The sequence below is a fragment of the Mixophyes fleayi genome, chromosome 4, assembly GCF_038048845.1.
Source record: "Mixophyes fleayi isolate aMixFle1 chromosome 4, aMixFle1.hap1, whole genome shotgun sequence".
NCBI lineage: Eukaryota > Metazoa > Chordata > Amphibia > Anura > Limnodynastidae > Mixophyes > Mixophyes fleayi.
In genome coordinates this window covers 334,803,804-335,092,161 of record NC_134405.1, presented here as the reverse complement: position 1 = coordinate 335,092,161, position 288,358 = coordinate 334,803,804, and the positions used below count along the sequence as shown (strand labels likewise).

Sequence of the window (288,358 nt, the reverse complement as noted above, 5' to 3'; positions counted from 1 at the left end):
AAGCAGGAGAGGATACGATAATATTTATATTGTGACTAGGAGAAGTTTGGCTCCGTCTCGCTGCATTATTGCTATAAACGTTTGTGCTCTCTCCGTCTCCATCATTTCCTCTTCCTCAAAGCTTTGTTATATGTTTAAAAATAAGCAGAGCACGGCAAATCCGGATCAAAAGGTGTTTTGGTTAAAAACTCAGCTGGTGTAACATCGCTGGCCGTGTCCTTCAAGGACGGCGAAACAATCTGAAATGCACGCAGGGCGGATGGAATCCGCAGATTGTCCTCGAGTCTTAGTAACTGATAACGTACTATGCGAAATGCTCATAATGTCTGACTAAAAGGCTAATTTATACTATTATCAATGGCCCTGTTATTATGACTTCTTTGTTAGTCAGCATTAGGAAATAAACTAATGATTTAGACTTGGGTGTAAGTTCGCTTGTGCTGCGTAAAAATGCAAAATGCAGGAAAATTTTGTACTGCACATAACGGGCCTGAGTCATTAAGCAAAGCATAAAAAAGGAGTAACTTTGCACCTGGGCAAAACCATGTTGCATTGGAGGGGGAGATAAATTTTAAAAGGTGGGGACAGATTTATAGTTGGGGTAGGGCATGTCCTAGATCAACTTTTAAATTTCAGTGTAAAATTAAAGTTATCAAGTATTTTTGTGCTACATGACAAAGAAGCCAGTAATTTCTTTATGTACAAAATAGTAAATAAATTTGCACCCCTTGCATTGTAACATGGTTTGTCCAGGAGAAAATTTACTTCCTTTTTTTGCCTTGATCTCCTTAATGACTCAGACCCAACCTGCGCGAGTACTTTGAGTTGAACATACGTTTGCCCACTCGCGCTTGGAGAGCCGGGCCAGAGGTGTTCATGTGTAAGTACAGTATATTAGAGGATGTTAGCTACGCCCTTTAGGGATGCATCCGACTCTGACTTACTTGTATCTTTAATATACACCTTTTAGGAGTTGTATCTTCATATGTCCCATAGGCCTAGGCAGGTTACCGAAGACTCTTTACAGTTATGGTTCTGGCCAATGCTAGGGTCTTTGGGCTCAAAGACCTGTGCCCATGTTGCACTGTTTATTTAACAATTGCACTAGGTGATTGAATCATCAATATAAAAAAAAAAGACTGCTCAGTGCCCCGATTCGGTTGCTATATTGGTCTACATTAGATATTCTAATGAGCTGCTCAAATTAACAGATCACTCCAATGTTTCCTGTCACATGATACGGCCGATACAGTCATCTGGTGTCAGGACTTACCGTCTGGTCAAAGACATCGATCAGATATAAACCAAATGTCACAGAGAGTTGTTTAGGCATGTACCCGCTGGGCAGATGGTACCCCGGTGGTGTAACCTGGTGGATCTATACTCACTTAGTCTTCAGCTCCTCCACCCAGGTCTGGTCCAAATATACTTTCTACAGGAAGCAGAGAAGTGTTTGTCCATAAGGGGTAATGCCAGGAGAATCCAAAATAATGACACAGGATTTGTGGCGTCTTTATTAGGGCTGGATGATTGGGGAATGGGAGTATAATCTGGTGAATGGTAACTACCAAAATAACTGTCAGTCTAGATAAGCATGTTACAGCTATTGGCACATAATGATAGCTAATCACTATGCATTACGTCAGGTCCTGGCAAGACAATGTGAATAGCAACAGTATGACAATGCCACTCACACTGGCAAACACTCCTGCTCCACATTCGTGTGGCACCATTGCGGCCTTGGTGTTGTAAGTGGGATTTTCTATAATAGGCCTTCAGGCTGCTGGCCAGGATCGAAAAACCATCTGCAACTTATACTTCTGTAAGTCCTGTAAGTATTATATGTGGTTATGGAGACAGGACTGACTTGGGCACTTCCAAAACCCAGAATTAGGGTGTGAGGGCGTGTGCCTGTGTACCTGTAGATGCGAATGGCCGTCCAAAGGACACATTCGAGCAAAACTTATGAAGTACTCATCTGAATTATGGGCAATTTGAAAATTAATCTTTAAGACTGGATTCCTTTAAGGAAGAAACCTGATCTGACTTTATTAAAGTGTCTTGCTGTAAGGGTTTTTACAAATAAGTAATAGTGATGATAAGGATAACGGTTAGATATGAAATATGACTTGTTCTGATATAACCAGAGACTGGGGTGAGAGAACACTCCTAACAGCAATCTACATATTTTACAATAACGCAGAAACTATGAACTATGAAGGAAGAATCTTTTCTGTTTATTTAGCTAAAGAAAGACTACAAGAGATATTTTTTTCTCTCTCTTTCCAGGAAATAATATATTGAGGACTTAGACCTCACGCTGTTTTATAGTATTGCCGCGCTTCATCAAAGACACAGAGTTATTTCAGAAACTGGTAACTAACCCACGTCATGGTTTGAGGTGACATTATCTCACGTCTGATAATATCTAGCATTCCTCTCAGATATTTACATGTGTTTGTTTCCTCATCAGTCTCAGGACATTTTTGCAAAAAGTTACAGAAAAAAAAAAAACAGGCAAAAAAAATTTATACTAAGGGCAAATAGGGGTAGATTTCTATAAAGGAAAAGTGAAGGTGTTGCCCATAGCAACCAATCAGATGCTAGCTATCATTTATCTAGTAGACTCTACAAAATGAAAGCCAGAATCTGATTGGTTGCTCTCTGCAAAGCCTCCACTTTTCCGTTCTAGATGGTTTGATCAATCCACCAGGTAGAATCTCTTTTATACTGCGCAGAGCTTCATTGAGTGAACGGTTTTACAGACGACTTTAACTTAGTGGCCTGCAACTTTTACTAATGTCATTGTTTTACCTCTGTGACTTCTTTCTATTCTCTTCCACTACCTATATATATATATATATATATATATATATATATATATATATATATATATATATTATCAGGCAGAATTGTTTGTTTTCATTGACCCGGACTAGACACAAAGCTGGTCTGTGGATTCTATGGTGTCAATGCTGCGTCGTAATCATTAGCCAGGAAAATAAATACTGCTGCCAGGTGATATAAAGGCGTGGCTGAAAAGCACTGAAGGAAGCTAAAGGTTATTTATTAGAAGAAAGAGAGCCTGAGGAAACCAGCGAATGAGAGCTACCAGTAAATTCCTTTAATGTTTCTGTGGTATTTTTGTTAAACATATCAAACAACAAAACCAAACTTACCCACCGAGACGTAAAAACACTTATATAAAAACTATACAGTCACTGCAATATTTCCCTGTGCCCCAGCCCTGAATCAGGATGTGCATTGGGGGCTTTAAGTCAGATTTGATCAGTGTTAATTACGGTGTTTGCTAATCTCCGGACCCTTCACCCATGAATGACACATTCCCAAGTTAAACTCCGCGTGACTGGGGATTATGCTCGGACACCTACAGACATATCACGTGAGGATTACTGTTACTCCGTTACAGCTAGGGCTGACTAATATACCGTAGGTGGTGGTGGAATAATCTCTTTTTTTAACTGTGGTCTTAATAAAATCTATAATTACTTCCATTGCAAATCTCCTTCCCAACGCAACCTTGTTTTCTCCAGCTAAAACTAAGTTCTGTTCCATAAATCTGCTAACCGAATTAACCTAAAATATTCATAGACGGCACCCCCCTCAAGCGTTGTGCCCGCGGTGTTCGCCCCTCTCGCACAGCCCTAGTTACAGACCTCCTCTGGGCTCCAAAGTTCGAGACCGCCACCGTTCCAGAGATACCCAAACTTGTGCCAGCAGATGATCCATTGCCAACCGTACGGTTTTATTTTACACCTCTCCAGGCTGTTAACTGGGGGGAACGGAGAGATATCACCTGAAATAATCAAGTTCAAGGCTTGGGACACCCTACTAGTTGGGAGGAGCAGGGTTTACTGAGAAAATATACTTGTAGTCGGTGTTCTTCTTTAACTTACAAATAATTGTCTGAGTATCCCGATCGCACCTGAGACTGGTGAATGCTCTACATAAATCTCAACGACATTGAGAGATCTGCTGCGTTACCGTTTCTGACCTTGGACAGTTCATTTCATCTCCCTTTGTTTCGGGCACCAGGAATAGATTGCAAGCTCACCAGGACAGGGGGAGTTGGAGCTGGGATATAAAATCAGCTGTATAAATGTATGCACTATATAAAAATATTCATAATAAATTACATGAATCAACACTTTAAAGAAGACAATTGAGAGCAAGTATATTTTTTTCTTACAGGTATCAAATGGATTAGAATAAAATAACCATACAGATGTCAGAGCTGCTCTTCTGCAGATAAATATTTATATAATTTACAAAGCACCTAATATTTAGAGCAACTAATAGCCCCAAACTGTATCTATTTTTACTTCTTAATTCTGGAACATCTGCATCTGATAATGATTGGATGATAAATGTCACTCCAACATATTTGGTACAGTACAAGAAAATATTGGATGTGTTAGGTCTGTGGTATATATAGGGGGTGCGTTTGGTAGCAATTGACAGGAGCCAGACATCCCTGCTCAGTGTTTAGATTCTCTGATTGGCTACGTTAGTCTAGCTCCTTCCACCTCAAACTTGACCACTAATGGACATACAGGAATCGATAATGCTGATATACTCTGCGCTGCTGTTAACATTCTAACGCCCTAGTCGGCTACAGTTTCTTCAAGGCTCACCCATCAAGATGGGGGACACATGGACATGCACTTTCATTCCGTCTTTGCTTACATTGGCTAAATACGTTCTCTTCTCAAGTCTTACAATGTCCCAGTTAAAAATACTGGGGTAGGCCAACACCACCGGCCACCTCAGCATTAATACCGATTTACTTGTGTCACTTTCCAGGAACCGGTGGTGCTGTTCCTCTCTATTTATTCCAAAATGGTCTCCTTCCTGTAAATTGTTATCACCGTATATTGCAGTCACTTTAGTAGCAGTTTGAGTGATGACCCTTCGTCTAGTGAATATCCAGCTTAATGGGTGATAATTGGTTCTCCCACTAAACCTTGATAATTCACTGCACAGATTCACCAATAGAATTACAGAGGACGTTATTATTCATATATGCGATTCAACCAATCACAGCCCTTTGGTACCAGCCTGCACAGTGTTCAGTACATACGTATGGCTTTAAAGTTAACACCAAGAGTTTGACTATAAGTCAAAAACACATTTTTTCTACAAGTAAATGTTGGTGTGTGCCTCAGGACTCTGCATTTTGAAACTTGTTTCAATATACTGAACTTAAAGGGTTATTCAGTGGCGTAATAAGGCATGAGGGGCCCCAGTGATACTTTGGGCCTCCTTGGAATTGTCAGTAAAACAGCTATATGATTGTCCAAGGGAAGGGTACAATGGGTTTTTGTGTGGGGGTGGTCACGGGAAATTGAGCCATCCAATGACAAGTGGTTATAGGAGAGTACAATTCTGGTGGGGCCTTGTATCTCGGGATCCCAGACCAGATGACCTGTCCGGACCATTGTTGCAACTAAATTATATCACTTACATCCCATTAGTTGCGGCAGGAAGACCGATCCTCGGTGCTGGTACCTGCAACTGACACACTATACTTTCTGCTGCTGGGCGTCTCGCGTGGCTAGCCCGTGGAGCCACAGGCCCGCGTAGAACACCTGGTAGCGGTGTTTCCACATGATGAAGCAGGCGGCCAGACACACCAGGGCAAGCAGCAGGTTCAGAGTCATCTGCAGGAGCACAAAGAGTTTGAGGGTGGTGGTGACGGAGTCGCAGTCGGCCACGCTCTGGTAGAGGAAGGTGCGGCTCAGCGGGTCGGAGGGATCCAGCGCGCACTGGCAGGAGTCGGCCGCCATCTTGCACGTGTATTTTATGATCTGGGTGTAATGATGAGCCGCAAAGGCCACCGCCAGGACACAGATAATCAAGCTCAGGGCACTGAGCAAGAAATACAAAAGCTGGAAGGAAAACAGACACAAGAGGATTAGAGACTCTGTCAATGCATTTAAAGGACTGGAAAATAATCATAAGCCTAAGCATTTATATTTTAGTAAGAGCTAATTATCCTATTTTTGGAGGGGTTTTGAGGGTCATCACTGGAAAAGAGTTGGGGTTCGGATTCTGTGCAAATCGGGTTGAGTTGAGCACCTTCACTTCACTAAAGAAACTGGTAGAACCGTGGCGCACACTGCGTTTTACTTTTTTGGCCAGAAAGACTCTTGTGGATGTAAAGGACCGGTACACTGGGTTTGAAGGACTAGTAAGTGGACTCGATTTCTAAAGCTGGGTATACTCTACACTGTTTTCGTCCAATAATCGGCTCAAACAGCCGACATACGACCGGGTCAGTGTGTGCAGTGACACGATGGTCGAAAGTCTGCCCAAATGGACGATTGTCGCCTCATTTGGTTGGTCGTACCGTTTAATATTTTCGTCCCAATCTCGTTTCCGCTGTGTAGTGTTTATAAACTTCCGACCGATCCACAACAGTGAGTATGAAATTACAGTCATTGCTCACGACAACATGGCTGTAAAAAGTCGCTAAAGGGACATCCGCTTTTCACTTTATCGTCCTAAACAAGGCTAGTGTGTATGCAGTCCATGGACCGAGCGATCGGACCATCGATCGCATTTAAAATCTCTCGGCATAAAAAGTTGGTCGAAATTTCTGTAGTGTGTACCCACCTTAACACAAAATTGTTTACAGACTAGTTGGCAACTACTGAGGTTTTACGGTCAGTACAGGCGGTGTTATCTTATACTTAACTATTTAACATAACATCATTACTGAAACAACAATACCTAGATTAGACCCTGCAATTAACACTACTATGAGTGTTCCACGGGTTTGTTGTTTACCAATTGTGTTATCGGAGACTAATCTACCCAAGAACACTTTTTTGTTTTAGAACATAAGTGTAATTCCCACCGCAAAAATATTATTTTTACTCCTTTTTAGATCTTTTTTTTTAAATACATGAATAAAATATACGAGCATAATTAATATGTTCTTGGCCAAAAAAGCCTCTTGTTGTTTTTAAATTTCATAAATGATATAATAACTAATAGTAGGGGCTGAAAAGAAATGTAAATATTAATGGGAACCAACATGGATATATTGTAAGTTCTACGGAGAGTATATAAAGCTGAAGGGAGGAGGGTTGAAGTCAATATTTGCTACAGGTGTAGCGTGAAATGTTCTTTGGAGCCAAATTCGTTAAATGAAATAAAAAAAAAAAGTATGATCAAAAGGAAATCACATGTCTGACCCCGGGGGCCAAATTAAAACACCCCCTGGAGAGAAGCATCTTGCACACAATATTTCCCAAGCTCAAATTCCTTGTCAGCTTTTGGTCTCATGACTGCCTGACAAACAGGGACGGGTGAAGATCCGGGCAGGATTCTGTGGAATCTAGGGTTATAGTGCATAAATATATTGTAATAAAACTGTGTGTGTGTTTGTCGTATTACTCAGCACATCTTCCACCTGAATAAATTGTAACACGTCAGAATAGGAGACTTCTCATTACAAGCGTTTAGAGGACCCAGGTGAAGTCTACCTACCTTTAAGGCAAATTGTCCAGAGGTCTTTTCGTCCGGCTGATAAGGGAGGCAGAGCAGTATCAGGCCTAGGATGGCCACTATGCTGACCTGCAAAATAGACATATTCACAGTTCAGGTTCGAGTGAAAGGACAAAGATATCTAAAGGGTTGTAGACATTTTGGGGGTTTAACGTTATCCAAGAGTAGGTGGTAAATAAGTAAAGGTTTAAGTCAGGTGTAGAAATTAATTGATTTGTATATATTCCTCCTGTACTTACATGTATGAAACCAAGATGGTTTCTTAGCAAGGAAAGATGGCAGCGTTTGTGAGGATGCTCAATATTTGGTTGTACAATGGGTAAAGCCAAGAGGTTAGTGGGTGTTACCAGCGCAGTATTATCTGCAAGGCGACGGTCTAGATTGACACCCATTGCGACACTCTAGAGTCTAGACTTTTGCCAACTGGAGTAGGTGAAAAGCTTGTTCTCAGCTCCACTCATGCAGCAGGTATACAGAGGAGGGCAAATGGTTAAACTAGGATATTTAGGATAGGATAGTGAGAGCACATTGTCAAAAGGTGCCAGGGGTCAAAGAACCAGAGGGGGGATCAGAAAAAGCAGAGGATCGTAAAAACAGTGATCAATAGAGAGAGAGGGGAATTCGTACAGATTTGGTTAAGAGAACAGGATAACTAAACACAGGACAAAATAGACAGACACTACAATGCTGTGGCGACTGTGGAGATACCTCCAGGGAATGGCTATTTCAGCCCCTTTTCCCTTAAAGGATAAGTCTTCTTCTCCTCCGAGGTTGCCAAGTCTAAGTGAAGCCCAGGACAGTGACGAAAAACAAGATACATCGTAAACAAACAGATCTGCAGACGTAGGACAAGAACAGGTTCCGGACAAAAAATGGAGATTGAGATGAGATCAGGACAAGCTTAGAAACCACAGTCCAAAGGCCAGGAGATGACTGATGAAGGGCTCAGACATAGATCTGGTAGAGCTACAGGATGAACCTAGGGGCAGGCCATAGTGATCCAGCCATGGCTATTAAGCAGCGAATCGCTGAAAAACTTGGCTCGTGAGACGTGTGACCGAACCCGAGAGCCCGAGAACCGGATTCCGAATCCACACAGGGCACATCATGGCTGCATGATGACCAACTACACAGTCAAGTGTCAACCAATTGTCCAACTTTTCCGGTTACAAAGACTGTGAATAGATAAAGCGGACTAGGCTACTAGAGGAAACAAAAGGAATGGATGGTTCACGTCTTTGAATAACATCAGTTGACGTATCTTATTCAGAACTAGGAACGCTGGACAGCGGCGAACAGAACACAAGGGTGGGTTCGGGGGCTGTAGAATTGTTCAAATTGTGGAATGAAAAGACCGAAGAGCCAAAGTTTAGGAACCAAGAAACTCTATATATTCTGAGCAATTAGTAAATAATATGGCACAATGGATTTAGATGTAGGCGAATGCTGGATGTTTGGGTAACAGTGTACAAATAGGGGAATTCTATGACCGTTCAGGGCACCTAACATCTGTTTAGTTGAGGTCGTTCTAAATAAATTATATTTGATTTAGGGAAGTGAAATGTGATTCATGGAGTGTATTGTGTAGTGTAAAGAAAGTGAGGAAAAGTAATCTCTGGGGGAAATTTAGAAGTGGACGACGGATTAGGAGAAGTGGTATGTGATTGCTGACAGCTATTTACAAATGGAAGAGCATTTAAAAGAAAGAATAAGGTTGACAGCAGAGTTCTAGAGTCACATCCGCTAGTCATCTACCTCTTATAGACCTTTTTACCTAATCCATCCTCCACTTACAATATCCATCCACCAATTACTCCCCTTACGTCTACACTAGAGGCCGGTGGCTGATTACAGGAATCGGATGGATGGGCGAATTTATAAGCTGGTACCAGCCAAGTTGTAGAGATAGATGTCTGATTAGAGATTGTAGAACAGGGGTCAGGGAACTTTTTTACCTTTTACCCCCAAATATATTTAGATACACCGACGTTACCCCCTTGATTTGAAAGGAAGGAAATCATATAATTATTGGAATTCAAAATTTTATTGAATCTATTCAAAATTTCTTTGAAAGCTTCAACTTCAAAACTTCAGGATTTGGAGAAATGATGTTGCTTCATCTTTGATACGAGAGCATCAATATTGGAGCATTTTGATGTCAGAGCAATATGGAAACAAGTCTTCAGCGTCCAATCGATTTCTCTGCTTTGTTTTTATGTTTGTTAGTGGTGTTAAATCCTTGTTCGCAAATGTAGGTTGTTTCAAAAGGCAGCAACTTTTTGACTGCCTCCTCATGTGCAATTTTGATGCCTTTGCAGCTGTTGACATCCAAAAATATGACAGATCTGCTTTGTTTTCAAATGCAATAAGTGCTTCATTATTGCATTAAAGCTCAAGAAGTGCCTCTGCCAACCCTTGAGGCTCTTCTGGTACAACAGCAATTTCACATTTAAAGGGGTCTACAATCCAACTGACAGCATGTGAATCGGCAGCATTACCCCCAGGAATTTCATTTTTACCCCATTTGGGGTAATTTACCCCTGTTCCCTGACCACTGGTGTAGAATGTGACTGGTGGTGGATTTATAATGACAGGAGTGATCAGGGGATTTTGGAGGTGTTGGGGGGGTCAAGCTCTAGGGGTGAATGATTCATTAGAGAAAGTGCTATATTACCCTGGAGAAAAGTTGAGGGCCGATTAGGGGAAGTAGAATGTGATTGGCTGAGGATTTCTAAGAGCGGATGACTGATGGGAGAATTTGGCACGATGGAGGTGTAGTAGTAGGGCGCTCGTTTGCAGGAGTGAGGTGTAGCTGGTACGATCGTTTCAGTAGTAATTTTGGGGAACAGGTCTAATGTTGAGAAAGTGGAACAAGGTTAGCAGATACATTATATATGCTGTGTTGTAAAATAAATAAATAGCAGAAGTGGAGAATGATCTAAATCAGTTCTAAATATAACAAGATTGATAATAAAAAAAAAAAAGCATTGACGGCATCATTATATTTCACCCGAATCTTCACTGTTCTCATGAAAATACAAAGAACATATATTATACACTATAATAATCTGTAAACTAAAATAACCTTATCCTGTGCTGCCTGTCAGCTGACTGCCCTGCGGCACAACCACAAGATAACTAACAACCGTGATCACAACGAGGATGATGAGACTAAGGTGCTGACTGAAACTCAGCCTATGTAGTAATCCGTAGCAGCCAATCAGCAATGAGCTTTCACCAGCCTCCCCCCACCCTGCACCATATAAACCAACATCTGATTGGTCGATTTGTGCTGCTCCAGTGAGATGGACATACATAGAGTTGTACTTTATTAAATAGAGGGTTCACTCAACCTCAGCTGCCAACGCTGCGTTACAATAAACTTTAATGAAATATACAAATTCCTGAGTGAAGATATAGGAAAGTGATCAACGCTGCATTGAAAAGTTTGTTCTTTGTTTCACCCTGCTAAGGTGTTGGATTAGGGTCTGAGCATCTACAAAGGAAAAGTGGAGGTGTTGTCCATAGCAACCAATCATATTCTAGCTATCATGTTCTAGAATGTACTAGATAAATGATAGCAAGAATCTGATTGGTTGCTATAGGCAACACCTCCACTTTTCCTTTTTAGAACCTTTAATAAATCTTCCCATGAGAGATTGTGGAAGAAGCAGTAAGGTAGTGCTGTCAGCGTCATATAAAACAATATTCATACAGCCAACGTGTTCAGCAAGCAAAATGCACGTAACATAACTGAATGAATGAAATAGTTAACATTGCAAAAACATTTAAATTAAAAATAGTTATATCATGGTGTTGTTTCCTGACAAACATTTTAGTCCCAGGTCGTCCTGCTAGTCCCATAATTGCTTAGGACTCTGCTGCTTTCTGACACAGATTGATAAACACCAAGGTCGGCCATAATCCTCCACACACACACACCAGGCAGGATTACACCGGACAACAAAATGGGCCAAAACCAGGGTTAGGTCTGGCCAACCTATGGCTCTCCAGAGGGTACATTAATCAAGCTGCGGGTTTGAAAAAGTGGAGACGTTGCCTATAGCAACCAATCAAATTCTAGTTATCATTTTGTCGAGTGCACTAAATAAATGATAACTAGAATTTGATTGGTTGTTATAGGCAACATCTCCACTTTTTCAAACCCACAGCTTGATAAACTTACCCCCAGGTGTTTTGAAACAAGTCCCAGCATGCTCTGTCAGCTAACGACTGGCTATCTACTTGCAAAGCATGCTGGGGCTTGTAGTTTCACAACACCTGGAGAGATACAGTTCGTCCAGGCAATAAAAACTGCAGCCCCAAATCTGCCCAATCCCATCCCTCACTACCCCGAGAGCACCAAGCCAGTCACGTTTCCTCTCCTCACCCACACGTGGTACGTTCCCTGACTGATTGGTGGTGGGAGGTCATGTGCCTTTGGACACATACAATAAGATCACTTATATTAGACATTTACACGTTCCAACAACAGTGACTTTCCTCAGCCTGTTATTTATTCCACATCACAGTTATTATTCTCAGGTCTTGTGACAGACACACAGTTCCAGATTTGCTTCTTTCACCGTTCATTATGTTGTTGACACGAAGACTCGACAAAAGCGACGTCTATGTAAACAGCCATCTCCCTAAATGTCCTTAAAACCGCCTGTAAAAGCTAAAAATGTGCCTCTTAGCAGACAAGATGCGCACTTACACTGACAGCGGGTGACACTGATCTCTGCCTGTTGCTGGAAGTTAACAAAACATGAAGAACGCTGAAGTTTGCACAAATGTTTTTACTGATAATATGATCATTTTGCCGATATGTGTTATTGTATCTACTGCGTTCTGGAACCTATATACTTGTGAGCTGGAAAATTCAGCCAACATGTATCAAGTGAGTAGAAAAGATAGCAGTCTGTGCTCTTACAAACCCCCCTTTTATTTCTATTCACTAAGCAGATCCAGGGCTACTCTTAGATTTTTCACTCTGTTCAATTAATGTTGCTGAACTTTGGCAAACAACTCCATGGGGTATATTTACTAAACTGTGGGTTTGAAAAAGTGGAGATGTTGCCTATAGCAACCAATCAGATTCTAGCTGTCATTTTGTAGAATGTACTAAATAAATGATAAATCCCACCCCACAAGCTCGCTGCCTAGCTGTAATCCTTGACTCACACCTATCCTTTGTTCCCCATATCTAAATCATGTTACATACATCTAAAAAACATTTCCAGAATTCGCACATATCTCACACAAGACACTGCAAAAACCTTAATTCATGCACTTATCATCTCCCGCATTGACTATTGCAATTCCCTCCTTACTGGCCTTCCCAAAAACAGACTCAAACCCCTACAATCTATTTTTCACGCTGCGGCAAGATTGATTTTCCTTGCAAATCGTTATTCCTCTGTTGAATCACCCTGTCAGTCTCTACACTGGCTGCCTGTCTTCTACCGAATCCAATATAAAATACTTTTACTAACCTACAAGGCCATCAACAAAGCTGCACCAACATACATCGCCTCTCTTGTCTCAAAATATCTCCCAACTCGGCAACTCCGTTCTGCACAAGATCTGCGTCTCTCATCCACACTCATTACATCCTCCCATTCCCGGTTACAGGACTTTTTCCGGGCTGCACCCACTCTATGGAATTCTCTACCTCGCACAATAAGACTCTCCTCTGGTCTACAAACTTTCAAGCGTTCTCTGAAAACTCACCTCTTCAGACAAGATTATAATATTCCTCAACCACCCTCTTAACCTCACTACACTACCCTATTACCACCTGTTATACAACTACCCCTTGACCAACATTGTTGTGTGACAGAATCATTTAGCTTATGAGTCACTTTTACCTTTGCAGTCTGGCTGGGCCGACTGCAAATGTAGACTTAACCTCATGTGTCAAACTCCCATTGTCCCATAAATTGTAAGCTTGCGAGCAGGGCCTTCTCACCTCTTTGTCTGTTTTACCCAGTTTGTTTATTAGTTTACTATGTTTGTTCCCAATTGTAAAGCGCTACGGAATATGTTGGCGCTATATAAATAAATGATGATGATGATGATGATAACTAGAATCTGATTGGTTGCTATAGGCAACATCTCCACTTTTTCAAACCCGCAGTTTAGTAAATATACCCCATTGTGTTGCAGAGAAGTAAGCATTGTTTTTTATACAGAGAGTAACAGATAAAACATTACAATTTCTTTTCAAACAGGGAGAGTGCAATGAATTCATAAATGGACTGACCTTATTTAATATTAAAGATGAGGGAATTTATTTCGCAAATTAATCTGAGCCAATAGTCCTGCTTTTGTTTAATCATTTTTACTCAAATCTTGTAGGTTATTTTTTTTTTAATTGTCCAAACATTGAAATCCCAGCCATGAACTTTGAATTTTTGATTCACTTCCTCCTGATTACGAAGCGCTCGTTGCACATTACCCAGACTTCCTCAATGTTTCCAACAGAGGAAATAATAATTATTTTGCTGCAAAAAGGCTTTTTTGTTATAAATGCTGCTGGCAAATGGCCATTCGTTTGGACCCATCTCTGATTCCCCTCGTCCTCTTCCATCCACGGTCTCTGTCAGAACCGCAGGGAACAAAATACCGTGAGCGACAGCTACGGAAGCTGCTTAAAAGTCTTGTTTGAAAAACAATACCGACCAAGTTGTTACTTTCTCGGTTGCACTCGACTCATTAAGTTTAGAAGCAACAGATTCAACAAATTTGAAAGAAATTATTTCTATAGCATTTTGACTAAATCCTTGTGTAGAGAGTGTCCTGATTCGTTCCTTCTAACACTTTCAGCGGTGATGTTGGCTGTAGCTGTAAGCTGGTTTGGAATTCTCTGGTGGAATTATTACAAACATTAAGTGACAATCACTAAGAACAGTTTGCACTTTGCAATTGTCCCCAGAAACAGCCGCACTCCCAGAATGATCAACGTGTACGTTATACACCTCACCCTCAGCTAGGGCAATATAGCTAGAGGCACAATGAACGTGTTCAATTGTAGTTGTAGAAAACGCTATCTGGTTTATAAGTTTGTGCATGTTCCTCCCAAAGGAAACTATTATGTCTTTCCATATGTCGGCTTGATGTTCCAAGCATTGACTGGCCCTTTGGGTACATTGTATACCCCTGACCTGAACAGAGCCTAAAGGGGGTGAATCTACGTTGACTAATTGGACACCACAAACTTTACGCTTGCGGCGTCCTATTGCAATCAACGCCAACAACCCACCTGCTTTGTGACCAACTAATGTTGTCATTTTGTAGCAGGGGGCCAATTAGATTGTGGGGGCCCCCGTTGTGTGTGGGCCCAGGGCTTAGAGCTTTCTCTTGGTCCTTGCAGCTAGGTAATACTGTGGCAGGGGGACCCCAGAGATCTTGATCCATCACTGAAAAGATTTTAAATTGCAGTTACATTTGCTGTGAAGCTGCATATACGCTATTGTTCTCTGTTAGCAGCCAAAGAGGCTGACTGCAATGTCCCTCGATGGGATTAGTGACAGGACGTCGGCTGTGCACAAGAAAATATCTTCCCTTACAATTACAACCTTTGATTTATTTCAATGGATTTTTGACCATTTCCTGGAACATATGATTTTGTGTATTTTACTTATCATCTGTTTTAAACAACACAGACGGTATTTTAGGTCTGCTGGTCTCTTAATGCAGTGCAGATGGTCTGCTATCTCGCTGACTGTTTGCAGAAAAGGACAGTACGGCGTTTTTACCTTCCTACAGAGCGCAACACTGCGGCACTGTCTGCAAGGTAGACTGAGGCTTCCAGCTCTGAGCTCTCTTATATTCACTCGCTGAAATATTCATCCGGGAGGTTGTTTTTGGCACGGAGCAGCGAAGAAGGCTGAGGATTAGCAGACGGTTGCCTTAAATGTCAGAGTAATGAGATTTAAGGTAATGACACCGTCATGTTCAGGAGAGGAGCCAATCTCCCCCATTCTATACCAGCAGAGGAATACATTTAAAGTGGACTCATACTCTACAGAGTGGATGCAATATTCTGCTATTAATCCACTAACAACTAAGAACATCACTGTGCAATGGGGCAGGGGTGAAACTACCGAAAATTACAAGGGCCCAGAGGGGACTGGGGCCCAACAACACCAGGTCACCCACCTGGTGGTCTTAGGGAGCCCCAGATTTTGCAATGGAGCTTGTCACCCCTGACATGAGTCATTGCTATATCCCCATGAATTAAAATGCCCCCTACAATGACCGCCTCCACGTTGCGCAGGCGACCGACGCGCTCTAACAAACGTTGAACGCCTGCAAAACTCAATTTCAGAGCTCTGGGATATTTCGACAAGTTAGAAGCAGCGTCACGTGCTGGTAAATCACAAGTTATACATGGTACAGAAGCCTCTGTGTGTGCAGAATGATGTTTACAGCCATACTGTAAGATATAAGCAAACAAGCCGTCTGATGCTGAGAGGTTCGGGGCCCCCTGGAGCAGGAATGTGTAGACAATGACTGGGAGGTAGGTTTAGTAAATGAGAGATAATCCAAGTCATACACAAAAATAGCCCAGAAATTATATTTTTATCTAACACTTTATCGCTTGTGCCCTATTCCCCAACTACCCCTCCTAATCTGCTCCCGGCCTTATTATATAATATAATATGTCCACCCGACGTCTGACTCACATCTCCTGAGCAGAACAGCTTCTTAAGCTCATTTGAATAGACTGGAATATGCAAAGAAATGAAGTTATCTGTGTACAGAGGCTTATGCTGGTCTATCCCTCCAGACCTTAGAAAATAACGAAGATATAAACCTACCTATATATAGCATATTATTATCCCTTAAACATACTTTTAGATGTAGATTTGTTTTTGGCATAGAGAGGAAGACAACTTGCAAAACAACGCAACACTCAAAAGTGACACAAATGATACTTCCCGGACTTTCAGTAATAATTTTAAGACATAAATTAGGTTAAATCAAGCAGTATTTAGGAGAAAAATCTAAATGTTTCAATGAACAAACGGGATGGTCCTAAAGGATTAATCGTCCGCTCTGATCACTTTGTCCATTTTCAGGTAGAGCTGCAAAGCCTGGCGCTAGATTAGTTTTCTGACGGCGGATCCGTGGACTGGGAAACGGACGTGGACCTTGAAATCTGCTTAGCAAACATGTAGGCGCACTTGTAAATGTAAAATAGCTTGTTAAAAGCCTTACTGCATTTATTTACACGCAAGAAAGAGCCACGAGTGTCGTCGGTGGTGGTCCACGTTACCCCTTCCACTCTCCGCTCCCTCCCGCTTTTCACTAAACACATTTCTGATAAGAAAGTAAGAGACCTCTATCTGCCGGACCCCATGGTTAGCTTTCAACGCTTGCTGTTTGCAGCAACTAAAACTTTCGACCCGACCCCCGTGGAGCGGAGGAGAATACAGCATGATAGGGGAGGGACCTGAAAAGATTAGCGCAGAATTCCGCCACTAGGGCCATCCTGAGATGGCGTAAGCTCTAGAGGCCAAGCTCCAGAAAGCTAATTTGGAACTTGATAATTGAGGCCGTTTCGCAGTCCCCGTTTACAGCTGTGGGTACGTCTGCCACGAACGGTAGTTAAAGGAACGATGTGGATAACTACGATGTCTGCGGCAATACCATTGTAATGATACTTTAATATGCTGTAATCCTGCGTAAACGGCCGTGTAAAGAGCTTCTAAAAAATAAGCCGTTACAGGGTCCACTTATTAATGACATGATGACAGATGATTTTTCCTAAGCATTTAAAAAAATTCATCCTATCGGAGGCTGTCCCAGTGATGACCTTAAAACTCCCGTCGTCTGTCCTGTTGAGCAAAGCGTCTTTGCTCATACGTGTCCTAAGGTCACGCACACGCAGAGACATTTTGCTATAGTAACCGGCGGGGAGAGCGGGAAGCTGCGATCCTTCTCCTGCAAATGCTCTTTGCATAGGATCCAATGGCCATGGGGGGGAGAAGTTCCGAAAAGTTAAGCTTTTCGGAACTTGATAAAATTGCCCATTACGCAGTCCCTATTGACTATTATGGAGACTGCAGTTAATGAAGTAATATGTCTAATGTAGAAGATGTCTCTGATCGTCCTGCGTTAGGCTTTTGAGGGCCAATTTATCAAACATAAATCCTCAGTTAACCGCAAAATTGTTATATATGATCATTGCATCGCAGCAGATATCAAAGATACCTGTTGCTCTTCATCTCTCTTTGTTTAAATGAGCAGTGCCCATAAAAGTGTATGGGGAGTGCGCAGTAACGCTATTTACCAATGAACGAAACTGGCGCACGTTAACATAGTTGAAAAGTTTCACTGCCGGCAGCTCTGCTCCGAAGAGCAGAGCCGGAGAGCGCATGTGTGGAGGGATCATGTGATCCCTTCCTGTCACATGACTCACGGACACGCTACAATGGCTCCCAGTGCGCATGCCCGATCCTTTCAGTCGGCGGAATTTAAGGAAGATGCCGTGAAGACCCTTCTCTTTGCACTGAAGAGGCTGCGAAAAGGTAAGTGAAAAACGTCACAGGGACAGCAGTTTCACGTGTCCCTGCTGAAGTTCATTGATAAATATGAAAGATAGTTTTCAATCCTCATTGATAAGGATTGAACTATCTTTCATATTAAGCAGCGCTTCTTAAATATGCCCCTTAAGTAAAAGAATGTGGTTTAGGGCTTCGTAAATTGGTCCTCTAAGTCTGTGACATTGATCATAGGTGGAAACGTTAACATTTTGGCTTAGAGAGCCTTTGTTGGTGACTGTAAACATTCAAGTTTTTAAAAACCGCAAACTATGTTGTTTTTGTTGTCCCTTGTTGTTTAAGTGCAGTGGGGGGAACATGACGTCAGAATTACTTGTTTTACTGGTCAAAAAAGTCCCCTCCTCTTTCACCTCCATACAGTGCATCTGTGAACAGATTTTCCAGGCTGATTGCTTAAAGTGCAACTCACTTAAACTATTTAGAGCACAGCTATTTATAAACCATACAGTCATTTTGTTTCAAAACTTTAAAATACGGATATACTCTGACCCTGGGTGGAATGTTTAGCAATACTAAATGTTTGCTGTTTATTCACAGTGCTTTAGTCCACCCTGACCTAAATACCAGATACATATTATATATATATAAACTACCAGTACATTAGCCCACATTTAGACTTTCATAGAAGCTTTGCTGGGTAATCAAAATACCTGAGACACAGTCCCACAACTGGGCTAACTAAGAGTTTTGGATGTAAACTGCATCCAAAAAATGAGGCAATTATTTCATACTTGCCAACTCTCCCGGAATGTCCGGGAGACTCCCGAAATTCGGGTCAGTCTCACGGACTCCCGGGAGAGCAGGCAAATCTCCCGCATGCTACTGGCGTCTGAAAATGACGCGATTTGCGGTGAATCGCGTCATTTTGGCCCTGTCCCCGCGACAAAACGGCATTTCTGTCGCAGGGTGGCGGGGCCAAAATGCCGCATTTGGCCACGCCCCGCCCCCTCCCGCCCTCCAGTCACACCCCTCTCCCAGAAAGAAGTTGCCCAAAGTAGGCAAGTATGAATTATTTGTGCATGCAGAGCTGCGCCTCAAGGTCCGCGAGACGCAGCTTAAAATATTAAATGCGTCTGCTGCATTACGATAAACTTGAAGCGCATGATTCTGCGGTAGAGATGCCAGTTGATGATGATGACTGTATTTTAATGTAGAATAAAATAAATAATTATTTTTATTAAAATTGTAATTAACATTCTGCCGCCCAACAAGCACTACTAGTCTCAGCAAGCCCTAGCACACTCTGGCCAATCAGAAAGGCCTCTTATCCGAAGTTGCAGCTCTGCATATTACATATTGTTTACGCTCCTTCCTTAAGGATTAACAGCTGTCGAAATGAAGAGTACCCCAGCAGGGATAAATTGGTAAAAGAGGGCGTTGGGGAGTTATTTTAATAAAAGACGTTTTCACTGTGTCTGCACTACAGGTCCCAGCGGGCCACGGATTCCAGGGCATGCTGGCGCTTGTAGTTCTACAAGCTACCTTATGACAGGGAATCGAGCCTTCCCCATTCGCTTCAATATGCCGGCGCGGAGCTTTCCGTCCACTTTCATAGCGCCCTTCTGACACCGCCTTAACCGTCTCAGAAGCATTAACGGTTAACTGTTTTGCAACGTACAGCAACATTGTTACAAGGAAGCAAAAGTAAATTGCAGTCGATAGGTGGCTCAGTGGTTAGCACTTCTGCCTCACAGCGGTAGGTTCATGAGTTCAATTCCCGACCATGGCCTTATCTGTGAGGAGTTTGTATGTTCTCCCCGTGTTTGTGTGGGTTTCCTCCGGGTGCTCTGGTTTCCTCCCACACTCCAAAAAACATACTGGTAGTTTAATTGGCTGCTATTAAAATTGACCCTAGTGTCTGTCTGTGTATGTATGTTAGGGGCTTTAGACTGTAAGCTCCACATCAGGGACTGATGCAAATGAGTTCTCTGTACAGCGCTGCGGAATCAGTGGCGCTATATAAATAAATTATGATGATGATAAATAGGGAGCAAGAGAGATGTGAGGACTGCTATCGATTCAAACGCACTTGATGTACATCATCTACAATCTCCAGCTCACAAGTAGATAGGTTAAAAACAATATCTAATATACTTATTTTAATATCGAGCGTCCGCAGCAAAGTTAGTAAGAATGCATTGCAACCCATCACTTATGTGATGTCAAGGGAAAGCATGAGTGCGCTATTAATATATTGGCTTTATTCCTATTTGGAGACCACCAAATTTTTCATCATTTACCAACACACCATAACTAAGCTGCTAAGGTCAGAAAATGACCTGAAAACCTTGAAAATTAAACCCCCATCCAACATCTCAGAGATGGGCTTTATATTAAACACTGAGCTATGTGATATAACTTTGATTTATCTCTGTTATATAATATGTAATGCAACAGCCTTAGTTCAGGTGACTAAAGTTCATTTAACTCTGAATTAATGTAACAGATATTGCTACAAATCCAATACACGTTTGATTTCTTATCCTTCCCTCCAGCCTGTTTGGAGACGGGAGGAACAGATTCCTCGTTAGGGATGGGCAGGGAACGGAGCCAATTACTATCCCCTGAACAGATTTCGCACAAAGCCGAAATTAAATCACCTCTGCCTACAAATATCACTCCACAGAAAGTAGGAACAGCATCCAAAAACGACCGCCTGGTCTACGTCAGCAGAAAACTGTTTTGCCCCAAAAAGTGTCATTAACTTTTAAACTCGTCATAAGACTATGTTATTATTTTCTAATGTGTTTTTCAGTATCCTGATAGAGGGAAGGTTGTTATAACCCTATTTATGGCTAGAGTTCAGTAAATTAAATATCCTTTTGTTAATGACTGTTAATAATAATCACCCCCCTGCAGAGAAGAATTTTGCACTTCAGAACGGATTCTGACGGTGAGTGGCTGCTCATGTAAGTGGTTGCTCAAGATGGGAGAGCGCTGTGGCATTGCTATACTCAACAGCCATTGGTTCATGGGGAAATCTGAAAAGAGGAGGGGCTGACAACTTGGGAACGACTATTAAGTGGTTATCTTGCATATTATTTTACTGGGATTTTCCCTGTTGTACATGACAGAGGCGTGGCGTGGGGGGGAAGAGGTGTTTTCATTGGGGGAGGGGTTGAGATAGATTTGGGTGTGTTAATTTTTTTTTAAAAAATGGGAAAGTCATCTCCTTTAACGAGGACCAGACATCTAGCTATTTCTAGCATTCGAGTATATTACATAAAGTAACGTTATGTCAATCATCCAGTGTTGTCAGCTCCACCCTAACGGCCAATTAGGTTCACTAATGGTAGCGCCAGTCTGCATTCGATAAATTAATACCTTATTAACACCAACATTGATATTAATTAATAAATATAGTCTTTCAAATTCGTATTACGGGACGACTAAACTTACAAGCCCAGGTCGTTTCATATGAAACAGCTCCTAATACCGTCAACAAACACATAGACAGGCGTGAAACTAGTCCGAAGAGACGATATTTAGCTATTTCCTATATAAATCAGATTTACTGTATCAAAACCTATTGAATTAAACTGTAAGGAGCCATGTGGAGCCTTTCAGGGAAGATTACAGAAGAAGCTGCTTACACTTCACCATGAAGCTCATAGGACAAGTGATGTGAATATATGTCTGATATCTCATACAATATTCCTCTATATGTAGTGAGTAGTGATGTCACTACTGTAAAATATAACTTATATTTGGTGTTTAGCGATCGTGTCACATGACTCATTGTGCTGCAGAATGTGTTATTGTCGGGTGAGGAGCTAATTTGGGGCAACAATGAGCTCAAATGGAGTTTTGGGGTGGGTGAGGCCTTTTTGCAGTGGCGCAAAGTCTCGTTAATACAATCTATGAGCTGCTCTGTAAATAGAGAGGGGCCAACAATGGTCAATTTATTCTGGGTTGTGACTGGAGTATAATGAAGAGTCAGCCGGGCGGAATGAATATGACAGGGGAAAGTCTACCAGAGAAATGCGCGAAGTTACGTAATAGAGGCGAATATTTTGAAATTCTGGTCATCCCTACTGTCAGTGAAGGGAGAAATATACCAGTAGAGGTACATTATTCAATTTAAATGCATAATATAGAGAAATAATTTTATATATATATATATATATATATATATATATATATATATAATTTTTTAATCGTATCCCGGGACCCTCTGAACTCATTAAAATATTTAGCGTCACACACAGATAATCATTATCGTGCTTCTCACGGAGACCCTGATACACCTAACGTAAGACAGATGAATATAAATATATTCCTGTGAATATTTGCTCATGCATACATGCAGCGTTTGCTTTGTTTTTTAATCTGCAAATATTAATTTTATTTGGCGGCTTTCCTTTAAAGGCGCCACCTTACTAATAAATTACAGTGCACCCTGGGACTCTTTTAATATGTTAATCTCCCAGCCAACGTAAAGACATTGCACTTGTAGCGCTTTCTCAGCCATGTTGTCCATGGAGGGGTTAAAAAATACCCCTCTTTGAACATGGTGACATTTGAAAGGAAGGGGGGGGGGGCTCAGATTGGCTCAGAGTTAACCCTTTGTCATCGCCATGCCTTGAGATGTCTGATTGCGATGCACTGAGGGTTACGCTGATATCGGGTCCCACAGTAACAGCACAGATCAGACATCCACCATTGCAGGACTTTGCAGGATGTTTGTTTAACGATGAACAAGACCTGTGCAGGGTATCGGGGCTGTAACATAACATCAGAGTCCAGGGTCCCTTACATGATCTCCATCCACCCCTCACCCTTACCCAGAGGCATCCTTCCACCCCCCCCCCGAACATGTTAGTGCACTGGTGCAGAAGCAGTTAAGCGTGTGTCATGCAATCTGTTACAGCACGGCAAAGTCTGAATGCTTACAAGAATCCCAGCCCAGTGCGGGGTGTCTCTGACAAGCAACGAGGGGCAGTTCGCTGCCATGATGAACGCTACCACGGCGATAGAGACCCCGAGGATCAACTGGAGCAAAGCCACCAACAGAGGGAAGCGACAGCCCCAGCAAGTGTGGGATTCCTCCTGCTGTCCCGCTTTTTCATCCTTCTTCCCTGTTTTCTTCTTTTTCCCTTCTGCCTTCTTGTCCTGAGGGTTCTCCGCCGCTCCCTTAGTTCCCTGGTCCTGGGCTTTAGGGACGGATTTGTGCTTATCCTGCTTTCCCATTTGGATGCCTTCGCTGTGCGGTGGGGCTGGGTCTCTCCCTCTAGCTGCCTGCTGGCTGAGTGGGGAATCTTGGTATTTGGGAATGACAGAGCTGTACTAATATGGGAAACATTTGGAGCAGATTCCTAGAGCCTTTAAATGCCACTTATAGGCCAGGCGGGGGGCTGTGAGGGGAGAGCGGACTGCCAACCGAAAGCAGGACAAAGCCGTGGAAACATGGAACGACACACGTGAGGGGAATGAAACAGCCACTCAGCCGGCCAATAACAGGCAGCCCAGCAGCCGGCCTGCCTGACGTGACAAGCAGGGCTTAAATATTTTAGTAGGCCCCAGGAAAGCTTCTCTTGCTGCCCCCAGGCCCTTCTGCGCTTTGGGGCCAATCAGGAGCTCACTGCACACAAATTGATATCACGCAGATGAGTCAGTGACTGAGCTCCTCGCATAATAATGTCATAACAACATATTATCTCCTGACACGTAAAAACAAATACTCAGTCTGCAACTGGGTTTACTTAATGTCTACAGTATATTTTTCCTTAGAGGCGAACACAAATAAATAAACCTAATTGTTACTTTTTTTTCCGATCGGTACTAGATGAACACTTATATTTAAGGACTCCTAGGGGGTAAATGTATCAAGCTGAGAGTTTTCCGGCAGGTTTGAAAAGAGAAGATGTTGCCTATAGCAACCAATCAGATTCTAGCTGTCATTTTGTAGAATGTACTAAATAAATGATAAGTAGAATCTGATTGGTTGTTAACCCCAGGTGTTCGGAAACTACAAGTCCCAGCATGCTCTGTCAGCTATCGGCTGGCTATCTACTGGCAAAGCATGCTGGGGCTTGTAGTTTCACAAACACCTGGAGAGATACAGTTCGTCCAGGCAATAACAAATTGCCCCATCAACTCCCCCGGAAAACTCTCAGCTTGGTACATTTACCCCCTAATCTCCCGAAAATGTCAGGAACCACTGCAATTCTAAGTATCCCCTCTAATGATAACTAGGGGATCGGCTGCTGTGGTCCTACTGTTATCGTAAGTAATAGCAGTCCCCATTTTTCGTGATTTAACAAGTGCCAAAAAGCAAAAATTTTCGGAATTTGTGCTCGACGGCTGACGCCATCTGAAGATGACGTTGGCCATGAAATACGGGAATAAATGCTCACGGTCTATCATTCCTTATCGTTGCGATTAGGAATGAAAATGATTGTGTCAAAAATGTGTTCGTTAATAACTATGCCCCATAATGTGATAAACTAGTTACTATTTATTCCATGATTAATAATTACAAGTTTCATGTAAGCAATAAAGACATATGCAATTGTCATCAGGCACAGTCTCATACTTTAAAAATCTGTCCCTATTTTCCAATTGTACAGCCCTGTCAGTACATCTAGAGGTCGTGTTACTAAATCTTCTACAAAGGAAAAGCGGAGGTGTTGCCCATAGCAACCAATCAGATTCTAGCTACCATGTTCTAGAATGCACTACATAAATGACAGCTAGAATCTGATTGGTTGCTATGGGCAACACCTCCACTGTCATGTTCTAGAATGCACTACATAAATGACAGCTAGAATCTGATTGGTTGCTATGGGCAACACCTCCACTGTCATGTTCTAGAATGCACTACATAAATGACAGCTAGAATCTGATTGGTTGCTATGGGCAACACCTCCACTGTCATGTTCTAGAATGCACTACATAAATGACAGCTAGAATCTGATGGGTTGCTATGGGCAACACCTCCACTGTCATGTTCTAGAATGCACTACATAAATGACAGCTAGAATCTGATTGGTTGCTATGGGCAACACCTCCACTGTCATGTTCTAGAATGCACTACATAAATGACAGCTAGAATCTGATTGGTTGCTATGGGCAACACCTCCACTGTCATGTTCTAGAATGCACTACATAAATGACAGCTAGAATCTGATGGGTTGCTATGGGCAACACCTCCACTGTCATGTTCTAGAATGCACTACATAAATGACAGCTAGAATCTGATTGGTTGCTATGGGCAACACCTCCACTGTCATGTTCTAGAATGCACTACATAAATGACAGTTAGAATCTGATTGGTTGCTATGGGCAACACCTGCACTTTTCATTTTTAGAAAATTTATTAAATCTACCCTTTAATCTTAGTCTGCATATTGGAGGCAATTCTCATTATCGGTTCTTATTTTTCTGGGATTTAAAAATCAATTTTTATTGAAGTAAAATAAAAATGACATTACAACTCACTTCAGTAAACATTAAGGGGATTGTAGGATGTCAAAGTCCATATTGACAGTAAAGCATTTGATGTGCTTAGATGCACCTCCCCAGAAGGGAATACATGTAAAGTGTTGGTAACTATAAAATTGTAATAATACAATAGTACTATCTGCAGGGCGTGCGCCTGGATATACCAGCATATCATGCAATTTGCGCAACAAGATGGCCGCCGTTATAGACTGAGGAGAGCTTGCACCAGCGTAGAGGCATAACGGTGACCTATCTCAGTGCATGATGGGTCTTAATATACAGGATATCTGTAAACATAAGTTTTTGTATTAACACTTAAAATGGGCATCACGGTGTAAATTAGGAATCGGCAGAGGAAGCTGGAAGTGTAACAAAATACCTGCAGTACATGTATTTGTCATATGAGACAACACCAATATTTAATTTTCATGCTTTATATTATATAAAAAATGTGATATATGTGTGTGTGTGTGTGTGTGTGTGTGTATATATATATTTTAAGAAAATCAGAAAATTAATAAGTGGGAGGGGAAGATATGATCAGTCACAAAATAACCTGGTTAGTTGGACAGTACATCTTCTGGCAAAATTCATGATACTTTAAATGCCACCTGTATAAAATCACCTCTTGAAAACTCAGAAACACACTGTCGCTGCCATTTGACAAACAGGTTGCGAATAACTGACGTTTGTAAGCAGCATCTGTCACCATGGAAACAAACGGAGTATCGAACTGACATCTGGTCGGAGATGCTATTAAGAAAGGTCCTTTCTTCCCCACCTATCTGTCAAATGGCAGCATATTCATCATTAAATAAGCCCCACTGGTGAGGAATGGGACAATGAACTTGGACGAAATTGAGCTGGCACGGAAAGGGTATTGGTTGTGTTACAATAATCCCTGTATCTGCCATCCTTGTTCCTGTCTGACATTAGGAGGTTTCCATAAATGTCACCCAACCCGTATACATTATTGTCTGCAGCTAGAAGTTTTTAAAGACATTTTCACATCATTTAACGTTATTGGCCAGGGGAATGAAGCGTTGTTTAATAAACCGTCCCGTGATTGTATATGAGGAACTAATTTGTTTATTCTCTCTCAGATCTCTCACTGCAGAACTCTATGATAATTGTAACAGTTTCCATACATTAGGCTGAGTACACACTACAGGATTTTCACTCGATTATCTGGCCGATGAGCAATGTTTTCATTACTGCAACCGCCGATTGGTGCTCAGCAACATAGCCGCAAGATTAACCATGGAACCTTGCGGCTAATTCAATAGCGTCGGCGAGTATTTGGCCTCAGGTAAGTGGACAAGCCGCGGTCAGCTGATATGGGACACAAGATGCCAGCGTCTGTGAGCTTGGAAGACACATAGATTTGAGGGAGAGTTGTAGGTGATTATAGGATAAAGGTAGTTTTTGGGAGAAAGATCTCTGCCAGCCACTTAGTTGTGTGTTGTGAGGCGCGGGGGGGGGGGGGGGGGGGGTCAAAAATATTGAGAGAAACTGGAGTTCTCTTTCAATAGGTTTTCATCATTTAAAGCAGGCCTCTCCAACCTGCGGCCCTCCAGATGTTTGTGAAACTACAAGTCCCAGCATGCCCTTCCAGCTAACAGCTGGTTGTCTGCTGGCAAAGCATGCTGGGGCTTGTAGTTTCACAACACCTGGAGGGCCGCAGGTTGGACAGGCCTGCTTTAAAGGTAATTAAGTCTAGTGGTGAAACTGATAACGGTCATATAGGTGCAGCTCTAGAGAAGTTTTGATTGTGAGAATAGAAAGAGTTGAGTTCTCTGTTGGGCAGCATGGTGGCTCAGTAGTTAGCACTTCTGCCTTACAGCAATGGGGTCATGAGTTCAATTCCCCGACCATGGCCTTATCTGTGAGGAGTCTGCGTGGGTTTCCTCCGGGTGCTCTGGTTTCCTCCCACACTCTGAAAACATACTAGTAGGTTAATTGGTTGCTAACAAATTGACCCTAGTCTGTATGTGGGTGTGTGTGTGTTTATTAGGAAATTTAGACTGTAAGCTCCAATGGGGCAGGGACTGATGTGAGTGAGTTCTCTGTACAGCGCTGCGGAATTAGTGGCGCTATATTCATAAATGGTAATAATAATTTATGAACCACCCTCTGCAACAATTTGCAAAATACATTTATCTACCTCTAAATATAGCAGTTCAAATGTTCGTGACTCTGACCCTCTGGTCCTGTACGATACATACAAGTTGAAACGGCCTCTGAAAGTGAAAGGGTTAAGGTCAGCTGCGGGCGCAGAACGAGACGGTTCCGGCGGAGCGCACAGACCTGTGATTATCGGGATAAAATTATTACAAATGATATAAAATGACTGCATGTTAAATCCCTTTAGAGTGAAGTGTTCTGTGGTTCTCACAGAGAGAATGACGCTGGTAAGTGGGTGGAAGTGATAACAGGATTCTAGAATCTCTCTCACCGCGCCTCACTCCTTCCTGCAATATCTGTATTTCATGCTATATTTTCATGCAGGATGGGAATTAAAAATAGTTTTGAAGAATAAAAGGTGTTTTAATTATGAGTCAGGTGAAGCTCAATCTACATATTGGTTATCTCCAACACAGGCATATTAAATATAATTATAATAATTATTATAATTATAAATAAACTTCGGATCGTGTGTTACTGTGTAAAAGGTAAAAGCTGTTTTTCACCCATTTGGGGCAGCCGGGTCCCAGGAGTGTAGAGAGAGGAGAGGAGGAGGCACTGATTGGGGGCAGTCTAATGCTTCTGTGGGCACCGAAAACTACACACCCCAGCATGCCCAAAAAATAGCTAGAGAGTTTTGTGCCAGATAGGCAGAAGCGCCATGGGTGTGATTGCAGTCTTTCCGATTGGTGCAGATGGAGGAGGAGAGATAGCGCTGCTAAGTCCACTGAGCCCGTCAGGCAGCAAAAGAGCCGCTGGGAGAATTAGTGCTGCAGAAAAGGAAGCTGCAGAGAGAGCGTCAAAGCCAGAGAGGTCGAGCCATTAGAGAGAGACTGAATGTTATGAGTCTGTAAACCCCTTAGAAAGAACTGACAGTTTAATAGAAAGAGCTGTCTTTGTTTCTGAAACAGCTGCCAGGTTACTAAAGAATGCTGCCAGAATCACATCAGGAACTGCCAGCGTCTGAGTGAGAGCTGCCATTCCCAGAGAGGAAGCTGCAAGGGCCAGAAAGTAAGCTGCCAGAAGTTCATGTTCAATCCAGAGGTCCGGAGGGAGTCCAGATGTTTTCCAGAGGTCCGGAGGGAGTCCAGATCTTTTCCAGAGGTACGGAGGGGGTCCAGAACCATTCTAGTTGTTTGCAGAGTGGCCCGATTTGTACCAGTTTTTCTGCCTTTGCAACAATTTTGATCTTGTGGCCTAGTGAAGAGAGTCAAAGTGGATCCAACCAGCCTTTGATTCATATTTAAAGACCCCCACCAGGTCTCTAGAACTGACCAATGTCCACAGCGAGCGCGAGTAACCCGCTACATACTGCACCTTACCCGGGGCTCAGCACCGTTACTGCCGCCCGTCAGAGCTAGAGGTCCGGCCTTGAACTACCTAACGCTGCTGGGATCACTTCTCTCATCCCCCTCTCACAATTATGTTCATTATTATTGCTGGGACTACTACCCAAATCATTGTCTTCTTTTTATTGACAGTCGTTATCATTTTTGGAATTACTACTCCCATTCTTCCAGAGATTGAGTAAATGAAATCCGCCTGTCACGTTGGAGAATGTAATGAATGTTCCCATTTCTGAGGCTTAACCGAAATGAAAAAAAATAAAATAAAAAAATCGTTAATTTTGGAGACTGTAACGTTTGTCTTCAGAAGTTTCTCCAGCAGTAACACCCTGGAGAAATTATCAAAGTGAAGGGAAACATTTGGTACCGCAGCTGTTGCAGGAATCTCTGCTAGTTCTGTGAGGAACTTTCAGGGAAACAATTACTTCTGGCTAGAATTCTCTTTTAACAGTTACGTTTGATCAACATCTATGTTTGTCTTCCAGACTAAATAACGTGACTGAACTGAAGGTGTGAGGTTAGCCGGGTCTGATCGATTCTGCAGAGACCGGCGAGTCTGCCACACGTTGTTTTGTATATTGATTTTTCTGAAAATCAGTGTCATATTTTGTTACATTTCATGAATTCTCTGATGTGTTATATGTGCCGTAACTTGGGCAGATATTTCCGAAGACTGAAATGCCATTTCCAGCCTTGTGTCTTTGTTGCTGGTATCCAATGTTACTCTTAAATTGATTATGTTGATCACGAAGAGCCTCTAAAAAGTGCTCAGTCAATTCTACACCAAATAATACCCGTGATCTGGTAATAGGATGGGTGGCATTTTAGCATAAATGATCAGGATGCCTTAGTTTTTTCTTATAAATGTATAAACTGAATTTACACCACCTTAAAATATACGGTAGTTAAGTCTGCCTGCGGACACTTTGGGGGTCATTTAAGGGTGGACATGAGTACCGTAGGAAAAGAGTTGACACATCTTACAACGCAAACAATACTACTTACTCACGGCGTAACAGCGCGCATATGTACGACTCAACGAAGCGTTAGATACACAAGTATTAGCCGTATGGTTTGTACTCAATGCCGAACTGGCAGTATTGTTCACAACCTAATAATATAATAAAAACACGTTTTAATTCGTCATTATGCTGTATATAAGTAGGGTTATGTGGCCAGACACACAAGAGAGAGCAATGTCTTATGATTAAAAGTGAAAGTTGCATTTACCCCAAAAATTAAATACACCGCCACATCCGTTGTTTACCCCATTAAAATAAAATAAAAAATGAAATGGGAAACTTCTTTACTGCCGCAGTTTGTGTGTAAATAACTAAGCAATGTGAATTGATGGCTGCTAACTCATAGGAGGTCAATCCGCAAACTGTAAACGGCTATATAGAAGCGGCTGCGGATAGTCATCCCCGTTATTGCGTCTCGTTGCACCGGCAGCTGCGTCTGCGCCTAACTGAGTGGCAAGAAAATGATTACGTCCTGACTGTACACGTGTACGACCCCTTCCACTCATCATCATCATTTATTTATATAGCGCCACTAATTCCGCAGCGCTGTACAGAGAACTCATTCACATCAGTCCCTGCCCCATTGGAGCTTACAGTCTAAATTCCTTAATATAGACACACACTCACACACAGAGAGGGAGACAGACTAGGGTCAATTTTGATAGCAGCCAATTAACCTACCAGTATGTTTTTGGAGTGTGGGAGGAAACCGGAGCATCCGGAGGAAACCCACGCAAACACGGGAAGAACATACAAACTCTACACAGATAAGGCCATGGTCGGGAATCGAACTCATGACCCCAGTGCTATGAGACAGAAGTGCTAACCACTAGGACACTGCGTCTCTCAAAGCGTCAAAGATGCCCAAAAAACTTGATAGGGACGTAAGCGTACGTTTTCTCGTGTTCATGTGCGTTATAAAGATATATGTATCCTACGCACAAAACCACACATATATCCAACTAAACAAGCCCCTTAAATTCCACGTTGAGTTCTTGCCCTTGGATTCCACAACAGAACTGTTGCATACATGCCTTTGTGTCTCATTGTGAGCTCATCTGTTGTCATAGCCTACGTCAGCGAAAATAATCTAATCCACCTGGAAGATGAAATTATCTGAGGGTGGACGTCCACTTTAATGATGTACACGTGACTGTATGTTTCACAAGGGAAGCATTTCTGAGTAAAACTTTTAAACCCACAATGTTGTCTGGCATCAGACTGACCATGAACTTGCTGGATGAAGATGAACGATTGGGTATGCGCTGAACCGGAACCATAGAAGCAATTATGTAATTATAGAGAGGCGCTTTACAGCCTTGATCTTTGTATCTGACTCCCACGGTCTTTGCTGTGTGTTCAGGTCCAATAATGGCTTTTTTATGTTCTTTAAATAGCATGAAACTTCTTAGGAATAGTTAAAGCGCAAGAAAAGACACAAATGCAGCCAGAGAATCATTTCTGCCCAAATAACGATCAGCAGGTTCTGCCCAAACAGTAAGTAAGGGCATGATTTATGTCCAAAGAAACGCAACTTGCACGTAAGTGGCGTGTTTAAGACAGCACGGAACATGTGCGTAGTTCCGATCGTATCTAAAACATAGGGGCAGATTCAATTGACCACGTTACTCTCCACAGTAACGCGGTCCGCACACTACTACCGTTACTACAATAATAATTTCAACGCTGAAATCCAGGTTAAAATTACTGCATTAACGGTAATAGTGCGCAGGCCAAGTTGCTCTCGAGAGTTACGCGGTCACTTGAATCTGCCCCTCAATGTTACCTGCCGTGTGTAAACACACAGACCGGACTGCAGTATACGCACAAGAGTATGTACAATGACAGATCACATCAGAACACCTGAAATGTATATTTTGATCATAACATAAAATAACAACTGTTAACAGTATGATCATTTATTTAAATATTAATTTTCAAATATTTTTTTTTTTACATTAATTGCATAAATAAAGATGATTTCAATGCGTCCTATACATACAATTCGGTTTAATCGTATATATTAGTTACATACACATGTTCTATGATAGCTTGTGGAGCGCATACATTTACTTTTTAATGCAATTTATTACCATCTCGAAAAAGCGCAAAAGTACAGAGCCTGAGCGTCTCGACTTTAGACATCAGACAATTAACCTATCAGTATGATTTTGGAGTGCGGGAGAAAACCAGAGCACCCGGAGGAACGGATGAAACCCACACAAACACGGAGAGAACATACTCCACACAAATAAGGACCATGGTCAGGAATCAATCTCATGACTGTGAGTCAGCAATGCCAGCCACTGTGCCACCGAGCTGCATTGAGCAGAGACTATCTGGACAAATTTAACAAAGTGTAGACTCTAACGCTACTTGTCTGAATTCAGCAAAGCCAGACAGCCTTCAAGATTGATAGAACTGTGGACCATTACCTGGTGATAGTTTATTAAGTCTGTGTTTTGGTAGTTAATTGTGTGGTTATGACAGGGGGTTTGGGGTGAGCTGTTGGAATTAAAAATGTGTAGGTCTTATTCTGTCATTTTATTAGTTTTGTTTTATAATTTTTCCACAAAACAAACAAAAGTGTTGCACCTTATTTTACGATTCATAAATGGCCTAGAATTGGCAAAAGGAGTTAAAAAGAAACGCGTCGGATCAACGCAGGGATTGTCTTCAAAGTTTTCTCCACCGTTAGGCGTTCATTTAGATATTTCTGTGTGGAGATGCCTACACTGTTATTGGAGCACAATTATAAACAGATAATTATGCTTTTAAAGTGTACAAAATATCCCAATATGTTTTTGTAGTGACCAAAACATGTACAGACATGAACACATGAGCAAGTAATGTCAGTGTGTGTGGGTGCGTGACTCATCCCGTGTCAGCTATTTGTGGCTGTAACGTGCCGGAAATGAGGAGGTACAGAGACCACCCCAAGTGTGCAGACAGACAGATGATGAACGTGATTCATAGATAGGTCAGTTGAACGTATAATACACATCTAACATTCCCAGCCAGGCTAAGCTGATAGATAGAGACGCACAAACTTGTTTCGAACCGACTCGTCAGATCTGCTGTAAAGTTTAAAAAAGTTGTAACCTCAGATAGACTAAAAGATTAGAGGTAGGTGAGTACGGTAGGTACAACCATATCTGAGGTGTATCTGACCATATCTGAGGTATATCTGACCTTATATGAGGTGATTCAAATACCATTGAGCTTAAATTTCTACAAACCTGGAACTTTGACCTTTGAATCTCGAACTGAAACATATTTATGTCTGCTGTAAAAAACAGTAATAAATACTATAAATATAGACATTTTATAGCTCTATTTATATAGATTCACCATATTACACAGCGCTCGACAAACAATATTTAGGGGAATATTTATCATTGGTGGTAAGTGGGCATCATACCACCACGATACATCCTGTGCCAAACCAAGGTCCCTCTTAAACGAGCTAAAAACTCCTCCACCGGTAGCCCAACTCTCCTAGAGAATGGAGGATCTGTCCCCTGAATGGCTATCGTGCAACGGGACCCAGCCATGCACGCAGAGAGGCCTCTCCTGTGGCGATGGAGTCATATGCATTAATCTAACTCTGTCTTCAAAGGCTGTGAGTCATAGCAGTCCCCATAGAAGTATACAGGTTAAGGCAGGAGAACAAACAAACTCCAAACGGATAGGGTTGATTGCAATTGAACCCATGACCCCAGTGATGTTAGGCAGCAATGCTAACTACTGTGCCACTCGTTAAGAACTGCTAATGCGAAACCAGAGATCGTCAAAATTCACGATCGTACTGCAGAAACGCGCTTGAGGCCCTTTTAGATCTACATTTGAATTATTCATGCGTCTATTGTTAAAGACACAAGAGGGTGTGATAGCCAGGCTTGATAAAGTAGCAGTGGGATACTCACCCCAGGGGCAAACGCAGGATTTATAGAGGGGGGTTTCCATGGCACGCCGCCAGTGGGCGTGACCAGCATGCATGGAGGCGTGGTCATAATTTTAGACAGTGCTTGGCTGCTCTCCAACTCTTCCTATCCCTATAATATACATGGGCAATGCTGCATGCACTACTGTTAGGTGCACGCAACGCTCCCTTTTCAAGCAGAGCCGTGTGAAGCGGGGACAGGGTCCAGCCACCTCAATTATACAGTGCCCCAGGCTTGGATGGGGGTTTCCAGGTACTAGGAAACCCCCTTGGTTTGCCTATGCACACTTACATTCTACTAAGGGGCAACCCTTGCAGACCACCATTAGGGGCACCAGACTCCCCCCCTTCCCAAGTTGTAGGGCTGTATTTAGAGTCCACACTTACATTAATACATTAACGCACAGTAAATTAGCATAACTCACTTTGGGGGTGGGGGGGATACAAATAAAAATTGACCGACCCACTCAGTAACTCCCCTGAATGGGCCAACTTTTCCCTAATTTTGCAGAGAACTTGCCTGCAAGTCAGTCATACCCTCATTTCACCTAGGCCATGAGAAGTGGGGATGTGGGAATTAGTGATAGTCATCATCATCAGCATTTATTTATATAGCGCCACTAATTCCGCAGCGCTGTACAGAGAACTCACTCACTTCAGTCCCTGCCCCATAGGAGCTTACAGTCTAAATTCCCTAACATACACACAGACAGACAGAGAGAGAGACCAGGGTCATTTGTTTTTTGATAGCAGCCAATTAACCTATCAGTATGTTTTTGGAGTGTGGGAGGAAACCGCAGCACCCGGAGGAAACCCACGCAAACATGGGGAGAACATACAAACTCCACATATAGTGATCTCAGTTCTGCCCCTGGACCGCGGAGTTTTAGGCTTGTGTCTAGTTAGCCTCCTACCTGGTAACTCCAGAGTGGGGGCAGCTCGATACATTTCCTGGGTTAGGTGCAGTAACAATACACCGGCAGCTTTATGGCGATTGGACTGTAGACTCCATAAGGAGCTGTCTGTCTCCCACTGGTGCTGAGATATGAAACAATCACTGACTGGGAGACGGAGAGAGAGGTGACGCAGGAACGCTCCTTACTCCTTACAGCTGGGGATCTGGGCCAGACTGCAGATAAGAGAGTTTTGCAAAATCATTACAGAGCAAAAGTCACTTTGGAAGGCGGCTGTGTCTACTTACTGTCTGCGGGGGATCAACAAAGCACCAAAGATCTTCAGGAAAGCAATTAGAGCGTTTCCTTCTCAGCGTATCACAAGCTGAATCGCTGGCTGCAAAACACCGAAATTCACAAAAACTCTAAGAGGCTCATTTATATATAAGATAAAACTGATTTCCCCCGGTTTAGCTGGAGATGGGGCTTCTCCTTATTTAACAAACCCACCCTCTTGGCGATAGGCTTTTCCACAAAATCCCGGTGAAAACTTTTTTCCATGGAGAGATGACGGTACAATTGATAGCCGGAGAAAACGCTTCGTTATTCAAATAAAGCATTTTTTTTTTCTTCTTTTTTTAATTCAATCAATCAATAATTCAAATCTTCTATATCACCCCTTATTTTGCAGAACAATCTGTACATATATATAGGAGCTGTTATTCTGAACACTTGGTACATACATAGACAGTTCTAGATAAGGGGTTTCTATAATTTGGCACACCATACAGAGATTACAAGGACCTGTCTCTTCAGATTTACCTCCTCATTATATTATTTAGCAGTGCTCCTCACAGTGATCACAGGGGTAAATGCTCAGACAGCACCATAGTAGGGCTGTACAGAGAACCTATTAAATGATTTACATATGTCCGTGCCCCACTGGAGCTTACAGTCTAAGTTTTAGGGGTATATTTACTAAACTGCGGGTTGGAAAAACTGGAGATGTTGCCTATAGCAACCAATCAGATTCTAGCTGTCGTTTTGTATAATGCACTAAATAAATGATAACTAGAATCTGATTGGTTGCTATAGGCAACATCTCCACTTTTCAAACCCGCTGGAATCTCACAGCTTGATAAATTAACCCCTAAGTCTACAGTTACACTACTACTCACACAATTATATGTACATGCCGAGTTAGATGGAACAGACATATTTTCTGCTCTGCATTAACTATATCCCATTCATGTTCATTTGTATTTTATAAAACTAAACCTTCTGTCAAATTAATTGACGGAGCTGATGGCTGGTTTAAATATTAATAAGTCAGAATTAATCTATGTTTCTGATTTAAACTCATGTGCGCTGAATCCACTAATTCTATGAAGTGTTATCCTCGAAGAATTTCATCAGTCCCCCCCGGGGGTCTCAAATCAAGTCACAGCTTTCATTAATTCAGCAATTACTTTATTTTTTCAACATATAAAACGCAGATTTGTCTGTAACAGAGAATCAGCTCTTCTCATATACAAAACATCAACGTATTTATCTCTTGTGGTAAATTGCTATACGCGTGACTATAAGTGTAGCATCTTAATCTTAAAATACACGATCTGTGTAATATACAACAAGATCACTATCTGAGACTGACTATACCCATTGAGTATGGGGTAAGTCTTAAATGTTTAATGGTCAAAGTGGAAACTTAGATGTGACGTTATGGAAAATGTAAGTGAATGGAAAGTAATAGTGTTACAATGAAGGCAGTAGGAGAAGTGGCGGTATGACATACCATATGCCCCCCACTTCCACCACTGTATATATATATATAATGTAAGTGACTGGAATGTGATAGTGTTACAATGACAGCAGTAGGAGAGGTGACGGTATGACAGGCCACCTACATAGGCAAACCGAGGGGGGGGGGGGGTTCCTAGTGTCTGGAAACCCCCTCCAAGCCTGGGGCACTGTATAATTGAGATGGCTGGACCCTGCTCCCGCTTCACACGGCTAACAGTAGTACACGCAGCATTGCCCATGTATATTTTGGGAATAGGAAGAGTTGGAGAGCAGCCAAGCACTGTCTAAAATTATAGCCACGCCCCCATGCATGATGGCCACGCCCACTGGCGGCGTGGTGTGGTAACCCCCCTCTACAAATCCTGACCTATCTTCGACCACTGTATATATACGAGCTTTGAGTATTTATTTGCCTGTTGAAGTTCAGCAGGTTTGTTTTGGGTCATCAACTAATAAAAGGGTAGTTTGAAAGACTGACTAACGTTTTGTTTACTTGTAAAACCCACGGACAGCCTGATATAGCCCTAATTATGAGAGACACTCCTTGTCCAATCCCAGCCATGGCCCAGAATTGTGTTGTGTGTGGAAGGACGGGGGGGGGGGGGGGGGGGGGGCATGGGGTGATTCAAATCTCACTACCCATTTTGAGCCAAAACAGGGAAGTGATGCACACATGTGGGCGGGTGACCATGAGATGATGAACGTGTGAAGTGTCCCATGACAGTTCTGTGCTCTCTACACTGACACGTGGAGACAGCTGTCACTGAAACATTAAATCAACAAGTTTTAAGGGATTTCTTGGTAATGCCACAAAACGGTGGTTTGTTATTTCTATCGAATGAATCGTGACAAATAAGAAATATACGGTACATGTTCCTCAATTACAGTGTGTATAGGTCAAGTTGGGTAGAGTCACTAAATAAATAAATAAAAATAATGGTGGTTTCTTACGTAAATGCCTCTAAATGTCTGGACATTGATAAGAAAACCATGCACGGCACAATTCAATTAAAGCCTAATGAGCAAGATCTCATAAATGCAGGGAAGGCATACAGAAGTTACAGTCCTATTAGACCCTACGCGTTTCGTGGTTTCATCATTTGCATACAGTAGTTACAGTCCTATTAGACCCTACGCGTTTCATGGTTTCATCATTTGCATACAGTAGTTACAGTCCTATTAGATCCTACGCGTTTCATGGTTTCATCATTTGCATACAGTAGTTACAGTCCTATTAGACCCTACGCGTTTTGTCACTTGACTTCACCAGTTGATGCCCAATGATCGGTCTTATGTTCCTTATATAGTATCCAACTCTACTCACATATGACTGCTGTTCATCATACGATTCTCCTATAAGGAGCCAGCTGTACCTTAAAATCTATCCAAAACACGGCACTTTTTTCAGTGACAGCTGAAATATATCTAATATATGACACAAAGGGAGGCAGAGAAATAAAATATAAATAATATATATAAAAAAGAAAGCTCCACTTTTCTACTACAGGTAAGTACGCTTTACGTTGTTTTTGTCCCCCCGCCCCCCAAATACCCAGTGCAACGCAGAAAGTGACCATCTTTTTAAACTACCAGAATGTCTGTCTAATCTGACTCCTCCGTTGGCATAAGAGACTGTCTACAAGAGAAAGAAGAGGGAGGGGTTGATAAGAAAATGCACATATCTATAAAGGGTGTTATTTCCTTCAGAATAGTGAGGATCTGTCACTTTGTGCCCCTTGTTCCGTGACCCCAGTCGAATCCAGCGGCAGAGATCTCTCTGCTGTTAGATTGGGCACATGAAGCTTTATTGGGTTGAAACGCTGAAAGCGGTTCTGAGGCGCTATTTACTACGTGGACGTATGCAAACACAGCGGGGTTGATTAGTTTCCCTTTCAATCTCACTAAACACTCACTCCCACCTCCATCCGAGTCACTCTGGAACAAGGCCTCAATCTATCCAGGCACGCAGCGGGCGGTCTGACAGAAGATAGAGCCAGATAATGAGCCAAATCTTCCCTAATATGACATCCGCATTCATCGGCAGGCTGTACGCTGCCCGTGCTCTGGAATATAGAGCGGAGGGGGTAGCCTGGTGTGGTGGGGGCAGAGTAATATTACTGGCCCGGGATCCAAGATCCTAAGCAGACTGCAAACTGCAGCTGATATTATGGACCGAAGCCGCAGCTGCTGCTGAAACTCTTGAGAAAACAGAAATGTCGTTTCGTGTACGTAACAGAACCACATAACGTTTGTCCAAATGTTCAGGAAATTTCTAATCAATTCGAAATTCAATCAAATTTGGCAGCTTCCATGGTGCAATCTTCAATAGACCCCGTTCGGATTTGCGGTGTGAACGTTCCTGGTTCCCGTATTTAATCGCGGCTCACGCTAATGTGAGCGTTTTTAAACATTTTTATTTTTAAATGGCAAATATTATTTTTATATAATAATAAAAAAAAATACTTTTTTATAATGTCAACAGCGGTCGCTACTGTGTTCAAAGTTCAAATTTCGCCATTTGCGTTTAAGTTAAACAGTTTAAAACAGTTAAAATGTATCAATTTAAGCTCAAATGTGGAACCGGCTCATACAGGATTAGACTAGGAGCTCTATTTACTATGGGGCACATTTATCATTTAACGTTGAAATAGAGAAATGGTTATCAATCCTTATCGGACGGATAAGTATTGATTCATTTCTCAAATTTATCAAAACCGGAGTACAGAAACAGCAGTCCCGATAATCTGCTGTTTCTGTGAAAAAAAAAAATCATACTTACCCCCCTCTTCGGAAGCACTGTCTTCGGGTCTTCTCCTTACTCTTCAATTGCGCATGTCCAGTTCCAAGAACTGGACATGCGCACACAGATCCCCTCTCTGTCTCTGCAACGATAGTTGCAGAGAGAGAGCTGTGAGTGACAGGGAGGGATCATGTGATGCGCTGTCCAGCTCTGCTCTCCGGAGCAGAGCTGACAGCATTAGATTTCCTCATGTACGCCAGCTGCAGCTGGCGTACATTAACATGACAAGTTCCCGAAAAACATGTTTTTTCGGGACTTGTTAGATTGCGGCCAGGAGCAGTCACCATTCTGTTGAATGGTGACTGCTCCCAAAAACGAAGAGGAGTGCAAAGCAGCAGATATCCATGATATCTGCTGCGATGCCCCCTTAATAAATTTGCGGAGGACACTGTGGGACCTTAATTATCCGTTAAAAGCACTATCGTGCTTTATTAAATATGCCCCTCACTCTACATACAAACACAGGCGGGAGTATTATTGGTGGGTACGTGCAATGGTGACATTAGAATTTTACGCCACGCAAATAGACTCACATTCAACTCTATCTGCTGCTTTGCATCCCTCTTTGTTTTTGGGAGCAGTCACCATCCAACAGAATGGTGACTGCGCCTGGCCGCAATCTAACAAGTCCCGAAAAAACATTTTTTTCGGGAACTTGTCATGTTAATGTCTGGCGTACATCTTCCTAATTGAAGAAATCTAATGCTGTCAGCTCTGCTCCGAAGAGCAGAGCTGGACAGCGCATGTGTGGAGGGATCGCATCATCCCTCCCTGTCACTCAGCGCTCTCTCTCTGCAACTATCGTTGCAGAGACAGAGAGGGGATCTGTGTGTGCGCATGTCCAGTTCTTGGAACTGGACATGCGCAATTGAAGAGTGAAGAGAAGACCCGGAGACATCGCTTCCGAAGAGGGGGGTAAGTATGATTTTTTTTATCACTGAAACAGCAGTTTTTCGGAACTGCTGTGTCTGTGCAGGGCTGTACATAAATGTGAGAAGTAGTTCAATCCTTATCATTGCGATAAGGATTGAAAACTACTTTTCACTTTATGTGATTATTGATAAATGTGCCCCTTAGTCACGTCTTACGTACACAATTCCTTACGCTTATTGAGGCTGATTGGTTGTATTTCGCCAACAAGCGTAGCTGAAATACAATAAGGCGTGTTCAAGTACAAGCGACCAATGTAGACCCGGACGCAGCGCCAGGCTACGGATCTCTTGCAGGAGCTTACCCTCGGGTGTTAGATACAAGCTGTCAATGATGGCGGTCAGCTGCGCAGAGTGCACCTTCGTTTTTTTGGACGCAATTTGCGCCTGCGCTTTAAACGGAGAACTCCGTTCCAGCTCTCAGACCTTAGCGTATAAACACTGCAGCATCGCCTGCCTGCGGCTCCGTCACAAAGCAAACGAAACGCAGAGTAAATATGTCACCTATTAGCGAAACGGTTTTGTTTGCTAAACTCAGCAGCACGTGTCTGCGGCGCTGACATGTAGCGTGTGGGATCACATTGTCGGCCCTGTGCAGCCTTCTCCAGTTTGAACAGGGATTAGAGGGAGGTTTAAGGTGAGAGGCGCTGGGAATGTTTCTCAGGCACACTGGCTGTATTCATTAACAGATGCCAAGGAAAATCACGCTCGGCTGAAATGTGGAGCTTACAGGACAGGAGGGAACTGATTAGAGGCGGAGATCTGTCAGGCCTGGGCGCACCAGGGGTCCCCTCCATTGTTTGCTGAGTATTACAGGAGAAGGAAGGAATTTGTGAAGATCATTCATTTGGGCTGCCTGTAATTTGTGTTTTCAGAGCATTTAATTGCAGATTATGGTAACAGCGATGTTTCCAGACAAAGGATTCTAAGTGTATTAAGGGGGCTTTTCACAACCTTGCAGATCCTTCAATTGCTCGCGGGTATTAGTCTCCCACCCATGTAAATGCCAGGATGCTACAGAACGTGATGTAAATAATATTAACCCAGGTGTATCGAACTTTCGCATGTATAGTATAATAATATTTTGCAATGGTTAGCGCAAAGGCTGGAGTAAGACAATAAGTGGTGTAAGCGATGCAGGGAGGCGCCGTGGTTCAGGGGCGCCCGCCAGATCATCAGGGACGGAATTTGTTTTCCCTAGTGCGGACAGTTTGGCGGCTCCTGGTCCATCCTTCCTAGGGCCCACAGCACACGTGCGTGGGCCACTTCTGCACATACACGGGACTGGCAAATGCACAGTGAATCTCCGAATGTGACTTCACAAACATCCCACCACCGGCCCTGGTCACAACACCTTAATTATATATTTATTCCTGTATCATTTCGGTTTACAAGCTGGCATAGCGCACCACTTTGCAGCTCCTTGAAGCTGGGTAGACTGTGAAAGTGGGTGTGGCAACGTCACTGTTGGGGTGTGGCCATGTCAAGATTGGGGCACGGTCACAACCCGGGGGCGTGTCTAACTCTTCTGAAGTGCTGGGCTGAACGTGTAGAAAAGATGGTGTAACCCAGAGCGACCAATCAGATTCTGCCATTTATTAACGCAGTAAAAAGGAAAGCCGACGTCTGTGATTGGATGTCGCGGGCAGTAACCACCTTTCCTACTTCTATTGAACAGTTTTCAGTCAGCAACTCGTCATCATTGACCATTTCTACTGACACCATTTGGCCAAACCAGCCACTCACAGACTGGTGTCAGTTCGGGCATCGCTGCCACCACTGGGCTCCTTGACCGTCTCCTGGGACCGCCCACTTGGGGTAATGTGCAACTGATGCAGCACCTCTTACCAGGTTGAATCTTTCCTGGCTACTCATTTTGGAACAGAACCGCTGGGTAGCGGGCAGAGCGCTGACACAGGATGCTGACAGGGGCTGGGGGCTATCTGCCCCCCAGGGCAGGTCCCATAGTTGACTACCTGTATGTTTTTTCCTTTAAAATAATGTCTAACAGGCTGCTGAGCCGAGCCTCACCCCCCGGGCTAAGATTAGCCAGCCGGTCCTTGGATGCTGAGCTCAGAACGGGTCAGACAGAGAATGGATTAAAGTGTACGCAGGATCTAATGTCCAGATCTACCGATCAGACTAACCGCCAAGGCTTAGGGGTCCAGCGACACCAATGAGACAAATTTGGCACCATGAGGTTTGACCAACGTCATGTAGAGTTCGCCTACGGGGACTCCCAGCATGCAACGCTCCTTCAGGATGCATTAGATCGCCCCTGGGGAGCTGTGGGTAGGACATCTGGTACTGTCACACTCCAATCCCTGTGAAAGAGGTGCGGAGCCTAACATTAGACTCAAGACTGAGGGCTAGATTTACTAAACTGCGGGTTTGAAGAAGTGGAGATGTTGCCTATAGCAACCAATCAGATTCTAGCTGTCATTTTGTAGAATGTACTAAATAAATGATAACTAGAATCTGATTGGTTGCTATAGTCAACATCTCCACTTTTTCAAACCTGCAGTTTAGTAAATATACCCCTGAGGGTGCAGCATTCTGACACCCACTGGGGAGTATTTGTTTTACATTTGATGCATAATCTTTACACAAATACATTTATCTGTTCACATGGTGCCTAGTGTACCAAATATACCCCCCCCCCCCCGCCCTCTGCTGTGCATAGGAAAATATCTGCCCCTCATCACACCCTTATCTCAAATACTGTACCTCCTGTTTTGCTCAAACTCAATGTTTGGGAATGTTATTAATAGGTCTTTTTCAACTGACAATTTGTAGATGAAATTCATGGGTTAGTGGCCCTTTAATAGAAAGCTCTGCAGCCTGAGGGGCTATGTAAAAAGCTCCGCAGTCTGTCTGGCTGTGCTGGCGGGCGATGTACAGAGAGCAGTTTGGAATTAGTATTTCTGCGACAGTCTCCTACTTTGCTCTTAGTTCTGAGGAGTCACACTGAGAGCTGCTGCTGGCTGTGATCTTTAAATGACCCCTCTCTGATCTATTCTGAAACACGGCCCCCTCCAGAAACGTGCTGGTCCACGCTGTGCGCAGCGCCTCCGCTCAACAGGGGGCGGGACGGAGCTGAATCAGCTTATTTCTGGCACACACGTCGGAGCCTGTGTGAGGGTTCAGCTCAGCCTTGTGTAAAATGCAAACAAATATATTACACATACGTCTTTCATACTTCCTATAACTATGGATGTCAACCTCATTACTTGCCTCAAATGCTATGTCTGATTTGCACTTTGCAAATGTAAATCTCATAACCTTTCATTCTCAATTGGTGGATTTAATATTATGTTTCATGATATAGCGCCACTGTGCTCCATGGTGTCGTACAATATGGGTCTACATTTGATGACACAAACAGATGCAAATGGTTACTAGAGATTTAAACGGTAGCATAACCGTACTTCCCTACTGTCCTGATTTCAGCAGGACAGTCCCGATTTTAGGGCTCAGTCCCGCTGTCCCTCCTGAGGACATGTTTGTCCTGTGGGTGGTAATGTTGGGGAAAGGTGTGAAATGGGCAGCCTATTGCTTTACAGAGCTAGGCAGCCCCCCCGGGGTCGCAGCCACAGCCCCGTCGCTCAATGACCACGCCCTCTTTACAACATTGCCACGCCCCCGTCCCGCAGCCGCATCCGAATCCAGCTCTGCGCATCTCAAAGTTACCTGGTTTTCTTTCTCCAGCTACAGGACCAGTCTTAGTCCTGATCAGTAGTGATGACAGACTTGTTTGCATGCTATAACATGTGTTTGCAAACAGGAGCAACTCTTGCCCACCACGGGTTTTATTCTGTATGATGCTGTGTGACAGACAGGTCACAGGACCAGTCCCACATATCTACCTGTCTATCACTCTGTGTTGGGACAAACCACGTCCATTCCACATTAATGGGACTGCGTTACGTGTTATTTCACATAGTTGCATGTATCAGACACTGGAAACATAATCAAAGAGGACAAGAGACCAGGAAGACATCAGTTGCATGCGACAAGTCACATGTATTTGCATGTGATTTCCTGGTACTGTTGAGATTTGTAAATTCATATCTTGCAGAATATAGTAAATGAATATAGCTGGAGTGACGATGGAGGATTCATTCTGCTGCGTGGCGCGTCCGGAGCACGACCGGTACCACTTAAGGTCCAGTTGCGTCGGCTAAACCTATGACATTTTGCGGAATGCGAAATAAGGGGAATATTCTGAGGAACGGCTTTTTAATTCCACTCATCCCTGTTATCTGGCATAGAAAATCTCTTTGTAAAACCATTCTGACAGTCTGGAATGTCTGGTGAAATCATCCTGCACGCTTGACCTGATCGTACAATAATCTTTCCACCCCCCCCCCTCCCGAGGCTCTCACCTCGCACGCTCAGATGCCTCTTCCTGTGGAGTCCTCAGCCGCGGCATCTCCCAATATAGTACTCAATGCCTGAGTGGGCAGCGGTGTGGGTACCATATCATCTGAGCCTCCCTCCAGCGGCCCTGTTATTGCCAAGGTGCGTTCACTGTGCCAGGGATACACCATTCATAGCCGTTAAAGGACTATTACACGGAAGAAGTATTTAGAAACAAAATAAATGTTGTGTACAATAAAATGTTGCTTCGATTCATCTCAAAGACATACAAGACGTTTGCCATTTACCTTGATTCTTTGGGCAAAATGTTGTTGGGCGTATTAGTAAATGTGATGAGAGCATGAAATTAATGCCCGATTGACATTCCCTCTCTCTAGTAAGTATTACGGTTGTGTACAGGCGGGTTTATGTGAAATGTTTAAAGTTACACAGTTCTTAAATGTTGCCAAGTGGGTTCTCCAAGCACAGCTATAGTCCGTACCATGCCCCTAAAGGAGCTATTGTCACTTGAGCCCATTACGGCCCCCAGGCCACTGGGCCACAGAGACTGCAGGACTTCCTCCGTTAGAGGTCGGTCATAATTCACAGGGAGTACCTGTCTGCTGGAAGCATATATTTACCCAAAAGAGTGTAAAGGGTTAAACCAGGACGTGGCTCTAGATGCACAGATCCAGGGGTAGTCATGTTTAACACGTCAGCCCAGCAGACTTCCCAGAAGTCACCGTGGCAGAGGGCATGGATGATAGCTATGCTACTGAGTAGGTCCCAATCCAGGACTTTATTATCTAAGTACCCTCCGTGTGGGAAGTCACACCATCCTGGGAATCAGACCATGAGTAAAAGAGGGTCTCAACCCACTGACAGGAGTCTTCTGCTTGGACAGTTCTGACTAAGAGTCATGGCCCCTATTATACTGGTTGTGGATTTGATTGAGTAAGCCTCCGTGAACTTTTTTACTTACTGAGCCTGCCGAAAGCAGGAAGACATTGGACTGGATCCCTACTTGCTGGTAAAGGAGAAGTGGATTCAGTCTTAGTAATGACAGTAATGACAGTTAGTTTATAATCTAACTGGGTTCTCATCAACTGCTGAGCACAATGAAGTTTTAAGTGTGCCAGTGGTTCATTTAACTCAAAACACAATACAGTGATCACTGAGGGTTTCACATAAAGGACACTGAATAGAATGTACATTGCACAGTCCTGAGATGAAAGGCATAGGGACCGTAGGGACGTGGCTTGGCGCAAGTCGTGAACTTTCAACACCTTTCAGCACAGAGCAGATTTCTGAGTGAGAGAGTACACAGCCTTTTTCCTATATGGTAGATGTTTTTATGTTTAAAAGAGCATTGGACCTGTTAATCACTGGGCCCCAGCGGAGCAAAGTAATGGGGCCCAAACCTCCCGGACCCTACGTTCTGCAGTCACAACACTAGAGAGGGGCCTCAGAAGAAGACTCTGCTCTGTAGCTTCTGGGGGAGGGGGGGGGGGTGATGAGAGAGCCCCAGGGATGTTAGGGGTCCCCTGTGGGTGCATCAGAGGGGGCGACATTGTTGGTCCCCCTCAACTCCAAGCCCTTTAGCTGTCACATCACTTGTACCCACACTCGTTCCGTACTTGAGAGCCCCCCTTCTTTCTTTATGATTGGGAAATAAAAAGGTCTAAGAGATTGACAGCACGGTGGCTCAGTGGTTAGCACTTCTGCCTCACGGCACTGGGGTCATGAGTTCAATTCCCAATCATGGCCTTATCTGTCAGAAGTTTTTATGTTCTCCCCATGTTTGCATGGGTTTCCTCCGGGTGCTCCACTTTCACTCCAAAAACATATTGGCAGGTTAATTGGCTGCTAACAAATTAACCCTAGTCTGTGTGTCTGTGTGTGTGTGTGTGTGCACGCGTCTGTATTAGGGAATTTAGACTATAAGCTCCAATGGGGCAGGGACTGATGTGAATGAGTTCTCTGTACAGCGCTGTGGAATTAGTGGCGCTATATAAATAAATGATGATGATGATGATGATTGACAGTGGGGTCCTGGTTGAATAATTAAAGGATCCCGTCAGGACCATCATCTGCAACATTAACACTATCAACCGTTATCTGGACCCAGAGTTTCATTTGACTCACTACACTAATATATATATAGATATATATATATATATATATATATATATATAAATATGCAATAATAAAGTACTCATATAATTCCGTCATATTTTTATTAGAACACAATATTAAGGAACACCTTGAACTTGTTCTCTAGCACAGTAAGAATAAAGTACATGTGTCCCAGGTCTGTAACACACAACACGTGTCTGTGATCATGGGAGCAGGGAGAGCAACACGTTGGGACGGAGCTGCTGTACACAATGATCTCTCAGATGTTGTGGGATGGGAAGCGGGAGGCTGAGCCTGAACACTGTACAAGAAGCCTCAATGGGAGATCATTAATCCTAGAGACGTGTTATGTAACCACGAACCTGTCTGCGTCCCGTACAACGGGTGTGACTACGGCCCTAGTCTAATTATGGATTTGGAATTCTGATTATGTCAGTACAGCGAGGTCATGCAGGCATTGTGTACTGGTGTTAATGCTGCAGGTGTACCTTCTGGTGCTGGGATTAAATATCTATTACACTGGTAGTATGCTCTTTCTCATTAGAGATACTGGGCCTGATTCATTAAGGAAAGTAAAGCAAAAAAAAAAAAAGAGTAAGTTTGCACCTTGGCAAAACCATGTTGCATTGGAGAGGGATTTAATTTTAAAATGTGATGGCAGATTTATAGTTGGGGTAGGGCATGTCCTAGATCAACTTTAAATTTCAGTGTACAAATAAGCTATCAAGTATTTGTGTGCTAGATGAAAAAAACAGACAGTATTTAACTTATGTGCAAAATAAAAAAAATAATTTGCACCCCTTGCATTGCAGCATGAATTTGTCCAGTAGAAAATATACTCATTTTTTTGCTTTACTTTTCCTTAATGAATCAGGTGCTTTCCGGAGGACAGTCACAACAGTTAAGCAGCTTTTTGACATTAGATTCATGCACAGTTTTTGGTGGATTGTATAAAATTGAATATCCATAGAAATAATGTGACCCCTCCCCATTAAATCATTACTGTACATTTAATATTTAAATTGCACGTCCAGTCAGAACTAGTTTTTGACAGTAAGACCCCCACATGCCAGCTGGAAGAACTCCGGGTCTCAAACCCACCTGGATCAGGAGATTCCTTCCGTTGAGTATTACTAGCACTTGGTCTAATCTCCTGACATCATGAGCACCAGGATGGCCAGAACTCACAGTTATCAGCATACGTTATAGTTGTTCTAACCTATCCACTTGTGAGCTGGAGATTTCAGGCGGCATGTATCAAGTGAGGTCTTAAAGATCATAAATATGAGTAACAATGTTTGCAAATTAGCATTTTATCCATAGGGGGCGGTGGGAATTGAAACAAAGACATGTGGACACCTCTTTTAAGGTGCAATATATCAAGCTGATAAGCTCTGCTTTATACAATATAAAACAATCTTTCTTAAATGTGTTTATGTGAGGAAGGCGACAGGAGACACTGAGATGATATCTGATACATGATGTACGTTACAGATGTTGATTTTGTTGACGCTTCCAATTCTAACCTACGTAATCTAAACTCTGACTTGAAAGAAATGGACTGAATGTGTAATATTCTTCGGCTGTAGCCAACGATCCTACCAGGAACCTGAGCTGCAGGCGTAAATTTCAGACGGGTGAAGGTTACAGAAACACCAATCAGCGTTTGGCGAGCGTCAGGGGGGCCGCAGGACAAGGGGTTATGCTTTTATGTCCAGATATTCGATGAAGGGCGAGGGTTATTATGCAAAACTACGCTCATTTTAGTGGTGCGCTCTCAGAGGATCTAGAATAATATGCAAGTTACATTGCTGATTGGAGCCAGACAATTAACCTCCTGATTAATTGTGTACTAATGTGCCTTCATGCTAATTCGAGTAATTGAGGATGTAATGCAATGTCCAGGAATTAGACTTCTGTATGGGGGGCGGGGAAGCAAAATTAATAGCATGACAAATTGCAAATCTTTTGCTGAATTAGGCACTGAACTCTAACCTAAAATGATTTACGTGTCTGAAATATTATGTGCCCAAAACCCTTCAGTGAAAAGGGACAGTGGCGAGATGGGAAACAAAGTACAGGCCCTACATCCAAACATATACCCAAAATAAAAACCGCACTGTAAAAAAAAAACAGCACAATATAAAGGTACAATCAATAAAGCCGCCCATATTAATCCCTACAAATACCAGAACTAAGGATAAAATCATCCAAAATAACATTATCCTAAATTACATCTACTGAAACGTTTATATAACTATGTAACAGCACCCTATAAAACACAATGCACAACCTGAAATAACAGCTCCCTCAACAGCACCTCGGCAACACCCTACGAAATTACAACACCCAAAAGATCATTGGCCAAAATAATATCACCCTACATAATTTTTCTTTTAGGATTGTGTTTTTAGGTGTAGGTCTTCTGGTGATACTGGCTCTGTTGGGTGTAGAGTAAATTGTCCACTTGGTGTTCACCACAGAACCATATAAGGCAGTTGTCAGGGAACAGGGGTAAATTACCCCAAATGGGGTAAAAATTAAATTCCTGGGGGTAATGCTGCCGATTCACATGCTGTCAGTTGGATTGTAGACCCCTTTAAATGTGAAATTGCTGTTGTACCAGAAGAGTCTCCAGGTTTGGCAGAGGCACTTCTTGAGCTTTGATGCAATAATAAAGCACGTATTGCATTTGAAAACAAAGCAGATCTGTCATATTTTTGGATGTCAACAGCTGCAAAGGCATCAAAATTGCACATGAGGAGGCAGTCAAAAAGTTGCTGCCTTTTGCAACAACCTTCCTTTGCGAACAAGGATTTTCCACTCTAACGAACATAAAAGCAAAGCAGAGAAATCGATTGGACGCTGAAGACTGTATCCAAATTGCTCTGACATCAAAATGCCCCAATATTGATGCTTTCGTATCAAAAACGAAGCAACATCATTGCTCCAAAAGTTTTGAAGTTGAAGCTTTCAAAGAAATTTTGAATCGATTCAATAAAATTGATTTCCTTCCTTTCAAATCAAGGGGGTAATGTCGGCGTATCTAAATATATTTGGGGGGTAAAAGGTAAAAAAGTTCCCTGACTCCTGATATAAGGGGACTTGGACTCACTGCGAGGAGACCACCGGTTGGAGCCTAGAGTTGCCTCAACAGAAGGCTGTTGACCACAGATCAAATCCTTGGACAGAAACTATATACAAAATATAGGCCCGGGTAAGGGGCACCAAGAATGCAAGCAGATCAGTGAGAGCAAGCCAAAGGTGATGGCCAACAGAGAAAAGGATACTCATGCGTAAGGTGAGGTCCGGTACCACAATTAGAGTAACCTGTTGGATAGGCAAGGTCCGGAGGACGATATGTAGAGCTAATGAGTGACATCAGGGGCACCTACAGGCACCTAGTAGTTTGGGTAGAAGTCAGTTGTGGTTTTGATGTTGTCTGTAAACTACAGCTAGATGTATCCCAACCTTATGTCTCGTGTGGGTCAGTTGCCCGTCTATCGCTCATTATCTGCTTGTGCTTGACATTGGTATCAAGTGTGTCGGTCTTCATATATTTTCTATCATTCTTACTGTATTCAGGCTTCTGTCCATGCCTTCTGTACTCAGCTATGTCCAATTCGGTATGTCTTATTGGCCTTGATAGGTTAAAGCAATTTTTATATGTATAAATAAAGTATATTTTATGTTTTAAAAAAAATAATGTTTAACCGAATTAGAGCCGTTTGTGGGGAAAGAAAAGATTCTCTGCTTTATACTCCGTGTCCAAAGCTTCTGGCGTTTTAATGCTGAAATGGGTGATATTTAATTTTCTTAGGAGAGAAGAGTGAAAGCGATACATGTTCTATAGAAGTCTTGTGGGTTTTCTGTGTTCACTTGACAGCTAAAGAGATATCTTATCAATCAAAGATTCTATAATTTTGAGGACGTCTGTGAAGTCATTTCCTGGCACAGAAAATCAGACCCAATCTTGTCCACGACCTCAACTGTAGTTTGATATGAAGCTGTCAGTACGTGTTCCGCTAAAATGGAAAGAAAGCAAAATTGTTCTTTTGTTCCTCTAGTCCTAATTACTACGAAAAAAAAAATCTTTGATAGTGATCGGCCGGAAGACGCTGGGAAAGAGCAAAGTGTTCTGGGCCGTAACAGCTGCATTTTAACGTGAGTAATCAACCACACGTTCCAGCCGCAACTTTCCAAATGTCTGTAAAATACAACTGGTTGTCAATGAGCCGACAAACCCATTTAGATGGATGCGGGATTCTAAGTAACTTAGGGTCTGATTCGTAGTGTCACGCGAGCGTTAGCATAACTTGCACTTGAAAAAGATCACACTAAGATACGCTACGCAAACGGACGGACGTCTCCCCCTGAATCAGGCTTAGGGCCAGAATTACTAAGCTGCGGGTTTGAAAAAGTGGGGATGTTCCCAATAGCAACCAATCAGATTCTAGCTGTCATTTTGTACAATGTACTAAATAAATGAAAGCTAGAATCTGATTGGTTGCTTTAGGCAACATCCCCACTTTTTCAAACCCGCAGCTTAGTAAATCTAGTCCTGAGAGTTCTCTTCACTGCTGCCGCCACTAAGCAGCTTCAGTGTATGCAACTGGTCTACAATTTTTAAATATATGGTGAGAGCAACGAGTTCTATTGCCATGGAAACGGCTTCACGCGGAATTCCTCTACATGAACCACTACGTTCTGACGGGGATTCTGCTCCAGATGAAGCAGTTATCGGTTATATAACATTATATGCATGTAAATGCTTCACCTCTAGCACCAAGCAAGTATATATGTGTCTAATACTCATTTTTAATAATAATTTAATTAAGCTTTGTTTTCGCTATCATTTAAATACGTTCTATAAACGTAAGGATATAGAATTTTCGGTGCAATGATACTAATGTCTCTATATTTATAATTAATAAAATGAGATAGGCCATGTTTTTTTTCTCAGCAACATAATATCTCTCATAGACTCCAATGACACAGCGCCCCCCACTGGCCCAGTTACAAGCCCCTTCGTTTAATTCGGCCAGTAAAGCTCAGATGGTTTCAGTTTATGGTTCCGTTGAAGCTGAGGGCCCCACGGATTCCATTCTTGTGGAGGACGTGTTAATGCGATTAGCCGGGAGTGCCTGGAAATATCTGCAGCCTTTTTGCTGTGATAATGGCCTCATTTACACCCCTGCAGATTAATGAGTAATCCCCACAGTCCATTAATTTACCTGTTTGCATCCTGATTTAAAGCCTTGGCTGGAAAGACCGGTTGATCCCAGACAGTCCTGGAGCCTGTGCGGCGTAGGGAAGTTTGTAGCTTGTTCAAGGAATGACGCTGTAAAGTTTACGCTCGGCATAATATTGGGAACTAATGTACAGTAGTTCCCGTACTTTATATTAGAACAAGCATCAGTATTATCAGGCAAATACAATTTTCCCTTTAAGAAATAATTATCCTTTAACGTGTACCTGTCACCTACGCACAATGGAAGCAGCCGTTTGTGGCTGCTTCCAGGAGAATTCAGCCTATTAGATTGCATACTTACCAACTCTCCCTGAATGTCAGGGAGACTCCCTGAAATAGGGGTGATCTCCCTCACTCCCTGAAGAGTCTGGCATTCTCCCTGATGCTGAGCCAGTACAAGACGTGGTTGGCTTCTCCATCTGTGGCATGATGACACCATTCAGAAATTGTGTCCTATGTCCATGTATTGATGCCTATGGAGGTGGCCATTTTCATGGAGACCAAGATTTAATCAAAGACTGACAGGTAAGACAACATGACTTCAGTAATGGAGACAGAAATGTAAAAGACACTTCAGTCTATAGAGATTCATTATCTGCTTTTCTTTAACGCATAGTTGCCTACTCTCCCGGTATGTCCGGGAGACTCCTGCATTTCTGAGAGACCTCCTGGGCTCCCGGGAGAGCAGAGCAACCACCCGGTTCTCGCCCCCGCAATAGATAAGTGGCGGGGGGGGGGGCTAAATGATGCAATTTGTCAAGCCCCGCCCCCGCACACCTACCTCCCCTGGGATCTCCCTGTAGCCAACGAGGAAAAGTTGACAAGTAAGCTAGAAGGTGGTGATATCACCGAAGCATCAGGCACCTTTTGTTGTCACCATAAGGGTCCTGCCTTAGGTGTATACATAGGATGTCTGATGCACTCAACACAAAGCTCAACATAGCACACACAATTAGAACATACAGTGTCTTGAGATGCCTACGACTCAGCACACGGGCTTAAACACACTATTTTCCCTGGCGCCATTTTGAGCGTAAATTAAGCCAAGCGCATCCAACTCATCACACCCTAAAGGGTAAATTTACTAAAGCTTCTATAAGTAGAGGTGTTGCCCATAGCAACCAATCAGATTCCAACTATAATTTTTTACAATGTACTAAAAATATGATAGCTAGAATCTGATTGGTTGCTATGGGCAACACCTCCACTTTTCCTTTAGTAAATGTACCCCTAAGTCTTTGCAGAACGACTTGGACCAAAAGACGACCAAATGAGGTTCAATGTTAAAAGACAATTAATAAAGTAACCCATCTAGGCCGTGGCAATAATGGTTTCACTTATACGTTAAACTGGGGACATCTGACATGGAAATAAGCTAAGGAGTAGCTCTCAGTGTCAGGCAGCTGCTGCAAGAGCTAATACAATCCTGTGATTGTGAAGAACGGGACACAGATGGGCGAGAAGCAAATGTAATTTTGCCAATGTAAAAATCACTTTTTAGATTGCGTCTTAGGTATGGAATACAGTTTTGAGCCCCATTGTATGAGGAGGACACAGGACTGACGATGCACTGTTCTACCCATGCTTCTGGGACATTCGTTTCAGCCTTGCTCTGGATCAACACATCTAGAATTTATCTTGCTGCTCCTTCATCTTCTTTTCAACCTCAATTGAGTACATAACCCTGACATGAACAGGAGCAACGCTTATAGACTTCAGACAATCCTTGGAAATTGTTGGAGGAGATTTCAGCCAATCACATTGTCTCCCTCGCCGCTATAACCTGCGTCTATAACGTGTCTCTATGTATCAGAGCCGCGGGCGGGCAGCAATGTCAGCTGATAGCGCAGGATTACTGAGCGCTTTTCCTCACGTGAGAACTTCACGTTGCGTTTATTTCTCTGTAACCGATTTATCAGGGGCTAAATATTCTCTCTCTCTCTGAGAAAAGCCGAGCCACACGCTAACAGCAGGGAACCGTGATTGTCATGTGATGAATAAAAAAAAGCCTTTGTGGTGATTTTATCTGTGAGACTCTAGAGATATTTTAATCTGGAATGCTTTTTAAAGAGTGGTAGACATAAAAAAAACTAATTTTATATATATATTCATTGTAGTTAACATCTGAAACTTTTGCACAGTAATATTTGTTTGAAAAGACTTTCCCGTAACAGTTTCTAATACCAAATATAAAATCAGTCTTGGCATTAATAAAGTCAAGTTACATTAAGTGATTGTTTGTTCTTCTGCTCTGTGATCCACTCCGTCTATTTCCAAGAATAACGGCTTATTGCTAGAGGTTTGTTGTAAGAAATGACAAGTTGGCTGACAAAGCCAAAAGTTCATTTATAGACAGGTCCTGATTAAAGGTTCAGGCCAGCCTAGGCTAACACACTCCTAACGCCCCCTCGTCTTACTCAGCAGGCTAATACGTGGTTGGAAAAATAACAAACTCATCCTTAATTTAAAATTCAGCTTCCTGCACCCCTCCCCGCCCCCACCAATTTTTACGTTCCTGTGTTTCGAAACTCAGGTCTACTTGGCTTTTTAAGAGGATCAAGGCAATCTTTGGTCACTCGTTTAGCTTTTATTAAAATCAGAACTGTCACAATTTCAGCCCCCACCAAAAGCCTTGTCTTAGGCTGCAACCTATTGGATAATCAGGCCCTGTCTATGAAAGTGCAAATATGCACCTTCTGCAAATTACATTAGTGCCTGTCTTGGCTCAAATGTGCACATTTTAAGCAATGCACATAGAATTCACACTTGGAAGTGGCGGAATTTGCAAGGTTCTGAGCTTTGCATCTTCCAGTGGGAGAAACGCGTTGGCCCGAGTGCTTCTAGATATGAACCCACCTGCAGAAAAGTCAATTTCTTTTTGGGGAATGGCGTTATTAAATGAGTTAGGCAGCGGAGAAGGCTCACTGATGAGGCGATCCTTATTTCTTACGGTTGAAAAGCCAAGCATTTATCTTTCTGCAAAATTTGAAATTTCATTTTGTATCTTTCAAGTTCACTTAATACAGGAAAGTTAATTCCTACACGCGTTTCACCCAGTGGAAAAAATTACTTTGTTTGAAAAAGGCTATTGTAGTTCTTATGCATTTCATTATTATTGTGATGTATAAAGGTCATTTTGTTTTTAATATTTTTTCTAAAATTCTTATTCTAGCTCTGCGAGAAACATATTCGATCAATGTCCAATTTGGCCACATGGGTAGGTGGTTATATGGGATGACGATATCGCTGTTACATCCCTTCTAGCATCAACATGACCAATAATGATCGGATCAATCACGATCGCATTATTGAAAGGCATCTCAATGGTTTTCGCGCCACATCAGCTGCGATATCGGGTCATTTGCCCTATGACAGCGGTGATGTGGTACAGTGTGTGGGCGTTATTAGTCAGAAGTAGGGTAAGAGTTAAGGTTTCATTTGTGTATTATATAAGTCTACAGTGGCAGCGTTATCGTACAGATTACAGAGTGACTTAACTCTATCTCTGCACAATAAACATTCCAAACAATCAGTTCACTTTCACCCCAAGCAATTCAGGTTAACCCTTGTTCTATGCAGAAACCAGGGGCATTTGTCTTCGTAATAAAGTAACTTTTGTAATATCATTTTTATTTTACTCTTCAAAGCTATAGAGGCAGGCACATTGAAGACCTACTTAATCTACTAGCAGGCTTGCTGAATCTGTCTCTCCTCTCTTTAGTACAGAAAGACGGCAAAAAGGGGTCTACATTTCATTTTTGCAGACGGATTTTAAGATTAATAATAAAGTGAGTAAATATTTCTGAGCAGATGACTATGACATATAGATTGATTGAGATGCAGAATCAGAAAATGTAAGTTCATGGTGACAGGTCTGCTGTAAAGGGGTGATGGTAATTTAGTTGCTAGTACTGGAGTACTTAGATTAGCTGAGCACAGTGCTGACAGATTGTCAGACTCGTGAATGTAGGTAGAGGGATATTATTGCATTGTTCTGCCACCATGTGTGTACCCATGAACGTACCCAGATCACACCACATGCTTGTAACATTGCATCTGTTTGTGAAACTCTGTCCACATCACTTGCAGGAGGATATTGTGGGCACGCGGTTTCTCAATTGAAATTGAGTTACTTCATGTTGGCTTTGAGGTCAGATGGAGCCGGCACAGTCAGGAGGGGAGTGATGTCAGATGAGGTCTTAAAGTTTATTGGGATTAAAGTCAACAGCAAGGAAATGAATAGGTTAAAGTATAGAAGCGTGTTAATTATTTTTTTTCATACAATTGTTTATAGATTACTAGATTAATTAAGGCATCCCACATACTGTACTTATCTATGCCATAGAAACTTAGCTAATAGGAATTTAATTTTTCTATGCGCATAACCACCAAGTACTGAAAATCATCATCACCATAATCATCACCACCAGCATCATCATCATCATCATCACCACAATCACCATCGTTGTCACCACAATTATCACCACCATTACCATCATCATCATCATCATCCCCACCACCATCATCATCATCACCACAATCACCATCATCATCATCACCATAATCATCAGCATCATCATCATCGTCACTATCATCATCACCATAATCATCACAACCACCGTCACTACCATTATCATTGTCACCACAATCATCAGCACTACCACCATCACCATCATCACCATCATCATCATCACCACAATCACCACCACCACAATCACCACCACCATTACCATAATCATCATCATCATCCCCACCACCACCATCACCATCACCATCATCACCATCACCATCATCATCACCACCACAATCACCACCAGCATTACCATAATCATCATCATCATCCCCACCACCACCATCATCATCACCATCATCATCACCACCACAATCACCACCACCATTACCATAATCATCATCCCCACCACCATCATCATCATCACCATCATCATCACCACAATCACCATCATCATCATCACTATTATCATCATCATCACCATAATCATCACCACCACCGTCACTACCATTATCATTGTCACCACAATCATCACCACCATCACCATCATCCCCACCACCATCATCATCATCATCACCACCATCATCATCATCGTCACCATCATCATCATCACCATAATCATCACAACCACCGTCACTACCATTATCATCGTCACCACCATCATCATCACCACCATCATCATCATTATCATCACCGCAATCATCATCATTATCATCACCATCATCTTCATAATCATCACCATCAACATCACCATAATCATCACCATAATCATCATCACCATAATCATCATCACCATAATCATCATCACCATAATCATCATCACCATCACCATCATTATCATCATCACATCACCACAATCATTTCCAAATATCTCTGTGTCGGGTGCAGTCAGACACCTTTCAATGTATAAAATTTTCACCTCGACAAACTAATCTAAATATATCTTGATCTGTAAAACAAAATTAAATTTTTCAGACCCTCTGCATGGACCGTACACCTCACCCACTGAATGAGGAACATCTACTTATAATCCAGCTATGCCCATCACTAGCTGTAACTTACAGTACAGTATATACAGTGCAGTATATACACCGTCCTCTAGGTGAAGGGCCCGTTAGGGCTGATTAGTAAATGCATAATTTTGCTTATTGGAAAGTTACACCGCGCTTCCGTTTGCAGACGACCCTCATTGTAATGCTGAATCCGCACTGCACAGACCTTTACATGACATCTGTCATTTACCTTCCAAACGATTTGAGGAAAGCAAATAAGTAATCTATATGGAAGATATAACACGTTTGTGAGTAGAGGTTTCACTTTTATTTTACTGTAAAACTTCTGCAAAAAACCATGGGTGTACATTCCATGCTAATAAGACCGAGAGGGGAGGAGACCCCGTAGCACCGGATACAGAAGCAAGTAACAAATAGATAAGGTAATACATATAAGTAGCACAGATGAGTGTGAGTAATGCTATGGGGACTCACACAGAGTGCAGCAAAAGACGTGATGGGACATACGAGGGAGTCAGACAGTAGACAGACGTTGACAATAGGTGGAGAGGACCCTACCCGTGAGAGCTTACATTCTAGAGGGAGGGGTGGTGTTAGCAGTCGCGGCGGCCGCGGGCACCGCCGCGACTCTCACCTAGTTCCTGCAGGCGTCCCGGTCGTCGCTATGGCAACCGGGACGTCATTTCCTGCCTTTACCCGACCGTTGCCAGGGCAGCGGTCGGACGCTAATTACAGGGGCGCTGCGTCCCGGCAGCTGGGAACAGCCGGGCGCATGCGCAGAAGCGCCCACAAGCCTGTGGGCTGATTAATATGGCAGGATTAAGCCTGCCCATGTGATGTCAGAGCTAGGCTCTGATTGGCCACTACTGGTATTTAAGGCAGTGAGGTCTGCAGCCTCACTGCCGGTTATAGCGTTCTGTCCTCAGTCCTGCTGCCTGCTTGTGCTATCCGTTTTGGTTCCTGCTACCTTGGATTTGACTACCCGTGTTTTGACCCCTGCTTGTTATTGGACCTGTGACCCTTCTCTTCTGACCTTGACCTTTTGCCTGGAATTCGGATTTTGCTTCTCTGCCTGTGAGTTTGACCCTTCGCTTGCCCTTGGATATTGCATCTGTGCCTGTGACCTTTTGACCCAGGATTCTTCTTATACTACAGTCCACCAATCACTCCACTTCTGGGAACTCCTTTAAGTCAGTATACGCTACTCGACCCTCGGTCGGCCCGCAGTCCAGTCTGTCCCCACCACTAGGGGCTCCAGCGAACACCTGGCCTTCAGAGTAGTTCCCGAGTTTCACTGTACTGACTTGGGAGTTCCTAACAGGTGGTGAGAGACAGTAGGAGCAAGTGGGAGAAAATGGAGATGGCAGACGAGGAAGAGGAGGTGGTGGATAAGATGGTCAGGAGGTGGTAGGATAAGCGAGCTTGAAAAGGTGAGTTCTGAAGGTTGGGGGAGTTCGAGTGAGATGGGGGAGGGAGTTCCAAAGATTAGTGGCGGCATGGCAGAAGTCTTAGAGGCGAGCATGGGGGGAAGTAATGAGAGGTGAGTTGAGGCGAAGGTCAGAGGTGGAGCGGAGTGGCCGTGTAGATATGTACCTCAGAGATGAAGGGGGAGAAGTGTTGGTAAGGGCTTTGTAAGTGAGGGTAAGGAGATTGAACTGAATTATCAAACGGACAGGGAGCCAATGAGGGGAGGAGAAGCGTAAGAGGTGTGACAGGAGCGGAAGATCTACAGCATTCTGTATGGATTGAAATAGTCAATCCTACGAAACATAATTAACTGTCAAACACACTTAGTGATGTCATCGTCATGTACGCAGGTTGTGCACTTTGCGTCATGATATATTGATGGTGGTGCGCCCCGCACTAAGGAGGGGGAAGGGAGTGGTGCGCCCCGCACTAAGGAGGGGGAAGGGAGTGGTGCGCCCCGCACTAAGGAGGGGGAATGTAGTGGTGCGCCCCGCACTAAGGAGGGGGAAGGGAGTGGTGCGGCCCGCACTAAGGAGGGGGAAGGGAGTGGTGCGCCCCGCACTCAGGAGGGGGAAGGGAGTGGTGCGCCCCGCACTAAGGAGGGGGAAGGGAGTGGTGCGCCCCGCACTAAGGAGGGGGAATGTAGTGGTGCGCCCCGCACTAAGGAGGGGGAAGGGAGTGGTGCGCCCCGCACTCAGGAGGGGGAAGGGAGTGGTGCGCCCCGCACTCAGGAGGGGGAAGGGAGTGGTGCGCCCCGCACTCAGGAGGGGGAAGGGAGTGGTGCGCCCCGCACTAAGGAGGGGGAAGGGAGTGGTGGGCCCCGCACTCAGGGGGGGGGAAGGGAGTGGTGCGCCCCGCACTCAGGAGGAGGAAGGGAGTGGTGCGTCCCGCACTCAGGGGGGGGGAAGGGAGTGGTGCGCCCCGCACTCAGGAGGAGGAAGGGAGTGGTGCGTCCCGCACTCAGGAGGGGGGAACAATAAATAAAAATACATTTTTGTGTGGGAGTTTTAGTTTATTTTTCGTCTTTTTCGTCTTCCCCCGTCTACTGCAGAATTGTCGGTGCAATTACAACACAGGACAGAACTTATCACCATGACGTAACATTTTCTAACACACTGCACAGATCGTATATATTTTACATCTGAAACAGGCTATCAATATTTTGATTAGAATTTATTTATAGAGCGCCAACAAAGTTCTGCAGGTAGACGTAGGTGACATAATCAGAGACCACTACAGCAGTAATGCGCTTCCTAGCGTTTAAAGGTTTTTAAAAACATTTATTTTTTTATATGTTTGATCTATTTTTTTAACATTTCTTTATTATTCATTACTAGTGGAACTGAAACTTACTTGACTTTTAAAAAATAAACCTTCCATATACATATGTGAAAATGATTTTGTCTCAAATGTGTTTCTTTCCATGTGTCTTTAAACCGTATCGCTTCTGATGTATCTCACATGAAGTTCACGAGATTCTACGGAGTCACCTGATTAGCTGATTGTATCCGAAAAACCACCAGCATCTCTTGTTCAAGATTAACCCTATCAGGGTCTGACTGATCACATGCTATAATACTCCCCCCCCCCCCCCACGCGCAATCTGCACATTCTTAACGAACCCTGTGTGATATTTCAGAGATTTGTTTAAAATTAGATTTTCTATTAATATTCATCTTCAAAGATCATTTCTCCCTCTTCTTTCGGGATTTTACCTTCTTAACATTTTAGCCTCGAACACTTTTTAAGTTCCTGCTCTGACATTAATTAATTCAGCTTCCATTTAACTGCAACCTTATACACCTAACCAGAGAAATCAGCGCTATATATTACACCGCTAATAGCTCATGTTTGGTTGCTATGGGTTACAACACATCACTGCTCTACGCATCAATGAGCCCCTTAGTTCTGAAGCATATCTGCATATTGGCATGTGTTATTGAGAGTCCGACCCCCAAAGCCACTTGTCTGGATGGGCAGCACGGTGGTGAAGTGGTTAGCATGTCTGTCTCACAGCACTGAGGTCATGAGTTCAAATCCTGATCATGGCCTTATCTGTGTGGAGTTTGTATGTTCTCCCCGTGTTTGCGTGGGTTTCCTCTGGGTGCTCCAGTTTCCTCCCACACTCCAAAAACATACTAGTAGGTTAATTGGCTGCTATCAAAAATTTACCCTAGTCTGTTTGTGTGTTAGGGAATTTAGACTGTAAGCTCCAATGGGGCAGGGGCAGGGACTGATGTGAATGAGTTCTCTGTACAGCGCTGCAGAATCAGTGGCGCTATATAAATAAATGATGATGATGATGGGGCAAAATTAAATCAAACCAATGAACACTGCCCCTAGTGGAGAGATTATGATAGCGCACTTGTGTAAGTTTGCCAAACAATAACTTCATTTAAAATAAAAAAATCTCAGATAAGGGACTTATTCAGCAAGTGAAGCCCTACAAAGAATATTCTGTTTTAATTTAAATATTATTATTCCAGTAAGACGCCCCTTTAAGTGTCCCCAATCGGCAGCTTGAAAGGTTGCAATGTATGGAATATTGGTGTGTCATTCGGAACTGTGTGATATCACTTCGGAATCATAATGGATACATTGTATCAGAAGGAGGACACCTTCGGAGTGGCTCTCCCTTTAACAGGGGACAAAGCCCGGGGTTGTGTTGCTAATCTTGTGTCGGAGGCTGTGTTATTGCATCTGTACATGTGATACGGCATGAGGCGAGGTCTGAGGACAGATCATGTTGTGCTACAGACACACAAGTCATACATGTGATGTGAGAGTGACCCAGCCCTTGTTACATAACTGCAATCGCAGAACACAGATCTATTGCTCTGGTGTCTGTGTATTACAGATGGTTAATAAGAGTCAGGTTATATTTAATGGAATAAAAGTAAAAGTCCTCTCTATAGGGCAGATACATGCTGAGACGTGTGCTTGTGTTTGGATGTTTAGAAGTGACCCCAAAGGGGACTTGGGAGGCTACGGTGACATGCCGGGTCCCTACCCAAGCTTAGCCTGGGGCCTTTTAATGTCCCACCCCAGGCTGTACTCACTCCCTATATCTTATCGGCCAGTATTTATAAAGCTACGTTTTGATTGGTGGGTCGGTAAAATGCAATGGAAGAATTACACCCTGAGCAACGGAAAGTGAGAAACAGTTTCACACACACACAAGTGACACTTGTTATAAAGACAGATCGCGTATTTCTCCCACACGCAGAGCCGTATACACCTCGCGATGCTTTCGCCTCTGTATCAGCAGCGTATCCTTCTAGTTCACGACAAGTCATCATCATCAGAGCGTATTTGCACCTGCCCTTTAGCAGGGGCAGAAGATGCCTGTTTCTGCAGGTCTGTAGACAGCGCATTTGCGTAAATACGATTTACACCGGCCAATGTTAGGACGCCCCTTCCCTCCCCCATCCCGACCTCTCCTGGGGCAGAACGGCATAAGTGCCAAAATCGCGCAAGTCTGTGTAGGCGTATATGCATGCGCCCACTTTCTGGGTTATGCACAGAGCGATTTTACGTAAGATACACTAGGCAAACTGACGTGTTTCCCACTGGGCATCAGCCCCGCGGGGTGAAAAGCCAGCAGCACGCTGGTGTATAGGAAGAGGCAGGGGCAAACGCAGGATTTGTAGAGGGGGGTTTCCACACCACGCCGCCAGTGGGCGTGACCAGCATGTATGGGGGCGTGGCTATAATATTAGACAGCGCTTGGCTGCTCTCCAACTCTTCCTATCCCCATAATATACATGGACAATGCTGCATGCACTATTATTAGGTGCACGCAGCTCTCTCTTTTCAAGCAGAGCTGTGTGAAGTGGGAGCAGGGTCCAGCCACCTCAATTATACAGTGCCCCAGGCTTGGAGGGGGTTTTCCAGGCACTAGGAAGCTGGCGTACATTATCATAAATGAGAAATCTCAGTGCTGTCAGCTCTGCTCCGAAGAGCAAAGCTGGACAGCGCATGTGTGGAGGGATCATGTGATCCCTCCCTGTCAATCACCGCTCACTCTCTGCAACTATAGTTGCATAGATCGAGCGAGATGTTTGTGCGCATGTGCAGTTCTTAGAACTGTACATGCGCAATTGCTGAAAGAAGAATAGTGAAGAGAACGAGGAGGTGATCCAGGGACATCGCGTCCCGAAGAGGCGGGGTAAGTATGATTTTTTTTATCACAGAAACAGCAGTTTTTTGGAACTGCTGTTTCTGTGCAGGGTTGTGCATAAATGTGAGAAATAGTTCAATCCTTATCATTGCGATAAGGATTGAAAACTATTTTTCACTTTATGTTAATATTGATAAATGTGCCCCTAAGTATATAATAAATACAAGTACAGAATACCAATTCTGTCCAAGGACAACCTATTGGCAGTGTTGCCTTATGAAACTGCTCACGTGTGACAAGGTTCTGCTCTCTTTGAGATAAGAAACATGCTTTCCCCCTATACACCCTAACTGTGACCCGGACAGATGGTCTGTGCTCCAACTCTACTGACCTTGATGAAAATATACATGTAACAGTCTGCAAGACGTTGCAGGGGATTGCTCGATCCCTAGGTTAACTCTTTCAGCGCCCAGCGCTTGTGTCTGTCAGAATCTGATGGAGCATTTCACATGTCACCAATATTTGTTCCAGATATTATTCCCCCCAGTTCAGGGGCATAAAAATGAAAACTTTCTGGGAGGGGGGGGGGGGGGGGGGGGGTGGGCAAGGATTACAATAGGGCTCGGAGTCTCTTTTTATAACGTTCAGTATCTCGTTTTACGACAAATGTAACAGTGACTGTAGATATACAAAGACTCCCAATCCTATGTTCATTTTTGTCAGCGCTTCAGGGGTTGGCCAAAAATGTATTCAAACATTAATAAATATTATTATTAATATTAATTACCAATCAGTACAATAGCTGATAGAAAGATGGATAAATTCAGTTGTTCATCTTAAAAATTAACATTTTTCATAGTCATTAACCTAGTTTTTATTCAGATTTCATTGACAGTCTAATCTCATTTGATTGGGGGTATTTTTTAAATCTATAGTCACTGCCTCACTGGTGAAATGAATAGTTGTTCATCAATACAGGTTATTTATTAAATGTTTATGAACGCAATACTTTAGTTTTTTTAAATAGATAAATCAATCAATCTGTATTAAAACTATATACTAAGGCAATCTATATTACAGTACATTTGGTAGTTATACTAAGACAATCTATCATTTAAAAAAGTTGCATAAGTTTAGAACAGACACCGCGACTTCAGAAAATAGCAATAAGGCTTTTGTGGGTAGGAAGTTCATGGGGGGTGGGTAGGGGGGCAAAACACAGTCTTTACCCACCCAACAGAAATCATGGGGGGGGGGGGGGGGGGGGAAACAGCCCCCTCTGCCCCCCTGGTTCCTACACCCCTGCCCCAGTTGTAGAACTACAAGTCCCAGGACGTCCTGCCATCCTGGATTGCAAACTTTTCACCAGCTGGAATGCAACTTGCAAGACACAACTTTCATCATCCGTCACAGCCCCACGGTGTGTTAAAAATAGAAAAAAAAACAAACAAAAAACAAAAGCTGTAATAATAATTACCATGTGAGCTGTGCTGTTAGTTGGCTGTGACATTTTACAAGTCACAGACAGGGAGACACAGATACCAGCCCCGGGGGAATTGCGCTGAGACACCCTGCCTGCACCGCGCCCTGTGTCCGGCAGGTGGCCCCACTGAGCTCGCTCTTATGACTTTCTGCAGCCATCTTTCTGACTGCAAAGCAGAAGGATCATTGCAAGAGAGAGCAGGGAAGAGCGTGAGAGCTGCTACCTCTCACTTGGAACTGCTGAAGTCTGGATGTCAACTGCTTTAAAGAGATCCCCTACAAGACTCCCAGCCTGCGGATTAAAAGACACAGCAGCAGCAGTAGCAGCAGCAGCAGACACCAGCCATGGATGAAGGAATCCACAGTTTGCAGGAGAGGGAATTATTGGAGCGCAGCAGAGATTTTCTAGGGTAAGGATTTGGGACTTTAAGCCCCCCTGTGCTGAGAAGTGAGGTGCAAACAGCTGGTGATAACCTGTCACTTCTTTGCAGAATGGATTACCCCTCCTTATACCTGTGCAAGCCCAAGAGGGGTCTTAAGAGAGATGATAGCAAGGTAACAAGATCTTATTTGGCCAAGACAAGGGGGGTGGGGGGGTCTGGATCTCAGACAGTAACTCTGACTTCATTTTACTTGTCTTGAATCCTAAGTATATGGGCAGTTTGTACCCTGACACCTCTGTCTGCTAAACTAAGTTCTTTTTTCCTCCAAATTTTAGGAGACCTACAAACTGCCTCACAGACTCATAGAGAAAAAGAGGAGAGATAGGATAAACGAGTGCATTGCACAGCTCAAAGACCTTCTGCCCGAACATCTCAAACTCACAGTAAGATCTCTGCTCAAAGCCTTGGTTTCCATATATAATTAATAGCCATTAATATTTGACAAAGCCCATTGATCTGCTTGTGTCACTTAAGGATACCAAACGCTGTGTGTGTGTGTTTTGTTTCCAGTGCCACGTTGAGCTGCGCAGATTCCTACCCTGGGCACACACACAGAGACACACACACACATTAAAAATGAAATGTACATTCTCTTATCAGTAATGGAAGTTCCTGCTTGTGTTGCTTGGGCCAAAAGCTGGCGCTGACGGCGATTTTTTTGCACGTTCCCTTGCAGACACTGGGGCACTTGGAGAAAGCCGTGGTGCTAGAGTTAACTTTGAAACACTTGAAGGGTTTGACGTCCCTGACGGAACAGCAGCACCAGAAGATTATGTCATTGCAGAATGGTGAGTGCACAAATTTTATAAGATACTATATATAATGATTATATATCACCATTCTTGGAAAAAAAAATATTTGGGGGGTGGGGGGGGGGGGGTCACTTGCGGATTTTATGACAGTTTTCCTGGACTGCTTTAACAAACTGGGTGTTAAAATCTTGCTGGAATGAAAAGCTATCTGTCACGTGTACGATAGAGTGTGCTTTATAATGTTGTAAGCAGAGATAGAGTCACATCAGGTAAAGTGTCAAAGTTCAACCATAAAACTTTCTGGGAATGTTTCTTACTTTATATCTTCAAGGTGAGATATTTTTTTTTGTGTTAGTAAAGGGAATGCATGGCTTAGTTTTTTAAAGGGGTAGTGTGAAGACGACTAACCACAGCAGACAGATGGAAGACAGACTTCCTTGTCCAACAGTGAGCGGAGATCTTCAACCTCACTAACATCTCACATGTGTTTATTTAGTAGGTGTTGCTTTGTAGGAAGCCCGTAATGAATTTGTTGGGGTTAGAGGTAGATTGTGTTGTGTATTTAATCCTAAATAAATTCTGGCGTAGAGATTTAATGTCACACACGGATCAGATTAGCAGATGTCGTTTTTGTTGACTTCTCTTTTCTCTGTTTGCTGTGCACAGGAGAGCGATCCATGAAATCTCCTGTCCAGTCGGATCTGGATGCGTTCCACTCCGGCTTCCAGACATGTGCCAAAGAAGTTCTGCAGTATCTGTCCCGGTTCGAGAGCTGGACATCCCGGGATCAGAGGTGCACTCAGCTCCTCAATCACCTTCACACGGTCTCCAGCCAGATTCCTCCCAGTTCTCAGCTCCTGTTGCAGCAGACGCCCGGTGGGAAAACGGCTTCTCAGTCCCCCAGCCGGGGGGCGCAGAAGGCGGAGAACCAAACGAACTGCGTGCCGGTCATTCAGAGGACGCAACACTTGGAACTAAGTGAGAATGACACCGATACCGACAGCGGGTACGGGGGCGAAGGAGAAAAGATTGAGATCACAGCACAGGGACACAGTAACGCCGGAGCCAAGGGCCAAGGGGCCAACAGTGTGACCGTCAAGCAGGAACCTCTGGATGAACCCTCGCCAAAAAGGTTTAAGCCGGACAGCTCAGGAGTAGGGGGCGCAGTGGCTGGTTCTGAGCCGGTGGTCCGACCTGATGCCAGCCTTCTGAACACTTTGATGGGATTTGGAGGTTCTCCTTTTAGCCAACAAGCACCTTTTTGTTTGCCCTTCTACTTCATATCGCCCTCTGCAGCGGCGGCCGCCGCTTACATGCCTTTCTTAGACAAGGGTGGTTTGGAAAAATACCTGTACCCAGGAGCAGCCGCATCTGCCCCCATTCCTTTTATCTACCCCGGGATACCTGCCCAGGCAGCGGGCACCTTCTCTTGCCTTTCCTCCATGCTGTCCTCCGAAAAGATGTCTGGCTGCCCCGCCGCCCTGCTGTCCGAGCTCTGCCCGTCGCCCTTCCAGGCCGGTCCTCCCTCGTTGACCTCTCTGGACCGAAATCTGGGCGAGGACCTGCGAGAGCCTTTACAGGACCTCCTGCAGCCTCCCAAGGAGAACTGATTCTAAGACCTTTATAGATATATATGGAGCCTCTCATTTTGTAGCAAGTCTTGAAGTATATTACTGGATCAACATTAGGGTTGTATATTGATGGGACGGATTATGGCGGATTTTATTTAACTCGCAAAGTGCTGGATGAGCCAAGAGGGGGGTTACATGTTTAAGTCATTCAAAAAACATGAATTTAGTATATATTTTTTCAATAAAAGAAAACAGAAACTTAAGATAACCCCTGTGCCCAACAAAGACAACCCCTATGCCCAGTTAGATAACCCCTATGCCCAACAAAGACAACCACATAGCCCAGTTAGATGACCCCTATGCCCAACTAGTCATCAACTTTTAATGATATCCTGTTATATAATAATAGAATGTTGGCACTTCTAGAACAGGCTGAGTCACTCTGAGTGATTATAATCTGGTGTTTTGAGAATTCTATGGAATAGATTGCTCAAAATCATGACCGATCCAAGTTGTAACCCCTTCACTTTGACGCCCAGTGCCCAAAAGGAGTATACATGCTCAATAGCTCCCTTCTATGTTAAACTGTTTCTTTAATATTATTAAAAATATAAATTTTCTCACACTGAAGAAAGACAATCAGGCCACGTATAAGTATCAGCCTTTTGTATGGAAATAACTTTTTCTATTAAATCTTTGCAGCATTCTTTTTGGTTAATATAGTTAATTATTATAATGCAGTTAATTATTATAATGGCCTTAATGCAGGCCATGAACTAAGGACTCCTGACAGTTCCTAGCTAGGTCCTGGGTAACAGAATCCCTAATGGGTTATTCTGGCTGTGTGCTAGACAGAACTTTTCAGTAGACATCCTAAGCAGTTTGTGTGTAATCTGTAATTACTACAGGAGATTCATTGCTGTAACCTGTTATATAAGAGAGGTGTAATTATACCTTGTTTGGCAGAGAGAATGTTGTGTTCTCAGCTCCCCCTTCGCCGAAATTAGTTCAGCCAACAAATTATGTAACCGTCCCTTTTGCACGGATATTTAATCGGGCAAGACACGCCTCGTTCTATGTCACACGCAAGCGTGTCTGCTCTGCAGGCCTCTTGCTAGTCCGTGACCCTGTCGCAAACCATCTCTATGTAATGTTAATGTTGGTCCTGTATTAATGGGTATTTGACAATGAAATTCTTTTTTTTTTTTTTTTTTTTTTTTTTTTTTTTGTTTTGCTGTATAAAAAAAAGCCTAAAGTTGTGTTATGAGTCTACGAAATTCAAAATCCCTGCTTTTAGGACAACGGAGGGGTCTGGCGATAAGATTTTGAAAACAAAATGACAAAAAAAAATAAATAATTTTCAGTCTGTTTTCTATATTGGCTTTAAAGCGGTTAAAGATCAGAAAGCATAAAAAAAAAAAAAAAAAAAAAAAAAAAAGTAGGCTACAAAGTTTAGTTTCTAGCGGCACTTTAATTATACAAGTTTCTATTGTTTCCACTTTGTAAACTTGCACTTGTCTTGATACGATTCTCTCTTCTGAATACTTGAAAGTGGAGTTTGAAAAAGTCAATGTGATTGTTTAATACGAAAGTCGCACTTTACGGATTGACTGGCGGCGAATGAGATATGTTAGTTTGACCATGTCTGCTTTAATTTAACTTTTAAGACTTATCTAGTTGGGGAAAGCGCGTATTAGCCCCTATTATCAATTTTTCCTATTTTATATCTGCTCCAAAAACAAAGATATGTGCACTGAGCTGAAAATAAAATAATTTATGTGTAGTTTTAAAATGTTATTCATAAGTTGATGAACTGGAAGATGTAATTGAGGTAGACGGCGGCCCTTCGCCTTGGGGTGGGAACTACAAGTCGCAGCATGCATCATGCTGGGAGTTGTAGTCAGGCCACTGCTGGAGAGTCTCTGGTTGCTAGTTTAGGGTCTTGTCTGTTAACCTCTTCTGCGCTGGGTGGGGTTATGGGTTTTCGGCTATACATAGAATTCATATTTTAGGATTCCGGTGCATACCAATCCCTCCACCAAAAGTACGGTCGTTTAAAACACCCTTGTTGTCCGGTGGTAATGGATGCGACGTATCCATTAAAGAACACCTTCTGGCAAACCAAATTCTCACTACCCCCAAAATAGCCTAGTACTTCTACAGAACGCTATATAGTCTATAGTCGGGTGCGGAGATATTGCAATCATTTCAAGGACAACTTAAACAAGTTACTTCACAAATCTTTATGTAAAATATTCAAAAACTTAGTAAGATACTGTGTTCCGTAGCGAAACAGACTTAGGGGTATATTTACTAAACTGCGGGTTTGATAAAGTGGAGATGTTGCTTATAGCAACCAATCAGATTCTAGTCATTTTGTAGAATGTACTAAATAAATGATAACTACAATCTGATTGGTTGCTATAGGCAACACCTCCACTTTTTCAAACCTGCAGTTTAGTAAATATCCCCCTTAATCTTCTATAAAACAGTGTGCCCTATAGTAGGTTTAGTGAAAAAAAGCATTTACTGGAGCATTAATTAAAGAATTCATCCATAGGCACTAAGAAAGCTTACAAGATATATAAATCCCTTTAAGTTCTGTCATTGCTAGTGAAGTTTTACATATACATTTGTGGAGGTAACTAGGTGCCTTGTAATGTTCCATTCACATTTTAATCTAGAAGACAGTCCTGGAGGGTTGGCTATGCCTATATTAAACTATCTTCTTAAATAAACAGTTTATCTGGCTGTATTGACTGTGTGTAGTGCAAAGGAGCACAGATTGCCTTAATATTTGTATCCCTCATTCTTGGACAACTTTTTGCGGTCTCCCAAAACCAGGCATAGGCAACCGGTATCGCTCAAACTGTTGTGGCACTACAAGTCTCAGCAAGCTTGAAGTTTTAGAACTCCAGTTCTCCCTCCCTTTAAATGATACACAACCCCCCCCCCCCCCCTCTTCCCTCTGGCAAATATTCCCCCCCTGCCTCCCTTGTACGCTTTTGTCCCCCCCCCCTCCATCACACTGTGTTTGGTATATTTTTGGTAAGGACGTATTACTACGAGTCTTGGGGCACTTCAGAATTTCCACGTAGTGAAATCTTGTCCTAGAGTCTACCAGACAACACGTAATGATGGAGGAATCTTTTTAATAAGATTTAAAGAAAACCCTGTCTAGATATTTATAGTTTGTTACCTAGGTAGCGCTGTGAGTCTTTCACACTTGAATGTTATGTAAGGGGGTGAGATTCAGCAGAATGACTAAGGGTGAAGGAATAATCGAGTTTTGTTTTGTGGTTTGTTATTTTTTTTTGTTTGTTTGTTTTTTATTTTTGTAATTCAGCTGCTGTTCGCCTCAAACGCTGTGTTTAAACAACGTTCTAAACCTTATGAGCCAAAACTATGGCTATGTTTGTAAATAGATGTTAAATACATCCAAAACGAATGATGTCTGAGGAGCTATTTTTGTAAGGGGGTTGAAAAAAAAAAAATATTATGTCAAATGTTTTTTTTTGTTTTTTTTGGCGTTTTAAAAAAAACAAAATATGTTATTTGGAAGGATTCGCTGTAACAGAAGTTGGACTTTTGTTGCAATGCTTTTGCTTGGTATATAATGTGTGCTGTCATAAATTATTGAAATAAAATAAAATGCCACATGAGAGAAAACGACCTCCGTCATGAATAGAGTTGTGTTTCTGTATCGCTGACATGTTGTGTGGTGTTGTACAAAGCTGGGGGATATGACCTGCCTGGGGTTAAAAGGAAACGCTGCAGAATTTTATTTTAAAGTTTGTAATAAGTGGATTTTTTTTTTTTTTATCACTTTTGAAAATATGAAATTTGCTTCTAGCCTATCTACTTGTGAGCTGGATAGTTCAACTTGCATGTATCAAGCAAGTTTGTAAAGAGCTGTCGTGGGTCTCGTATCCCCCTCCTCATTCACTACAACAGAACTTAGCAGGCAGCTTGGACTACTTTTAGGTTTTATTATACTTTGTTGAAACAGTGTTGCTGCATGCTGCAAAATCGTTAACCCTTAGGGTCGGCACTCCGTACCCCTCCATCTGAGTTCTTCTTCACGTAACCGGCACACAAGTATCCCTGGGATTCATTGATCTCTATGTTAAGTTTTACATATATATTTGTGGAAGTAACTAGGCGATTTTTCTTGTTCAATCCACATTTTCAATCCACAGAATCTTTTGCAAGCCATTGATTAATTGATCGTGCGTTCAGTGCTGGCAAAACCGTTGTTTTATCCTTGTAATCGGAGATCCGTGAATCTCAATGGTGACATCTGCCCTCACTGTGCGCTAAACGCAGGCGTTGGGAAACGGACGTCGTTGTGTAGGACCCTAAGTACTGACGAGTTTAAAGGTTTTATATCCATAGTCAATGGGGGGATATGTGAATTTTATGAAACAAATGAGTGGATAGTTTTAAGCATCACGTTTAACCTGGATGCAGGTAACATAAATTCTAATACGGTGTCTTCTGTCTGGTCGCCCCGGTACAGCCTCAACATTGGATAGTAGACAGAGGGCCGGGAGGAAGCTGTTACTAATTGTAATATTACTGGCTGCAATGGCTGATTTATAAGTGATAGCGGTGGAGAGATGCTGCGTTGTCCTTGTGTTCTCTATACAGGGAATACTGATATATAACATCTAATAGTGTTGTGTGCACAAATAGCACAAAATCCTCTCAGCTGGGTATAATATAGTAATAACCTTATAGAAAAGATGGCACTGGCAAGAGTCCAGCAAGATGGAGAGACAGCGATTCCCTCCGTAAGCCAAGACGGACAAATCCTGCAGCTAGGAATTGTGGGTAGGGGTATGTGCTCAGCACGGTGGCTCAGTGGTTAGCACTTCTGTCTCACAGCACTGGGGTCATGAGTTCAATTCCTGACCATGGCCTTATCTGTAATAAGTTTGTATGTTCTCCCTGTGTTTGCGTGGGTATCCTCCGGGTGCTCCGGTTTCTTCCCACACTCCAAAAATATACTGGTAGGTTAATTGGCTGCTAACAAATTGACCCTAGTCTGTGTGTATCTGTCTGTGTGTATGTTAGGGAATTTACTGTAAGCTCCAATTGGACAGGGACTGATGTGAGTGAGTTCTCTGTACAGCGCTGCAGAATTAGTGACGTTATATAAATAAATGGTGATGATGCTTTTTGCTCATGACTAATGTCAACCGTGTCTCCCATATAATCCACTTTTACTTATAACTACCAAAATTCACCAGGTTGATGTCATTGGCTCCTAGTGATTTGATAGGCTGCATTCTCTGTGATGTCACTGGTTCCTAGTGACTGGATAGGCTGCATTCTCTGTGATGTCACTGGTTCCTAGTAAGTGGATAGACTGCACTCTCAGTGATGTCACTGGTTCCTAGTGACTGGATAGGCTGCACTCTCTGTGATGTCACTGGTTCCTAGTAAGTGGAAAGACTGCACTCTCAGTGATGTTACTGGTTCCTAGTGACTGGATAGGCTGCACTCTCTGTGATGTCACTGGTTCCTAGTAAGTGGAAAGACTGCACTCTCAGTGATGTTACTGGTTCCTAGTGACTGGATAGGCTGCACTCTCAGTGATGTCACTGGTTCCTAGTGACTGGATAGGCTGTATTCTCTGTGATGTCACTGGTTCCTAGTGACTGGATAGGCTGCATTCTCAGTGATGTCACTGGTTCCTAGTAAGTGGATAGGCTGCATTCTCTGTGATGTCACTGGTTCCTAGTGACTGGATAGGCTGCACTCTCAGTGATGTCACTGGTTCCTAGTGACTGGATAGGCTGCATTCTCAGTGATGTCACTGGTTCCTAGTGACTGGATAGGCTGCATTCTCTGTACATTAAAATAGAACTTTGCAGACAGCCGAGTCTACTGGTTGTCTTATTACTTTGTTGGAACAATGTTGTTGCTCTCTGCAAAACAGTTAAACAGAGAAGATCGTTTAGAATCTTGTTTTCAGCCATCAAGCGGCATCAAATCATGTTTTTATCATCTGGGGGATTAGCACGTAAGCAAACAACACCTCTGAGCCGGCAGTAACATGAATCATTAAAGGGTGCTTTGCACATGAGTATTTTTGAAGGCAGAGCACGTGTACAAAAATAAACATCCTTTTAGACATGTAAAGAATCTTCCACACTTTAAACAATGACCGACTTCTCACGTGAGACACCACAGCATTGATGAATATACCCCTATGTCTGACATTATCCAAAAAATAATCTGATATAAGAAAGCTGCAGGTTCCCGCCTGTGGAGAAGCAAATAACATGGGGTTTCCGACAGATCTCTCTCAGATTAAACGTGCTTTGATCAGATACTTTGCTGTCCAAGTATCACGTACAACGTGCTGTCAGACATGGGCGTCCTGTGGATTGTGGGGTCATTACATAAGGGGGGGGGGGGGACTGGAAGAAAAGGGAGAGCATTTCTGAGAACTGAGGTACATGGAGCAGAACGTAGAGAGGTTGGAAGACTAGATCCTGAGAGAGGGAGGAAATATTACACAGAGGGGGGAATATTTATTGGATAGAGGAAGGGTACAGACAGGCTGCTAGTTGGACAGGACAGACATTGCAGAATGATTGACAGGTGAGCTCACCCAGCAGGACGGACAGACAGGACACATACCAAGGACTGACAGTTATAGAGAATGTACAGGACAATGAGACGTATGAAATAGAACAGATGGAGAAATGTACCAGGGACGTGTTTTAAATAGTACAATAATTGTAGAGATTAATCAGAGGCACCGTGGGAGAGTGATAATAACATATTACATGTCTTATCCTGACTGGTACCTCTAAGGATAAACAGCCTCATTATAGTACACAGTCAGGGAGAGAGAGACGTGAGGCAACCTGTGGCTCGGCAACTGCTGTAGAACTACAAGTGACAGCAAGCCCTGACATGGTGTGCCAGGAAGTGGAGTGGGCTTCTCGGTGACTGCAGACATCTCCTCTGACCATATCTCCCAACTGTCCCGATTTAGGCGGGGCTGCCACAATTCCAATGAACTGTTCCGCTGTTCCTTGGATTAGGACCTTTGTCCCAATTACGGCAGTTGGGGTTGTGCAGATGCCCCTTCAGCGATGGGAGTACCAGCGTTCAATATTTAAGAGGTGTGTTCAGAAATAGGGCTGGCGGTGGCCCCTCCCCCTCCTTCAGTTTGAGGCTTGTAATTGGTCCTCAAGCTTACACCACGCCTGTCCCGGTGTGTTTCAGGATATAACCGTAGCCCAGTGCGGGGCAAACACAGGAGGGGAGTTTCCACACCACACCACCAGTGGGCGTGACCAGCATGCATGGGGGCGTGGCTATAATATTAGACAGTGCTTGGCTGTTCTCCAACTCTTCCTATCCCCATAATATACATGGGCAATGCTGCTGCGTGCACTACTGTTAGGTGCACACAGCTCTCCCTTTTCAAGCAGAGCCGTGTGAAGCAGGGGCAGGGTCCAGCCACCTCAATTATACAGTGCTCCATGCTTGGAGGGGGGTTTCCAAGCACTGGTAAACTCCCCCTCGGTTTGCCTATGCAGTGCTGGACTTATCCTGGTAGCCAGTTCGCCGTGACTACTAAGAAATACTTCCTATCGAGAGGATCACATCCTGCCTTCTTCCCTCTGCCTTCTGTCCAAAATTATTTCCCATCCACCAGCACCAAAACTGTTCATGAGGTTTCAAAACTATTTTGCAAACTATCCGACACCTTTTCCCCTGGCTGCGATATTTTGCACTTTTCACCCGCAAATTGGTGCCATGTGATCTCAGTACTGCACCAACAAGGCAGCAGAATATGGCCACCATTTCTTTAATCTCTATTCAATGCATCAGCTGGGATCCATCCTGAGCTAGGCCCTAGGCCCACACACTCTGTAAAAAACTATTATAGCAACCAAAGCAGTACTTGTACTGTTTCCCGCCACCCTGGTCAGGTGATCAGCTGGTGTTCTAAGCTGGTATTCTAAGAGCGGCTCCTGCCATTGTGATAGAACGGTGGTACAGAACATTGAGTCACTCGTTCAGTCTTCTAGGTGCTCACTGACGCACTACAGACGTATGATCAGTACAGTGTATGAGGGCACAGACTGGTACAATAACCTGTGAGCACAGGGACGCTGTATTATGTTTGGGGCAGACGGCCATATGATGTGTGCGGAGATTGGCTAGTGCAATAATATGTGAGCACTTGGCTGCTGTATTATGGCATGGTGTGTGGAATCACAGGGCTACTACATTGTGCCGGTTACAAGCTGGTATATTATGTATGGGCATATAGCTGGTGATGGCACATGGTATAATATGCTGGCAATTTAAGTTCGACGCCGCGACTATTGTGCATAGAGATACCCCGTTTAACTTTAACGCCTAATGTGTATCACATTATACATTATAAAATGTGTGCGCTGATCCCATCGCCAGCCACAAGAAAGCGGCTCAGAGTGGCACGCACGTGGGGCGAGGCTTGGCGCGGCTCTACAAAGGGCGGGCAGATTTGCTTCTTGCTTTGAATATTTGAGAGAGAGGAGGCGAGAGAGGGAGTAGGGGATTAGACACAGGAGTCATGCACGTAGGTGGGTAGGATGGCAACCTGGCCAGCAGTTTACCTTCAGGGCCACCAAAAATATGATGAACTATAAATGTTATTAATACGGCAGGAATATCAGATGTAGGAAGTCCTCCGTAAAAGCAGCAAAGTACTCTGTGTGCATGTGTGTCTGATTTGCTGTGTTTTTATGTGTATTAGTGAATATATCACAGGGAGAGAGCGATTACTTACCGGACAGGAAGTTACTCCTTTGCAGAGCAGCTGCTGGCAGAATAAACTGTAGATTAAATATATCATTCCCTGCTCGGTGCTGTCTCCTGGTAGGGTCTATCTCCATACTATTTGTCTTCAATGTCTCACTTACTACATTTCAGCTATATTATAAAGATAATACAATTATATGTTATATTCACACCCTATTACACTGCTATATATATATATATATATATATATATATATATATATACACATTCTACTAATGTGTGAGGTGAGCACAATATTCCCCATTTTTTTTCTTTTTATAGAACAATTATTCCCTGTTCTGCACTATATGACATATTGCAAGATTCTAATGGGTTCAGAAAGTCTTATACCTCGGCATAGACCAGCAATATTCAGCTAAAATCCCAAACTGCCTGGACTGGTTCCCTTACCCCTGACTGAGCCCTCCAGGCTGGATCTGAAGGGGTTAACCCTCCCAGAGCACCCTGCAGATCCTGTCGCTGATCCCGCTATTTTTGGGAGAGGGTGAAATCAGGTTGCAAACACCAGAGCTGGGACCAGGTCTGATCTTACACGTCTCTTAAATGTCACCTGACGCGGTGGCAGCGATCTGCAGACATCAATCAAACATACCTTTCATTACACCTAAACATAGTGCGGGGCGGAGGGCTCACGCTTCATTTTAGGATTGTTTTTTCCCCTCCATGTTCCCAGAACACACAAACAAAACGGGGCCTGTGTCTAATTGTGTGATGTACTTTACTTTTTATAACCTAGAATTATTCTGAACAAAGCTGCAACATTAACAGTTCGATTCCCGACCATGGCCTTATCTGTGTGGAATTTGTATGTTCTCCCCGTGTTTGCGTGTGTTTCCTCCAGGTGCTCAGGTTTCCTCCCACACTCCAAAAACATACTGGTAGGTTAATTGGCTTCTATCAAAATTGACCCTAGTCTCTCCCTCTCTGTCTGTCTGTGTCTATAGTAGGGAATTTAGACTGTAAGCTCCAATGGGGCAGGGACTGATGTGAGTGAGTTCTCTGTACAGCGCTGCAGAATTAGTGTCGCTATATAAATAAATTATGATGATGATGATGATAGATACTTGGAATAAGGCGCAGCGTTTAGTGTTGGGGTTCACCGTCCTAATTTTGTGTACCAGGCAGAAACTAAATTGTGGTTGAGGCAGGGTGTGTTTTGCTGTGCAGCAGAGTCTAGTGCGCGCACACACACACACACACACACACACACACACACAGATACACACACACTGATGCACAATCTAAATTCAGAGCCAGTGTTATTTATGGAATCACTCCAGCACCCAGGAAAACACGTGTTTGTTCCAACCCCTACGTATGACATGGATTGGTAGAAGAGTGTGTCCTTTTGGGAGTTAGCAATGCAGACAGGATTAGATGAACCGTGAACTTCAACTATTCCGGCGTAGAGGGATATTTGAGGTGTTGTGGGGTTGTAAGAAACACAATACACAGGTTTCCTCCAATACGATGGTACCATTTGTGGGGCTTTGGCGCCCCCTGTTGATCCCTTGGTGACATAAATATGAAGTGCTGCGACAAGAGCGCCACCATGTGGTAGTACAGCATACTGCAGAAAATCTTACTTAACAAGAATTAATAATGGTACTGTGTTTTACTGAAACACCAAACAGGTAATTAGAGAGAAATAACGGTATAGAGGACTGATATACATAACCATTTTTAGGATGGCAAGATATCACCGACTTGAATTTACGTCTTTTAGATTGTAAGTTCCATTGACCAGGGCTCTATAAAACAGTTTCATTACTGTTTTGCTGTTTCAGATGAGTGAAATCTTCCAGTAAATTTCGACTTTCTATGAATAGTGGTTGTTTCGCCGCCTCAACAGTCGCACTGAAAATTTTTAGGGGAATTCGTAACCCAATTACTTACAAAATGTTGCTTTTTTTTTCCCAACTAATATAACAACTAACTCAGCAAAAGTAAATATTGACTAAAGTGCATAATAAACAACTTTTTATATCCTTAAAAGATCCTTTGGGGAACCCCCCACCCCCAGTTTTTTGTTGATAAAAATTTAGCAAATGAGGTTGATAAATTATACCAGCTCTAAATTGTGAATACAATCATTTCAAACCGAACGGCAGGGATTTCACACTATCCCTAATTATAAAGTGAGGTAGCATATACACTGTACTATACTACAAATAGGAATATGTGTAAATGCTTAGAAATAGCAAGGTAACAGTTGTTTCATATTTAATATAATATGGAGTAGATTAACGAAGATTTCTAAAAAGGAAAAGTGAAGGTGTTGCCCATAGCAACCAATCAGATTCTAGTTATCATTTATCCAGTACATTCTAGAACATGATAGCTGGCCTCTGATTGGTTGCTGTGGGTAACACTTCCACTCCTCCTATGCCTGGCCTAGAGGGGAGAGTCTGGTCACCTGTCGACCCCCTCTGCCCGCATACTTACATTACCCCCTTAACAGCACTGATAACAGCGTTGCGGTTGCCAGTGACGTCATCGAGTTGCGCCGGCTTCTTCATTCATCGCGATTGCTTGGCACATCAGTCGTCCCGGAGCCTCATCGGGAAGGAGCCCTTCTGTGTGAAGACATCGGGGTAAGTCTTGTCGGAATAATCAGCATCATTATTCCGTACCCACCCGTTTTAGATGGTGATGAATTAGCAGCCATGACACACAAAAGTCTGTTTTACATGCAAAAAGAAAAGCGTGTTGGAATTTGTTTTTAAGAAAACACAAAATTATTTAATCATAACCCTACTGGACCCCAGCTACCAGCACAAAATGGGTATTTTTTTTTATCAGTAGTAATAAATATATTAGTTAAATTCAAAACGGTTTCTAAAACTCCGTCCTTGGAAAAACAAACCTTTATTAACAACCTCCCCAAAAAATCTATTTTGATGGGAATAAAGTATTTTTTTAAAAAAATAAAAAGAATGAAAAGCCACCCGATTCAGCAACTTATAGACAAATAAAGGGTGGACTCATACCTGAATTTCCATTTAGTGCCTCCAGATAGTTACGATTAGTTGAAATACCAGCTTGACCACAGCCTGACATTTCCAAAGTTGCATTTACCATCTATCCAGCCTAATGCAGTGATTCCCAAACCCAGTCCTCAGGTGCAGGTTTTCCAAGTGAGATAATTATACCACCTGTAGATCAGTCAGTAAGGATTACACCTGTGCTCCAACAAGGAGATATGGAAAACATGCACTGTTAGGGCTCCCTGAGGACTGGATTTGGGAAATACTGGTCTGAATGTGTGATTAGTGGTGCAGATGCAATAGTCACAGTACAGGGCAGTCAGTTACCCCCAAGAATGGGAAATGTGGAACATTCACAAAAAAATATCAAACCTTTAATTAATTCTCCTGCACAATTGTGCTATAGTAAAATTGTACCGTGTGTGACGTTACTTTTATGTGGAACAAAAATATCCTCCCAACATGTTAGAACCAGATTCTAGAAAATATTACACTGCAAATACACTTTTATTAGAATTTATTCAATTTCCATTTTATATTATTTTTTGTAAAAAAAAACAAAACCTCAAAAACTTTGGGTGTTCCTGAACTGTTCTCCACCCTCACAACCCATTATACCCCCTTACCCAGGTCCAGCCCGTGCACCCTTGGGCGGTAGTGCCAAGCCAGAGACAAGTGGGCACTACCCGGAGCTACCCACATCTATAGCAGATGACGCAGACGCTAGAGCAGAGGTGCCCCAAACTCAGTCCTCAATCGCTACCACCAGTTCATGTTTTCAGGATTTCTTTAATCATGCACGGGTGAGTTGATCTATTTGGCTGGGACAGTAATTGTTGCGCCTGTTTCTACAGAAAGAAATCCAGAGCCTGAACATCCACATCAATTTCGGGGTCTAGCGTTATTTTAAAAACTAGACAAACGCTTCAGCCGGCTTATTTACAAAGAAAAGCCTTGTATATAGTAATACAGCCAATTATGTGTTCATTTACTCTTCCAGTTCAGCATTTGCAGTCTCCTTCTGGTTTTCACACAACCCAGCAATCTGCTGTCCAGGAAAAATGACTCAAAAGTATAAACTGTACTTGGACCAGCGCCAGACAAACCACGTACGTCCGCGTCTCCTGCCGCTTCCAACGTATTATTGTGAGTAACAAGAAATCTCATTTATGCTGTGGTACAAGATCGGGGTTATTTGATTTGGGCGTTTTGACTCATAGCTTTAATATGACAAAAGTTGATGCTTTTTTTGGAGGTTAAGTACAATTTCTAAAATCTTACAATGCCTCAACGTGCGGCTCCGTCTCTACTGACCCATTACACTACACGCACATCAGATTTCTCTCCACACACAAGTACTTACATCACAGCCCCTCCGCGGTACCGCAGACCAGGTCCTTTTACTTTCCATGGGGACCTCTCTCGCCCTTTCCAGTTCCACTGTGAGGAACATTTCTTGGTGCACTACGATCAATGTAATAAAAACTTTCGAAAACCGAATATTGGCGCAATAACGTTGGCTAATGTAAGATATAAAGGACAGTAAACCAAGCAGTAGTTTAGGAGAAAAATGTAAATTAATGAAGAGATTCTAAGGTGTTTGCATTGTGTCTTCAAAGTCCAACCTACAGTTACGGGGGGAGGTGGGCCCACAAAGCTGGGCGCAAATTGCTTTTCTGTGGAGGCGCAGGACCTTGAAATGCACTTAGCGGACAAATAACAAATTGTCTGTGGTTACCGTGGCTACACTGCAGACGCTCCCTTAGAACAACCGTGCAATAATTACAGGTCACAATGCAGCAGGTCCCTGCGTTCTATCTGTGGGGGCTTCAGACTGCGCCATGTGTCATTATTACCTCTCCGCTATGCGGCTCTTCCTGCGCATTACCCGCAGCCTCTCTCTCTGCTATGACAGGTGCTTGCAAGGTAAGATTTCAAGAGAAAACCTAATTAGTGTTACTTGTCTATAAATGTTTTAAAAAAAAGGCTATTCTCTCTTCAGGAGGGATAGGGTAAATAAAAGGGGAGGAGGAGTATGTCTTTATATTAAGCCAGAGCTAAAACCAAGTATTCAGGAAGTTATATATGAGAATATTGGTGATAATATAAAGGCACTGTAGGTGGAAATATCCAGCGGAGGAAAAAGTTCAGAGAAGTTGCTGACAGGGATATGCTATAAACCGCCAGATATTAGTACGATTGAGGAAGCACAATTTCTACAGCAAATTGAAAAGGCTGCACAACTAGGTCAAGTTTTAATTATGGGGGATTTTAATTATCCGGACATTGATTGGAGTACTGAGACCTGCGGTACAGCTAGGGGAAATAGGTTTCTGAGCACGCTAAAAGATCATTACATGTCCCAATTAGTAGAGGAACCAACTAGAAACCGGACTATACTGGACCTAGTAATAACAAACAATGTAGACGTAATATCAAATATTCAAGTAAAGGAGCACTTGGGAAACAGTGATCATAATATTGTCTCATTTGAAATTAGTTTCCAGGGAGCAACAGTATAAGGGATCAACTAGGACTTTAAACTTTAGAAAGGCAAATTTTAATATGCTAAAGGAGTCCAAAAACTTTGTCCCAGTCTATGCATCTTATAACGGAAGAAAAGTAGGCTGTCTTTAAAATGTTGTTGGAAACATACACATATAAAAGTTAATTCCTATGGGAAACAAATGTAAAATAATTAAGTCTAAACCAATGTGGCTAAATAAAAAGGTAAGGGAAGAAATGTAAAGGAAGAAGCGGGCATTTAAATTGTTTAAGTCTGAAGGGTCAGAGGATTCCTTCCATATCTATAAGAAATGTAATAAAACATGCAAAAAGGAAATTAGATTGGCTAAATTAGAAAATGATAAACAAGTTGCAAAAGAAAGTAAGACCAACCCCCCAAAAAGTTTATAAATGGAAAAAGGATTAAAAAACATAATATAGGACCCCTAAGAAGTGAGATGGATAAATTGATAAATGATACTAAGGAAAAAGCAGAGGTATTAAACACTTTCTTTTCTTCCGTATTTACTAGAGCGGAACAAATGGTAAAAATACATAAAAACTTAAATGAAACCGTACCATTAATACTTGGCTGACAAAGAAAGAAGTCCCAAAGGCGACTGAAGAATATTAAGATAAATAAAGCTCCAAGGGTCCTTATAGAGCTAAACTCAGAAATAGCTAGACCGCTATTTTTAATTTCATAGATTCAATCTCATCAGGGTTAGTACCAAGGGATTGGCGAATAGCAGATGTGGTGCCGTTGTTTAAAAAGGGGACGAGATCACAACCAGGGAATTATAGACCTGTAAGCCTGACATCAATAGTGGGAAAACTACTGGAAGGTATATTAAGGGATAGTAATCAGGATTACTTGATGCGCAATAAGATTATTAGTGGGAATCAGCATGGATTTGTGAGGGATAGGTCATGTCAAACTAATCTAATTAGTTTCTACGAGGAAGTTAGTGGGAACTTAGACCAAGGCAGCACAGTAGATGTGGTATACTTAGATTTTGCAAAGGCCTTTGATACAGTACCACACAAGAGGTTGGTTTACAAAATAAGGGAACTGGGTCTAGGATACAACATTTGTACTTGGATCGAAAACTGGTTAGAGAATAGGGAACAGAGAGTTGTGATAAATGGAACATTTTCTACTTGGTCATAAGTCTTAAGTGGAGACCTCAAGGTTCTGTGCTGGGGCCACTCATTTTTAATATATTTATTAATGACCTTGGTGATGGTTTAGAGAGTAAAGTTTCCATTTTCCAGACGACACTAAACTCCGTAAGGTAATAAAATCAGAGCAAGATGTAGCTTTTCTACAGAGGGACTTAAATAAACTGGAGGATTGGGTGGCCAAATGGAATATGAGGTTTAACATAGATCATGATCAATCTATAAATTAAATGGGATTAATTTAGGAGAATCTATAATGGAAAAGGATTTGGGAGTGCTCGTAGACAGTAGACTTAGCAATAGTGCTCAATGTCAAGCAGCAGCTGCAAGGGCAAATAAAGTATTGGCATGTATAAAAAGGGGCATAGATACAAGGGAAGTCAGTGTAACTTTGCCACTGTATAAATCGTTGGTAAGACCTCATCTTGAATATGCAGTACAGTTCTGGGCACCACTCTATAAAGAAGATATTTTGGAACTAGAAAGGGTTCAGTGGATGGCGACAAAATTGATAAAGGGTATGGAGTCATTAAGTTACGAGGAAAGGTTAGCCAGTTTAGGCATGTTTACTTTAGAAAAGAGGCGTCTTAAGAGGAGATATGATTACTATGTACAAATACATTAAGGGTCAATACAGAGAACTTTCATGGGAACTTTGTAGCCCATGGACTATACACAGGACACGCGGTCACCCCCTAAGGTTAGAGAAAAGAAAGTTTCACAACCAGCAAAGGAAGGGGTTCTTTACAGTAAGGGCAGTCAAGATATGGAATTCACTGCCAGGGAAGGTTGTGATGGCATATTCAATAGATATGTTTAAGAAAGGGTTAGACAGATTTTTAGCGGAAAAATCTATCCAGGATTACGACCATTAATTAAAATGAAGGATAGTAGTGGATATAGGGAAAAAATAGGACTGCAATATTGGGTTTTGGGGGATTTTTCCAAATTATACAGATTGGCAGTTGCTTAATCTGGATCAATTTCAAATATAAGTGCAGGATCGCAGGAGATCCAAAATAGGTTGAACTTGATGGACTGGTGTCTTGTTTTTTCAACCTCATCAACTATGTTATATTGCCCATTTATATATGGAAAGGCGTAAAAAACTAAAACACACTTTATTCCGTCTTATGAAATAATTAAGACAACGAGGCGAAGTTCCCAATGTGTGCGGGATTTATATTGTATGCAACAAATCATCAAATTTCATAGCAATAAGTAACAACGTGTGAGTAAAATCAGAAAATAGATAATATCATTAACAGAAAATAGATAATTACATATAATACAGAATATCATCTTACATTGAAGCAAAGGCAAGCAGAGCTTAGTTCATTCACAGTTTCTGAGCATGGAGAAAGCTGGAATTATAATAAAAAAAACAAAAAAGTAAAAAAAAAAAAAAAAAGTTTTATTTAAAAACCTCCTTCAGTTCGTTTAATAGTCTCCTGACTATCTTAAAAGCAGCCATTATGTGGCTTGGAAAAATAATAGAAAGCAATCTATCAATTTATTATGAAGTAGCAACAGCAATGAGGCACTTCGGGCCTCATGCCTCAGTGATGTCAGATGAATATTGCTTCATTCTTAAAAATGGCGACTGCCTCACCGAGGTCACAAGTTCTCATGGCCGCCCCCACTGTAAGTGACAGGGACACTGTAAAAAGCAACAGTTATTGCCATAATCTGTTCAGAATCACACACTCACTTATGTCTACTTAACAAGCAAAATGTAAGAAAACCACATTCAGTCCTCACTGGATAATACTTGGAAAAGTCTCATTGACCTTTAATTTGTTCATCTTATAAAACGTTACTTTAGGTCACGGAACCTTAGTTTGGTTTTGACAAAAGGGTTCAGCGATTCATTAAACTCAGGATTGGGGTTTTACAGGCAGCCCCAGCGTTGTATAAACATGATTAATGACTGCAGCCCGATGCTACGTCAACATTTATGTATAATGTGGCAGAACCTGGAAGACGTTACACATTGTAGATCAGGTTTAGGCCAGCACGGACTCTCCAGCCGCTGGGGAACTACAAGTCCCAGAATAGGGATTGCAGTCCTTCAACATCTAGAGAGTCACAGTGTACATCAAAGGTCATCGTATGTGGTCTTCAGATACCTAGAACAGGTCATGTTTACAGGATGTCCTGTATTGAGCAGTGGGATTAAATTTCGTTGGCCGTGTAATTATCCCCTCTATATCTAGTCAGATAACCCGAAAAGAGACCTGCCTGGGGGCCAGAGTTTGGGCACTGTGCGGCAGGTAACTGTGCAGAGACGTTAATGTAACAAATAGCAACCAGATACCTCTGCCCCAATTTCCTTAATGCCACCTGAGTTTGTAACAAAGACTTAGTTTGACGGGACCCATTTAGCGTCTGGAGTGTATCATAATACAAGAGTGTAATGGGCAATAAATTCAGAGCATATTTAATATGTTAAGAGGCCACAATAATTCTACATTGTAGAACCTTACTTTGGGCGCAAAATCGACTAAAAAAAACAACAACTTTATAACTGCCATACAGTCATTTGCAGCAAGTTCTGGAGATCAAAATAATTTTGTGGGCCAAAAATAAAGAGAAATTCAGTTTTCAGTTATCCTGCATAAGTTATTGTGGCCAGTATCTCCTGGTAATAAGACACAAACCTGGTGGGATCAGAAACCTGTGAGAAAACAAATATATATATATATATATATATATCTATCTATCTATCTATCTCTCAACGCTGTGTCAATGCTGGCTAATCTAGTGGAATACAATGCAGACACAGACTACCATCCGCATAAATGTCTGAATCGGGGAGTGAAACGTTCATCATAACCCATACAAGGGATAAAAAGGCGACAACGGCCATAGTAACGTTCACTGTCGCTTTGTAAACAGCCCAGGGCAGAAAGTGATTGGTCGCTACGGACAACAGGACACGTTTCCTTTGCATCATCTTTAATAAGTTCCCCTCAGTGTGCGGTAAGAACCTTACATTGTGCCACTGAAAACATGTTTAATACGGGGCCGAACTCTATCTAGAAATGGAATCTTGTGAACCGTCTTGTTCTAGTTACCATGGAGATATTACAGAACCTGATCTCTTAAAATAACTTTATCGATACAGTACAGTGGTGACAAGGCCAAATCCCCCAGATGTGAATCATGTATTGCTTGTTACAATGTTACATTCCACTATAGGGATCACGGATCCCTATGGCAAACAGATTATATTAGAGACCCATGGGAAATATCCCCAAATGGATACAGGTTAAAGTTGTATATAGCATCCATGCACCTCCATATAATTTTATGCTTGCACAGAAAATAAACTTACCACAAGTACACAAGATTTTATTTCATATATAACCTGTTTACCATAGAGGTCAATGATGCTTATTCCACATCAGTCTGGGATCCATCGCTGTACAGTGAATAGAAGGCATTTCATGAACAGACCAAAAATGGCTGCTTCCACTGTATGCGAGAGGTCTCTTATCTACAGAATCATCAGACTTTTTGGAATGTAAAAATAAAAAAAATTCCAACACCCCCCCCCCCCCTCTTCTATGAATGTGAAAAAAAAACCCACTTAAAAAAAAATGATTATAAAATATAGGTTCATGTTCCTCCTTTTTCGAAAGGCTGCAAATCACGTTAAACATACGTGTTCTTCAGCGACATATATTGGATCCCTCTACTCTAGCATTAACATTGTTTACATACAAATCCGATTCCATCCAATAGTCCCAATTTTTACAGGACACAAAAAGCGGCAGAACTTAAAAGAAGGCAGGCGTGACCTCAAGCCAACGTGATCGGTCAGATCAGGCTGGGGGTGTGGTCAAATTAGGGCATGGCTTATTTTGTCCCCGTTTTAAATATTGGGACGTAGGCGATTAAAAACAGTTTCCTCCACTCACCGAAATGCCAAGTTGTCATAAGCAATTACTACATGCTTCAAACCTTTGGCGATTCCACGTCAGACCTGGAGGATGGCGCCTGAATCATCTTTAATGGTCGGCTATAACGTAACTGTGAATGTATCTAACTGTACATTCTCTACTGACTAAAAAATAAATATGAATAATAACGTAATAATGATATTGCTTCCTGTAAAAGCGCTCTTTGAATATTTATTTGCTTTTGTTATCAATGGCTTTAAAAGAGGAAAACCGCTCTTTGATAAAAAAAAATAAAAAAATACTACAACAAAAAACAGGTCTAGTATTCTAATAATGCAGCCAGGAATCTTTATAGAATAAAGGTCCCTGCTACTCTTGGAATATAGTAGTTATTGGAATGTCTATCCACCGTCTTAAAGACACCTTCTTAAAGGACCACGAAACGTGGCCATTAAAATACGACATAAGTATTATGGTTGAATAGAGGGAATCAACTGCTGGCGGTGGGACTACTAGTCCCAGCATGCCACAATTTTATTAGTCTACTCACCAAACGTTGGGTTTTCTGTTAAAGTTCTGTTGCTGCATTTTGGGGCCGTTTCGTCCGTTAGTTGCCAAATTATGGCATCTAATCATTAGACGATCGCAGAAGCCAAGACTGACTTGGTATCATTAAAACTGTAATACTAAAGTAAGATTAGGATTGTATTTCTCATTTTAATTCTTGAAAACAAAAAAACGATTTCCTGTACGCTGTAACCAGAAATGAGATTCGGCTGCTCGAACCCTAAAGTTTCAGTTAAATCCGAATATTGCAGAGAACGCCTAAGATTTAGTGCACCCCAAGCGTTGGCACCACTCAGAGAGCGGCCTCGCACCTACTGACCTAATATTTATATTGCAATAATCACTGAAAACAAGAGACGACCCGCTGTGTTAAATCACTTGGCAGATTGACATATACAATTTTATTGATGAATTTTATTATTTCCACCTAAATCCCCGTCGTCGTGCCCAATCACCCCGGGATCTGAATTGTGAGTAATACTGCGATCCCTACTCATTGTCTCACCTTCCATTCCCCAAAAACGAAAAATAAACCCTAAAGAGCGACTTTATAACACTGTTCTGGTTGAGAACTGAGAAAAACAAAACATAAAGTAGTGTGAAATACTGGACATGTACATAAAATATATAACAAATACATTATTATCTTTTCATCATTGACATAAGATATAAAATTCATAAGCAAATGGAAAAATATATATATATATATATTTATATCACTTTCAATACTTCTGTACACCAGCGAAAGCACTGGGATCAGCCACACCGAGCGTTTCCAGACAGTCTTTGATTTTATATAATACTTGGAAATAAGTATTGGTAGTAAATTGGAAAAAAAAAAAAGAGCGTTGATGTCAGTGTAACATGCTAGCAATGGCGTATTGCTTCATACTTGCTGATCGAACCCGTCTCTTGGGAAGAGTCAGTGCGGTTATGGCTCCTGGTCGGGATGGGGGGGGTGTCCGGGGACTTTTAGTGGGTGAAGATCAGGAGTGACTCCATTTTGTCTAGTGGTGGCGGGATTGTAGAAATGTCCTCAGCCGCGACCCCGAAGAGCGCGTTTGAAAGCAGCGCGTTAGTTATACGTAGATGCCCTCAGGGTTGAATCCCGACGACAGGGCGTTCTGGAGGATCCGTAGGTTGCTGGGCAGCTGCCGCGAAGACCCCGGCCGTTTTAGAGACCCCGACTGAAACGTTGGCTCTGGGTGGGAGAAAATACAGAGGAATGAATCATTACCACACAGCTCGGCATTTAAAAAGAAGATTAACATGGAAATAACTAACTTGTGGGATGGTATAATTCAAATGAGCTGAGGGTTGGACAAGGCACATACACGGTCCCTATTTTTATGGGTAGGGTGGTCTTTGTAGTAATCACATCTTTAGTGCATATTTAGAGTATCAGCAAACCCTCAAATATAAGTGAAGACTGACTCTACAAGGCGACTACCACAACACAGACAACGGCTTACCCGACTTGACAAGTGCGAAGGTCTCAATGACGAAAGACTGGTAAGTCCGAAGGTTAAAATTACTACCGGCCACAATCGCGAGGAATGAAGAAGCCGGCGCACAGTCACGTGACTTTCTGGGACGATACTATTATTAGGGGTGTTAAGGGAGTAATGCAAGGAGGAGCCGGGTGTACAATATTTTATAGCAAGACTTGTACTTTCTACATCCGGCGCCTCCTTGCATTACTCCCTTAACACCCCTAATAATAGTATCGTCCCAGAAAGTCACATGACTGTGCGCCGGCTTCTTCAATCCTCACGATTGTAGTCGGTAGTAATATCAAACCTTCGGACTTACCAGTCTTTCGTCATTGAGAGCTTCGCACTTGTCAAGTCGGGTAAGCCGTTGTCGGTGTTGTGGTAGTCGGGGGGTCACGTACCCAACCCCCACAAGGGTCTCTATAGATCAGTTAGTGAGCACTTGGTTTGAAACACGTTGGAACACTTCTGCAAATAAAGCGTTGTGGTTCCATTTTTTGCAGGTCGTAGAGAGTGCGGTTAGTCAGCATATTCCGACCAGTGTCATGACATCCAGGGACAGGTGTGAGAACAACGTGTTAACGTTAAATTAAACATAACAATTGGAACTTACTTATACTTGCGTTAAATCCTTTTCCTTTTAGTCCATTGGAGGACAAGGTACTAGGGGTACAGAGTGCAGCCAGGAATCAGGGCACTACAAATATGTCAATCATATCTCTTCTTCCATACCCCATGTCTGCCAGGACAAACTCCAGCTATTAATTTAACCGAGCCCCAAAAGACAGAGAAGGAGAAACACAACACGAGAACCAGAGGGTAAAGGGCGGACATTCAGAGTCACCCCAATGGAATAAGAGAAAAAGATTTAACATAAGTATAAAACTCCACTCTCTCAGGACACATGAACATTGGGGCATGCCATAGCTACCCTTGCATTTGTGTATGCTCAGCAGAGGTGGTGCAAAGCACCTCCCTCTCAAAACTGGCATCCTTAGATGCAAACATCGCCCCGCCAGTGTGTGCTCCGGCAGGCGTGGGGGTATGGTAGGAGGGCAAGCCGAGAATGACGGCAATGACACATAAACCAGATTTACCCTTTTCTGGCTGGGAGAATTCGGCATCGCTGGGCTCTGCCGGGAGCACCGTGACTTTAGTGCCAGTTTGCTGGATGAACTGTTGGAGATTCACCTGCCGGAGCTCTTTGGTCAATTGTTCTAGATCCTGCTCTCGATCCTGAAGGAGGAAGAGAAAGTGATTAGTGCGCAGGTCATTGCGTTACTCATATAACATGGAGTGATGTGAACCGTGTGCGCTGAGATATGCAGATTGAACGCATTTGTAAATGCACTAAACTTAGGCAAACTGATGGGGGTTTCCTAGTGCCTGGAAACCCCCCTCCAAGCCTGGGGCACTGTACAATTGAGATGGCTGGACCCTGCCCCCGTTTCACACGGCTCAGCTTGAAAGGGGAGAGCTGCGTGCACCTAACAGTAGTGCACACAGCATTGCCCATGTATAATATGGGGATAGGAAGAGTTGGAGAACGGCCAAGCACTATCTAAAATTATAGCTACGCCCCCATGCATGCTTATCACGCCCACTGGGGGCTTGGTGTGGAAACCCCCCTCTACAAATTCTGTGTTTGCACCTGCTAAACGCATAAATACAACGCGGTTTACATGCGTTAATGTTATATCAAAAACACATTAATTATTTTGCAGAGAGCAGCAACAATGCTGAAATAAAATAAACATCAGCTATGATATCGGCCTGGTTATACTTTAATGAATAGGGAAGGGAGGGGTTGTGTGACCTCAGATTACTACCGCTTATAAAACTCAATTGATATATGTTAGCTGAAAACATCCAGCTCACAAGTAGATGGGTTAGAAAAAAAAACCTTGAATTAAATGTGTTCATTTTTACAAGACAGGAAAAAAACCAATATATATCAAAAAGCAATGTTAAACTCATGGTGGATTAAATATTATATAATTTTTATAATTTGACTCTAAAAGTAAGTTTTGAGAGTCACTTATTTCTCTATTGAAAATACAAAAAGTTATTCCCTGCCATATAAGTGAGGTCACGCCCCAAATTTATCAGTTCTACAGCTTTTAGTTGCAATACACAGACCACCAGTTGTATCAACTAGACCAGCCTGTAGCCAATCAGAGCATTAGAACATTAACATGGCGTGAGCAGCCTGTAGCCAATCAAAGGTCTAATTTAACTGTAACAAGTCAGCAACAAAAGTCCTGTGCGAAATGTGTGTACCTCTCACCCACTCATCACATGCTCCCATTCCCGGTTGCAGGAATTTTTTTCCGGCTGCACCCACTGTGTGGAATTCCCTCCCTCACAAAATAAAACTTTCCTCTTGTCTACAAACTTTCAAGCGGCCTCTGAAGTCTCACCTCTTCAGGCGACCTTATAATATTCCTTGATCACATCTCGTCTACCTGCCTGAAAACCCAGACCGGTCCGGGACTCTCCCTTCAACAATGACTGAACCAATCAAATATTTTTCCATTCACAATTTAACTTTAGACAAACGTTTGAACACGAGCTACAAAAGTAGTGTTAAATCTGAGATTTATGACTTATTATTATCTCATACGTCTCTAAAGCCGCTGTCTGGATGTGTTTCAGCATTGTGTTTATCCAACTGTCTGCAGCTTGTATTACAGGGATGGGGATATAACTCTATGTGAGGGACAGTACTCATTACAGCCTCGGTTATTGAGAATGTATTGAACGTAATAAACTCTTGGACCTATGACTCACCATCAACCTCTTTGCGGCCTGTCCCAGAGACCTCTCCACCGCCTTGGTGCCGTTCTCCAGCCGTACACTTTCCAGTCCCTGAACCTCCAGCTCAGCTTTGATCTTCTCAATCTTCCCCCTCACAACTTCTTCATTAATCTGTGACTCCTGCACCTCCCTCTGCAGTTTCTCCGCCTCAATCCCGCTCCCTATACTGTGGATTTGGCTCTGGTAACTCTTCAGCTGGTTCTCGCATTGGACCATCTGTTGGGTCATCTCTTGGAGCTGCTCCTTAAGCTGCTTTTCGTTTTCTACCTCGATTTGCAGCTCGTTCTCCCAGAACTCCTCTTCCTCGATCTCCACCTCGTTCCGTTTGATCTTTTGCTCCAACCTCCCGATTTCCTCCTCCAAACCGGACTTGTGCTTCTGTTCCCAATATCGCTCCTCCGCTTGGCTGGAGTCCAGCTGCTTCTCGAGCGTCAGGAGCTTCTCGGTCTGTAGGTGAATCAGCTTCTTCAGCTCCTCGGCTGATGTTTTACAGTTCTTAAGAACTCTTTGCTTTAACTCAGACTCTTTACCTTTCCCAAAAATGTCCATTAGTCCCTTGGCACCACCGGTAAAAGTCAGAGACTTTCTCTTTGGCTCCCTCCTCTTTATGGACTTGTCGTTCTGGGGGCGCAGTTTGGCCAGAGGAGGAAGGCTTTGCCTGTACAAGTTCCGCTCCGGGATGTGGGCATGGGCAATGCAGTCCGACGTGGGCCTCTCGCTCAGAGACGGCCCGGTGCGCCTCAAAATCAGCTGCACGTCGCTGGCGTACTGTCCCCACTTGTTTAACGAAATCACTGGGTTTTCATGAGGAGCTAAATGTCTCTCAGTCTCTCTCCATTTCTCTATCAATGTGTATCTTCCGGTGCGACCTTTGGGGAGGAAGAAAGAGAACGGGATTAGAGCCAATTGTATTATGGGGAAAAAGTAATATCATTTATTAGCTAAGGGGATAGACATAAGACGCCAGCTTTCAAGAATGGCTACATCTCATTGCCGGACTTACTGTACCAAGTTTGACGAATAAACAGGAGTCTTCATAGTTTGCAATATAAGTTTTTTTCAGTTAACCAATATAATTTTTCCTGCTTTGATTCCAACATGGTGCAATATTTTATTGTAGCTGTCTGAGAGACATTTCTGAAAACTGGTGCAGGGAGAAGTGTAAGTTGTAAGTTATAGCAACCAATAAGACGTGTAATCGTCAAAGGATACTAGTAAAATGACGGTGATAATATAGTTAGTTGGGTTTTTTTTTTTTTTTCCAGTTACACGTGAACCAGTTTTGATAAAGGTCCCTCTCTTGTCTATTGTGTTAGTACCGGTACAAATAAATGCTGCCAGAAGATGGCGCTGTCTGATCACCTCTAAATACATGACCAGCAAAAGTGTGTGTGTGAGTGTGTGTGTGTGTGTGTGTGTACACATGTGTGAGTGTGTGTGTGTACACACGTGTGTGTGTGTACACACGTGTGTGTGTGTGTACACACGTGTGTGTGTGTACACGTGTGTGTGTGTGTACACACGTGTGTGTGTGTGTACACACGTGTGTGTGTGTGTGTACACACGTGTGTGTGTGTGTGTACACACGTGTGTGTGTGTACACGTGTGTGTGTGTGTACACGTGTGTGTGTGTGTGTACACGTGTGTGTGTGTGTGTACACGTGTGTGTCCGCCCTATTGAAAAATACAGCAAAACACATGACAAATCATCATAAACAATTTTTATAGAACTCAATACACATATTACGCTATAAATAACAATAAAATAATAAATACTGTATTAAGTTTATACTTACAATGTTTCCCACCTACAAGATTAATGCAACATATTGGTTTTGTGCCCCCTCCTGCGACATTTATTAAAAAACTCTGAACTAGTAACACAAATCTGCTCTGTTTATTCAATTGAACTGTATTAAAACTCAAGGCCAACACAAACAAACAAACTCTGTCTATACCATAAATAAATAAAACCCTATATTACACACAAGCGCAGGGGAGAATGATGAAAGTAACATGTAAATGTAGCAAGAAGGCATGGACAAATGGAGGTAAAGTTGCCTGAAGACGGAAAACTCTTTTTAAAAAAGCAAATATTTTAATTGGCACAAATCCGCTTATAAAATGTTAGAACAGCACTGGTTAAATCAGAGAATCAAGAAGTTGCTCATAGCACACTTTCATATTTCAGAGAACGTCTGTCCCGCATTACAACTCCATGGCGTGGATCAACAAATCGTCCTGTCAGCAGCAATTTATACTACAATAAAAAGTGTTTTTTTTAACAATAGACCACTTTAGCACAGAATTTTCCTTATAGAATAGTATTTGCCCTCAGTATACAGAGCAGGGAACACTTTGGGATTTGTCACCAACTGCTCACACTAATGTCAAGATGAAATATGCATCCGGGCAGCACATTGGTTAGCACTTCTGCCTTACAGCACTGGGGTCATGAGTTCAATTCCCGACCATGGCCTTATCTGTGAGGAGTTTGTATGTTCTACCAGTGTTTGTGTGGGTTTCCTCCGGGTGCTCCGGTTTCCTCCCACACTCCAAAAACATATTGGTAGGTTAATTGGCTGCTATCAAAATTGACGTCTTTGTCTAACTATATTAGGGAATTTCTCTGTACAGCGCTGCGGAATTAGTGCCGCTATATAAATAAATGATGAGGATGATTATTCACCTTCACCGATATTAATAGATGTATAATATGACGTCTTCAAAGACGAGAATTTCCAGTTTGAAACATCAACAAATGTTCTTTCTAGGCAACTACGGCTCAAGTCATAGAAAAAAAAATTCTGGAATAAGATTTTAATTTCTGTTCACAAAGCTAGAAAGTTAGTCATTTTCTGCTTAATCTCCTCGGTATACCTTTGTACATACATCAGATCGGCCTCAGCTTGGTCACACAGACGCTCTGCACCGGGGAAGTCCAAACTTTAATGAATATATTTAAAGATTATAACATAGGAAAACCGATACCTAGAAAACAGAGATGGCTCCAAATCCTGGCATCTGTAACACAAATATGCTTCGCAGCCAAGTCATTGAGGCTACAAATCACACAACATGTTTAGAAACATATGTCGGCTCTCACACGCAGAGCATATTGCGTGTAGGAGGTTCTGTACGGAGCTTCTCCGCACAGAGTAAATACCAATCCTCAGCCCCGAATGACGCAGTAACTAGATTCTGCCCATCTAACTTGCTGTAGACTAACTTAAAGGGGAACTCCACCATCAGGGAAAGCTACTGTACAGGCAGATTTGTTTATTTGGTAACATTGGACACAACAGATAGACTCTGTTGCTTTGGCTACAATCGTATCTACACAGCAAATCTGTTACATTCAAGGGGAAAGGAAATAAATACTGAGAAGACTGAATTCAGAGTTTCCGTTTAACCAATGCAACAATGTATCATCTGGAATTCAAATATGTCAACTGTCCACTGTCTCCAACAGACCTTCCTCAAGATAACAAAATGCAACACCAAAGGCAGATTAAAGCGGATGCCATTTATTAAGTAGCGTTTTATTCCCTTGATTTATCTATAAAACATGGGACATAATATATCCCGCGTTGAGAAGTTATTTCTGCATGCATCAGGATATGCTGATGTGACCAGACAGCCCAACGCTGTGACATAAACCTTCCCGGATACTGTTGATCCACGCCATGGAGTTGTAATGCGGGACAGACGTTCTTTGAAATATGGAAGTGTGCTGTGAGCAACTTCTTGATTCTCCGATTTAACCAGTGCTGTTCTGACATTTATAAGCGGATTTGTGACCGATCCAATGTAACAGGGACCTATTCTCATAACGATCACTATACATCGGAGTTCGGCAGCCTGTCGCTCTCTAGACGTAGTACAACTACAAGTCTCAGCATGTCCTGCCAAGTACGCCGGGATTTATAATCCTACTACAACTGAAGGGCCACATGTGGACCAGCTCAGGTCACACAGAGGGCAATCTGTGGTCACTATTTATTAATCTAGCGCCATCTATCGTTATACAATGTGTCTAATTAATAAAGTATAGACACCAAGTCCAGAGATTTCACTTAAATCGAAAAATAAAACTCCGAAATTCATAGAAAGTGTAAGTACATGGGACGAATGTCTGAGACATCACTTTATTTTAAAGTTATCAGTTGGTAACACTGAACGACGTGTGCGGAATTTGGATTCTAGGGAAAACTGATGAAATTTTACCTTTACAGAGAAAAACAAACAAGCTACTGTTCTCTGTTATCAGTGTCTGTTGCTACATAGGACAGACCGCATTGTCCTTCAGTAGGATTACTTGACCAGAAGTCTGTATGTATCTGAAAATAAAAAGTACCCCAACAATCACATCTTAATCTAAAATACCTTCTGTTCTGATGGCCTCTGGAACTTCTCCCTATATATTTGCAGGTTTTTTTTTTTTTGTTTTTTTTTTTACATATATTAGCTTAAATCTTAAACTTATTGGTCATTTAATACAGAAGACAGAAAATAAAATAAGATGTACCCCTAGGAAACAACAAAGCCTATGGCAGCGATCACGAATACGCTGTACCTTGTACTAATCACTGGCCTTCATTAGTCTCCAAGCTGGGCTACTGCTAATAAACAAGTGATTGCCATGGGCTACAGAAGCGTTTAAATCACCTTTATTATTTTAGGATTAGTAAGTTATCAGTGGAGTGTTGGGAAATGTCCCAGAAGGTTGCAAAATCGCTGACTTTCCTGTACCCACGCCAAAACAGAAATTAACTTTTAAGGGTGGGGAGAACAGTCCGTATTTCATGTACAAGGACAGATAGATACAACGCTGAGGGGTCTCAGTGCATTCTTGTAGGACGAAATGACCCGAAAGCTGCGGACATTTCATCCTAAACCCCCCTCCCGGTGCGGACAGGAATCTGTGTCATTGTTTTAAAAGATCAAACCTCACCCCCCCTACTGGGTCTGTAATAATCTTTTGAAGGCAGGAACGGTAAATTAAGCAAAACATGCATTTAAGAAGAGAGGGCAAAGGTCACCGAGTCTTGATTGTACCCTGAAATCTCAGACCCACCACCCACAACGTTACTGCTATTGATTAGCTAGGGGCCATGTTTATGGGTATGGTTTCTAGGGGGGAGGGGGGGGGTAACAGGGAGAGGGTCAGATAGACATCCTCGGAGACTCAGGATATTTAAGAACACCTCAGGGGGTTTAAGGACTAAATGTCAAAATCAGCCCGAGGCGACTTTATGCATTTTTTTCCCTAACTTCCTGCTGTTACTTATATAAAGTGTTAACATTTCTGCCAGCTGTCCGCTGCTTAAAGGACAACTAAACCCCTCAAAGTAATATATTCACATATATATACGATGAAGTCTGTTTAAAAAGTAAAGCATTGGCACCCCGCTGCATTACAGACAACAATAGAGCCTGAGGTATCTTTAGTATGGCATCTGATAGGTCAAAAAGCTGAAGATGCAGTAATTTGAGATGCTGTGACATCACTGGCTCCACCCCTGTGTATGACTCAAACTAATCCATAAAGCGCATTTCTGTTAAGCAAGTCTGCCAGGCTGTCAGTCACTAACTTAGTTAGAGAAGCTCCTTCCTCTTAACATGGCAGCCTGCTGTCAGAGGGGAGAGAGAGAGAGCACGGACGAAATATTTAGTTACAGATAAACACTCCAGTTACGTTAATGCAGTGACACAATGTAATGACATTATGTGAGGGCAGGGGGCGCTGTATCACTGCCTCAGACACAAAAAAAGTTTTGTTGCATCGCTGTTTACCCTAAAATATAAATTGAACTCCAGAACAATCCCGGAAATCAGCGCACCACTAGAAGAGTGTCCGTCCCTAATGGATTTTCCATTTGTCTAATGTAGACAAGCAGTAACGAGCATGTATATTTGGATTTCATCTGGAAAATATGACCAGAGAAGGTCTGCTGAATAACTTTCTATTTTACAAGAGAACGGTTGACTCAGAGTCCTCATAGGAACGGAACCTAATTAATAGCGTTTTATCCATCCAGCGAGCACTGTCCTTGAATGGAGACAGCTGTGCGACAGTGGGATGAGACACGCAGGATCCTATTTAAAGGGACGTGCGCTCATCTGTGTTAACGATTAGACACAGGAAATTGTGGTGAGGCAGCCCAGGATAATGGTGTCCTCAGTGTCTGCATTCAAAGCAACATTTTTCTGGAAAGAAAAAAAAACAAAAAATTGTTTCCTGCACTTAAAGGGATATACAAAAATTGATATTTATATTGCAAATATTCTTCTCTCTTCTCCTTCCTTGTGGCTGAAATAAATCACATACAAATGATAACTGTATCATACCTGTTCATCTCAAGCAGGATCCACTAAAACTTTATCAAGTGAATTAACAAAAACAAGCACAAAGTCAGGCTAGCCATCCTCCCCATTACTATTCTGCCTTCTATATACGAAGACAGTGTGGCCGGCAGCGAGGACTTATCCGCCCTGCGTAACAGGGGTAACTTAATACTGGAGGGAAACTAGTAAGTTGTAGATCTAAGGCATATGGGGGGACTGCCACTCCTAGGGGCAGCTGGAAAATGACAGATTAGCCGTATCCAGTGTTCCCAGCCAGCAATGTAAGAGATGAACCAGAATGATCAGGGCCCTGCAAGATCAAAAGAGGAGCAAAGTCTTCTCAAATGTTCTTGTGGTTTCGAACGAGAGCCTACGGCACAGACATCTGTCAGCGATTTAACGGTTTACGGCGGAGTACAAGTCATAACATTTGTAGAAATGAGGTACGTCCCGCCATCCTCCTCGCTCTCAGAGACGGGATAAAGTCTACGTCTAATTCCACCCCAAACTAAATAAAATAAACCGATTAACATATCTTGAGATCTGAACAACCTGACTGCCAGCGACGCACTATAAATGGAACTCAGGACAATCTGTGACTGTCTATCCGCTCAGACAACTACCCCCATCAGATAGACGTACGGGGTACAGCAGGAGTTGTAGTACAGTAACAGCGATTGGCGATCACTGCTACACGCCACCATGTATAATTATGGTCATGTCTAGGGGCTCACCAGGCAAATAGACCTAATCCTTCAGAATATACGGATGGACAGACAGAGAAATGAGATTAAAGCACAGACAAAACAAACTTCACAAAATAGCTCTACTCAGGGACAACTCAAAAACTGACAAAAGCCACAACAGAGCGGCGTTTAGCTGCGCACAACCAGAGTGATGGCTGCGGAGTTGGAGGTCCCGGATAAGGCCGAGCTATATCCTGATCCCCCTTCTCTCCAGTTAAGGTGGCAATTTACTGGAGCACCTAACTTTTATCTGCGTCCCATCCAATGACAGACACTGGAGAGGAACTCTGATCTGCAGACCAATAAGAGGCTGTCATCTCTGAGGTTTCCGATTGGTCCTCTCGTTCACACCACATACAACGTCAGTATGAGATGATGACTAAGACATCGCAGCCGCGCTCTGTAACTGGAGTAATGTTGTTTTACTTTGCTTCGAAATCTCCACAAGAAAAAAAAACAAAAAACACATACACACATTCACAAATCAAATTCTCGTCCAGCCAACATACGACCGATTTATGTAATGGACAGTGTCCGTGACACAGGGTCTGGTAATACGACATAATTTACATAGCGCGCTATCTGTGCTCCACAGACCAGGCGCAATTCTGCGCCTCGATAGACTCCGCCTTACTGATCCGACAACCAATGTGCTTTGAGAGAAATCTGGGTTCAGCTTTGCAAAGAGGATGTGCACTGCGCCTGGGTCATTCTGCGTTTTGTAGAGGACCGCCAAATGTCTCTTGCCATTAACCACAGCGGAGTATTAAAAATATCAAACCTGACGCACGTCACCCTCTGCCCTGTTTCCCAGTTCTGCCTGAGCTCAGCTAATGAAAACAAAATGTAACAACTGGTGTGAACGAGAGGTGCTCTCACTCACTATAACTTACTGTCTATGTTGGCTGCAGACGAGTGGAAAGCGATATTGTTATTGTAGAAGAACAAGGGCACGTTCAAACACGGTGGTTTATCCGCGGTTCATTTAAAAGTCATTATCAGTGCTCTGTGACCTGACCTTCAGTCACGTACCTGCAGAAATCTCTCGGGGAGCCGATTTAGAAAGTACAGCAGTTCTGAACCAGCTCTAAGGGAATTTAACCAGTTCTAGGTATTACGGTACAGTCCTATGTAAGTCAGCACATTTATAGGCGATTGGTTTTATGACAACATAATTATTAGCTTTCATTCCGGACAGAAATGTCATAGACAGCAATAGCAACAGTGTCACCTGTTGGTAAAATGATATATGCATATATTCTCTCTCTTAGTATTAAGACTATCCAAGCAACATGATCAACAAATTAATGATAATGAAGCAGAAAATACTAAAACAAAATGACAAGATGCCGAGAATGCTGGAGAAAAGCCGCAATGAGAACACTCACAGCTGCTGAGATTGCTGGAGAAAAGCCGCAACGAGAACACTCACGGCCGCTGAGACTGCTGGAGAAAAGCTGCAACGAAAACACTCACAGCCGCTGAGATTGCTGGAGAAAAGCCGCAACGAGAACACTCACAGCCGCTGCTGCTTCCAATGATAAAAATAAAAATTGTGCATATAAAACTTTGCATAATATAACTGTGCACAATAATTACTCTCTCCAACATCTCACAGACCTGGTGTACAGGTAACTGCAAAACTGTGCTGTAGCCCCAAGTATCCCAGCTAATGTCTGCTTTTATGTTCTAAGCCAGTGACAGGCAACCTGTTACACTTCAGGGGCCAAATGTGTGGCCCTTGAATCTTCAAAAAGGGCCACATAATACCCCTAATCTCTGTAATAAGACAAATTAATACATTTAGTCATAGAACGAGGCTCCTATCTGAGAGCAGGAAGGAAAGGGGGGGGGGGGTACACAGGGGTAGGTTCAGAGAGGTACAATGAAACAGGGGGGTAATGGGTGTAGGAGTCCCCCCGTACAGGTTCAGGGAGCAGGTGTCACATACTGCAGACTCCGCTCTCAGCCTCTCCCGGACCTTCTAACAACACAGGAGACCAAGTTCACATCTGGTATTCCAAAGCTTTGCGCTAGAAATGTGGATACCATCTGGATTCCCCGCCACCGGGCGCATTCCTCCCGACAGCCTTTTACCAGACGAAAAACACTGAATTACATACAGAGGGAACAGAACTTTGGATCTAGGGCTTTGCCTTTCGTCCCAGTGGTCCAGGCTTCGGAGTTAACCCCTTGGCTTCCTGGATTAGGACAGTATGGGCAATTCACCCCCCAGGTCACACGTGCTGCGAGAGCAGCTCCCGTGACGCCCAGACTAAACTTCGTCCCGCAGCCAGAGAGCGTCTGTGCATAGATTAAACGCTGGGCTGTCTAACGTATCACAAACAGACGCTGTGTTCTAGCTAATAATAGCACAGAATACCATCCACTCCAATAAAACATTCCCAAGTCAGACATTTATGTCTGTTTACCTACACTCTCCCCTCTCAATTACCACAACCAATTCCCTCATTACTTATTAACATCCCGCTGATGTCTCGGCATCTCGGAGCACGGAAAGGGCATCGATGCCACGCTGGGACCATTAACCAACACACGTTTAATTGCCGGAGTGAGCAGGGGTATATTATCTTTACACCCTGATACAGGAGGGCCTGGAATCTATCAGTCAGGTTACAGAGCCAATCAGGAGATCAGGATAAAGAGGACTGTGAAACACAAGGGGGTATTAGAACCCACCCCATACCCCAGTGAGGGGGCAACGTGAAATAGTTCTGACAAGATTAGGGCTAGGCAGACGAGCCCCCCATTGACCACCGCTGCCATACCATGCAACTGGGTGGTATTGTCCACATTAATCAAGTATCCGACTGGTTGCTATGGGCAACACCAACTTTTCTACAAAGGAAAAGTTCTCTCTCTCCAGTCTACTTTCTTGCTACAATGTTGCTGCTCGTTGGAAAACAATTAACTCCTAGTACATTAGAGTAAATGTAGTAATAACAGTTAGCAGTGTAAAGAACTAGGATTGCAAATCATTATTAACAACGGAACATGAATTTAAAAGCAATATATCCTTAATGCCCCATGTGGGATATTCCATCAAGGCAACAACTAATCTTGGTAATAACATCCTTAGGGTCCGATGGACGTTAACAGTTAAGATTTCTGTGATTCTTTATATGACAGTGAAAGTGGAGTTTTGCCAAATTTTCCTTTAGAAACACAAAAAATTAAAATAAGCCCATTTGAGACTCACCGATGGCTTGTGCCAGAGCGATGACCACTTCTTGGCATGTGGTGGCCTCGGTCACGCCGCACACGATCCTCTGGACCCCATCCACCCATACTTTGAGCTCCATGATGAGGCTCAGAGAGGGGGCGAGAGTCTGGTGCTACGGTCCTCGGACGTCACGTCATGTTCAGCCCTCTGCGGAGGGGGGAAGGCGGGTCGCTCCAAAGCTACAAAAATAGGGATCAATCCTTCCAACACCAGGGTCTTTTGAAGTAGAAGATTATCCTTTAGAAAGAAAGAAAAAAAAAAAAGTACTTTTAACATTTTATAACTTATTATTTCAACTTTCTTGCAGCAATGTTGCTGCTCGTTGGAAAACAATTGTATTAATAACGGTAGCCATAATTTAGCAGTAATAATGTAAAGTAATTGCCATGTGCTCATGATGTGGGAGGGGGGTGTGAGGTAGGGGCACTGGTTAGGATTAAACAATGGTTGGATACAAGCAGAGCCCCTTCTTGTCAGAATCAATTGCATCACACAATCTCCATTTCTAGGGCAACGTTCCAGCAATGCTCACAGCCTATGTACCAAGGCAACACGGACGACAACGCTGCGTTGAGGTGCGCGGTCCAGCAACCAATCAGCAAATAGCCATTATCTGTCTTGTGTAATCTCTTGTGTAATACTTTAATTGTCTATCTGTCTTGTGTAAGTTAGACAATTAAAGTGTCTGATTGCAACACTGTGAGAATATAGTAAAGAAAAAAAGCTCAAGATGCTGCAGAGATCAGGTAAAACCAGATCAGGGAAAGAGAGAGGAACGTGCAGATTTCGTGGTACAACGCTACAACCAATGTGTGTGTGTGTTACAAGGGTCACCCACCGATCTCCCAGCAGCCCACACTGTGGAATAACCAGTCAATGGGTGAGCTTACATTAAAAAACCTATGTACACAGGCATTAAATGTCTCTGTGTGACAGCTTCAAGTAAAGGTAACGGTGTGGTCTCCATGCTACCATATCCCACCCAGACCCATCACACAGACAGAATGTAACAGGGGGGGGAGGGACTTGCTCATTCACTGGAATTTAAATAAAGGAAAACAACACCCCGTGGGTATAAATTAACACAGCAGCCACGATGACAGGCTTGTCACCGATTACTGGAGCCTGAAGCTAGAGCTAAATCTTAGCTTTACTAGGATACACAGAGAAGCAGGCATTTAGTGCACCAATAATTATAACAGCCTGGCCTATCAGATCACTAGGAAGCAGTGACATCACTGAGGCATGAGGCACTTCACACTTGAGCCACAGAGGAGTTTCAGGCTCTCCTGTGCAATCTACACATTACACATCCGCACTCACTAATTGCAGAAGTCAGTTGCCCTTATTACAAAACGACTCCAGGTAATGTCAGCTATATTATATCCTGGATGGAACCGCTGCAATTTAGACATGGAAGTCACATTTACTATGAAATACCTTGGAAAGAAACAGCATCACTTTGGAGTACCCTCCTTGTATTCGTTTTTTATAACTATACTTTTATTTTATTGTTTTATTTTTTTAAGCCTTTTTTTTTTTACCAAACAATTTGCTTTTAAGCTGTTTGTAAAACTACTAAAATGTACTAACCACTAAATCTGTGGATGACATTAAGTGGCACCCAGGGAACCAGTTGGTGCACTGCCGGATTCTACTGTCCCGGTGGGGATGCGCCTTCTTTTTGAGGCATTGTAGATCCACATGAAAATGCACGAGCTACCCCTTCACCTTTAAGACCCCCCCCCCCCCCCCCCCCCCCCACGGCCTACGAGAATTTTTAGGACCAATCCCCTTCATTACTGTAAACCTTTTCACCTAAAATACTGCTCTCTACTAAGCATCATTTTGGTCTTCATTAACCCCATTACTGGTTACTTTTTAATGTCTTTACTACAAAGGTATTGATGGTAAAATAATAGCCGCCATATTGAAATAACAAGAGGACTTTCGATTGCCAACGCCTCCTGCGGACCCAGAGAGAACACAGCAGAAAACGGCTTTACAGTCGCCCATCTCTGGAATCCCATTTAAAATATCTCATCCACAAAGAGAAATCTCATTTACACATAGGGACACAGGCGTTAGGAGTGCCCGGCCACTCCCGTCAGAAGATACAAACTTATACACCCTCTGCAGACTTCCAAGGAGTTTGAGCATTTAAACAAAAATATGCACAAAACAGCAACACAGGGACCTTTTGTTCTAGACATCCAGGACTACTTAACAGTTAACTGTGAACTTAGGAAAGCAAAATGTTCCCGATATAAAAAGGAAAGAAACTAAGATGCCCTCATTGAGTGGGGGGGGGGGGGGGTCACTAACCCACCACACTCACATCTTAATAATAAAAATAATATAATTTATTTGTTGGGCGCCACAAGGTTTCCGCAGCGCCGTACATAGTACAAACAGTAGACCATACAGGGTTAAACAGTACAGAACGATAAACACAAAGTACAAATGCTTCAGTAACTCCAGGACAGCCATATGGAGTAAGGACGGAGCAGAAGAATAGGTATGGAGACACGAGGGAAGAGGGGCCCTGCTCATAAGAGCTTACATCCTAAGGGAGGGTGGACAAATCAGACACGAGAGGGAGCTGGTGATGCCAGGGGAGAGAAGAAGGGGCCAGGGGAGAGAGGGAATATCGAGCATAGTAGATGAGGGGTTAAGTGGACATCTCCCCCCCCCCCCCCCCCCCCACCACCTCGTGAGCTCACAGTGGTTTGCAGGACATCCTGCAAATGACTGAGAAAACAATTAGATGTTACAGAACACCCATTGGACACCAGCCCGACATATGAAAAGGGAAATTAAGTTGGAAACTGTCAGTGGAAGATTCTGAGTCCCTATATATAAGACTGACATCATCATAATCCACGAGAGACAAGGTCTGTACTACAAAAGACCCAACTCAATGTTCTTCAGAGGATTCAATCAATCTTTTGATGATCAAATAAAGGGTTAATGGCCCAAAATGACTTGGAACAATATCATAATTATCACCATTTATTTATATAGCGCCACTGATTCCGCAGCGCTGTACAGAGAACTCACTCACATCAGTCCCTGCCCCATTGGAGCTTACAGTCTAAATTCCCTAACATACACACAGAGACAGACACACACAGACAGACAGACTAGGGTCAATTTGATAGCAGCCAATTAACCTACCAGGATGTTTTTGGAGTGTGGGAGGAAACCGGAGCACCCGGAGGAAACCCACGCAAACACAGGGATAACATACAAACTCCTCACAGATAAGGCCATGGTTGGGAATTGAACTCATGACTCCAGTGCTGTGAGGCAGAAGTGCTAACCACTGAGCCACCGTGCTGCCCTAATAACAATAGGGAGCAAAACTAGAATTTTAAGGGTCCAGTGCAAAACTTGTATCCCCCACTCCCCTAACGGATACGTTAAATATCACTGTGAGGTCTAAAGTGACCCAGGTCACCACTGGATCACAAACCAGAATTTACGGACATAGGTTAAGGCGGAATAGTGCATTTTGCATACAAATTTCTGTATTACTGGAACAAGTTATATAGCCGGAACAGCCGAATCGGTCCAGCATGCTATCTTTATAACGTTACGCAGCTAAGGGAGGTGGCGTTTCTCTATCTTGCATCACTCAGAGGCAGTACAGAAGCCCTAATTTGAGTGTCAGGGCTTGCAATCACAAAGGTAGCAAAATTGCCACGGATCCCAAATCGGGGCTTGACGTGCTTTGCAAATACAGCTTTCTGATCTAAGCTGCAGCACTTATTGTCTAAGATCTGTGTGATGATTCTTTTTGTGATGGAGGAAGGTGGTAATACTCCATTACACTTTGCAAAGAAAAAAATTGTAGATTCAGGGGCAAGACTGCATTTTGCCACGTTTGATAAGAAAACGGAAATATTTTGTTTCTTCAATGCTCTTTAAAATTTGTGCAATGTATTTTTGGAATCATTATACCAGACAAACCTTGTTGCTGTCTCCAGCTTCTGTGCCTGGCAGGCCGTGCTGGGACTTGTAGTGCCACATCAGCTGGTTTCCTATCCCTTTAACTGCAGGATATCCACGTGCACTCTTATTGGGGGTCACCAAAAGTTCCCCAGTTAGCATCACGTGATCAGCTACAGCCTAGAGGCTCCCCTACCCACTCTCCTAAAGTCTGTACATCCAACCTAATGAAGTCATGACACAATGTAACACAGACCTATGACTGAACGTCGGATTTTTCGTCTCTGTGTAAATTTAACAAGTCCAACAGCAATTGGAACCATCTGTGCACTATTAAAGTGTGTTCTGGATGCCAAAAAAACGAGCCCAGGCCCGGCCGGAGGGAGACTGTTTCCATGTGCTGGAACCAGTGTTCCTCCCCATTCACATTGCTGACATCTTGCAATTCAATCCTGTGCTCCAAGATCCTAAACAAACAGCCTTCAGATCAGTGGCATAATGAGAGCCCACTCCAGGGGAGTAGGGGAGGGGGGGGGGGGAGTGTAGAGGACGAGGAGGGGGGGGGGGGGGTGACACACCAAACACACATGTGAGAGCAGATTATTTCTAAAGTGCGTTTATCCCTTCAGAGAACCTGTGCGATACAAAAGAGCATTCGTTAAAAATTCATCCCGTGTCTGTATAATTACACTTCCAGAGCCAGCCATGCGGGATAGTCAGTTCATGGTCCGAGGGTGAGCTGCAGCCCATAGTTTTAAGAACTTGTTAGCTCTTCGTATGCTGTAGATAAAAAGCCAATCATTGGGAAAAGAAAAAAAATGTTTTCTTTAAGTCCGTATGCAATTATGTTTTGCTTATTGCAATACTCTGTCCTTCTATTTATCTATTTTTTATAACACAGTTATCCAATTTTCCCTTATAATATCCTTGTACCCTCCTCCAAACTAGCAGTGGAACCCCTCACGCTTCACTTGTATCCTATATGCGACTACCAAGAACGGGGGTCCGTTATACTAGGCTGCGTGGAGGGGATCTACAGATCCGGTTTTTAAAAATCGATCAGAATCTGTAATTTTTGCTTCCTGATGAAGCCTATAGCGATTAAACTTTGTAGTTGGTCATTCAATTGATGGTGTTTATGAGTCAGAGGGGCGGCTGGGGAAGGCCAACCAGACCTGTATCGAGTATCTTATGCATAATCCTGCGATCGCTCTTTCAAACAGAATGAAAATGGTCAAGTATTTGCAGCGTACGGAATGGGAGTACCCACGTTCGATTCAGAAAAGAGCTTTATGTACATATATTTCTCCAGAATAAAACATGTTTCAGCACAGTGTCCATCTACGCTGTGCTGGGGGTGTAGACAGAAGATGTTATCTTGACATACCTGAATGTGAGTGTTTATACACAGCGTTAGGGGAGATACGCAGAGTTCTGTGCTGGAATGAAGGAGGTGACAGATAAAACGATACATTCCTCAGCTCCCAGCGAGACAGACCCCTGGATATAGACAGCTGTATATACCACGGTGTTTATTATTACACTGCAAGAAAAACTTTTCTTTAAAACGAGACGTATGGGAGTGAAAGAGCTGAAACGGTGCTGACCTGAGCAGGTGACATTCTGGGCAGGTCCGTAACCTGAATGATTTAAGATTTCAAGATATAGATCAGCCCGTCCATTATTCACATGCATTATTGATTGATGGGTTAATAGATGCATATTGGAGAGAAAGCATTTGCAAAAAACTGGTTTTAGCACTCTGAGGGGGTATTCAATTGGCCGCGTTACTGTAAAAAGTAACGCGGTCTGTGTATTATTACGGTAGTTCTAACGTTGGCTTTTTGCTCGCAGCTTCGAGCAGAAATCCGGTTTAAAACTACCGTAATAACGGTAATAGTTTTAGCGCGGCGGTACTTCAGGGAGAATTGAATTCCCCCCGAAGTACCGCCCTGAGTAACCATCCCCCCCCCAAGTAACCATGGCATGCCATTTTCCTGTAGACACCGCGCGGTCAACCGTTTACTCTAGGACTCCGAGCATCAATTCTCAGAGCCCACCGGTTGTGGGGTTAGACAGAGGTTTGAAAAAGTTTAAAAACTGTATCCCAGCAGTCCCTCAAATCTATGTGACAGTATGAAACGGTCCTAGATATTGCAAAGTCCTTTAAAAAGGAAAATCAAGTAAAAACACGAGTACTCCCATTTCTGAGACTGTTTTATGTAATTAAGTTATTGCTTTGCAAATCCAATCAAGCGCTCTCTGCTATTTTTCAAGGTAATCTCTCCGCATCCTAATGAATTTAAAGGTCAGTAAAACTCAGTCTTCTGTGCAGTATAAATAACTTCCTTACACGGTATCCAACATTTATACACGGACAGTAAATCCAGGGTATAGAACGTATTTAAGCACAATGTAGAAGTGCACAGCTGTGTATAAATCAGCTGTTATATAAACCTTCCCCTCCGTTAAGTCATAGAGTGGTCTCCAGACGATTTCATGCGGGTCTTTAATACAGACAATCTCTTCTTTTCCTTTTTTGTCAATTACAGCTCGTTCCATGTTCTACTGGTTGTCATAGAAACCTGAAATTGGGTTTTTCTCCTTTTACTTAGGACGTTACAGATAAGCGAGGAATCATAGCGTTCGATACGGAGACTTTTACTTACGGTTTATGGAGAACGGCTTCTTTCGACCCCAGAAACGGGACAGAGGATTTTATTTCATGAACAAGAAATTTTGAGTTCTAGATTTAGGTCTCTGAATAAATGAAGGCCGGGTAATGATAACAGACTGAAAGCGTTCTCTGACCTCGCGCTCGGTAGTTTATCCAGATTATACAAGTCTTTTACAGCAAGACGCAACTGATGGAAAAGTTATTGTAAATTTATTGTGGAGGCCGCGGATTGAGTAACAATTCCACCAATCCATCCACAAAGACCCCCCTGAGAGCGTTGGAGGGTAGCGCTACACGGAAGAACAGGTTCAGGCAGTACATGTGTGTAAGATCCCGTGTGCATGGGCTCAGTACACAGAGATCCCACGTAACATGCATCCAAGAAGGATCATTTACCAGAATGTAAGCTCTTATTTTTAGTTAAACAGATTTAACGGTTGATGTATCAGGTATTTAACCAGACTGCAGTAGGATGAAAATAAACAAGACCCACAGACAGGTCAAAAACGTCACCGCGGCCCTGAACGGAGTTCGGCGACGTTGCCACCCTTTGGTTTTTAAAATCAATTTAAATGCGGCCTTCGAATGTTCCAAAAGCGTCTGCATTTAACCCTTTACTGACACTGCGGTGCGTAACGTACCTGGAACGAGTTTCCTCTGGGTAATACATTACTACCTGGTCATTTAGTAACTTGTAACAGGAAAACGGTCATTAAGGAAGGACGCACTAGAACGTGATAGCAGCCAATCAGACTCTAGCTGTGGGCAACACCTCCCCTTTTACTTTTTAGAAGCTTCAGCAAATCTACCAAATATAAATTAATAAATCACACCCTCCAACAAAAACAAACAAACCATCGGCTGAAAAGTTGGCGACTCTGTAAATCTATGTAGATCCTGATTGTGAGTGCACACACACACACACACACACAACACTGCGGGATTGGAATGACATCGCTCCAGTTCTCGATCGCCAATTTCATGCGCTTTGCAGCTGTAATCGCTCATCGATCCAGGGTACACACTACTGTGAAATTGGACGAATCAGTTGTTGATCGTCCAATTGACCCGATAATCGGCTGAAAACAGACTACTATATTTGGACTTTAAATCAGAAGTCGGGGCAGGAAGTCTGCGATGATGTCACAGCAGGTATGACGGCCGGGTGCTGGAGGACGGGCGTACCCCTATAACTGGACGTAGCAAAAGGTGACAGAAGATTGATTCTGTTACATTATAGTAATATTATAATTAACCAATCAGGAAGTTCACATAAAAGTGGGCCTGAGGGATGACTCACAAAAGCCTGGCAAAGATGCCACCAGGTGAAAACAGGAAACAAGGTGCGCATCCACCAAGGCAGAATAAGGGCATGAAGAAAGATCTAGATATCTAAAAGATATGAATGATACTTGCCAACTCTCCCTGAAATAGGGGTGATCTCCCTCACTCCCTGAAGAGTCTGGCATTCTCCCTGATGCTGAGCCAGTACAAGACGTGGTTGGCTTCGCCATCTGTGGCATGATGACACAGTTCAGAAATTGTGTCCTTTGTCCATGTATTGATGCCTATGGAGGTGGCCATTTTCATGGAGACCAAGATTTAATCAAAGACTGACAGGTAAGACAACATGACTTCAGTAATGGAGACAGAAATGTAAAAGACACTTCAGTCTCTAAAGATTCATTAGCTGCTTTTCTTTAACGCATAGTTGCCACACTTCCCATTCTTAGTTTCTAATGCTGGATTTCCATCCATCTTTAACCAAATGTGCAGATTACTGGTATAAGATCAATAATCAGTCGATAAAAGCACCCGAGACCTTGAGCAGATTTGAACCTCGAACATCAAGCAGCCGCTAAGCTCCCTTCAAGACAGAACGTATACTTGGCAGTCGTTCTAGAACCAGCTCAGACGTCTAATCAATATTATTTTCAGTAAATGATAGTTACAATTGCCAACAAGTACTTTGTGTTTAAATGGGGGAAAAAAAACACTTGTGACGCCAAGAGAGCTGCCCTACCTACAAGTTACCACAACCACCCGTGACGCAGGCGCCTGGGAGGAAAGAGCCGCGACGGCAGGATGTGGAGAAGATTCTCCTCTGGAACCCTCCTAAGGACAGAATTCCGCAGGAATAATCTTCCTGGGAGTGCTGGAGACCAGCCCACGTGTGCACAGCTGGAAGACCGCTTACAGATCTATTATTTATTTATTACATAAAACATCCAAGGCTGCCTGTACATCAATACCACTTATACGGAGGATTCCTCAATGCCAGGCATGTAGACGCCCGACATTTACCAGCGTGTAGAAACATTATGAGGGGTTATCAATAATGATTTTCATCCCTCCCACGCACAAGTCTGCAAACATTATGTCCTTAGAAAACACAAGTGATTATATTAAATAATATTATTTCCAACATTTCTCGTCTCAAGTGTAGCCAGTGACAAGTGGGAGGGGACGTAGCGGAGTGATCGTGTCGCTTTAGCATCGCAAGTCGCAGCATTAAGCCCCGCCTCCAGCGCGTGAGGGTGCTCTTCAAAATTCGAGAGCCGTCTAGACATTCCAGGAGAGTAGGCAAGTGTGATTCATATAGACTAAACCACCTCCTGCTATTTAGCGACAACCAATCTGGCCCTCCCAGAACAGTTAACAGTTCGCTGTGGGTGCCAGTTGCAGATCTGGTTACATCCACTCATTAACATAACCCTTTAGTGCGCAATTTCCAGGAAGATAAATATTACTATTTAAATATTCCAGTTGCAAAAAAACCCCCAAAAAACTGCAGCGGTCCTGGGAAAAATGACGACAATACAAAATATATTTGCACAGTGCCAATAAGGGTTAGGCAGAGGTAGACAACCTGCAGATTTGCAACTATTGTGGAACTACAAATCCCAGCAAGTACAAGAACCCAATGTCTGCAGTAAAGGAAGGGAGTCGATAGTACCGGGGATAGCACGGTGGCTAAGTGGTAAGCACTTCTGCCTTACAGCACTGCGGTCATGAGTTCGATTCCCAACCATGGCCTTATCTGTGTGGAGTTTGTATGTTCTCCCCGTGTTTGCGTGGGTTTCCTCCGGGTGCTCTGGTTTCCTCCTACACTCCAAAAACATACTGGTAGGTTAACTGGCTGTTAAATTGACCTTAGTCTGTGTGTGTGTCTGGGAATTTAGACTGTAAGCTCCAATGGGGCAGGGACTGATGTGAGCGAGTTCTCTGATGATGATAGAGATGTGCAGTCCTGTGTACAAGGAGATTGAATAAGAGTGAATCCAAGTCTTACCCAGGTATCCAAATACTGTACAACAAGACAACTTCAAATTTAAGGGGCAAAACCACTGAGGGTTTGATCAGATATTAGTGCACTGTGCCAATAGATCACTGTGTGCAATGTCTGTGACCAATAATCTACACTCAGAACGTGTGTCTTGATGAATCGGGCCCTCTGTGCCGGTAGGTAACACTCTCTTGACTTTGCCCAAACATCAGTAAAGCTCTAATATCAGAACGGGCACTTACTGCACAATAATTAACACGTAACAAGCAATGAGTAATTATTAAACAACCACGAAGTGTCACCAACGTCCCTTTAATGTGCGTGGGCTGCAGCCCTGGGAAGTCGCTATACAGTTACGTTCCTAAAAGTCCCCCGACCAAATTAGAGCCGGCGTGTTGGAACTTGATGCTTTACACAGTCCCCGATAAAACAGGGGGGAGGGCATCACAATGAAATCTTACACTGGTTATAGTGACTAGGGTCGTATGCTGCCGCCCTTGTCAGCTCTCGTTGCTGCAAAGTGGTGGCTCTGTGCGGCGCAACAAGCGTCTGTGTGCGGCAGCCGCGCATGGTAGACGCACACAAGGCTACAAGCTGTCGTCTGACGCACTGACATGAAAGGATAAAGGCTCAAGGCCGCACAGGACACATTGTAGCAGCCAGAAACACGTGTCGGGGCTTCCTCTAGGAAGCAGGTCACACAATCAGCTTTGTATGTCTACAAAAATACAGCAGATTTCTTTTCAGGTATCAACATGTTTTGTGCCCTAAAGCGGGGGGTGTACACAGAAAGAAAGCTCATACTGAGAATAAACTCAGATTTCTTTCTTCCCCAGTCGACTGTCATTTTTCAACAACTGTAGTTTATCTGGGGAAAAATATTTCCCACTTGGTATAGAAACTCACTAATTGCAGTTTACACTATTGTGCAGAGATGTCGACTCAGCACTTCTGGGTGATATCCAGAGTACGGGGGGGAGGGGCGGCGAGGAATTCACTTTAATCTGGGACAAAAATAGGAGAACTTAATTCACACTTAATGGAGAAGCGGATTAGAAAGCGGTATATTTACGTACAAGTATGAATTAGCGGATTAGTAGAATGCAGTGAGCAAGGAATTATATATATATATATATATATATATATATATATATACACACATACATATATACATACATATATATATATATATATATATATATATATATATATATATATATATATATATATATATATATATATATATATATATATATATATATATTCTCTATAGACTATTTATAGTATTCAACCCCTCCTGACCTTTAATTAATAATATATGAACTCAGACAGCTGCGCTTTAAAATGTAGCAGATGTGTTTTGGCCTAAAACTTTGTATCAAGTGTACGCACATTATTATATAAAGTGTCATTCAAATTTCAAGAACACTTTAGAAATAGCCTCCAGGTGGCGCCGTTTTCATTGCTGTATGTAAAGAGAATTTGTCAAAGTCAGCAATTGCAACAGTGACACATAGAGGCCAAAAGAACATACTGCACCCTGTTACCAAAAATATCAAACACAACATTGTGAAGCACAGCAAAATAACATTTTCAAATAAAACGGCAAGGTTCATATATACATACATTTTCACCAACTACTGAAAAAAAATAATAAAAAAATATGCATTGATATCTCCCATTTAACTTTGGACAATATAATTCTGATAATTTATGGACAATGCAAGAACCAATCCTAAAATAAGGGATATTTCCTAAATAAATAAATAAATAAATAAATAAAAAAAAAAGAATATAAAGGGTCTATGAGAGCCAAAGGGCGTTCAGAGATGGGCGACCTCATTAATAAAATGGATTTGAAGGATTAAATTATAAAAAGATAGATTAGGAAAAACTAGGTTTGTTCACTTTGGGAGAAAAAAAAAAAAAGCATCTCAGAAGTGACCTAATTAATATGTATAAACATATCTGAGGTCTGTACAAAGATTTGTCTAACGTACCAAGGACCATACATGTGACAATGGATCGTCACTTAAAAATGGAAGAATGACGGATTTCCGGGTTATTTGCTCTAAGGGGGAAGATTCAATCCAGCTCGAGTTACCGCATACTACTTTTATACGCCACAAACGCAGAGGGAGTCGTAAGATTCTGGGACCTGCGATCCTCGCTGCGCATGAAAATGCGTCTCGATTACGCTCATTTTAGCCACGTTTACACGGCGTCCACTGCTTAGCAGGAGGGTGTACAGTCTGTTCCCTAACAGCAACAAAAGCAGCAATAAGTCTATACACACCAGGGGGTGAATGTATCAAGCCGAGAGTTTTCCGGCGGGTTTGAAAAACCAATCAGATTCCAGCTATCATTTATTTAGTACATTCTACAAAATGACAGCTAGAATCTGATTGGTTGCTATAGGCAACATCTCCACTTTTCAAACCCGCCGGAAAACTCTCAGCTTGATACATTTACCCCCAGAAGTGACACCTATAATACAGACAGATCCCCATGTCCCCTCACTCATTAAATTTGAAATATAAATGAAGCTAAGCTGAATTGTACAAGAAAACCTGAAACATAGAAATGAATTTAGTGGCCACAGGTTGTACTTTAACATTTTAACTATTCCCTACAACATCACAGTTTTTTTGGAGCATACACAATCCTGAAAAACTAGTAACAAATATTAGAGAGGTCTCCAATGTGAGGTCATTCCAGAAAATGACTTAGTTTTTCCATGATACTTTAGCCACCGGGAGCATTTTGCAGTCTATGGGTGTTGGGTATGACCTCTGCAGAGCCGCCCACAACACACTGTACATTAAACACAGACATATCTCCTGCTTATAATTAGGTTAGACGTCAATGTATGAACCCTACCTGCATCGCACATCATTCCCCCCTCACCAATGTTCCTTTGGATGCAAAACTAATCTGGCTTTGCCTTGCATCAAGCACGTACTATATTTAAACATGTCCAAAACTCCTGCAATCAGTGGGAATGACTCACCCGCCAAGATTACAATAGGAAACACCATCTGGAGAAGACATCGGCTGAGAGCATTCTGCAGAACCTCACTAAGCAACAACAGGAGGCGAAGATACAGAGTTATTCCTAAAACGTTATCTCCAGTGCAGAGATCAGCCCGGTCTGGTCCTCTCCTCTATTTCTGGCTGCACCCGGCCTCTGGTCTCACTGCTCTGTCTGTAAATCAACAGGTAGCGGATTATCTAGTAATTACTAAGGTGGGGATAATTAGTTGCAGAGTCTCTGCTTCAGTAAAAGGGCGACACAAAGGTTGGGTCACATGTGGGAACGTTGTCTGTCACAACTTGACCAGTTTAGATCAAATTAGTATAAAGTTTGCTGTCTGTTTGGGGCTCCACTGACCGGCCAAGGTGCCTCATCTGATTTTTAACATTTGGTGGTCGGGCCACGTGTGATCTGGTTGTTTGCAGAGAAGCCCCGAGGGGTAAATGTATCAAGCTGAGAGTTTTTTGGCGGGTTTGAAAAGTGGAGATGTTGCCTATAGCAACCAATCAGATTCTAGCTGTCATTTTGTAGAAAGTACTAAATAAATGATAACTACAATCTGCCTATTGCTATCGTTATGTCTGTGTGTCCCAGTTCTGAAGTGGGTGGAGATAAAACCATCGTTAGCCAATCAGAATGGTCACAGCAACATGAGATGAGTGAATTGTAATCTTGTGGGAGTAATCAATCATGTGATTGTGCCTGGACAGGGCTGCATGTGACAGGGGCAGTGACATGATGTGAGGAGGGGAATGGAGGCAGCAGGAAGACACCGACTGAGAGTTATATAGTGGAAGGAGCAGGGTCCCCAGCAGCACAGAGTATATCAGGAGATGAGGGATGTGTTAGTGAGGACATGGCTGCATGTGACAGGGGCAGTGACATGATGCGAGGAGGGGAATGTAGGCAGCAGGAAGCCACCGACTGAGAGTTATATAGTGGAAGGAGCAGGGTTCTCCAGCAGCACAGAGTATATCAGGAGATGAGGGATGTGTTCGTGAAGACAGGGCTGCATGTGACAGGGGCAGTGACAAGATGTGAGGAGGGGAATGGAGGCAGCAGGAAGCCACAGACTGAGAGTTATATATAGTGAAAGGAGCAGGGTCCCCCAGCAGCACAGAGTATATCAGGAGATGAGTGATGTGTTAGTGAGGACAGGGCTGCATGTGACAGGGGCAGTGACATGATGTGAGGAGGGGAATGGAGGCAGCAGGAAGTCTCAGACAGAGTTACATAGTGAAAGGAGCAGGGTCTCCCAGCAGCACAGAGCAGTGATGTGAGGTCCTGTCACTTTCGCCATCTTTAGTGCTGTTTTTTTTAATCTAATAAGTAATGATTGACTGTAAGATTTCCCTGGATATAACTATACTGCCGATGGGGGAGAAGTCAATCACAAGGGAGGGTAATGGAGCTATACAAGCTATCAGGATATATGTGATACATAGTAGCACACAAGTTTTATATTCCCAAAAATCCTTTGGGAAAAAAAGTGTATACCAACTTCACATAACAGGGAGGCCACCCTTCCCCCTCAAAAAATAAAATAAATCATGTCATACTCTGTTAAAGTTTACCTGTCCTTATATATACGGCAGAGTATGCAACTTATAAATTTAGTAAGGACAAGTGACATTGCACAACTTGCCTCAGTGAAATGTAAATTAGCCCCGCCCACAAAATGGCTTCCTCCACTCTGAACGCGAGAAGGCACACATTAACTTAATAAACGACAACAAGCGATACTCCCTATTTGAGACTAATAGGCGTGATCTATACAATGCTTTCTTGGCATAATCAAACAATGACTTGTTAATGAAGCACCTCTCAGACATTCCCTTATCATAACTAATGTCCCATTACAGCGACTCCCTAAATCCTCCCTGCGCTTGGTGTAACATATGTCTCAACCATTCTGGCTAAACCACATCCAGCGCATTTAAAACTAAGAATAGCACCGAGTACGGAGACTCTGCAGTGTGCAGAGAAGTGTGAATTTATAACAGATGTTTGTGAACATCGCACTGCACAGAACTCGCTCTCCAGGAGGCCGTTGTTACAAGGAAACTTTATTTCTGATCAGAACTGCGCCATCGGAGAAAGATTATCAATACGAATGTCACTGGATGTGTTAATTTCAGATCACGGTGGGGTTAGGGATGCCAGTGGGTCCCAAACCTTTCCCAGAGAGATGAGACCTGTGAGCCCAATGTCTGACTGACAGCACACGACATCTGCAGTGCTGGATACCAGGCCGCGCGCAGTGCACTGGAGATAAGAGAGGGAAGGAAGGAGTGAGTCAGTCCCAGGTCTATGCTACAGAGCTGATGGAGCCGACCTAGATAGAAAGGAGGAAATCTGGGCCGGAGCGATCAGGAAACTCATTTCTGTGCATATCTGTAATGAGTTATACAGTAAACACAATGATTACCAGGTCTCACTGCACTTGGAGCTCATAAGAAATGTTAACTAAGGTTTATTTAAAAAGTGATAGAGCTTTACTAATGTACTGGAGGTAGATGGAGGGGGCTTATCCGGCGCCTCTGTCTCGGCTGCAATTTCAGGGGGTTCACATGAGGATGACAAATTAATCTCTGATGTGAAACAAATGATATAAAAAAAGTCTTCCCATCAACACAGAGCATCTAAGATCTCTGGGAAGTGTAACAAGACCAATATAATCCATTGTAGAGGGAATCTGCAGAGCAGGTCACGTGCGTTAACCATTTGCTGACCAGTAATATTTACAGTTCTATGCAAGAGTTTGGGGTCTCCCGGTCACATTGGAGGTTTCCCTGAATCTCAGAGAAGGCGACAACCAACCTCTGCAGAGCACAAACATCAAGGTCACATTTCTGCCCATCTTAATGCACTATTACTATATATCTACTGATGTTATAAGTTTGAAAGCCAGTAAAACAGTGAATGCACCCTCACACCTACACTTACTCTACTGCCACAAATATACCCACACTAATACACTCTCACATCCACCCTACTCCCACTGGTACACACATATACCTACCCTACTCACACCTACCCTACTCACACTGGTACACCCTCACACCTACACTTACTCTACTGCCACAAATATACCCACACTAATACACTCTCACATCTACCCTACTCCCACTAGTACACGCATATACCTACCCTACTCACACCTACCCTACTCCCACTAGTACACGCATATACCTACCCTACTCACACTGGTACGCCCTCACACCTACCCTACCCACAATAATGCACCCTCACAATTTTCCCAGTTTCCACTCGCTCCTCTTGTTTCAGCTGTGCCTCTCGTGAGCCAGGCTCTGTACAGTTATACATACAGCTTGATGGGTGGCGTTAACATGCCACTAGCCACCCCCCCCCCCCACCCCCCCAAGGTGATTTTCCTTTATATTCTGGCATCACGTGAAAGTCGCCACCCATTGCCCTGATTAAGGCTCCCCCGTGTGTGCTAGGACAAATCCCTTTCTACCCAAAAAATCTTTCATTTAAAATCCGACTTTCCCCTAGTCCTGATGTCACCAAACAATTAGTACACATGGCTGCTGCCACAGCTGTAGCAAACTCCCGAATCATATAGGTTGTCTGATATTTTAAAATGACCAGTTCCCTATCCTGACCCCAATATAACAATGACTGTGGTGCAATCACCAGTCTGCTACTGCACACATCTATATTCAATTTATTGTTTCATTAGGATACGATTGATACATTGTAACATTACCAAGTTAATGGGACATATCAGAAAGAAAAAAATCCTTAATAGGAAGTGATCCTTGTCACAACATAACCCGGGGGCTGTCACCACCCGCAAACTGGAAGATGAGCCAGGGGTATGGAATGCTAACAGTGAGTCATTCCCGGAGCAGACAGCAATTTGTTGGAGGAATCCTCAGACCCCTCTACAAGATTCTCCCAGTACCAGAAGAGAAGCAAATCTCGTCATGGTACAGAGAATACAAATTACTGTCAATCGCTTCTCATCTTCACTAATTAGGTCATGCTGGTAGTATATAGGCATTATCTGCTGTACATAATGAAAGTCATTGCAAAACAATAAAGAGATTTAGTAGAAGCCACAAGACATGTTTGCTAAATTGAGTTGAGAGAAAGAGGCTTTAAAATTGTCCAAGCCATTTCCTCAAGGGACATCTAGTCTTCAAATGAAAGATTGTGCGCTTCCAATCATGGAGAACATATTGTTATCAATAGACGACTACTGGTTACACAGCCAACCGCAGGCTCCTTGTCAAGCCTTCTACATAGGAATAGTGGAGGTGTTGCCCATAGCAACCATTCAGATTCTAGCATTTATCCAGTACATTCTAGAACACTGATAGATAGAATGATTGGTTGCTATGGGCAACGCCTCTACTTTTCCTTATTAGAAGATTTATTTTTGAGAATTAATATAGGATATTCTCATTGAAAAGATATTTACTGAATAAGGCATAAGGAATTAAGGAATCTTTACACACTTCTGAGACTTACAAGAATATTTTCATAGAAACGCGTGTGTGTGGAAGAAACGGGGGCATCTCACTATTCAAGCTGTACTTTATAGGACTAAATGAAACAAGGGTCTGTCAGGGGCTAACCAGAACGGATATTGAATTTAATATTTTTGTGGAATTATGTGCCAAGAGAACAGACCAATATATATTTCAGACAGACCAAGCCAACAGATGCACAACGCAATTGAAGCACTCAGCTACATAGCACGTAGGGATATATCTGCCATTACATTCATATTTAAAGATCACACAATGAGAAACACTGTGTGTAGTTTCAATTACATTTTCTGACCCTCCCACAGAGCTCATGAGCTGAGGAACACAGACTGGATCTATGGTGAATAAACGATACTGCTTATTACATAAAGAACCACGTTTGTACGGTTATACGATACCTCTGGTATAAAACAAGGTGCCTGCTCACACATGCATAACTGTATTCCAGTCTTGGGCTAGTCGTGGAGCAACGCGTTTCAGCATTCCCTCCCAGTTACGGCTCTCTAGCTGTTTCGCGGAACTTCCAAGACCCAGAATGCCTCTCCAGCGCATGATGGAACTTGTAGTTCAACGACAGCTGGAGAGAAACATGTTACCTACCTCTTAGGCAAATACAAATCTTTGTTAGTGAAGTAGAGACAAAGAAACGCGTTGTGCAGATGTATTGTCATAAGGTTCACCAGCGGGGTCTTGCCAATGCCTGAGAGACAGATGAAAACTAAACCGCTGTGTATAAAACACAAATGCGATCTGCCCCACAAACACAAGATCAATTAATAACTTTATCACACAACTAATCCGAAGAATCTGTTGCAAACAACTTTTTAAAATATGAACCAATAGTAAACTGACAAATGAATCTCAGTCCGTACAGTCAAAAGTGGTCTCGTCTTAAAGATCAATTAAAGCCGCTGTCCGTCTCCGGGATTTGTTATTATAATACAGTCCAAGTTGCTGCAATAAACCACAACCTCATTAATGCTGTAAAGTAAGCAATATACACGTACACGATGAATGGCTGACTGCTGACTGAGGTGTGGCAGAATATATTAACATACATAACTCCTGGTTATTTGCACAACTAATGCTGTGACCTTTTTTTTTTCTTAGATACTATTTTGACAGCTGGAAAAATGCAGCGAGGAGACGTACACAGCAAATTAAAATCACAGCCCTGCAGAAAGCCCGGCCTGATCAGTTGCAGATGTGGTTGATGCTGAACCTTCACCCAGATTGTAGCAATTGAATTGTCCAATGAGGCTAATGTGTACCAAAATGACCAAAATAAAGCAGCCATGGGTCAACCTGCATTAATGGAGCCCGATGGGGATCCAGTCATATCAGCACCCGAATCATACACATATCTCCCCCCATCTGAGAGCAGGCTGAATGGATGCGATAGTAACATACTCAGTGATTATAGTTAGGGGCTGTCTGACGGACTTGTCACCTACACACACAGTGACGGCAACCATTTTGTGACCCGTACCAATATTCCTGAGAATGCACTCTATTTCACTGAGAACTAGAGACATTGATCAGTCTTGAGGTAGATAATGGAAGTCTCCACTTTGCACAAATATTCTTTAATGCTTTAGTGTACGTTGGCCACATGTGCGCTGATACAGGCAATTTGGCCAGATATTGGCACATGTAAAACCCCAAAATGGCTACCTAAAATCAGCAGTACATGCTGGGAGTTTTACTTCCACCATAGTTAGGAAAGCGATGGGTTGTCTAAACCTGCTCTATACAGTGTCCCCAAATTTACCCCGTGTTTTTTCTTTTATCCGTTATATCAGTATATATATGTGTATGCGGTCCATGTGTATGTTTACATAGATCGTGTGTTTGGCTTCCATACAGTAGAGACACAATGAAATGTGATATTTTTGGCAAAAGATAGACCCACACCCCACTCACATTCATTCCATGTGTGTCCTGGCTGTATGCCTATCGTAACAATACACAATCATACACTCGTGTACCTCAGTACTGAGTGGTAACGACCAGCACTGTAAATAGTGGCATCAGTACTTTTGGGGAGGGGGGGTTAGATTGGAATGTACTTAATTCTCACCAGTAGGGTTCTGCTTGATTAACAGAACACACCTCTGAACGCAGATGGGAAGCACGGTGGCTCAGTGGTTAGCACTTCTGCCTCACAGTGCTGGGGTCATGAGTTCAATTCCCGACTATGGCCTTATCTGTGTGGAGTTTGTATGTTCTCCCCGTGTTTGCGTGGGTTTCCTCCGGGTGCTCCGGTTTCCTCCCGCACGACACTGTGTACAGCTGGGTTTTATCTCTATAAATGTGCTTAGTTAACATCTCCAGAAAAATCCAGCATTTAAACAACTTTTATGGAGGAAGAGCACACAGAGGGGCTTTATTTTCATACCTCCCAACATTTAAAATTCCTCTATCTGGACACGATCATGAGCCTTCTCTGAAAGGGGATGGTTGTGAAAGTTACCAAAAAGTAGAGAGTCCCTTTAACAAACTGTTCGATAACCGGAAGTAACCAGGTTCTGTTATTTCTTGTAGTTTCCAAAATTAAAAACAAACATCTCATAGTTGGTCCTAGGTTATAGCATCATACATTAACTTAACCATCAGCACAACTTTAGGCGACCAATGGTGCTCTAATTGCTGTGGAACCACAAGTGCGAGCAATCTCTGTGTAGCTACCCCAACAGCTGGCGAGTCAAAAATAAAAAAAAAAAGTTACTTTTTATTTTAGAAAGGGACATTAAGTTCTTTTATAAAGGAGCAGGACCGCTGGTCACGTATAAAGAACGTCCGTCATTAACTTTAAACTTGTAAATTAATTATTAAACACTTGAGAGAACGGAGATTGTGTTTATTCCAGCTAGGGCGTACAAAATGTACAATTAACATGTGCCTGAGACATATAGATGTGATACATCGCTCACATTTGTGGGGTCATAAGAGGGGGAACAGCATTTTTTCAGGTGATTTCCAAACATTGTCAATTCCAAGAAGCTTAATATGCTTAAAAAACAAACTGCAACGTTTTCCTCCGTCTTACTGATCAGCCTTAATACCTCCAACTAAACCATCTGCCACCAGGACAATCTGCCATGACGCTGCCACCAAATTTAATTATGAAGAACACATTAGGAAGTAAAAGCTTTTCACTCCTCCAGGGATCAGTGGGCGGCTTTCTGCGAAAACATTTTGTAAGACAGGAATTTCGGTGTGGAGGGGATTGTGCTCAATGTGAGTGTATGACGGGGTCTCCTGATACTGCAGAGCTATCTCCGGGTTACTGCAAAACAAGGCAACAAAACACAGATAGGGGAAGGATCAGTCTCTTAAACCGAGATCTTCATCTCCTTACAATTCAACTACCTGTCACAGGAGAGATGAACCAGCAGGAACCACTCAAGTGTCATTCAGCGCCTTAATCCCTCGTCCCACGGGTACTAGATTGGGTAACTCCCTGTTGAAACAACCAGTACTATGCAAGACTGAAGGTCACGCAAGGTCAGAACTGGGTCTGCAATTCACTGACAATTTTCTTTCATTTCTAGCAAATAAATCAGAGTATTTTAGATTCTATGGAATGCATGCTGACATTTTTAAAATAATTTAAAAGGACTTGCATACCCCTGTTGAGCAGGTGTATTCACACTATATACGCTGCAGTGTCTGGGTAGAGTTGGGGGAACTAAAATGGCTATAAAAACTTGTTAAATAAAAACTTTATTTTATACAATTATATTTTAAATACACACACACACACACACACACACACACACACACACACACACACGTTATAATTAGAGATGCTCAGGCTCCTTTCCCCGAGTACCGAACATACTCGAACTTAGCAGATCCGAGTACACCGTCGAGCCGGCTCGGTACTTTTGGCGCTTTTTTCAGATTTGAAAACGAGGCAAAATGTCATCGGTATGTCGTCGGATCTTGCAATTTTTGGATTCCTTTTTAAGATCCAACGTAACGGTGTCGGCCCAAGGACAATTCCATCTTGCTCCATTTTTCTTTTCTGCCACTGCTGTGTGCCAATGTGTCCTAGATGTGCTAGGAACTGCCGTGTGTTTGTGTCATTGCTCTGTCGCTTACCATCCAGCCAGGTCGCTGCAGTATTTGTCCGAAAGTGTATGAAAATATTATTGTGATCTGCGAGGTGGTCAAAACGGACTGCAAATGACTTGAAATTAGTGTTATTGAGGTAATAAGGTAGGAACAAAAAAAAAAAAAGCAAAATTATGTGATTTTAGCATATTTTCTAAAAAAAAATCCAAAACCAAAAAACACACAAGGGCGGTTTTGCCAAAACCAAAACCGATCCAGATCCAAAACCGGTTCACGGTGGTCAGTGAGCATCTCTAATTATAATATAGCTGATTATATCAGGTGATAGGCCCAAAATCTCACGTTGGCCCTAATAATGTGATCAAACTGCGGCTCATTATCGAGCAGGGTGGTAAAGCCGCTCAGAAGATGGCCACTATCCGGCTAACAAGCCCCCGGTCATGACCAATTACCAAGGAATAGATGGTGATAATTGCTTTCAGTATACAGAGAAGTTGTACTGTGCCGCTAGTACTGAAATAAAGGGACGCAATCTTTAAAATCTGGTACTATCCCTAAAAAGAAGATGAAAATTGAGGGACAGAGTTACTTATTAAATAGTCGCCTGATCTCTGCTGCTCATAGTATATTTGGGAGGCAGGAAATACATCAAGTCTCACAAAACGAAGCTACGATATCATTAATTGTAGTCGCTGCAGAAGTCCTTTTGCTCCAGTATTCCGGCTACTAGATGACACTTTTATTAAGGCCAATATTCAAGGCTAATTAGTATTTTTATATTAGTACTCTCTGTCATGTGAGTGCTATTAAGTTGGGATCTTTACACCAGTGACCAGTTTCATTATCAAGCTTTATATACTGGTAGAAAAGTGGGAGGGGCTAGACAACACTGGATAGTCACATGACGCCAATGGGAGCAGAAGCTCCACCCCTTTTCAAATGGATCTCAAAAATGAAATCCTGGACAATACAATCCTCCTGCAATGAAGCCAAAACGTGAAAGTCCCTTTTAGTTTTCATGTATCAAAATGGTTGTTGCTTCAAATCAAAACCTCAACGTGACAACTTTAGAAATTAAACTAATATATGAATTCCTTTGCCCCGCCCCCTCCAGCTTTGTGCCTGGGCGGTGACCTCTCGCACAACCTTAATTATGGTCTTGCTTCAAACCTAGTAAACAATACTCCCAACAGTCGCCTATAATTCAGTCACCATGTTGCATTTCAATTCCATCAATGCTCTTTCTATCTTCCTTCCATGGAAATCCGCTTATTTGTTTCTTTGCGCTGCTCAATTAGAAAGAGCCATAGGGGCGGGAACCCAGTTCCTGTATGAAACTATTTACAGGAGCACAGATGCTTAAGGACCTGTAGATGTTCAGAAAATTAAAAAGAAGATCACAATTCACACTAAATTCAGTGTGTGGGCTGATCCCAGATTAGTGTAAACAGAAGCTGCCCCTTTCTAAAATGGTCTGGTCACCTACACACACTGGATTGGATCTAAGAGTGCCTTATATAAGAGTGCGTCGCGCCTCAGCGATATCACTAGGTCCTAATGAAGTAATAGGCTGAATATTGGTTTGGGCCATAAAATGGAGGTTGGCGTCCATCTTTTTTTTTCTATGTTTTTTATTTTGTTTTGTTTTCCACCCAGGGCTAAAAGTTCATTTATACCCTGTACGTTCGTCTTGATATTCCTTCTGCCTTGCTACAAGTGTTCTGCGATTACATAGGAGGGTGGGAGAGGCGGCTTGTGGAATGTACAGCAACACAGATGCTTGCAGCCAAGTGGAAACTATTTCTTTGTAACACACACACGGAGAGCTGGCACTGCTTCGGGTGCCTCTTATTATACAATCCTGCGTAATAAAAACATTTCTGCAGGCATCCATCTGTAGGTGCAGCAATCGCACGCTACGCTTGCAGGGAGAGGCGTCTCCTGGTCAAGAGATTTACCTACTCAGCTTAGAATCAATGACATTTTAGTAACAGGGAATAGGAACTACTGCGCTGATTTTCAAAGGTGTCCTCAGGGCCCCAACAGTGCAGAAGTAAAGAAAGGAGAATGTGGATCAGTTAGTCAGTGAGATAGCTGTAGGGTGCACAGGTAGGAGGTTTGTAGGGGGAGTCTCACCCTGTTGGAGGTGCCAGGGAACTAGTTTTATAAAGAATGTTTTATTGCATAAGCAGTCATCGCAGCTTCACCGATTGGCTGACTGTTACAGCTTGTTCGGACGAGTATTTTCAGAGAATTTTCTGGCGCTCGGTTCAGGACGGGACGTGAAGTGAGCAAACGCCTCCGTAAGTACTCGGGGGCACTGGAATCACATCTCCACCGTTCACACACAAACAGCAGTGTAATCCGCGGGTCGGAGGAAGAGGCCAAAAGATCCGCACATTCCCCACTTGCTGGATTATACAGGTTATTATTAATTTATATATCTGCAAACATATTATGCAGCGCTGTACAGAAGATATGTAGTCATCAGTCCCTGCCTCACTGAAGCGTAGAGTTTAAATTTCCTATCACACAAATATTAGGGTCCATTTCGGCAGCAGTACATTGACCTACCAGTAGGAATGTGGGAGCAAACCGAAGCGCACAGGAGGAAACACACGCAAACCCGGGGAGAACATACAAACTCCCAACAGAAAGAACCCTGGTCGGAATCAAACTAATGACCCCAGGACTGTGAGACAGCATTACTAACCACTTTGCCACCGTACTATATAGAATATTGGTGCAGGCGGTGGGATGCAGGATGCCAATGCCTGCATTATTATAAGAGTTCGATATTTCTCAGACCATGTTCCACTCTGAATGCTGCATGAGAGTCACAGAGCTTGTCCTTCACCCTAGAAGCCTCTTTACAGTTAATGTGTGTAGGGCCCAAATGGAAAGACTAATAAATCCTGATTAGAATTAGACCATTTATGTTTAGGTCTTCATACAGCAAATGGAGAAGCGTCACCCCCATGCCCAATCGTCTATGTAAGAGGGCCCACAACCGTCTTCATGTGGCGAGGGAATTACCAGGTTCTCCTGTAGGGGGAGCAGGCTTTCTTTGCTCTATATAGGGATTATGCAAAAGCAGAGAACACCTAGTGACAGATTTATAAATGTTGTTCACCATAAGGCCAGGTGTCCACTGGCATCAGGTCAGGAGATTATGTTGTTTTTAATAGCAGTTTGGTGTTGACCGTCCAGGTAAATGTCAGGAATTAAAACGAAGTCAGCATGTGTCTAATAATAGAGACTAGGACAAGAAATGCTGGAACACCCTGCTTCACGGGGCGTTGTCCTAAGGCCACCCACTGACAATGTAACAGCTGCCTATCAAGTACGCAGACCCACTATGTCCCATCAGCTAGTAATATACCCGACATAACTGGAGTGTTTATACAGATGGAGATATGTCCATTGTATCTGCCATATCCCGGTGCTGGATGCAGACACTGTCCCATTACTGGCAGGGTGAACCTTGTTCTTGCACCGCTTTGGGGCAGAAGCCAGAGTCCATGTGATTGACAGGTAGTTCCTTACTCCAGCCAATCAAATCATTAGGAATTTGTGACATAATTGAGGCCAGTGTATAGTCCCTTCACCCACAATTCAAAGATCAATCCCTCCTAGTTTATAAACATTCTCTACTTAACTGTAAACTAATAAGTTCATTAGATCAGAGCCCAATAGAAACCACTTGTGCGGTTGGCCTCTATCCAGCAACTTGTGATTGCGCTCTTGTTTAACACCAACACGTATATATTCCATCGTTGGCTTACACTGCATATTACCCGAACACACGGACTAATCACAAACAGGGGGCGCTCCCATGTAGAGAATTCAATTTTTATTCGGTTAAATTCTCCAAAAACAATTGCAGTAATAAGGGGTGTTTTAGAATTTATAGAACGGTGGGGACACTATAACTGGGGTCGTGAGCTGCGAGAAGGGGCTTCATTACAACATAACAGTTCTAGAGACCTCTTAACTATTGACAGAACCTCTCTGCTCTAATAATCATCTCCTTTTCTCCTTCTGTACTATAAACTCGTCTCACTTTTGCCTCCAAGGCTTCTCCTAAGCTGCATCTCATTCACGGAACTCCAGACCTGCCTCAGACTCTTCCAACTTCACATAATCATCATCATTTATTTATATAGCGCCACCAATTCCGCAGCGCTGTACAGAGAACTCACTCACATCAGTCCCTGCCCCATTGGGGCTTACAGTCTGAATTCCCTAACATACACACACACAGACTAGGGTCAATTTTGATAGCAACCAATTAACCTACCAGTAGGTTTTTGGAGTATGGGAGGAAACCGGAGCACCCGGAGGAAACCCACGCAAACACGGGGAGAAAATGCAAACTACACACAGATAAGGCCATGGTCGGGAATCGAACTCATGACCCCAGTGCTGTAAAGCAGAAGTGCTGACCACTGTGCCACCGTGCTGCCCAACTTCAATGGTTTACTTAACACTCAGAGCGGTCTAGTTCCTCAGCTCCCGAATGCTTCTCAGCCTCATCGCTACACTAACTCACACCCAACTGACCAGTATATTCTGTGTCTTCCTATGGCAGATACTTCTCTAGTCTTTATACTAAGTAGTAGATGCTATTGAAAAAAATAAAAAATAAATAAAATCTAATTTTATATAGGACAAACATCTCAGTTTTTAAAAATAAATACATCCGTATTCCACGGAATAGAACTGGGATCCATATCACATCCGTCCGTCCAACTCCTGGTATCATGGGACATGTTATGGTGCATTTAGGGGCTGCTTTGTATGTCTGGTATTGTTCAAATTCTGACATTGTGCACAAAACGCTACGACAGCAACAGGACAGTAATCCAGGATCTCACTGAACGAGGAGATATTGTGCCGCGCTCAGCATTAAACGGGGTAAACAAACAGGGTACACACAGGGCCGGATTAAGGGAATGGAGGCCCCTGGGCCCCCGACCGATCAATACTGCTGCTGAGCACTTTCAAGGGCCCCCTGGATGCCATAGGCCCCTGGGCTGTAGCCCAGTTAGCCCTATGGTTAATCCGGCCCTGGGTACACACACACAGCTCTCCCAGCAAGTGACAGTAAGATAACCAGGACCAGAGATGGGCGACCTTTACTGCTGAGCAAGTGTCCCGTAACACCCGGAGCGGAGAAAGTCCGCAGGATCTCCAGGGTGACACATAGGAGGGGAGATTTCATTTTACACTTTTAAAAAAAGTTACCACAAAATGATGCACGTAGCACATGGGTAAATGACTGGATAGGTCTTATTCTAACTTTTCACTAGATAACGTTGTTATAAAGTAAATGGTCATGGAGTACTTCCCTCTGTACCTCACAAACAAGACAAAAAAAACCAAACAAACATTAAAAAACACAAATTAATTAAAACTGCTGCCAAATATAAAAAAAAATCATCAAATAGCAATGGGGGCATTGCCTTCAAATACTCCCCACTACGTACCCAGTATTTCTGCAATAGTTGCAAACCAGACACTTGGGTCTTTTATTGTTTATTTTTAAGACACCACAACAACGCCGGGCAGTCAGAGCTACAAATCATACAAAATACAAATACACACACATACATATACACACAGATAAGCATACACAATTCCTTAATTACCCATCATTGAAACCGATCAGATATCTGCAGAAGAACTCTTTAGGAGCTCCATATAACACAGAGGGGTAAATGTATCAAGCTGCGAATTTCCTGCGCAGTTGAAAAGTGGAAATGTTGCCCATAGCAACCAATCAGATTCTAGCTGTCATTTTGTAGAATGTACTAAATAAATAACTACAATCTGATTGGTTGCTATAGGCAACATCTCCACTTTTTAAACCCACCAGAAACTCGCCCAGAACTGCAGCTATCAAATTAGGCCGTAATATTCCTCTCCTAACCACAAATCAAAGATCCTAAAAACACAGTGTTATCTGTCTCTAAATAGCAATTAAAAAGTATATCAATAAAAATATCTATAAAAAAATACAAATAAGATAAGTTTGTGAATGACAAAAATACATTTTAAGAAACCTATTTTCAAACTCTAAAAAACAATTAAGCTATCACACTGCAGTGAACTCTATACCACAAGGAATAAAATAAATGCACATATGTAACCAATATTAAATCTTGGCTTTAGGAGCAGAGAAAGTTATTTTACAGTTATATTGGACGAGCAGTGGTTTAAATATGCTGCAGAACTATTGGAAGAAGTTTATAATCCACCCAGTTCTCCAGATACCAGATTATTATGGTGTGATCTGACTATAGACTGCCACACTCATCGGGAGAAGAATTTGTTTCAGGGGAAAAGTTTAACTAGAGATGGTCTGTGAAGTGATCTGGCGTCGCCTTGTAAACCATTATAGCTAGGAATCATTACACAAAGTACAATGGTTCATTTTTTTTTTAGAGGTTAAGAATAAAATTATCATCATTTTTTGTTTGTTCTTGTCAGTCACAGACTTATTTATTTTTTAAAGATACTTTTTATTGATATATTTTTAATCACTATATTGGGACCAATATTTTTACAAAATGAGTTTCCATTTTATTTCCCTGCGCAGCGTTCGCCATCATTTCCACGGTGGGACCAAGAAAAGGACCGGGATGAATATTGAAGCGCAGCCTCTCAGCCTGCAAGGAGAACGTCTAGACAACATGTCAGCAGGACACTTCTCTCCTACTCTCCAGTGACCGAGGATAAAACAATATTACTTTCTCAGACTGCTCCTCTTGGGGTACAGACATGAATTTAAGAACAGACATAAAAGTGATTTGGAAACTTCTCCAAAACTGTGGTTGAAACAGTGGAGTAAGATTCAGTGATATGAGAATAACTGGAGTATGTCATCTGTTTTCAATCAGGTATAGGAGAAAAGAGATCTGCTGGATGAGACATATGGTGATTTGCAAATCTGACTATTTACAGGCGAGACGACACTGGTGTCAGGTGCTTCTATGTCTAAACAGTCAACGTTCACCTAAGGTTTTGGGGTATTTCAATAAAGTCATCTTTGCCCTTCTCCGTTAGGGTCATTTCTGCGAATGCCCTGGGTATCATTTGTGCAGGTGAAGGGGTGTAGTCTCTCCGACGCCGTAAAGTGAGCGCCAGGGATTCTGGACCGGCTGGCCATCCCTATGTTCTGGTTTGGTATTAGCTGGTAGCTGAACTTGCATCTGCTTTCGTTGCCACCACTGGTTTGCACAATTAAAACTGTGACCTTAGTGCACCAAGATTCAAAAATGTGTGTGTCTTATTTTAGGTATTAAGTAAGGTTATATAACTTAAGGAACACAAAGAAAGTGTGCAGAGGGAGAATTTACGTTTATGCCTGTTGCAATATTACATTTTATTTAAATCTTGCTGCACTATGCCTGTAGCCATCACCTACATACAGTGGAGGCGGCCATTTTGATTGCTGAACAGAGAGTCCATCAATGCACTAGAAACTACGAACACCCCTGAGGTAGGAAGCACAACGTGATGTCACTAGTTCCTAGTAAACTGTGCTCACTGTGTGACATCACCATCCAATCACACACTAACCTGCTATATAGACTGTGTGACTGCGCTGCGCCATCACCATCCAATCAGACACTAACCTGCTATATAGACTGTGTGACTGCGCTGCGCCATCACCATCCAATCAGACACTAACCTGCTATATAGACTGTGTGACTGCGCTGTGACATCACCATGCAATCACACACTAACCTGCTATATAGACTGTGTGACTGCGCTGTGACATCACCATGCAATCACACACTAACCTGCTACATAGACTGTGTGACTGCGCTCACTGTGACATCACCATCCAATCACACACTAACCTGCTACATTGGATGGTGATGGCGCAGCGCAGTCACACAGTCTATCACACACTAACCTGCTATATAGACTGTGTGACTGCGCTGTGACATCACCATCCAATCACACACTAACCTGTTACATAGACTGTGTGACTGCGCTCACTGTGACATCACCATCCAATCACACACTAACCTGCTACATAGACTGTGTGACTGCGCTGTGACATCATCATCCAATCACACTCTAACCTGTTACATAGACTGTGTGACTGCGCTCACTGTGTGACATCACCATCCAATCACACACTAACCTGCTACATAGACTGTGTGACTGCGCTGTGACATCACCATGCAATCACACACTAACCTGCTACATACACTGTGTGACTGCGCTCACTGTGTGACATCACCATCCAATCACACTCTAACCTGCTATATAGACTGTGTGACTGCGCTGTGACATCACCATCCAATCACACACTAACCTGCTACATAGACTGTGTGACTGCCCTGTGACATCACCATCCAATCACACACTAACCTGCTACATAGACTGTGTGACTGCGCTGTGACATCACCATCCAATCACACACTAACCTGTTACATAGACTGTGTGACTGCGCTGTGACATCATCATCCAATCACACACTAACCTGTTACATAGACTGTGTGACTGCGCTGTGACATCACCATCCAATCACACACTAACCTGTTACATAGACTGTGTGACTGCGCTGTGACATCATCATCCAATCACACACTAACCTGTTACATAGACTGTGTGACTGCGCTGTGACATCACCATCCAATCACACACTAACCTGCTACATAGACTGTGTGACTGCGCTCACTGTGTGACATCACCATGCAATCACACACTAACCTGCTACATAGACTGTGTGACTGCCCTGTGACATCACCATCCAATCACACACTAACCTGCTACATAGACTGTGTGACTGCGCTGTGACATCACCATCCAATCACACACTAACCTGTTACATAGACTGTGTGACTGCGCTCACTGTGTGACATCACCATCCAATCACACACTAACCTGCTACATAGACTGTGTGACTGCGCTCACTGTGTGACATCACCATCCAATCACACACTAACCTGCTACATAGACTGTGTGACTGCGCTGTGACATCACCATCCAATCACACACTAACCTGTTACATAGACTGTGTGACTGCGCTCACTGTGTGACATCACCATCCAATCACACACTAACCTGCTACATAGACTGTGTGACTGCGCTGTGACATCACCATGCAATCACACACTAACCTGCTACATACACTGTGTGACTGCGCTCACTGTGTGACATCACCATCCAATCACACTCTAACCTGCTACATAGACTGTGTGACTGCGCTGTGACATCACCATCCAATCACACACTAACCTGCTACATAGACTGTGTGACTGCGCTGTGACATCATCATCCAATCACACACTAACCTGCTACATACACTGTGTGACTGCGCTGTGACATCACCATGCAATCACACACTAACCTGCTATATAGACTGTGTGACTGCGCTGTGACATCACCATCCAATCACACACTAACCTGTTACATAGACTGTGTGACTGCGCTGTGACATCACCATGCAATCACACACTAACCTGCTACATAGACTGTGTGACTGCGCTGTGACATCACCATCCAATCACACACTAACCTGTTACATAGACTGTGTGACTGCGCTGTGACATCACCATCCAATCACACACTAACCTGCTACATAGACTGTGTGACTGCGCTGTGACATCACCATCCAATCACACACTAACCTGCTACATAGACTGTGTGACTGCGCTGTGACATCATCATCCAATCACACACTAACCTGTTACATAGACTGTGTGACTGCGCTCACTGTGTGACATTACCATCCAATCACACACTAACCTGCTACATAGACTGTGTGACTGCGCTGTGACATCACCATCCAATCACACACTAACCTGCTACATAGACTGTGTGACTGCGCTGTGACATCAGCATCCAATCACACACTAACCTGTTACATAGACTGTGTGACTGCGCTGTGACATCACCATCCAATCACACACTAACCTGCTACATAGACTGTGTGACTGCGCTCACTGTGTGACATCACCATCCAATCACACACTAACCTGTTACATAGACTGTGTGACTGCGCTCACTGTGTGACATCACCATCCAATCACACACTGACCTGCTACATAGACTGTGTGACTGCGCTGTGACATCACCATCCAATCACACACTAACCTGCTACATAGACTGTGTGACTGCGCTGTGACATCACCATGCAATCACACATTAACCTGCTACATAGACTGTGTGACTGCGCTCACTGTGTGACATCACCATCCAATCACACACTAACCTGCTACATAGACTGTGTGACTGCGCTGTGACATCACCATCCAATCACACACTAACCTGCTACATAGACTGTGTGACTGCGCTGTGACATCACCATCCAATCACACACTAACCTGCTACATAGACTGTGTGACTGCGCTGTGACATCACCATGCAATCACACAATAACCTGCTACATACACTGTGTGACTGCGCTCACTGTGTGACATCACCATCCAATCACACTCTAACCTGCTACATAGACTGTGTGACTGCGCTGTGACATCACCAACCAATCACACACTAACCTGCTACATAGACTGTGTGACTGCGCTGTGACATCACCATCCAATCACACACTAACCTGCTACATAGACTGTGTGACTGCACTGTGACATCACCATCCAATCACACACTAACCTGCTACATACACTGTGTGACTGCGCTGTGACATCACCATGCAATCACACAATAACCTGCTACATAGACTGTGTGACTGCGCTGTGACATCACCATCCAATCACACACTAACCTGCTACATAGACTGTGTGACTGCACTGTGACATCACCATCCAATCACACACTAACCTGCTACATACACTGTGTGACTGCGCTGTGACATCACCATGCAATCACACACTAACCTGCTACATAGACTGTGTGACTGCCAGGAAGAGGACCAAAGGGTTAAGATTTTGGTCAGAGGAGCTGCCAATTGTCCACTACTGGTCTAAACCTGAACACACTCAGCAACGGCGGCCAAATGGGACCTGGCATCACTTACACCATTGCTGGAACCTGCTAATGCACTTGGAAGATGTCCGCACCCACCGTCCGATAGCAACCTGCCTGTCAGATTATTATCAGCCTTTGTGGGGTTTTTTTGGTCGCTTTTGCAGCACGTAGCCAGCACAAGGCCTTAAATAAATACAAAGATGGGATCTCAGTAGGGATGTTCACTGATTACCGTGTTTTGGTTCTGGATCTGTATTTTGTTTTTTAAACTGCTAAAAGTCACATAATTTGGCTCTTTTTTTGTTCTACATTATTATTAACCTCAACAACATTAATTTCCAGTCAAGTTTTGTCAATTGACAAGAACACTGCTACCCCTGTTTCTGTGTGAGTAATGGCGCTGGATCTGGGGGAGAGAGGTACTTTTGGTATCGAAAACCCGTGAGATCCGACAACGCAACAATGACATTTTGCCTCGATCCAGATCCGAGGGAAAGTAACGAGACGGCCTGGCTCGGTACTTGGATTGGCAATGTTCAGGGGGGGGTGGATGCGGTTCGCTCTTCGGAAAACCGCGCCTGAGCATCTCTAGTTCTCAGCCTATTGTACACGTAACACGAGGGGTCTTTTCATGTTAAAATAACTCAGTTACTTTGGATAATTAATGAATAAAGATAAGGCGATACTTAGAATAAACAAACAAGTTACTTAGCAAGCCCTTTGTATATACCACTGGGCTGCAGACCACCATCCATAATACAAGCAGAATGGCGATTTCCGTAAGAAAATTATATTGACATAATTTTCTCTTTCGATGTTTCCGCAACCCCCTTCCCCAAGAAGCAGGTGGGACTGTATCTATCAACCAATCACTGCCGGCAAATACAACAGGGGAACCCCATTGTTCTCTGCATCTTATCTCAACAACAGTAAATAAGAAAGAGGATTATTGAACCATCAGTGGTTTCTGTGCGGAGGTCACAGGTGAGGATGAGCGTTAACGGATCAAGAAAAGTCTCCTTAGGAACAAACCCCCAGTGGGGGGCGGGAAACGTTTCTTGAGTGGTAACTGACAGGTATTAGTTGAGCAAAATAGAAGATTTCCTTGCATGGGGCACCGTCAATAAGACACTGAACTGCCTCAAACACAGAATAGAAGCGAATGACTATAGTTTGTTTTTAAAGTGTTGCGCAATACGTAGGCGCTACATAAATAACATTTAATAATAAGGGTACCCTTGACGTCACAATTTTAAATAGTCATCTCAGGTGGCAACGTGACAGAGCTCACTAATAATAGAGAATTTTGCACCTCATCCCTGACTGAATGCATTTTCTTTACCTGCACAACAAAAAAGCTATTTCTGTAGGAGTCGCAGGATAAAACTGGCGAGAAAACAAAAACAATTCGACTCTCCATCAACAGATTTCATTACTTTGAAGTCAGTGCCACTCGGGATGAAAGGAAGCTGCAGACCATGTGTTGTTACGGCACAACAGAGTACGTCAAGGATGATCCGTCACACGGGGAGGGGAATACATCTGCAGTGGTATGAATATACATAGCCCATCGTGGCTGTCAAGAGGTTTGTTACCTTATATTTTATTTAAATCAGACAGAGCTAAAAGCCCTCTTGTTAGACGCAGTGCCGGCAAAACTACAAAGCTGCCATTGTGTGGAGAAAAATGCAGAACAGTCTCCGCTCAGAGGGCGGATGGATGGACGTTGCGGGGAAATTAGCGGACAGCGTCCAGCTGACTTTACGATCTGCCGGCTGTGGACACGGTGTCAGAAGACATGTTATTTCCAGAGAGAGCGCCTCTGGAAGTGTTTCTCAAATTCATTTCCACATTGTGCTAGCGCGCGCCAGAATAAAATATAATACGGGTGGAGGATCTGGGACTAGGACAGCCAAAAATAACCACCTCGGTCCAATTGTAACAGGTCCATTTTGGTTTGCACAGCCGAAATAAATTCAATATTATCTACTGTCAGCAAGGCAATACTGCCATCTAGTGACCAAATCATCATAAAAAATTTCAAAGAACAATTTCTAGGCCATTAGCCAGAAAGAACAATTGAATGGAGCATTCCTCAGGCATGGAAGTATTTTCATAGTGCTCATAAATATGTATGGTTTCGAAAAGAGGTCATTTAAAAAAAAAAAACCCCAAACAAACCAGGAGCCATTTTCTGTCAAATCCCCAAATAATATATTAGCATGCACCTTTAAGGCATGCAATTCTAGAGTTAATAATGGTTTAAAAGACTTCCACCAAACTTGCAATGCTCCAGTAAACAACATAACCAGATTTTTCTGCACGTTGCCTAATGTTAATCCCAGAATTCCTCCTTCGGCCAATTTTGAACTAGTACAGATTTTGAACTAGTACATAGCTGGCAACAAGACAGGGATCACCTTGTGAGAAAGATTAGGTCGGAAAAGATTTTACCAAGTATACAGGATACGGTGCTGCCATGGAAACACAAAGTCGAAAAAACAGAAAGGCAAACTTGTCAGATGTCTAACGGCTTCTTATCTAAACATAATCCGAACCGGACAGCTTCAATTATTAAGGACGCAAAATTAAAAAAGAAGGACTATAATTGAAGTGGACAGGTCATCCGCACAGAAAATGGAAAAAGCATATTTTAAATCGTCAAATAAGGACTTGTCTAGAGAAGTGTGTTAAGAACAGAAACTTTGACAACAACAAGCTGGGTCCATGTAAACTACTAGAAAGCCTGCTCAGTCTGTCTCCGGGATCGATGTCACTTGACAGATAGGAACACACAAATGTAAAGTAAGAATTTCCAAACGCAAGTAGGTTTGTTGTCCCTGTTTTTCCCATCCTCACATGTAGTAAATATGACCTGGTAAGTAATCAGCAGCAGGATAACATTGTTTACATCTATGCAATGTACTGCAGGTGTAGACAACCATATAAAAGATGTTTAACCATATTAATTACGTAGTAACCCTCCTCCCCACTAGTAGTAAGGTCTGACGTCCGGGGTACCTGAGAGACATTCACACCCCATTGCACCTCGTTAAAGCACCATCAGAATTTTGCATTTCAGAACTGCTGACACCGCACTTTCAGACAGCACCGAGTGGCAGCTGCGGCAGGCGCGCAACCAGAGCTCTCGGCAGACGAGGTGTCATTGCAACAGAATTTCGGTGACACTTTACAGGAGTGCGGATGTGGAGATCCTAGGAGCTCACACACTGAGCAGCTGTAATGATCTGGGGATAATAACCGCTATACATGGATGGCATTGGGATCACATGGATGATCACAGACCTGCATTTACGTACAGCGGGGACTAATGCACCTGAGCAGTAGCGCACTGTAACCGAGCACAACAGCAGCACTGTGGTTAGCATTGCTGCCTCACAGCGCTGAGGTCATGGGTTCGATTCCAACCATGGGCCCTATCTGCGTGGACTTGTATGTTCTCCCCATCATCATCACCACCATTTATTTATATAGCGCCACTGATTCCGCAGCGCTGTACAGAAAACTCACTCACATCAGTCCCTGCCCCATTGGAGCTTACAGTCTAAATTCCCTAACACACACACACACACACAGACAGACAGACAGACAGAGAGAGAGACTAGGGTCAATTTTGATAGCAGTCAATTAACCTACCAGTATGTTTTTGGAGTGTGGGAGGAAACCGGAGCACCCGGAGGAAACCCACGCAAACACGGTGAGAACATACAGACTCTACACAGATAAGGCCATGGTCGGGAATTGAACCCATGACCACAGTGTTATGATGCAGAAGTGCTAACCACCTGTGTTTGCGTGGGTTTCCTCCTGGTGATCCGGTTTCCTCCCTCACTCCAAAAACATACTGTTAGATAAATTGGCTTCTGACAAAATTGGAACCCAGTCTGTGTGGTAGATAATTTAGACTTTAATCCTTAATAGGGCAGTGACTGATGGACTGATTACATATTCTCTGTATAGCGCGGTGTAATATATTTGGCGCTATATATAAATAATAATATTGAGCCCTTAACTGTTCACATATAAAACTTTATAGTCCCAGCCAGCCTGTAGTAAGTACATATTCCTCTGCACGAGGCCAGTGACCATTAGGAGGGGGTTTGGAGATCAGCAGATCTGGGGCTTGTTGATGGTGACGCAGTCTCACACTTACTTTGTCTAGGTTCAGGCTGGCTGATCCCAGTTTCAGCCAAGACTGTTATTCAGGTGATATGTGCAGACGCTGACCGTAAATCCGGACTGGGTTTCTTACTGGTACGGATGATGTACACACAATTACTGAAACTGAATATTTTGCACAGCAGCCAAAACACATTTTACTGCTACTTTAGAAACACAGATCCCAAACTCTTCCAGCGTTTCCATTATTCATTTTTTTTTTTTTTGCGTTTAAATGACCAATTGCAGAGTACAGACACCCTGTACGTTACCTATAACTCAATATCTCTTATCGTTTTTGTTTGGGTTAAAGAACTGCAGGCACCATTGATCTATATAGATTTTAGATGTTATTCTCTGTAATTATTATGTAACCACAACATCACTTGTGACAGTCTAAGGATTTCACATAGAACTTGGTTCAAAAAAGCAGCCAACAAGTGATTTAAAGTGTCATGGTGGACACTACGAAGTTCTACATCTTCTACCCGTGTATTTAAAATGAACACATTTAAAGCTGTCTAATACAGTGATGGACAACATAAAACACTTTAAGGGCCATATTGTGTGGCCCTCTAACCTTCCAAAAGGACCACACATTACCCTTAATCGCAGTAAAAATTTTTAATAAAATGTGTTACAAGCTTTAACAAAGAAATCTGACAAGACGGTGAGCGGGAGGACAGATCTGTGACTGTGCCTTCGGATTGGTCCTGCCGCTCAGACCCCGCCCCCTCCGCAGCACCACGCGGCCCCAGTTTTCGGCCTGAGGAACAACAAAAGCGAAGGCTGCATGGAACAGTACCCAGGACGGGAAAAGAGCTGGGTACCAAGATTTAAGATTGGGGGTAGATTTAACAAAACTTCTAAAAAAGGAAAAGCTGAGGTGTTGCCCATAGCAACCAATCAGATTCCAGCTATCATGTTCTAGAATGCTTTGGATAAACGATAGCTAGAATCTGATTGGTTGCTATGGGCAACACCTCCACTTTTCCATTTTAGATAGTTTGATAAATCTACCCCTAGGTGGTAATACAGCTTTATAATATAGTAAAGCTAAAAACACAATTCTATAATGACAATAAAAATCCAAATAGGGTGAGAGAGGAACCAGACAGAGGTTACTGAGGAGTTTCGATCAGTTACTTTTCAGCCTGTAATAGGACTGAAAACTTTCTGGGACATGATGTATACTTCACACCTACTTAGATCTGAGGCTGTAACATATCCTGATTTGGAGGATTCAGTCGCACCCAAATAATTAAGGTCACAGGCCCACGCTTAATAAGCAGTGGTTGTGCAATTCAAACCATTTAACCACCTATTGACAAAGTTTTATTAGATAAAAACAATCTTCAAAATATTTTTTTTTTTAATGCTGTATAAATACTAAAAATTGAAATATCCAATTTGTTTAATAAATACCTGGACATTTATTTTTACACCAAAAGTTTTGTTTTGCAGTGTACCAGTCACTTGCACTGGAGGGCTAATTAACTAATCAGGAGACACTCTTAATTCAAAAGGAACTAGTGACATCACTAAGGCAACAAGAGGATTAAAAATATCTCAATATATCAAAGTACAACTTTAGTAAAAGTTAAAGGTACAGCTGTTACCATGCACAATATTTGCTATAAACTGATATAAATCTGTCATTCCCTCTGTCTCTTATGCATCCTGTGTACGGTGCCTTAAGGTATTATTTATATTAGCGGTGAGCTGAAGAGCCAATCACACTAATCCCATGTGATCACTCAGGACCAATGTGATGAAAGCTGGCAGCCTTCCTAGAGTTTAATAACTGGATTTCTCTCGTCCACGCCAGTATTTAGGACAGTCACCCTCATTAAGAGGGGTCCAATTTGGACAAGCCATTCTTAATCAATCACTACCGTAGCGCTTAAAGAAGCGTTATAGACCAGGCCTGGCCAACCTGTGGCGCTCCAAGTGTTGTGAAACTACAAGCCCCAGCATGCTCTGCCATTCAATAGTCTGATGATAGCTGGCAAGGTATGCTGGGACTTGTAGTTGCATAACACCTGGAGAGCCACGGGTTGGCCAGTTCTGCTATAAAGGGTTTGCAGTGTGCCAAGCGCCAAAGTGAAAAGAAGCCAGGAAATACGGAAATACAAAATATTGTTTCCAATGGGTAGGGGCACCCCTATTCTTAATAAATCAAGGTTGAGACCGATTAAAAAAACAAAAGTGTACAACCGACACACGGTTACTTATATGGTGTCTGTACAGAGATCTCATTAAGTTGTTCTGGTCACATACACGGTGGCTCAGTGGTTAGCACTTCTGACTCACAGCGCTGGGGTTATGAGTTTGATTCCCGTCCATGGCCTTATCTGTGTGGAGTTTGTACGTTCTCCCCGTTTTTGCGTGGGTTTCCTCCGGGTGCTCCGGTTTCCTCCCATACTCCAAAAACATACTGGTAGGTTAATTGGCTGCTATCAAAATTGAACTTAGTCTGTGTGTGTGTATGTTAGGGAATTTAGACTGTAAGCTCCAATAGGGCAGGGACTGATGTGACAGAGTTCTCTGTACAGCGCTGCGGAATTAGTGGCCCTATGTAAATAGATGATGATGATGATTATGATGATACACACAACTGCACACTGAAGCTCCATCAAGCATAAAAATAAGATCATGCAGAACAGCTTAGATGACATGGACCAATCCTGTCTAACAATATCCATCCGCAGTGATTGAATTAAAGGCTTCTACAGTGATTATCATGTGAATTACAGCCAGAGTTATAAGGACCATGAAGCAAAACCCACAAAAGACAAGTTCCTTGCCCCAATTATGTATTGCATCAAAGCAAAGCAGCGACAGAAACTGTGACCATGTCACAGAGCCAGACGGCTTCATGCAGTAACACTGAAGACAAGTCCTGGGAAAATACATGTTGTTTTGAAGATTACAAACTGGGTTTACTGGCAAGTGATAGTTAGCAGCCCCTGTGATTACAACTTGGCCTGGCAGAGACTGCAGTGCCCTCTACACAGAGCTCCTCAATGCTGCAGACCTGATCAGTGCACACATCCAAACATTACATGCCAGGGTATGTGGAGAGGTTTCAGACCCCATCTTGTGAATCATTTCCTCTCCTATGAATCAGACCTACTGAAACAATGACTGCTCCTGCTAAATTATGGGGGTGCATTATGTCAATCATAACTGGGGGAGGGGGGGGGGGTTATATTAAATATAGCAATGCAGCATTAATGAATATAATTGCTTGGAGTCAGTGTACCCCCTCCGCAGTCTTACATTGCCCCCTAATAAATCATTTGGAGCTCTGGCAGTGAAAGGGTTTCAGATCAGTTGATCTCTCCTTCAGGATTAAAAGCGCCTGGCTCTGTCTGGGGGATCCAGATTATTGTGTTGTTGTAATGCGGTGTACTGAAAGGATATGCTGAGGCTACAAAGCGTTTCCTTGCCAGGACTTAATGCAACAAACACACAACTGTAGAGAATTGTTGTGAAAAGAGTTTTTAATGGGGAGCCAGTGACACATACAATACAGGATAAACACGCATCACTAGAGGGGGGGGGCTGGATATCACTCACTGCAGCTCATGAGCCAGGGAAACAAAAACACGGGCTATCCGTTTGGTACATGTATGTTACACGTGTGACACATATATATTGTGCAGTTTAGCACTACAGGCTATTATTAAACTGGAAGGAGGGAGCAGAGTAGAGAGGAAATGTGGGGTACACTCATGCAGGAGAAGGTTATACACAGTTCACAAGTATATTTATTATTACTTTATCTGCGCTTTCTATTGAGAAGAAAAGAGCAGGGGGTACTCTCAGGAGTGTGACTCTCGGTATCACCACCACAGTAGCAGGGAAGGAAGAGATACCGAGATTAGTGCAGAATCTAAGCGCTCAGCTAAAAGCACTTTGTAAATTATCTGACAGATACTGAGGTGTAAATAGACCAACAGATGAAAGCCATGGGAAGCCGTTGCTTCCTAAGCCACAAATATTGTGTACTTTAGAGGCAGCCTTAAATACAGGCACATAAGGAGCCTAAAGACCAGATATAATCCCCAGCGTACACTCATGGATGGGGGTGCTGTCTTACAAAATGTACTCACAACATTATAACACAGTCTTATATCATCAGAGGAATACACAGTTCTAACATTGTCCTACACTGTGGTACACACAGAATACCAGAGTTCAACCTTTTATCTGGATGCATTCAGGGCAGGAAAGTATTGTTATCTTGTGTTATTCTAGAGAGGATTACAGCTCAGACAATCTCACACTAGGCTACAGCCATGGCAGAATAATCCAGACAGTCTTATATAGAGGTGCAGAATTTACATGGTTACTCTGTAGTGCACATTGGGGTACACAGTTCAGGTACAGTCATAAACAGGGGGCACACACAGGTGTACAATTTAGAGAGTATTAAAATGGGGGGGGGAGGGGGAGTTCAGAAACAGTGTGATGAACTCTGCAAGGTAAGATTAGACTCTCACATTGGGGTGCAGACATTGGATACAGAGCAAACAGTCCCATAGTGGGGTGCAGCTCAGATACATTGTAAGGGGATGTAAGTATAGACAGTCCTGTATTGGGGTACAATCTGGGGGAGGGGGGGTACAGCTCTGTAATAAACTCAGGGGGGCTACTCACAGTGCTGCAGTCCGGCTGTGGGGTCCTGGCTATGATCTCCCTGGGGGGCTGGGGGTCAGGATTCCATCCCGGGGGAAGCTGGAAAAAGTTTGTTGGAGAAAAGTTCGTGATCAGCAGCAGCAGCGACTCGATGTGATGGGCGGGGGGTCCAGGCTGCTCTGTGCTGGCCGGGCTGAGGGTGTCAATGCGGGAGAGAGAAGGGCTCCTCCTCCCCCTGTCAGAGGGCTGTGCCTCCTCCCCAAAATCCACCCCTCATCCCTCCTCTCCCCCCTGTCAGAGGGCTGTGCCTCCTCCCCAAAATCCACCCCTCATCCCACCTCCTCTCCCCCCTGTCAGAGGGCTGTGCCTCCTCCCCAAAATCCACCCCTCATCCCTCCTCCTCCCCAGTATCCATCCCTCTTCCTCTCCGCCTGGATACATTGTAACGGAGCTGCATTGTGGGGATTGTTTTCCCTGGCACAGGATGCCCTCTAGCCTGGCACTGTGTGCTGGCACCGAGGTAACCCCTCACCTGCAGTACAGGGGAACCTGCTATCCCCTCAGCGGAGAATGTAAGGAGATGACAATATTAAATAACACCCCAGCTGCCTCAGAACCTCCTGAAAAGGCCCAACTGCTGGAAACACCCTCCAATACTTTTATTAAACTGCCCCCATTATGTCCCGATGTATAGGTAAACTCATCTGGTTGTCTGGGTGCTTCCTAAATGCAACATAATAACATCTAACTGAAATCTTACGGGGTATTTTTGTATTTGGAGTTTGTTATATATATATTATATATATATATATATATATATATATATATATATATACAATAAATATATATATATATATATATATATATATATATATATATATGTATGATATATATATATATATATATATATATATATATATAATATATATATAATATATATATATATATATATATATATATATATATATATATAATAAAGTATATATATACAAAATAAATATATACATATAAATAAATATATATTTATTAGATATATTTATTTATTATATTTATTTATTTTATATATATATAGTGATTGTATGGTGATTGCAATTTAATCGTGTATTGTATTGCATGCTTGGTCTTTATTAAATGACCAATCTGGGGTCCCTGGCTGTGACCTCTGATTTTTACGTGTATTTTAGGATACACACTGGTTATTTTTGTGCATATAATTGTTGGGTTTCTGCAAGTAAATGCAAAAAATAATACCATTATGGAACACAACAATGGTAAAAGCCCGAGTAGGTATGGTGACACTGACAGCAATGGTTTTTATTGTCAGACCCGTTGATATGCGTTTTAGTGACTTTAAAAACGCTAGTAAAATGTATGTAAAAAAAAAAACGCCAGTGCGCACAAGCCCTAATAGTGCAAATTAAAATTTGCCAGTTTCTCAGGGTGCCCCTCGTTGGAGATTTAAAAAGTTAACAGGATTTATAATCTAAGTAGAGTTTGCAGTCTGTGGTTTTTATATTTGAATCATCATCATCTAATTATTTATTTGAATCCAATCTAAAGCTGTACAGGATGTTCTTAGCCTGAAAGGTAGGTAGGTAGGTAGGTAGGTAGGGGGTATTTATGGAGATCAGAACTGGGCAGGAGCAGAAAGCAGATAAGGAAAAGAGAGCTGTATTTTATACTCCACTAAAATGCATAGCGGGGAAGCTTTCCCCAAATAACACACCTGTGACATAACCTGTACCAAACCAAATAAAAACACGGACACCAAATTAAAGTTGGAATGAATGACGGTATTTATTAATATTTAAACTAATAGGACTGTAAGGCGGACGAGAGCAGGGCAGTCTGGAACGCAAAACCAATAAAGGTGGAAAGGTCAGACCATAGTACCACCAACCCAGGATCATACCTTATCTATTGGCCGGTGCTAAGATCAAGTCTAACGGCAACACTACGCCCCCTATTAACTCCGCCAGTATAAACCATACAAAACTGGCCCAATGGTCCTCCTAACATACGGACCAACCATGGTATGACACCATAACCACAGAGGGGTAGTGACCTATGACAAGATCACCCAAGCACCATATGCACAGTTACCGACTGCACTGCTCTCCTACTCTAACCAACTACAACTCAAAGCTACCCAAGAAATTGCAGGGAGGGCGGGAGGAATCCGGAAGCAGGAAGAACTATATACTGTCTGCAGTGACTTATAACTGTGTATAAGTCCCAACCCCTTCCTGCTTCCATTGGCTGAAAACTCCAGGAATCCACAGATAACAGGTTCTTTGGCAAGTCACTCACCCGCATGATTTTAACTGCGTTTAGTCTAATGGACACACTTCTCTTAAGATGCCAAATGAGACTTCAGGAGAACAGGAGTGGATTTAAGAAGCCTGTTGATATTATGCTGTTGGTAACGTTTGCACAGGGGTCATTTAGGGAGCTGCAAAACTCGTACATTTGGCGACGTGAATTTCCTTGTTAGCGGGATTCCTCAGAGACCCCCCCACCCTTTGAAAAGAACATCCTGAATTTTACACAACCCAGGAGGTGTCTATTCAAGCACTGGCCTTTACTATTAATGGGACATATTTTGCACTAACCAGTTGGAGTTTTTATGAAAACGAGAATTAAAAAGCACAATTTAAAAAAGTGCTGTTCAATTTGATTGAATGCATCGTCATAAATTTAGGAACGCCTCAGAAACATCGCTGATTCCTGGTAAATTGATAGGCTGCATTTTCACGAATCTTGGTACTGCCCACAAAAAAGTCTGCCTGCACTGTATGTACTCAACAGGGGACTTTAAAAACATCTATCACCAATATCTGATTCCCAACGACTGCATGCTTGTACCCCTATATTTCCCTGATCTGAAAATCACACTGTCTTTAGTACTCACCAAATCCATCTGGACTGCTCCAAGATCTGCCCAATGCACGCTGCCAAGTCATGAATAGATATTGGGACTGTTCTACTAAAAATGGGACCTTCTAGGGATATTCTGGATCCTTTCAAAAAGCTATGCGGAATATATATATATATATATATATATATTACATATACATACACTATATGGAAAAAAAGGTAAAAAGTATTTGGCCACACCTGTTAATTATTAATTTGAGGAGTTTCAATCAGACCCATTGCCAGAGATGTATAAAATCAAGCACCTAGCAGTCTCCATTTGCAAACATTTGTGATACAAAATGGGTAGTTCTGAAGAGCTCAGTGACTTGAAGCGTGGTACTGTGATAGGATGCCACCTCTGCAATAAGACAGTCTGTGAAATTTCATTCCTGCTGGATATTCCACAGTCAACTGTACGTGATATTATTAGAAAGTGGAAGCATTTAGGAACAACAGCAACTCGGCCACAAAGCGGGAGACCGTGGAAAATCACAGAGCGGGGTCAATGACTTCTAAGGCGCATTGTGCGTAAAAGTCGCCATCGCTCTGCTTATTCCATAGCTGAAGAGCTCCGAACTTGCATTTCACTGGCATTAATGTAAGCACAAAACTGTGTAGTGGGAGCTTAATGTAATGGGTTTCCACGGCCAAGTAGCTGCATGCAAGCCTCACATCACCAAGACCAATGCCAAGCGTCGGACTGAGTGGTGTAAAGCACACCCACACTGGACTGTGGAGCAGTGGAAACATGTTCTGTGGAGTGACGAATCACACTTCTCTGTTTTGCAGTCTGATGGGCGAATCTGGGTTTGGCGGATGCTGGAAGAACGTTACCTGCCTGACTGCATTATGCCAACTGTGAAGTTTGGTGAAGGAGGGATAAAGGTATGGGGCTGTTGTTCCAAGGTTTGGGCTAGGCCCCTTATCTCCAGAGAAGGGCAATCTTAATGCTTCAGCATACCAAGTCATTTAGGACAATGCTATGCTTCCAAATTCGTGGCAAAAGTTTGGGGAAGGCCCTTTTCTATTCCAACATGACTGTGCCCCAGTGCACAAAGCAAAGACTACAGAGACATGGTTTGATGAGTTCTGTGTGGAAAAACTTGACTGGCCCGCACAGAGCCCTGACCTCAACCCCATCGAACTCCTTTGGGATGGAACGGAGATTGCGAGCCAGACCTTCTCGTCCAACATCAGTGTCTGACCTCATAAACGCTCTACAGAATGAATGGGCACAGATTCCCACAGAAACACTCCAACATCTTGTGGAAAGCCTTCCAAGGAGAGTGGAAGCTGTTATCGCTGCAGAAGGGGGACCAACTCCATATTAAAGTGTATGTATTTGAATACAATGTAATTGCAGACTCTGTTGGTGCAATGGTCAAGCGTCCGAATACACTTGTCCAAATAGTGTGTGTATATGTAATATCTGTATAAATTCTGATGACATAACTTGTAATCTGCAATTTATGAAAACATCACTTCAGTGTTTGTTCGGAACACTTCTGTATTATAAGGAATAACACACGTTCTACTGTTTAGTATTATTCATTAAGTATTACTCATATCATTAGAATTCACCTCAGAGTTCTCTGACCTTTCAATGGAACTGACTTTTAATATGCTTATAATTTACAGTAGGGGATACATTATTCCATAGATATCTTATGGGATCTGAGAAACGTTTCCCTCCTCCCTTCAGGCTTCTGCCAACAAGTCCAGATGATGATCTATAGCTGCTGTTTGTTGTGTTACTGTCTCTTGCCCTCTGCATGTCCCTGGCCTACTGCTGACTTCCACTTACTTCCTTATTCCCGGCTTTCACCTGAAACAAAAAGTAAATTGACTGAGCAGACAATGCAGGCTGAGGTCATTGTAAGGGTGCAGTAATCTGGTTGGTTAACCTAGACATAAAGTTTTTTCAGCTGCTTCATCCGTATACTGTAAGCTCCCTCGAGCAGGGCCCTATATACCCTTTGTCTCACGTCCGCTCCCCCTTCGCCAGCCTGGTCCGTACTTGTTCTGTCTTATGTCAGATTTTTATTGTGTATGGTTTGAAACTCTGGTGAAAACGTCAGAGTTTTTTGGCGCGTTACAAACAAACGATGATGATACCGCCGGATCGATACTCAAAATGTTTATACAGGCTGGATAGAGAACTTGAGTAAAACCGAACTTTTGAGAAAAAATTACAGTGGGCTACAGTTTTAGGGGTAGATTTCTCAAAGCTTCTCAAAAGGAGGTGTTGCCCATAGCAACCATTCAGATTGTATCAATCATTTATCTAGACATTCTAGAACATGAGAGCTAGAACCTGATTGGTTGCTATGGGCAACATCTTCACTTTTCCATTGCAGAAGCTTTACTAAATGTACCCTCAAGACTTTTGCTTAACCTAAAATGTAATACAATTATACACATCATACGTTGCAGTATCTGATTTAATATTACATAACAGAACAGAGACTTCTTTTTATTTCTAATCATTCCCTTGTTGCATTCTAAATTGGTAAATGTAATTTCTCCCATGTAACCTAATTATAGAGAACACTTTAAAGAGAAATGTAAAAAAAAATAGAGCTTCTTTTCAGCACATGCTGAAATTATCTGACAAACATCCAGCAACTCAATTATCTTCAAATTGTCCTCCAATCTGTTTCTCGGTGGGGAGAGGCTGGAAGGACCTACAAATTAGCCGTGTTGGAAAGGAGGCAGTTTGTGTCCCCCCTTAAATCACGGCCTCACCCTGGATAGAAATCAGGAGAGGGCTTTCCGGTCGTAGGGTGAAGAATTGATTTTTAGGATCAGTCTCATTAGATGTTGAGTGAGAGGTGACGTTCGCCAAACTCAGCCGGATGCAAAAATAACATTTAATTTTTTTCACTTGTATGTAAAAACGGTAAATTGCATCTAAGTATCCCCAAAAAATCAAAACACTTATTTTAAAAGGAGGAGGTTGTGTTTACAATTTGTCCTAAAAATTCTAAAGTCCCTGATGTTCTCTACCCAGAAGAGAGTATAAAATATGTCTGCGTACAGGGGAAGAACGTGCAATGCCGGGCCTCATGGCAAAATCTGGTCATGGGCCAGTCTATGCCATTCTTGCTTCCTGGGCCCACCCCTTCTGAGCCTGCGTGGTACGTCGGTCAGAATAGTCCTCTGTTTGGCTCTTTTTGAGAGCAGAGTGGTGGGTAGGGGGTGGGCCTCGGTGGTGGGGGCCAACTACCGTTGCTGGGCCCCCCAAAGTCATGGCACCCACCCATACTCCTGTCTGTGTGCACTATATTCAAATGCAGAATGATGGCTACTCATGATCGCTCTTAGGTAGATCAAATGCAGGGAGATCATTAAGCTCATTATACAAATGTTAGCGGAGGAAACAGGTTATTTCTCGCTCCTGGGCGCCTTCCTCCTAGATCACAGTTCTCTCGCCACCAGAGCACTGTAGTGGAAGCTGCCCAGGCGCTCACACGAGTCTGTGGGAGTAATGTGGTGGGAGCCCAGACCAGGGCCGCCAAGCGGAGTATCTGGCCCGGTACGGCAACTTCTTCCATAAGAATTCAGGGTATATTGGTGTAAAGTGGAGGTAAGACAAGACTGAACGACTTACAGGCGGAGATTCAATTGCTGGCGATTTGCCTCTATGGGGTGCAAGAAAAAATTAGCTGAGATTCCTGCCATAACGATGTGTGTCCGCAGACGTTCTGGAAAGACATCGCACTGAATTGAATCTTCCCCCCCTTTGTGACTCTCTGCAGCACATTCGCTGGTTCTTATGTCATCTTCCATCTGCGCGGTGTGCAGGATTTTGCATTTGCTCATGAGAAGAATTGGGCGGACTGGGGAGTTTATATTTAAATCCACTCTGTGAGATTGAATGCACCTGGAAGAGAGTCCACACACAAAAACAAAGTTACAATTTGGGGCAAGATAATTAAATGAGATTTTAGAGGTGGAGAGGGTACAGAGGATGTTTGTGGCAGCTGCAGAGCCTCTTTGTACCTGCAAAAGAGTTTTTACAAATGACTTAGGAGGTGCAGTTAGTCCCAGGGAGTATATTTAGTAAACTGCGGTTTTGAAAAAGTGGAGATGTTGCCTATAGCAACCAATCAGATTCTAGCTGTCATTTTGTAGAACTCACTAAACAAATGATAACAAATGATTGGTTGCTAGGCAACGACAGATGAGGTAATCAATGTACAATGATAGGACAGAACGAACCATTTTTAACGGTCACGTTTTAGCTGTATTTGGTGTTTATGTCGATTACACAAAAACTAATAAGTGACTTTTTAGATGCAACAAAACAATCGCACTTTATTCAAGGAAACAGAATGAAGAAGATGGTGTAATGTTCTATAAATGTCCACAAATGTTATGACTTGCGCTGCATATTTATTTTTTCATCTTGTATATTAATGAAGTAAAACTTTTATTTATTTCTGCTTCTCACCTGAAACAAATTAATTGTCTACCGCTTTTCATGTGGAGAATAAAGACGCGGTTTACAAAGGGAAAAACACATTTAGTGGTTTCTGTGGAAACAGAAGGAGTTTTTTTATTCTTTTTATATTGTACGGTTTTGTGCTGCGAGGGAAATGACTGCGGCCATACAAAAGGCAGCGAGTGATTCACTGTGTCTAGCGCAGGAGCGCGAGAGTCTGTCTCATTAACGAGAGTACTTTTACCAGAGAAAGGAAAGCTCAGTCCCACGTAATTAACTATTCTGTGTACCGCACACACACCTACGGCATTTCATATATGTGCAATTTTTCACAAATTCCCTGCAGAACAGAATTGACAACTGTAGGCGCTGCATGTAAAGTGATCCTGTCATGTGTACACAGTGGGGGCAGCCATTTTGTGGGTGGAGCCAATATTCCTGAGAGTACCACCTATCCATTCACTAGCAAGTATTGGTATTACTGAGACACTAGTTCTTTGCCTTGTGATAGGCTGCAGTCTAACGAGTATTGGTGCAGCTCCCAAATTGGCTTCCACCTACTTCATAGCCATACCTCCCAAATGTCCTGATTTTTGCGGGCTGCAAATGGGGTGGGTCTTACCCATAAGTATTTGGGATTTTAAGGAAAGTTGCACTGTTTGTGGGTGGAGTTTAGCAGCAGAGGGGCATGTCTTATTTTGACCCAGTTTCGTAATTCTAAAAGTTGGGAGGCGTGGTGTAGGCATCTCTCGCCATGATGAGTGCAGTGGTGGGATCAAGGGGGGGATGATCGGGGCAACCCCCCCCAGCAGCACAAGCCTACCTTTAAATGCGTCCAAAACGCCAATCAAACTGGGAGGGGGTAGGCTAATCATGGGAGGGGCCAACTGAGGCAAGCCAATCAGATTCAAGGAGGGGCATAATTATGCTAAATCGACCCGCCTAAAAATAAAGTCTAGGTCCGCCCCTTCATGAGTGGAAGTATTTTTTATTTGATGGTGTTTATATATTATTATTATCCTTTATAAAGTGTCACTGTACCAGGTTACCATCAGGACAAACATGACAACCAATGGACAGTCCCCTTAAATCGTAACTGTCCCGCCAAAATCGGGAGAGTTGGGAAATATTTGTTTTGGTCTCCAAACTTTTTCAAGAGTGTCTACACGAATCCTCAAATATCCTGTTCTGTTTCGGATCAATATTCATGAATCACAGAACAACTGAGGTTTTTTTAAAAATTCTGCCAGCGAATCAGTGATGTGTGATTCCCGCTGTTCAGTTCTCACCCCAGGATGAGATGGTTTCCTGCCAATCATCTTACATTCTGTGAGATGCCGCAGACAGTAGCGCAGACATTTAGAGCCTGATTCATCTGCACAACTTGCGGTAAAAAGACAGAGCACGGAACTTGAGCATAATTTTGTATTCAAGTCCGTGCGGATCTGGAGATGCGTTTCGATTTGAATCTGGGTGTAAGTACACTGCCTAATCGTCACGTGCCGCGTGTGTACAGACAGAACAGAGCGCAGGATACGTACAAGCACATGTGCAATGTAAAGTCACATGAGAACACATTTTCCAATAAATAATCTAGCAAATAACTGAACAACACATAATACTGTATTCAAAAATACAAATATGTGCTTTAAAAACTTTTTTTTTCTTTTTACATTATATACATTAATTTAGATGCTCTTAATGTGCACTGTACATACATAATGCATTTATATCTATTATAGTCTCTCTTACTTGCACACACTGTGCCTGCTAGTGGCGCACATATATGTAAATACAAAGACGATGCCGTAACAGTCATCACTGTCATACGCCACTTACACCTGTTCTGTAGCTGGTGCAAGTAGTAATAAGGCTAAAAAAAAAAGCGTACGAACAAGGTACGCGGGACTCGGAACGACCGCATCTGCATTGACACGCCCTCGTCACCCCCTTACTGCGCATCGCCGACGTTAGTCATCTCCTTCTGACATTCGTTCTGCCCTTCAATTCATCGGCAGTCAGAAGTATCATTTGCGTTCAGACGTGCAATTGGGTTCATTGGCATAAGTCCTGTTCTGGCTAGAGATGCTCACTAAACCCCGTGAACTGGTTTTGGTTTTGGATCTGGATTAGCTTCGTGTTTTGGTTTTGGTTTTAGCAAAACCCGCCTCGTGTGTTTTGGTTTTGTATTTTTTAGAGAAAATCCTAAAATATGCTAAAATCACATAATTTTGCTCTTTTTTTTTGTTTCTACATTATTATTAACCTCAATAACACTAATTTCAAGACATTGGCAGTCAATTTTGACCATCTCACAGGTCACAATATTATTTTCATACACTTTCGAACAAAGACTGCAGCGACCTGGCTGGATGCTAAGCGACAGAGCAATGACACAAACACACGGCAGTTCCTACCACATCTAGGACACATTGGCCCACAGCAGTGACAGAAAAGAAAAATGGTGCAAGATGGAATTGTCCTTGGGCCCGAACCCACTGTTATGTTTGATCTTAAAAAGAATCCAAAAATCACGAGATCCGAGATCCAACGACTTAATGATGACATTTTGCCTCGTTTTCAAATCCGAAAAAGTGCAAAAGTACCAAGCCGGCTCGGCTCGGTACTCGGATCTGCTGAGTTTGGGTATGTTCGGTTCTCAGGGAACCGAGCCTGAGCATCTCTAGTTCTGACCCATGCACAGAGAAAATTCACGTAAGATACAGCATACAAATGAACTTACGTCCAATGATGAACCAGGCGCTTAGTTTCAAAAGCGCCAGCATTAATAGAGCACAGTCACGCCTGTACTGACACATTGGAAGGAGTGAGGGGGGGCACAATATCTTCAGAGCATAATCACTCCTTGTTTTCCCTTTCACTACAGTGAGCCAGCAGGGGAGTGTCTGACACCCTTGTCAGTGACAGTCACTACAAGTAAATGGAATACTGGGGCTTCACAATGATTCAGGACCACTAAGAGAAGATGGGCAGACTGACTAGCGATTAGTGCAGCAAAAAAGTATTTTGCAGCAGTTGGTGTATGTACCAATTATACTAGTGGATATCACAATGGACTGCCTGTGTGTTTCTACAATTATAAATCTCACTATTAACCAGTTGTGTGTTTGTGCCAGACATTGGGTGGTAGATAATAGTGATCAATTATATTGTACACTTGGATAGCAAATAGCACTAATGAAAAGTTGCCGGTTTGTGAGACTGCGGGACCGAGTCATTAAATCGGGACTGTCCTGCTGAAATCAGGACAGTTGGGTGGTAGGCTAGTTTTATACTTCAGCTGAACAACCAGCTTTCAGTTTGTGGGACGTGTTCATTAAATGAGCTGCGGAGGTGAGGGCACATATGGAGAGTTGTACCCCATTTTTGTGGACAGAATCACAACCTGTCCAGAGGTGATGGCGACTCATTTATTAATAGGACTTAAATGAGGATAATTATTTTTGTTTTAGGACAAAAAAGGAAAGTTTAAATAGATTGGAATTTGAAATGTGACCTCCGCAAGGTGTACTTTCCAATCATCCGCAAATGTAAGGGCACCCCCTTCCCCCCCGCCTCCCTGTGTCCAGAGTTATCTGCGCAGACTGGGCGTTGGCGTGGGTCTAGGCAGAGAAGACGTCAGTCTCTGCTGTGTGGAATGAGCCTTGGTGGAAATATCTGCTGATTAAATGGTTCCCAGCTTCTCTCCTCTCATTTCCATATGAAGCTCACTCTTTATTTCGTGGTCAGCATTTTGGCAGAAAGAAAGTTAATTATTATTTATCATGTTGGGATCTCTGTAACTGGCTGACTATGTAGAATCAGCTTCTGTCTGTCAGGAAAGAGGCTGACAGTACAGTGCTATAAATGTGACGTATTCTCGTCCATGTTTGTAGGGTGGCGCTCTTTTCTATAATGCCCCCGTTTTGGAGATTATATAGGGACGTAAGTGCGTATCCTTTTTTCTGTTTCACTGCTCTGTATTCTAAGTGTTTGCTGTCATTGTGTACGGATGTTCAGCTTGTATAGTATAGTTTATATTGTTCTACAGTCTGTCCTGGGTGTAATTACTGCCCCTGCAGACTGCATGTGGTCTGTGGTGGACAAGTTGCCCATGTGGCAGGAGTGAGGGGTGACTCTGGCAGATGTCGGGAGGGGGGGGGGAGGGGGGGGGGGTGATGAGGGTTATTGAAGAATTGTATATAAAGGGAAAACTCTCCACGTTGTTTACAAGCCCTGTGCTGGGTCTGTGGGTTCATTTATAGAGATGCTTCTCTGATGCTTCCCCTGTAGTTATATGATGCTTACCACTAGGTACACAGAGTTCAGTAGAAGTTGGTGTGTGGTCGGCATGCACAGGAAAGTATGAGCATCTAAGGGTACTCTGGCAGCTGCAGAACCTCTTTGTACCTGCAAAAGGGTAAAAATATACAGTGTGCTCAATATTTGCAATAGCTTCCATCCCCCACACAGCATTCAGTGGGAAATATAATGGTTTATTTATGAATCTCAAAAACTGCAGACCTGCAATGCTTCTTTGTATGCACCAGCACGTCTACTTGTCTAATCTCTAATCCAACTAGCGCATTTCAGAGCGGGACACTAACTTCCCGGTCTTTGGAAACAAAATTTCCCAGTGTTGCGCGTTGGTCGGTAACGCACAGGATGGAAGCAACATCACAATCTTCATTAACTTAAACGTTGACATTTCTGTTCTACGCTTTGCCCTCATCAGCGAATTGCGTCATTTGGCCCCACTCCTCATGGCGAAATGCCGCAATCGTGTCATTGCCCCTTGGGGGTGGGTCATAATGACGTAATTGGTCAGGAATCATGTTACTGAGGTCCCGCCCACTTCGCCAGGAAGCGGTCAGAGTGCGGGAGGACGGCCTGCTCTTCAGGGAGAGGAACACAGAATTCAGGAGTCTCCCGGATAATCTGGAAGAGTAGGCAAGTATGATTGTAAGACTGATGGGACAATGGGACTGTCTATATTACATGTGTCATTTTGTGTGATTGACGTTTTGTATTACAGTGGTCTATGTGCTTTTCTGCAAGGCTACAATTAGAAGGTTCAAAATGTGTCCATTATAAGTATTGGCCTGTACCTGATCTCCATAACTTCTCACTTGCTTTGTTTGGGGGGGGGGGGGGGGGGGGGTTCTGAATGCCTTCGCAGGTAATAACACTCTACATGCGCCCTCAGCATCTCTACTTTTGCACAGTTGTACAACCTTTATTTCCCTGTTAAATGAGAGTACTTCACAGCTCTTCAGCTGGCCAAACACTACAGTAATGGCCAAAAGTTTTGAGAATGACACGAGTATTGGTTTTCACAGAGTTTGCTGTTTCAGTGTTTTTAGACCTTTTTGTCAGATGTTGCTATGGTATACTGATGTAAAATTACAAGCATTTCATAAGTGTCAAAGGCTTTTATTGACAATTACATTAAGTTTATGGAAAGAGTCAATATTTGCAGTGTTGACCCTTCTTTTTGAAGATCTCTGCAATTCGCCCTGGCATGCTGTCAATCAACTTCTGGGCCACATACTGACTGATGGCCGCCCATACTTGCCTAATCAATGCTTGGAGTTTGTCACAATTTGTGGGTTTTTGTCACCCGCCTCTTGAGGATTGACCTCAAGTTCTCAATGGGATTAAGGTCTGGGGAGTTTCCTGGCCATGTGCTTTCGATGTTTGATCCCCAAGTCGTTTAGTTATCACTTTTGCCAGAGTGCTCCATCATGCCGGAAGAGGCATTGTTTATCACCAAACTGTTCTTGGATGGTTGGGAGAAGTTGCTCTTGGAGGATGTTTTGGTACCATTCTTTATTCATGGCTGTGTTCTTAGGCAAAATTGTGAGCCCACTCCCTTGTCTGAGACACAACCCCACACATGAATGATCTCAGGATGCTTTACTGTTGGCATGACACAGGACTGATGGTAGCGCTCACCTTTCCTTCTCCGGACAAGCGTTTTTCCAGATGCCCCAAACAATCTGAAAGGGGACTCATCAGAGAAAATTAATTTACCCCAGTCCTCAGCAGTCCAATCCCTGTACCGTTTGCAGAATATCAGTTTGTCCCTGATGTTTTTCCTGGAGAGAAGTGGCTTCTTTTCTGGCCTTCATGACACCAGGCCATCCTCCAAATGTCTTCGCCTCACTGTGCGTGCAGATGCACTCACACCTGCCTGCTGACATTCCTGTGCAAGCTCTGCACTGTTGGTGCCCCGATCCTGCAACTGAATCAACTTTAAGAGATGGCCCTGGGGCTTGCTGGACGTTCTTGAGCGTCCTGAAGCCTTCTTCACAACTATTGAACCTCTAGTTTCTTGAAGTTCTTGATGGTCCGATAAATGGTTGATTTAGGTGCAATCTTACTAGCAGCAATATCCTTGACTGTGAAGCCCTTTTTGTGCAAAGCAATGATGACTGCACGTGTTTCCTTGTAGATAACAATGGCTAACGGAGGAAGAACAATGATTTCAAGCACCACCCTCCTTTAAAAGCTTCCAGTCTGTTATTCTAACTCAATCAGCATGACAGAGTGACCCCCAGTCTTGTCCTCGACAACACTCTCCCCTGTGTTAACGAGAGAATCACTGACCTGATGCCAGCTGGTCCTTTTGTGGCAGGATTGAAATGCAGTGGAAATGCCGTTTTTTTTTGGGGATAAAGTTTATTGTCATGGCAAAGAGGGACTTTGAAATGAATAACAATTCATCTGATAGCTCTTCATGACATTCTGGAGTATATGCATGCAAAATTACCATCCTAAAAACTGAGGCAACAGAATTTGTGAAAAAGAATATTTGTGACAGTACATGAAGATTCATGGTTCTCTGTGACGCAGGCCCGGCGCTCCCATTAGGCAACCTTAGGCAGGTGCCTAGGGCGCCGGGACCTGCAGGGCGCCGCTCCCGCTGACTAGATTTGAAAATCTAGTCAGCGGAGAAAAGTGTGAGAGAGGTGCAGCGGCGGCCGGGTGCCGCCGCTGTTTCTTCACTGTGCGCCCGCCCGGGCTCCCGGCGCATCACACTGCTGATCACCTGATCACTCACATCAGTGATCAGGTGTCAGATCTTCCCAGCGCCTGTGCTGCCTGCAATAGATCACACTGTCTGCCGGCAGACAGTGTGAATAAAGTTTTCTAATACCCATCGCCCCCCTCTCTTCCCAGCATGCATCGGCTGCTCCACCCCTCTCCCTTGTGGTAAAGAAGGTGAGGAGCGGTGGGCAGCCATTAAAGAAGAGCCTCCCAGCCTTCAGGATCCAAAACAGTAAGTATTTATCTTTTTTTTGGGGGGGTATTATTAATTTCATTTAATTAATTAAAGTGTGTAGTCATAAAAAATGTTGGGGGTGGGATTTTTTATTATTATGTCACCCTTTTTTGGTTTATGTTTAATTTAAAAACTATGGTGGTTAAAATAATTATTTTATTGCACCTGATGCTCTATATTTGACTTGCTTCAAGTCAATAATAGAGCATGACGTGCCAATAAAATAATTATTTTATCCACCATAGTTTTTAAATCAAAGATAGAGCATGAAGTTGCAAATAATATAAATTTTTCTCCCACATAGCTTGAAAATTAAATATAGAGCATGAGGTGGAAAATAGTATTTTTTTCAATGGTATAAAAACTACTATTTTCCACGTCATACTCTATATTTGATTTGCAAAATATGCAGTGGAAAAATGACTTATTTTGCACTTCATGATCTATCTATGATTTAAACACTATGGTGGATAAAATAATTATTTTATCGGCACGTCATGCTCTATTATTGACTTGCTGCAAGTCAAATATAGAGCATGACGTGCCAATAAAATCATGGTGCTGCAGAGGGGGGGGGGGGGGGACAGAGATCATGGTGCTGCAGGGGGGGGGGGGGGACAGAGGACATGGTGCTGCAGGGGGGTGGGGACAGAGAACATGGTGCTGCAGGGGGGGACGACAGAGGACATGGTGCTGCAGGGGACGACGACAGAGGACATGGTGCTGCAGGGGGGGGACAGAGGACATGGTGCTGCAGGGGGTGGGACAGAGGACATGGTGCTGCAGGGGGGGGGACAGAGGACATGGTGCTGCAGGGGGGGGGACAGAGGACATGGTGCTGCAGGGGGGGGACAGAGGACATGGTGCTGCAGGGGGGGGGGACAGAGGACATGGTGCTGCAGGGGGGGGACAGAGGACATGGTGCTGCAGGGGGGGGGGACAGAGGACATGGTGCTGCAGGGGGGGGACAGAGGACATGGTGCTGCAGGGGGGCGGCAGAGGACATGGTGCTGCAGGGGGGGGAGAGAAGACATGGTCAAGCAGTGGGGGGGCAGTATGCTGCAGGGGGAGCAGTGTGATGGGTCATTCTCACAAGTTTTTGTTCCCATTTCTAATACTTGGATACTTCACCTCTAGAAATCCTGTGATTGCCCCTGGACAGCAGTGGAGTCTGGACAACGTTCTCTATGAAACATCACGGCAGCCAGACCGCTATAGGAGGTAAGGCCTAACTTTTTTTTTTTTTACCAAAAGTGAAGTGTGTGGGGGGGTCTGGGAAGTGGGTATTTGGTGTGTCTTGGGGTGGAGGGGGGGGGGGGCGGTGTTTTTGAAACTTTGCCTAGGGCGCTGAGAACCCTAGCACCGGCCCTGCTGTGACGGATGCATGATTCAAATATGGATGTAATTCCAAGTAACGTCTACCATTCTCATGATAACAGCCAGAGTGCGTCTGCTGCCAATTCACAGCAGAGGACAGCCATATTGGGGACTAAGGCAATATTCAGTAGCCTATCCGTCCACTAGAAACAAGCAACATCGCTGAGACACGATGCACACAGTACCTCATGAGTTGATGATATCGCTACTTCCTAACACGCTGCATTCTCGTGAATATTAGTGAGTTAAATGGCATATCTTACTCATGGAAATATACAGAGAATTAAGGTTATTTAAGTATATAAGAACTATACACTTGAACATGTGTTACAATTCCACTTAAAGGGACTATTACATCACTTACAGTATGGCTTTGAGTCATATATACAATACTTCATAAGTGTCCTTGTTCTGAGCTACCTTTAATAGAAAAAGTTGTGAAATCCTGTAACGAGTTGTGTTATTCCTGATGGGGAAGTTTTAACCTCTAAACTAAGACAGATAAAGTATAATGTGACATTGTTGCAAACAACTGTGTGATAAAAAGTCATAAGAGCGAGGTGGGAGCACAAAATCATAAGGCAAATGTTTATTTTCCACATGTAAGTTGCATTTTACTATAAAGGCCATTTCCTGCGGACTCATAACATTGTATAAAGCGATGGGATTAGGTTGACCATGAAAGGAGAACGGAGCACAAAGGGCCAATCTATAATCAAGTTGAACAAAGAAATAATAATCTTATATTATTCCAGTAGTTTTTGACCGTAGCCAACACCTTCTACTAGTAATTAACAGTAATTTAGACCACACACGCTGGGATGAAGTTGGTGATGTCATTCAACATTGCCAAGTTTCTGTTCACCAAGGGGGAGCCTAAGCGCCGAGCAGCCAGATATCGTCCAGTTTGGACGCCTGCGTTATGGGTTTATCCAGCTTTACACGTACGGGGCCCTGTGCTTGTGTACAAGGATAACAGGGGCATGATGGCTGCCCTATTAATGATACAACTCTGCAGGGGCAAACGCAGGATTTGTAGAGTGGGGTTTCCACGCCGCCAGTAGGCGTGACCAGTGTGCATGGGGGCGTGGTTATAATTTTAGACAGTGCGTGGCTGCTCTCCAACTCTTCCTATCCCCATAATATACATGGGCAATGCTGCGTGCACTACTGTTAGGTGCACGCAGCTCTCCCTTTTCAAGCAGAGCTGTGTGAAGCGGGTGCAGGGTCCAGCCACCTCAATTATACAGTGCCCCAGGCTTGGAGGGGGGGTTCCACACACTAGTAAACCCCCCCCCCTGTTTTGCCTATGCTCTGCTTGTATCGGATAACTCATAGTCGGCTACTCTCCGGAGAGGTCCGGGAGGATCCCAGATTATTATGATAGGCCCCCCCAGACAGACCCAAGGAGCAAACAGTTCTCCCTGAAGGCTGCTCACCAAACTGAAATGTGGACGGGGACATGTCATAATGGCGCAAACCGTGATATTGGGCTCCGCCTACCCTAGTGAACAGTGATCAAGACCCGCCCACATCTTTTTATAACATATCTACTCCTGGAAGTAAAGTATATGAAGTAGGTAAGTATGAAGTAGGTAAGTATGCATCATTCTAGCCATACTTGCTCGCTCACCCAGAAAACCGGCCTTTCTCCCACATTCAGCCCACTTCCTAGTGAAGTGAGTGAGATGGGGTCAATTCGTCGCGAATTGTGTCGTTTTTTGACCCATCCCCCAAGATGCAATAGTGACATTGCGCCGCAGGGACAGGGCAAAAACCATTCAATTCCCTTCACCGTGACCTCCTCCGCAGTTCACCGACCCTTCAGGATCTTGGGGCAGCACAGTAGCTCAGTGGTTAGCACTTCTGCCTCACAGCACTGGGGTCATGAGTTCACTTCCCGACCATGGCCTTATCTGTGTGGAGTTTGTATGTTCTCCCCGTGTTTGCGTGGGTTTCCTCCAGGTGCTCCGGTTTCCTCCCACACTCCAAAAATATACTGGTAGGTTAATTGGCTGCTATCAAATTGACCCTAGTCTCTCTCTGTCTCTCTGTATGTGTGTATGTTAGGGAATTTAGACTGTAAGCTCCAATGGGACAGGGACTGATGTGAATGAGTTCTCTGTACAGCGCTGCGGAATTAGTGGCGCTATATAAATAAATGGTGATGATGATGATCTCAAAGAGAGGACAACATTTTTTGGGGCGAGTATGATTTTAATGCCAATGGGTACAAAGCCTTATATGTCAGGAAATTAGATGTAAATTTACTTATTTTGACTTTAACAGCAGTAATATAACTTTAAATAAACAAACAATAATACATTTTGATATTCCAAAAACCTTGAGCCTCTTACTGCTGCCCCCATATACCCTGTTATAGACACACAGCAGCTGTCTACTGTATAACGTACTGAAGTAATCTATAGCACTGAATGCTAACACTTCTGTATGAGGACAGGACACAGAAACTCCTCTGTACCACTCTGCAGTAAGGAGGGTTCAGCATGATTTTCGTGCAGAGTGAGCAGTAAACATGAAAGTGATCGTGTACACAGGATCACACTGTGACAGCTACTACCCCGCCTCACATTGTACCCTTCACTCACACTGTCTCCCATAGGAACCGTCAACAAATCTGCATCCCGGGGAAACCACACTCACTGGTGAAATGAGAGATCACTGATCCCATTCACATATAACTGAGATTCCCTGAACACACAGCTCACAGCTTCATTCTCGGGAACTATCAGAAAGTAAGTAACGTGTGACATCCTAATTAACATTAACTTCTATCTACAGGCTGATTGCTTATGGAGAATGCTGTTCTCTTGTTGTTTATTTATGGGGAAAATGAGATACAGAACATTGCCAAGTTGTGGCAGGGCCATCTTTTGCATTGGGCACGATGGGCAGGTGCCCGGGGGCCCCACGGGCAAGGGGGCCCCATAGGCAGGGCTCCTAATTAGAATAAATAATCCTGCAAAAGAAAAAATCTGCAAAAAAAAACCTTCAAGGGTCACTGAGCAAGTACATCTATCTATATCTGTATCTCTATACATCTATATCCATTTATATATATATATATATATATCATACTTGCCAACTCTCCCGGAATGTCCGGGAGACTCCCGCATTTTGCGAGAGTCTCCCGGGCGAGTGTGGCAATCTCCCGAATTCTGCCCACTTCACTAGGAAGTGCCCACTTCCTAGTGAAGTGGGCAGAATTAGATCCCAAACGCCGCGATTCCCGATGAATCGCGGCGTTTAGCCCCGCCCCCCGCTGTCAAATGACGCAATTTGCGTCATGACGTCACAGGGGGCGGGGCCGAAATGACGCGATTTTGGCCGCCCCGCCCCCTCACGCCCCCCTCCACTGGCTGGCTCCCGGAAGAGAGCTGAAGAAAGTAGGTAAGTATGATATATATATATATATATATATATGTAGGGGCCCCGGTGCACTGCTTTGCCCGGGGGCCCATAATGTTGTTAAGATGGCCCTGAGTTGTGGAGAGATGGGAGCTAACGTTCAGGGGCCCCGGCCTCATTAAACACAACAACAATAATAGTTACAATGTTTAAGATTGTGCTTTAAAACCTTGGTTTATGTAGTACAAATGCTATTTGGGGTGTTACATTGTAAGTTGACAATTTAAAAGTTTATTATATCTGAAAAAAAACATGGCAGCAGTTTCAGAAGAGCAAAACTTTCGGGGGAGGGGGGGGGGGAATTATAGTGTTCTGCCCTGAGTACTGCCTGGGGCAGTCATCCGCTTAATGGTGTTCTCAAATGAATAATAATATTTTGTGTTGTGGGATGAGATTTCCAAAGGGGCGTTAAGGGGCTGGGATTGAGCAGTTAGGGAGCGTTCCCACTTTCACAGCCTTTGTACCCCTGTAAAATGAATTAATTAAATTTATGCACCATTTATACACTATTTATACAGTAGAGTACATTTATAACACAAAAATACAGATGTAAGAAAAGAACATATTAAAATGCTCAGATGTGACACATGACTTAATAACAGTCCTCCAATTCTTATGACTTATTTAAGAGAATGAGATACAAACTATTATTAGGTCGCACAAAACATTTACACAAAGGGGTTTTCATAAAGTGATATCGGGGTGTGCACTCCTATGTATCAGTATGGGCGACAAATAGTCACATTTCTACAGAGAGTATGCTCTGGGTGTCTACAGTTACGTCTGTTCATAAACTATATAAATATATATATATATACACACATACAGTGGTGGAAGTGGGGGGTATACGGGGTATACCATACCGTCACTTCTCCTACTGCCCTCATTGTAACACTATCACATTCCATTTTCCATAACGTCACTTCTAAATTTCCTTACCTCCACATATACACTATATGGACAAAAGTATGCAGATGCTTGACCATTACACCAGCAGGGACTCATTCAAATACATACACTTTATTAAGGAGTTGTTCCCCCTTCTGCAGCGATAACAGCTTCCACTCTTCTTGGAAGACTTTCCACAAGATGTTGGAGTGTTTCCGGGGAATTTGTGCCCATTCATTCTGTAGAGTATTTATGAGGTCAAGCACTGATGTTGGATGAGAAGGCCTGGCTCGCAATCTCCATTCCAGGTTATCCCAAAGGTGTACGATGGGGTTGAGGTCAGAGCTCTGTGCCGGACAGTCAAGTTCTTCCACACCAATCTCTTTAAACCAGGTCTTTGTAGTCCTTGCTGTGTGCACTGGGGCACAGTCATGTTGGAATAGAAAAGGGCCTTCCTCAAACTGCTTCCACAAAGTAAGTATAGCATTGTCCTAAATGACTTGGTATGCTGAAGACTTAAGAATGAACTTCACTGGAGATAAGGGGCCTAACCTAAACCCTGAAAAAAGGCCTCATGCCCCATACAATTATCCCTCCTCCACCAAACTTCACAGTTGGCATAATGCAGTCAGGCAGGCAACGTTCACCCGGCATCCGCCAAACCCAGACTCGCCCATCTGACTGCCAAACAGATAAGTGTGATTCATCACTCCACAGAACACGTTTCCACTGCTCCACAGTCCAGTGTCAGTGTGCTTTACACCATTCCATCCGACGCTTGGCATTGGTCTTGGTGATGTGAGGTTTGCAAGCCACAGCTTGGCCATAGAAACCCATTACATTAAGCTTCCGCCGCACAGTTTTTGTGCTTACATTAATGCCAGTTGACCTCTTCAGCTATGGAATCAGCAGAGCGTTGGTGACCATTGCGCACCATGCACCTTAGAAGTCGTTGACCCCGCTCTGCGATTTTCCACGGCCTCCCGATTCGTGGCTGAGTTGCTGTTCTTCCTAAACGCTTCCACTTTCTAATAATATCACTTACAGTTGACTGTGAAATATCCAGCAGGGATGAAATTTCATGAACTGTCTTATTGCAAAGGTGGCCTCCTCTCACAGTACCACGCATCCTATCACAGTACCACGCTTGTAGTCACTGAGCTCTTCAGAACGACCCATTTTGTATCACAAAGGATTGCAACCTCTGGCAACAGGTCAATTCAATCATTAACAGGTGTGGCCAAATACTTTTGTCCATATAGTGTGTTGTGTGTGCGTATATGTATATATATATATATATATAATATAATGCATAAACAGCGATTTTCATCAGTTTCTCCCTCAACCCTACGTCTGGATAAACAATAATTTCCTCACTACTAGCCGGCCACTAACTGGCATTGGTGGCCCCGCCCACAAATATATGCACACAAACACACAGTGGTTGAAGTGGAATTTTAGGAGTGGTAGTGTGGAAAATATAATGGTAATGTAAGTGGATGGAATTTGGTAGTTTTATAATCAAAGCTATGGGAGAAGTGACAGTATGACATACACCTGTATATCAACCCACACCCACCACTGTATATAGAGAGAGAAGGAGAGAGTGAGAGAGAGAGAGAGAGAGAGAGAGAGGTAGAAGGAAAGAGAGATGAAAGAGAGGGAGAGAATGAAAGAGAGGAGAGAGAGAGAGAGAGAGATTGACAGGGGTCTTAATCTCATTCCTTTTTCTCTGGGCTTTAATAACATTGAAGAGAGTGATACCAAATGCAAAAGTAATTACATTCTAATGAGTCTTAGTAAACGTATCATTAAGGAAAGTGCTGTGTATGACACCTAGATACTGCTACATGTGTTGTGATTACACGCAGCAACAAGTGTCCAGAGGAATGACAGCTTACACTGAATGTCCTTCTTCTGCCTCTAGATGTATATTCCTGTCCTGTTTGTTGATGTCAGTATTGTACTGTGAGTTCCCACAATAAACGGTGGACTAATTGGATACATTTTAGCCATATGCAGAATGCATTAATTTGTGGAATAAACAGTGTATAAGGCTGTTACCTCCTGCCCATTACCCAAAAATATGGTACAACCCTTGCTTGTGAGAGTTCTCTTAATACAGTGATGGGCAAAGAGGGCCCCCCAAGCCCTCACCTGCGGCCCCCAGCTCCTTCCAGCTTTATTGTAAGATATGTTTGTTATACCGTGTAACATTTGTTTAAAACGCCTACTGATATATTATAATAGATAGATGTCTCACTATTTGATTAAATGTATTGTTTTACCTTATTACTGAGATTAAGGGTAATATGCAGCCCTTATGAAGGTTACAGACCACCCATGAAGCCCCTAAAGTATCAGGTTACCTATCACTGTCTTAAGATGACAAACTTGTCGCTTGCCTCAACATAATATTCTGTGCCATCATTGTTAAATCCGACTAATATGATTTATAAATTATTTTTTATTCTGTTTATTTCTCTTGTGTTTGCTCGTCCTGTTAGATCAGACTGGCATGGAATGCTGAGACTTGTAGTCTTGTAGCAGCTAAAGCGCCGCAGGCTATCTACATCTGTGTTAGACTGCTTTATTATCGGTGTTAGAATAATAATGCATTATCTTGTATTACAGAGAACGAGTATGATCCCGGGCAGCGGAGGTCCATCGCCGGCTGCAGAAATGGCGCGGCGAAATTCAGAAAAAGCGCAAATCCAAGATATTAAGGAGAGATTCAGTAACTATATCGGGAACGTAAAATCGATGAGAAATCAGCTGAAACAGGTTCGATCCAAACCTTATAAACTTTATAAATAAAATCAGCATGTGTTTTGTTCTCTATGAATAATATCTGGTGCAGTAGATGATTATAGTATTGGACAATGTAAAGTTCTGTATTGCTTTTATATATATATATATATATATATATATATATATATATATATATATATATACTAAGACACTGTGAGGAGCTCTGAAGTGACTAGTAATATAACTATAATCTACAACAGAGGACATTTCATCTCTTATACTGCAAGACTTGATGTCACTGATTACATATCATGACTCGCCTTCAATTATATAATATAATATTTTTTTTTTTATTGAAGCCTGAGGTGCGTTACTCCAATCACTAAGTGCAGTTCACACACTAGGGGCTTGGTCTTTTGGGCCCTCTCCAAAAGGAGAAGGTCCCCGTTCCACCCCAAGCCTTGCCCTGAGACTGGAGTCTTCTCTTAAGGAGAGGCATCCAACAAATGTGGGGAGGATGGTGAAAAATGAAAGTGTAGTACAGAGTGTAAAATAACTAAATAAATAAGTGCCGGAAATATAAAAATTGTCCTTTACTCGGCCAAAAGACTAGTATTTTTGAAAGCTTGTGAAACTGGGCAAAATTCTGCAGCCAAACGCAGAAGGAGGCGAATATTCAACAGAACAGTGTCAACAATTTTGCTCAACTCCACTTATAACGCAGTGTTTGTGCAACAACTAATAATCAAATAGGATTGTGACAATTGTTTATAAAGCTGCTCATACACCTCCCTCCAATCCCCCGACAACTACAGCCAGTAAAAATGAGATCATTCAATGGACCTTAAAATTAGTGGTTTAAGTAAACAATTGTCTCTCTTGCAAATGTTCGGGATCTCGGTATGAAAAATGTTTTGATCAACCAGATGGAAATGGTTGTGTGTAAAGAGCCACTTTCGTAATTGGGAGACCCGTAGATTTCAATATTTCTCCCAAGCTCCTGCCCCCCTCTTATGATGCAATGACATTTTGTAAAGGGGTGTTGCCAAAATTATACAATTTACAGTGCCACGTTCCCCCCCTCCTATATTTTCCTTTTGACCTTCCTTAACGCAGGCAAGTATGTCCTTGGTCCTCGAATAGTTAGACTGGGTACACACTATAGGTTTTTCACACAATTATCGGTGCCAATCGCGCAATAACGCCCGTTCGGCCCGATATCACATTAGTGTTTACGCTCCAACGATGGAATGACGTTGTGTCGAGTCTGCAAAGTGTATACACTCATGGCCAGCATTGTAAGCAGATCTCTATGGAGTGCGCAGAGTCAGGATCTTTTCAGCAGATGGTTATGACAGATGAAGAGCACAGATCTGACGGTAAATCTTGTAAAACGTGTATAGTGTGTGCACAGGAATCAGCTGCTGATCGGGACTTTCAGTTGTTGGTAAAATCGTTACAGATATCAGGAGAAATTTTCTGTAGTGTGTTCCCAGTCTTAGGAGTAATTCCAACAACAAAGTGCAATTTTACAGCTGCTGAAATTCATTTTACGCTGCAGTGGGGGCAAATTTCAAATGTGCGGACAACTTTAGAATTGGCAGATGTCGAATCTAAATCAGATTGTTCACCTGTAAGTGTCAGTTTATCAGTTATGAGCTCATTAGCTGGAGAAAATTAAATATACTGCATGGTTTGAGTGTACAATAAAACTATGCTTTATTAGTTACAAGTCCCTATCTATATAGAAAAAATCACGTATATCCGAAAACTACGCCCCAAAAGCTTTTAACCACTCATGCTCCCTTTACACAGATGTTACTATATTCTCTAATTATCACACAGGAATACTCCCCAGGGGGGGGATGGCTTATCTCCTGTCTGGTATGTCCAAGTTTATAAGCATAGTCTTGCAAATAATGAATTACTCTTACAAACCAGCTGCATCTAATGTGCCTTTAAGCTATAACAGAACAAAATAACTATAAGGCAACAAGATGGCGTCAGCTTAGCAAAATCACATTTCTCACAGAAGACAGCTGGTGTTTTCCCTGCATGCAAAATAATGACATTTGCACCCCTTGCAGTGCAACATGTCCAGGTGTAAATCTTTGCCCTCTAGTTGGATTTGTTTCCTAACTATCTATAAGGCTCTTTATGTCCTTTTAGTGGCTGATGTAATGGAAAAAAAAAGTCTCATTGTTTGCAGGAAAATAACTGGGTCTGTACGGCGTGATTAGCTTTACAGTTTGCCTGTGAGGGATTTCAGGGTGCCGGGGTTTAGAGTTTAAAAGTTGTTTTTTTGTGCATCTAAAACAATTCTGTCTCTAAATCAAAATCTCTTTAATTTCCTCCCAAACCTAAACTTTGCTTCCTGTAATCATCCCGAGTAAACACTGGTTTGTTTCAAACACAATAACTTTCTGTGTACAGGATGCTCTTCCAATGTTAATTTGTTTACATAGCGTCTCCTGTTTGTCCAGTGAAGTAGGGAGCTGTCAGGTTACTCTGTGTCTGGGCTTCCTGATACTAGGAGCTTATGCACACATGCAGAGTAGTCACGTGGCATTCCTTTGGAATGTACCGCCGCCAAGGGCCCAACAGGTAGCCTACTTGGCACAACGTAGGGGTGCATATATCCCATGATGGCAGTATTTTTCTGGTGGTGTACTCGCGTCACGTTTTGGCGAACTCTAAAAGGGAATTTTAATAAGGCTGCATTGGTAAAATGTAGACGTCTTAAACTGGTAAAAAAAAAAATCAACTTTGTGAATATAGGGATTTATGTTGCTATTTACGTTATGCCCAATACAAAAACATGCTTTGAAAATGCCATAACAGAAATGCTAACTTAAAGTAAATTTACTCGTCTTCCCCAAAACAGACTAAAACCCCTACAATCTATTTTGCACGCTGCGGCAAGACTGATTTTCCTTGCAAATCGTTATTCCTCTGCGGAATCACTCTGTCAGTCTCTACACTGGCTGCCTGTTTTCTACCGAGTCCAACATAAAATACTTTTACTAACCTACAAGGCCATCAACAAAGCTCCACCAACATACATCTCCTCTCTTGTCTCAAAATATCTCCCAACTCGGCAACTCCGTTCTGCACAAGATCTGCGTCTCTCATCCACCCTCATTACATCCTCCCATTCCCGGTTACGGTTTAAATTCTATGGAATTCTCTCCCTCACACAATAAGACTCTCCTCTGGTCTACAAACTTTCAAGCATTCTCTGCAAACCCACCTCTTCAGACAAGCTTATAATATTCCTCAACCACCCTCTTAACCTCACTACATTACCCTATTACCACCTGTTACACAATTTCACACAAGACAACTACCCCCTGACCAACATTGTTTTGTGACAGGATCATTTAGCTTATGAGTCACTTTTACCTTTGCAGCCTGGCTGGGCCGAAATGCAAAATGTAGACTTAACCTCGTGTGTCAATCTCCATTGTCCCATAGAGTGTAAGCTTGTGAGCAGGGCCTTCTCACCTCTCTTTCTGTTTTACCCAGTTTGTTTATTAGTTTACTATGTTTTTCCCCAATTGTAAAGCGCTTCGGAATAAGTTGATGCTATATAAATAAATGATGATGATGATGATGATGATGATAATGAAGGTGTAACTGCTGGAAGACATGCAACAAACTTGTATAGCTCCTAAACCGATTGCTGCTGAATTATGCCGGGTGCTAAGAGCCATGTTGACCTTGAATGCGCTCGGCATCTCCGTATTCTTATTAAATGAACCTTTGAGTGTCATATTAGGAAAGTTAAAAAATAGGGATGTGCACTGCAATCTGTTTATTTTGACTACGGAGCATGTAACAAGTTTCCTGCCACTTTTTACTTTGGGAAGCACCGCTTTGCAAATTCTGTGCGTGATTATTTGCGGGATTGTGGGTTAAGATTAGAGTGTGTGCTTTAAAGTCCCACCCACGATTACTTTTGGACCCTCCCACTAAACTGATTCATTTATCATTGTATATGTATGTACCTCTGTTACTAAATTGCGGATTTGAAAAAGTGGAGATATTGCCTATAGCAACCAATCAGATTCTAGCTTTCATTTATTTAGTGCATTCTACAAAATGACAGCTGGAATCTGATTGGTTGCTATAGGCAACATCTCCACTTTTGCAATCCCGCAGTTTAGTAAATACACCACTTAAAGCCTCTAATATTTAGCGTACATCTAATTGCTAAAACATGTTTAAATAACCGCATGGCATAATTCTGAGCAGGATTTTTTTTTTTAAACGTGAGAGCACTTAGTATGTTCATTTGTCTTTAGAAGCATTGTAGTTAACCCTCTCTCCTGTTATAAAGTCTAATTATTATTTCATATATACAGTATGTTCACACAGGAGCTGTGCGGGGTTCCTGCCCGGGGAACACTTGTGTTTGCACATAATAGAGATCCTCCAGGGCAGTTTGTGTAGAACATAATGTGTTTCTGCCACTGTCTGGCCAGACAATAGCTTGTTGCAGATTATCTGGGCTTTGCAGTAGATTCTCGTCGCTATCATTATTCTGGAAACCTATGGGCAAGTAATAGCTCCATTAGGGGCAGCGGTGCTCCGAGATAACAATATCAGACTCATTTATCTTTCCTAATCATAATACATTCTCTGGGGGAAATCTGCAGAATCTAACGTTCATTTACATTGCCGGGGACTCAGTAATCTGCAGGATGAAGGTTTATGTCTCTTTCTGGAGATTGTATTTCTCTTCCTGTGACTCCTCACTCTGCAATATATCATAAACCGCAATGTCTTTCATATATCTAATCCACATATATCTCTTTTATATCTGGAAACAGTCGCAGTTTGTGTTTATCTGCACTGCAAGGTGATTATCTCCATCTTACTGTAGAGTATGCAAGAGGCATTTCTCCATCATACTAAGCTTACAATTATATTACCAGGGACATCTGTACACCTCCAGTCTGATGCCAAATAATGGTCACTACACCCCCGACATGACCTGACCACTGGACATGATCATAATACAATTCTATTACACTCTATACAGACATAGGACACTACACCTCCAACATGACCTGACCACTGGACATGATCATAATACAATTCTATTACACTGTATACAGACATAGGATACTACACCCCCAACATGACCTGACCACTGGACATGATCATAATACAATTCTATTACACTGTATACAGACATAGGACACTACATCCCCAACATGACCTGACCACTGGACATGATCATAATACAATTCTATTACACTATATACAGACATAGGACACTACACCCCCAACCTGACCTGACCACTGGACATGATCATAATACAATCATATTACACTATATACAGACATAGGACACTACACCTCCAACATGCCCTGACCACTGGACATGATCATAATACAACTCTATTACACTCTATACAGACATAGGACACTACAACCCCAACATAACCTGACCACTGGACATGATCATAATACAATTCTATTACACTGTATACGGACATAGGACACTACACCCCCAACATGACCTGATCACTGGACATGACCATAATACAATTCTATTACACTATATACAGACATAGGACACTACACCCCCAACATGACCTGACCACTGGACATGATCATAATACAATCATATTACACTCTATACAGACATAGGACACTAAACCCCCAACATGACCTGACCACTGGACATGATCATAATACAATCATATTACACTCTATACAGACATAGGACACTACACCCCCAACATGACCTGACCACTGGACATGATCATAATACAATTCTATTACACTATATACAGACATAGGACACTACACCTCCAACATGACCTGACCACTGGACATGATCATAATACAATCATATTACACTCTATACAGACATAGGACACTACACCCCCAACATGACCTGACCACTGGACATGATCATAATACAATTCTATTACACTATATACAGACATAGGACACTACACCCCCAACATGACCTGACCACTGGACATGATCATAATACAATCATATTACACTCTATACAGACATAGGACACTAAACCCCCAACATGACCTGACCACTGGACATGATCATAATACAATCATATTACACTCTACAGACATAGGACACTACACCCCCAACATGACCTGACCACTGGACATGATCATAATACAATTCTATTACACTATATACAGACATAGGACACTACACCTCCAACATAACCTGACCACTGGACATGATCATAATACAATTCTATTACACTGTATACGGACATAGGACACTACACCCCCAACATGACCTGATCACTGGACATGACCATAATACAATTCTATTACACTATATACAGACATAGGACACTACACCCCCAACATGACCTGACCACTGGACATGATCATAATACAATCATATTACACTCTATACAGACATAGGACACTAAACCCCCAACATGACCTGACCACTGGACATGATCATAATACAATCATATTACACTCTATACAGACATAGGACACTACACCCCCAACATGACCTGACCACTGGACATGATCATAATACAATTCTATTACACTATATACAGACATAGGACACTACACCTCCAACATGACCTGACCACTGGACATGATCATAATACAATCATATTACACTCTATACAGACATAGGACACTACACCCCCAACATGACCTGACCACTGGACATGATCATAATACAACTCTATTACACTCTATACAGACATAGGACACTACAACCCCAACATAACCTGACCACTGGACATGATCATAATACAATTCTATTACACTGTATACGGACATAGGACACTACACCCCCAACATGACCTGATCACTGGACATGACCATAATACAATTCTATTACACTATATACAGACATAGGACACTACACCCCCAACATGACCTGACCACTGGACATGATCATAATACAATCATATTACACTCTATACAGACATAGGACACTACACCCCCAACATGACCTGACCACTGGACATGATCATAATACAACTCTATTACACTCTATACAGACATAGGACACTACACCCCCAACATGACCTGACCACTGGGCATGATCATAATACAATTCTATTACACTCTATACAGACATAGGACACTACACCTCCAACATGACCTGACCACTGGACATGATCATAATACAATTCTATTACACTCTATACAGACATAGGACACTACACCCCCAACATGACCTGACCACTGGACATGATCATAATACAATTATATTACACTATATACAGACATAGGACACTACACCCCCAACATGACCTGACCACTGGACATGATCATAATACAATTATATTACACTATATACAGACATAGGACACTACACCCCCAACATGACCTGACCACTGGACATGATCATAATACAATTATATTACACTATATACAGACATAGGACACTACACCCCCAACATGACCTGACCACTGGACATGATCATAATACAATTCTATTACACTCTACAGACATAGGACACTACACCCCCAACATGACCTGACCACTGGACATGATCATAATACAATTCTATTACACTCTATACATACATAGGACACTACACCTCCAACATGACCTGACCACTGGACATGATCATAATACAATTCTATTACACTGTATACAGACATAGGACACTACACCCCCAACATGACCTGACCACTAGACATGATCATAATACAATTCTATTACACTGTATACAGACATAGGACACTACACCCCCAACATGACCTGACCACTGGACATGATCATAATACAATTCTATTATACTGTATACAGACATAGGACACTACATCCCCAACATGACCTGACCACTGGACATGATCATAATACAATTCTATTACACTCTATACAGACATAGGACACTATACCCCCAACATGACCTGACCACTGGACATGATCATAATACAATTCTATTATACTGTATACAGACATAGGACACTACACCTCCAACATGACCTGACCACTGGACATGATCATAATACAATTCTATTATACTGTATACAGACATAGGACACTACATCCCCAACATGACCTGACCACTGGACATGATCATAATACAATTCTATTACACTCTACAGACATAGGACACTACACCTCCAACATGACCTGACCACTGGACATGATCATAATACAATTCTATTATACTGTATACAGACATAGGACACTACACCTCCAACATGACCTGACCACTGGACATGATCATAATACAATTCTATTATACTGTATACAGACATAGGACACTACACCTCCAACATGACCTGACCACTGGACATGATCATAATACAATTCTATTATACTGTATACAGACATAGGACACTACACCCCCAACATGACCTGACCACTGGGCATGATCATAATACAATTCTATTACACTCTACAGACATAGGACACTACACCTCCAACATGACCTGACCACTGGGCATGATCATAATACAATTCTATTACACTCTACAGACATAGGACACTACACCTCCAACATGACCTGACCACTGGACATGATCATAATACAATTCTATTATACTGTATACAGACATAGGACACTACATCCCCAACATGACCTGACCACTGGACATGATCATAATACAATTCTATTACACTGTATACAGACATAGGACACTACACCCCCAACATGACCTGACCACTGGACATGATCATAATACAATTCTATTACACTCTACAGACATAGGACACTACACCCCCAACATGACCTGACCACTGGACATGATCATAATACAATTCTATTACACTCTACAGACATAGGACACTACACCCCCAACATGACCTGACCACTGGAGATGATCATAATACAATTCTATTACACTCTATACAGACATAGGACACTACACCCCCAACATGACCTGACCACTGGACATGATCATAATACAATTCTATTACACTCTATACAGACATAGGACACTACACCCCCAACATGACCTGACCACTGGGCATGATCATAATACAATTATATTACACTCTATACAGACATAGGACACTACACCCCCAACATGACCTGACCACTGGACATGATCATAATACAATTCTATTACACTCTACAGACATAGGACATTGCCCGTTGTCAATGTACAGTAAGGGTGCGCCAATTGCAAGCGCACAAAGCAGTGTCCATTTTTAAGATCTGGATATCTCAAAGGTTCTTGTATTTTAGCCATATTGATCGCACCAGTTACAGGTCTTGTCTAAGTGCTAATTAGTAGTGATGACGACTGTGCACGCACGCTAGAACAGGTGTATCCAATCAGTAAGAACTGCAAATATGTATTTTGCGTTCAGTTGACATTAAGATCATCACAATAAAAGTATTTGATAAGGAAAAAAATAATGTAGAAGAAACCTTTTTTTTTTTTTTTACAAAAAAACAAAAACTCTTTTCCCATTATTAATTGAATAGTTTTCCCCCCCTGTGCATTATTTTGCGATTTTATTTTTCACATAGATATTGGACGTATCCAGCAGTGTCTAGTAGAGTAGAGCAGACCTTATCCCTTATTCATCACCACATGTATCTTTACATCCATTCCTTGTAGAATTCTGGTGTACGTGTACCTGGTTTACGTGGGTTGTAAAACAAACGCAGATTGTGCTCAGTATGTGTGCCGTAATGAACCAGGCCCTACATGTATATTCAGGTGCACTCTACATTGTCACATCCACTCTCAACTTATTCGCCGGTGCGGGCCAGCTTGTCGACCGCCTCCGTATATCCAGAGTTCAATGCAAAGAGGATAACTGTGCAAGTTTATCCCTATATTAAATTGAATTAATATATTGATCGAGCTGAAATTTAGCCTCTGATTTCTGCTGAAACATATAAATATCAGGTTTTTAGTCACTTGAGGCCATGAATTAGTATTGAGTAAATATCAGTGAAGCCCCTGGGAATAGGTTGATGTTTGGCCGTAGTGCACATGCTAAGTTTCCTTATCTAACCCTCGTGATTATTGATATATTCATTGCAGGGAACTTTACATGTGAGAGCTGGTTATTCCTAACGCTCACTGAGATGTGAACGAGGTGGAGAGTTTGTCATACTGACCTCTATGAATGCGCTATATTGCCTGTAGTCTAAGTGCTATTTGCCCTTGAGTGGAGCTCAAGGGCAAGAAACAGCTGAAGCACAAGACAAAATCCTCCAAGCCGAAGTCACGTACTTCAATCACACTTGCCTACTCTCCAGTGATGTCTAGGTGGCTCACGTATTTCGTGGAGCACTCCCAGACTACCGGAAGAGCAGGAATACTCCCGGATCCCTGGCAGAGGCCGGGCTTCATGACGAGGTTGGGGTAGGAGCCAATTTGGAGGTGCCCTTGGAGGTGCTAATGTAAAGATTTAAAAAGAAGCTTCACACACAAAAGTGTCAGGGTTCCAAATTGGGTTTAGGGGCCTATTTATCATTCTTCTTTTTTTTTTGGTTGAAACTTTTCAATCCTTATCTCCTTGATAAGGATTGAATATTTACGGCAATGTATCAAAAAACATCTCAGGGACAGCAGTGCCGATAACTTGCTGTCCCTGAGAAGTGACTCACCTGTTCATCGCAGTGTTTTCTCATTGAAGAAAGCTGCGATGATCTTCTTTTTTTTTGTTCGTTAGTGCGCATGCACCGACAGAAAACTTGGGGCATGCGCACTAACATCCTGGACGGCAAGAAGGTGAGTCATGTGACAGGGAAGGATCACATGATCCCTCCACACATGCGCTGTCCAGCTCTTGAGAGCAAAGCTGACAGCTGCAAAATATTTCGGTTATGTTAATGTGCGCCAGCTTCAGATGGTGTTCAATAACATGTAGAAAAAGAGAAATATTTCACTGGCCACACTTTGATACATAGCGTTACTGAGCGCTCCCCATAGACTGTTATGGGCAGTGCTCAGAAAAATGCTAATAGATGCAAAGCAGCAGATATCTGAGATATCTGCTGCGATGCTACAATAATACTTAGTGATTTACCAGTAAATCCCCAAAAGGATTTAGGACGGGGGATAACTTTGATAAATAGGCCCCTTAGTGAGCATGTGCCAGCCCCAGGCGGAGCGGAGGCAGAGGAGAGGATGGGCACTAGCGTTGTTGCTCTCCCCCCTACGGCGGCTATGTTTCCTCCGCTGCTAGTAACTAGCAGCTTATAAGTTTCGCTCTATAATAAAAACCGCTTCTTGCACTTCCACACAGCTGAACAGTGTCCTGATTTATCCACTACTAACACTTCTGCACCTTAAACTACCATCAGGCTGCAGGGGGAAAGCAAAATAAATACAATTTGCAAATCATCGTATCATTGTGTGGAGCACACTGGTTTAAAGACAAACCGGCAAACAGTCGTCTGTCGTTCCCTTTTAAACTCCTTTATTTTGTTTTTATTACAGCTACAATTGCTGGAAGTTTGTTCTGAGCACCTACAAGTAAAATAATAATGATATCTCTGCTCCTTCCTCTTGTAACAGCTTCATCCTTTTAATTATATTTTAGTAACATTGGATTAGTGCACAATGAGGAGGTGAAGTGGGTTCTATTATCCCCCTCCTGCTAATCATATGCAGACACACAGCTATCTGCCGTAATGACGGCTGCTATCACTTAAACATCGCACCAGATGACCAGTAATTGTGTCTCTTTGTCAGCAGAGGGTATTAAGCGAGATTTGGGAAGGATTAGTGTTTTGCATTGATCATGTGCTGGAGCTCGCTGTGTATTAGTGAGCGCGTGTTGTTGGGTGGAGGTCTGCCAGTGACCCCAGGACGCAGCCGGGTGACGATGAGACATTAGATATTTTAGTGATGTGGGCTTAAACCAGGCATGTTGTTGCTCACCGCCCCCTGTGGGGTATCCCCGGGCAGGGACCCCTGGAGATTAGGGGAACTGAGCCACCTCAGGTAAAAGACGTTTTTCTCCTGGACAAAACCATGCTACAATGCAGGGGGTGCAAATTAATTTATTATTTTGCACATAAGTTAAATACTGTCTGTTTTTCATGTAGCACACAAATACATGTTAATAGCTTAATTTTTACATTGAAATGTAAAGCTGATCTAGGACATACCCTACCCCAACTATAAATCTGTTCCACATTTTAAATTTACATCCCCCTCCAATGCAACATGGTTTTGTCAAGGTGCAAAGTTACTTCTTTTTTATGCTTTACCTTCTTTAATGACTCAGACCCAATGTCTATGTCACAGGTGCGTGCACGGGTGTGCCAGGTGTGCCCGGGCAATTGGGTCTAAACATACAAGATCACACTTGCCAACTCTCCCTGAATGTCAGGGAGACTCCCTGAAATAGGGGTGATCTCCCTCACTCCCTGAAGAGTCTGGCATTCTCCCTGATGCTGAGCCAGTACAAGACGTGGTTGGCTTCGCCATCTGTGGCATGATGACACAGTTCAGAAATTGTGTCCTATGTCCATGTATTGATGCCTATGGAGGTGGCCATTTTCATGGAGACCAAGATTTAATCAAAGACAGACAGGTAAGACAACATGACTTTAGTAATGGAGACAGAAATGTAAAAGATACTTCAGTCTCTCGAGATTCATTAGCTGCTTTCATTTCAGGCATAGTTGCCTACCCTCCCAGAATGTCTGGGAGACTCCCGCATTTCTGGGAGACCTCCCAGGAAAGCAGGGCAACCTCCCGGTTCTTGTCCCCGCAATAGATAAGTGACGGGGGCGGGGCTTAATGACGCAAATATTGCGTTAACTTAGCCCCCCAAAATGATGTGATTCGTTAAGCCCCGCCCCTGCACGCCCACCTCCTCCGGGATCTCTCTGAAGCTAACAAGGAAAAGTTGACAAGTATGTACAAGATGGGCCGAAACAGAGCTACTGCATATTATAATTTGGGGGTTTCACTGTGTGGCATAACATGAACGGGGGGCATTCCTAGACACGCTCCCCCTAGGCGGTGTTAGACACGCCTGCCTCCGGCGGTGAGCTGGGTGCACATCCTAATGAAATATATCGCGCACGCCTATGATTTATCCCTTTATGTTTCTACGAACAATCTCCAAAAAAAATTTGTTCAAATAAAGAGTATTTATAAATAGGAAATAAACTGCAGTAAATAAAGTGGTTTAATGTGTAGATGGGAGAGAAGCTTTGCAGTGTCCTCACGTTACACAAGTCGCTCTCACAGTGATTTCATTCTGCGATGCTGAGGACGGCATTTAGCTGCGTGCAGACTGCAAGAGGCTCTTGTTGATTAGTGGTTATTATTTAAGTTACATCGTTTTAAAGCGTAGATGGAAGATGGACTTTTATTGACAGACATAAAGGATTCCTGGAAGAGAGGTAGACGTAACACTGTGCTTTTCCCAGAACTCTGTCACTATATTTAATGTTATTACCTTAAAAATCAGCCAATCAGCCTTTTCCTTACGGTTCACAGAAGACATAAAAACACGTTTCTGTGATGTGGGAGCCTTGAGTGCAAATGTACGTACGTCACCCCCTGACATCAGACCCCGTATTAGGATTAAAGCAACAGACATGAACATAAGAATTTTATTTTTTGCATGTAGGCATTTTAAAAACACTCCAAAGATACTGCAAATACAACTCTGTATTAACTTACATGGGAGTTTCAAAGAACTCTTCTAATACACATGTTTATCTTAGTGAAACAATAGGTGCAGGAGGGAATAAGGACATGAAAAAAACCCTAAAGCGCTTTTTCAAAGAGGAAACTAATTCCCAAGGGGTTAGCAAGGCGGGGGACTACTTGGTAATTATTTTGGCTCAGGGGTTTTATGGAGAACCTAAGGGTGCCTCGAACTGAGAAAAGTTTGGGATCCACTGCTCTATAGTGTACCCATCACCTACACAAGGGGACTGAGTCGTTAAGGAAAATAGGGCAAAAAAAGGAGTAAATGTTCTCTGGGACAAACCATGTTACAATGCAAGGGGTGCACATTAGTTTATTATTTTGCACATAAGGAAAATACCGGCTGTATTTTCACGTAGCAAACAAATACCCGATAGCTTTATTTTTACACTGACATTTAAAGTTGATCTAGGACATGCCCTACCCCAACTATAAATCTGTCCCCACATTTTAAATTTACCTCCCCTTTAAATGCAACATGGTTTTGCCCAGGTGCAAAGTTACTCATATTTTTATGCTTTGCTCTCCTTAATGACTCAGACCCTTGGTGGAACATACATACTACACACAGATAGGAACCTCATTGGAATTGAATGACCCGAGGGCTGTGAAACAGCAATGCCAACCATTGTGCTACCCAAAACTGCAAACATCGGCATTTTATTTAAGTCCTTTGTGTTATACAGTTGCTGCCGATTACTCACAGAGAATGTTTTCTGTTGTCAGTGGGGATAAAAGGTTGTTTACTATGCTACAAATTACGTTTTACTAATTATCTTTTGATCCCTACATTTGGGGGGATTGTGGGAACTTGGTACGTGGGTGCTAATCAGGATCGACCCTAGAGTGTCCTTGAGAACATATTGGGGTGACTTATGAAGAACACCGCAGACAATACACATAATTGTGTATAGTTTATGGAACAGGTGCAGATCCTTATTGTCCGAGTCCATCAATTCATCAAAAAGTTCATTAATTTAGTTTTCCTTTCAATATACGCCTCACTTAACCCTTATTTATGTTTCTTATAAAAGGAAGTGGACATCTGCACTACATTGATATAAGGGCCAAATAGGTAATATTCCTTTTGTTGCTTAAATACGCTGGTTTATGTACACGTATTTATTTATGCAGATTGTACGTTATTATATCGCTATATTTGCACATGAAAGGCGCAAGAGGCTTTGATGACATTATCTGGGATTGTGCTGATTTCCTCCACCTCCCAAATTACATTGTAGCGTTCATCTGCCCAGGAACAAAGACCTTCATATTTGTACAACCTCCCCATAGTAAATAATTTATGCATTTAGCGTCCGGAAAAACAAAATCTGTTTATTTGCAGATTGGGCGTACAGTGCGCCTGATTCATTAAGGCACACAAAACAAAAACGTAATGTCTGTTTTTTTTGTTCGTTTTTAAAAAAAACCAAAAAAAACCCGAAGTTTTTTTCGTCATCCCCCCCATAAAATACATTTATTAGGATGTAATGAATGTCTACTGTACATAAAATACATTTATTAGGATATTATTAGTGTCTACCGTACATAAAATACATTTTTACAGTTGTTCCTGATTGCAAACACATGTTATAGCATGCATATGCAGCCGTCATCACTGGTAATCAGCACTTACACCCGATCTGTACCTGGAGCAAGTGATACGACAGAAAATGACGTACCGTAGAGATGCCCAAAGCTTGAATCGGACGCTGGTTCTGTGCACTCGAGCTTGGCACGCCCTCACTGTACACTGACTACGGGCATACGCCCAGTCCCTTCTCCGCTCCACCCCTGAAATTGTAGGCTGTTGTAAATGTCCTTTTGAGCTTGAAGATGAATTGGAGGTTGCTGTGTTCTGTGGCGTGTGGTCCGGTTCTGCCATTCACAGAGCGATTTTACACAAAATACGGCGCGTATCGGCACTTACGTTCCTTAACGAATCGGGTCCAGGATCTGCTTCTCGTATTGTGACGATGTTATTGCTTAAAGATACAGAACTGTTCACACGGGGGTGAAACGATCTGCCCTGGTCCTCCCATCATCCCGTGCAAGATTTGCGAATGATCTAGTAGGTGTTACTTTGCAGTGTAAATCCACGTGCTCTGCGATTGGCTCTTTAAACGCCTGTGTCCTTACAGATTACAGAGTCCTCAGGGTTATTCCCCGGTGCAGTAATTTAATTTCGATTCAACCAATCTATTAATGGGGTTACCGACAACAATAAGTATCACAAGTGGGGAGGTGGGGATTATAAATCAAGCATTACTTATTTGAAGTGCCGAGTATGTATCACTTCTTGCACTGGTAAATTTATTCTGAGGATGGCGTTGACAGACATAGTAAAATAACTTATTGATGCAATATATTATTTTTTTTCAGGCTGTCCCTTATTAAACTGAATGGGGACATTTCTCCGTTCAGCCCAGTTCCAGCAAGCTCCAGGCCCTCGCACGCGCTCAGTGAAGAGGAACGAGGGTCCTCCAGCGCCATCAGACACCCTTTTATTTAGTGATTTGGTTGCTGAGTATCGCTCATAAACCGTGGCAATAAACTGTTTATTTGTAGCAAAAATAAACATTAGATATATCACCATGAAAAGTCTTTTTTGTTCATAAATATAGCGCAAGTCTCCGTAAAATAACAGCGTTAACTGGTAATTTCATGTTACTCCCTTGGATACCAGCCCACCATTGTTTCCGAGGGGGGCCACACTACAGCTACATGGTTGATCCAAACTTCAAACGATCCCTCAAAACTCACCTCTTCATAATTTCCTAACCCTACCTCCTCACACCCTTTCCCTCCTCCATTCACCACATTCACCCGTGCCCTATTTGCACCTACTGTCTCTCATTATTCCCCCCCACCCCCCCTCTAGACCATACGAGGCAACTCTCCCAGAATGACTCCCAAATTCCGTGTAGATCTCCCGGACTCCTGGGAGACTAGGGCAACCTCCCGCATCTGCCCACTTCCTATTGAAGTGGGCAGAATTAGTGTCGCCATGACGCAATTCTTAGGGAATCTCATCATTTTGGCCCAGCCCCCCGCTGTCGATGACGCCAACGTGGCACAATGCAATGAGGCGGGGCTAAAAATGGCACAATTTTTCTAAGCCCTGCCCCCTTCGCCCATAGCCCTCTAGCAACTCCCGGACTGACACTATAGAAAGTGGGCAAGTGTGCTCTAGACTCACTAGCAGGGCCCTCTCCTCCTCACGTCTGTCTCCCTTCTACGTCCTCGTTATCTTAAGCTGAATCCCTCTTCACTACCTGATTATTACCAGCTCGGGGCCATCCATGGAGACGTCATTATGCTTAATTGTATTCATGTCACTGTTATTATCTGTGTCTGTCATTATATTGATGGTGCTCATGTTTGACATGAACATTACAATGTACATCGCCTTATAAATAAAGAAGATGTCGATAGACCAGGCGCGTTTTATGGCAATCAAACGTGTCTTATAACTTACCATTACATACTGTTCTATGGTATATGTAAGTCATTTGTAAATTGAAGAGAAATTAAGTTAAGTTCCATGAGAGTCACTGGAGAGAAGTGGCCACGGTGGCTCAGTGGTTAGCACTTCTGCCTTTCAGCACTGGGGTCATGAGTTCGATTCCCGACCATGGCCTTATCTGTGTGGAGTTTGTATGTTCTCCTCGTGTTTGCGTGGGTTTCCTCCGGGTGCTCCGGTTTCCTCCCACACTCCAAAAACATACTGGTAGGTTAATTGGCTGCTATTAAATTAACCCTAGTCTGTCTGTATGTGTATATATTAGGGAATTTAGACATTAAGCTCCATTGGGGCAGGGTGATGTGAGTGAGTTCTCTGTACAGCGCTGCGGAAACAGTGGCGCTATATAAATAGCCTCTGCCTATTTTCATTCTGTATTGAGCACTAGTTGTCTGACGCTTAAATGCAGAAAAATACTGTTCTCCATCCACCAAGATCATTTGTGTTCGGTGAGGACACAACTCTCCCCGGAATACCTTAATATCTCCCTTCTCCTGATTTTCTTTTCCTCATTCCGTTCCACAATTTCTGCTTATAATGATGTTATATAAAATGATATCGGAGCAATGTCCTGTGGGAATCAGCATCTGAAGGCATTTGGATGCAAAGTAATTTTATAACACCCTATCAATAAAAAAACACCAATAAACGATAAAATAAAATAGGGACATATACAAAAATAACTGCACTTATCCAAGAAGGATTGAAACATTATAGAGTAACGGAGAAAATCCCACATGAGCCGTTTTCGGCAAGTTACTGCTGAGGCTCTTACCGGCCACGTTTTATATTGACTATAAACCATTAATATTATCTCTTTCTTATCATGTTCCTGGAGGTGTTATAAATGCCAGTCCTCGCAGCCTTTAATCTTGGTAATAACCGGCTGATTTTCTCTATACACAGGCTGATGGCTCGTCTGCGTCTCAGCATCACCAGGAGGAAATGATTGCGATTCGGAGTCTGTACGAGCAGGAGATTGGAAACCTGCGGGAAAAACTAGAACAGAATTATAGGGAGCAGAGCGCTGACTACTCCAATCGTCATAGGAACACTATACAATCCTCGGAATACCAGAACAGGTATTTATCAATTATATTTATTTCCTATGCAATGTGCATACTTTTGTCTGATGGGCGCTGCTGATCTGCGATGGGTTGTACCTGTTTTAAATTGAACGGCTACAGCTCATAATTGCATGTGTGAGTTGCATTTGCTCACCCCCAGGGGCAAAACGCAGGATTTGTAGAGGGGGGGTTTCCACACCACGTCACCAGTGGGCGTGACCAGCATGCACGGGGGCGTGGCTATACTATTAGACAGTGCTTGGCTGCTCTCCAACTCTTCCTATCCCCATAATATGCATGGGCAATACTGCGTGCACTACTGTTAGGTGCACGCAGCTCTCTCTTTTCAAGCAGAGCCGGGTGAAGCGGGGGCAGGGTCCAGCCACCTCAATTATACAGTGCCCCAGGCTTGGAGGGGGGTTTCCGGACACTAGGAAGCCCCCCCTCGGTTTGCCTATGCACCCCCGCCCCCCAATAAATGGCCGCAACCTTAGTACAAAAGTTGCCATAGTCGGTTCAACTACATTTTAATATTATGGTGAAACTAAGTGTAACTACCGTGGTTGTAGGAGTTGCCAATGCCAGATTCGAGAGGGCCCATAGGTCACATGGAAGAGTGGTCTGCCACGATTGGTTGCTGACTTCTACAACAACCTGGGAGTCTATTTTTAGAGCCAGGAGGGAAGGGGAATTGCAGGCGCCGTGGACCGTGAATCACATCATTTTGGCCCCACCCACTGCAATAAAAAGACGCCATCGCAGGATGCAGGAGAATTTCCTGTTCTTACAGGATTCTGGGAGACCTGCGCAGAATTTGGGAGTCTCCTGTACATTCCGGGAGAGTGGGGAAGTATGTCCTTAGGATAGAGATAGATAGGCACTACCTGTGCTGTAGCATTGGGCGCCGGTTATTGGGGTAGAGATGGGCGACCTTGTCCAGTCTCCTTCTCGCCTGACATAATAAAACTGAAATACAAGAATGTGCCATCTTGTCGCGGGGGCGGGGCCAAAATGACGCGATTCACAGCGAATCACATCATTTTAGCCCCGTAATTGCGGGATGCGGAAGACTTGCCAGCTCTCCCGGGAGTCCGTGAGACCGACCCGAATTTCGGGAGTCTCCCGAACATTCCGGGAGAGTTGGCAAGTATGATATATATTTCCCATGCCAGAAAAATGTGACCTTGACTTTGAATTTGCATTACAGCGGAGCACAAGCTATTGTTCTCTGTAATCTGCTGCTTTTGTCTAATAGCGGCCGCCTGCAGTGTCCTTCAGGGGGAAAAGATAACTAAGAGGAAGTCTGCTGTGCGCAGAGAAATATCTCCCCCCACAATCACAACTTATTCCTCAAATATCTTCTGTTCCCATCAGCAGTTGAAACTTTTACACATATATTTGTGTTAGTTATTAAAGGTGATTTTATATAAACCAACTTGTTACTTAGCTTTTCTGGCTCTTTAAATTACACATTTTGATTAAGATTTTGGGAAAAAATGTTCTCTCCGTGTTTAGAGAGAGAGAGAAGAGTAAGTGTGGTCTCGGTGAGCCGCGTTTCCTTGGCAATGATTGGTAAAATCCTACTGAGAGATGGGAAATTGGTGCAAATGATTCATCTAATGGTTTGTTTACAGCAAAACTGAGGATCTTCTTCTGTTGTCTTTATCCGAAATTGAGAATGTGCGGAGGATACAGAGAATGATTTACTTTTTCCTTTTACAGTGTAGACGTCTCTCTTTATACCAATTCATACCTCTCATAGTTATAAATAGAGATGTTCACTGACCCCCGTGTTCTGGTTTTGGTTTTGGATCTGGATTAACTTCATGTTTTGGTTTTGGTTTTGGCAAAACCGCCCTTGCGTGATTTTGTTTTGGATCCCGATTTTTTCTTCTTCTAAAATCCTGATTTTTTTTTAAAGCTAAAATCCCATATTTTTGCTTTTTTTTCCCCCCCTACATTATTATTAACCTCAATAACACTAATTTCATTAGCAGTCAAATTTGACCACCTCACAGGTCACAATATTATTTTCATATACTTTCAAACAAAGACTGCAGATTTAGAAGACCAAGCCTGCCAGACCTATTATTTCTATTTCAGCAATGGAGCAATGGAGCAATGGAGCAATGGAGCAATGGAGCTCTCCTGAATGTCACTGGAGACTTTGAAGAACACTGCTACCCCTCCTCTTTCTATTCTACCTATGACGCTGCCCAACTGCACTAGAGACTGCCAAGAACTGTGCTACCCCTTCGGTGTCCCTCTGTGAAATTGTGCTGGTTTGGGTGTGTTTGGTTCTCGGGGAACCGAGCCTGAGCATCTCTAGTTATAAATGACTATAGTGGTACGAAATTAGTGGAATTGTGCCAATCTACCAGCTGTTTCCAGGAGTTACAATGATTCCCTATAACTTTTACATCATTGCGTCCTACAGAGTAATTATTATAAATATTTTTTTTGTACTGCATATTGCCTTGTGGACTATGTAGTAAGTATAACAGCTGCACTTCTCCTGGACCTCCGACACAGCAGGTCATTACCCTGAAGAGCACATATTTGCCGCCAGGTGGGCGGTGACATAATGGAGTCGTATCATCAAGCCCCGCCCACCACAGTAAACATCGGATTGATCAGACAGAATGACGTTATTAGTGTCATCACCCCCCCCCCGCCCCGCCACTTATTTTACTGGGGTGGGTGGAGCTTCATGATGTGACTTCCCTGTCGACTTCATGAAGCAAAACCCGTTGTGAGCCACTTTTTTCTTACATCTCCTCCCCATCTCATGAGACAGATTTAAGGATAGTGGGCAAATATACAACTGAAACATTAAAAAAAATGGCTCTAGAGGATCGAGTGACTGAGGGATTTTATATTTTGGTAACTCCTGGGACAGTTTGAATAACTTTAGGGATTCCAAACATAATTTTTGTCATCATGCGCTGTATGATCAGACATTATTTCCCTAATATTTAACATGGACCACGCCCCACGCTGTTCCCCAGATTTAAAGGTGTGTTCCATTCTCAGGTGACTTAAATACACTGGCTGCACCTTACCACATTTCTAGACCTTTTTGGGCTTTCGTCTTTGCTTTCAACCACATCACTGAGCAAAGTTGTTTATCGTAAATTGCCCTTGGATATGACACATCTCTGCTATGCACTGTGTAGGACACTGTTGTCATATCCAAGGGCTAAAAAAATTAATCAAACTCTGCCTGATGGTATAAAGACATGGCTTAAAGACATAGAAAAGTAATCCCTGTGCCGTAATTAAATTCAGCATGGAGATTATTGGTGGAAGCTTAGCACAGATCTTGGAATTGCCGCTATTGATGTAATATATGTGATATCTGGGAATTAATGTCCATATCTCCATCCTTACATCCAGACTTTTAGAGATGAACAGAGACATCCTGCGGAAGGATGAAGAGATCCGAGCTTTGCAGCTAGTGGTGGCACAGCAGGAGTCCGATATACAGTCGCTAAAGGGGGCTGCCGGACCCCCAACCATACAGCTAGAACTGGCCAAGCAAGAACTCCGGGAGCTGCAGGCGAACATCCACATGGCCCAAGCTAAGTATGTATCCAACTGGTTGGTGTATCCGACTGAATACTGCTTTATTATGCTTAATCAACTTCAATGCTATTTGTATGTAATGGACAGGGGTAGTTCTTTCGTAGATTATTGTGGTATATATCTGCATGCTGGGAGTTGTAGTCCCACTACAGCTGGAGAAGCACAATTGGCCCTACGTCTTCTCTGGACGATCGTCTTACACGTCTTAGCGCTCACATTACTCCTGAAAGTTGGTTATTTAGCCAGATTGTCAGATCAGACCGAGATAGTCTCTTCAGAAGACAGGTTAATCTCTGGGACCTGACATATCACAGACAGAGCGTAAGTGTCCCTTATCTGAGTGACTGCTGATACATAGGGTGAGTGCGGTATCTTCTCTCATCTTGACCTTCCAGACCACACACACAGATAAAAGTCATGGGAAAAGTATCACAGGCAGAATTAGGCCGCGCTGCTTTTATGCTGTATGGATGAAAGTAGAATTTTAAACACAAATATCACCAGAACAGTTGTATATATAATTAAATGGGAAAATATCCCCTTTTTCATGTGTAATATTTAGTTTCATGTAAATGTTCCGTAAAAAATGTGTAAATTATTAAGTTGTTCCTGGTGTCCAATAATGGCACATGTACAGCAATGTGTATCCTCTACTGTTGGTCTCCATGCGGTAAAGTATCAATTCAATATTTTAGCAACAATCCCATGAAAAAGTAATGTGTGTTCTTTTTAACATAAAGACTATAGCAGGCTATAAAGACGAATGTTGGTATTTACCATTTTCCTTGTTTGTTTCTTCGGGCTGCTATTAATGGTTTAGAATTCTGTCATGTATAATGTCATGTCATATTGCTACCATAGCAACCACAGTCAAAGGGCACATGATGCAGTGAGCAGAGAGGCTTTGGAACGCCCCTCTGAGCTCCGGCTGCTCTGTGCACTGTAAAATCATCCCCTCCTCCTTCTCCTCCCTCTGCCTTCACATGACATGCTGAGAGCCTGTGTAACTGGCAGACACATTTTGCAACCTCCAGCGAGATTTTGAAAAGGAGTTAATGATTTGTAGAGATACAGCTGAGAAAAATGATGCATGCTTAAAAAAGATACTTAACTTGCAATTTAAAGAAAAGGAAAACCTATATGGGATTGCTGCTTTAATATATAATATAGAAGTTGCACGTTCATCTTTGCAAATTGAATGTACAAAATAAAACCTTTTATTTCGCTAAACAAAAACAGATCACTCCCCTTATACTGGGCCGATCTTACCGTCCTGAGCTAGGTATAGGTTAGTAGCACCAGAGTTTGGAAACATGCTTTGCACATAGCTAGGGAAGAAAGTCGATTTTTGCTGTGAGTTTGGTGACTTCAAGGGACAAAGGAACCTATTCATGAAAGTTGCATTTCAGAAATTTACAAATGTTTAGCTGTGTTCTGCATCCACACTTGTCTGTGTTATTCTTTAAGCCCACGTGTGAGAGACGTCTCACGCACTAATAATCACAATGCAATTGTTTGGCGCACGAGTATTTACACCATTGTTTCCTGTGGGCAAAGTGATACCTTGTCCCTGTTTTACAAGGACACACTATGATTGACAGAGCAGGATTGGGCAGGTGGGGGGTACAGTGGGCTACTCATTTCCTCTTTTTCACAGGGTAAAAAGCAAAATGTTTTCACTTCCCCTTATTCAAACGGATGAATTTTCACTTTTTCACGGGAGAAAGAGGCTTTTTGCAGCCTGTGCTCATTGAAGATCATTGGCTGCATGCAGAAAGCTTGTTCGATTAATGACACTCATACAGTGAATTGTTTTCTTCTGAACTTATCCAATGAGTGCATAGAGGAGATTCGGAAACAGTGGCGTTCAAGCACAGATTTGATTAAATTCCCATTACTGGACTGTACATATATCTATGTATCAAAATAAGTCTGTTTTTAATTTAAATAGGCAAATTCTGCAGCTGGTAACTAAGACCCAGAGTCCCAGCTTTTTTCTGCAGCCTGTTACTAGGCTGGGCTATTCTGCCCGGCAACACACCATCAGCAGTGATTGCTAGGAGTGGTCTCCTCAAACTTTTCTTAATGTCTTGTCCAACTTTCCTGCTGGGCAAATACTGCATTCAAGGTCCGGCAAGCATGCACCCTTTATTCAGTTAAGCAATTATCTGGGCGTGAAGGCATGCATAAGGTTTTCCATAAAAGAAATTCTACCCGCCATTCAATTCCATTTTTAACGCTCCGTTTTTTTTTTGGAACAAACTGTCCTCTCGCGCTCCAGTAGAAGGTCTATTGAAAGTATAGGGTGTGCTAGAGGCAGCCGCATTAAAAGCTATTCAATTTTTTTTTAACGGCAATGTGCTATTTTATCTCGCACCTCTTTGGGGTGTGCTAAAAATGAAAACTATTTGAAATCATGTAATAATGAGAAAAAAGAGAGATAAACTATGTTTATCACTAATGCCTAACATGTAAAAGTTGTTTTTTTTGTTGAAAACTAATCACTTAAAAAACCATAAAAAAAAATAATCACTAATTAAATATATTTATGTATGTTTTTGGTACATATATGTTTATACTAACATGTTTTGACATGGTATAGATGATTCTATAGTAAAAAAAATTGTTAAATAAAAAAATATGCTAAAGAAAGTACTGTAATGTAAATAGTATCAACTAGAATGGATGTGTAATGCAATCTAATGTATGAAAATGTATCCTTCTTTTTTGTGTTATACATGACCGCGTTAAAACTCCCCTAAAAACTCGCAAACACAATGATTGACGCGCGGGGGGCAGCGTTCCGTCTTTTTCAATTGAATTGCACGAGTTTTCACGCTGCGTTAACTAAAAACGGTCGCAATAGCAGTTAAAAACCCGCGTGTGATTTTTTCTTTTTTTAACGCGGTGTGAAAAAAAAATAATCTCGCGGTCAATTGAATACCCCCCCCCGAATCCTAGACGTTCTCTGACATCCTCAGTCGGGGATTTGTGTTTGAGGAAACTTCCCCTCTTTGGTGACTTGTGCTCACCAATAAAGCCGCTCTGAGTGCCTAGCCTTCCATCTAATTAGAGGCCACAAGCCCTGTACCCTCTAAGCTGAACCATCTGCTCATGAAACAGTTAAAAAGATAATCTCAGGCAGATTCCACCCTGGGAATAATTTCCAGACTCTGTAACAGGGATAACGACACCCCTTAGTTTTAGTCTCACTATGAGTAAGCACCCTTGTCCGATACGGGCGTTTTCCTGAAACAGCCGTCATTAATACCGTGTGCTTATTCTTTATAAATATTTGCTTATTTTAAAACTATGCGTGTAATAGCTGAATACTTTATGTTCTACAGATACGAAGAAGAGTTTTCACAGCGTTTAAAGCTGCAGGACGAGATGGCGGAGTTAACGCGTCGCGCGGAGGAACTGGCGCAGATATACGTGAAGGTGATGGGCAGTCTGACATAAGTCTGCATGGGCCTGTCACTGTGCAGTAAATAACAGGCAACAGGGGGACTGGCGTGAACATTTCTACCAAGCAATAAAGTTTATACAAAACGTTCCTCAAACATGAGAGTACCCTTGTTGGAAGAGAAGTAAACCAAATGGTCTGCGCTTTGGTCATTAAGTCACTGAAAGTAGCTTAACCTCGTTTCACCACTGACTCTGTGATACTTTTGATGTCCAAACTGCGCCCCATTGAAAATAACAGTTAACACCCCCTCCATAGGCAAACCAAGGGGGTGGGGGGTTTACTAGTGCCTGGAAACCCCCCTCCAAGCCTGGGGCACTGTATAATTGAGGTGGCAGGACCCTGCCCCCGCTTCACACGGCTCTGCTTGAAAAGGGAGAGCTGCATGCACCTAACAGTAGTGCACACAACATTGCCCATGTATATTATGGGGATAGGAAGAGTTGGAGAGCAGCCAAGCACTGTCTAAAATTATAGCCACGCCCCCATGCATGCTGGTCACGCCCACTGGCGGCGTGGTGTGGAAACCCCCCTCTATAAATCCTGCGTTTGCACCTGCCCTCAGGGTGTGAGCTAAAAACACAAACCTTTGGGTGGTACCAGAGATTTACACCAGGACACGCTTTTAAGGTTTGAACAATTTTAATTTTCCCCAATTTCCATCCTTTGGAGTTAATTTAAGCATCTTGAGCGCAACAAAATCTAAGTTTTTTCACTGCATCTAGCTCACTGTTGCGATCTTTATGTACTCGGGACACCTGGATCTGTCAGTCATCAAGATTAATTCTGTGTTCCTCCACAAAATCTGCCCTTGTTTTACCTGAAGCAGTGTGTTGTACTTAGTTACATTGCTCTATTATGTTGAATATTTTCCAGGTAACATCTCTTCACCCACTACGTTTATTGTTAGTATTAACGCTATAAATGATATTATTTCCCACCATCTTTAAGGTCTTATTTGTTCCTCCCAAGAGTGCGCGATATAGATCAGTCTATTGCAGAAGATAAAGCTCTGCGGAAATAATTCTTTGTCACACAATAGGGTTCAATTATAATCACTAAAGAGCAAAACCGTAGAGCAAAGGATCTTTTATGTCATCGGGCGCAATTCCACCCAGCTTTTGGTTTACGAGTCGGAGTTCACGGCGGTTTCCAACGACCGATGGGAAGACTTTGGCGGACAGGGGTCACTCCTTGCCGAGTGTGCCTTACATAAGAATGCACCTAATTTTGTACTACGAGGCAAAAAGTAGATTTTGTTTTGTAGAACGATATTGTTTAAATGAGACTGAGCGCTGGAGAGCGCACATTTGCAAACATTTTTTTTTCTGCTTTTTGAAAAGAATTTTACTGACAGACCTGGCAGAGACGGGGACTTGTCCTGTACATTTAATTGGACACAATTTGTACCTTCCGGTTATACTTCTGATGGGAATAACATATCTAGATGCACTATGACCAACGTAATACAAACCTTCAAACAGATGTGATATAGACAGACCAGATATCCTCTCATGATTAATTTTGGGCAGCACGGTGGCTCAGTGGTTAGCACTTCTGCCTCACAGCACTGGGATCATGAGCTCAATTCCCGACCATGGCCTTATCTGTGTGAAGTTTGTATGTTCTCCCCGTGTTTGCGTGGGTTTCCTCCGGATGCTCCGGTTTCCTCTCACATTCCAAAAACATACTGGTAGGTTAATTGGCTGCTATTAAATTGACCCTAGTAAAAATAATAATTTGGAGTTTATAATTTTATTATAGCTGTTATGGAGAATACTATGCTAATAGTTAGAAAATAACAGCGATAGCCTTTAAGTCTTGAGTGTTGCGGATCCACAAGTCATGACCTTGTAAGGGTTAATGTCATCTGTTGTGCACTTGGGCCATTTTTTGCTCCCCTGGTCTGAAAATAATCTCCGGCCCCTAATTCCCTCCCTGGGAAGAACATTTTTAAGGAGCTGCATTCAGCAATCGTTCAATGGCTGTTAATTCTTAAATCAATATTTCAAGTGGAAGCTCTGTCTTAGGCTAGGGAAGTGCGCTGATTGCCGTTTACTCTTGAAAGGCGGCACAGTGGTTAGCATTGCTGCCCTACGGCACCGGGTTCAAATCGGACATTCTGCGTGGAGTTAATATATTCTCCTTGCGTGTACGTGGCTTCCCTCCAGCCTGCAAACATGCTCATGGGTTCAGTCGCTTATAACTACGTTGGCGCTGGTGTGTTTGTGCCTGTGATTGCAAGCTCTTCAGCGGCAGGGACCGAGGTGAATGAATAAAAATTCTTTGTACAGCGCTATGTTATATGTTGCTGCTATTAAATGAAGGATTATAATACCTTACCTGGGTAACAGGAGGCCGCTGAGCGTTAGTCAGCGTTATCTTTGATATGGTATCAAGAGTCTTAGATACCAGATTAATGTCTGATCCCTCTGCAGCCCCAATTCACCGTCTGTTCCCCATTGGTACCACATTTTATTACAGGACTACAACAGGAAACGTCTCATAACGACAGCAAATGTCACTTGAAGGAGCAGAATATTAATTCCTTTTGGGGCTGCACTAGCGAATGCTCTAATTCAAAGGCTTTTTAGAGTTTAATCTCCTGACAAGGGATGAGTTTGGAGATAATTAAGACCTTCAATACGGAGAGACGGTGGAGTACAGACAGCTGCAGTAATTACTGCCTGAGCAGCGTATAATATATTGTGGTGCGAATGTTAAAGTGCTTTATAATCTGCTACATTGAGCCACGACACAGAACAATTTAGTAGATTTTAGTAAATATATTAACTCCAACTGACAGAACGGACATCTCGTGCAGGTTGTAACCATTAGAGATGCTCAGGTTGTCTGAAAACCGAGCCCACCTGAACTTAGGGGATCCGTATAGGCTCGCGAGCTGGCTCGTTACTTTGGCGCGTCCATCTCGCGGCTTTTGGATTTCATAAGTACCTCCCTCCCCAGGAGATCCAGCGCCATTGCTCACACAGAAACAGGGATAGCAGTGTTCTTGTCACTCTCCAGTCTCCAGTGACATTGCTCATACAGAAACAGGGGTAGCAGTGTTCTTGTCACTCTCCAGTCTCCAGTGACATTGCTCACACAGAACAGGAGGGGTAGCAGTGTTCTTGTCACTCTCCAGTCTCCAGTGACATTGCTCACACAGAACAGGAGGGGTAGCAGTGTTCTTGTCACTCTCCAGTCTCCAGTGACATTGCTTACACAGAAACAGGAGGGGTAGCAGTGTTCTTGTCACTCTCTAGTTTCCAGCGCCATTGCTCACACAGAAACAGGGGTAGCAGTGTTCTTGTCACTCTCCAGTCTCCAGTGACATTGCTCATACAGAAACAGGGGTAGCAGTGTTCTTGTCACTCTCCAGTCTCCAGTGACATTGCTTACACAGAAACAGGAGGGGTAGCAGTGTTCTTGTCACTCTCTAGTCTCCAGTGACATTGCTCATACAGAAACAGGAGGGGTAGCAGTGTTCTTGTCACTCTCTAGTCTCCAGTGACATTGCTCACACAGAACAGGAGGGGTAGCAGTGTTCTTGTCACTCTCCAATTTCCAGTGACATTGCTCACACAGAACAGGAGGGGTAGCAGTGTTCTTGTCACTCTCCAGTCTCCAGTAACATTGCTCAGTCCATTTAATCCTTTTAATGCATAATTTACATACAATGCAATTTTATAGTCTCTCTTACTTGCACACTTGTTCTCTGCTGTCTAGTGGCGCACATACGTGTAGTTTTTAAAACAAAGACGGTGCCGTGACAGTCGGCACTGACACCTGACCTGTAGCTGGTGCAAATGATACGGCTAAAATATAAATGTACCTGCGAGAAAGCCAGGTCTTGAATCAGGCGCTTCTGCGTCGAATCGCCCCCGGCACACCCTTAAAGTGCATAGTCTATGTTACCCCACCCCCTCCGTCCCACATTCTCACGTCGTAGACAGTCCTAAGTGTCATGAATGGCCCGTGTATTGGTGTAAAGTTCTGTGCGTACGCAGAGCTATTTCACACAAGATGCGCTATGAAAATGGATGTACGTCCGAAATGAATAAGGCCCAAGATGTTTATTCTTACTTTACTTGAACTATCCACCTAGACCAGAGATGTCCAAGTTCAGTCATCAAGAGCTACCAACAGGTCATGTTTTCAGAATTTCTATCTGTAGAAACAGGCGGGATAATGACTGACCCAGCCAAATAGATTAACTCACCTGTGATATGATTAAAAACATCCTGAAAACATGAACTGCTGTTAGTTCCTCTGTTGTACATCATTTATTTATATTATGACCCCCTTAATGTACATCAATACATAGTATGTCTGTGCTTTATTAATATAATAATCTCATAATAATAATAATAATAATAATAATAATAGGGTTATAAAATGCTTAACGGCTGATAACCTTTCCTTACATTATACTCTTATCGTTTTTAACCATAACCATAATAAAGACACGACAACTTAAATGTGGGGAAAGTAACACGGGATTTATTGCAGGTATGGTGGTGGAGAATGAGCAGTCCGAGGCGACATCCGCCAGGCCAACCAGGATGCCCCAAGCCTTCCAGGGGGCATACGCAAACGGGGGACAACCACACACCCCAAGGCGCACATATCTACCTAAACGGGGCTACCGCCCCGGGCACTACAGAACCCTCCCCTTTTCTAGGCTAACGGAAGCACCCACAAGTCAACCCGGTCGGGAAGTACTTGGACCGAGACTAATAGCCTATTCCATTTGAAAACAGGTGGGTTAAGCGTGCCCGATACCGTCATGTGCCCTTACCACTGGCCGTTGACTGTACTGCGATTTCCGGCCACTGCTACTCCAAGATAACCACCACCACCAAACTGTACCGGTACAGGATCACTGCAGATGACCATCTTTATTGTTCCAGAGGGAGGGAGGGTGGGCAACGTCCAGCAGTCTAAGAGAGTGATTCTTCTCCGCCCATTCCAGATATAACTTCCATAACTCCTCCCCATGACTCATCCGGACGTCATGAGCAGACCACCCAAATTAACCCCCAGAGTACCAATACAGTTCAATACAGCCTTAGCTTTTATTATCCCTCGAGCTTATATACAGCCCTCTGTTCTTATAGACTCAACAAGGGGTCGAGAGTTTGTCATAAACACGCTGGCCCTTGTCCTCTCCACTGAACCCAAAACTTGTTTCAGATTTGTTGCTGGAGTCCCACGTCCACAGATACACCCCTTAGATAAAAGAGTTTCTGCAAAGTAGTTTATAATCTCCCCCATCTAAGCTTTAGGTCTGTAGATTGATGACGATCCCTACTGTGGCAGGAAGTTACTATGAGTTCAGAAGTGTTTATAGCTCCTATATATCGATGGACGATATAACGACAGGTCGTTGTCATACCACATCCCCAGGAGTCCCAGGAACTGCGGGCCCAAGTTGCACAATCGGAAGACCTCGTCCTCCAGCTGGAAGACAGACTGCGGACTGTAAGCCGGGGAGGGCCAGCTTTCATGGAGACCGTGCAGAAGATCCAGGAAGCCAGCGAGGCCGAAGTAAAACGCCTGCAGAATGAAACGGAGTCCGTGTATAATCAAAGTGTAAGTACCTGCCTTAAATACAGCATCCCGCAATATGTATCATGTTTCATATATACATGTATATATATGTAAATATCAATGTCTGGTCCTTAGATGCTTTAAGAATGTAATTCAAACCCGACAACGTCTGAAAATCAGAACAGCTTAGCCCATAATCTCCACAGACCACATCCATTTAGGATGGGACCATTTTCCCAGCAAGCCATTCTCCTCTTGATGGTTAAAAATCGGGACTGTCTCGAGAACTGTTTGCATGTATCTGTAATAATGTGTTCTAGAAGTTACAGTGTCTTATAAATATCAGTGTATACAGTTGTTGGATATATTCAGAGAGTAACATGTGGGCTAGATAATATAGTGTATGATTTATGTATAGGCAGGTTTAGGGGTAAGTATGTATAGATTGTTCTGTACTAGTCCATTCTAGAAGATTATACGGCCCACAAAGCTCCCTACACCTGGAATCAAATTTACTCTTCCTCTTTTAACTTCACCCATATCCCACCCTGCGCAACACTCCCGTGTTGGCTTCACCCCAAGCCTGGAGACCTTATTCCTGTTCTCTCCGTCAAGAAACCCTCTAAATTAAACATAACATATTGCTTGATTACTTATTATATCTTATTGTAAACTGAATAATAGATTCCTGTAGCAGAATAAAATGAAACGCGTGCTTTGGACAGAGCAGAGGGATGAGCCAAATGTTAGGTCCACAAGTCTACGTCTCTTGTCGGGACCACGGGATCTAAGTGTCAAATCTCCTCTGTCTTGAGTACCCAGCGAGGGCTTCCAGTGAGACGCTACGTCACAAGTAAAATAGCACTGGGGTCGTAAGTTTGATTCCTGACAATGGCGTTATCTGTGTGGAGTTTGTATGTTCTCCCCGTGTTTGCGTAGGTTTCCTCCGGGTGCTCCAGTTTCCTCCCACACTCCAAAAACATACTGGTAGGTTAATTGGCTGCTATTAAACTGACCCTAGTCTGTCTGTATGAGTGTGTGTTAGGGAATTTAGACTGTAAGCTCCAATGGTGCAGAGACTGATGTTAGGGAATTCTCTGTACAGCGCTGCGGAATTAGTGGCGTTATATAAATAAATAATGATGATGATAATATGCCAGAAATAATGTTGATAATCATTCAAATCAGATAATTATGGCGCATATTGCTAAATGTGAGTAGATCCCTAGGGGCTGGCTGGGGGCCGAGGGTCACTTGCCCCCAGGCCGGGCCCTTTTTCCTATAAAATGTTCCCAATAGGCTACTGAGCCAAGTCTCGCCCCCCTGGGATAAAATTTGCCAGCCGGCCCCTGGTGATCTGCCGAAAGTGACCAGTTCCCTGAGGCCGAGGGCCCGAGCAGTTTGGATATTGGCCAGTTTGTCCCCATAGAGCCTAACACAAGCTGTGTTGCACAATAAACCTCTTCTATTATTTATATATGTCTGTGTATGAGCAGCGCAGCTGATCCCTCCCTAAAGACTGACAGTTTTGTTGCTAATTTTAGAACGTGCTTATTTTCCATGAAACGCTGTTATGTAATCGTTGTTTGTGTCACACTGAGACTGTGTTTTCCCGGTATAATAAGAGGTAAAGTGTGCAATTGTATTGTACGCTCTCCTGCAGCTAAATAGATTGAGACAATGGTGGGAGGGAGCAGGGAAACAGATGGAGGGGGGGAGAACCTAAATCTTTCACTATCCCACGTCCTCGGTTTCTCCATGTAAATGTATCTAGCAGGTTTGTTCTTATAATGCTCACAAGCACAACGTATTGTCTGGCACTATGATTAATTGGAAAACCCGATGTGTCTTATGGGGCCAGTACTCTGCGCTGCAATAAATACTAACAATTTAGCTAGGGTTGAGCGGCAATTAACTTTTCTTAAAGTTGTTCATCAGCCGCTACCATAATTTTATAAAACTTTGACCCACTTTCCAACTCACAGGCTTGGTTTAAGCGAAGCAGCCACAACTGGGGCCCGGATGTGGCCCCAATCTAAAGCGCTGTGTAATGACATCAGCAGAGAGCGGACCAAACAGTCCGCACAGTTAATCTCAAGGAGGGAGACGTTGGAACCAGACATGGAAGACAAGGATCAGATAGGGAAAGAGGAGGGAGGAAGGGGGGGGTGATAGCCGGTTGGGCTCCTGTTCCCCTGCTGAAATCCGATTCACCGCCATGGTTCAGTGTAGCGCAGGACACATCGGCTATCCACCAGCAGACTGATAACTGCTCTAAATAGGAGCTGCCAGAAGGAACGTAGAATAGAGAACGCACAAGGGGGTAATAGATAAGATATTAGGCTCTATGTATTATACTCGTCAATCACGTACTGAAAAGTATATTAGACTTGGCACCAGGTAGTGCTCACTATATTATATCTGTCAGCAGATATGGCTCAGTGTATTAGGCTGGGTGCACACTACAGGGTTTCCACCCGATTATCAGGCCAATCATATGATAAACGACCATTCAGCCCAATATCGCATTAGTGTGTACGCTCCAATGATGAACGATTGTCTTTCCAAAGCTCATTGTATCGTTTCATTTGATTTAATAAACTGATTAAATTCTCGTTCAACGATGGAACGATGACGTTCCAATCCTGCAGTGTGTATGTACTCAGGACCGGCAGTGTCCATAGATCTCTATGCAGTGCGCAGAGTCAGGATCTTTTCAGCCGATGGTTATGACAGATGTGAAGGTAAATCGTGTAAATCATCATAGGCAAACCAAGGGGGAGTTTCCTAGTGCCTGGAACCCCCCTCCAAGCCTGGGGCACTGTATAATTGAGGTGGCTGGACCCTGCCCCTGCTTCACACGGCCCCTCCCCCGATTCGCGGCACCCCCCGAGGGGGGGGTGTGCCGCGAGTCAGGGGAGGGGGGTCGGGTGCCGCGAGTCGGGGGAGGGGCCACACAGAGCTAGTGTGGTGGCTGGTCTCCTGCTGTGTGTCACATGGGACGTGCACCACATGACAGTTGCCGTCCCATGTGTGAAGGGGATGAAGACTCCACAGCTCCTAGATGGAAAAAGGTAAGTTGGGAGAGGGGTAGAGTAGTATATTAATAGTTTGTGTATTATGTGTGTGTGAGGGGCAGGGCCGGATTTACCACTAGACAACCTAGGCAATTGCCTAGGGCCCAGTGGTCCCCAGAGGACCCTCCCAGGGCCAGCGGTGAGACCAACCTTTAAAAATGGGCCTCTACTTATGGGCCAGTGCTATATGCTTGCCACCTCGGGCTAAAGTCTGCCAACCAGCCCCTGAATAGAGGTATATGTTATGCTAAAAAACTATAGCGCTATGGATTTTTTCAGGAAGGGGGCCCCACACCAGTATCTTGCCTAGGGCCCCATGAGGTCTAAATCTGGCTCTGGTGAGGGGCCACTGTCTGTGTGTATTTGTGTGTGAGGGCCACTGCGTGTTTTATGTGTGTGTGTGCGAGGGGCAACTACATGCGTGTATTATGTGTGTGTGTGAGTGGCCACTGTCTGTGTGTATTATGTGTGTGTGAGGGGCCACTGTCTGTGTGTATTATGTGTGTGTGAGGGGCCACTGCGTGTTTTATGTGTGTATGTGCGAGGGGCCACTACGTGCGTGTATTATGTGTGTGTGTGAGGGGCCACTGCGTGCATGTATTATGTGTGTGTGGAGGGACAGAAGACGCTGGAGCCGGTGCCCGTGAAGAGGGCGAAGATATCCGGCAGCGCTGTGCCCCTGGAGGGGCTGAAGAGGTCCCCGATGGTGCCCAGCTACAAGAAAGAAGAGGAGAAGTACTCACCCGTCCATCGATCCAGCGGCGGTGAGTATAACTTCTTTTTTGCAGGTCCTGTGCGCGGGGGAAGGATGAGCCAATCAGGGCTCATCTTTCCCCGCTGGCCAATCAGCGGCCGGATGCGCGAGCCAATCGCGGCTCGCGCCCGGCCATTCAAAAGATTGGCGCCGACGCGAGCCAATCAGCGCTCGCGCCGGCGGATGACGTCACGCCGGCGACTATATAAGTCGCCGGGTGGCGCCATTTTGCCAGAAGTCCGTCGGCGGAGAAGAGAGAGGACGTCTCTTCCAGACGTCCATCAACGGAGCCAGCAGCAGCGGCGGCAGGGGGCCCTTGTAAGGGCCGTGAGCTACCCTGCCGCCCGAAGACTTCTATCAAGGCACCGGAGCGGAGATCGTCGGCGGGGAGCCCTTGTCAGGGCTGAGAGCGCCCCCGCCCCAGCTGCAAGTGGAGACCCAGCGCCGAAGCGGAGAAGAGGCGCCGCCGGCTGGAGGGTCTGGAAGACCCGCAGAAGAAAACAGAAGACGGCGTGTCAAGTTGAGTATCCTGCGCAGAGCAGGTAAGTATACTCAACGTAAATTCGGGCACTAGGCCCGTGGGCACAGTCGGGCACAAGGCCCGTGGCACACTGTATAGTAGGGGCACAAGGCCCAGGGACCTGGGCACTAGGCCCCAACGTGGTAGTGGGCCAGTAGGCCATTAGTATCTGTATAAAGGGGACAAGCCCCTGTTAGTTAGAAAGGGGGAGTCAGAGCCCCAGGTGTACAAGGGCACAAGGCCCTTAGGTAGTTAGGGGCCTAGAGGCCATAGGAAGGCCAGAGGGCCTGGTTAGGGGCTGGTAGCCCATCTGCTATTAAGGGCACAAGGCCCTCAGCTAGTTAGGAAGGCCACAGGCCTCAGGCAGGGGCTAGGACCCCTAGGTAGTAGGGCACAAGGCCCTAGTGAGTGGGCTCAGAGCCCTGGGTTAGAGAGGGGGCTGAGGCCCATTAGTCAGAGCAGAAGGCTCTGTGTGTAGCTGGGCAGAGACCCATGGTGTGTAGGGCCTAAGGCCCTGGTGGTGTGAGGTAGAGGCGTGGGAGCCTCGTGAGAGTAGGCGCGGTCCTGTGTGAGGTAAGCACACGTGGTTAGGAGGTACGGTCGAGCGTAGGCTCCCGTGGTGCTGTAGCAACCTGCTGGTTGGCTAGCAGCGGTGTGTTCGGGTAAGTAGCGGCAAAGTACTGTAGACTGTATTTATTCTGTCTGTGTGGCGAGTGTAGTTTACATTACAGTATTTTGGGTGTGCTATGTAATTGTGTTCCAGGGGCAAGACGTCAGGCCCCCATTAAAGGTAGGCTCTTGTTCCTGCGGTTTTCCTGTGTTAACCCGTGCTGTGTGGGGGACAAGTGTAAGTAACAGCATACACATAGTCAGGGGAGAACACACGTAGTGTCCCTGTCCCTTAGGTCCCCGGGGTCACACTGGTACCCAAGGGGGGTGGCTGAGTGAGTTGGTGGCAGTGCAGCACACCTTGAGGCAGTTCCAGGGGCGGCCGTGGTTCTGATCAAGGGTCCTCAAGGCCGGTTCCGTGCAGGTGGACCTGTGGTTCCGGACGAAGGGACACGTGTGAGATACCCGAGTACAGGCAGTCGGGCGGTTCAGTTCGATCGGCTGTTCCGTGCGGCAGTCGGCCCGCGGGTTAGTGTGCTGTTTTACTGAGCCTCAGCCGGGCTTAAAGAACCCGTACTTAGGGCCTGTGTGTGACTCCATAGCAAGAAGGCAGCTTCTTGGTAAGACCTGGGTGAGGGGGTTAGGAACCGCCCTCCGGTTTAGGCTGTGAACACCGGCTGGTGTTCCCCGTAGCGTGTAACTAGTAGTCCCGTTAGTGCACCACATTTAGTTAGTCCTAGTGTTTGACGTAGTTGCGTTGCCGACCATTAGAACGTTGTTAGGGTCGGGTCGCCGTTGTAGTTAGTCCAGTTTGTGGGTGCCATCTTAGTTCACGGAGAGCGTAGAGGGAGGCTGTGTGTCTTGTCATCCGCAGGAGTCGGGAAGGTGCAGGAGAACCGGATCGGAAGTGGGAGTGTCCCGGTGAGTATCACGCTCGATTCCTCCTTTCGGTTAGGCCCTCACCGGCAGGTGTGTGAGGCACTTGAGGCGGGATTAGTCCTCGGATTAGTCTTGGCCTTCAGTGCCTGTAGTCCCCCGCGTCTTGGCAAGAATAAACTGAGGAGGCGGCAAGGAGTTTGGACTGACCGTGTCCTTGTGCTTTGCCGTAGTCTCGGACAGCCCTTACCTGGTAGGCACGGCCGTAATCTCTGTCTCTATCTCAGAGGGACGTGATTGGAGGTGACTGCGGCTGCGGATCTGCTGGGATAGGATCGCAGCTGGGAAAGTGGAAGCGGACTGGAGGTGACCATCGTTTACAAGGTAAATTCTTTTGTGTGCGTCTGTCCCTGTCCTTTCCCCGCAGGGGGCAGTACATTTTGGCGTAGTCGGCAGGATCAACGATGGCTCATCGGGGGATCATTCCGCTGTACGAGGGATACAGCTGTGTCATCTCTCGTGACGAAGTGGCAGCGTTCACGAAGCAAATCCTGGAACGTTGTGAGACAAGGAAGAAGAAGAGCAAAGGTACTAAACGGCAACCGGTGGAAGAAATGCTGTGCTGGAAGTGTGGGTTGCCTGGACACTTCGCATACCAGTGCCCAGTTGCCGAGGAGCTCTTTGATGAATGGGAGGACGAAGAAGTCTCCGATGAATGGGAAGACGTAGAAGTCTTCGAGTGGAAGGACGAGGAAGCCTTCCATCCATGGTCTCAAGAGAAGTCGGAATCTGGAGGGAAGGATCGGCAGAGCCTGCTGACTGTTGGATCGCAGGTGATCGTCCCGTCCAAGCAAGATTCGCGACAGGAATACCCGCGTCAGCCGGATGCTGGAGCTGGGGTATTGGAGACGTCGGATACGTCAGACGACTTGTCCGTGGCTGTGGAAGAGTTGGTCCCTGAAGACGAAGGGAGAACTGAGCAGACCCTCCACGGGGCAACGCTGTGTCCTGAGACATGTGAAGATGTCTGCCCGGTGGTACCTGAGAGGATGGAAGCCATCAGTACCCCGGAAGAGAGAGCTGCTGAAGAAGTACTGCCTGACGAAGACTGTACTTTAGAGAGCGCAGCTGGAGAGTGGTGGATGTTATCACCTTCTGAAGAAGCTTCCCGCACAACCGAGGAGGTATCGGACGGATGGGAGGTTCCGGCAGGTGCTGAGGAAGAGACTCCCTGGATACCGACTTCGGGCGAGGAAGTTGCCAGGATGGTGTGGATCCTGCGCGAGAGGGCTTTACCGCGAAGGACCCGGTGGACGCAAGTCAGGGATGCCGGTAAGCGACCCTTGGAGGTGGACGTAGAGGAGAAGACGTTGATTGTGGGGACCACAATGGAAAAAGGCGGCGGAAATGTGGAGGGACAGAAGACGCTGGAGCCGGTGCCCGTGAAGAGGGCGAAGATATCCGGCAGCGCTGTGCCCCTGGAGGGGCTGAAGAGGTCCCCGATGGTGCCCAGCTACAAGAAAGAAGAGGAGAAGTACTCACCCGTCCATCGATCCAGCGGCGGTGAGTATAACTTCTTTTTTGCAGGTCCTGTGCGCGGGGGAAGGATGAGCCAATCAGGGCTCATCTTTCCCCGCTGGCCAATCAGCGGCCGGATGCGCGAGCCAATCGCGGCTCGCGCCCGGCCATTCAAAAGATTGGCGCCGACGCGAGCCAATCAGCGCTCGCGCCGGCGGATGACGTCACGCCGGCGACTATATAAGTCGCCGGGTGGCGCCATTTTGCCAGAAGTCCGTCGGCGGAGAAGAGAGAGGACGTCTCTTCCAGACGTCCATCAACGGAGCCAGCAGCAGCGGCGGCAGGGGGCCCTTGTAAGGGCCGTGAGCTACCCTGCCGCCCGAAGACTTCTATCAAGGCACCGGAGCGGAGATCGTCGGCGGGGAGCCCTTGTCAGGGCTGAGAGCGCCCCCGCCCCAGCTGCAAGTGGAGACCCAGCGCCGAAGCGGAGAAGAGGCGCCGCCGGCTGGAGGGTCTGGAAGACCCGCAGAAGAAAACAGAAGACGGCGTGTCAAGTTGAGTATCCTGCGCAGAGCAGGTAAGTATACTCAACGTAAATTCGGGCACTAGGCCCGTGGGCACAGTCGGGCACAAGGCCCGTGGCACACTGTATAGTAGGGGCACAAGGCCCAGGGACCTGGGCACTAGGCCCCAACGTGGTAGTGGGCCAGTAGGCCATTAGTATCTGTATAAAGGGGACAAGCCCCTGTTAGTTAGAAAGGGGGAGTCAGAGCCCCAGGTGTACAAGGGCACAAGGCCCTTAGGTAGTTAGGGGCCTAGAGGCCATAGGAAGGCCAGAGGGCCTGGTTAGGGGCTGGTAGCCCATCTGCTATTAAGGGCACAAGGCCCTCAGCTAGTTAGGAAGGCCACAGGCCTCAGGCAGGGGCTAGGACCCCTAGGTAGTAGGGCACAAGGCCCTAGTGAGTGGGCTCAGAGCCCTGGGTTAGAGAGGGGGCTGAGGCCCATTAGTCAGAGCAGAAGGCTCTGTGTGTAGCTGGGCAGAGACCCATGGTGTGTAGGGCCTAAGGCCCTGGTGGTGTGAGGTAGAGGCGTGGGAGCCTCGTGAGAGTAGGCGCGGTCCTGTGTGAGGTAAGCACACGTGGTTAGGAGGTACGGTCGAGCGTAGGCTCCCGTGGTGCTGTAGCAACCTGCTGGTTGGCTAGCAGCGGTGTGTTCGGGTAAGTAGCGGCAAAGTACTGTAGACTGTATTTATTCTGTCTGTGTGGCGAGTGTAGTTTACATTACAGTATTTTGGGTGTGCTATGTAATTGTGTTCCAGGGGCAAGACGTCAGGCCCCCATTAAAGGTAGGCTCTTGTTCCTGCGGTTTTCCTGTGTTAACCCGTGCTGTGTGGGGGACAAGTGTAAGTAACAGCATACACATAGTCAGGGGAGAACACACGTAGTGTCCCTGTCCCTTAGGTCCCCGGGGTCACACTGGTACCCAAGGGGGGTGGCTGAGTGAGTTGGTGGCAGTGCAGCACACCTTGAGGCAGTTCCAGGGGCGGCCGTGGTTCTGATCAAGGGTCCTCAAGGCCGGTTCCGTGCAGGTGGACCTGTGGTTCCGGACGAAGGGACACGTGTGAGATACCCGAGTACAGGCAGTCGGGCGGTTCAGTTCGATCGGCTGTTCCGTGCGGCAGTCGGCCCGCGGGTTAGTGTGCTGTTTTACTGAGCCTCAGCCGGGCTTAAAGAACCCGTACTTAGGGCCTGTGTGTGACTCCATAGCAAGAAGGCAGCTTCTTGGTAAGACCTGGGTGAGGGGGTTAGGAACCGCCCTCCGGTTTAGGCTGTGAACACCGGCTGGTGTTCCCCGTAGCGTGTAACTAGTAGTCCCGTTAGTGCACCACATTTAGTTAGTCCTAGTGTTTGACGTAGTTGCGTTGCCGACCATTAGAACGTTGTTAGGGTCGGGTCGCCGTTGTAGTTAGTCCAGTTTGTGGGTGCCATCTTAGTTCACGGAGAGCGTAGAGGGAGGCTGTGTGTCTTGTCATCCGCAGGAGTCGGGAAGGTGCAGGAGAACCGGATCGGAAGTGGGAGTGTCCCGGTGAGTATCACGCTCGATTCCTCCTTTCGGTTAGGCCCTCACCGGCAGGTGTGTGAGGCACTTGAGGCGGGATTAGTCCTCGGATTAGTCTTGGCCTTCAGTGCCTGTAGTCCCCCGCGTCTTGGCAAGAATAAACTGAGGAGGCGGCAAGGAGTTTGGACTGACCGTGTCCTTGTGCTTTGCCGTAGTCTCGGACAGCCCTTACCTGGTAGGCACGGCCGTAATCTCTGTCTCTATCTCAGAGGGACGTGATTGGAGGTGACTGCGGCTGCGGATCTGCTGGGATAGGATCGCAGCTGGGAAAGTGGAAGCGGACTGGAGGTGACCATCGTTTACAAGGTAAATTCTTTTGTGTGCGTCTGTCCCTGTCCTTTCCCCGCAGGGGGCAGTACATTTGTGTGAGGGGCCAATGCGTGCTTGTATTATGTGTGTGTGAGGGGCCACTGTCTGTGTGTATTATGTGTGTGTGAAGGGCCACTGCGTGCGTGTATTATGTGTGTGTGAGGGGTCACTGTGTGTGTGTATTATGTGGGTGTGAGGGGCCACTGTGTGTGTGAGGGGCCACTGTGTGTGTGTATTATGTGTTTGTGAGGGGCCACTGTGTGTGTGAGGGGCCACTGTGTGTGTATTATGTGTGTGTGAGGGGCCACTGTGTGCGTGTATTATGTGTGTGTGTGTGTGAGGGACCACTGCATGCGTGTATTATGTGTGTGTGTGCGAGGGGCCACTGCGTGCGTGTATTATGTGTGTGCGAGGGGCCACTGCGTGCGTGTATTATGTGTGTGTGAGGGGCCTCTGTGTGTGTGTGAGGGGCCACTGTGTGTGTGATGGGGTGAGGGGGGGCCCAAACCGATATCTTGCCTAGGGCCCCATGAGGTGTAAATCCGGCTCTGATATTATGGGGATAGGAAGAGTTGGAGAACAGCCAAGCACTTTCTAAAATTATAGCCACGCCCTTATGCATGCTGGTCACGCCCACTAGCGGCGTGGTGTGGAAACCTTCCTCTACAAATCCTGCGTTTGCCCCTGATCGTGTATAGTGTGTACACAGGAATTGGCTGCTGATCGGTACTTTCAGTCGTTGGTAAAATCGTTAACGATATCGCATCGGGAGCAGTTTTCTGTAGTGTGTACCCGGCCTTACTCTGCTGACAGCCACATATCATACTTAACATGGCTCAGTACATTATACCTGGTGCCGAATGTGGCTCAACATACGTTAACTTTACCTTAACTTCAGCATAATAATAATTGAACAATTCCCCTTGTATTCTCTATTTCACGTCATCAGACTGCAGTCTCTCTCCCACTGGGAACCCATCTGTGTCAGTTATTTAATGAGATATTATATAAAATATCTGTTAAATACCAGGATCTGACGGTAATGCTGTATGCTGGATCCTAATGCATAAATCTAAAATACAATGCAATATATATCTGACACATATATGTATAAAGCATAACGTCCTGCATGTATGGATCATGTAAAGTACGCTAGAAGGACATCTTTAGGTTTTCGGATAATTTCTTAATGATTTTATATTTCTATAATTTTTAGTAGTTTTATAGTTTTTAATGTGTTTTCTTCAATGTTTCTCAAGCTACAAAGTGGGTTTCTCTGACATAGGTAAAGAAAATCCAGGTCTGGGATAATCCACATCTATATAATTGATGTTACAATGTCTCGCTCTTCCTCAGCTAAAATGTTTACACAGAGAAACAAGTTGTTTATCTGTTTGTACAAAAGACCCATCTTATCTCCTTCGTATCTGTGGCTGGAACACATCTCCCAAACGCAGCTAAAACCTCTCTGTACCCCTGACAGGACACAGAAATCATTGTTTATTTTAACTGAGTCATCAAAGAGGTGATTTGTAGGTTGTGAAATTAGTACCCGGTGAGAGCCCTGATCTTTTTATGCTAATTACAGTTATTATTTTGTTAGTCTGTGAAATAAGGCAAATGACCACCTATCATGTTCTGATTTATGGACTGAATGGGAACATTTCATGGAATAAGTGAATTTGCCGAGTGTCATGTTGATGTGATCATAAATGGTCCCTGCTTTTCTTAGCTGCCTACATCTCCCTTTTTTTCAGGCTGAAACCTACCTGTCCCTCTTTCTTTGTAGATATCCCTCCTTTCCATTTCACACTGGATACTTTGCCAACTTTTGTGAACTCACAATGAAGAATATTAGAATACGAGTGTAGTAACGTGGGGCACAGAGAGATGATGTTTTAAAATGTAAAATATATACGGGGTGATGTAGAGTCAGACATAAGTCCGATTCTTCAGCGCAAAATGCGCTTTCACTCACTAAGCGTGCGCGGTATGTAGTATTACGCATCAGCCTGCGTGCAGACGGATCTCCCTGAGCCGCTCTCGGAACCAGGGAGGAAAAGTGTCAGGTGGTGGGGCAGCACGGTGGCTCAGTGGTCAGCACTTCTGCCTCACAGCGCTGGGGTCTTGAGTTCAATTCCCGACCATGGCCTTAGTTCCATGGAGAACATACAAACCGTGGAGTTTGTATGTTCTCCCCGTGTTTGCGTGGGTTTCCTCCAGGTGCTCCGGTTTCCTCCCACACTCCAAAAACATACTGGTAGGTTAATTGGCTGCTATCAAAATTGACCCCAGTCTGTCTCTCTCTCTCTCTCTCTCTCTCTCTCTCTCTCTCTGTGTGTGTTAGGGAATTTAGACTGTAAACTCCAATGGGGCAGGGACTGATGTGAGTGAGTTCTCTGTACAGCGCTGCGAAAACAGTGGCGCTATATAAATAAATGGTGATGATGATGATGTACAATATGGGTGTGTTAGTGCTCCTTGCGTACTGTGTTGAGGAGGCAGTAGCTACAAATACACCCAGAGGCAGCTGCTGTCCCTCTGATGCGTGATTTGTGCTGATCATTGTGAACTTGCATTTTTTTATTTTTTTTTTAAAAATAAAAAATAATGAAATATTAATTTTTATTTTTTTTAAAAAAAAGGAGCAGTACCGCCCCCCCCCCCAAAAAAAGAAAGAAGTATAAACAGCCCTAGAGCTGACAGACTAGGCCAGCACAGGCAAAATCGATGGGATGAAAGTTTGGGCCCCCCCTTCCCGAAATTACCAGTACCGGCTGCACTGTCTAGGGCTGGTGGCAATATAACAGAGGAACCCATAGCATGGGGCCCCCCTGCCCTAGAGACAACCTGCTCTGTATCGGCCAGCATGGGGATGGGTAATCTAGGGGGATCGGACCTGTAAAGAAAATTTGGCCCCCCTTCCCTTAGGATTAACCAGACCCATACTGAATAGCACTAGGACTCTTCCCACAGACCTTAATTTGGTGAAAAATAAAGTAAAGTAAGCATATCGTCCGCGATGCACTATAGGCACCAGTATTAAGTGCAGAGGGGAGGGGGGCGGCCTGTGTAGTGGGAGAAGCCACCAACCTGGTGTGGTCATGACCCATTCAGTTTCCTGAATGAGTGGATGTAGTAATATACCTGTGATATGCAGGATAATACATATGTGCACTGCATCACCAGATATCTACACTGTGTCATCAGATACCTACACTGTGTCATCAAATACCTACACTGCATCACCAGATATCTACGCTGCATCACCGGATCCCTGCACTACATCACCGGATCCCTACAATGCATCATCAGATATCTACACTGCATCACCAGATCCATACACTGCATCACCAGATCCCTGCACTGCATCACCAGATCCCTACAATGCATCACCAGATATCTAAACTGCATCACAAGATACCTACACTGCATCACCAGATATCTACCCTGCATCACTATATATCTGCACTGCATCACCAGATATCTGCACTGCATCACTATATATCTACACTGCATCACCAGATCCCTACACTGCATCACTATATATATGCACTGCATCGCCAGATATCTGCACTGCATCACCAGATATCTACACTGTGTCACTAGATCCATACACTGCATCACCAGATATCTACACTGCATCACAAGATCCCTACAATGCATCACCAGATATCTAAACTGCATCACAAGATACCTACACTGCATCACCAGATATCTACACTGCATCACTATATATCTACACTGCATCAACAGATATATATATATATACACTGCATCACTATGTATCTACACTGCATCACCAGATATCTAAACGGCATCACTATATATCTACACTGCATCGCCAGATATCTACACTGCATCACCAGATATATACACTGCATCACCAGATCCCTACACTGCATTACCAGACAGCTAAACTGCATCAACAAATACCTACACTGCATCAACAGATGTGTAAACTGCATCACCAGATACCTACACTGCATCACCAGATATCTGCACTGCATCAACAGATACCTGTGCTGCATCACTATATATCTACACTGCATCACCAGATCCCTACAATGCATCACCAGATATCTACACTGCATCACTATATATCTACACTGCATCGCCAGATATCAGCACTGCATCACCAGATATCTACACTGCGTAACTATATATCTGCACTGCATCAACAGATATCTACACTGCATCACTATGTATCTACACTGCATAGTCAGACAGCTAGACTGCATCACCAAATACCTACACTGCATCGACAGATATATAAACTGCATCACCAGATGCCAACACTGCATCACCAGATATATGCACTGCGTCAACAGATGCCTACACTGCATCGCTTTATATCTACACTGCATCACCAGATCCCTACAATGCATCAAAAGATATCTACACTGCATCACTATATATATACACTGCATCACCAGATATCTATGCTGCATCACCAGATCCCTACATTGCATCACCAGACATCTAAACTGCATCACCAGACATCTAAACTGCATCACCAGATACCTACACTGCATCACTATATATCTGCACTGCATCACTATATATCTACACTGCATCAACATATATCTACACTGCAATACTATATATCTACACTGCATCACCAGATAGCTACACTGCATCACCAGATATCTAAACTGCATCACAATATATATGCACTGCATCACCAGATATCTAAACTGCATCAACAGATATCTACACTGCATCACCAGATATCTACGCTGCATCACCAGATCCATACACTGCATCATCAGATATCTAAACTGCATCACCAGACATCTAAACTGCATCACCAGATATCTACACTGCATCACCATATATCCACACTGCATCACCAGATACCTACAATGCAATACAATATATATATATATATATATATATATATATATATACTGCATCACCAGATATCCACACTGCATCGTTATATACCTACACTGCATCACCAGATATCTAAACTGCATCAACAGATATCAACACTGCATCACTATTTAGCTACACTGCATCACCAGATATCTAAACTGCATCACCAGATATCTAAACTGCATCACCAGATACCTACACTGCATCACTATATACCTACACTGCATCACCAGATATCTACACTGCATCAACAGATATCTACACTGCATCACTATATATATATATATATATATATATATATATATATATATATATATATATATATATACATACACACACACACACACACACACACACACACACACACACTGCATCACCAGATATCTACACTGCATCACTATTTATCTACACTGCATCACCAGATATCTACACTGCATCACTATTTATCTATACTGCATCACCAGATATCTACTCTGCATCACCAGATCCCTAAACCGCATCACCAGATATCTGAACTGCATCACCAGATACCTACACTGCATCACTATATACCTACACTGCATCACCAGATATCTACACTGCATCAACAGATATCTACACCGCATAACCACACACACACACACACACACACACACACACACACACACACACACACACAGCATCACCAGATACCTACACTGCATCACCAGATATATAAACTGCATCACTATATATCTACACTGCATCACCAGATATCTACACTGCATCACTATATGCCTACACTGCATCACTATATACCTACACTGCATCACCAGATATCTACACTACATCACTATATATCTACACTGCATCACCAGAAACATACACTGTGTCATCAGATACCTACACTGCATCACCAGATATCTACACTGCATCACTATTTATCTACACTGCATCACCAGATATTTGTGCTGCACCAACAGATATCTACACTGCATCACCAGATATCTACACTGCATCACTATATACCCACACTGCCTCACCATATGTCTACACTGCATCACAAGTTATCTACACTACATCACTGTATATCTGCACTGCATCACCAGATATCTGCACTTTAACACCAGATATCTGCACTTTAACACCAGATATCTGCACTGCATCACTATATATCTGCACTGCATCAACATATATCTACAATGCATCACTATGTATCTACCCTGCATCACCAGATATCTACACTGCATCACTATATGCCTACACTGCACCACCAGATGTCTACACTGCATCACAAGATATCCACACTACATCACCAGATAGCTACACTGCATCACCAGATCCCTAAATCGTATCACCAGATATTTAAACTGCATCACCAGATACCTACACTGCATTAACAGATATCTACCCTGCATCACTACACACACACACACACACACACACACACACACACACACACACACACACACACACACACACACACACACACACACACACACACACACACACTGTATCACCAGATATCTGCACTGCATCACTATATACCTACACTGCATCACCAGATCCCTACACTGCATCACCAGATATCTAAACTGCATCACCAGATATCTACATGGCATCACTATTTATCTACACTGCATCACCAGATATCTACACTGCATCAACAGATATCTACCCTGCATCACTATATATCTACACTGCATCACCAGATATCTACACTGCATCAACAGATATCTACACTGCATCAACAGATATCTACCCTACATCACTATACACACACACACACACACACACACACACGCGCACGCACACTGCATCACCAGATATCAGCACTGCATCACTATATATCTACACTGCATCACCAGATCCCTACACTGCATCACCAGATATCTAAACTGCATCACAGATAACTACACTGCATCATAATTGGAAGGAAAAGGACAGAAGTTTCTTTTAATTAGGTGCACGCAATCCTCTGAACTTAACTATTTAATTGAACAAGTATTCGTACCATCTTTAAAACATAACTTTTAATAACATATGTTTAAAAGCGAAATATAAGGTAAATTTGTGCTCATAGATAAAAATGTGATTAAAATTATCTGGATGCACATTAATATTATACCTATATGGTCTTAATGCATAGACCATATGGTGTGGAGGTTTAAATTTGGCAAACCTGCAGATATAATCAAGGAGTAATTGTATATATGCCCTGCAGTCACATAGATCTATTATAACGATTCTATGATATCTGTTAAATTAAACTTAAGGTGGTCTAATTGCCACTTGACTCCTTGATGATTATAACGTACAGCAGAAAATTCACACCACTTCCGTACTCCTATATAGTTTGGAGTTCTATTTACACTCTCGCAATTCGTATCCTATATATCTAGCCTGAAACAACGGCACCCTGCTATCCTGGATACAATGGTTTATGGGGTGTGCATTGCTAACTGCCTAATGGTCCCCTTCTAACTCTGGGTATATAGGGGTATAAGCTGCATTTGCCAATTCCTCCAAATATTAGTTATATTATGTGCATCCAGCTGTAACGCCGACACGCGTTTCGCTGTCTTGCTTAATCGAGGCAAGCAGACAGGATACACTGACACTTCTTATATACCTACACTGCATCACCAGATATCTACACTGCATCAACAGATATCTACACTGTGTCATCAGATATCTACACTGCGTCACCTGATACCCTGACAGTGGCTGGGTCATTTTTGCTTCTGTACATAATCATTTCTATGTGATTTTTTTCCTCTTATTTAGACCACTTAATTTTTGTCATTGATATTAGAATCTGATCACTGCTGCAAAATCCGCAGACAGACTGACATGTGGTGTTTTCTAGCGGTTCCCTGGTCCCACAGTACCACACGTCGTATATTGACTGTCAGTTGTACCTTTACTTGTGCACAGTCTGTATTGCAGGCTGTGTCCCGGGCCTGCCCTCTGGTAACCTGTACTCTGTTGTATAACTCTCTGTGTCCCGGACCTGCCCTCTGGTAACCTGTTCTCTGTTGTATAACTCTCTGTGTCCCGGACCTGCCCTCTGGTAACCTGTTCTCTGTTGTATCTGCAGCTGCTGGAATTACAGATGCGACTGAACAATGATCAGATCCTGCTGGGACAGGCCAAGGAGGAGAACCAGCACCTGCACCAGAGGGTGGAGGACTTAACCAATGAGGTGACAGTGTTAGAGAAAAAGGTAAGAGCCACCGACCTGCTGCAGGTGGGACCCAGGTGCTGGGCAAAATGTGTGCGTCATCTAGAGAGGGGTATTTACTAACATTTTAGTTTCTCTGAGTGGCCCAGTGTTACAGATGCATTTAATGTGGAATAAGAACAGTGCTCATAGCGGGCTGGTATACAGTGGTATGTCATACAATTACTTCTCCTACTGCCCTCATTGTAACACTGTCACATTCCAGTCACTTACATTATATATTATATATATATATATATATATATATATATATATATATATATATATACATACAGTGGTGGAAGTAGGGGGTATACGGGGTATGTCATACCATCACTTCTCCTACTGCCGTCATTGTTACACTATCAGATTCCAGTCACTTATATTTTCTATACCGTCACTTCTAAATTTCCATTTCAACCACTGATTAACAGTATAATACACTTCACTGCAAAACACTTCTACAAATGTTTTGAAGGCAAAGGGTGGTCACACCCAATATTGATTTGATTTTAGATTTCTCTTCTGTTCATTCACTTTGCATTTTGTTAACTGATAAAAAATAAACTATTAACACTTCTATTTTTGAAAACATTCTTACTTTGCAGCATTTTTTCCGCACCTGCCTAAAACGTTTGCACAGTGTTGTATATGATTTGCAGGCTGCCCCTATGAGTCTAACGGATCGTCCCTCTATGATTCTGACTATTCCTACAAGATTCCCCATAAGTAACACGTCTGTGTGACAAATGAAATTCCACCAAGTCGCTGCATTTACTGTTTCAATGAATAATCTCCATTGTTAGGACTTTGCTGCACAGAGCTTTCCATAGTCCTTACACCGAGTTTTAGAGCTTTTTTTTTTTATTGTCTCTGATACAGAGAAAATTAATTTAGACTTTTTGTTATCTGACTTGTTGTAATCTGTTCTCTATATGTTGAACAGCGAGAGATGGCGGAATGGGAATGAAAAGTGAATTAAAATAATTATCTCAGATGGGGATTTCAAAACATCTAGAATTCCAGTTATTGTTATATGTTTAGTGATAGAAAATATCCTTCCACACGTTACACTGGGGGTAACACGTCTATAGTTTGTATTACACCGATGCAATAATTACAGTTCAAAAATAGGGATAAATCTGACTTTACTGTTCTCTAAGAGATTCCTTCCTCACATAAAATGTTTGTTACCTATTGTCCTTTACTTGCCTTAATCTAGCTAATCAACTTCATAGATGATCTATAGACATCAGTACAACGCTGCCACCTAGTTTCCATACTTCTGTGAAAAATTGCTGAACATTTGTATTACGGGACCAAGCAATAACCTTTAAACAAAGAATTACTTAAACGTAGATATCATTAGTTGACTCTGTTTGTTCCATTCCAGAATGACGGAGACAATGTGTCAATACTGTTTTTTGCACATCAGTAATTTTTTAGAAACATTTCAATAAATAATATTTTGGGGTTTTGTTAACCCTGGTCCTAGGGTTGTCACTTGTTTCTACATGAAGCTAAACCAAGCAGTATTTTGGGATAAATGGAGAAGTTGAATTTAATTAAAGGGGCGGACCCAAAGTGTCTGGATTAGGACAAGTGAAGGTGTTGCCCATAGCAACCAATCAGATTCTAGCTAGTACATTCTAGAATATGGTAGATAGATTATGACTGGTTGCTATGGGCAACAGCTCCACTTTTTCTTTTTAAGAAGCCTCGATAAATATACCCCATTTCAGGGGCAAACACAGGATTTGTAGAGGGGGGTTTCCACACCACGCCGCCTGTGGGCGTGACCGGCATGCATGGGGGCGTGGCTATAATTTTAGACAGTGCTTGGCTGCTCTTCAACTGTTCCTATCCCTATAATATACATGGGCAATGCTGTGTGCACTACTGTTAGGTGCACGCAGCTCTCCCTTTTCAAGCAGAGCTGTGTGAAGTGGGAGCAGGGTCCAGCCACTTCAATTATACAGTGCCCCAGGCTTGGAGGGGGTTTCCAGGCACTAGGAAACCCCCTCGGTTTGCCTATGCATTTAGAGAAAGGGAGTGTAGGTTACAATATGATCTCCAGCTTATATCGGCAAATACGGTTTATTCCTTTAGGTAGAAAATGCAGAGAGATTTGGTTCTCTGTGCAAAATAAGATATGCTGACATGTCTAACCAAACCTGTATATGAAATCCCGGACGTCATGCAGGATTCTGTTCCCTAATCAAAGACGTTAATCCACAAAAATTAATTGGAATAACAGAACCACATGAATGTTTAAGTTCACTTGGCCTTCAGGGAGAAATCCAAAATAAAAAACTAAAGTAAGAAACCATTGAGCGCTTCTTGCAAGGCAGATACATTGGACGTGTTTTGCTAATAGAGAAGCTGCGGATGGCCGCAGAGTGGATTCTATGTGTGTTATTTTCATTACTTCTCGGCACAGAATGTTCTCTCTGCACAGCGGCCTCGTGGGGGAATCACGGCTCCTTTGATGTCCCTACAAGAGGGAATTATCCCAAACACCATATTGTTATTGAGGCCGGGAAAAGTGATTGGAAACGGTGAACTTCATGGTGTTCGGTTTGGTCTGTAACCTCTAAATCACCTTTTCAGAATAATCAGAATGAGAAAAACAGATGATAGCTGGAGAGAGGAAGACATAACAAACTTAAATAATGTAGTGGAGAAAAACATCTATGTTGTGGATAAACAAAGTGCTTTGACAATGTTGACGTTATCCAATAAATTGAAATAAAAAAAAATAATATTTTTTTATAATGTATTGCCATAAATTTGGTAGAACACTTTTGTTGTCACGTTGCCAATTCTCATTGTGGTTAAAGTTTAACACAATGCACCAAAGATGCGGCATCCATGTAGCTAATAAGCCCTTCGGATGACATGTGATTGGCCTAATCCAGAAAGGAATTGTGGGTGCCGGAATGTACGGACCATGTCGGTTACCTCCGGAAAGTAAGGATCAGGCAGGAAGTCTGCGCCTAGCATGTGCCACTGTTCATGGAAAAGTATGGACACTGGGGCAAAAATAGGCATGATTTGTTGGGACATGACTGAACCCATTTGTATTCATCATCATCCTTTATTTATATAGCGCCACTAATTCTGCAGCGCTGTACAGAGAACCCATTCACATCAGTCCCTGCCCCATTGGAGCTTATGGAGCTTACAGTCTAAATTCTCTTAACATACAGACAGAGAGACTAGGGTCAATTTTGATAGCAGACAATTAACCTACCAGTATGTTTTGGAGTGTGGGAGGAAACCAGAGCACCCGGAGGAAACCCATGCAAACACGGGGAGAACATACAAACTCCACACAGATAAGGCCATGGTTGGGAATTGAACTCATGACCCCAGTGCTGTGAAACAGAAGAGCTAACCACTGAGCCACCGTGCTGCCCATTATTTGTCTCAGTTTTTGAAGTAGTACACAGGTAGTCTGTATATATAGGGTATACACAGGTAATCTGTCTGTATAAGGTATACACAGGTAGTCTATATATATATATATATAGGGTATACACAGGTAGTCTGTCTGTATAAGGTATACATATGTAATCTGTCTGTATAAGGTATACACAGGTAGTATATATATATATATATATATATATATATATATATATAGGGTATACACAGGAAGTCTGTCTGTATAAGGTACACACAGGTAATCTGTATATATAGGGTATACACAGGTAGTCTGTCTGTATAAGGTATACACATGTAATCTGTCTGCAGGGCCGCCATCAGGGGGTACGGGGGGTACTGTTGTACCGGGCCCGGGCTCACCAGGGGGCCCGGTACAACAGCTCAGCACAGACTTACCTGGGGACCGCCGCTGGTCTCCGCTATTCTGACAGATCACATGATCGCAGGGGGAATGAATCCTCCACCCCTGCGATCGGACCCTGGTGCCTGGCTGTCACCGTGACAGCCAGGCTGAAGACAGAATAGCGGAGACCAGCGGCGGGCCCCCAGGTAAGTATGAAAGTATGTGTTGCTCATGGGGGGGGGAACCCGGGTGGCACGGGGGGCCCCTACTGGGCCCGATTTTTTCTGAAGGCGGCCCTGTCTGTCTGTATAAGGTTTACACATGAAGTCTGTCTGTATAAGGTACACAGGTAGTCTGTCTGTATGAGGTACACAGGTAGTCTGTCTGTATGAGGTACACAGGTAGTCTGTCTGTATATGGTACATAGGTAGTCTGTCTGTATGAGGTACACAGGTAGTCTGTCTGTATGAGGTACACAGGTAGTCTATCTGTATGAGGTACACAGGTAGTCTGTATATATAAGGTATACACAGGTAGTCTGTCTGTATGAGGTACACAGGTAGTCTGTCTGTATATGGTACATAGGTAGTCTGTCTGTATGAGGTACACAGGTAGTCTGTCTGTATGAGGTACACAGGTAGTCTGTCTGTATGAGGTACACAGGTAGTCTGTCTGTATATGGTACATAGGTAGTCTGTCTGTATGAGGTACACAGGTAGTCTGTCTGTATGAGGTACACAGGTAGTCTATCTGTATAGAGGTACACAGGTAGTCTGTATATATAAGGTATACACAGGTAGTCTGTCTGTATGAGGTACACAGGTAGTCTGTCTGTATGAGGTACACAGGTAGTCTATCTGTATGAGGTACACAGGTAGTCTGTCTGTATGAGGTACACACAGGTAGTCTATCTGTATGAGGTACACAGGTAGTCTGTCTGTATGAGGTACACACAGGTAGTCTATCTGTATGAGGTACACAGGTAGTCTGTCTGTATGAGGTACACAGGTAGTCTATCTGTATAAGGTACACAGGTAGTCTGTCTGTATGAGGTACACAGGTAGTCTATCTGTATGAGGTACACAGGTAGTCTGTCTGTATGAGGTACACAGGTAGTCTGTCTGTATGAGGTACACAGGTAGTCTGTCTGTATAAGGTACACAGGTAGTCTGTCTGTATGAGGTACACACAGGTAGTCTGTCTGTATAAGGTACACAGGTAGTCTGTCTGTATGAGGTACACAGGTAGTCTGTCTGTATAAGGTACACAGGTAGTCTGTCTGTATGAGGTACACAGGTAGTCTGTCTGTATGAGGTACACAGGTAGTCTATCTGTATGAGGTACACAGGTAGTCTGTCTGTATGAGGTACACAGGTAGTCTGTCTGTATGAGGTACACAGGTAGTCTGTCTGTATAAGGTACACAGGTAGTCTGTCTGTATGAGGTACACAGGTAGTCTGTCTGTATGAGGTACACAGGTAGTCTATCTGTATGAGGTACACACAGGTAGTCTGTCTGTATAAGGTACACAGGTAGTCTGTCTGTATGAGGTACACAGGTAGTCTGTCTGTATGAGGTACACAGGTAGTCTGTCTGTATGAGGTACACAGGTAGTCTGTCTGTATAAGGTACACAGGTAGTCTGTCTGTATGAGGTACACAGGTAGTCTGTCTGTATGAGGTACACAGGTAGTCTGTCTGTATGAGGTACACAGGTAGTCTATCTGTATGAGGTACACAGGTAGTCTGTCTGTATGAGGTACACAGGTAGTCTGTCTGTATGAGGTACACAGGTAGTCTGTCTGTATAAGGTACACAGGTAGTCTGTCTGTATGAGGTACACAGGTAGTCTGTCTGTATGAGGTACACAGGTAGTCTATCTGTATGAGGTACACAGGTAGTCTGTCTGTATGAGGTACACAGGTAGTCTGTCTGTATGAGGTACACAGGTAGTCTATCTGTATGAGGTACACAGGTAGTCTGTCTGTATAAGGTACACAGGTAGTCTGTCTGTATGAGGTACACAGGTAGTCTGTCTGTATGAGGTACACAGGTAGTCTGTCTGTATGAGGTACACAGGTAGTCTGTCTGTATGAGGTACACAGGTAGTCTGTCTGTATGAGGTACATAGGTAGTCTGTCTCACACGTGTCACAAGTGCAGTGTGACTTGACTGATTTTCCAACTTTTTTTTAAATATTGCTGTAATCGGATGCCTTTTGCTTATGAATCACAGATACAAGTGTGAAAACTCAGCTGACTAAGCACAGACAGAAATACTGGAAACTGACAATAATCTGCGGGGTAATTACAGTATATACAGTGTAGGAGTCAGAGGCACAAGCACCAATCTCTAGTGCAACAAGTTTCTCAATATCACACTGACAAACATGGTCTGGCTTCATAATATAATAGCCCCGTGTATTAATATAATGAGACAGAGTTGTTGATGCTTGTTGCCGTGGGATACAGCACAACGCTGGTCTCTTCATACAGTTATATCTAATGCAGAGAGCACAGCAGAGCTGGGTCATATCCAAGGGCAACTCTACCTAGCTACAGAGTATCCCAATGATGTCACAAGGGCTCAGGGAGGAGCACAGGGAAGAGAATACAAACACTGGCCTCTCTACTGACTGGTGAGCTATGCAAACATAGAAACTGTGCAGTCCTATAACAAGGATATTTTCTTATTTATTAATAATAGACAAAACGCAGATGGCAACTAAAAAATATAGCGTTAGAGTCCCTTTAAAGAGATCAGGAAGGAGATGCCTCGGTTAGAGCTTCCCACATACTAATTTCGGTTGCACACAAGTCTGAGCCCCCACGTGATGTTATATTTGGCAACTATCGAATGATGACGGGGCTTTATCTCAAAAACTAGGACAACTTGTATTTTTAGATCTGCAGGAAGAACAAAAGTTAGGAGAGTTACTTTTTAATGAAATGCGGCATCCAAATCCATGTAGGTCATTATAATATTACGTGAGAGGTTTGTAAACTAGGGCGTCCCACTTGCCCTCTATAACTTATATAAACTAAGGGCTTCCAAACCTACAATACAAGTGGATCCAGGGACCGGCCCGGATTCGCGTGCGGGGGTCGCAATCTGCTCACTTTATACAACAAAGGTTTTATGTTTTTTTTATCTTGCGTTAGACTAATGTGTTATTTACCCATTATAAACATTTAAGCCTTGGTTCAGTTAGGGCTAAATCATTTCTATGTCTTTATTTCATAGAGATAAGATGTAATGGGCTTTGGAAGAATGAGGAGTTAACCTGATAGGGGGGCAGCAGAGAAAACGTGGTCTGGGGGGGGCACAAAATGTAAATCTAGACCTGTTCAGTATATAAAAGACATTTTGTAAAAACTCAGAAACATGTATGGAAAAGTTTCCAGACCTTGACAGGAGTTACAATGTTTCATATTAAAGGTCATGCGTGAACTGCAAAAATTCGCAACTATGAATGCTCTTTTGTGAAGTCACATGGGTCAAGAGCGCCTAGCGCAGGAAGCTTATGGTCGGTGGTAGTCACTGTAACGGTGCTGATAACACCGACGGTGACTACCACGAACAAAAGTCACGAAACTCACTTGCCCAACTCCTAATAAATGATGACTGACCTTGGCAATGACAAAACAAGTCCCCGACAGTGATCACACGATCACCAGTAATAACGGCAGCCTGTTTTGACGTCATTTTAAATTGCGGCCTGTATATCATAGTTGATGAGGTTGAAAAAAGACACCAGTCCATCAAGTTCAACCTATTTTGGATCTCCTGCGATCCTGCACTTATATTTGAAATTAATCCAGAGTAGGCAACCGCCCATCTGTTTCAATTTTGAAAATCCCCCCAGACTCAATATTGCAATCCAATTTTTACCCTATATCCACTACTATCCTTTATTTTAATTAACGGTCGTATCCCTGGATACACCTTTCCGCTAAAAATTTGTCTAACCCTTTCTTAAACATATCTATTGAATCTGCCATCACAACCTTCCCTGGCAATGAATTCCATATCTTGACTGCCCTTACTGTAAAGAACCCCTTCCTTTGCTGGTTGTGAAATTTCCTCTCCTCTAACCTTAGGGGATGACCACGTGTCCTGTGTATGGTCCTTGGGGTAAAAAGTTCCCATGAAAGCTCTCTGTATTGACCCCTAATGTATTTGTACATAGTAATCAAACCTCCCCTTAGACGCCTCTTTTCTAAAGTAAACATGCCTAAACTGGCTAACCTTTCCTCATAACTTAATGACTCCATACCCTTTATCAATTTTGTCGCCCTTCTCTGAACCCTTTCTAGTTCCAAATTATCTTTTTTATAGAGTGGTGCCCAGAACTGTACTGCATATTCAAGATGAGGTCTTACCAATGATTTATACAGTGGCAAAATTACACTGTCTTCCCTTGCATCTATGCCCCTTTTTATGCATGCCAATACTTTGTTTGCCCTTGCAGCTGCTGCTTGACATTGAGCACTATTGCTAAGTCTACTGTCTACGAGCACTCCCAAATCCTTTTCCATTATAGATTCTCCCAAATTAATTCCATTTAATTTATAGATTGCGTTCTTGTTTTTGATCCCTGAATGCATAACCTTACATTTATCTGTGTTAAACCTCATATTCCATTTAGCCGCCCAATCCTCCAGTTTATTTAAGTCTCTCTGTAGAGAAGCTACATCTTGCTCTGATTTTATTACCTTATATCGGTATTTTTTAAAGTGGCAATGCTGCTTCTCATCGGAGCTAAGTCTTACACTTAGGCTTAGCGTTAGGGAAAGGGTTAGGGTTAGGGTTAGGGGGCCTGATTCATTAAGGATCTTAAATGAAGAGGTATTTTATTTCAGTCTCCTGGACAAAACCATGTTACAATACAAGGGGTGCAAATTAGTTTTCTGTTTTGCACATAAGTTAAATACTGACAGTTTTCTCATGTAGCACACAAATACTTCAAAGCTTATTTGTACACTGAAATGTAAAGTTGATATTTGTGTGCTACATGAAAAAACAGTCAGTATTAAACTTATGTGTAAAACAGAAAACTAGTTTGCACCCCTTGTATTGTAACATGGTTTTGTCCAGGAGACTGAAATAAGATACCTCTTCATTTAAGATCCTTAATGAATCAGGCCCAGGGTTAGGAGAAAAGGCTAAGGTTAGGGTCCCACCATTGCCGCTTTAAAAATACTGATATACAGGTCGCAATTTAAATTGACGTTAACTGTCGGGGACTTGTTTTGTCATTGTTAAGCTCATTCGGAATTTATTGCGAGTCAGGCAAGTGAGTTTCGTTTATTTATTTTTTCGTCCTACTGCCTGTTGTTTTTATCACCTCCGTAAATTCGTACCTCACCCCTTATGGTCCTACTAGCCATGCTGATCGTGTGCAGGGGTGTAAAGTTTTGGGCGTTCCTAAACAAGGGGTCTATTTATGAAAGGTTGAAAACCCCCAAAATCCAGCGAAAACCCTGTTTAACTTTGCCGCCAGCCTAAATAAATGATGATGATGATGATAAGAATAGTCACCCACTTTTCAAAGAGGTGAGAAGCCCCTGCTCGCAAGCTACAGGATGGGAGCCACCGGGAAATCCCACAGAGAAGATCAAGTGACAAGTGCGGTGGAGGTGGAGGGGGGATAAAATGAGTGGTACCTGGAATTCGGTTGGGTACCAGACATTGTGGGAGCCTGGGCAAGTATAGTTAGGAGGTCTGATTTATCCAAGTGCACATTTACCACAACAGTACAACAGGGACTCACACATATATAACACATGCAATTTTGCTTTTCCTTTGTACAAAAAGGACAGTATTCAATAAGCCTGTTTGTTCAACAAGTCGGCCAAGTCAAAAATAGGTGAAATCCTCCACAATGATAAAGCACAATATATTATAAACAGTTTCCTTAGTCACGTCTGCTCTGCAGGACAATGATTTTACTTAATCTGTTCTCTCCATGAATCCTAACATCCAATTACCCCAATTACCCCATTAAATTTCACCTCCCACGGTGCACAAATCCTTTATTATATAAGCAAATATTAATAAATGGAATAAAGATGTAACTGGTGAATGCACGTTGGGCGATTAGCGGCATAATGCTGGATATAAGAAGGATACAGAGATTGGGAGATATTCAAATGATCTTGTGTGCTCTGCATAATAATGTCCATATAAAGTGTAATGGATACGAGACAGACGGGGCCTTATTGCAGGGTACAGCTTGTATTCTCAGCCAGCAATACTGAGATACTTCAGTCGCTGCTATTATCAGTTTTACCATAAACAATGCATATAGTTATCTGCTGCTGGATGATCGCAGGCTCAGCTGGGAGCGATTGTCCCCTTTATCATGGACTGTTTCTGCACTCAGTGACCTTTTTACGCTTATTGAAGAGCATTAAAGAGATTTTACTGTATTTCACTGTGTTCCAAGTAGAGACGCTCAGGTTCGGTTCCTCGGAAACCGAACACACCCGAACTTAGGGGATCCGAGTACCGGATTCATTTAAGTACCAAAAATTGCAATTGGGAACGATCCAACAGAACGCTTGATTCATTTACACCATTTTTTATGCTGCAGATAATTATTATTACTGAGTATTTGTATAGCACCAATGTGATCCACAACATTGTACAATATTGGGAGGTTGTAATATAAACAAATCCAGGAACATATGGTATATAGTAGCATATATACAAAGCAAAGCCCTTTATGGTGAAAAGCAGATTGGTGGCTGCTTCAGTGTGGCAGGAAGCCCAATCTGGTGGCCAATGTGAAAGCAGACCTCCGTTCTTGTGGCTAGTGTATGGCAGGACCTCCGTTCTTGTGGCTAGTGTATGGCAGGACCTCCGTTCTTGTGGCTAGTGTATGTTTAATGCAGACAACCAATCTGGTGTCTAGTGTATGGCAAGACCTTCGTTCTGGTGGCTAGTGTATGTTTAATGCAGACTGCCAATCTGGTGGCTAGTTTATGGCAGGATCTCCTTTCTGGTGGCTAGTGTATGGCAAGACCTTCGTTCTGGTGGCCAGTGTATGGCAGGACCTTTATTCTGGTGTCTAGTGTTAATTTAAAGCTGACCTCCTTTCTGGTGGCTAGTTTATGGGAGGACCTCCGTTCTGGTGGCTAGTGTATGTTTAAAGCTGACCTCCTTTCTGGTGGTTAGTGTATGGCAGCACCTTCGTTCTGGTGGCTAGTGTATGGCAGGACCTTCATTCTGGTGGCTAGTGTATGGCCGGACCTCCTTTCTGGTGGCTAGTATTTAAATCAGACCTCCAGTCTGGTGGTTAGATAATGGCAGGGCCTCCAGTTTGAAGGCTGGAATATGGCCGGACCTCCAATCCGATGTTGTGTAGGACAGACCTCCAATCCGATGTTGTGTAGGACAGACCTCCATGATGTACCCCATCTGCCGGGCTGACTTACTCACATTTGAGAGCTGCCAGGATTGGTCAATACCATCTAGCAGACAGCTACCAGTACACTCAGTGATCAGCTAATACTGTCGGGCTGGAAGCTACTTGTGCTGCTTCTGGTCTGTTAGGGGGTTCGGAGCTAGATGTTAGTGATCAGTGATCTGTGGAGGACGGGCATTCTGGTGCTACCAAGGTTTATACAGCCGGATGCTTATTACATCGATGACATCTTGAGTTCCCAACACACCTCCCTCCTGCATCCCCCTAATAGCCGGTATAGAAGTCTGTTCCCAAAAGAACTTACAATGTAAAGGATAAGGGAACATGTTAGACAAAAGATGTGAGAGGGACGGAGGAAATTCACTGAAGATGTTTAGAGGAAATATTAGATTTTTCCAATTATCCCTGGAAAGTAGGTTCTTGTTGCCTGATCCCCAGTTAGTTTCATAATGAAAACCCACCAGATATTTACAGTTCAATACAATAACTTATAAGTTATAAACAACAATTGTGATTATAGTGCTGTCAAATACCAGTAAGATATGGGTTTCGCTTCACCGTCTTTAGGTTAGCAATAAAACTACCAGGACTTCACCGTGACCGGATTACAACATGGCATGCCACTCTACCATGAATAGGTTGGCGGATGGTCTATCCTGCTGATGGGTCATCAACCGTCCTGATTGTCACCATACTGGATCAGATCCAATGGATAGGTCCACACAACGGTTGAAATGACCAAACTGATGACCCAAAAGGGGCAAAGGGTGAGGCATCTTGTCTCAAGGGGCGTTACGCTTGGCGCTGCCTCTCGTCTGCGATGACCAGACGCACTCTGGGTCTCTGCTTGTTGGACAACTGGCAGAAAAATGTGAAGAGAGATATATTCTGCTCCACGTGATGTCTGCCTGATAAAAAGTATAATTGCAGGGTGTTTTTTTTCTGGTACTACAACTACCAGTTATGAATAAGGTGTGCTGGGATTCCGTCCTGCACATGAACTGTGAACATTCTCAGGTGTTCATTATGTAACGTGGGAACGGTGTCAGAATAAGCTTTAGGAAAACACAGCTCTGGGAACAATAATCTCTCATGTGATCTTCAGGTACGGTGAGAAGTATGTGATAGATTTATGAGGAGTGTAGCTGGAGGCCAGTGTATCCCAGCAATATGATTAGGGGATCATTTAGTATTTTTCTAAACTACCCACTAAAGAGGGAACCCTTGGATTTCTTTCAAATAATCTTGTCTGCAGTAAAATGAAACCTTGTTTTTGCATGTGAATGTGTAACTAAGTGTATGTATGCTCCTAACCCACACTGCGCAGGGCACAACTAGGTCCTTCCAGATTCTCCATCACAATAAGCTAAATATTGCACCTCTGGAGGTGCCACCATCAACGCCCAAAAATCCTTGTATTTCACCATAGAAATGAGTTCATTTGTGCACAAGTGGCATATGAGCCGTGGCATGCTTGCACTTTTGTGAATGATCCTTGTTAGGTGCCACAAAAACACACTCAATATCCCTACACTGCCACCACCAGTCTGCATAATGAGCCTGAAACATCAATGTGCAGTCCTTCAGTCACCGTCTTACTGCAAATACATCTTCTTGCTTTTTGCTTTCAAGATTGGAACTTGGTTATTGTCTTTCCTAACCCACTGTGGCGAGTTACGGAGTGTTGTGATGTCTGATTGGTCTATTCTTCGTCTGTTTGTTGACTGACTGCAGCTTGTCTGCCTCTTATTGTTAGCAAGTTGCAGCAGCCTCTATCGGCTCTCTTCATTAAAGGCCTGCATCCTATCACAGAAACATCATTGACTGGGAGTTATCTCGGGGGAGGCACATGGTCAGTATTCTTGATGTCACAGATCACGCAGTCATTCACAGGGGAGGGTGTATTACAATAAACAAACTGGACACTGTAGTCTGATAAACCACCCCACTGTTTATGCAGTAAACGTAGGGACTGTCCACTGCAACCTTTGGTATCTGTTCTTAAATGTAAACTTGTGACTTTGTACAGATATGGCTCTATGGGTTTGTCCAACCAGCAGCACTAATGGCTGCAATCCCATGGAGGTTATGGCCTAGTATTGAATAGAGAAGGTCATTGCTCTATCTCTAATGTCAGAGGTGTTTTCCACCTCACTGCCCAGTCACGTGCCCTCAACACCCAACACATTGAGATCCCGCGTTCCAATTTCTGCTCCAAAGACAATATCACTGGTTAGACAACCCCTTTAAGGAACAATATTTAATTCTTCTTCTGTTGACAAAAGGGTCCACGCAGGCACATCCGGCAAAGCTGCAAGAGAGCCTACTTTCCATTGTTGTCCCCTGTCCTTAATTTTCAAGGACAATCCCAGGGTACAACAATTCATAGAAATCTGATGATTAATCCTGGTGCCTTGAAAGCATTAAAAGTCAATTTTATTTAGGATTTCAAATGATATGAGGTGTTAATCATATGTGGTCTGTCTGTGCTATGTTTTTATTGAAGGAAAGGACTTTTAATGCTTTCAAGCCTCCCAAAGTCTTTTGTTGTGTAGACACCTTTTTTCTTTATATGGGACTTCATACAGCCTGTTGTCTCTGTAGACAGTCTGTCAGACCACCTTTGGGCACTGCACTGTGTTTTAGGTGCCCCCTACACCCTCAGGGCCCTAGGCAATCATCAAGTTTCACCTAGTACCTCCTGCCCTACGTCTGATTGATGAAAAGGTCAAGTGATTCAATACCGGCCCATTGTACGGAACAATTGCTGTGATTTGGAATACTGAATGCAATTCTCAATATATAGTCTTACTCTTTGGACTATATAAGTTAATATTTATTGAATGTGCGTATTTCAAATGGAATTTTTTTTTTATTATACCACAATCATGTCATGAAGGGGATTGTAGTACAAGAAGGTCCAGCTACAATGTACTGTGTGTTCTGTGTGTCAAATCTCCTGCCAAATATTTACATTTGGGGATAAACAAAGTAATAATACAAGACTGGAAATTACAAATAGACAAAGAATTAGGAGGGGGGGGGGGGGGGGGCTAGCTCATAAGCTTACAACCTATGCCTAGAAATTATCTTGCATACCCCCAAACCACCATTACATTGAATAACATTTGTCTTTTTTTCCTAACATGAATTCCACATACACCATATAGAGTATTCTTTAAATATGACTCCCAGTTCCACACATCAGCATTAATAAGCCTTGGAAATCAGTTTAATCACCTAATTAGTGCTCCACAATTTTTTAACATTACGTCTCTCACCTGCCGAGCCTTTCACAGACAGGGTTAAACGGCTCCATTACATAACTAATTGCCTTAGGAATGAAATTAGGGGTAATCAGACCTGAGATTGAGCCCAGACAAAGCGTCGTTACTCACAGACCCCACTGATTATTATGTCTTGATTACGGTGTCTTGTAACGATGGGGTGAAACAAGATTTTGCAGCCCTCACTTACATCAGTTGGGAGCAATCAAGTCACATAGGGGTCACCTATCAATCTCCATGTCCCCATCTCTGTCCTATACTGAACATCCCCTGATGCGGGAAATGCTGCTAAACATCATTTAATATCTATAAGGAGCAATGATTACACTAGTTTAGGATGAACCAGGTCTTGATGAGTCTTCTGTGCATTTTGCTGTCCTTTAAAAAGAGGTGGATTTAACAAATAAACTACAGCGGGTGTCAGAATTCTATTAACAGCAGAAGAATCAATTAATTTCATATTACGTCATATGTTGTCTGCTGGTGATCATGAAATTATCTACTGAACATAAGGGGATCTCTTTCTTAAGCCTATAACCTTGTACCCCCGGCGCAGACTACATACACTTGGCGCTATTGGGCATTTGCGGTACGGTACGGTTGAGCTGCGTTCGGCCATTCGGTGATAATTAATCTCCATGAGGAATTACTCAGGGAATGTTGCAGCTGGTATTAACTGCAAACTATTGCTAAAAATAACATAATCTCCCCACTCCAACAGTAACTCCCTGTCATGGCTTTTACCACAGTATTCTAATCATCTAATGGAATAAAAAAACTGGCATTTCATTCAGTTAAGCTGCTGTGACATCACTGGTCCTACCCTTGTGTTAGACTCCACACAGTGCATCATTGCAAGTTTGCAAGGTTGTCATTCATACAGTGCGGATCAGATTGATCAAAACAGAGAATCGCCATGTAAAAATTTCAAGAGTAGAAGAGAGCATGACGGATATAGTTATTTAAGTATAAACACGTTACTTACTTCCAGTATATTATATAGTTCAGTCATTGATGGCCTTTGACTGTTGACTTGATGTTAATGTTAAACAGTGGCCTTATTAGTGCAGGTTACAATCTCACATGTTCATTAAAGCCTTTAAGTGCAATTTGGACATCAAAGGACCAATCATCCTTTAGTTTTTCTTCTTACTTCTACAGTTTCCTAAACTAGTATCCATTATGTAATGTTATTATTCTGTACAGTTTTGAGTCCTAAGGTGAAAAAAGAGATTTTTTTTTCTGAGTTAAATGAATGACCTGATGTTAACAAAAAATTGGTTGAATGAAAGAAAACAGTTTTAGACCGGGGTGGATGGGTCCTGTGGGAAGGGTTAATTACTATCCCTAAATCGTACATTTAATAATAAACAATATTGTCCGTTTAAGCTAACGATTTGGCCACAGAATGCAATATAAAAAGCCTTGGGCTTCATTGTTGGGATGTCCTTAGCTGGTCCTTTCAGGACAGATCTCCCAGCGCAGGATACACTGGTGTTTTCTGCAAGGTCAGTTTGACAAGCGGCCAATTCATGTGATTTCATTACTCCAGCCTGATGTGCCTTGATCGCTGTCCAGATTATAACTTCGCTCTGCAAACGCTCCTGGATGTGATCTGAAATGAGGTCCACATGGCTCGCTGGCACGTTCCATTTTTAGCACAGGGGGGGGGGTATCACATGATTTGTGTTACCTTTGCTTGACATGATCACATTTGTGTCTGTATACCTAGCCAACTGTAATAATATATATCACCAGATGTGATTCTGAGCCCCCCCCCCCAGCCCCCCGCCCAGTGTGAGACCTGAGATCCCAGCTCTCTGAGCCTTGGAATGCACAATGATAACTATATTACTAGCAAATGTAGCATTTCATAACAAATATTGTGTACTCTAAAGTTTTTTTTTTAAAAAAACACTTACGGCGAGATTTACTAAACTGCAGGTTTGAAAAGGTGGAGATGTTGCCTGTGGCAACCAATCAGATTCTAGCTGTCATTTATTTAGCGCATTCTAGACAGCTAGAATCTGATTGGTTGCTATAGGCAACATCTCCACTTTTTCAAACCCGCAGTTTAGTAAATATACCCCTTAATGTAGGATTAGTCTCGTTGATTAAAATAATGGTACTATCATAGATATTCAATACATCGCTCAGATGTACCAATGGATTACATAAATTACAGATAATAATATAGATTAGTATAGTAAATGTATAGATTATTTCCATTTATCCTCTGTATAACTATACCAAATATAATATAGCCAAGGTAAACATATCTGTGGGTAAATGTATCAAGCTGAGAGTTTTCCGGCGGGTTTGAAAAGTGGAGATGTTGCCTATAGCAACCAATCAGATTCTAGCTGTCATTTTGTAGAATGTACTAAATAAATGATAGCTAGAATCTGATTGGTTTTTTAAACCCGCCGGAAAACTCTCAGCTTGATACATTTACCCACCTCGCGTCCAATAAAACTTCCTAATTAAAATATGGTGTAAATCAATAGAGTTTAGTGACAAACTACAGGTAGAATCTTAAAAAAATATTTTTCCTTCCAGTTTTGCCTATTGCAATTGAAATAAAATAATATTTATTTTAATATGCTCCCAAAAGAAACCACAATGTATTCCTAAAAAATAATCTAAAATTTACCTGCACAGAGTAGAAAATTACAAAGTTATTCCCGAGGAGCCTGATGCATCACAGAGATGTGCAAATGGGTTTGGTCCTTAATTTACAAAATACCTCTAACCATCAAGGGTTAATCAGACAAGCTGCATCCCTTGACCCCATCTAAACAGGTCGTACTGGGGATGCCTCTCAGTAGTTAATATATATTGTATAGTACAGTTTATGTTATGACATATTTTCCATTTGCGTCATCTTGTGGAAAACCGAAGAGATCAACAAGTGCTGCACTAGAGGCAGATAGAGGATACATGCGCAGACCTTGGATTGTTTCAGGGTCTATGTCACTTTAAATAATTAGAGTGTTAAATCACATAAAACTGGCACGTGTAGAACACACAGGCGGATGTAATATATTTGCACATAGGTCATTATGTAGCCTGTAAACTGTAGTTTGGTATTTGAAGGTCTGATTCATCAAGGGAGGAAAACAGCGATTTTCTACGTACAGTTCGCAAAATCACTCTGCGTCTGCCCAGAACCGGACTATACGCCACGTTCAATTCATCCGCGAGCGCAAAGGACACTTACTACAGCCTGTGATTTCAGGGAGCGAACAGGGCGTGGGGAGAATTTGCCCGTAGTACAGTGAGGGCGTGCCAATCTCGAGCTCAATTCAAGCTCTGGGCATCTCTCAGGTACTTGTTTTTCAGCCGTATCTCTTGCTCCAGTTACAGGTCTAGTTTAAGTGCCAATTACTAGTGATGATGGCTGCGTATGCATGCTATAACATGTGTTTGCAATCAGGAACAAACTTTTTTTTTTTTTTTTTATGTTTTATCATTAATGCCTAAATTATTGACATGAGACATTAGTTGAATTGTTTTCTTCTGAGCATTCTTTTGTGATTTTATATTCCACAGAGATATTTGGCAGTGTCCTGTGTAATAAAGCAGACCTTGACCCGTATTCATCACCACATGTATCTTCTCATCTGCTCCGTGTTGAATTTTGCCGTACGTACACCCGATTGACGTGCGTTTTAAAACACGCACATTGCGCTCAGTATGCGTGCCTTAATGACTCAGACCCTGAGCCTCCCTTAGTTTGGTGCAGTGCATTCAGAGAGCAATTTAGTTTGCTAGTAGTTCCAGTGCTATGGACGTCTGACAAAGAAGCTCTAAGTTCTCTAAGCTGGTGCAATGTTCAATTCTTTTTTAAAAAAAAGTTTTTTCTTTAGAGACAATGCGTGTGTCTCTAACGTAATCAGTCTTGGTGCCACCTCACACCTCAATTTGTGCACTTGTGTTTCGATTTATGCCAAAGTGCATGAGTTTTCGGAAACCAAGATGGCGGTGTTTGCAGAAGAGCAGACGTTTGCGCCAAGGAGAGAAGTTGGATGGAGTGAGGGCATCAGTGAACTTAGATTTGAAGAGCTAAAATGAGAGGTCATTTCATAGCGTAAGTTCGATAAAAAGAGAGGGGTGGAGAGGTGTACTTTTAAGGGCTCTCCAACTGCATGGAGCGGAGCGAGCTAAAGATCAGCAACATAACTGCTTTGCGGAATATGCGGCTCATTCTGCATTTGGCTGCAAACTTATGTGGGTTACGCCGTCGCACCACACAGCAATGTGAATTGGTCGGGGTGGGAACGTTTTAACGATGATCAGAAATCGGACAACGAGGAGGCCTACAAATAAAACCCGAATTTACCAAAAAATTATGGCAATATACACAGATATACCTGAAAACCGACGCTGCAGAACTCAGATGGCACCATCATACTGACAGCAACTGATTCCGAATTGAAAGATCTTCAGCAGAGCCAGATTTAGACCTAATGGGGCCCTAGGCCAGATACTGGTGTGGGGCCCCCTCCCTGAAAAAATCCATAGCACTATAGTTTTTAGCATAACATATACCCCTATTCAGGGGCTGGCTGGCAGACTTTAGCCCAGGGGGGAAAGCACATAGCACTGGCCCATAAGTAGCGGCCCATTTTTAAAGGTTGGTCTCACCACCGGCCCTGGGAGGGCCCTCTGGGGACCACTGGGCCCTAGGCAATTGCCTAGGTTGCCTAGTGGTAAATCCGGCCCTGATCCCCGGCACAACACTATTATGTCATTGCGACCTGTCTCAATGTTAATTTAAAGCGGCAATGGCGGGTTAAGTGTTCAAACACTTAACCTGTGGGGTACCGACATTGCCGCTTTAAATTAACATTCATAGAGGTCGCGGTGACGTCAAAGTGTTGTGCCGGAGAGATGTCAATTCGGAAAACTTGTGTTCAAAATTTCACCTCCAGCATGTGGCCATTTTCAATTTGCAAAAAAAGATTTTAACTTTTTGTGTGTGCATTTAAAAGTTTTTATGACATTGGTCAAATTGTGCTTTCTTGTATAAAGAGCCCCTGGGAGGTGTAAAAGGCGCCCCATTAAAAGTTATACACTGAGGACTGGCTTCCTCCATCTCAAAGGAAAGATAACCTTGAAATGCTTTTGCAAGGAGTAAAATGTTCTGCGGCCTCACGCTAAAGATGGAACTCTCCAAAATGCACCTTCTCCACCTATTGAATCTCATTTAAATAATTGTTTTGCAAAACAAAGTCTGGCTGTGTTGCTAAATCATACTTGCCAACTTTTAGGTACAAGGCGCTCCGGAGGGTTGGCCAACCTCCTCCCGCGGGAGCCTGGGAGGTCTTGACGAATATTCGAATACCTATATTTATGCGCCTAGGCCAATCTAGACAACGAACGTCCCTGATCCGCTCAGTTTCTCCCATCAGAGGATGCAAAATTGCGCACCCCCCACGGATGCAGCCATCTTTTTCTACACGTCAATCTATTGGTGGAGAAAGAGGCGCAAATAGCATGTGCGCTCCTTTTGCACTTTCGCAAATGTCCTTCAGTATCTGGTGCAAAGAATTTGGGAAGCGATACAGAAGGATAACTACCCTCGAGCTATGTGATCTCTGAACCAAGACCAACCTGCGGTTAATTATAGACATATCCCACTACCTGTGACTGGGGGTATTATTCCTTCTCCGTTACTTTGATATTTCACAACAGTTACTGATTAAAGTATTTCTGAAACAATTGTCCCTCTCTCTTGTAATGACCTCTGACCTGCTCTTTCCTCCACTTCCCAGTCCCACTGAACCATCAACAATGGTCCACTTGTTACTTGATGCCGATATACTTTTCACACACTAGGGGCAGCAATGAGCAGCAGATTTAAAGGTCCCTGCAGTGCATTAGAATCAATTTGTATGTAAATATTTGCCTATTGGTCCTTTTTCAGTAATAAAGTAGCAGATTAATAGGCTGCTGTTAGTATAGGGCATTATGCTGTGCTTTTAATTGGTGTGTGCCTGCACAGAGGCCCTGCAGATCCCTCAGTCACTTGAATGCAGCCTGCACCCAGTCCCCTGGTTACTCATTGATGTGGTTGAAGACAGATCTGCGGCAGCATACAGAGTGCTCATTACCAGCTCTCGAGTGTGTGTCTCTCAGGCTTGTTTGCCACTAACTGGCTCCTTGTCCACAGCTGACACTCCCGTCAATGTGACTCTGAGTAAGAAATGATTTTTCCTCAGGTCATGTTTAATAGAATGTTTGTGTAGCTGTATCCAGCCTCTGAGATACAATGTATCAGACAGAACCATGAGCTGCAGGATGCAGGAAATGAACACCTGGGTCTGCATGGGGGAGACCTAAGGGGGGGGGGGGGGGGTGGGGGTACAGTTACAATCAAACCCCTGTCTTCCATATAGTGTTTATTAGGCTGAGGCAATTGGAGGGCACAGGTGTGTGCATATCACAGCCCAGATGGGATAATGAAATGCTGGGTGATAAAAAAAAAGAATTAGGAGACATTGAACATAGTTAGGAGACATTGAAAATATATACAGTGAATATTTCATTAAATCAACACACCCAAACTTAGCAGATACGAGTACCGAGTCGAGCCGGTTCGGCACTGTCGCGCGCCCTCGGATTTGAAAACGAGGCAAAACGTCATTGTGATGTCATTGGATCTCGGGAGTTTTGGAATCCTTTTTAAGATCCAACATAACGGTGGGTGGGAGGGAGAGCGAACACCCACTTTTCTTTTCTGCCACTGCTGTGTGGCAATGTGTCCTAGATGTGCTAGGAACTGCCGTGTGTTTGTGTCATTGCTCTGTCGCTTACCATCCAGCCAGATCGCTGCAGTATTTGTCCGAAAGTGTATGAAAATAACATTGTGATCTGTGCGGTGGTCAAAATTGACTGCAAATTACTTGAAATTAGTGTTATTGAGGTTAATAATAATGTAGGAACAATAAAAGAGCAAAATTATGTGATTGTAGCATATTTTAGGATTTTTTTGAAAAAATCCAAAACCAAAACCAAAACACGAAGCTAATCCAGATCCAAAACCAAAACCAGTTCACGGGTGTCAGTGAGTATCTCTAGTTTTTATACTGACTTTTGCACAGTACCACTTCCCTTCTCGGCAACAGTCATTGTATATTTTTGCTCTGAGTGTATGGATAATTGCTCAGTACAACTTCTTTTGCTCTATATGCTTGGTATAATTCTTAGTTTGTAGTCTTAATCTGTGTGTGTGGACATCTGCTCAGTACAACTTCTATTGGTGTATATGATGGGTGTAATTCTCAGTGTATTCTTAATCTGCGTGTATGGACATCTGCCCAGTACAACTTCTCTTGTTCTGTCTGCCAATGTCAGTATCTGTTCTGATTCTGTTAGTATGAACAGCGTCACAGTACAACTTCTCTTCCTCTGCATGTGTGGGTGCAATGCCCGGTGCAAGCAGCCGGAGGGAGATCCTTGGACATTTTTTGCTGTGAATGGTTTTTATTATGGAAACTGCTCTCTACTACTGTGGCGTAGTGGTTAGTACTTCTGCCTTACAGCACTGGGGTCATGAGTTCAATTCCCAACCATGACCTTATCTGAGGAGTTTGTATGTTCTCCCTGTGTTTGCGTGGGTTTCCTCTGGGTGCTCCGGTTTCCTCCCACACTCCAAAAACATACTGGTAGGTTAATTGGCTGCTATCAAAATTGACCCTAGTCTCTCTCTCTCTGTCTGTGTGTGTGTGTGTGTGTGTGTGTTAGGGAATTTAGACTGTAAGTTCTAATGGGGCAGGGACTGATGTGAGTGAGTTCTCTGTACAGCGCTGCAGAATTAGTGGTGCTATATAAATAAATGATGATGATGATGATGATGATGATATTTTGCCCTGTGCCCAAGGGACGTGGTCGTTTCTGGTTAAGCCCCTAGTTTGAGAATAAGTTGAAGGCGACTGAGTGTCGGCCTTCTTCAGGCTCTGCTGTGGTGGAGAATCCATGGTTCATGTTTGTTTTCTATCCTCGCTGTAGCCTGGTCGTTCCTGGAGAACAGCCCAGGTATTAATGTGCGCTCACAGTGAACCCGGGACTTCTGTGAAGAGTTGGCGGAGATTTCTGGAAATGACGTCTGCATAAAGACATGACTAATCAGGACTTTCTAATTTCACTTTGTATTGGGAGCCAAAACATATAAATATCGCCTTTTTCCAAAAAAATAATGTATGTCGTAATCAAAACATTTGCAAAGGGCTGTGTGTTCTAGTGTTGTCTTTTAAAGGAACCCCAGGACTTCTTAATTGATATTCTTATCCAACATTAAAAAGAACTCACCTACGTTATGTGCCGGCATTATATTGGCTCTCACGACACATGTAGAATGCTCGGAAACTTACTATGTATTAAGATAATTTATATTTTTTGATTATTGATTCAAATTTGTGCATCTGTTGTTTACTATTTCCTGACAATAATCTGCCCTGTTTGTTGTATTTATTCCACTTTTCTCTATCCTGTCTCTCTAAACAGCTCTTCTCAGAAGAGACCGACAACAAGACATTGCTGGAGAACCTAGAAACTGAACGTTCGAGGGGCCTGCAGCATATTCGGGGCATGGAGGCCAGGCTAGAGGTCAGTGTCTGTCATTTAGTGATAATTACACCAGTTCCAACTGCCCCCCCTCTTCCTCTACAAAGAGCACCGCTGGCAGCTGCAGATGGAGATTGTCATTTAATTTCCCATTACATAAATATGCCCAATTGTGTTTCCCAAGAGCGGAGCGTATTCCTCCCAACAATGGGGCCATTCAGAGCCTTGTTAACAGTTCAGAATGTTTCCTGCCCCTCTTGGTTCTTTAATTCTGCCATATTAAAAGAGAAAGACAGCAAGTCTGGGCTGCAGAACATAAGTATTGGCATAAAAATGATTCATTTGTAGGAAAGCATTTATGTGTAAAACATTTCTATTAGGACAAATAGCGCTATTTTATGTGTATAAGAATATTTATTCATTTGTCTGTTACAAAAACATTTATACACAGACTGAGAGTTATATAGTGGAAGGAGCAGGGTCTCCCAGCAGCACAAAGTATATCAGGAGATGTGAGGTGCTAGTGAGGACAGGGCTACATGTGACAGGGGCAGTGACATGATGTGAGGAGGGGAATGGAGGCCACAGGAAGCCACAGACTGAGAGTTATATAGTGGAAGGAGCAGGGTCCCCCAGCAGCACAGAGTATATCAGGAGATGAGTGATGTGTTAGTGAGGACAGGGCTGCATTTGACAGGGGCAGTGACATGATGTGAGGAGGGGAATGGAGGTAACAGGAAGCCACAGACTGAGAGGTATATAGTGGAAGGAGAAGGGTCCTTGCAAAAGAGGGCTGTGATATAAGGCCTCTGTCACACTGATGCATGAAAACCATAGTTGCCAACATTGGCAGGTTAAGTCCCGGGAGGTCCGGGGGTCAGGTGGGTGTGTGGGGGCGGGGCTCGAAGAATCGTGCCATTAGCCCCGCCCCCAAAGTTGTCACTACATTTTCGGCCAATAAAACAAGGGGGCGGGGCCACAATGACGCGCCCGTGATGCAGATAAGCCCCGCCTCCTCCATTCACTTTCCACCGCCGCCCGGGAATAGGGAGAATTGCTCTCTCTCCCGGGAGCCCGAGAGACTGACCCAGATTTCGGGAGTCTTCCGGATATTCCGGGAGAGTTGGCAAGTATGATGAAAACTCTGGTAGTCATACATCCAACTTGAATTAAAAGCAGTTTTGTGCGGATTTAAATAATAAGTTTATCTTCAAACGAAACCTCATCTCTTACTAAATCTTACCTCAACGTATGTTATTATAATAAACCGATACCAAGCTCTGAACTTTCCCCTAGTGTCATTAGATCTCTTCCATCTAAATGTCAACATTGGACAAACAACACCCACAAGAAATGCATAAATATTTATTTTTACATTTTGTGTTACACTGCTAGTTAGGGGCAATGAGGAAGTTCAGGGGTTCAGTTGCAATTTACTCCTTGTATGTTGCAAAAAAACCGTCAGGTGCCTTTAACCCAATGTTTGCTGAGAGCCCACTAATGTCATATAAAGCAGAGGTGCAGGGTCAAGAACCCAAAAAAGGTCCCAAAATGTGTTCTTGGAGTCCTCTGACGGTCAAATACAACACACTCTATTGGGAGCCACCTCTTTTGAGTTCCCAAAACAATGGCGCACTGACATGTGTGGTCTCAATTAAGAAAAAGTTGCGCCCCTCAAGTCACCCTAAATTCTGAGACACAATGTCCTTGTGTTGTAAAGGACACACCTGTCATCAGCCGCTTTTCTCTGCAGTATTTTATCCTCTCCGTGTTATTATAATAACATGAAACGTTTATTTCATAATGTCGCCCTGTAAGGAGCCGCTATAGGATGGAAGATGATTGTGTGATAATTATACTTTCCTGTGCTCCAAGTCCTGCATCACCCCGCTCATCGCAACTCTATTAGGCAGTCTGGGGATCTTGTATTCACTTACCGGCCCCTAATTGTTTGTGTGGAGCGAAAATAGACAATTTTGGAGCTGATCCGGTTAATGGCTGAGGTCACATGGGGCGTCCTCTGCGCGGAAGAGCTGGAAAGAAATTGTCTGAGATTTAATTAGGGTCCTTAAAGCCGCTCAGGCAAAGTCCTTGAATGAGCATCATTACAATCAGGGACATGAAAGAGGGTGAAAAACGGCAGACAGAGGTCTGCTGATGGGAAAAAATATATCCAAAGAAAGATCTGTCCACTGAAATATAAATATATATATATATATATATGTATACTGATCCATAGGAAAACCAAGGGGGGGTCATAGTGCCTGGAAACCCCCCTCCACGCTTGGGGCACTGTATAATTGAGGTGGCTGGACCCTGCCCCCGCTTCACCCGGCTCTGCTTGAAAAGGGAGAGCTGTGTGCACCTAACAGTAGTGCACGCAGCATTGTCCATGTATATTATGGGGATAGGAAGAGTTGGAGAGCAGCCAAACACTGTCTAAAATTATAGCCACGCCCCCATTCAGATTGGTCACGCCCACTGGTGGCGTGGTGTGGAAACCCCCCTCTACAAATCCTGCGTTTGCCCCTGTGATCAGCCACCTACCTAATATTGTGTAGGTCCCCCTCGTGCCGCCACAACAGCTCTGACCCGTCGAGACTCCACAAGACCTCTGAAGGAGTCCTGTGGTATCTGGCACCAAGACGTTAGCAGTAGATCCATTAGGTCCTGGTATACACAGACCTATCCCTTTGTGAAAAAGAAAATCATTTAAATTGTTGCCTGTTTTTCCCACATGATGCCCATAAAGTAAAAATAAACCTTCTAAACAGGAAAAGCGGAAGCATTGTCCATAGCAGCCAATCAGATTCTAGCTATCATTTATTAGAATGTATTGAATAAATGATAGCTAGAATCTGATTGGTTGCTCAGGACTACACATCCTATCTGTCCTAAGAAATTATATACTGATGTTAAGTAAGGGTGTGCACCGGCCACTTTTAGTGTTTTGGGTTTTGGGTTCTGATTAGCTTGAGGTTTTGGTTCTGATTTATTTTTAAAAAAGCATAAAAAGTGCTAAAAACCAGTTTTGTGTTTTGTTTTTTTCACTCCTACGCTATTATTAACCTCAATAACATTCAATAACAATCATTTCCACTAATTTCCAGTCTATTCTGAACACCTCACAATATTGTTTTTAGGCCAAAAGGTTGCACCGAGGTAGCTTGAGCACATAATGCTAAAAAAAGAGGTACAAGATGGAATTGTTCTGGGCCCTCCCTCCCACCCCTCGCGAGATTCGACGGGAGACTTGGACGACAGAGCCTCGTTTTCAATTTTTTTCCCGCCGGAAATATCCGAACAGTGCTCGGATCCCGTTCGGATCCGCAACTGTTCGGGTGGGCTCGGATTAGCGGAATCCGAGCCCGCTCATCTCTAATGTACCGATGTACAAATTGTGAGGTGCTATTTGGCACACAGCTCTGGCAGCAAATGGGTTGAATTTCCTTTCTGTGGTGCATAGCTGTTTCCCCAAAATCACAGCCGTATCTCAAATATTCTAAGTTCTAATCTACTGAAATTTACACTTTTTGTAAAAGAATAAATAAATAAAATAGTTGCATTACAGGACTTATTTGCTTTTTAATAAATCTTTAGTTTCCAGTATAGAACCAAGAATCCATGTTTTAGGGTTAACGAGAGAAACCAATTATTGGTGCTACGATGCCCTGCCTGTCATGTACATCAAAAAACAAGATACAAACAAATGTTTCACACGTCCCACAATCCCTCGTGATCTGTAATACGGGGCTCTGACCTAACTGTATAATGTACAGGGTGCTGGGAAATGACTGCGCAGAGATGATTATACAATCTGTCTTCTGAGCACAGAAGCTATAATGATTCTGCTGATAATTGTGTATCTATCACCTACTTGCAATTGAAGCAGCCATATTCTATGCAGCCTGTTAAGTCACTAGGAGTTGGTCACATCTCCGAGGCATCGAAGCATGAGCCATAATACATAGTTGCCAACATTTTATAATTATCGTCATTATGCATAATGAATTTGATTATAATTCTTTAATTTTTTATTTGAAATACTCCTCATCAATAAATATTAAAGACTAAAGCACAGAGCCTAAGGAGAGACGGTAAGAACTGCATCTAATGAGGAAGTTTGCAGTTTGTCAATTTTGAAAAACAAGGACAATTCTAGGGACTAACTTAATTACCAAGGACACTTGACAGCTGCATTATACTGCTCTGTGATACCGTATGATACTATGTAATGTCTTGTGCCGTTCTTTTGTGACTTGTGACGCCATGCGCTATACGGTTATATGAAGATGTGTAGGACTTGGTTCACCAAGGGACGTAAACAACGATTTTATGTCTATCATCCGCACAATTGCTCTGCGCCTGCGCAGAACCAAACCGTATGCCACAGCCGGTTAATCTGTGAGCGCAAGAGACGATCACTACAGCCTACGAGGTCAGGCAAGGAACGGGGCGGTGAAGGGGCGTTGGGCCGTAGTCTATGTGCTGTAAGTGCCAGTCGCGAGTGCACGCAGCCATGTCCGATCTAAACTTTGGGCATCTCGCAGGTACTTGTTTTTCAGCCGTATCACTTGCTCCGGCTACAGGTCAGGTGTAAGTGCTGATTACTAGTGATGACGGCTGTATATACAGCTAGAACGTGTGTTTACAATCAGGAGCAACTGGGAAAATGTATTTTATGTACAATAGACATTAATAACGTCCTAAAAAATGTATTTAATGGAGAAAACATTATTATTTTTTTTAATGTTTTATCGTTAATGCCTATATTATGACATTAACTCATTATTGTTTTTTAAGAATTTATATTCCACAATTATTGGACGTATCCAGGGGTAAATGTATCAAACTGCGAGTTTGCCAGCGTGTTGAAATCGCGGAAAATCGCTGAGCCCTGTAGTTCCACAAACAAAATTGGTGTCAGTTTTTTTTTTTTTTAACCATTTAGCGCCGTATTACCCTACTACCCACAGCCCAGGGGTAGTAGAAAGAGCCCTAGTGCTATCAGCACTGGGTTGGTTCTTTCTAGGGGGGGGGGGGGCCACTCGTTTTTTTCAGCGGACCCCACTCCCTAGGGAATCCAGCCCAGCGCTGAACAGTCTAGGGTTGGTTAGTCATTATGGCATGGGGACCCCTGCTGCGCGTCTCCTGCTATAGTGCCGCCAACCCTGGCTGGTTTGCCTAGTGCTGGTAAAGTGAAAATCGGGGGGACCCCACGCAAAATTTTTCCACGATTTTCACGGGACCAGCACTAGTCAGGCAGCACTAGGGTTAAGCATAAATAGTGGGGGGACTCCACGCTTTTTTTTTAAAAAAACTTTTATCTGTTCTTTAACTTTTTAACACTGCCAGGGCAGTGTAACAGTGATGTGTTGATACAACACGCTGCTATCAGGCAGCGTGTTGTATCTGACGTGTTTAGAAGCAAACTCTCCTGAGTTTGCTAACTCGCAGCTTCATACATTGGAGACTTGTATAGCTGCAGTGGCAAACAGTCGGGAGTTTGATCTCTGGCGGTTTTGCAAGTAGCGATTTTGACAGAAGCACAACTCTGGCGATTTTGTATGAAAACTCAGCTTCATACATCGGCGAGTTTCAACTCTCCCGAGAAAATCGCTGGAGTTGCAGACTCGCAGCTTGATACATTTACCCCCCAGTGTCTTGTGTACTAGGGCACCTGTATTCATCAGCGCGCGTATCTTCCCATCCATTCCCTGTTGAATTCAGGAGTGTGCAGACCCAAATTTCCTGTGTTCTGAGACAAACGCACATTGCGCTCAGTATGCGCGCCTTGATGAATGAGGCTCCGTAATGTCTATACTGTCATGCGACCCCATGTGCTGTTCTGTAATGTGATGTCGTACAACCTGCACACATACTGATATCTTCTGTCTCATCAGGAGATGCAGGATCTTCTTCTGGCCAAAATGAGAGAGCTGAACACTTTCCAGGAAACAAATGTGTCTCTGAGGATCGAGCTGGATGCTCTGAAAGCAATGCTGGAGGAGGAGGAGCAGCAGTAAGTGTATATATATATATATATATATATATATATAATTATATGTATATGGGTTCTTAAGGAAGTCTTGTATATGAGTCCAGTATAGGAGTTCTGTCTATGACTCCAGCATATGGGATCGGTCAGGGCCATTTTAACAACATTATGGGCCCCCGGGCAAAGCAGTGTAGTAGGGCCCCTACCTATACAACAATTCACAGGAATGAAAATGTCAATTATTAATAAAATTAAGTTTATATTTATTGTTACCTGAAAAAAAGTCAAGCTTAACGGTTTTACTAACAATTAAAAAAACAAAATGTCCCGATCAGCAGCCGATTCCTGTGCACACACTATACACATTTTACAAGATTTACCATCAGATCTGTGCTCTTCATCTGTCATAACCATCGGCTGAAAAGATCCTGACTCTGCACACTCCATAGAGATCTATGGACACTGCTGGTTTTAGAAGGACATCGTTCCATAGTTGAACAACATTTTTAGTCCGGTTTAAAAATCAAATGAAACGATACAATGAGCTTTGGAACGATAATCGTTCATTGTTGGAACGTTCACACTGATGTGATATCGGGCCGAGCGGTCGTTTATCGGGGGATTGGCCCAATGATAGTCTTTATCCTGCTAGTAAATAATATATAATATAATGCACCCCCACTGTAATATATTTATTATTATTATTTATATAGCACCACAGTCATACAGAGATTATGTCATCATTCACATCAGTCCCTGGTACTGTTAGGAACCCCTCCAGCCGGCACAACACAACCCGGAGTCTACTCTGCCAGTCAGGTGTTCACTGGAGCCCCTGATGGTGGGGACAGACTGGGCTGCAGACTGACAGAGGGTCGGGAAGTGTGTACCGGCTGGGGAGAACCCAGGCAAGAAGAGTCAGGTCCACGCAGAGGTCAAAGGCCGGCAGCAGGTAACAGTAATGATGAACAAGCTGAGGTCAGAGGTCACAGGCAAAGCAGCAGAACGGGTAAACAAGCCAAGGATCAGGGTCACAGGAAACACAAGCGAAGTCCAATACGAAGCCAAGGGTCATACACGGGAAGTCAAACGTAGATACAGGATACAGGAACTGGAACAAGCAGGTCAGCAGACTGGAGCACAGAAGCTATAACCGGCAATGAGGCAGCAGACCTCATTGCCTTAAATACCCAGCTGAACCAATCACAGGTTGAACACACTCCTGCAGGTTAATAGAGCAGTCACTAATAGAGCCAATCAGGGCTTGCCCCTGGCCTGCACAGTTGCAGGCTAATGCCTGTAATTGCCTCCTATGATCTGCCCCTATTAATTAGCCCACAGGCTGTAGAATCGCTGCGCCCGGCTTCCTCCTATTGCCGGGACGCAGCTCTGAAGCGTCTGTTGGTTGCCCCGGCAACGGCCGGGTTATGGCCGGAAATGACGTCCCGGTCGCCATGGCGACGGCCGGGACGCGGGTGAGTGAGTCGCGGCGGCTGGGCACTGCCGTGGCTCGTAACAGTACCCCCCCCTTGAGGAGGGGTCGAGGGACCCCGACATCCTGGTTTCCTAGGGAATTTTTTGAAGAACTCCTTCAGTTTCTTTGGGGCATGGAGTTGTCTCCGCGGAACCCAAGATCGCTCTTCTAATCCGCGATTCCTCCATTGTATAAGGAAATGCACCTGTCCTTGAACATTTTTAGAATCAAGGACCTTTTGAATCACGAATTTTTGTGGCCCACTGGAACCTCTCCCAGGCACACTTGAAGACTGGGCTTGACCAGGATAAAGCACTGGCTTCAATAGAGAACAATGAAAGGTGTTTGGAATTCTTAACGAGCCTGGAATTTTTAACCTAAATGCGACGGAGTTCACCTGCTTGATGATAAGAAACGGCCCGATGAACTTAGGGCCCAATTTCTTGCAAGGTTGTCTGAGCCTGATATTTTTTGTAGACAGCCAGACTTTCTGGCCAACCTTAAGGGAGCAGGGGGTACGGTGTCGGTCCGAAATTTTTTTTGCAACAAGTGAGGCTTGTTTTAAAGATGAATGTACTTTCTTCCAGACAACTCTGAGATCCCTGGCAGTGGAACGGATCTCCTGGATACCAACGGACTGGAGTGAATACAAAGAGTTAGATCTGGGGTGGAAACCATAATTGCAAAAGAACGGAGAGGTTTTCGTGGATGAGTGACAGGAGTTGTTACAGGCAAATTCTGCCCAGGGCAACAAGGAGGACCAGTTGTCATGGAACTCCGATATGTAGCATCGCAAGAACTTCTCCAAGGACTGGTTAACCCTTTCAGTCTGCCCATTTGACTGAGGGTGGTATGCAGATGATAAACTGACCTTGATTCCCAGGAGGGTACAGAATGATCTCCAGAACTGCGCTATGAACTGGGAACCCCGATCGGAGACGATGTCTGTAGGGAGTCCATGGAGGCGGAAAATGTGTTGAATGAACAAAACTGCCAAATCTCGAGCAGTAGGCAGCCTAGTGAGTGGAATGAAATGTGCCATCTTGCTGAACCGGTCTACCACGACCCAAATGGTATTGTGTCCCGCAGAGGGTGGCAGATCGACTATAAAGTCCATGGACAGATGTGTCCAAGGTTTACCAGGGGCGGCCAACGGAACTAACTGACCTACCGGGCGAGTCTTGGGAACTTTGTTCCTGGCACAAACTTCACAGGACCGGACGTGACTCTTGACGTCAGCAGACAGAGACGGCCACCATACAGTACGGGAAAGGATTTCCAGTGTTTTGTAGACTCCAGGATGCCCAGCAGTCCGACTGTTGTGTGCCTCAGCAAGGACTGTCTTCCTTAGATGAACTGGGACAAACAAACATCCTGCCGGAGTGTTATCAGGAGCCAACCTCTGGAACCTTTGTAAGGTACAGCTCAAATCTTGAGTTAATCCGGCATGAATCATAGACACAGGAACAATAGGCTCTGAGCAGGTGACCGGAGCATGATGTGCCAGGAAACTTCTAGACAGGGCGTCCGCTTGAATATTTTTGGAACCAGGACGATAGGTGATAATAAAGTTGAACCGAGTGAAGAACAGCGACCACCGAGCCTGTCGGGGGTTCAGACGTTTGGCTGACTGTATATACTGTAAGTTCTTATGATCCGTTATAACGGAGATCTGGTGTGCAGCGCCTTCCAACCAGTGTCGCCATTCCTCAAAGGCCCATTTAATTGCCAGCAATTCTCGGTTTCCCACGTCATAGTTGGTTTCCGCTGATGAGAACTGACGGGAAAAAAAGGCACATGGATGTAAGCGGTGGGTCTGGGGGTCTTTTTGTGACAAGACAGCCCCAGCACCGACGTCAGAAGCATCTACCTCAAGAACAAACGGTACCCTAGGATCCGGATGTCTGAGAACCTGAGCAGACACAAAAGCTTTCTTCAGGGTTTTGAATGCATTTATTGCCTGTTGTGACCAAACAGTTGGATCACCTCCTTTGCGGGTCAAGGTGACAATAGGAGCCACGATATCAGCAAAGCCGCCAATAAACCTCCTGTAGTAATTGGCGAATCCCAGGAATCTCTGGACCGCCTTGAGGTTATTCGGTTGAATCCAATCCAGAATTGCTTGGACCTTGGTTGGGTCCATGGAGAAACCTTCTGAGGAGATTAGATAACCGAGGAAGGATACCTTCTGGACCTCGAACTCGCATTTCTCGAGTTTCGCGTAGAGGTGATGTTCCCGTAATTTCTGTAGGATTTGTCTGACATGACCCTGGTGCGCAGACAACGATTTTGAATATATGAGGATGTCATCAAGGTAAACAACAACAAAGTGTCCCAGGAACTCACGTAACACCTCATTAATCAAATCCTGAAATACGGCAGGAGCATTACTCAGGCCAAACGGCATGACCAGGTATTCGTAATGGCCCGAGAGCGTGTTGAACGCCGTCTTCCACTCATCACCTGCTCTAATACGTATGAGATTATAGGCTCCACGAAGATCAATTTTTGTGAAGATAGTGGCTCCTCTTAATTGATCAAAAAGAACGGAGATGAGGGGAAGGGGGTAGGTATTCTTAACCGTAATAAGGTTCAGCCCTCGATAGTCGATACAGGGTCTGAGTCCACCGTCCTTCTTGGGTACAAAGAAACACCCTGCTCCTACTGGGGACTTGGATGGCCTGATGAAGCCCTTCTCCAAGTTTTCGTCAATATACTCCTGCATGGATTTGGTCTCTGGACCGGAGAGAGGATACAAGCGTCCCTTGGGTAATTTAGAGCCCGGAATGAGCTCAATGGCACAGTCGAAATTGCGGTGCGGTGGTAGTGTGTCAGCAGCCTTTTTGGAGAAAACATCCCAGTAGTCATGATACTGAGAAGGGAGCTGCTCCGGAATAGACTGAATAATACGTAGAGGTAGTGTCAAGCAAGACTGTGTACAATGGGGGCTCCACTGGACAATTTCTCCTTTTGCCCAATCCATGACGGGGTTATGGCAGGATAGCCAAGGGTGGCCCAGAATTAAAGGAACCGATGGACATTCGATAAGACGTAAGACTATGGATTCCGAATGGAGAGCGCCAACGTTCAACTGTAGTGGTGGGGTCTCCCAAGTAATCTTGCCTCCTGGCAACGGACTACCATCTAAGCCACATACCGTAATGGCAGATTGGAGTTTAATCCGCGGAATCCCAGCAGAGCGGGCAAACTCGATGTCAAGGAAGTTGCCAGCAGCTCCACTGTCAATGAAGGCTGATAGTTTCGTAGAACGAGCACTGAACGTGAGCTGTGCAGGGACCAATAGTGCATTTTTCTGGGAGACAATTTGTAGACCTAAGTGAACTCTCCCCTCGTTCCTTAGGCATGCTCGTTTCCCGACTTGTTTGGGCAAGAACGGGAGAAGTGGCCTCTTGCGCCACAATATAAACATAAGCCTTGTGACCGTCTCCTGTCTCTCTCCTCAGAGGAAAGACGGTATGCTCCCAATTGCATTGGTTCCTCACCATCCTGGGAGATAGGAACAAAGGCGGATGGAGGTGATGACGTTTCCTTTTCAGTTTTCCGCTCTTTATATCTCCTGTCAATTTTAATGGAGAGGTGCATCAGATCCTCCAGAGAGCTAGGAGACGGGTATTGCACTAGCGAATCTTTAATCTGTTCAGATAGGCCGACACGGAACTGACTACGTAAGGCAGGGTCGTTCCATCCACTGTCAGGTGACCATCTACGGAATTCCGCGCAGTATTCTTCTGCCGACCGTCTGCCTTGTTTCAAGGACCGTAGGTGAGCTTCCGCGGAGGCCACTCGATCCGGGTCATCATACAGTAAACCCAATGCCTCAAAGAAGGAGTCTACGGACTGCATGGCCGGACTGGTCTGTGGCAAAGAAAACGCCCAAGACTGGGGGTCACCCTGTAGAAGGGAAATAATAATCCCAACTCGTTGCTGCTCAGAACCGGAGGAGCGGGGTCTCATCCGAAAATAGAGCTTGCAGCTCTCCCTGAAGTTCCGAAACAAGGTTCTATTTCCGGAGAACCGATCCGGTAAATTCATTTTGGGCTCACAGATGGGATCTGGAGGAGATTGTGAAGCTTTTGTGGCTTCTTCTTGAACAGACATACGCTCAGCCAATCCCTGCATCATCTGATACAAAGACTCAACATGGCCTGCTAGGGTTTGTGCCGGAGACGGTGTGGATCCACTTGCATCCATCCTAATCTTGTCTCCGTGAGTGGGCCGGTTATAATGTTAGGAACCCCTCCAGCCGGCACAACACAACCCGGAGTCTACTCTGCCAGTCAGGTGTTCACTGGAGCCCCTGATGGTGGGGACAGACTGGGCTGCAGACTGACAGAGGGTCGTGAAGTGTGTACCGGCTGGGGAGAACCCAGGCAAGAAGAGTCAGGTCCACGCAGAGGTCAAAGGCCGGCAGCAGGTAACAGTAATGATGAACAAGCTGAGGTCAGAGGTCACAGGCAAAGCAGCAGAACGGGTAAACAAGCCAAGGATCAGGGTCACAGGAAACACAAGCGAAGTCCAATACGAAGCCAAGGGTCATACACGGGAAGTCAAACGTAGATACAGGATACAGGAACTGGAACAAGCAGGTCAGCAGACTGGAGCACAGAAGCTATAACCGGCAATGAGGCAGCAGACCTCATTGCCTTAAATACCCAGCTGAACCAATCACAGGTTGAACACACTCCTGCAGGTTAATAGAGCAGTCACTAATAGAGCCAATCAGGGCTTGCCCCTGGCCTGCACAGTTGCAGGCTAATGCCTGTAATTGCCTCCTATGATCTGCCCCTATTAATTAGCCCACAGGCTGTAGAATCGCTGCGCCCGGCTTCCTCCTATTGCCGGGACGCAGCTCTGAAGCATCTGTTGGTTGCCCCGGCAACGGCCGGGTTATGGCCGGAAATGACGTCCCGGTCGCCATGGCGACGGCCGGGACGCGGGTGAGTGAGTCGCGGCGGCTGGGCACTGCCGTGGCTCGTAACAGGTACGTTGGAGTATACAGTTCAAATTCTCTACAACACGAACACTCAGACACACAGACTCAGACACACAGACACTCAGACACACAGACACACAGACTCAGACACACAGACACTCAGACACACAGACACTCAGACACACAGACTCAGACACACAGACTCAGACACACAGACACTCAGACACACAGACTCAGACACACAGACACTCAGACACACAGACACTCAGACACACAGACACTCAGACACACAGACTCAGACACACAGACACTCAGACACACAGACTCAGACACACAGACTCAGACACACAGACACTCAGACACACAGACACTCAGACACACAGACACTCAGACACACAGACTCAGACACACAGACACTCAGACACACAGACACTCAGACACACAGACTCAGACACACAGACACTCAGACACACAGACTCAGACACACAGACACTCAGACACACAGACTCAGACACACAGACACTCAGCCACACAGACTCAGACACAGACACTCAGACACACAGACACTCAGACACACAGACTCAGACACAGACACTCAGACACACAGACTCAGACACACAGACTCAGACACACAGACACTCAGACTCAGACACTCAGACACTCAGACACACACACACACACACACACACACACACACACAGTGATGTCCAATTTGTAAATGATAACAACATAAGGAGTTCTGTGACCATATAAAATTTTACAAGCCACGGAAATCCAACTTCCAATATCCGTAAACATTCAAAGTAGAGCGAGACATCGCTGATAAGTTTCCTTAGTAACTGATGACATCAGATCTCACCGTTACTTACATGAGTTCATACGTAGTATTAGCGTCACTTGTGTGTTAGTTATATAAACGATCTCTTTCTCCCTTCAGGATGGGGCCCTGGCAGCAGAATGTTCACACCCCCTCCTCATCCCTGCATCCATTGGCCGATTCGTTCCAGTGGTCCACGCCTTACTTGTGCCCCGATTACAGCGGGGGGTCTGAGGGTCTGTCCGCCGCCGCCGCGTCAGAAGGAAACGATTTATCTGACGGAGAAAAACGTGGTACTTTATCTGGTAGTGTCTCCGACATTAGATGGTGATGGATTTATTACGGCATAGACCAGGGCACGGCAGAAAAATATCTTTATATCTACAATCATCATCATCAACTATTTATATAGCGCTACAAATTCCGCAGCGCTGTACAGAGAGCGCACTCACATCTACAATAAAATCTGTACGGTCTGCTTCAGCATCATTAGGTAGTTGGAGTAGGAGACTTTGGATAGTGTCTCTGGTGCCCACGTAATGTACACATAAAGATCAGTCCTGAATTGTGGACTAATATTTCCTATAATAATCCTCACACTAAGAAACGACTATCACACCAGCGCCATGTCTGTGAGCATCGGGTGATTGTAGAATTGTGACTGAGCGGGACAGGGATATATAAATACCTCCCAACATTTATACATGCCGGATCGGGACAAAATAAGCCATGATCCACACAAACTCCGCCCAATTCACCCCAGCACGCCCACTTTTGGATGAAGCCATGCCCCTTTTCGTGTAAGCCCCACCCCTTTTAAGATTAGTGATTCGGGACTGTCTTGCCAAAATTGGGACAGTTAATAGGCATGATATATCTATATAGTACCTGGAATTCCCACAAGACAAGAACTATAGTCAAGAAGAGGAAAAGACAAACTGCAATACCACTTACAGCCAAGAGGTGGGGATGCAGAGCCCGTCCACTGAAAGCGTATACCCTCCAAAAGGGCCTAACATTTCCAGTGGCTTACATTCCCGTTACATTTTCAATACCGCCACTTTTAAATTTCCACTTTGACTACTGCTTATAAGCGATACATTGTCTTATGCTCTCTCTTATGTTTATTTCATTTTATTTGTTTTATTTTGGCAGAAGATAAACATTGCCAAACTGAGCGGTTTAAGAGGCCGGTCTCTGCACCTTCCCTCATTGTTCACATCCCAGACCACGGTGGGAGAGAACATTCCTCCGTCTCAGTGACAGACAGCGGGGATCCTAAATCCAGCTACACTCCGTCGTCAACTGATAGTGACGTCAAAACAGGTGTTTCCAGGACTCTTAGGACTCGCGGATGTGACCGTGATATCAGAACAAGGACATCAAGGTCAGTTGAGACCCAGTCATGTGATGTATGTTAGAATGTTGGTAAATGAACCAATAAAGGTGACCGGTTTGTGGGCTGCATCAATATTCATTAGAATTCAGCCTGTCAAGTCGCTGGGCGTCGGAGATGCCAAAATTTAGCACAAATCAAATTTCTCCGGAGAAACAAGCGGAATTCCGTGCCCAATTGCGTAATATTCTGCAAAACACTTATGATTCTGGCTGTAAGACTGTGACTAGTAAGATCATCTATAACCTGACTTCCGCAACTTTATGTATTATAGGCTAACTAATACTCACATTACCCATAATACTTTAATTATTTAATCACAGCTTTACTGGTGGAAATTGCTAGAAAATTCTATATTTACTTCCATTCTAAAGTTTTCTTTCAGCTCCTACGTCTTTCTCATCTATGTATTAATAAATAATACGCATCCTGTGCGAGACTCTGCTACAGGGAAATATGTCCGGAGAATTTCCTCAACGGCTGCTTAATAAGTTATCATTTTTGTTCAATTAATTTCTTATTCATTTTTAAGTCTGAGCTGAGCATTATCCTGGGACAGGGAACCTCGGACATATCTGCTTAATAATATATAGAGCTCTAACCTGGATTAGCGGAAATTAGATATTTATCCGAGCACTGAGGCCGGGTGTTGCTGGGCTGCACAAGATTTTAAAGAACACACACAACTGTTGCATCTCTCTGAAACGGGGACACCATCCGTTACCTCTTTAAAATTGGGGCGATATCTTTTTATTCATTAAAGGGGCAACCCTTGTAGTGCAACCTCTGGCGATACTAAAAGTGCAGGTATGCACTGGAGCCCGTAGGCATGCTGGGGCTGGCAGTACTACAACAGCCGGAATACATCAACATGGACTGCCGGTACATGCTGCTACTTGTAGTGCCACAAGAGGTTTCACTATGTTTTGACACTTTTACCCTGGTACCCAACAGCCAGGGTGTCAGGATCTGCCTGCAAGCCTTGCATTGCATGCTGCTTTGCCTGGCAGCTCCTGCGTTTTGGACTTTATTATTGTGTTATATATATATTGCGGCAGTACCTCTATTCACCAGAGGTGCTGCTATTGTGCTCCTTGTTTGTACTAGGGATTAACCTGCTCATTAATTATCCCTTGCACCTGGGTGTGTCCCTTCTTATACCTGTCACTCCCAGCATACGTTGCTGGTTATTGTTGTTACATTGTTGTTGCTGCCTGCTGTTGTGCTTCTGGTTTTCTTGCTGCTTGGGATCTCTCCATACCTCTTGCTTACCTGCATCAGTCGTGTACCTGGTATTTACTGCAAGCTCATTATTACTCCTTCTGTTTTGTACTCTTCAGCAAATAAACATTAAGTGTTTTTCACCATATTCATGGTTCCTTAGCTGTATTCCTGCATTGAACCGTGACACAGGGGTACCAGGAATGCCCAGCCCTACATTGGACCGGTACTCTCTAGGTGCATGGGGTCAATCTTTTTTGGGGCCCTCTTACTAAGGCTGGGTTTTTAGATGGGAGGGACTTTTTTCTGTAGGGTGGGTGTCTCCCTTTCAGCCTGTAAAGCCGAGCACAGTACGCCTTGCCAGGGATGCCATATAGTCAACCTGGAAAGTAAAACTGAATGATTACCAAATGTTACCATGCAGTTTAGGGGTTTTCCACACACCAGGTGAGTTTGCAGCTGTTAGTAAATCACCCCGTAATGTTCTCTGTGTAATGCATATATTTAAGAGATTATACTAAAATTTAAGGTCAACCTCTTTCGGCATGAAATGAAAAAACTGTGTCCTTAACGGCCACCAAGACAACGGAGAGCTCCCAAACCTACAGTCCCACAGCTAGCGGTTTTACTGACATATTATTATAGAAGACAGAGGCAGAACTAGTGAGCTGTGGGCCCCGGTGCAGGGAGGTGGAGGGTGGACCCAGGGCCTCTGACCCTCTGCATCTGCCATGCAGCGGGCACCATTATCTCCATGGGCCCCGGTGCACTGCACCTGCTGGGTAGTTCCGCCACTGGTAGAAGAGCATAAGGTGTCTAGGACTAAGTTGATCCAATGAGGCCGTAGTCAGGAGCGGTCTGGTAAGGGCTGCTCTGGGGGTCTACAGAGTCACTATAGCTGTCCCTAGACACTAACAAGTTGGACTTGCTGTAATAGGTGCACTCAGCTGAGCACAGTCATAGCAGTCAAATCAGAGGGAGTCAACCTATGAATCTCCAGCTATTGGGGAACTACAAATACCAGGAAAGATGAAATAAAGATCTTTATAAGAACTATTTGCATTGCAGCATAATGACAGGTATTGAGACACCTATATAAAGATATATTAGCATACAGTAGAGATGAGACAAATTTTCTAAAGTGTTTTGCAAAGTATCAGTTCTGCATTTTGTCAGAACAATTTGGGCTCACGTGCACGGAACTCTCGCTATAATATTTGCCCTGCCCAGAATTCCCAGTGATTCATGACCAAAGCTGTGAGTCAATGAGAATTCCCAACCAGCCAATCAAAAGCAATTTTCTATACTGACCACTTTTGATTGGCTGGTGGCGAAGGGGAGTTCAGGGTTTGTATATTTCACTTCGTAGCTTGTGGGTAGGTCATTTTTTAATAGAGATTTTTCAGGATTTTTTCCCATTTGGACTACAACAAATCAAGTAATAAGATTTTTTTAATATATATTAAATAAAGCGGTGAATGACCGATTTAAGTATTTTATTCAGTTAATGTTTGTTTGAAAATTGTGCATTTGTGTATGGGGTGGCAAAGTTTCTACTTAAGGGATCACAATTTCTTTAATTACCCCCTGCCCCCACAGCCCAAGAAGGTCGGGAAGAGATCCTGTGCTTTTCATCTTTTTATGCTCATGATATCTCGGTTATTGTGTAAACCAATCTTGGCTGTTTAGCGCTGGGGCTGGTTTAGGAATTAAGGGTGAAAGGGATGCATGTACCATTTTTTTTGCATTATTTATTCACGCGGGGCAGTTTACATGTTGTATTACAACTTGAAACTCGAAGATCGTAAAGCCGGAACGTTAGAAAATGTTCTTTTGTTAATTCTGATTTGTGTGAAATTTCGCTCATTTGTAGCATACAGTGTGAATATACATTTACGTGATATTATGTGACATATGTCCTGGTTTGTCTGTAATTTTTAATCTCTCAGTTCCCTTGGGGACCTGGAGATCACAGATGTTGATCCCAGTGGCAATTTTGTGAGAATCATTAACCAATCTCCTCATAAAGAAAAAGACATTGGAAGTTACCTCCTACAGCAGAACATTCGTGGACATCCTGTGTCCATCTATCGATTCCCACCGAAAACTAGAATCATGGCAAGCGATGCAGTCACTGTGAGTATAAGGGGTCCAGATGTACACAAAGTAGAGTTCACTTACTAACGTTGCATTTTGAGGCAACGTTTTCGCTATATTTTAGCAACCAATCAGACCTTTGATGAATTATCTTATTTGCACTAGACAGGAAACTGGCAACACTTAGGGGAAGATGTATGGTGTTCAGATATTGGAGGGAAAAAACTGTGGTCTCTGTTCAAAATGTGAATCTGAGTTGTACAGTGGCCAGCTTTTAATGGCAAGTTTAAAAGAGGCCACATTTTGGTTGTGAATTGTACAGAAGTCTTCTATGGAAGGTGAGTTGTAGAGAAGTCTTCTGCGGAAGGTGAAGTCTGAAAGATGAGCTGTGCAGAGGTCAGTTCTGGAGGATGAGCTGTGCAGAGGTCAGGTCTGGAGGATGAGCTGTGCAGAGGTCAGGTCTGGAGGATGAGCTGTGCAGAGATCAGGTCTGGAGGATGAGCTGTGCAGAGGTCAGGTCTGGAGGATGAGCTGTGCAGAGGTCAGGTCTGGAGGATGAGCTGTGCAGAGGTCAGGTCTGGAGGATGAGCTGTGCAGAGGTCAGTTCTGGAGGATGAGCTGTGCAGAGGTCAGGTCTAGAGGATAAGCTGTGCAGAGGTCAGGTCTGGAGAATGAGCTGTGCAGAGGTCAGGTTTGGAGGTGAGCTGTGCAGAGGTCAGGTCTGGAGGATGAGCTGTGCAGAGGTTTGGTCTGGAGGTGAGCTGTGTAGAGGTCAGGTCTGGAGGATGAGCTGTGCAGAGGTCAGGTCTGGAAGATGAGCTGTGCAGAGGTCAGGTCTGGAGGATGAGCTGTGGAGAGGTCAGGTCTTGGAGGAGAGCTGTGCAGCGGTCAGGTCTGGAGGATGAGCTTTGCAGAGGTCAGGTCTGGAGGATGAGCTGTGCAGAGGGCAGGTCTGGAGGATGAGCTGTGTAGAGGTCAGGTCTGGAGGATGAGCTTTGCAGAGGTCAGGTCTGGAGGATGAGCTCTACAGAGGTCAGGTCTGGATTATTAGTTGTACAGAGGTCAGGTCTTGGAGGTAAATTGTAGAAAGGTCATCCCCAAAAGGTGAGCTGTATTGTAGTCCGCTCTAGAAAGTAAATTGTGAAGTGGCCAGCTGAAGACAATACAATACAATACAATACATCATCTCTAATATAGAGAGGTCAGTTCTTGAAATAAATATATAGTGGTGGAACTTTAAATTTGATGTGATCTAATGAGTTTAGATGTACATTGCGTATGTTTCAGAAGTAGTTGTTCAGTAGATATGTTTTGTAGAGTTGTCAGCTCTTGAAGGTAAGTTGAACAGGGTCAGCTCTAGAAGGTAAGTTGTGTAGCGTTTAGCTTTCAAACGTAAAACCCTTTTTTGATCCCAGGTTTGGGCCTCTGCTGCTGACATGCCTCACAACCCTCCAACTGATTTCCTCTGGAAGCAGCAGAGCAAGTTTGTGACGGAGCCGCGGTGTACCACCATCCTGTGTACTCCAAATGGACAAGTACGTTTTGCTTTGCCCACTTTCTTAGTCAAAAATGCAAGATATTCTGGGGTCCAGATGTTGGTGAAGCCAATAGTAGAGGATTGTCCTGTGTGTTTCTAGCTTCATCTCGCTCTGCTGGAAGCTTATTTTACACCTAAGATCTGAAAGCTCATTTCCTCTTTACCCATGCCTAGTGGCACCCAGACTTAACCAGGAGTTATTCTAGCACCAGATCAGACCACTGGACTTTGCCCTTTTGCTGGTACTGCCAATGTGGGTATAAAGGGCACAACTAGGCAAATATCTAGAAAATTAGATAAAATATAAAAGTTTTTTATATTTTCAAGTAAGGTCAAGTCACTTTCCTATAATATCTGCTGGAGAGGACCTCAATTAGGGCTTTGAATTGATAAAAAAAACTTGTGAAGGGAGAAGTCTGGAGTGCATCACAATATAAACTCGTTCATAGGGTCTACAGACCTTTAAATAAACAACATGGTTTGATTGTGGACCCGAGCCATGTATGGTGGGACTGTACCAATATAAGTACCTTCTAGGATTAGATTCTCATGCACAATCCATCTCTAACCAACCTAACGTTAGACAAAACCCATGGCAGTATTAGTCATTAACATAAATCCCTGGGGAATAGATGGCTCAAGGTCTTCTGAAAAAATGGTACCACATTTTTCTTCTATATTATGGGAGATATATTTTTATGTATACTGCTATCTTTTATTTGTTGTAGTGTAGTGGGTTACAAATGATCACCAGAGGCACCACATTTTGAAGAGGGGAGATGCCAGATGATCTGTTATATCATTGTACATGTCCTTTTTATTCTTTCAGTCCAGGGTATCCTCATGTCTGTATCTCATGTTTATGTTCCAACTAATATTACTGATGTACTAAAAAAGGCCTCGTGGTTTCACAATGTCTTCTATACATTGGAAAATATGTTTGTATAACTTATTGCAGTTTTCTGTCTCTAGGCCGTGGCGTGGTTCACTCCTGTAAGAGATAAAATAAAGAAATCATTAGAAAAATGTGAAATTTGCGAATTGGAGCCTAAAATTCTTTCACCTAAACCAATATCTGAGCCCAGTAAAGGGGAAGAAGAGACATCAAATGGTGGAGAAATCCAACCACCGAAATCACCGCCTGCTCATCATATTATAGAGAAAGTACCCCGGCTACTGAAAAGGTGCACAAATCCTACACCAGAGATGTATTAGGAGAACTAGACACAAATCCTACACCAGAGATGTATTAGGAGAACTAGACACAAATCCTACACCAGAGATGTATTAAGAGGACTAGACATATATCCTACACCAGAGCTGTATTAGGAGAACTAGATAAATATCCTACACCAGAGATGTATTAGGAGAACTAGACACATATCCTACGCCAGAGATGTATTAGGAGAACTAGACACATATCCTACACTAGAGATGTATTAGGAGAACTAGATAAATATCCTACACTAGAGATGTATTAAGAGGACTAGACATATATCCTACACCAGAGCTGTATTAGGAGAACTAGATAAATATCCTACACCAGAGATGTATTAGGAGAACTAGACACATATCCTACACCAGAGATGTATTAGGAAAACTAGACACATATCCTACACCAGAGATGTATTAGGAGAACTAGACACATATCCTACACTAGAGATGTATTAGGAGAACTAGACACATATCCTACTCCAGAGATGTATTAGGAGAACTAGACACATATCCTACTCCAGAGATATATTAGGAAAACTAGACACATATCCTACTCCAAAGATGTATTAGGAAAACTAGACACATATCCTACACCATACATGTATTAGGAGAACTAGACACATATCCTACACCAGAGATGTATTAGGAGAATTAGACACATATCCTACACCAGAGATATATTAGGAGATCTAGACACATATCCTACTCCAGAGATGTATTAGGAGAACTAGACACATATCCTACTCCAGAGATGTATTAGGAAAACTAGACACATATCCTACTCCAGAGATGTATTAGGAAAACTAGACACATATCCTACACCATACATGTATTAGGAGAACTAGACACATATCCTACACCAGTGATGTATTAGGAGAATTAGACACATATCCTACACCAGAGATATATTAGGAGATCTAGACACATATCCTACTCCAGAGATGTATTAGGAAAATTAGACACATATCCTACACCAGAGATGTATTAGGAGAACTAGACACATAACCTACACCATACATGTATTAGGAGAACTAGACACATATCCTACACCAGAGATGTATTAGGAGAACTAGACACATATCCTACACCAGAGATGTATTAGGAGAACTAGACACATATCCTACTCCAGAGATGTATTAGGAGAACTAGACACATATCCTACACCAGAGATGTATTAGGAGAACTAGACAGATATCCTACACCAGAGATGTATTAGGAGAACTAGACACATATCCTACACCAGAGATGTATTAGGAGAACTAGACACATATCCTACACCAGAAATGTATTAGGAGAACTAGATAAATATCCTACACTAGAGATGTATTAAGAGGACTAGACATATATCCTACACCAGAGCTGTATTAGGAGAACTAGATAAATATCCTACACCAGAGATGTATTAGGAGAACTAGACACATATCCTACACCAGAGATGTATTAGGAAAACTAGACACATATCCTACACCAGAGATGTATTAGGAGAACTAGACACATATCCTACACTAGAGATGTATTAGGAGAACTAGACACATATCCTACACCATACATGTATTAGGAGAACTAGACACATATCCTACACCAGAGATGTATTAGGAGAATTAGACACATATCCTACACCAGAGATATATTAGGAGATCTAGACACATATCCTACTCCAGAGATGTATTAGGAAAATTAGACACATATCCTACACCAGAGATGTATTAGGAGAACTAGACACATAACCTACACCATACATGTATTAGGAGAACTAGACACATATCCTACACCAGAGATGTATTAGGAGAACTAGACACATATCCTACACCAGAGATGTATTAGGAGAACTAGACACATATCCTACTCCAGAGATGTATTAGGAGAACTAGACACATATCCTACACCAGAGATGTATTAGGAGAACTAGACAGATATCCTACACCAGAGATGTATTAGGAGAACTAGACACATATCCTACACCAGAGATGTATTAGGAGAACTAGACACATATCCTACACCAGAAATGTATTAGTAGAACTAGACACATATCCTACACCAGAGATGTATTAGGAGAACTAGACACATATCCTACACCAGAGATGTATTAGGAGAACTAGACACATATCCTACACCAGAGATGTATTAGGAGAACTAGACACATATCCTACACCAGAAACATATTAGGAGAAGTAGACACATATCCTACACCAGAGATGTATTAGGAGAACTAGACACATATCCTACACCAGAGATGTATTAGGAGAACTAGACACATATCCTAAACCAGAGATGTATTAGGAGAACTAGACACATATCCTACACCAGAGATGTATTAGGAGAACTAGACACATATCCTACACCAGAAACGTATTAGGAGAAGTAGACACATATCCTACACCATAGCTGTATTAGGAGAACTAGACATATATCCTACACCAGAGATGTATTAGGAGAACTAGACACATATCCTACACCAGAGATGTATTAGGAGAACTAGACACATATCCTACACCAGAGATGTATTAGGAGAACTAGACACATATCCTACACCAGAGATGTATTAGGAGAACTAGACACATATCCTACACCAGAACTGTATTAGGAGAACTGGACACAAATCCTACACTAGAGATGTATTAGGAGAACTAGACACATATCCTACACCAGAACTGTATTAGGAGAACTAGACACATATCCTACACCAGAGATGTATTAGGAGAACTAGACACATATCCTACACCAGAACTGTATTAGGAGAACTAGACACATATCCTGCACCAGAGATGTATTAGGATCAATATTTATCATGTGAGATGTCTTTCCTTTCTTCTGTAGAGAAAAAACTTCTCCTACAATCCTTCCTGCTACATCAAGCCCATGGACACAGAGTACCGCATCCCCAACTCATCCTGACTTCTCTCCCAGCCAGCTCCTGCCTTTGGCAAGTGATGAGAACAGCTTGTGTCGTCAGTGGAGGTCACAAACGTCTAGAACAGTGCCCTCTTCAGGTGAGTAACGGTGGTGAAGCTTGTGTCTAGTCGGAAACAGTAGAAAACTTAGTAAGCCCAACAAAAAGTTCTGTAATTGGGAATGGGTGTGGATGAGATATTTTGAAACAAGTGAAGAGATGTAAGTTGGTGCAGTTTTGTTTATGGCTATGTATTTTATTGGATTCGGTAAAGTACAGGCTAACAATACAATAGCTGACAGAGTGGAGTGGCAGTATAAGAATGTTTTGCAAGGAAAATTAATCTAGCTGCTGCATTCAAAATAGATTGTAGGGTTGGACGTCTGATTAGGGGAAGGCCAGTAAGAAGGTGATTGTAATAATCAATGCAGGAGATAATTAGTGCATTAATTAACATTTTTGTAGTTGTGTGAAAGATGTTCATATTCTAGAGACATTTCTTGCTGTATGTAACAGGATTTGGATACAGATTGGATATGGAGAACAAGGGGCAGTTCTGAGTCTAGGATGACATGTAGGCCGTGAGCTTGAGAGGTCGGGTTTACTGTTGTATCGTCAGCAGAAGAAAGAATCGATTCACTAGTTCAGTTTTTGAAAGATTGAATCTTTAGTTGGTGAGAAGACATCCAAGGTGAAATGGCAGAAGAATATTCAGTCCCAACATGGATGGTTGGGGATCTGAAGTGGATAAATACATGGTGTCATCTGCATAGAGATGAATATGAAAGCCAAATGAGATTATTGGGTTTCTAGTATTAATGATATCGATAGAGAAGTGCAGAGGATCTAGGACCAAACATTACCGTATTCCAGCTGATAGAGGAAGAGAAGATAGATCCATAGAAATGAACACAGAAGGACTAATTTGGTAAGATGGATGAAAACCAGGATAGGACAGTGTCCTAAAGACCTAGTGAATGTAGCGTTTGTATGAGAAGAAGTTGGCCAAAATGTCAAATGCAGTACAGAGGTCCAGGAGAATTGGAAGGAAGTAGAGGCCTTTGGATTTAGCAGCAAATCATCGACCACCTTAATCAGAGCAGTATTTGTGGAGTGTTGGGAATGAGCCTGACCTAAGGGGGTCCAACAGGTTGTGTGAGGGAAGGAAATGTGTGAGAGATGTGTAAGCAAACCAATCAAGAATCTTGTAGGGACATGGGAGTTGAGAGATTGGAAAATAATCCGAGAGAGAGTTTGGGTCAGGATAAATAATGATGGGAAGATACATATCATACACAGTAATGGGAAGATATTACATATGTTAGTGAAGGGGAGAAGGAGCACAGGAGACAGTGATCAGCTGATTTGTGAGAGGATAAGGTCGAGTGGACAGGTGGTGGAGAAGAATAGAGTAGATGCTTCATCTTCATTTATGGATCAAGTGAAGAGAAGGTGCCGGAGGCTGCAGGAAAGGAACTGAGCAGGTTATTGCTCTGGGAAGAGAATACTATTTTATATTGGATCTGGTCAATCTTTTCTTTGGAGTACGAAGCAAGATTTTGGGTAGTAATGCTGGTATTAAAGATTGGAAGTATATTTGCAGTGTTCGGAGCATTTCGGTAGGAGCAGTAAAGAGCATTATATTTTAGGAAGTCATGTGACATACGAGACGTTCTACTTTTCTGGATGTTTCCTTAGTGTGCCAGGGCTCAACTTCAGTCTATTAACCAGCAGCTATATTGTCCTTTTGAAACTTGCGGCCATTCTAAAGCTTGTACCACGTTAGTTAGTTCCCCTTATTTGTTTGTGAGGTGTTTGTGTCTGTATCATTGTTATCTAGTCTGTGCACTTACCCACTGATCCACTCCACGGAGGACTCTGTACATCTATTTTGTGCATTGTATTTGGTTGAACAGACAAGCTCACCCGATAGGTATTATATTTCGCCTGGAAGAAAAATAAAGTGAAATAATTTATTTTTTAAACCTGTCTTTATGCATTGCTCCAAGGCGTAGTATATAAATAAATACTATTTAAACAAATAGTAATATACACCATAATTCTTTACGATTTCAAATTAAGTAAATAGTCATAGCAACCTATCCCTCACCTATCCTGCCACGTCATTCGGCAAACGCAGAGCGATTTCATGGAAGATGCAGCCCCAGTATGTTCATCTAACCAACAAGGAAAGGGGGAGCGGATTTGTTTTTTTTATGGTGCAGTATTGAGCTCTGTGTAGAAAACGCTGTAAATCGTGTCTCTTGTTTTCCACAAATGATTGAAAATAAGCTTAATTCTTTATTAATCTTGTAATGCAGCAAAAAAAAACAACCTGTGGCTGAAAGTTCATTTTGTATCGTAGGTCTTCCAAGCACGGGGTCCAGATATGGGAAGGATTCACGTGTTAGCCAAGAAAGCAAGACGAGCCGAGGTCCGACCCGATCAGCGGGGGTAAGCAGCACTCTCTCCGTTCCAGGCGTTAGAGCCTCCTGAACAACTACACATTGCAAATAGGCCCTTTGCTTGGTTCTCACGTTTGGTTAATGACCGTTTAATAATATTGTTGCTAATAGAAAAGTTACCCCAGTCTGACATAGGTCTTAGCGTTATTTCACTTTCAATAGAAAATCAAGCAAGTGGCGTAAAATTCAAGGCACACAAACTCTGTTTTGGTTTTGATTTTGTCTTTAATCTAAATATTAAATATATGTATAGCACAAAAAACTTTTTTCAGGATTTTCTGCAGCTCCTTTGAGCTGTAAAGTCATTCAGTAGAGTCCCATTGTTATTGGTTCTGCTGCAGGATCTATTTTTCTACTGCCAAATCCCTCCTGTCAAGCTTATTCACGTACAATAATCCCTTCACATTACAATGACCTAAAGGCAGGGACATAGAAAATTGTCACATTGAGACTCCTATTTCTGTACTTGAGTGTTTCCGGATTTATATACAAATTTACATTTCCAAGGTCACAATGAAAATGTCAATCAAGTGAATAACAAAGAGGCGTCAGTATTATTAAAGGGAAGTGTCAGAGTCTGTATTAAACACTATGATGTTCTAGAGAATTTCACTTATTGACTTTTGAATCTTTACTTCATTGCTCCAGCTTTTCCCTGTTTTTTCTGATAAAAAACAATTTTCCTACAGGACAAGCCATTATTTCTTACATTTATAATGTGTAATTGTATTTGTACGCCGTATTATATTGCCTCAATTTAGCTTGATTGCTGCAGGGAGTATATCCCACCCCAATATTACCCAGAGCTGCGCAGATAATATATAATCCCCCACATTAGTCAATTTACATGTAATGGGTGTTTATTATTCCTAATTAATTATTTTTTAGTTTCACTAATTAGTGGGAATTAAACAGGTTTATAAAATTAGTTTAGTGCGGATCTGTTTGTTTTGGGGATTTTGTTTATTTGGAGTTGGAGATTTTAGACAGGAAGTTTACAGTTGCAGTCATTTGTTGGGAATTAATATGTTACAAAGGATTTGGTCCAGATGGAAAACAGTAAATCCACAAGATTCTGTGGCAACGGGGACATCTAGTGCCCAAATGTGGAGTTGCACAAGTTTTACCTAAATATATTTTCGTGTTGCATGCAACCCTCTCAATTTTTTTTAGAAATTTTTTTCTACAAAAATTTTACAGCAGAACATACCGGTATGCACTGAGGACTGATATGTACCGCAAAGTAGCTAAGTGTGTTCTGTCCCTAACACGCTAACTGGTCTATTACAGACTATGATATATGATTCATAAATTAGCTGTCAGGGGCATACTTGCCAACTTTCTTAAGTTGGCTTCCGGGAGCTTGCCGGGGGAAGTGGGCGTGATGGAGGGGTGGGGCTCCAAAATTCGCGTAATTTTGGACCCACCCCCGTGACATAATGCCGCAAGCGTAGTCATTTTACAGCAGGGGGCGGTGCCAAATGCAGCGATTCACGGTGAATCGCTGCGTTTTGGACCTAATTATGGAAGTGGGCAGATGTGGGAGATTGCCACACTCTCCCGGGAGTCCGTGAGACTCTCGCGAAATGCGGGAGTCTCCCGGACATTCCAAAGAGTTGGCAAGTATGGTCATGGGTAGTCACACAACAAAATGTACGATCCTTCCCCACATTCCACTACAGTATGTTGTCGCAGGTGTTTCTAAAATTTGTCCCCGGAAATGTCCCTACTTGTTAATATTGACCAATTGCACAAAAAATAAATCTCTTTATTTGAATGTTACAATCTTAGGGGCATATTCAATTCCGATTCGCAGCCACGATTCCGCGCAGCTGCGCATATAAAGCGTCATTACGGTAGCGCAATATCGCGGATTTCTGTGCGCACATAGGGGTGCGCACAGAAATCCACGATGTTGCGGTACCAGGACCCGTGCGGCCGCACGTAATCGCGGCCGCGAATCGGAATTGAATATGCCCCTTAAAATCCATTCTTATCTTGTGGACTTCATCAGTTAATATTTACTGAGGTGGAGTGTAGGACAATTCACCAAGAGAAGTGAGAAGTGGGAAAAGCAGAGGGCTGAGAACAGAAACTTGTTGATACCCAGCAGATAGTGGGAGTGGAGGGGAGGATATGTCAGAGGTTGAGGCACTGAAAGAAGTTCGATAGGTAGGAAGTGAACTAGGAAAGAACTGTGTCATTAGGTCAGTGGAGTGAAGGAGAAGATGGTGACCATGATTGTGGAGAGGTAGCAGAGGATGAGTATGGAGAAGTGATCTTTGCTGTAAGTAGAACATTGATCACTTTTGTGAAATCAGTCTCAGTGGAATATTGGGAGCAAAAGCCTGACTGTGGTCGAGAAGGGAGTGAGAGGGGATAAAATGAGATAGGTGCTGTAAGCCTCACATTCTGTCCCTCTCAAAATCCTGTTACTTCCACCTTCGGACTATATCTAAGATACGTCCCTTTCTCACCATGGAAGCTATGAAAACCCTTGTTCACTCGCTTGTTATCTCTCGCCTTGACTACTGTAACCTCCTTCTCTCTGGCCTACCTGATTCTCGCCTTGACCCTCTTAAGTCTATCCTTAATGCTGCTGCCCGCCTCATTTTTCTCTCCCGCCGCTCTATCTCTGCGGTCTCCCTCCAACAGTCACTACATTGGCTCCCCATGGCCTACAGAATTAAATTTAAACTCCTCACCCTCACCTTTAAAGCTCTTAGTCAATCTTCCCCTCCCTATATCTCCAATCTCATCTCTACCTACACTCCTACCCGCCCCCTCGCTCTGCCTGTGACCGCCGCCTCACTACTTTACTGATCACCTCCTCTCACTCTCGTCTTCAGGACTTTGCCCGGGCTGCTCCCCTGCTGTGGAACGATCTTCCACGTTCCATCAGGTTAGCATCTACTCTCAAAGGCTTCAAGCGTGCCCTTGAGACTCATTTCTTTATTCAAGTCTATCAGTCCTCCTCCTAACTTTCTTGTCCTGGCTCTCTCCCCTAGTTAGTACCACCCTTTATGTGTCTCCCCCTTCCCTTTAGGTTGTTAGCTCTCATGAGCAGGGCCCTCTTTCCTTGTGTGCTCCTTCTACTGTTCCTTCACCCTCTGTACCTCTTGGCCTGCTTCGCTAGCCCTGTTTTCCCTGTTTTATTAATCTTCGGCCTTCTTCTTGCTGATTTCTACCATCCCTTTCACTATCTGTCAGATATAATCTGATTTGCTTTACCCTGTCACCTGTGTTTGTATATATTTGTGTATCATGTTGTGTCTTGGTTCTGTTTTCTGTATATGTAATGTACGGCACTGCGGACCCTTTGTGGCGCCTTATAAGTCAAAGATAATAATAATAATAATAATATTAATAATAATAATAATATATAAGTCATTTAAGTAGTGTAGAGGCAAATGGGAGGAGAGAATTAGGAGGTGGCTGTAGGAAGAGGCTGCACCAAGAGATGTTTTTTAACTGATTGGTGAGATTACTGCATATGTAGGATAGGTAGAGGTGGACAGACAGTGGGGTGGGGGGGGGGGGGCAGTGGAGAAGTTGGGAGGGAATAAGGCTGTGGGGTTTTATGATGAGATGAGTGCACATTCTTGGGGGAACTGAGGGTGGATTGGGGGGTTTAGAAGAAGGTGGGTGAGGTGTGGTCTGAAATGTGGAGATATCTTGAAAAGTTGAATAGTTTCTATTTTGCCTGTAAAGTAGGTGGCAGAATCATGGGCTGTGTGAGAGGACGGGGGAGGATTTACTAGTGGGCAGAGAAGCAAACTAAAGGTATCAATGAAGCATCGGGAGCTAGTAGACTGAATCCATAGTGGAGGAAGTCAGCGTTGGAGCGAGATTTCCTCTAGGGTCACCCAGCGGTGCGTGAGCACTTTAAAGGTGGCGGAGCTGTTGGGGTGAATGTGCCATTAAGCCACGCCCGCTGTTATGCAATGCCATGAATTTCATTGCCACGCCCCCCCCCTTCCTCCTGCTGTGGTCACATGACTTCTCCTTTGGGATCTCCCGGGGGAGAGAATTTAACAGTAGGCAAATTTTATTAGGTCTGGATCACTAGAGCTGCATTGTCTAGGGCTGCCTAGGGTGTGTTGTTGTAGAAAGAAGCTAGATAGGAGTACTTTTAGTGATGGTGAGAAGTGGATCAGTTCAAGAGTATTTAAATGTCACTGTGTGTTTGGATTTGGGTGCAAGCGGGGGAGCATGAGGTAAGAGACGGCTGAAGGGAAGGAGGTTGTGGTTGTGGTTGAAGACCAAGTTGAGGAAACAAGAGATAGAGCAGAAGTTGGAGAAGACAAGGTCAAGGGAGTGTCTATTATGGTGGGATGGAAATGAATTTTACTAGGAGAGACCAAAGGAGGAGAGTTTTGTGGCTTATCAATTGGAATGTTGACATCACGTAGCATAGGAAATATGTGAGTTCAAAGGAAGAGAAGGGGATGGAGGGTCCAGGGATTATGACTCAGAAGATGCAACATGGAGAACGTAGGATGCCTACTCTTCCACCTTGTCTATCTCTGGGTCTAGGAGTCTGGCTGAGGGAGAGTCTTCCATAGGGCAGAACTGCAGATAACTTAGTGTCAGACGGGGTAAACAAGGTTTATAAGGGGAAGGAGACTGAGGGATTTTGAAGTGAATGGATAATGGACTGATACGATCTTGTTACAAATGGTTCTCATGTTCCAGAGTGCACAGGAAAAGGGGAAGAAGGATTGTGGACTGTATGGGTTTGGAGGTATTGGAAGTACGAAGAGGGAGGGAAGTTGTAGGTTGGAAGGCGGAGTGAGAGCAGATAGTGGAGAGTCCAGGGGCAGTGGTGGAGGTTACTTTGCCACCCCCTGGCTCTGGTGAGGGAGTAAGTCACCTCCATCGCTTTGACTAGTGGTTTGAGACACTGACTGTTGAGCTCAAAGGGTCCAGCAGCCGAATAGAGATGGTAGCCCAGTATTTACCTAAAACAGACTTGTTTTTGGTGTGAGCTATGTGTAATACTAAAACAATGAAAATTAAAAAAAAAAAGGAAATATGTTGGCAAAACTGTTTTAACAAAATGTATTTGGGCCTCAATGCGATCTGAAACAATGTGGGAATCTGACATCAACTCCCCCCCACGAAAATCAATAGCATGAAGGCAATATTAGTAATACAACTAAATACAATAGTAAAATGTGGTTGGAATCCAAAAGTAAATAATACAATGCTATAACACTAACAATCTAATAACAGTAATAACCACTAAAAGAAATCAATGGTGATAGTTCCATTAATGGAAGTGATTGGTCAGAGTTTGTATGTTCTCCCCGTGTTTGTGTGGGTTTCCTCCGGGTGCTCCGTTTTCCTCCCACACTCCAAAAACATACTAGTAGGTTAATTGGCTGCTGATAAAAAAAGGAACATTAGTGTGTGTGTGTCTGTGTGTGTGTATGAGCTAAGAAATTTGGACTGTAAGCTCCAATGGGGCAGGGACTGATGTGAATGACAAATATTCTCTGTACAGCGCTGCGGAACCTGGTTGCGCTATATAAATAGTTGGTGATGATGAGTCTAAGGGCTAGATTTACTAAGCTGCGGGTTTGAAAAAGTGGGGATGTTGCCTATAGCAACCAATCAGATTCTACCTGTCATTTTGTAGAAAGTACTAAATAAATGAAAGCTAGAATCTGATTGGTTGCTATAGGCAACATCCCCACTTTTTCAAACCCGCAGCTTAGTAAATCTAGCCCTAAGTCTCATAGTGTATAACCAGCACAACCAAATTCAAATCATAATATATAATCTATTGAAAGTCAGTAATTCAATAGAGACTAACACCTAAGTGTAATAATATATTAACTGCAAGCAGATATCGTATGGTTACTAATGCAATTCCGGGACATCTTCTTGAACTTGAAGTTGCTTATTGATATAAAACCAGAAATGTTGATTGATTTGAACACGTTTGATCCAAATTTTATCACATCATGAACTAAAAATAAAATTGAGAGTCTTCTATGTAATGGAAGAGAATTCTTCCACTGTGCATACAGTACCTTATATAGAAATTAATTATTAAGGGGTCTATATGTTTGTAACTCTGTTGTAGTGCTTAGGGATCGGTGCAGGTACTGGTAATGATTAATGGGATAACAAGTGTCCTGTTCTCAGGCTGCAGATTTCTGTATAGAGATAAGAGGTAAATAAGGGGTACGGGTAACTATCCTCTGAAACACGGATTACACCATCCTCCTTGGGCACAATCACTGCCATGTTCACCCTGTCCTCTGATCCCTCCACCTCAGTCAGTAGAACGGTCTTGCAGGTCAGGAACTTAGTATAGATCTCCATGACCATCTTCTGTCTGTAAAACCACTCACTCACGAGTTTAGAGACAGAGCTGTAATTCCTCTGCTCCCCAAGACCTGACCCAGCCTATGGGCAGAGATTTGAAGAGCAGAACAATCGCAACTCTGTCTGCACTTTATGACTAAAACTTTCTTTGCCTCACACACCGGTCTCTGAACGAGGAAGAGAGACCAGCAAAGGTGCGGAGTCCGGATAGGTTGTGGCAGCCGTCTGGATGTGGTCCACGCCCCGCAAGTTGGGTACCAGTGGTCTATCGTGTAATAGAATTGAATTATTATCATGTCCAGTGGTCAGGTCATGTTGGGGTGTAGTGTCCTATGTCTGTATACAGTGTAATAGAATTGTATTATGATCATGTCCTACGGTCAGGTCATGTTGGAGGTGTAGACACAGATTTGGTCTCATCCAATTTAGATACTGTCTTTATACTTAAGGTTCTAATATATCTCTGTCTGTTTACACAACAGACAAGAAGAGGAACACTTAGACTTCTCCTCCCAGGAAGTTTCTCCCCACTCTCTGCTCAGCACCAGGCAGGGATACAGATATTACAGGCAGTGCAGAACCTTCACTTCCAGCCTCCAATGCCGCGTCCTCCTGGTCCTACATCCTGGTGACCTGGATACCAGAGACAGGTCAGGAGTGAACCCCCTTATTTTACTATTAATGGCTTTTATTAAACTCTTACTGTAGTGTACACTGCAGGAACTCTACATTGTACACAGCAGCGTACATGAACATGCAAACAGTAGACAGTCAGGACAGCCAATCAATGGAAGGAATCAATCTATCTTCTCCGAATGTTATTGGTTGTCACTGGACCATGTCTGGTTTCTTAGTACACTTTTTGCAGAATATAGAAAAGTATATTTGTACCGAAGAATTCTAAGCCTGATCTCAACCTGATAATATTAAGCCTAACATTTATATAGCGCTAACATTATCTTGAAACTGTATTTGAACCTACTCCAAGTGTTACAATAGACCGGACGTCAGGCCAGACCTTAATACAAGCCTAAAGCTAGTGGCGCCCGGGCACCTTCTGTGCCCACCTATACCAGCCTGGGGAACTTAACACTTACATGCTCTTATTTCCTGCACATAGCGCAGGTTGTGCCCTTGTTACATGCGTGAACGTGTGATATCAGCCACAGTCCTGATCTGTTTGTTCTTTGGAAAAGCTCAGTGACCACTCAGTGAATTTACACTGTACTTGGCAGCCGAATCGTTTATTTCCAGAGACGCCATCTTTGTACACCTAAACCCCATGTTATCATGTGAGAGCAGCTGCAGTGATGTCACAAATGTGTAATTACCTTTTGTGCATTTAAAGCATCCACAGAGAGAAAGACATTGAGTGGGAAAGATGAGATTATATATTATACAAGTTAACCCGTGCATGATACTCATGCATTCTAGAAAATGTTTGTTCCCCGGGGGGGTGTTAGGGCCGGGCGATTTAGGCCCCGCCCCCTTTCCGACTTCTGAGGCTGCCGGGGGCTGCACAGTATGTGCAGGTCCGCTCGGCAGTGACAGGCAGGGACAGTGTGTTTAAAACACAATCAGAGCAGCCGGGCAGCACACTGTCACTGCCAAACGGACCTGCACATACTGTGCAGCCGTCGGCAGCAAACCCCTGCTAGGGGGGGGGCGATTGCCCCGATCGCACCCCCCTGAATCCGCCACTGTACACATGTGTGTTCATGAGGTAAAATTACCTCACGAAAATGAGTTTGACCCCTCAACTCGTCAATAATGTCAGTATACCAAATTTCAGCCCTTTTTGAGGGTTTTTTTCCCACACACACTAAGAATTTAGTAGGTCAGTTAACCCGTGCATGATACTCATGCATTCTAGTCACATCAAGCTACTTAAGGTGTTAAAAACTCCCCACTGTCACCCCCGGCAACCACCAACCACTCCCCACTGTTACCCCCGGCAACCACCAACCACTCCCAACTGTCACTTCTCCTTCAAGAAATATATATATATTTTTTTAAATCTTTATAAACACTTTTAACAATTAACAAATTAAATTAACAAATTAAAAACATCTTAGTATACCAAATTTCAGCCCTTTCTGAATTTTTTTTTCCACACACACTAAGAATTTAGTAGGTCAGTGTATAACTCCGCCCAGGAGGTGGCGCTGCAGCTTGGTTTTATTTTTTCCACACACACACAGACAGACTAACACACGCCACTAGACATTTATATTATAGATAATGTAGCCCCTGTTACAGGATATTACAGTATAATCAGTAGGATTTTTTCCTCCAAATAATGGTTTAATCTCACTGATACTGGTAACAGATTGAACACATGTTGAACACATCTGTAATCTGAAGGTATTTAAGGCAAGAAAATAATAGTATATTACTGTAGTTTTATAGGGTCTTCTTAACACTTATGAGGCTAATTCTAATTCATTCAGTATCTGGCATAACTTCATGTTCTCTTCCTCTCTGTCACATGGGAGGGACGGGGCTGCACTGCTAGAAGCTGAACAATGTCTGTTAGAGGAAAGAGTTGAAGAAATGCATTACGCCTCTGAGATTAATGGTCTTTAATAATTATCAGTGTGTTACTATGCACCAAACTGACGCATTTCACTTTATATTTTGCAGTCTAACTGCCGGGGAGTCCTGTACCTGGGATATTCCTCACCAGCTGGTTCCGTTCTGCAGAAGTTTTTCTCAAGTTCCTCATATAACATCAGGCTGGCGAGTCACGTTTCTCTGGTTCCCACGATCCCGACAAACATCTGATAACTTCGCAATACACAATGGAGGCATGAAGGGATATTTTATATATTACCGGGCTACATTGGTTTATCTTAGCAATGTGACTTTATACTTTGCTGTCGAAATACCCAGATTGAAGACAGAACCCTTTCAGCACCCCCGGGGTATCGGGCCATACGACCGGACGCGTTTTCATTTTTTCTTTATAATTTACTTTCACCTGGAATAACACTTATTAGTGTTTACTCTCTATCATGCACTTTCCTTCTCCCTCAGCAACAAATTCAGCACATTCTAAGTGATTTTTAGATTTTTTGGGGGACAAATTCTACTTCCTTTTTATTTCATAATTGGATTTAATTTTTTTTTCAAATTTGGATGTTACAGCAAAACATGAACAAAAATAGAAAAATATTTTGCTAACTTTATATTGTAACATTTATAGAGATACCTAATATGTGTATTTTATTGCAGATTAGAGTGTTATAATAAATGTTATATATAAATGATGTCTTTGTGTCTTGCCTTATTTATAGAGATGTTCACTGACCCCACTGTTTTGGTTCTGGATCTGGATTAACTTTGTGTTTTGGTTTTGGCAAAACCGCCCTCGCGCGTTTTGGTTTTGGTTTTGGATCTGTATTTTTTTAGAAAAAATAGCTAAAATATGCTAAAATCACATCATTTTGCTCTTTTTTTTGTTCCTACATTATTATTAACCTCAATAAGACTAATTTACAGTCACTTCCAGTCAATTTTGACCACCTCACAGGTCACAATGTTATTTTCATACACTTTCAGACAAAGACTGCAGCGAGCTGGCTGGATGCTAAGCGACAGAGCAACGACACAAACACATGGTAGGTCATAGCACATCTAGGAAACATTTTCACACAGCAGTGGCAGAAAAAAAAAGTGGTGCAAGATGGAATTGTCCTTGGGCCCTCCCACTTATGTAAGATTTTGAAAAGGACATGTACAGTTTAACAAAGCAAGTGCTCCATCGACAAGGAGTGCAACTTTTATGGCTGAAGTGCTTGGTTTGTTTGGACTCCCACAAAACAAGCTAACAATGGGCTTAAGGTACCTAAGCAAACAGTGCTGTTAATGAACTCTACTGTAGCAAGTCATGCACCAGTGGAAGCAGTTCTTGCCAGTGATAAGAAGAAGGCCATTGTCATGCCTGGGCATAAGACCAAAAAATCCACCTCTTATGTGTGGAATTATTTTTACCCAAATCCTGACAGTTGTCTAGCCATTTGCAGCAGTGTAAAGCCACAGTCAGTAGAGGTAGGGACCTTAACCATCTAGGAATCTCATCCATGTTACGCCATTTGAAGTGAGTTCATGGAAAGCTTTTGTGAAGGTCAGAAACATATGCAAAGAAAAAACAACAAGCAGTCCAGCATCAGCTACCTCCCTTCTCTCATCTAGATCCCAGCACCTGCAATCTACACCCCCAACACCTTCATCATCAATATCCTCACATGTGATCGGAGTTAGTCCTGCATCCAAGTTTCTAGGGTGAGATGACTCCTCCCCTATCCAGGACTACTCAGAAGAATCCTTGAGCGTTAGGCCCACTGCTGCTGCTTCTGTTGCTGGGGGTGGATCTTCAACCCAGAAGCAGACCAAGAAGATGACTACTAGTATTTTACAACAATTGACTGTTAAACAATCCTTTGCAAGAGGAAGCAAGTACGGCAGCTGTCAACAAGTCGCACAGCGGATAACAGACGCCTAGGCGACTATGCTAGTATTAGATCTGCATCCAATATCCACTACTAATGCAGCAGGAATAAGGCAGTTAATTGAGGTCCTATGTCCCCGTTACCAATTTACATCTCAACACCATTTTACTAGACAAGCAATTCCTCACCTGCACCCGGAGGTTACAAAAAAGAAAATTAATTGGCTACAAATTGCCATTCTACCCACTGTACACTTAACGACAGATATGTGGACAAGTGTAACTGGGCAAACTAAAGTTTATATGACTGTGACAGCCCACGGGGTTGGTAAATCGCCTTCAGCAGCAGAAACAGCAGCAGCATCTAACAAACAATGCCAGATCTTTCAGAGGCAGCTATTCTGTGTATCATCTGCTTCACTAAGAGGCATATTATTATTATTATCGTAGATTTGTAAGGCGCCACAGCGCCGTACAGTAGGGTAGACAAGGACATACATAAAACAGGATATACGTAAAACAAGAAAAGATAAGACAGACAAAATGAATGGAGACATGAAAACAAAGGGTATGGAGGACCCTGCTCATTAGAGAGCTTACATTCTAAAGGGAAGAGGGCACAGCTGAAACAAGAGGAGCGAGTGTGGCTCAGAATGGAGATAGGGACAGTTGTGAGGGTGCATTAGTGTGAATAGTGTTATCGAGGATAAGGTCACCTCTAAAAAAGAGATGGGTTTTCAAAGAGCATCTAAAGATTTGAAGGCTGTGGGAAAGTCTGATTGAGAGTGGTAGGGAATTCAATAAGTCGGGAGCAGCACGGGAGAAGTCTTGGAGGCGGGAGTGAGAGGTGGTTATCAGAGACAGGATAAGGTGCAGGTCAGAGGTAATACAGCTGACAACTTGTTTGAAAAACTAAGGGATGTCATTGCAACATGGCTTATCCTGCTTGGACTCTCCTGAGGATATGTGACTTCTGATAACACCACCAATATTGTTAGAGCATTAGAGCGGAGGGAATTCCATCACATTCCCTGTTTTGCTCACGCAATCAACTTGGTGGTACAGAACTTTTTAAACAATGACAATGACATGCAGGAGATGCTGTCTGTGTCCAGAAATATTTAGGGTAATTTTTGGCATTCTGCAACAGCATGTAGCAGAATGCAGCAGCTGTAAGAAGAATAGAATTTAGGGGGAATGTACTTTAGTCCAGCGCAGTGGAGAATACTTTCCGTGTTCTGCAAGGTGCTGAAACCACTCAAAGTAGTTACCTGTGAAGAGAGTGCTGACACTGTTAGCTTGAGTCAAGTGATTCCCCTAATTAGACTTTTTGAAAAGCAGCTAGAGAAATTGAAGGAGGAAATGAAACAAAGCAATTCAGCCGGGCCGGCTCGGTACTTTTGCGCTTTTTCGGAATTGAAAACGAGGCAAAACGTCATCGTTACGTCGTCGGATCTCGGATCTCACGAGTTTTTAAATCTATAAATACCGCCCTCCACGGCAATCTAGCGCCATTTGAAAGAGGGACACAAAAGGGGTAGCACAGTGTATAGAGCAGTTGGGCAGCCAAATAGATAGAATTGAAAGAGGAGGGGGTAGCAGTGTTCAACAAAGTCTACATTGACATTCAGGAGAACTCTATTGATCCATTGCTAATTCTCATTGCAGAAAAATACAAATACTAGTGCTGGCAGGGTTGGTGTAATTCTTCAGTCAAACTCTACTGTGTAATATAGGTAACGCACAAAGAGGAGAGCTCCTTTGCTAATTCTCATTGCAGAAAAATACAAAATACTATTGCTGGCAGGGTTGGTGTAATTCTGCAGTCAAATTCTTCTGTGTTATATAGGTAATGCACAAAGAGGAGAGCTCCATTGCTAATTCTCATTGGCTTTTCTTCTGACTTTGCAGTCAAATTGTTTGGTATTATATAGGTTACACACAAAGAGAAGAGCTCCATTGCTCCATTGCTAATTGCCATTGCTGAAATACAAATACTAGGCCTTGCAGGCTTTTCTTCTGACTTTGCAGTCAAATTGTATGGTGTTATATAGGTTACACACAAAGAGAAGAGCTCCATTGCTAATTGCCATTGCTGAAATACAAATACTAGGCCTGGTAGGCTTTTCTTCTGAATTTGCAAAGTGTATGGTGTTATCAAAATGGATTCACAGCAGTACACAGAAGAGCAGGAGCACCAAGCAGCTGCTGGCACCAGTCATAATGATAGTAATCCCTCTACATCATCTCGTAAAGCCTATGTAAAAGTGCATAGTGTTTTTAAGTCAGGGAAACAAAAATGTAAAAAAACACCTTTTACCTTGGTCAAGAAAAAAAGAGCTGTAATCCAGGCAAAGTTATCTGCAGAATAAAATAAAATTGCCAACATGCCATTCTATACACGCAGTGGCAAAGAAAGAATGAGGCCTTCGCCTTTCTCTTTGAGTGCAAGTTCTGCAACTGTCACTGAGGCATCTTCTTGTAAGGTCAGTTGAGACCAAGCAAGACCTTGTCATTCGGACTCCAAAAGTGGTGCCCAAATACTTTTACGTGTAAAAGCCAAGATGGAAGAAAATAGCAAGGTGTTAGAGGAAAATGTAAGTTCAGATTCAGAAATAACACAAATCCCTGAGGAGAGTCCATGCACGAGTGCTATGTATAAGTATGACCATTCTGATAGTTTTCTCTCCCGCCGCTCTGTCTCTGCAGTCTCCCTCCAACAGTCACTACATTGGCTCCCCATACCCTACAGAATTAAATTTAAACTCCTCACCCTCACCTTTAAAGCTCTTAGTCAATCTTCCCCTCCCTACAGCTCCAATCTCATCTCTACCTACACTCCTACCCACCCCCTCCATTCTGCCTGTGACCGCCGCCTCACTACTTCACTGATCACCTCCTCTCACTCTTGTCTTCAGGACTTTGCCTGGGCTGCTCCCCTGCTGTGGAACGATCTTCCATGTTCCATCAGGTTAGTATCTACTCTCAAAGGCTTCAAGCGTGCCCTTAAGACTCATTTCTTTATTCATGTCTATCAGTTCTCCTCCTAACTTCCTTGTCCTGGCTCTCTCCCCAAGTTAGTACCACCCTATTTGTGTCTCCCCCTTCCCTTTAGGATGTAAGCTCTTATGTGCAGGACCCTCTTTTCTTGTGTGCTCCTTCTACTATTCCATCACCCTCTGTACCTCTTGGCTGCTTCCCTAGCCCTGTTTTTCCTGTTTTCTTAAGCTTCGGCCTTCTTCTCGCTGATTTCTACCATCCCTTTCACTATCTGTCTCAGAAATTATCTGATTTGCTTTACCCTGTCACCTGTGTTTGTATATATTTTTGTATCATGTTGTGTCTTGGTTCTCTGTTTTCTGTATATGTAATGTACGGCGCTGCGGACCCTTTGTGTAAGTCAAAGATAATAATAATAATAATAATAGTGTACCTATACAGAAGGCCCCTTTCAGCATTTCTGAAGGTGTGTGCCTGAACAGCCCGAGTGTAGCCGGTGATACACCAATTGAGAATGCCACTTTGGAATTGGACTTCTGTAATGGTGGATTCCAGCGGTGATGAATTAATAATGTGTGAAGATGATGTACGCACTGATGTGGATGAGGATGAGGATGATGACTACAACATCTTGCCACAGTAGAGTTCATTAACAGCACTGTTACCTTAGGTGCCTTAAGCCCATTGTTAGCTGTTTTGTGAGAGCCCAAACAAACCAAGCGACCTGTGAGGTGGTCGGAATTGACTGCAAATGACTTGAAATTAGTGTTATTGAGATTAGTAATAATGTAGGATCAAAGAAAGAGCAAAATTATGTGATTTTAGCATATTTTAGCAATTTTTCTAAAAAAATACAGATCCAAAACCAAAACCACTTCATGGGGGTCAGTGAGCATCTGTAGTACTTGTGCACCTATTAAACAATCTCTGTATTTACATTTCCATTGCATTGTTATTTCTATGCTACTGCTTATTGCTGCACCATCTCACATGTTATTATTGTCATTTGTATTCAATTGCTATACCGAAGCTTCATGCTTATTCCTTTTCCCACCTTTGTGGCACAAGGGGGAGGGAGGACTGAATTAATACATGTGAAAGTCACGTGTTCCATATAATATGTAATTTAAAGACTAACAAAAATGCAGAATATAAATGCAAAATAAACTAAACAGAAATATTGGTTGTTTTCCCCTTTAAATATGAAATTGGAATCTTCTTTATTGCTGTAGTCCAGATGGAAATGTCCATTAAGTAATAAGAACAGATGACAGTGGCTCCATATAATATAGCCATGACTGTACTGGATTAAGTAGTATCAGCTACAGGCATCAGTACACAATCAGCCTATCAGAAGCAGCTAGATAATATTGCTGATCACCATAATTATTACATATATTTGGACCCGCCTACCAGTTATCACAAGAGATAGATGTCCTAAAACGTGTATCTGCGGATGTGTCCACGTCTAATTGTGTCGCAATACTGTGATCACACTGTACTTAAATGACATATGTCTGCCCACATTCCACCTCTCCGGCCGTAAGGAGACGCAAGCTGCAGTGTGCAAATAGGGGTATACTTACTGCTTTCTGGTGCACATGCGCAATACGGAAATGTATATCTTACTTAAAAATGTAATGCAGCTCTAGATGAGCACCAGTATCTTCTAGACAAAGACGTACCCTTGTTCCTCCAATAGATATAGTTTGCAAATTAAGAATAGCTTTTAAACGTACTGGCCGTGTCCCTCAGATTATGTCTATAGGATCAATACAGTCCCGGTAGAAGTTGTGAGGTAACTGAGCCTATAGATTTAATGTGAGTGACAAGCTCAGCTTCGTCCTGTGTGGAGAATGTGAAACACACCCACTGGTGTCTGAGTGTCAGAGACTTTCACTTTCATTTCTCTCTTCTACTGTCAGCGATGGCGTCTGCTGATCTGAGACAGGAGCTGGACTGTTCCATCTGCCTGAACATTTATACAGATCCTGTATCACTGAGATGTGGACACATCTTCTGCCAGGTCTGTATTGAGCATGTGCTGGATACACAGGAGGGGTCTGGAGTTTATACCTGTCCTGAATGCAGAGCAGAGTGTCAGGAGCGTCCTGCACTGATAAGGATCATACCATTGTGTAACATAGTGAAGAGTTTCCTGTCTACTCGGCCAGATCAGGAGCAGACTGGGATCTTCTGCACTTACTGTATTCACTCTCCTGTACCTGCTGCTAAATCCTGTCTACATTGTGACGCTTCTCTGTGTGATAATCACCTGAGAGTACACAGCAAGTCAGCAGAACACGTCTTATGTGATCCCACCACTTCCCTGGGGAACAGGAAATGCTCCGTCCATAAGAAGATCCTGGAGTATTACTGCACTGAGGACGCTGCCTGTATCTGTGTGTCCTGCTGTCTGATCGGGGAACACAGAGGACATCAGATGGAGTCACTGGATGAGGCCTCTGAGAAGAAGAAGGAGAAGCTGAGAAATGTTCTGCAGAAACTGACCACAGAGAGAGAGGAGACTGAGAAAAGAGTCCAGAGTCTGCAAGAGCGCAGGAGAGAAGATCAGGAAAATGCAGCTGGTGTAACAGAGAGAGTCACTGCCCTGTTTAGAGACATCAGGAGACAGTTGGAAGACCTAGAGAAGAGAGTCCTGAGTGAGATCTCCAGGCAGGAAGAGAGCGTTTCACTCTCAGTCTCTGATCTGATCCAGCAGCTGGAAATAAAGATAGACGAGCTGTCCAGGAAGATGCGTCACATTGAGGAGCTGTGTAACATGTCTGATCCAGTGACTCTATTACAGGAACCAGACACAGGTGACTTGTGTGATACAGAGGGCAGAGAGAGACATGATGACCAGATCCATGGTGTAGGAGATCTGGATGTGGGTCTTATCTCAGGGAAATTACACACAGGATTATCTGATATAATAACAGATATAAATGTATGGATCTATGTGCAGGAAGCTACAGACATATTACTGGATGTAAACACAGCTGGTAATAATATACATATATCAGATGACAGGAAAACTGCATCCTGGTCAGATATAAACCAGAAACGTCCAGAAACACCAGAGAGATTTCAGTGTAATCAGGTAATAAGCACCAGGAGATTTTCCTCAGGGCGACATTACTGGGAAGTGGATGTCAGAAAACCAGGGTGGAGGGTAGGGATGTGTTATCCCAGTATAGACAGGAGAGGAGGTCAGGCAGGCATTGGATGTAATAACAAGTCCTGGTGTTTGGATAGGTATAATAATCAGTATTCAATGATACATGACAATAAAGTGATCAAGTTACCTGACAATATTCCCTATGATAGAGTGAGGATATATCTGGATTATAAGGCTGGACAGATGTCCTTTTATGCTCTGTGTGACCCGATCAGACACTTACACACCTTCACTGCCACCTTCACTGAGCCCCTTCATGCTGCATTATGTGTATGGAGAGGTTGTATAAAGATATCTGGGAGAGTTGGGAAATGGGAGAAATAATCATAATAAATCTGCCCAGAGACTGGTGACATAACATGAAGGGAAATCTTATTGGTGGAAAATGTAACTGATAAATTGAAACAGTGGGTGGAGCTACAGCTGAGCCCCTCCTCCTGTGTTACACTAGGCATTAGGTAACTAGATGTAAATATGTCATCTTTCCTATATGTTTTCCATTATTAGTACAGTATTATATGTCACCTGTTCATTGACTATTGTCAGTAATGGGATACAGTGGATAAATTGCACTGAAGTATACATAAAATTTTCTTAATTACCATGATACAGGCATAGTGACGTCTCTGGATAGAGGTGATAGGTTAATAATTGAAAATGTACTATTTTGAGGCTATATAATGTTAATAAAAGTGAGACCTATCTTTTTAAAATTACGCTTTGAATTTACTTTCCATTCTGTAATTCTGAATAGAGCTATAATTAAAAATTCACAACAGTTACTGAAAAGTTATTTTGTATTATTGTAATATGTACAGAGAGTTCTATAACTAATAAATAGTCTATGAGAGATACCACCCGGCTATAATATCTCCTGTGTCTATTACCTAGGTTTGTCGTTGTGCCATTTGTTTTATCCTTAGTGAACTCGATGTTGTCCTGGTGAACTCAGTATTCCATATTATTTGTGACTGCATAGAGCCCAACTGTCCTACATAGCAGTAAACTGCTGGGGAAAGGGAATATTAGATTCACCCACAACTTCATCATTTTATTGATGTCATTTTCCATAGACACCATTTGTAGAAGAGCCGTTAGATACACTCTGTTAGAGAATGCTTCTAACCAATGATTACAACTTATTATACCATAGTTTCCTACGCTTCCTGAATGTCTGTCTCGAATTAGCGTGAGACCTCCCAGTCTGAGAGATCAGACAATTCTTCTGGAGAGAGCTTAATGTACCTGACATGGCCCACCCAAGTTATAAAAGTAAAATAATAAAAACATGTCTCTACCCCCCCACCAGTCACTATCTAGCCACCACAAAATAAACTTAAAATGTATAATATATCTTTGTCTCAGACCCTAAGTGTCTGACCATGAACAAAATACACATATTTAGTATCCCTGTACTCACAAGAACCAACCGATTCAATTTTGGGTAAATTTTTTGGGGTTGCTTAAATTTCTAAAAGTAGATTTGACTCACGTTGAAAACTGATGGTTATAGTCCCGGGATGTGTCAGGATGACCGAGTGTCCAATATAACTCCAATATATTGTTTAATTGATTAATTTAGCTGTATATCATGAAAACATTTTTTCTCTGGTTTTGTTTCAAAATATTGCCTTATTGTCATAGCAGCTGTCCATCAAGCCTATTTAAGGCACATTTGGGTGTGGCTCACAAGCCAGCCCTTGCTAGATGTAAACCCCTATACCTGAGAGGTGACTGCATCTGATTTTTAACTGCATTTTAATGGTGTTTAAAGCATATAGGTCAGTGTAGGACCTGCATATAATGAGGTGCCCTTGACGCTGGGATGCAGGCTTAAATGTTTTGATCAAAATATGAACTAATACCTCATGTTTTCCTTTTGCTAGACACACACATATATGCAGTGTAAAGGATAAGTGCTGACAACTGTCTTTTTGTTTTGTATCATGAAAACATGTCTAAAACATCAAATACATCATAATGAGTTAAATATATTAATATTTTCATAAAAACATAAATATTTTATTAGTGTAGGGGGAGTGGGCAATCAGATCCTGACACCTCACTTACATGCGACTGGTAACAATAGTAGCCTATATCGTGTGCACATGACGGGAAAGGACTTCAGACTCATGTTTGTGAACATAGCCCAGCATCATACCGATTACGTACTTTTAACACCTCCCAATATCCCACAACATTATTGGCATAACTTAAGGTGAACCTGGTGCCCATTGCTGTTCCTTTCTTTTGTATATAAAATTGTATCTCTAAGATAGCCTTCATTTCACTCATCAGGGGTTGGAGATGGTGATCCAAGAAATGGGATAAATTGGATGTGATAGATTCTGTGCCAGCCATTATTGGTCTACTGGGAGGTTGACTTAGAATTCTGTGAATCTTGGGTAACACGTATAGTACTGGCACGGCTGTTTTTTCCTATTAAGGTTTTAGGTAAAGCTGAATGAAGATTCATGCAAATATGATATACTTGTAAATCAATTTAATATGGCTTGCAGATGTGTTTATTTGCTCATATTACAAAATGTCATCACCTTATAATACTTTCAAGTATGTTTAGCTAATGCTAAGGTGTAGGGTAATTTTCTATGCTTGTTGATGTAGTTGTATCTTGATAAATTAAACTAGTAGCATCCTGTCACTGGTTGTCTTTTTTATCTTAACCAATGATACATAAAGTTGGTATGCCATTTAAATATATGAGGAGGATTGTTTTCTGTATGTTAATATCTATTATCTGTAGTGTATAAATTTCTGCTGTGTTTCATTTTCTTGTTCAATCTTAAATGCACCCTGCACTTGTTGAAAAGTCAATACCATTTGCTATAGCATTTTAATAAACTTTACCAGATTATTTACATTTTTTGGGCTTATCAAATTATTGACAAATTAACCCATGATCAATAACTATGATCATTTTCACTACCATATACTATTTTCCTATTACAGAAATAGCTGAATTTTATACATTTCTGTTGTGGTCATTTGAATAAATTAGTTCTAATAATTTTAGTGGGATTACTTTCTGTGACAGGACTATCAAAATGGCCATTGATCTCCATTTTGTTGTTTTCACACTTTTCTGCGTGTATTGTAAAATGCTGATCTGATCAAAGGCTGGGCCGAGATGTCTCCACTTGTTTTGCCAAGTGCTTTCTGCACATGTGCAAATAATGTATCTTTCTTATCAGTAATGCACCAATAGAGAGTGTGTAAATATGTTCACACCCTTATATGTAAGTTGATTCCAAGACCCTTTGTTCTCTGAGTATAAAAGCTGGAATGCAGCCAGAGAGACCCTCGCCTCATGACTGGTCCTCGATGCAGAAAGGTGCCTCTGTTTATCCAGCTTTTCTGTGAACGGAGGAGTCCTGGAATTTGACTGTTATTTGAACATATGAGATTCAAATATTAAAAGCTAAGTATTAGTTCACTTTCACTTTTCTATTATGTTCATTGTAAAAATAAATATAAACTTTTCAATAACTTTTGAGTCATTAACTCTTTGAAACCAAAAGAACCTCGTTTAACCTGGAACACCTTCTAAAACTCCATTTATACCTTGATCCTCAAGTTGTCTTAAGATCTCCTTATTGTAATCATCTGTATTTCTGACCCCCATGCCCATAGGCTGGCTGGTATTTCTTAGCCTAGGGGGGGCAATACCTGGCTCCACAGCCTATTACGAAAATTTAAAGGAAAATATGCAGGTGACCCAGCCCAAGATAGCCCACTATGGGACCGACTCAGGGGGGCAGTTGCTCCCCTGCCCCTCAGCCCAGTTAGTCCCTGACTATGCCTAATCTTTCCAATAAAAAATACTTTAGTAGTATTTATTTAAAATGCTCTTGTGACTTATGTAACACATGAATGAGGCTACAAGTGTTCATATGCCTCTAGGAAACAAAAACTTTACACCCAACGCGTTTCACCCACCCACAGCTCAGATCCTGGTATATGAACACTTATTCCAGGATCTGAGCATTTGGAGGGGTTGCTACTACAATCATCCCAGGAGACGTCATGCTTTAATACCATGCATAATATCATCTGTTTCTGTTAGGAGTCCATCCATATATTTGATGTGCCCTAGGATATGTTTTTATATTTTATATATTTTTTTATGCCATTAAAATGTAATATTTACAATATAACACAAAACATACATTTCCCCCCTTTTTTTCTGATGCTTGATATATATACTGGGGAGATGTTCATCGCTGAAACAACTGTATTCTGGATATTGAAAAATTCCAAATATACAATGCTTTGAATATTTCTATGGTGTATAGGTAGTAGGTAGACAGACAATGGGAGTTTGGAGATGAAGGTGATAATCACATTGGATATACTCAAAAAGGTGTTTTGATAAGCACAGAAAATAATTTATTTTTGTAAGTGCACCCCCTTAGGGGGGAGGAACTGCTGGAGCAATTGAGAATAACATCACTAACAACACAAAGTTCATACTCACACACACACACACACACAGGTCAATTTGATAGCAGACATTTAACCTACCAGTATGTTTTTGGAATGTGGAAGGAAACTTGAGCACCTGGAGGAAAACCCACACAAACACGGGAAGAACATACAAAAAACACACAGATAAGGCCATGGTCGGGAATCGAACTCATGACCCCAGCGCTGTGAGGCAGAAGTGCTAACCACTGATTAGGAATCAGACTAGCCCCTTGGTTGGAGCAAGAGAAAAACAAGTAACTTTGAGATGCCCAGAGCTTGAATCGGACATGGCAGCGTATGCTGGGGTTTGGCACGCGTCTACTGTAAATTCACTAGGGCAAAACGCCCCTCAGTTCACTCCCAAAAATCGTAGGCTGTAGTATGTGTCCTTTGCACTCCCTGGGGCACGGAACAGGACTGCGTTCATGGACGTTCCTGACAGTTCTGGGCATGCGCAGAGTGATTTTGCGTACGATATGCTCAAATTTGGCAGATACCTGCTTTTAACTAAGGGCCCAATGTCCTCAATTAAAGTCATGAACATTGTCATGAGAATCCCAGCAGTGATGGGGTTTAAAAATAAGGAGAAAGTTAAGGATTATTTTTACAACAGGATCAGTATATGTATATAAAGGAAAGAAATATAAGTATTTAAGAATAAGTATATCATAAAGGCGGTGAGACTGGATATATCAGTTCTATGCCCTCAGGAGGCTGCTTATGAAAAAATGTCGTCAGTACAGTATATTGACTTTGTTTTTCGATTCTCCTTTGTGACTCTGTGTGGATACAGTTAATACTTGTGTACACCCCTCCTTGCAGGTGTATATATAGCCCATTGGAGCTTACAGTCTAAATTCCCTAACATACCTCCTTCAGCATCTCTCTCTGTCCCCCTCCTTCAGTGTCTCTCTGTCCCCCTCCTTTAGCGTCTCTCTGTCCCCCTCCTTCAGCGTCTCTCTGCCCTCCTCCTTCAGTGTCTCTCTGTCTCCCTCCTTCAGTGTCTCTCTGTCCCCCTCCTTCAGCGTCTCTCTGTCCCCCTCCTTCAGCGTCTCTCTGTCCCCCTCCTTCAGTGTCTCTCTGTCCCCCTCCTTCAGTGTCTCTCTCTGTCCCCCTCCTTCAGTGTCTCTCTATCCCCCTCCTTCAGTGTCTCTCTCTTCCCTCCTCCTTCAGTGTCTCTCTCTGCCCCCCCCTTCAGCACGTCTCTGTCCCCCCTTCAGCGTGTCTCTGTGTCCCTCTTCTTCAGTGTCTCTGACCCCCCTTCAGCGTGTCTCTCTGCCCCCCTCCTTCAGCGTGTCTCTCTGCCCCCCTCCTTCAGCCTGTCGCTCTGTGCCCCCTTCAGCCTGTCGCTCTGTACCCCCTTCAGCCTCTCTGTGTGTCCCCCTTCAGCGTCTCTCTGTCCCCCTTCAGTGTCTCTCTCTGTACCCCTTCAGCCTCTCTGTGTCCCCCTTCAGCCTCTCTGTGTCGCCCTTCAGCGTCTCTCTCTGTGTCCCCCTTCAGCCTCTCGGTGTCCCCCTTCAGCCTCTCTGTGTCCTCCTTCAGTGTCGCTCTGTCCCCTTTAGCCTTTCTGTACCCCACTTCAGCATCTCTCTCTGTCCCCCTTCAGCCCCTCTGTATCCCCCTTCATGGTGTCTCTCTGTCCCCCTTTATGGTGTCTCTCTGCCCCCCTTCATGGTGTCTCTCTCTGTCCCCTTCATGGTGTCTCTCTGTCTCCTTCATGGTGTCTCTCTGTCCCCTTTCATGGTGTCTCTCTGCCCTCCTTCATGGTGTCTCTCTCTGTCCCCTTCATGGTGTCTCTCTCTGTCCCCTTCATGGTGTCTCTCTCTGTCCCTTTCATGGTGTCTCTCTCTGTCCCCTTCATGGTGTCTCTCTCTGTCCCCCTTCATGGTGTCTCTCTCTGTCCCCTTCATGGTGTCTCTCTCTGTCCCCTTCATGGTGTCTCTCTGCCCCCCTTCATGGTGTCTCTCTCTGTGTCCCTTCATGGTGTCTCTCTGTGTCCCTTCATGGTGTCTCTCTGTGTCCCTTCATGGTGTCTCTCTGTGTCCCTTCATGGTGTTTCTGTGTTCTTTCATGGTGTCTCTGTGTTCTTTCATGGTGTCTCTGTGTTCTTTCATGGTGTCTCTCTGTGCCCCCTTCACTTCCTTTACTTACCTGCTTTCCTGGACGTCTTATCTGCTGCTGCTTCTTCTCACTGAGGGTGACGGACGTGATGACGTCACGCCCGGCAGTCAGTGAGGAGGAGGATCCGGCGCTGGATGATGGGTACGTTTTTTTGGGGTTTTTTTTTTCTTCTTCTTTTTCTTGCTAGGGATCGCGGCACCCCTGTGACAGCACACTTTGGGAACCGCCGCTCTAGAACATTGACTGACATGGTGGGCGGAGTTACGGGCAGTAGGGGGCAGTGTAAAACAGACTTGGGTGCTGAAGACTACAGACAGGAAGTGACATCATTTCTCGCAGAAATTCTGGGTTTTGGAGCCATAATCACAGGAAGAAGACGCCAGAGAGAGA

The 288,358-nt window shown here is 43.3% G+C and overlaps 5 protein-coding genes and 1 long non-coding RNA gene across 7 annotated transcripts; 3 read left to right on the top strand and 3 right to left on the bottom strand.

Moving 5' to 3' along the window:
- Positions 1–3,102: 3,102 nt before the first annotated feature.
- Positions 3,103–23,607, bottom strand: SSPN (sarcospan). The gene is made up of 3 exons (XM_075210488.1): positions 22,998–23,607; positions 7,516–7,602; positions 3,103–5,909 (listed from the first exon to the last, which is right to left on the bottom strand). The coding sequence occupies exons 1-3, from the start codon at positions 23,292–23,294 to the stop codon at positions 5,544–5,546; spliced, it is 750 nt and encodes a 249-aa protein (XP_075066589.1). The 5' UTR covers positions 23,295–23,607; the 3' UTR covers positions 3,103–5,543.
- A 41,330-nt stretch (positions 23,608–64,937) lies between these two features.
- BHLHE41 (basic helix-loop-helix family member e41) lies at positions 64,938–71,243 on the top strand. Its single transcript, XM_075210465.1, has 5 exons — positions 64,938–65,215; positions 65,297–65,360; positions 65,524–65,631; positions 65,925–66,036; positions 66,667–71,243. Exons 1-5 carry the CDS (start codon positions 65,151–65,153, stop codon positions 67,608–67,610), a joined length of 1,293 nt encoding a protein of 430 aa, XP_075066566.1. The 5' UTR covers positions 64,938–65,150; the 3' UTR covers positions 67,611–71,243.
- A 12,993-nt stretch (positions 71,244–84,236) lies between these two features.
- On the bottom strand, positions 84,237–87,259 carry LOC142153162 (uncharacterized). Its single transcript, XR_012691449.1, has 2 exons — positions 86,019–87,259; positions 84,237–85,885 (listed from the first exon to the last, which is right to left on the bottom strand). It is a non-coding gene; the product is annotated as an uncharacterized LOC142153162 (long non-coding RNA).
- A 35-nt stretch (positions 87,260–87,294) lies between these two features.
- On the bottom strand, positions 87,295–143,736 carry RASSF8 (Ras association domain family member 8). The gene is made up of 5 exons (XM_075210466.1): positions 143,540–143,736; positions 102,177–102,437; positions 91,836–92,731; positions 90,143–90,281; positions 87,295–88,753 (listed from the first exon to the last, which is right to left on the bottom strand). The coding sequence occupies exons 2-5, from the start codon at positions 102,277–102,279 to the stop codon at positions 88,632–88,634; spliced, it is 1,260 nt and encodes a 419-aa protein (XP_075066567.1). The 5' UTR covers positions 102,280–102,437; positions 143,540–143,736; the 3' UTR covers positions 87,295–88,631.
- Positions 143,737–162,014: 18,278 nt separating this feature from the next.
- On the top strand, positions 162,015–274,000 carry LMNTD1 (lamin tail domain containing 1). 2 transcript variants are annotated; one of them, XM_075210449.1, is made up of 17 exons: positions 162,016–162,299; positions 166,495–166,644; positions 184,657–184,832; positions 188,214–188,402; positions 191,750–191,843; positions 197,278–197,463; positions 215,139–215,264; positions 238,272–238,373; positions 244,235–244,353; positions 251,695–251,879; positions 252,730–252,961; positions 256,141–256,327; positions 257,704–257,823; positions 258,798–259,009; positions 261,858–262,030; positions 264,296–264,384; positions 273,375–274,000. In XM_075210449.1, exons 2-17 carry the CDS (start codon positions 166,504–166,506, stop codon positions 273,513–273,515), a joined length of 2,472 nt encoding a protein of 823 aa, XP_075066550.1. In that variant the 5' UTR covers positions 162,016–162,299; positions 166,495–166,503; the 3' UTR covers positions 273,516–274,000. The 2 variants fall into 2 exon arrangements, with proteins under 2 accessions (XP_075066551.1, XP_075066550.1); XM_075210450.1 differs by lacking the exon at positions 273,375–274,000 and having other exon boundaries at positions 162,015–162,299; positions 261,858–262,040; positions 264,318–264,389.
- Positions 274,001–280,084: 6,084 nt separating this feature from the next.
- On the top strand, positions 280,085–284,243 carry LOC142153147 (E3 ubiquitin/ISG15 ligase TRIM25-like). The gene has a single exon (XM_075210467.1). It carries the CDS (start codon positions 280,109–280,111, stop codon positions 281,684–281,686), a length of 1,578 nt encoding a protein of 525 aa, XP_075066568.1. The 5' UTR covers positions 280,085–280,108; the 3' UTR covers positions 281,687–284,243.
- Positions 284,244–288,358: the final 4,115 nt, after the last annotated feature.

Bases quoted from the DNA above. Each gene is read 5' to 3' on its own strand.
- LOC142153147 (XM_075210467.1), top strand. From the start codon at position 280,109: ATGGCGTCTGCTGATCTGAGACAGGAGCTGGACTGTTCCATCTGCCTG.
- SSPN (XM_075210488.1), bottom strand. From the start codon at position 23,294: ATGGGAAAGCAGGATAAGCACAAATCCGTCCCTAAAGCCCAGGACCAG. The intron at 7,603-22,997 runs GTAAGCATTCAG...TCTATTTTGCAG, and splicing joins CGCACTGGGCTGGGATTCTT to GTCAGCATAGTGGCCATCCT. The intron at 5,910-7,515 runs GTAGGTAGACTT...TTTTCCTTCCAG, and splicing joins CTGGACAATTTGCCTTAAAG to CTTTTGTATTTCTTGCTCAG.
- LMNTD1 (XM_075210449.1), top strand. From the start codon at position 166,504: ATGATCCCGGGCAGCGGAGGTCCATCGCCGGCTGCAGAAATGGCGCGG. The intron at 188,403-191,749 runs GTATGTATCCAA...TATGTTCTACAG, and splicing joins ATCCACATGGCCCAAGCTAA to ATACGAAGAAGAGTTTTCAC. The intron at 251,880-252,729 runs GTAGTGTCTCCG...TTATTTTGGCAG, and splicing joins AAAACGTGGTACTTTATCTG to AAGATAAACATTGCCAAACT.
- RASSF8 (XM_075210466.1), bottom strand. From the start codon at position 102,279: ATGGAGCTCAAAGTATGGGTGGATGGGGTCCAGAGGATCGTGTGCGGC. The intron at 92,732-102,176 runs GTGAGTCTCAAA...TCCTCCCCAAAG, and splicing joins CGCTCTGGCACAAGCCATCG to GTCGCACCGGAAGATACACA. The intron at 90,282-91,835 runs GTGAGTCATAGG...TTCCTCCTTCAG, and splicing joins AGGCCGCAAAGAGGTTGATG to GATCGAGAGCAGGATCTAGA.
- BHLHE41 (XM_075210465.1), top strand. From the start codon at position 65,151: ATGGATGAAGGAATCCACAGTTTGCAGGAGAGGGAATTATTGGAGCGC. The intron at 65,216-65,296 runs GTAAGGATTTGG...ACTTCTTTGCAG, and splicing joins CGCAGCAGAGATTTTCTAGG to AATGGATTACCCCTCCTTAT. The intron at 65,632-65,924 runs GTAAGATCTCTG...GTTCCCTTGCAG, and splicing joins CCGAACATCTCAAACTCACA to ACACTGGGGCACTTGGAGAA.